The sequence below is a fragment of the Tachypleus tridentatus genome, chromosome 10, assembly GCF_004210375.1.
Source record: "Tachypleus tridentatus isolate NWPU-2018 chromosome 10, ASM421037v1, whole genome shotgun sequence".
Classification (NCBI taxonomy): Eukaryota; Metazoa; Arthropoda; class Merostomata; order Xiphosura; family Limulidae; genus Tachypleus; species Tachypleus tridentatus.
In genome coordinates this window covers 83,427,170-83,662,612 of record NC_134834.1, presented here as the reverse complement: position 1 = coordinate 83,662,612, position 235,443 = coordinate 83,427,170, and the positions used below count along the sequence as shown (strand labels likewise).

The 235,443-nt window shown below is 32.3% G+C and overlaps 2 protein-coding genes and 1 long non-coding RNA gene across 7 annotated transcripts; 2 read left to right on the top strand and 1 right to left on the bottom strand.

The window, feature by feature from the left end:
• Positions 1 to 14,243: 14,243 nt before the first annotated feature.
• On the top strand, positions 14,244 to 103,752 carry LOC143229743 (phospholipid-transporting ATPase ABCA3-like). 3 transcript variants are annotated; one of them, XM_076462496.1, is made up of 24 exons: positions 14,277 to 14,414; positions 23,061 to 23,155; positions 26,808 to 27,212; positions 40,221 to 40,442; positions 43,413 to 43,516; positions 49,186 to 49,341; positions 50,319 to 50,556; positions 51,145 to 51,333; positions 55,083 to 55,264; positions 57,775 to 57,909; positions 61,791 to 61,920; positions 66,413 to 66,567; positions 66,925 to 67,080; positions 69,043 to 69,253; positions 75,140 to 75,389; positions 76,235 to 76,311; positions 84,569 to 85,450; positions 86,273 to 86,398; positions 87,457 to 87,705; positions 91,463 to 91,968; positions 94,154 to 94,341; positions 96,197 to 96,370; positions 97,495 to 97,717; positions 98,908 to 103,752. In XM_076462496.1, the coding sequence occupies exons 3-24, from the start codon at positions 26,867 to 26,869 to the stop codon at positions 99,082 to 99,084; spliced, it is 5,076 nt and encodes a 1,691-aa protein (XP_076318611.1). In that variant the 5' UTR covers positions 14,277 to 14,414; positions 23,061 to 23,155; positions 26,808 to 26,866; the 3' UTR covers positions 99,085 to 103,752. The 3 variants fall into 3 exon arrangements, with proteins under 3 accessions (XP_076318610.1, XP_076318611.1, XP_076318612.1); XM_076462495.1 differs by lacking the exon at positions 23,061 to 23,155 and having other exon boundaries at positions 14,244 to 14,414; XM_076462497.1 differs by lacking the exons at positions 14,277 to 14,414; positions 23,061 to 23,155 and adding an exon at positions 24,385 to 24,501.
• An 8,717-nt stretch (positions 103,753 to 112,469) lies between these two features.
• On the top strand, positions 112,470 to 232,778 carry LOC143229740 (phospholipid-transporting ATPase ABCA3-like). Of its 3 annotated transcripts, XM_076462489.1 has the most exons (24): positions 112,565 to 112,591; positions 127,445 to 127,643; positions 130,382 to 130,755; positions 139,315 to 139,542; positions 146,813 to 146,916; positions 150,033 to 150,188; positions 151,309 to 151,546; positions 154,805 to 154,993; positions 158,996 to 159,177; positions 161,067 to 161,201; positions 168,531 to 168,660; positions 179,602 to 179,756; positions 180,989 to 181,144; positions 184,093 to 184,303; positions 192,503 to 192,752; positions 201,598 to 201,698; positions 202,179 to 203,060; positions 204,305 to 204,430; positions 211,309 to 211,554; positions 219,118 to 219,623; positions 226,571 to 226,758; positions 227,612 to 227,785; positions 228,393 to 228,615; positions 230,319 to 232,778. In XM_076462489.1, the coding sequence occupies exons 3-24, from the start codon at positions 130,419 to 130,421 to the stop codon at positions 230,499 to 230,501; spliced, it is 5,100 nt and encodes a 1,699-aa protein (XP_076318604.1). In that variant the 5' UTR covers positions 112,565 to 112,591; positions 127,445 to 127,643; positions 130,382 to 130,418; the 3' UTR covers positions 230,502 to 232,778. The 3 variants fall into 3 exon arrangements, with proteins under 3 accessions (XP_076318603.1, XP_076318604.1, XP_076318605.1); XM_076462488.1 differs by lacking the exon at positions 127,445 to 127,643 and having other exon boundaries at positions 112,470 to 112,591; positions 230,319 to 232,777; XM_076462490.1 differs by lacking the exons at positions 112,565 to 112,591; positions 127,445 to 127,643; positions 130,382 to 130,755 and adding an exon at positions 131,731 to 131,794.
• Positions 156,880 to 162,798, bottom strand: LOC143229742 (uncharacterized). Its single transcript, XR_013016042.1, has 2 exons — positions 161,892 to 162,798; positions 156,880 to 161,211 (listed from the first exon to the last, which is right to left on the bottom strand). It is a non-coding gene; the product is annotated as an uncharacterized LOC143229742 (long non-coding RNA).
• Positions 232,779 to 235,443: the final 2,665 nt, after the last annotated feature.

The following is a 235,443-nucleotide window of genomic DNA, read 5'->3' as shown; positions in this document are numbered from 1 at the left end:
GTTTAAAGTTTCTCCACTGACTACCGAGATGGCCCGGCATGGCCAGATGGTTAAGGCTTTCAACTCGTAATCTGAGGGTCGCGGGTTCGAATCACCGTCACACCAAACATGCTCGTCCTTTCAGCCGTGGGGGCGTTATGATGTTACGGTCAATCACACTATTCCTTGGTAAAAGAATAGCCCAAAATTTGTCAGTGGGTGGTGATGACTAGCTGCCTTCCCTCTGGTCTTCCACTGCTAACTTAGGGATGGCTAGCCCCTTATAGCCCTCGTGTAGCTTTGCGCGAAAATCAAAACAAACAAATAAACTAGCGAGAGACCATCAGGGTATACAAAAACTTCTCTCTTTATCCTGTTCGTTAAGCAATTGAAATTTTACTTGAATTGAATGTCGAATTAAATAATTATGATTATATTCTTTAAACTGAACTATAATTTAATCCAGGAGCAAAGGCTGCCTAAGTTTAGAAACAGCTATGACACATAAAGAGTACGTGTATGTGCTTTTTTTTTTAATGGGAAAGTCATAGCCCTCTTCTGTGTCCATCGAGGGGAATTGAACCCCTGATTTTATCATCATAAATACAAAACACATAAAGAAAGACAGACTTATGGTTTTATAGGTCTTTTCATTATTGTAGCCTCAGGACCAGAAACAAATTAAATAAAATTAGGAGGTTATATGTCCAACCTTCTCCAGAGTGGCATGGATCAAACAACATTGGATGGATGCCATAATTTAAGGCCCACCGCTAGTACAGCGGTAAGTCTTCGGATTTACAGCGCTAAAATTAGGAGTTCGATTCCCCTCGGTGGGCTCAGCAGATAGCCCGAGGTGGCTTTGCTATAAGAAAACACACACACGCCATAATTTAGGTGTGGGAGAAACCAAAGTTCCCAAATGTACATGCAAATACTCTATATACATGTATCTGAGTAAAATATTAACTACAAATGTGTTATTTTCAGTTTTTAATCCTGTAACTCCATATACATATCCACTCAGTGGTAGGCAAAGCAAAGACAGCCTATTGTGTAGCTTTGTGCTTAACAGTCACAAACCATCTAAATGACAGTTTACTAGTCACGACTCGCAAAACACTTGCGATCGTTTTGTTTGTTTTGATGGGTTGTTTTTTTTTAAATTTCGCGCAAAGCTACATGATGGCTATCTGCGCTAGCCGTCCCTAATTTAGCAGTGTAAGACTAAAGGGGAGGCAGCTACTCACCACCACTCACCTCCAACTCTTGGGCTACTCTTTTACCAACGAATAGTAGGATTGATCGTCACATTATAACGCCCCCACGGTTGAAAGGGCGAGCACGTTAGGTGCGACCGGCATTCGAACCCGCGACCTTCAGATTACGAGTCGAACGCCTTAACCCACCTGGCCATACCTGGCCTTTAGCGTAATGGTGATTCTAACTCGCGACCCTCAGATTGCTAGTCGAACACCCTAACTACCTGACCATGCCGAGTCGATTATGTTGCATTTCATATGTTACAATACAAGTCATGTCAAGCTTGGCTCAACTATACCTGTGTATATGTTATATTTTTGAAAGAATTTCACCACAACATTTACACATGCATTGAAGATGGAATTATCCCCATTATTTGTAAAATCTATGAACTTTAGAAACGTTAAATGCCCGATTCAGTGCGACTCAGATAAAAATAAATAAATTACAGGATATCTTTGCTGACCAGTATAAGGTTATTCACTTTTTTTTTTTAATTTCTCATCAAAATAATTAGAATGTACACCTTCTCGAAAATATTGCCATGGTACAGAAAAGCGACATCGGTTCAACAACTCGAATAAGCGTAAATCTTTACTTCTGACAAATTCAGATAAACAATTCGTGTGTAATAAAAAAAAAAATCACTTTGAAACTGCATTCGCAACTAGGCACTGCCTATATTTAATAATATTATATAATATCTTACAGCCTAGTACTACTATTAATTCAAAATAAAAGTAAATAAAGCCTACACCATAACCAATTTAGGCTTCTTTACCTGAACTAATATAGCTAAAAATTACTAGTACTCGTTAATATAACTAAAGTACACTAAAACATCTACTCAAAACTTAATAATACCAAAACAATGCTTATCCAGAAAAACGATAAAATATACAACTCTAAGTATTTCAAATATATTAATATTTGTCTGAGAGCTCCAAAACATACGTCATTGTTCTCAAACAGTTACTTCTGGCTCCTTTTGTCTTCAGTGTGGATATTATTTAGACGGTCACCTCTTGACAGAAGTTTAAGTGCAAAATTAATACTTGAAGACTTTCAGCTTTCCAGTTACACATCACACCCACTTATCAGTTTTCAAGATATATCAGAAACAATGTTCACTCCTCTTTCTAGCAAAGTCCAATGTATATTAGAAGGGGGCGACAGAAAGATGAGATTATAACACTACACCTACATTTCAGTGTATTCAAAATAATTATATGACTTCAAACACTTTGCAAAAGTTAAACACTTACTACAATACAGCATATGTACATGAAACTTTCGAGAAATATTCGTAATTTAACTTCAACGAAACGACACAGGAAAACGAGAGAGAGAAATAAGAGAAATGTGGAAATCAGTTAAAATACCTAGTTGGCTTAATATTATTTCAAACAAATACAACCAGAACTAAAATAAACACACACACACAAAACAACTGATTTAAAAATAAGCCGTAAACCATAGAGTTAAGAAGATTCAAAGCGTCACTATGAAAAACAAACAAACAATTAGAAGTACATTAAGGGATTCAGCAACACTTTTAAATTATTGTAAAATTATAGCTTGGGTATAACAGCACATAAGGTTTGGCTGAGATCACGTGATATAGCTCTTAGTGGGCAAAGATTTTGTTTTTTTATGATTCAATGAGAACAAGTCAAATTTTGTACCAAAACGTAATTCGGTCTGCAATTTTTCTTTTCATGCACACACTTTACACCAAAATACTTCATAATAATAGTAAAATACGTCGCCTAAACTTTTGATAAATAATTATAATAAAAAAAATATATATATACAAAAAAGGATATTTACGCAACCCATTTTTAATTTGCATTTTGAATTTGCATAACAAGTTGTATCCCATTTCCGTAAATTCCCAATGTCTTGGTCCTGACCTTGTCTGCTGTGAAAGGAGTGCTCAAAACTCACTACTTTGTCAGGTAAGAGTAACCATAGGGGCGGTAGGTGTTGTTTCTGTTTGTTTGTTTGTTTGTTTTGAATTTCGTGCAAAGCTACGAGGGCTATCTGCGTTTGCCGTCCCTCATTTAGCAGTGTAAGACTAGAGGGAAAGCAGCTAGTCATCACCACCCACTGCCAACTCTTGGGCTACTCTTTTACCAACAAATAGTGGTATTGACCGTTACATTATAACGCCCCCACAGGTGAAAGAGCATGTAGCTTTGTGCGAAAAATTTAGAAAAAAAAAAACGATTAATTTAAATGATAAATTGTTCGTTTGCAATTAAGCCCAAAACTACAAAATGGGTTGTGAACTCATTATCACGGGTATTGAAACCCAGTTTCTAGCATTCTAAGTTTGCAGGCTTTACTACTAGGGGAGGGGGTTAAATGATAAATGTTTATATCACTGTACGTATTCAATAGCAGCAATAAAATGTATACCCGGGTCTTAAACATGACGTGTTTTCCGTATTTGAAATTTGTAAAAGTGTCATCGAATGAGTGAAATTTTGTCTCATCAAAATTAAAACTTTAAAATATTGTCTTTAGAAAAAAATGTATTTAACATATGAAAAAAAAAACATTTCTCGATAAAGCCGGTTAATGCCGCGATGAAAATTAGCTTTTAAAAATGTTATATGACAACTTACACCGAAATCCGAAAATAAAAATGTAATACTACATTATCATACTTGTATAAGTATGAGAGTATTATCTGTTGCTTCAACAAAATAGGTATAGAAGCTCATTTTGTCCATGGGGAAAATACATACAAATTTTCAGTTTGCAGTTTTTATGGACGTTTTTTACCACTACCTCGCCCCCTGCTGATAAACACTAACCTTTAAATATTCTACTTGACAATTTATAGCTGAAAACCAAAATAAAAATGTTTTTATTAACCAATCACCTGACCTATCTGTATACACACACTATAAAATATGTATTAGTAATTTCTATATATACGCAGCAGAGTGTATCTACATAGGTACTCACAAACGGTCACATCCCTGTGCCAGCTTTCATCATGGCTCTTGTTTACGCAGCTAAAAATAGTGTTCAGGAGGGATATTTGAGTGGTTTACTTATCAATACACTTATGTATTTTTATAGTACAAAACATTTTAACCTAGACAAGAACTTTAACATGATTGGTTTTAAAAAGGTACTCTAATAACCGACCTATTCTCGTCCTAGTGACTAATCTGTTGCATTAGAAATTGTTTGTATGTTTACCAGTATTTATACTGTTACTGAAATTCGAATTATTTTTTTTTTAATTCTATTTATCAACTGAGCAAACATTTGCATTTAATTTTCTTATCTCGTAATCATATTTTTGTCAGTCCGAAAAATCGAATAATTAGATTATAAAGATATAGGGGGCGATTTTCTACTTACAAAAAACAAGGTTGATATCTGACAGATATTTTTTATTAATTTTTAACATTTTCAATGCTGACTGGAATATGGAAACCATATTAGAGAAATAAGACGAGAAATTGAGAGATTTTGTTTGTATTAAAATTTTCAAAAATCATTCACTTTACGACATTTCTAGCCTCTTCCTCACGTAGACCTGGCATGGCCAAGCGCGTAAGGCGTGCGACTCCTAATTCGCGGGTTCGCGCCCGTGTCGCGCTAAACATGCTCGCCCTCCCAGCCGTGGGGGCGTTATAAGTAACGGTCAATCCCACTTTTCGTTGGTAAAAGAGTAGCCCAAGAGTTGGCGGTGGGTGGTGATGACTAGCTGCCTTCCCTCTGGTCTTACACTGCTAAATTAGGGACGGCTAGCACAGATAGCCGTCGAGTAGCTTTGTGCGAAATTCCAAAAACAAACAAACAAACTTCCTCACGTATCTTACCATAACGTACAATTTATTTGAATTTCCACGCGTTATGCAATAGCGCGTGCACCTACAGGCCTTGACCCTAATCATAAGTGTGCATTTGCAGACAAGATAATGTTATCTTTCAGTGTAGCAGTTAAAGTCACCAAACAATATTATCGATGATAATCTCTGGGCACAGCAAACACTATAACCACCATCAGGTTCGTTTTATTTTTTTTATTCTTACTGAACTTTATTGTAGTATATTTTTTATCATTGTTCGTATTTTCGATAACAAGAATCCGATAAATAATATTTCACAATTTTATTTTTTAATTATACTTCTAGAATATATATATATATCGATATATCTTTTACATCTCTTCTTTTTTTTTCCTTTATCATGTTAAGTGTTATTATTTATCTCGGATGAATCTCCGATTTATTATTGTAACATACGTAACTTATCACGATTTCAAGCAACCAGAAGTAGAATAAGATTAAAAAGTTAATTGAACGTCAATGTGTATCAAATTTCTAATATTTGCCAACACTACTGATGCACACAGTTTTCCTTCTTAACATAAATATATTTCTAAAAGAAAAAAATAATAATTTATAATGACGTTTATTACAGAAAATAATTTATATGGAAACGTTTTACAAACTTATAAACAATATTACGTCTTCTATCTGGTCTGGAACTTAATATTTCATCGCGATCCAGGCCCAAGAGGACTTATTTAATTTTATGTTGAGACACAGAGACGAACCCAACATGGCCAGATGGTTTAGGCACTCGACTCGTAATCCTAGGGTCGCGGGTTCGTATTCCCGTCACACCAAACATGCTCGCCCCTTTCCGTTGGTAAAAGAGTAGCCCATGTGTTGGGTGATGATGACTAGCTGCCTTCCCTCTGGTCTTACATTGTTCAATTAGGGACGGCTAGCACAAATAGCCCTTGTATAGCTTTGCGCGAAATTCATATCAAACACGGATAGGCTTCACTTGTTAGTAATACGAGTTAGCTCTATTCAAGTTTGGTCCAATATAGTTTCCAAGCTTACTTTTCTCATAAGAAGATAGATATCTAATGTCTTTCGATAAATACTAACGTTGAAGCTAATTCAACAAAGGTGAACGATTCATAATGTTCGAAATCTATAAATGTTTCTAGCTAAATATCTGTAGTTTTCTGACTAATGAGCCTTAATCACAGTTATAGCTTCCGAGGCTGATAGTATACTGACTGTAGCTAACCAACAATTTTTTTTTTTTTTTTTCTGTTTCTTGGCACGTCGATTTAGAAACTTTCAGGCCAAGTGCAAATAGCCCAACAGTATTGGCAATCACTAGCATTTTACACACATCGTGCATTGTTGATTCTTACAGTTGTGAATCTTCCACAGATTTAGAGAACGGGCGAGATACACTTCTAACAGTACAAATTACATACATTTCTAATATATATTATACTAAAACAAACATAAATGTTAAGATAATATTAAATCCGTTACAGTCAGCATTCTGATTAAATAATCTTTTATAAATGAAATATCTGTAATAACGCACATACTCATTTCTAACGTATTCTAACTGCTCGTAGCAACTACATGAAAGCGACTACCATAACACTGATGTAGAAAGCTAGTAACATACATACAATGTTGTAATAATATGCTGATATCGTCCGTTTAAGGCAGAACAGAAAAATAGGACCGCTTACTACTGGAAGTTCACGAGCTTTGGTGATTATTTTCATTTCAGTATGTGTTCTTCCCCGCCCCCATTGTAAATTAAACTAAATGACGAAAATAACATTAGTTAAAAAACAATGACCCCAGTTAGGTTAAAACTCGGAAATATTAATGTTCGCTAATCTCAGTGAAATCCATGTTATTACTTGGATTTCACTCAAAGTCCGTTATCATGCAGATTTAATGCTTGAACTATTATATTTACGTGCTCTAAATTCTAATATACAGGCCCGCCGACAGGGGTAGGCAAAGGGGAAACTGGTCAGAAACCAAAACGCATAGAACCAAGTTATGCCTTGTTGCTCACAAAACACATTTCAGCTATATTTTCACATAATCATGAAAATCTTCTTCTTTTTTTTTTTACTTTTCTTTAGGTATAACACTTGATATGGTAATTAAGAATGGTTGAAATAATAATTAGAGTGATAATTAATATATATACTTTATTGTTTTTTTACGCTAATACTGTCACTTCAAAACGGCTGCTGTTATGATTTTGCCTTGTTTGTGAACTTGTCGTATTGCGGATAGACCTTGTATTACTTTTCGCGAGGCCCGACATAGTCAGGTGGTTAAGATACTCCACTCGTAATCCGAGAGTCCCGGGTTCGAATCCCCGTCACACCAAACATGCTCGCCCTTTCAGCCGTGGGGACGTTATAATGTGACAGCCAATCCCACTATTCGTTGGTAAATTTGTAGCCCAAGAGTTGGCAGTGGGTGGTGATGACTAGTTGCCTTCTCTCTAGTCTTACACTGCTAAATTAGAGACGGCTAGCGCAGATAGTCCTCGAGTAGCTTTGCACGAAATTCAAAAACAAAAACAAACTTTTCGCGAAATGCAAAACAAACCACGGTCCTAATTTAATATAGTTTAAAAACTTTTAAAATGTTAAAAAGAGAGAATAGGGGACTCGATGAAGATGTGAGGATGTTTGTCTCCGGACAAGTGCTGTCTCTCGACGTTCCTGCTTATGTAAATCAATGCCAAATTTGCCGTGCACTTTCGAGAAATATCCCAAGGAATTGAGGAAAGGTGTTAGATGTGTGCAAACCTCGAGGCCGAGAGGATTCTTTTGGCACTGTTTAGAAGTTCGTGAGGTCACTGGTTTACGGAAAGGAAAATTAGGGAAATCCCGTGTTTCCCAATGAATGGAAAGAAATTCTTCACTTTTGTGTAAACCTTGGAACAGAGTTGATTTGTTTTATACCAGCCATTTAGGTGGAGTCACGTCACACCAAATATTATGTTGACTAACGTATATAGCCTGTCAAAATTGATTGAACAAGTACTATCATCCCCACCCCATAACATACCCTAATCTCAGATTTCATAACTAACTGAAATAAATAAATTTTACGCAATCAAGCTTGCCCAGCAAATAGGTAGAAAATTGCAGTCGTATTCGTAGGATAATTATCAGTAAAAAACAATGAGATTAACAAGTTATAATATACAAACAAAAGCAAGTGTGTTTTGATAACAGTATATTCCAACAATGGCTTTTATTTTATGTCTTGTCGCTTGTTTAGGGACAAATGAATAACCTAGTATTGTTGTTAGACACTGTACTGATAGTATAAAATGAAATGTATCGGCAATAAAACGAAAAATATTTGTTGATTTCGTTGCTTAGTGTCTCCGTTGATTAAAAAGATTATTTTATTTATTAAAAGCATTGGTGATATAACGGAAAATGCCTTAATTCAGAAACGAAGTTTAAAACTGAATCGATATTTTTACTTTAATGTTAAATTTTATGCATTTAGCTCTAGGATAGTTTTAATTAAAATAACAGATTTCGAGCTAACACTTTTTTGTCAGATCGTACATTTGAAATGTTGAGTGTGAAATTCTTAAGCAAAATTACATTTATTACATAAAATTACAAGTCACGAAAAGCATAAGGAGACAGTAATTAAAATTTAAACAAAAAGTGGACAAATAGGGTTCCCAGATTATAGATTGATATCCTGTTCTGTCATTCTCTTTTGTGAATGTCTATTGGAGCACAAAAAAGTCTTAAGAATAGAAAAGTCTTCAACAGTATGGTTGCTGATGATGAAAAGTTTGCCTGTAAGTGTCTTGGTTCTGCAGTTTAACATTGGTTAGATGTTCATGTTCTCGATTACCAAGTCGGGGGAAGGGGAGTTAATCCAACGTATAAACTATTGCACCTTTTGCAAAAATTGTTCCCAGTATTTGTAATGAAGTCTAACTAGTAATTTATGTGAAAGTATAATTAACTACATTTTAAGCCATAGACCCATTTGTATCTCGAAAGGTTCTCTAGCTCAGTAGGTCCAGGTAAGCTCGAAGTCCAATAGCACTGCAGAAGTAATCATTATAATGAAATAATAAAAATAAGTAAAAATAAAAGTAGATATATTAAGTATTCTAGAAACGTTCATGAGTTTAGACATAAGAAATGATGCATTAAGGTTTATACTAATATGTGCATACTGTGTTATATGTTATACTAATACGTGCATACTGTGTTATATGTTATACTAATATGTGCATACTGTGTTATATGTACACTTATTTGGTGTATGTAGAATTTAGAATGACAAAAACATTCATTGTGAGAAAGTAAAAAAATCATAGAAAAACAAGTAATTCATAACCAAAGTCTGAATTATAAATAATTATAAGCCATTCAGTGAAGTAATTTGAGAACATACACTGATAACACTATCTAAAAAAATTTTACTTTTTCTTGTTCCTAGGCGGAAAGTGTTATTTTCCAGTTGATCATGCCTAAAGTAAATGAAAAAGACCTATTTTTCTCTTCAAACTTTGCTTTTGTGACCTGGGAGCGTAAAACGAAAGCATGATGGGAGACTATATTTAGGGGCTGATACCTGAAAGTGATTTACATTACAGTCGCAAATCTCGAAAAAACACTCACTTCTAAACATTTTTGTATAACTTAAGTATAAATACATGTAAATTTTGATTCATATGTTGTTTTATTCAGACCTTATATGCAAATTTGCCCGTTTTTACATAAAAAATACGTTAATTTCTAAATTTAATTATCCAGGTCACAAAAGCAAAGTTTGAAGGGAATAATGGCCATTTTCTGTACTTTTACAACATAAGCAATTAAGAAACAACACATACTATCCAGGAACAAAATTTGTATTACATAGTGTAATTAATAGTTTTGTATAAATTATGTCAAATTCAAAGATACAGAAATAAAAATGGAGGAAGAGGCCAAAGAGAACCTGATCCTCCCTGGTCTACAAGACCAAAAATCCGACAAGGAGCGAATGCAAACCTTTTGCAAATTATACTGGAAATGATACGTTCAGTGGTAAATGTAAAGGAGTCTTTTGTCGCAAGTTGTGTTCTTTCCTAGTTATGTGTAGTGTTGTTTATATCTGAGCAGGTGACACACCTGTTACGTTTACATGCGTGATATGAATGACTGTTGTATAATTTTGTTTTTGTTCAAGGCTACTGTACACCAGGACTTCTTTTACATTTTTGTCATATTTGTAAGAAGCAATGGATGGGTCCTTGAAAAGAGATTTAGCGACAAGGTCGTCAGTAAATATTGTGTAATTGTTTAGTATGATATCTTTGATCATCTTGGTGTGATGATATGTTAGCATAAATTGAATGCGATCGGTGTATATTTTTCCAGTAGGGATGAATGTTTACACCTGGCTGTATGAGCTAGCTTTGTTGGCTGCATCTAGGATTAGAGAATTAAGGTACCGTGTTTTAGTTTTCATGTCATTGGATTTAGGTTTATAATCATCACCATTACTTTATAGTTTGCACAGCCGTAGGAACTGTAAGTTAGGTATTGACTTTTTGTTACTGTATGAGTGGGAAGTTTCGAAATGTCCAAGGTACGTATGTGAAGGTATTTCTTTGTAATGTATACCAGGGGTCAGATAGTCGTCTTGTGTCTGTATGTCACTGTCAAGAAAGGAGAGTGTTATGTCGGATATTTCCCAAGAGCTTCATATAGAGCTTCATTGGGCTTCATTTCCTCGAACTGTGCCACGCCTCCCGGAAAGCATGTGCGATTTCCTTCGTTATAAAACTCCGTTGTTTTTCTTCTAACTTGTCAGATGGCTCATTCTGAGTGGTTGCTTGAACATTCATTGTTTGTAATTTCATGAGATCTTCATCAGAAAGTTCTTTCTCATGTGCTTCAATTAGCTCTTCTATGTAATTTTGGTCGATTTCCAGATCCAGCTTCTCAGCAAGCCTTGCAGATTTTTCTGTAACTTCTTGGTAGGTCTCATCTTTCTCAACATCATTGAAGCTATGCATGAACTAAGAACATATTTTTTTTTCCACACAGAATTCAAAAAAATTCTGCGTGGCCTCTTGTTGTGCCTTTGCAACGTTAAGAATCCCTTGATAAATATTGTATGATTTCCAAACGTCTCTGAGCGTTTTATCAGTGTTCTCGGTGGCAACCAATGTTTGCTGAAAATTATGCGTAAATAACACATTTTGAAATTCGCACTCACACCCTGATCTACTAGGTAAGGGAAGTTTTGTTTGGTGGAAGAAAGACCACTTTGGCTTTCGGATGAAAATCATCGAGATGAGTTGAATGGCTGAGTGCATTGTCGATAACAAGCAAAGTCTTAAATGGGATACCATGTTCAAAACAATATTTCTCAACTTCTGGGATAAAACAATTAAAGAACCATTCTTCAAATAAAGCAAAAGTAATCCACGCCTTTGGATTGGGACGATAATAAACGGGAAACGTTACCTTACTGATTTCCTTAAACGCGCGTGGGTCCTCAGAGTGATACACAAGCTGTGGTTTTAACCTGTAGTTACCAGCTGCATTGGTCCCAAGTAAAAGTCAGTCTGTGTTTTGCTGTTTTAAATCCTGACATTGTTTTCTTTTCAACTTAAATGTACGTGCGATCAGGCATTTTTTTTTAAACAGACCAGTCTCATCTATATTAAACTTGTATTCTATAACCATCTTCACTGATTTTTGGTTTTTCCGGAAACAACTCACTTTAATATCATGAAAACACGATTCTTAAACGGCGAAACCAACCACGACTTCGCGCCTTTGTTTGTATCGTCAGAAGGATTAATGGTACGCGCCTATTAATCTGGTCTTCCATTCATTAGATAAGCAGTTTCTCCATCTCATTATTGGCACCAGTTTGCTGGTTTGTTATTATTGTAGACTTTAAGGGTGTAGATTCTTTCACATATTTCTTAATCCGTTCAGCATCTCTCACTGTCGTGTCCAAGTCCATTGACAATAGATGATAAGTTTTGTCATCCTTATATTTCTTTATCGTCTTCAGTTTCATCTCTAGATCTATTTTAGTGCGCTCAGCAGGTTCACCCATTTTAGCACCAGTGTGCCTTTTCCCAGTCATGATTAGGGCACAAAAAACACAAAGAAATAACAACGAGCGATGCACAAAACGTGTTCAACATGAGAATGTGTTAATGAATGAGAGGGGGAGACGGTCATCCCTAGGAACAGCTGATTAGGTTGTAGAAATGACCACATGACAATAGCAGTAGCGCATTGGTAAAAAGACATAAATTTTTCGCAACTCGATAATTTATCAATGGGTTTATGATAATTCTTTTCGTAAATGCGAATTTACGCTAGTCGCATATTACGTGTTCGTGTCATCTCTGGATCAATATTGTTTAGGCCCGGCATGGCCAAGCGTGTTAAGGCGTGCGGCTCGTAATCTGAGGGTCGCAGGTTCGCATCCCCGTCGCGCCAAACATGCTCGCCCTTTCAGCCGTGGGGACGTTATGATATGACGGTCAATCCCACTATTCGTTGGTAAAGGAGTAGCCCAAGAGTTGGCGGTGGGTGATGATGACTAGCTGCCTTCCCTCTAGTCTTACACTACTAAATTAGGGATGGCTAGCGTAGATAGCTTTGCGCGAAATTCTCAAACTAACTTACTATATACTCTAAATTCGAACCTGCGACCCTCGGATTACGAGAGTCGAATGCCTTAGCCACCTGGCCATGCCGGGCCTAAGCTGTAATGAGTGTTGATAAAGTAAAATAGATTTGTAATATTCAGATCAGTTAGCAAGCAAATGTGAAATAGAAATAAAAATAAATAATAAATTATGAACGAAATTCACTGCCGTCACTGTGTTAGTTGGGCAAGGCTGCAAGCCAATTTACAGTTAGGACATTAGCGAAATGTCATCTTTTTAGACGAGTCCTCCTTCCGATATGTCGAAGCTGGTAGCAGGATTCGTGCTCATTTGCCCGAAGGACAAATGAGAGAAGATTGTCTTTACCACAGGGAACACACAAGAGGTGATGTCATTTTGGACAGCTGTTCATCATGGTGGGAAACCTATTATTTATATCCTCCAGATGGTAATCCCGATTATTTCCCACTGGTACAGTGGTAAGTCTACAGATTTGATTTGTGGTTTGATTCCACTTGCTGGACTCAGCAGATAGCCTGATGTAGATCTGCTATAAGAAAAAAATCACAAACACACACTCTAATCCCAATCACCAGTTCCTAAATCTAGAGCTGTATCACAGCATTAACCTGTACCATAAATTTCCCAGTTATGAATGAAAATGATTTGAAATCAAAATTTATATAGGTTTCAAAGTTTTTATTTACATGTTTAATATATATATATATATATATATATTTAATTCAGATATTATTATTTTGGGGCTGCCCCGCTAGTACAGCGGTATGTCTCCGGATTACAACGCTAAAATCAGGGGTTCGATTCCTCTCGGTGGGCTGAGCAGATAGGCCGATGTTGCTTTGCAATAAGAAAAAAAAACACATATTTTGGGGCTAATGATTTTTGTGTACACTGATATCAGAAATAATCACTTCAGAAGAAAATTTTTAAAGTTACTTGGATTGCAACAACTACTGGCAAATACGTCATAGCTTGTATGGGCTTTTGATTCTTAATCAGTGATTAACGTATTTCTTGGGGTTGAAATCGCTATTTTTTCCCCAAAATAAGGCAAATATTTACCCTGCATCTTCCAGGCCGAAGGTAACGTTGTTCATTGGCTTAAACCTAAGCCTAGAGAAATCATTTGGATATTGGACAGTAATTCAAGCTCGTCAATATGACCCAGAATGAAATGTATACGTTATTTAGTATTAAATAATTGTTGCCTAGTTAATTTTATTATTGCAACAGAAAATAGCATTTACGTTACCTAGTATGTACATAGAAAAGACATTGAAAAAAAAAGAGTCACAAATTTGGTACCTCCTTTTTTCAACAGAAATATAAACTTTTGACAACGGAAGTCAGTAATCTCTGTTTACGTGAAATATTAATCCGTGTTCTGCCTTCACTGACGCATCACCTTCAGTCATACACTGTTGAAGCGATTACACAATTTACGTCATTCTTAGAAGCTCGTGACGTTTCAGTAGCGTGCTTATTGTCATGCGCACAATGGTTATTCGCTCTTCATCTTTGGCGAATAAAAGTCGTTTTCTGAAAGAGGACTGTTTATTGGGTTTCGTTTCTGATTTTAATTGTTATTGTTGAACCTTTGTGTATCTGGCTAGAACCAGTGATCTTCGTGCTAACTAATTCAAGAGAAATATTTACTAGTAAGTATGTTATGTATTGTAGTTCTCCATCTCGCATTTTGAGAGTAGTGTTTAAAATGTGTTCATTATTATATACTACCGTACAACCATTAAAATATGACGGGGCAAATACTACTACCCCGCCCCATAGTATACACTAACATCACACTTCATAACTAATGGAAATAAATATATAAGTTTTGCGAAATCAAACTTGATCTCCAAAGAGACCATCAAACGTCGTTAAATTCCTCAATGAGCCAATCAAAATTAAGATCCTTCATAAAATGAATTCATGATGTATTCATAGAATAATTATTGGTAAAAATCAGTTAGATCAACAACTTAAATGTAGAGAAAAGTCTGTGCGTTTTGTTAACACTGTGTTCCAACAGTTACTTTTGTCACTTCGCTAAGCAACAAAAGTAACCTAATGTTGTAAGTCCATGTACAGGGTGGCCTGTAAGTCCTTACCCATCCGTATATCTTATGTATCCAGTGTATCTGTGTGCTGTCCCTCATTCTCGCTGCATAATATTATGCACAATACGCTCTTAAGTGTAAATGGGCTTACATCGGCCATATTTCTCTGTAAATAAAAGAAACAAATACATGCATAATTGAATATAACATAATAACATATGGACGGGTAGGAACTTACGGGCCACCCTGTACTAAACGTATAAACATTAAAACTTGAAAAACATTTGTTAATTTCGTAGCTTTGTGTCTATGTTGATTAAATATGTTTGTTATCGTGTTTAAAAATGTTGGTTGTATTATAGAAAGTAGCTTAATTCAGAAGCAATTCAAGTTTAAAATTGAATCATTACTTTAACTTTCATGATAAAGTTTCTGCTCTTGGCTCTCTAGACTAGTTGACCCCACACAACGTATTTATTTTAGGCCTCTTAAACCAACACTCACTGCACTTAGTTTTCACGGTCCATTTTCATTCTCGTCACTAAAATTGTGATGGGCACACAATAATCGAACTGTTCGAACTGGATAAATGCATTTTGTTTTTCATGACTTCTCCTATTTCGAGAAATAATGCGCAATGTTACGTGGCACACACTAGCTATTATATAAGTTAAATGTTATTGCAGTAAGTATTTGGTTTTTCCGGTTGACAGAAACACAACTTCAAGTTAAAACAATACTATCATTGTAGGCTAAAAAACAGAACATAAGTGTGTTGATTGGTTGTCAGTCTTTACGTTAAATTGTACTCGTTCTTCATACACGCAGTAGCATTAATAAATTAAGTCATTTCTTGAAATTGGTTGTTTATAATTTTATGCAATGCTACACGACGGTTACCTGCGCTAGCCGTCCCTAATTTAGCAGTTAAAGACTAGACGGAAGGCATCGAGTAATCACTACCCACCGTCAATTCTTCGAACAGCGGAATTGACCGTACATAACGCCCCCATGACTGAAAGGGCGAACATGTTTGGTGTGACAAAATTGCAGGTCGAGCATTTCGTGAAATAAATGAAAAATAAAACTGCATAAAAACAGTATTTTAAATATTACCTTAGAAAAAAGAACAGTTTGTTTCCGTCTTGTTCTACTTCTGAAACACTTTTTAAAATCGCCCCCCTCCAGTGGCTCAGCGGTATGTCTACGGACTTACAACGCTAAAAACCAGGTTTCGATACCCGTGGTGGGCAGAGCACAGATAGCCCATTAAGTAGCTTTGTGCTTGATTCAAAACAACAATAACAACAACTTTATAAAATCATGACTATCACCACAATTGGTAATCGTTTCTTAGTATTGTAGATAGCAAAAATTGTTGTGTTAATATAACCACAGTAATTGTATCATAATTCACACGAACGTCTCTGTTGTGAAACAATTTGTGTTAATTTACAGCTGCATGTATTGTTCGGCTTCTACCTTCATGTTTAATTATGTTAAATATTCCTTACTTGACGTTCCAAATGAGTAGTTGAATATCTTGCTTGCTTCGTCTTAATTAAATCATGTTTTCAACAGTTTACTGAAATTGACACGCTGTTACAAAGATCTTATGAAAGATCAACCAAATCATGGAAATAGCTTTAAGCCAAATTACTGTAATTTCCTGGTAATCGTTGTTGAAGTTCTTTCGCAATGCTCATATGTTTTGGTGTCGTGAATTCACTTCATTTTATATTGCAGGCTTAAAATTAAAGTACTGGAAAGATAATCACGATGGAGAAACTAAGTGTAATCGTAACAATGGAGACGATTGAGAAAACGCAAAACATTTTATTGACAAAGTTCAAAAGTTTGTTTCAGAATATACTTATTTCTTCTTCAGCGAAGTTTGAAAACGGAATAACAAACGTATTTATTATTTAAAACTATAATATCATTAACCAATATTTGACTCAATTATTAAGTAAAGTCGTAAAAGGAAGGATAAAACTACACGTAGTAGATATGTTGCGGAAAAGTCGAATTTTAAGTGTGTAAACAAGAATAATTTTAGATATAAAGAGGTTTGTAAATCATTAAGAGTAGGGAGGCCTTTAGTAAATTTTCTTTAATGTATTGTTCAAGTCTTGAAGATCATGTGTTAATGACAAAGAAATAATTAAATCAAATATTGTTTAACTGTGATCGGATGAATGAGTGGTTAGTTTTTCGTAATGGAGGTCGGTTCTATTAAATGGTCACAGCTAATTTTCATGTTGCGTTTTGTTTTGTCAATGTACGTGGCCTAATAGTCACCGTTTCTATATTGGTACACGAAAGTAGCTGTTTATGTAGCTGACCTTTGTATGGAAGTAAACATTTAATAAGGATGCTTGATCTATGTATACTAGTCAGAGCTGAATTTTAGGGCAAAATTTTTGTTTCAGAGAAAGGAGATTTGTTTTTAATTTGTAAGGATTGTGAACCCATAAAATACAGGGAGATAGTAACGGGAGATTTAGGGACGGTTTGCACTCTGGCTAGTGCTTGGAATTTGTTAATTATTTATGAAATTGCGTATAATTATTAGAAAATTAGTTGACAGCCATTAAAAAAGTGGAACCTTATGGGACCCTCGCTGGTTCCAACGATAGCCAGTTGTTTTCTATGCTACCATGAACACAATTGGCTAGAAAATTTTCCTTTACAAACGCTATATCTAAGTACGTTTCTAAAATAATCTTAATTTCTATGTCCCAGTATCAAGTTCACCACCGAACTCGATTGAAATTATTGTTTATCTATTCCAGACCTCAAGATCATTAAAGAGAGGAATATTTTTCTAACTAGTGGTTAACGATAGTATAGTTTTAGTTAATAAATATCTTTTGTAACTTTTTTTTTCAGATTTTGCTGAAGATGAAATGAGTGTATTAAGAAACGTTCTAATTTTGTAAATGAAATGCTTTGTTTTCTCAGCCATGTTCATCTTTATTATTAGTGCCGTTGAATCTATAATGGTACTAATAGTATTAGTACTTGTGTTCCGCTGATCTTGCTCAATTAAGATGCTGCCTCTGTCTGTCTGTTTTTGAATTTCACGCAAAGCTACATGAGGGCTATCTGCACTAGTCATCCCTAATTTTGCAGTGTAAGACTAGAGGGAAGGAAGCTAGTCATCACTACCCACTGTCAACTCTTGGGCTACTCTTTTACCAATGAATAGTGGGATTGACCGTAACATTATGACGCTCCCACGGCTGTAAGGGTGAGCATGTTTCATGCGATGGGGATTTGAACACACAACCCTCAGATTACAAGTCGAGTGCCTTAACCAACCACTTGGCCATGCCGGGCCTACTTCTGTCTATTTCTTGGGAATACTGTTTCAACATTCTGTTATTCCATCCGGTTCTTTTTTTACAACTGTATTTAATTATTTCATCAACGTCTAATACAATATATGCTCTTTGTTGTTGTTGATGGACAAATTATTTATTTACTCTGTTACTTTAGATCATCAGTGAGTCTAGCTGAAGCTCTTTCTGGGTCTGATTTTTAATAAAACAACTTATTTACAAGGTTTCATTGTATAATAATCTTTATCTGAAATGTGCACGGCTTGTCTAATTTGTTATTTGGAATAAGTCTATCCATCACTTGGTTAAGTGTTATTTCATCTCTTGATTATGGGAACAAAAATAATCTTTATCTGTTGCCTAATTATTATTAGTATAATTGGTGCTGTTTAATTTTTTTCTCTTACTTCTGTGGCATATGTTTAATACATTAAATGTATATGACTTGCCTCTGTATCATTTAAGCCTGATAATGCAGTCCTGTAACGATTTTATTGTCTTAAAATGTTTACGTATTCCAATAACTACTTTATGCTGAATTTGAAAATGATATCCACTTTTCATCACATATAGATTTTTCGTAAAACATTGTGTGTACTTTTACATAAATGAATTATTTTCATTGAAATCGTGTCATATTTTATTATGCTTAAAATGTTGACAACTACTGGCTGTAGATTTCTCTAGACCAGTTGCGACATGAGTCTTATTGATCATTTTGCAAGCCAAACATAACAATAAAGAAATGTTCATTATGGTAAAGAAATAAAAAAAAATATTTTTGAAATCTGCATTGTTGAATTATAGAAAATCTGTGGGCATAGCACAGATAGCCCATGGTGGAACTTTGTGCTTAATTACAAATAGTCACTAATCAGTTCATTAATTTTGATGCAACACTACTATCTCTGTTAGTTTGCAGAATTATTTATTGTCTTGCTGTTGTATTGCTTACCAAAAAAGCTTTGGTAATTGTCTCTGTTTTCTATCAAAGAAACATATCTTTTAAGATAATCTGAATGTATTGGAATAAATTTACCTTCAGAAATAATTACAGGTAACAGATATAATATATCCTTAGAAATTAATTAAATGATAGTGTTAGCATTGGCATTATTTTTAAATTTATTTTCCTTAAAATGGACAAGTTTTCTTGTTTGGCATCATATGCACTATTTACAAATTTCAAATATATTCTTCCCCCATGTGTTCCAATAAAAGAACTTGTGACTTTACAGAATATTAAGACGTTGGTGAAATGTGCTGCGAATTTATTGCCATGGTTACATGCATTAATTTTTAAGCTTACAGATAAAATTGTTTTAAGACATTTAAATTCTGTATTCAGCTCTCTTTATTTCTTTATACTCTGTATTTCAAAACTTGTTATATTTTTTCAACATTCCATGACAAATGTAAATAATTTCTATGATAAACTGTAATTATTTTACATTGTTACTACTTCTGTTTTTTATAGCAAGGCCGGATTAAGAGTTTTATTGGTCCTTGGCTTTTCAAATTATAGAGGCCCTCCCTCCAGACAGAATCTCTATGTGCAATACATATATAGTCATAGCTTGAAGCTCCCAAATTAGTGTGAGACTCTGGGCTTCAGTCCAGTAAGATTAAACCATAATCCAGGGTTTACTGCAAGACTAATTGTTCTGCATTAAATTTGTTTTTAACCTTTTCATCAGCTGTGTTCATTTGTTATCCTATAAGTCATTTTTGTTTCTTTTGAAGTTGGAGAACATTAAAAAAAAAAAATACAAATGAATAACAAAACATTCTTATTTCCTTTAGAGGTATATTTTTTGTCTCTAACACTCAACCCACTCCCAGTGACTGATTGTTGTTGTATCAAGCCTAATATTAGGTGATTTTACAAAACTTGAAATAAAAAAATAAAAAAGGATGTGTTATGTAATTCGGTAGCTGAATTTTCTTGTCTGTGTTGCACATAATCGTAGTTTATATATCTACAAGTACAGTACAGGAGCATCCTGCAAATGGCCTTGGTATATTTATTTCATCTTATTTTATATAGTTTCTAATATTTTGTAGTAAAACACCAAACTGTCATGCAGTAAATTTTATTCTAATTATCTAAATATTAGAAATGAAAAGCACAGCTTTCTTACTAGCTTTTTTTTTTAATTGTGTACATCACAAAATTTAATTTTAGATTTTCTTGCATTTTAATTCGATAAAAGTCCTGTGTTCCATCAACATAAAGTTAGTATTCAGGATGTCAAATCAATTTCAAATGTTTATAAGTTTCAAAAAATGGTTTGCCTTTGAATTTCATGCAAAGCTACTTGAGGGAAGACAGTTACTGTTTTACGAATGAATACTGTGATTGACCATCGTGTTATGACACCTCTAAGTTTAGGAAGGTTACCATGTCTGTTCCTTTAACTAGTTATCGAATTATTCTTATCGAATGGCCCAAAAGTACCTGCCCAAGAATATTTTTACAGAGAAAAAACAACAGAATGTAAGGGTATTGAAATTCTTGATTTTTAGCATTGTAAATTCAAAGACCTACCACTGTCCTACTAGGGAACCAAAGACAATAGAAGTATTAATGTATGCAGAGTTTCCAGTAGTACCAATGGTTCCAGATTGTTGGTACCAATACTCAAGCATTTTTAATTATGTGACTTGATTAGTTAGTAATTCAATTATTCTTTCCAGTGTGTCCTTGTGGGAAGGTATTTTTTTCACATCAAACCAAATTGTTAATTATTTGTAAACCTTCATGGTGTGACAACTATGGCAATCAATCAGTTGAAATCTATGTTTTCCATTGGTTTTAAATTAATGAAAGTTGGCTTCAGAAAATCTATTAGTAAATTATAAATTACAGCATGTCAGAGGTAGTTTTTGAATTTTCAATGACTGCTCTTGACATTTGAACAATATAAAAATATAGCTTCATAATGTGGATGATGAAATTGTAGAGAATATTTTGTGTTAAACTTTGTAGGTTGTTTTTTTTTAAGCAGTGGACAAAAAATAACATCCAGAAGAGGAAATGGATCAAAAAAAGCCAAGTTGTCACATGAGGGAAATTTGAAGTTGTTTTTAAATACTTTCTTATACAATTAAAACTTTAAAACTTATATTAAAAATTGATTTATTATCTATGGTTTGGCATTGAGTTTGTTTGTATATTGCAATAATTAAATAATTTAATTAAATTTTCAATGTAACTTGCTAAAATATTGTGACATGCGCATTTGACCTGCTTGCATGTTAAGGGTTAAAGAATTTTGTTTGTTTTGTTTTGAAATTTGTGCAAAGCTACACAAGGGCTAACTGCACTAGCCATCCCTAATTTAGCAGTGTAAGACTAGAGAGAAGGCAACTAGTTGTCATCACCCACTGCCAACTCTTTGGCTACTATTTTACCAATGAAAAGTGGGATTGACTATCACATTATAACGCCCCCTACTGCTGAGAGAACAAGCATGTTTAGTGTGACTGGGATTTGAACCCGTGACCTTCAGATTATGAGTTGAGTGCCTTAACCACCTGCTAATGCTGGTCTGGGTTAAAGAAGCAGCAGTAGTTTGTAATTAATTGCAGTAATTGGGAAAATGAAGATTTTGCTGCTAAAAATAAGTTCCATTTGTTAGTAATCCTTTTTTTGTATAAACTACTTTGAAATGTGACTTTTTTAGAATTACCAGTGAATTAAAGCAAAAAATGTAAAGATAACAAAAACAAAGTAATAGTGTGTGTTTTTATATATATACAGACACACACATGTGCATACTTTATTTTCACTTCTAAAGGCATATGTCGTAACCCATACCAATAATACTTGAGTTTACTTGGGCATGAGGCTTATTTCTGCTTGATGATGCAAAAATGTCAGTTTCAGAGAGATGAAACAATGTATATAGTTTATGACTGTATACATTTTTTTATCATTCTTGTAAGCAGATCTAAGAGTTTATCCATTTCTGTGCAATACATAGTTGATTATTTATGCTCCTATGATACTGTGAAACAAAGGTTTAAAAACTCTTTGTGTTTCTGTCAGGATTTGATTAAAACAGAAAAAGATAAAAGATGTGTTGAAACTAGTGAGCAGGTCATGGTTCAGCTGCCATAATATGCTAACTAGTGAGCAGGTCATGGTTCAGCTGCCATATGCTAGGAGAGTGCTGTTGAAATGTGTCGGATGTAAGGATTGCAAATGCTGTTCTCCTGGCTGTGTAATGTAGTCCAGATCTCTGTCTTTTTCTAGAAATTAAAAGTATTTCTTAATATTGTATATCGTCCTCCATCCATTTTGTTCAGAAATTGTTTTCTTTAAAAGCATGTATGGATATAGTATAGAAGTTCAGGGTGCAGAAACTCCAAACCTTTTTTTTTTTTTCCAGAAGTTTATAACCACTATTTATAATAAGTAGGTGTGGATTTAAGGAAGAGGTTCAAGGAGGTTGAATCCCATCCACTTGTGTCTATTTTATTTCAGAAATTAATAACTGTATTATTTAATGTTGTAAAAGTATGCACAGATATAATGGATCCAAACTTCTCAGTTGTTTTTGGAAATTAATAAAAAAAATAACTTCCAGAATACAAGTAGCCATTAAAACATTGGCCAGTAGAGGAATAAATTTTATCAGTTACCCTGTAGTAACCTTTGTGAACTTCTCCAACTATGACATAACAAGATCCATTTCCAGAATACATGTAGTTATTTCAACATTGGCCCATAGAGAAATAATTATAATATGATATAAAGGCACCGTGAGCAGAATAGTGAACAATAAGCCACACATCCTGTCACACATTTGAAATGACAAGCTTTGGTAACATTAAGTAGCCTTCCATCTGAGAGCTAGAACAGTTACCAAGCATTGATAGCTGTCTTATCCAACAGGTTTGGATTGTCATACAAAAAAAAATATCTGGAAAAAGCTCAAGTACAGGATAAGGAGGATAAAGAACTTAGATGAACTTATAAAGATTGGAAAGGTTTGCTCATTTATCTTACCCAGATACTTGTAAAATAATTGATTTGGTTTAACGTGCCATATTTATAGATAAATAGCAGATGAGGATATGAGAATTAGGCTGAAACAAAGTAGGTGTACATCCTTAAAATAAAGTTTGTAGTTGATGATTGAATTTGAAGCCATTAAAAGTACAGATAACTTTCTAGGCTAAACTTATCATAATCATTACAACTTGCAACTCCCTCCAGCTAACAGTAAAATTAACTTTAAAAATATAGCTTACTAAAAATAGGATAAAGACAACTGGATGATAGAACAAAATGTACAATTCAGACAGTGGAACTGGAATCTTTTCAAAAGTTTAATAATATAATAGAATACATAATTTTCTGGAAAATAGAATGATTTTTAAACTTATTTCAAAGGTAGATATCTAGGCCTTGAAGGACTTAATTATTCTGTTGTCTCTAATGTTAGGCTTAATTCATATGTTCTTGAGTCCATTGCCCTGTAAAGCTTATGAAACTATTGCTTGATATCAGAAAAATTATATTTGCATTTGAAATCTGAATAGCTATTGCATTTTTGCACATTTCATACATATGTATATATATATTTGTGTGTATGTGAACATTTTGTGGGGAAAATCTTGCTTGGTAATTCTTATTGTGGTTTTGCTTTGTCAACCAAAGTGCATTTCAATAACAACCAAGTATAGTTGCTTATTCAATATAATAATTTTACCAATTACACAGGGTAATCAAACATAACAGTATATATTTAGTGGCATGCCAGTTTTGAATTTTGTACCACCATGAAGAAAGAGTATTTCTCTTTCAACTTCTGTGTTTTAAGAGGTTGAGTTTAGTAATCACATTTTGAAAAGTGTCATTTTAGTCATTATTGTGTGTCTATAGATAAGCCTTGTCACTGAGAGAGTTATTTATCTACAAACATGACATTAGAAGAGCTAATGTTCTATGCTTCTGAATTGTTTCTTGTTTAGTAAACACTCTAAAATGTGAAACCTCAGCCTCACCTTTTGTGTTATACTGATATTCCTTACAAATTCTTAGCATTGAGAATGCTAATTTGTTTGTTATGGTACACTGAGCTAGTAGAAAGTGTTTTCCATTTGCTATCTCATAAAAACTAATATTATCAATTATTTCAATGTAATTACATTCAAGGCTTTGTTTTTCATTTTATTTTTATGTTATTGTATTGTAAATAATTTATGATAATTAGGCACCACAGATGGCAGTTGATGGCAATTATAAACTAAGACAGGGATTCAAGTTACAGATCTTTGCATGGTTGGTTGTAATTATTACACCTATGGATATAGTGCATCCTGCATGCCCTGTAAGTTGCACTAAAGACTATTCAGTAAATAATTTTGTGTCTCTTTGTAGAAAAATATAATTTGTAGTTGTAAGCCCTAGGGTTATTACATGAACATTCGTGTAAAGTTTGTTGGGTTTTTTTTTTCATCCTAGCAGTATCTCATTTATTTATCTCTTACCAAGATTTTGTGTTTATGTATGTCTAATATTTCCTATTGTACTGAGAATCTAACGGAACAGTTTGTTAGAAATAAAGTTTCCAACTGTTAAGTTATTCGGCCAAATCATTTGACTATTTTATATCTGGCTGAAACATTTGTGGCACGAGAAACCCACTTAAAGCAAAAATATATTCTCAAGATGGCTGGTATGGGTATTAAAACTTTAATTAAATTAAAGTACAGAACAGTGTTTTAACCTTCATAGGTTATCTTCAGGTTAACCTGAAGAATACATTTTGGCTGAAACATATCTATTGCATCTGCTCCATACATGTTAATATCATTTTTGTACATAGAAATAGAATTATGCCAAAAAGACAATGTACATGTATGAAACTATTTTTCATGATTACTTCGTAATTAAGAAAAATTGAGATTGTATATATGTATATTTTAAAAATTTTTACAGGTGTGTATTAACTCTGCTTGTTTGCATTCAGTATTTCCAACCAGGCTTTTTTTTTCATTTGTTTTTTACAGGAAGTACATACCTGTTTAATATATTACTACTATTAATAAAATTATAGAATTATGAAAGCTGATTATTGCTAATGATTATCAGGGCTGTATAATAGTGAATAATATATTTCATACACACAACAGTAGTTAAATTCAGTACTGTATTAGAACATAATATTTCTAGCTGTATTTCAAGGATGGAAAATATGCTGCTATTGGGTTATTTTTGACAATAAAACTGTCACCAGTGGATGGATTACTAAATGAAGAATGTATCTTTATGTAGATAATTTTTCTACATCTACCATTCTTTCAAGAAGTCTTTTAATGAAACAAACTTGCATATGTGGGACCTTACTATTTAAAAAAAAAAAAAACACTTGCCTACTGATGTTACTGTAAAAAAAAACATCTGAAAGCCAGTGAAGTTGTTGGTAAGCAATATTGTCAAGGAATAAAGGTTGTTAAATGGATCGACAGACGTGAGCTTCTGATGTTGAATACAGATCCTAGTCATAATATCCAAATGAAAAAACTGGGGTGCTGGGAATTGTAATAGATAAGAAATGCAAAAACCATCTCGTATAATTGACTACATCAAAACTGAAAAAGGAGTGAATATTTCAAATTAGATGGCTGCTTGTGAGTCACCTTCTACACAAGACTGACAAATGGTATAAGAAGGTATCATTTGAGCTTCTTCTTGGATTATCAATAGTAAATCTATACATACTATATACTAAACACCATGCAATAACATATGTCTGTCAAGAGTTTTTGAGAATCAGTACTTTTTCACCACTGACAAGGAAAGACCAAGAGGACATTTCTGTAGAAAGAGAGAGGAGCACTGTTAGAGAACAAAGGGTAGAACATTAACCCCATTGAAATGGATGGCAAAAGTTATGAGACATGCAAATGTTGCAGAGGTTGCAGTAAAAACATATGAATAAATGGAAATTCAAAAATGGCAGTCTTCAAAGCTAAAAGATTGAAAAAAATACTGTGCAGAATGGAAGGGGAACCTTTCTTATGTGTGTCTTGTTATGAGCAGAAGCATGATGCAGAAAAATGTGAAATTTTGAAAGAAAGCAAGGAATATATTTTGTGATTTTACTCCCTTATACATTAGAACATACTACTAAGTCATGAATTATAACCTATATAATTTCTTCCTTCAAAAAGGTGAAATTAATGTTTATGTTACCAAATTTCACATAAATATAACACAGTTTAATCATGAAAAAGGGTTAAATACTGTACATTGAAATAAAAAGTATTTGAATTTCATGCACAAGCAAAAATTAAACTAAGACTATCACAACTTACAAAACTTAAAATGAAAATGTATAAAAAATGGTTGTGATACACCAGTGGCTCTTTTGCCAAGTGATGCAAGCCAGTTGTGAACCATTGGTAACTCATGGCATTGTGTATAAAAATTATCTTCAAATCTGTATTTTACATGATCAAATCAATGTATTATTTATTCACTTAATTTTTAGAAAATTACTGATAGAATACCCAGAAAAAATATAAAAATTACATTGATGTATTCCAGAGAAAACAAAAGAAAGCTTATTTACCTACCTAGTTGGAAGTGTCTTTATAATTTATGATTTTTTTCTTATTTATGTATTTGCAGTAACTACATTCTGAAAGGTAAAACAGGGAAAAGAGCATAAGAATTACTCATCAGGAAGTATGGGAGTTGTACAACAGTTTTTGCTTCTTATATGGAAAGGCTTACTGCTTCGTCGACGCCATTACATTGTCACAGGATTTGAGGTCATAACTCCTCTTTTGCTGTCAGCACTTCTTGCCTATCTCAGGACTCTTGGCCCAACGGACACAGATATGGGAACGGCAGTGAAACATAATGCTACTATCTTTAACCCAGTAAATCCACTTACTTTGAACTATGCTTTTATTGACTACAGTCAGTCCAACAAAACATTTTTTTACTGTCCTCGAAACCAAAGGAATAATATGTTGCTTGAAAAGGCCTTCAACAAGATTAAAATGTCAAGCATGGGTTTTAGAAGTCCAAGTAAGAATGAGCCTTTTTATTCTTAACATAATATAGTAATTATTTTATTTAAATGTAAATAAATTAAATAAAAAAATCTTTAAAGTAAGTATGATAAAGCATTTTGTAAAGCTGTCATGAACTAAAAGCTAAGGCAGAATTTCATTTTTTGTTAAATATAAAATTTTAATTAATATTAACAAATTGCTGTGAATAAATTAAATGTATCACTTAAGGCCACTGAATTATGGATATATTTCATCTTGCATGTGTGACTAAATGCCCAAAACAAACACTCGGGAAATTTTATGTGATGTAGCGTGATTGTAACCTATGGGGATACAGTAGGTTTTATTGTGATCTTTGCAACATGTTTTTATCTTTTAAGTGTCTAAACATATAATTTTTAAGTAAATTTTTGGTGATCATATGTATATCACTACAATATAAGTCTACCCATATTAATTTATATTGTTCTGCAAAGTATTCTCTTTTCTGTGTGACATTGGGTGTTTAGTACAGTTTATTTTCAGTACTGTTTCAAAGCTCACCCAGGATATGATGACTAATATTTTAATATGTAAATGGTACCAAAGTTATGGTTTAGATCTGGGCTCTGGGTATGCCATTCAGAGACCTTAATGCTCTTATGAGTTTTGTTTTTTATGGCAAAATGTATAATTCTATTACAACATTTTTTTTATTTTATTGACTAACTATGGTTTCTAAAATGTGTTTATTTAATTTTTTTTAATGTATTCATTATATTTTTTCATAGTACAGTTAGGAGGATTTAAGTTAATACAGTTTTTCTTTCAGGTGCAAAACCTGCTAACTTAACATATAATTACACATTTATTACACTATCCAAACATAACTTTTCTTGATAATAATTTCATATCCTGCAGTCATCTTAATGATGCTTAACCTAGAATGTATGATGTAACTGAAGTCCACACATTATTTCTTCCTTTACATGCAGGTGTCTGTTAACACACACATTCTTAAACACACATAATGTCTATTAATAACATGTTAAGTTTTTACAGTTCACATTTCATCAAAGAACTGAACATGGTATTAAGTGGAAAGCTAAATGAAGAAATTAACTGACAGGCATAAGTATATTTAACAAGAGAATGTTGAGAATTACAAGAGAGAGGAAATAAATTATTTATGAAAAAACTTTTCTTTCCTAACTTGGCAATGAAGTATTTATGTGCTTAATTAATGTAAGAGACTCAAAAAAAATTATTTTAAATATCAGTGACGTCGAGAAACCCACTTGTTGTGAAATATATATGCAAAAACGGTTCGTTTGGGTTGAGAAAATATTTTACATAGAAGAGCGAACAACGTTTCGACCTTCTTCGGTCATCGTCAGGTTCACAAAGAAAGAGGTAACTGACCGGAAGCTGACCACATGTTTGAAAGGGGTTGTGTAACTGGGTGTCGGAATGTAGAAAACTAAAAAACAACCTTACAAAAAGAGATATTAATTCCATTAAAAACCTAAAACAAGACAAAAACATAAAAATTCTAAAAGCAGATAAAGGTAACGCTATAGTCATAATGAACACGAATGAATACATCCAAAAAATGAATAACATCCTATCAGACACGAACAAATTTAAACCAATACACACAAATCCAACAAAGACACACGAGACGCAACTGAACAAATTGCTACTACAAATGAAAAAAGCCAACACAATTTCACAAACACTTTATTCCTACCTACATTAAAACCGACTCACGCACACCGCAAATATACGGCATCCCCAAACCTTATAAACCAGATTGTCCATTACGACCAATAATGTCCACATATGAATCGTTTAATTACAATCTTGATAAATACATAGCATGGGCATTCTCCAAATATGTAACATCAGCCAGCTCATTCATCAAAGACTCTTTTAATTTCAAGTCTAATCTAAATCAACTTAATCATAAAGCCTTAATGGCCAGTTTCGATGTTATATCCCTCTTTACAGAAGTTCCAACTACTGAAGCCTGCAAGATAGCCTTAGAACTCTATATCCGAGACCCTAACCCAACTATAGACATTCCCAGTAACCAGTTAGCAACCCTCATAGAATTCACCACGATAAAGACAAACTTCATGTTCAACAACCAAAACTATATACAAACAAATGGCCTAAGCATGGGCAACCCAGTATCACCAGTTCTAGCCAATATTTTTATGACACAAGTTGAAACACAAGCAATTAACACAGCATTACATCCACCACTATACTGGTACAGATATGTAGATGACATGGTTGCAGGATTCAAATCTACAGAACACATACTTAATTTTTTCAATCACATTAACTCTATACATCCCAACATTAACTTCACATGTAAACAGGAAGAAAGCAATCAAATATCATTTCTTAACCTCAAAATTACAAGAACCGACACACAATTCAAAACAGAAATCCACCGAAAAATCACCCATACTGGACTTATACATTCCTTGGGACTCAGCACATGAAACAACACAAAAACTCAACATACTAAGAAACCAAATAAACACAGCCATAAAACTATGCTCACCAGATAAAATTAACGATGAATTAGACAAAATAAAACAATACTTCATCAACATCAATAAGTTTCCTCCACAAACCGTAGAAAACATTATACGCACCCACCTAGACAGAAAGCAAAATCAACCAACTAAAGTAAATATATCTCACGAATCAAAAAATCACGAAACCATATACTGCTGTATACCATATATTCCTGACATCAGCAAACAAATAACCAACATTTGGCAAAAACTAGTAACAAAATATGACATTCCAGTTAATACCAAATTTATTCAAAAACCAGGCACAAGACTGAGGTCTACACTATGTAAAAACTACACTGACAAACACCACACCGACATTATTTACAAAATACAATGTGATAACTGCCACGACTTCTATATTGGAGAAACAAGTAGAAAAATGGAAACCAGATTCAAAGAACATAAAAAGTCACCTTCACACGTTTTGAACACTGCAAGTCAAATAAACACAACATAACCATAGAAAACACTCAAATACTAAATAAAGAAACAAACATAAACAAGCATAAAATTAAAGAAGCCTTACTTATACAACAACTTAAACCCAAAATAAACCAATATAAAGGAACGCCTTTATACCTATATTAATATAATAAAATAAAATAAAATTGTATATTCAAACATCTAATACTGCCCTCTACATTCCGACACCCAGTTGCACAACCCCTTTCAAACATGTGGTCAGCTTCCGGTCAATTACCTCTTTCTTTGTGAACCTGACGATGACGAAGAAGGTCAGCGTTGAAGCTCTTCTATGTAAAATATTTTCTCAACCCAAACGAGCCGTTTTTGCATATATATTTTAAATATGACATCAGTGTCTGAACTGTGGTATATAAATACTTCATTGCCAAGTTAGGAAAGAAAAGTTTTTTCATAAATAATTTATTTCCTCTCTTGTAATTCTCAACATTCTTTTGTTAGATATACTTATGCCTGTCAGTTAATTTCTTCATTTAGCTTTCAACTTAATACCATGTTCAGTTCTTTTATGAAATGTGAACTGTAAAAACTTAACATGTTATTAATAGACGTTATGTGTGTTTAAGAATGTGTGTGTGTGTGTGTGTGTGTTAACAGACACCTGCATGTAAAGGAAGAAATAATGTGTGGACTTCAGTTACATCATACATTCTAGGTTAAGCATCATTAAGATGACTGCAGGATATGAAATTATTATTAAGAAAGGTTATGTTTGGATAGTGTAATAAATGTGTAATTATATGTTAAGTTAGCAGGTTTTGCACCTGAAAGAAAAACTGTATTAACTTAAATCCTCCTAACTGACTGTGAAAGAATATAATGAGTGTTCAAACAATTTAAAATCTTTATATTAGGCCTGTGGCTTAGCTGCATGTTTAAAGGTTTATGAATACATTAAAAAAATTAAATAAACACATCTTAGAAACCATAGTTAGAAAACATATTATTAGTAGACATTATGTATGTTTAAGAATATACAGTCATGTGAAAAAGTTATGACACCCAATGAAAGCCTGTGTATTATTGTAACATTTTTGGATATATAGATTTTTAATCTCAATTTTAACAATACTGAGATATTATAGTAATATAACTAAACAATTAAAACTGAAGAAAAAACCTTTCAAGATCTTCTGTAAATGTAATTCCACAAAAATGCATATTCTAACTGTGGAAAAAGTTAGGACACCCTACCCCTAATAGCTAGTGAGATGCTTCTTGTAGCCATCTACCAGTCTCTGACATTGGTCTGAAGAAAGTTTGCCCCACTCCTCAATGGAGAATTCTTTCAGCTGTGAGATGTTTGAGGGATTTCTTGCATGTACAGCCCATTTCAAGTCACCCCACAACAACTCAATGGGATTAAGATCTGGGCTTTGACTCAGCCTTTCCAGGACTCTCCATTTCTTAGTTTTCAGCCAGTCCTTGGTGGATTTACTGGTTTGTTTTGTGTCATTGTCTTGTTGCAGGGTCCAGTTCTGCTTCAGCTTTAATTTTTGTACAGATGGTCTCACATAATCCTCAAGCACCCTCTGTTACACAGCATAATTCATGGTGGATTCTATGATTGTGAGCTGTCCAGGTCCTGCTGCAGCAAAGCAGCCCCAAACCATGACACTTCCACCTCCATGCTTCACAGTTTGTATGAGGTTCTTTTCCTGGAATGCTGTATTTGGTTTACGCCAAACATGTTCTCTGTTCTGGTGTCCAGATAATTCAATTTTGGACTCATCTGTCCAAAGAACATTATTCTAGAAGTCCTGGTCTTTGTCTACATTCTCTCTGGCAAACTTCAGTCTGGCCTTGATATTTCTCTTAGATTGCAAAGATTTCCTCCTTGCACACCTCCCATGCAAGTTAAACTTGTGCAGTCTCTTATTGATTGTAGAGGCATGCACTTTCACATCAACAGTAGCCAGAGCCTGCTGTAGGTCCCATGATAACATGTAAGGGTATTTGGAGACCTCTTATAGCATCTTGCAGTCTGCTCTCTGGGTGAACTTGCTTGGACGACCAGACTTGGGCATGTTGGCATTTATTTTGAAAGCCCTCCACTTGTTGACTATTTTCCAGACAGTGGAATGACCGATTTCAAAATTTTTTGGGATCTTTTTAAATGCCTTACCAGACTCATAAGCTACTACAGTTTTCTTTCTGAAGGCCTCAGACAGCTCTTTTGCTCTCACTATGGTGCTCACTCTCACTTCAACAGTCAGGAGCACACACCAAACTAAATGCCTGAGGTCTAAATAGGGCAAGCCTCATTCCAAATGCTGAGTAATGATCTTCTAATCATGTGCACCCAGTGTGATACACCTGTGTGTGAGTTGAGCCATTTTAAGTGGGAATAAATGTGGGGGTGTCCTCACTTTTTCCTCAGCTAGAATATGCATTTTTGTAGAATTACATTTACAGAAGATCTTGAAAGGTCTTTTCTTCAGTTTTAATTGTTTAGTTATATTCCTATAATCTCTCAGTGTTGTTAAAATTGAGATTAAATATCTATATGTCCAAAAATGTTACAAAAATACACAGGCTTTCATAGGGTGTCCTAACTTTTTCACATGACTGTATGTGTGGACTTTAATTTTGCACAAACTATTATTTATTTACTTATCTGCCTACTTTTGGGCTTGTTCTTCAAAATATTCACAACCAGTATTTGTTGGCAACGCACTGCAAAGTGTCTGGTGGTGATCTCCATTGTTCCAAAGAAAATTGACATCTAGTATTGTATGGGCTTCAATTAACATAAAAATTAGCTCATTCAAAGTATTTTCACATGAGGAGATTCAGCTGCAAAAGCCTCAAAGGTGTTATTCCGATATGGTACATTGCCACCACTCACACAAATAGCTGTGCTCATTAAATGCTGCTCTCTCTATATGCAAAAAATTTTTCATGCATGCCATAAGCTTTCTGTCTCCCCTCTATTTGAAATGCCTCATTTCGATGTGTGTCTTCTGCAAATTATTATGCAACAAACCCTCACTAATGAGAGTGCCAGACGTACCCATTACAGTTTTACCAGACTATTACTTTTCATTTGACAGTGCTAATGTTTAGATGTGTATAGTTTTGCTTTAGTATGCTTCATCTGTGGAACTTAAGACCACTCTGAAAGTATAACTATTTCTTTATTAATAATTTTTGATTCTGTAGTTGATAGCTTTATTTTCAATTCACTTTCTGGTCTTTTTTTTTTATTTTCACTCTTTCACACATATGTATTAATCTATCAAACAATTTCTTTGATGTATTTTTTGGGGGTGAGGTTAAGGTTGTCACTTTAGATATTGCATCTTCTGCAAGAATTATTTCATTGACAGCAAATGGGGGTGATCTATCATTGGTTTTTGTCTGTGATTATTATCCGAGAGATTGATCATTATATGGGTTACCCACCTTGTCCTGAACTTAAACTTCCTCAAGAACAAGCTGAAGCTGTTTGGTGTCATGAAGATTTTGATAGCCATTTTCCGTAACTTTATCCCACCTGCGTAATCATCTAAGCCTAATACAGTCATTTTAGACATGGTTTCTCAGATATGTGATGTTGTATCCATTTTACTGATTTCCAATTATCCATGTCCTCTGTTGCACTATAACTTCTTATCTTCTTATTTAATTTTCCCACCTTTTATGGATATTAGAGTTCATGCTGAGCATTTTGCTTCCCCAGTGGTTGATGCCAGCATGCCTTCTCCATCATGGGCTGTAGATCACTTTTGCTTTGGCATGCCATCAAGCTGACTGTTCATTTCTAGACTCAGCAGTTGGGGTCTGTTTTGCCACTTTGGGGGACACTGTGATTATCAGGGACATTTAACTCATGCATTACACACATTGTTTCTCTGTTGTTAGGATCTTCTGCTTATGATGTGGCATTGTTCTAGGTTCATTTGCCACTCACTTGTCTCCTTCTGTGGCAGTATGTATTCATCCATGTTCCTGACATTTTAGAATCATATGTAGATTCCCTGCATCAACATACTACCCCTTTTTCTTCTGTAGCTTGTTCATCAAAAATGAAACTTCGACAAGCCCTTTATCCATCCTAGTCTCTCTCAACCTATATTTGTTCCTTCTTCTAGGGATTCCTTATTATATTGTTTTCTTTAACATAGATTGGCATCACACCAGCAGTGTTGGTGACTAAATGGTTGGGTTCTGGTATGGTGGGAGCTTGACTGTGTGAATCTGTTACACATTGGAAATCTTTCCTCATGTCAGTAGTTATTCAGGTTCTGTTAGATGGATTTATCTTAAAATTCCTTTGTCACAAGTACCCCTTTCCTTTTCAAGATCAAATTAACAGCCAGCATCTGTAAGAGACAGTTCAAGACCTTCTGTCTCAACAGGCTATCATATCTGTGGATCATCATCTTTCTTCTGGTGTTTATTCCAGGGTAGTTATTGTCTCTGAGAAAAATGAATACTGGCAACTTGTTATGGATTTGTCCCACCTGAATCAAATTTTTTGTCTCTCTCGTTTTACCACGGGATTATTTCTCATTCTCAGGTGAGCTTTTTCTCCAGGTTTATCAATAATCAAATTAGACATCACAAATGCTTACTTACATATCCTGATTGTTTGGCAGTCTTGCCCATATCTTCAGTTTGTCAGTCAAGGGGAATGTTGTCATATTTGCACACTACCTTTTCGACTTGGTTCAGCCCCATATGTTTTTGTCGGGTCATTCAAGATCTTGTTTGTCATCTTCATAATCTCAAGATGCTTCTTCATCTTTATATGGATGACTAAGCCCTGTGATCTCATTTTGGACAGAAGTCAGCAATCATATTCCTCACCTGTTCTGGAAGGTGGCTTGAATGGACTGGTTAATGAAATTGGAGAAGTCTTTCTTTCAACCTACCCAATATCTGAGCTATGTGGATGTTTTTTCAACACCCATCTCAGTTGGACCCAACTTTCTCCACTTTCTTGCTGATCTCTCAGTTACAGCCCATGAGGTTTTATCTCTTTTCATGAGGTAGTCTTCCATGGTTGCACTTATTCTCTTGGGTTGTGCTCATATGCATGGGCTTTTCATGACCAGTGAAATCTTGCATAGGATCATTTGGAGGCTCTTATTTCCCTTCCTCCTTTTAATGAATGCTTCTTTTCAGGAATGAAGGGAACATAGGTCAATTAATGGGAGGTTTTTGGTGTTGGTTTGCAGCCAAGAAGTCTTATTGTATCAATACTCTGGAGATTTTAGATGTACATTGGGCCTTGAATCATTTTTCTGACCAAACATCACATGCTAATGATTAATTCTGACAATTCTACAGTGATTTCTTATTTTCATCATCAAGTTGGCATCTGTTCTTGGTATCTACATTTCACACATTGGATCTTTTTTCTTAGCTCATGTGCAAGGTATTCATTGCATTATGTGTTATGTTCTAGGTGCTTTCAGTCTTGTTACAAATCATCTTTCCTGTACAGACAAAATCTGTTTGATCGAATGGCCTCCTGATCTTCTTGTTTTCTAGTGGTTTTGCCTTTAGTGGAGTACTTTTCACATTAATGCTTTTGCCGTATTCATCAACTAAAGACTACCTCTTTCTTGGTCTCTAGCCCTTCATCCTTTTTCCCTGGTTGTTGATGCTTTCAATCAAGGTCAAGTCAATAAATACCTATATGTCAAGTCATTCTTATTGCTCCTTACTGGCCAACTCAGCCATGGCTTTTTATACTTATTCATCTACAACTTCCACTATATCCCTCCCTTATTCAATAACCTCAGTTATTGGTGCTTTGACATGCTCTTCCTGTCCTACATCTTCATGCTTGTTTTTTAATCAGGTTTTTGATGAGGAGGTCAGACAGGTCCTGATATATTGCTTCATTTCTAGCCCATTACATCTTCCATTCTCTGGTGGAAGCCTATCAATATAAATAGAACATTTTCTGCCATTGGTCTGTGAATGGGAGTTTTCAGCTGATTGGTTTACTATTCCTCATATTCCTGAGTTTCTTATTTGACTTTTTGGTTGGAGATTCTCTCTCCTTAATTTCAGTTATGGGGAGACTTTGTCCCACACCTTTCATTCTTGCTGATATTATAAGATATTTATCCCTCCTACACTCTCTCTGTTGATATGTTACTTCCAAATTGTGTTCCATGGCAGGCTGCCCTTCTGGACTAGGATGTTATTGTGATCCTCCATTGCCCCACTTTGCCTCCATTCATACCACTTTCCAGGTGTTCTTTGTTTTATTTTCTCTATAAGACTTTCTAGCCATTGAGGTTTGGTTTAAACAGTTTGTTTAAAGAAAAAGATGTATTTCCTCATTTTTACTTACTTTTTCCCTTCATCCCATTTCTTACCTTTATCTTTGATCCATATATTTACATGGTAATTACTTATTATTTGAATCTTGCTGTATAGTGAGTGGTGCATACTTGTATATTATTTAACCTTTAAAATCTACACTGTTCAATTTGCTTGTTAAGTTACAGGGCCATGTAGTGCACATTGTTGAGATGAGGTGTTCCACAAGGTCATTTGAAGGTTATCCTCCCACTGAAATTGTTTCAAAAATATGCCTGTTCCAGAACATATTACCCATGGACTACCTGGGTAAAGCAAAAGGGGATAGTTACCCATCTCTGCCATACCTTGTATTGAATAAATTTGTATGGTCTGCTTTTAAAAATAAGGTTTTGTGCTTACCAGTTGCACTATCTTAAGTTTTGGTGTTCCTTTAGACTGTCCACCACATTACACTCCCCATTTCTTCTAGAGGAGGTCAGGAATTCTACCATTTTCAATTTGCAAGTTGCTGGAATAATGGATCATAAATGATACTCTCTTGAATAGTTTTATGAACTGAAAAATCAAAACAGAAATATCATTCACTGGAGAATATAGTATTAGTGTTTTCCTGGTATAGAGGACATGATATCTTCTACTTTAAACATACAAAAACCAAAGGAATGAGATTTCAAATTACAATTTACCCTTTAATTTGGGGTGTCTCATCCTAATCCCACATGAATGTCATTTCCCAATGGCTGTTTTGGATTTAGATTAGAACCAGTCAACATTAGTCCTCACACACATATTGCAGATGTGTGTCTTCTTCCCTCAGTTACACTCCATCAATGTTGTGGGTCACAGTAGAGGTACTTGGGATTGTTTTGTTTTTTTCCCTTCTGAATTCCATCAGTTTATCATGTTCTGAGGATGTTATTTTGCCTGGGTTTGTTCTGGTCAGTTTCACTGTTGAGGTAGTTGCTTTCTCCATGGTATCCTTTCAATACTGGATATTAGGTTCTCAGATGGATGTATTATTTTCTAATTTTAAGATGTGCCTTGTTCTGGAGTTAGGAGGGTTTGGAATCCCCTCTGGTCTTTTGTACTTGAGGTGATGATGGTATGATTTTCATTTTCTGAATGGCAGATGTTTTGGATGTAGTTGACTTGCTGAGTGTGGTTCATCACATTTTACCCATTTTACATCTGGAAGCATTTTTATTGTTTTATGCCACACTACTTGGGTGTTCTTCTCTGTTTTTCTACCCAAATGTACAACAACATTCTCCCATAGGCAAAAACTATACCTAGTTCAGATGTGGTGCAGCCCCCCATATCAGAGCTTCAGATCTGGCTTTTGTTTCAAGGTGTGTCTTTTGGATGCTTCTTTTCTTCTCTCCACTTATTCTAGTAGTATTCTAGCTATTTATGTGAATGGAGGTGATGTACCATATCGGAGGTTTTTATTTTCCTACATTGAAAATAATTTCTGATAGATACCCACACTTCTTCCCAAGGTCTTCTGGTTTTGCATCTCCTGCAAGTCATTGAAGTGATAGTTCAGTAGTGGCACGTAGAGGGAGTCACATAAAGTGGTGGAGAAAGCTTCTGGTATGCATTATAAAAAAAGTTTGTATATAGAAGGAAGCATGAAATGGGAAAACTAATCTTGAGAGTGGAGAGAAGTGCCTATCAGAATTACATTTTCAATATATAAAAATTTATAAATTCTCTCATGAACGTACAGTTCATATCTTACCAAGAAAATAACTTTTTTCCTTTTATTTTTAAAGTCCTCAAGATAAAACTTAAATTCATCTGATGGGATACTATTCATCAAAATTATACCTGACATAAAATGTTTTGAGACAACATGGGAACCATTGCTCAGCTGTTCTATCTGCTAAATTAAATAAACTTAAAAAAAATAAAGCCAGCTCTTACCATTTAATTCATATACTTAGTGAGTTTTTTCTTAGACTCACTTAACTTTACTGATTCCATAACAATAAAAGGCAATCCATTTCAAAAGCCAACCACTCTTTTAGAAAAATTAAACTGTCTTAGCTGACGATGACTCTTACTATGCCAAAATTTATACTTGTGTTCCCTATTTCTATGATTTGCACTATTAAATATAAAAAAAAATGATAATGCATAAATACCAGCAATTTTCTTCATGATGTAAAACACCTCAGTCAAATTCCCCTCTTAACTCGTTTTTAAAGAGAAAACAATTTCAGAGATTTTTGCCTTTCCTTGTATTTCAAGACCTCTATCAGAAGTACTGTCCCCATAGCTTTTCTTTGAACTCTTTCCAACAATTTTATGTTTTTTCCTAAGGTAAGGAGCCCAAGAATGAACACAGTATTCTAAATGTGGCCTAACCAGTGATCTATATAATGAAATTATACCTGTTAAGGCTAGGATTTAACATGCTGATAGTAGCCAAGTGTTCCAATTTTAATTCCTTATTTGTTAAAGAAGTTGAAAAAGCTTGTTGTTATAATACTTCTATTTTACAATATTTTATTATTATTGTTATTAATTTTCTTACTTATAATACATTTCACTTAGTGCTTTAACTTTCTCAGTTAAGTCTTAATTTCAAAAGTTTATCAAAGTAGAAACATACTTGCAACAGCTAAAACTTAGTCAAAGTATACAAAGTATGAATTAACTATGTAAATTACATTCAAAAAGGAATTGTGTCCCAGTTTTTTAGTTTGTGAGCATTAAGATGTACAGAATTAAAAACTAAAGGCTGATAGATTGTCCAATTACATTCACATCATTTATTGATTTACTATTTATTTATTTATCTACTTTTACTTACAATAAATGTATTAAGTCAGATTTTATATAAAAAGTAATGGAGTATCAATGTGACTGTATCTAGATTATGCTCACTTACATTTTTTTATGAAAACATTTTATCACAAATTACATTATACTGGCATTTGGTGTCAGTTTCAACAGTAATGAAAGGAGATCTCAGTCAGAATAAACATTTAAAGGATTGTTTTACAAGCAGTAGAAACTCAGTTTTTTGCTGAAAGCTAACCTACTCTCAGTAGGAATCCTTTATTTGGTTGGAATTTGAATAATCCTATTTCTTTGTCTTGTTGTGTATAAAAGCTATTACATGTATTGTCTCTGTCACTATGGTGGATTTTGTTGTTTTTTCTGTATGGGAGGCATTAAAATCTAGCTCCATTATCAGTAGCCTGTCAACTTGCCCAAAGAATTAATACATCATTGAAAGTAGTATTAAAAATAACTATTATACTGAAATTATGTGCTTTAAAAATTTAATGTATATATTATAATATTTTGATTACAACTTTAATTTTTCTGACAGATTCTATAAGTATTACCAAATTATATTAACAAAAGTTGTATTCTTAATTTTGTGATCATGCAGTTTCTTTTTTTTATTTATTTTCTCTTAACATTGTAATGAAATGAGTAATGTTGGTTTTTCTTATTCTATGTATCTGTGTTTATTTTCAGAGCAAATACTCGTATTAATTTATTAGCAGTTGTGTACAAGTAAAAGAGTGTATCAAGTTTTAATAGTTTATTTGAAGAAATGATGTATATTAATATTTTTAAAAAATAACAATAATCACAATGGTGTTTTATCTGCTTTCTAAAAAATTAATTTGAAATGTTAACTTTACATTTTTTTTTTGTAGAGTTACAAGGTGTTGATTCTGAAAAGGACATTGAGTTGCAAGCATCAAAAGCATATGCAGAATCAAAATACAATTCATACTTTACTGGTGGAATTGTGTTTGAAAATGTTAATGACAGTTCTCATGATTTAGCATATAAATTACGTTTACCAAATTGGGTTTACAGATTTGAAACATCAAAAACTTACCCACCTTTTTCAATCTCTGGACCAAATACATATGGTAAGAGAGAAAATTGTTTACATATGGTAGAGAGAAAATTGTTTCATTGCATATGTTATTATAGACAACACTATTTTTTTTTAATTGTATAAATAAGTGAGAACAGAAAAAGTAGATAAAACTCAGGTTTAAATCCATAAACAAAATTAGTAGCCACTTGTTTCAAAAAATATAACTTACATTTTAGTATATATGGAAATAACAAGTGTGTCTAAGCATTATTCATCTTTTAAGACAAGATAGAATTGTTATGTAGATTAGCTAGATAAAATATTTGATTTTGTTAACTTTTATTCTTTAAATCACCATAATTGGGATATAAATTAAAACTAAATGATCACTGTACAATAACTTCAAATAAATATACAACAAAAGAACGTGGAAACCTGTGTATATTAAAAAAAATGTTTATATCTTTCTGTAGTACTGTCAGATATACTAGTATAAAATTAAATGCAATATAGGTATATATATCAATACTTAAAAAACGTTGTGGATAACAGGGGCATATACAACATTCTAATTTCTGTAAATAGTAGAATTATTCTATGCAACCTGAATTTGTCAAGAAAATTTAGCATTTGTGATTATTTGAAGTATAATAGATGAATATTCTGTCCTTCATCCTGATACATTTATTTTACTTTAATAGCATTATGGGTTGACAAATATAACATCAAATGTTTTTACTCTGCATTTACATGAAAAGAAGTGTACTGTGCATGTGCACATTTTAATTATCTAGATAAGTGTCTTATCTGTTCATTTATTTATTATTGAATAACTCTAAAGTATTAAGCTTACACACTTGTTATATAATTTCATAAAATTTTAAAGGGACAAAAAGGAGCTTAATCAGCTCATCAAGGATGTCCCTTCCAGCTCCCAACTAATACCACCCCTTACTACTCATGTATTCAACCAATCTTTTCTTGAACTCAGTTAAATTTTCTGCCTCCAGCACCTTTGATGGCAGCTCATTCCAAAAACCAACCATCCTGTTTGAAAAGTAATATTCTCTAAATCACAGACAAATCCTATAGTGCCAAAATTTATTAACCCCTGCCCTGTTGTTTTCACTGCTAAATTTAAAAGGTTTGATAAATCTATATTGTCAATACCTGCAATAATCTTAAAAATTCCCTCTGAACCTTCTCTTGTCCAGAAAAACAAGTTTAGAGATTTTAGTCTCTCCTCATAGGACATTCCCACCATCCCAGGTATTATCCTAATGGCTCTTTGCTGATCCTTCTCTAATGATTCAATGTCATTCCTGAGGAAGGGAGCCTGAAACTGTACACAGTACTCTAAATGAGGCCTTACAAGTGAACTATACAGTAAAACAGTAATATCTTTTGTCTTATATTCAGTATTTCTATAAATGCAACCCAGAATCCTATTAACTCCATTGCTAGCTACAATACACAGTTTAGATGACTTAAGTGGTTCTTCAATCACAACACTAAAATATATCTTTCTTCAACCACAGTATTTAATGTATTCCAGTTTGAATTGTAACAACCTACGTGCATCACTTTACACTTTGGCTAGTTAAACATTATCCACCACATATTGGTACAATACATCAAATGATCTAATCTCCCTTTAAGTCTGTAGCATCTTTGATACAGTTAGCCACCTCAAAGATTTTAATGTCACCTGCAAACTTCAAAATTTTGTTAGTCACTGTAGAATCAATATCATTATTATAAACCACAAGCAGCAGAGGACCCAACACAAAGTCCTGAGGCACACTGCTTGTAACTTCTGATTCTTACTCCATTTATTAATACTTCCTACTTTCTATTCTTCAGCCAAATTTCTATCCAATACAATACCACTTCCCTCACAGACTTAATTTTAGTAATAAGTCTTTTGTGAGGCACTTTATCAAATACTTCCTGTGAAAATTAAGGTAAACAAAATCCACAGTATTTCATTCATGAACTCTTGCAGTAACATCCTCAAAGAATGTCAGAAAATTGTTGAAATAAGATTTTCCCTTAGGGGAACCATGCTGGCTCTTTGACATAATGTCAAACTGCTTTAAGTGACTCTGTGATGAATCTTTAAAACCTCTTAAACTACTGATGAAAGACTAAGTGGCCTATGGACTGGACAATGTTTAAAACCTCTAAATATTGAATTAACATTAGCCAACTTCCAGTCTTCCAATATTCTTTTACTTCTCAATGGCCTATTTAAAATATTAGCTTGTGATTCAGAAATAAAATATCTATATTCCTTTAAAGCTCAAAAATAAAAGTTGTCTCGTGTAGGGAATTATCAGTTTTGAGGTTTCCCAAATTTTCTCTGTCATAACTTTAAATGAAATCATTTATATCAATGTTTTTCCCATATATTAAGTGCTTTGCCAAGTTAAAGAAATGTACATGTTGCATATGCAGAGGAACTAAATCATATTAATAGAAAAAAAAACAAAACAGATTTACATATACAAATAAAGTTATAGATATTTTAATAACTCTCAGAATATTAGTTGTTCTATCCATATTTCTTTTATACCTAGTATTTGTCCAAGACTTTTTTGTTTAACAATAATTTCTACATGAAATAATAACTATTGTTGGTATGAACTCAGTTTTTTTTCTGAGTAATTAATGTGAATTTATTGTTTTAACATGTTTTGTCTTTACTAGTCACACTAGCTAACGTTTTTTTCTTTTGGATTGGATAAAAAAAAACAACATAAAAATGCAAATCTTGTTAGACCTAGAAAATTGTTATAAACCAAAATTTCAACTTAGGAATACATTAAAAGGTTTTGTTGTTTTTTTCCACTTAAGCCAGTAGTGCTTGTAAGTAAAAACTGTATTGCTAATTTAAAAGAAAAAACAAATAAAAAGGAAAACTCTTTCATTCTACCTAAAAGTAAACCTTGTAAGTAGGTACTGAATAAATATTTTTTTTAAATGTATCAAAATGTTAATTTTTTCAAATGTTTCCTAGATGTGTACAAGAGCAGTGGGTTTTTGTGTATTCAGTCTGCCATTGCTCTTAGCTATGTTGAAATGCTGCAGGAGGATGAAAAACGAATGAATAAAAACATTTCGGTAATATTTAGTTAATTGTTCTGTTGTTAATTTTTATTATAGTATGTATGAAAGGTTGTAAATGTTTTCAATTTATGTAAACAAGTATTTGGTATTTGATTAAGAAGACATATATAAAAAAAAGTTTAGAGTCTGCTAACATGAGATAACATTTAAACAGAAAAGCCTGAAGAAAATTCTCTTGGTGTATTTTCTTGTATGTATGTGTGAATTTGCCTAATGAAAAACAAAGATTCAGTCCACCTAACTTATTGCATAAGCACTGATTTCTGGTTATAATACAGATTCTCTTGTTGGCAATCATACATTGACTTTCTTCAGTGAGCATTTTAATGCCAATAGTAAATATTGGTGCATATGTTTCTACCAATATTAGAAGTTTTGTGCTGTTTTTAGAGGACTTAGTATTGTCATGTACCCCTGTTTTATTCTGGAGTTAGGCTTGATGTTTGCATTGTTGACCCTTATTGATAATCACCATACTGTGGCTGTTAATTCCACATTTATCTTAGGCAGGCATCACATTCACGTGGATGCTCAATTGCAGAATCTTTTGCTTTGGTCAATTCAATTCATTGTTTGGAAAAAAACCAAAACAAAAAAACATTTTAAACTGACACTTTTTCTAAGAAGAGTTTGCTGATATGATTTTGTTGTTTTTCAGGTTTGTTGTATTTTAAATCTTGAACTAATTCCATCATGCCTGAGAATGATTCTTTCATGTCAAATGATTCAATTTTTCATACTGTATATTTTCATTTTTTTTATTTTTGACTTGTTGCTGATGGTTTTAGGAATCAACTAAGTAGTAATGGCCTTTTAGTGATGTTATTCTCAACTCATTTTTATTTTACCTATGATCATATTTAGGGGTAGGGATCATTTTGTGTTGATCCACCTTCAGCATTCTATCCTGTATGTAATTAATATGGCTGTCAGGATTTTGAATATAAGTGGGCAGGGATTCTTCTATGGTGTCTGTGTCATGTTAGCAATCAGTTTGAACAGTAAATGGACAGCACAAAGCCCACTTCTTTTAAATAATATATTCAAAACAAGTTAAATGAACAAAAATTCTTTACACTATAGTTGTATCTAAAATTAAATAATTCCCTTTTTTTGTTTGAATTCCACGTAGGCTGACTAATTCAATTATTTTAGAATCCAGTTGACAAGACAAATTAATTTTCTTCGGTTTCGTATTATGCAATCTGTGATGAATCATAATTCAACTTTAAATAATTATCTCCTTTCATAAAAGTCCACACAGATAGATTCAATTAGTTTTAGAACACCCTTTGACAAGGTAAATTATTCTCGTTATCCTTATTGAATGTAAAACTTACTTTTAAATGTCATTCATTAAGGCTAATCACTCGAATTTTATCCAACCAAACTTCAATTTTATTAACTTAATATTTTCTAACTAAATTTCTAACTTATTTATAAATTACAATCATAGCTAAACTGCCAGTCGCTCAAACCAGACCCATCTATTTATCTGTCACTTGACTAGTCACCTATGTATATATCTGGTTCACTGAAACCTCAAACTTTCTATAAACTTCACAGCATTATAATGGAACGACACTTAATATAATATAACAAGAAAAATATCGAAGATTCAAGTAATATGAAATCAACAATATTACTAAAGCCCAGTACAACAATGTAACTGCATAGAACATAGGACCTGTAGAGTTATGTAACAAAGTTTGTCACAACTAATGCTTAAAGCAATCAACCTTTAACATTCCTGTCATTAAATATTAAGTCACAAAACAAACCAGATAATATCTCTTATGCTAAACAGTGTTGTACACATGTGTCTGTGGACTTACAATGCTAATAAAAGCCATATTTCAATACCAGTGATAGGCAGAGTACAAATAGCCCAATTGCATAGCTTTGTACTTAATGAGAAATAAAAAAAATTATTTTCATTCTATTGTTTTTTTTAGCCAGAATCAATTTTTTTCCTTGCAGTTTTTTTTACCCTAACTGAAATACTCATGGATTTAATTTCATCTGCCACATGATGTTGTGTTACTTCAGTACCTTACCCTATCATTCTTTGTTGCTATGTGCTTATACCTCCTTCAGCTTTTAGCTGACCTTGAAAGAACTTCTTTCTTCCAACATTTGTCTCACTTGAACCTTTTTGTTCTTGGTGTTGGCTCTTATTCAAGGGTGGCATGCTAGCAGGAGGTGATTAAGATTTTAACATTTAATATTTCAACTTAATTTTGATTGCAATTTATTTTAAACCACAAATAATGTTTATCCTTATGTCTTGTCTTTCTTGATTACTTTCCAGTAGATGTCAGTTACTTCTGTTCATTCCTCTGAATGTGTACTGATTCATTGATTGACCTATTTGACAAAGTTTTTTTATGTTCTAGATAAATTTCATTATCTAGACTATTGAAGGAGTTGTGTAAAAAAAAATAATAGTTTTTTCTGTGGGAGACTTTCATTTGAACTGATGGGATGTGTAACCTAATCTTCAGTCAGTTATGCAGTATATATTAAATCTCAAATATTCTACTAAAAGTACAAGTTTTAATTGTTTATCACACTTCTCCAAGTGCTTACATCTTTTTTGCTGTGGTATCTGAAGAAGTGGAGAAATTAAAAGACCTGTCTTTGCTCATCATATCCTAGAGATATTTTAAAACAAAAACATAAGGTTGTTATGCAATTCTTATTGTTATAACCTTTGGATGATAATTGTATATATGTGTATATATGGAATGCATTTTATCTACCATTTTTTTCATCATTTTTTGACATTTGTAAGGTAGATTATCTTTTCATTGCCCGTCCATTGAACTTGCGTATCTTCTGTAGAGTGGTGTGGTTGTTCTTGGTTTCTGCGTTAATTTGCCCTAGACCTTTATTTGAATTGATTGCTTATTTTGATTGTTTTATCTATCAAGTCTTTACAAACATTTATTTAACTGCCCAGTGTGCTACTTTGTTTGTGTGGATCATCCATAACTCAGGTTTCCATTTACTGACTATGCATATTTAGTGTCAGTCTTGAGAGAATGTTTTTTGTTGTGTGTTTTTTTATGCTTACCATTTGCTCAATCTTTTTCCTAAATCATTTATTTCTCATTGCTCCAATGACCTGTTTTTACATTTTTTTTTCTTTATATACATTAACTTTCTCATGAGGAAACAATTTCATTCCCTTCCTTAAAAGTATTTCTGAAAACCTCAAAGGTCCATTTTTATACTGAAATTCAACACACGGTTTTGTGGCTGGATGTTGTTAGGTCCTATGTCAAGACACTTGAATTCCGTTCCAGAGTGGCTCAAGTATTATTTCAGTTGTGCTAACACTTTCATGGAGGTCTGTCAGTTCTTTATGACTGCTACTTAAAAATGAAAAGGAAGCTTTCAATATTTTTTGTCGCAGTGGTGTGAGGGCCTTTTCTGAAATTTTTGTTTTCAGTAATTTTTATTTTCTTAACCTCTATTCTGAAAGCTCAGTACTGTGACATATCTTAGGTTTTTCCCTTCTTAAACCCTTGGTATCTTATTCCCTTTATCATCTGATTTATAAAACATATCTTTCACTGTTTGCGTCAGGAAGAAAGGCAGCCTCTCATGCCCCCTTTCTTTTTTCTTAAAAGGCCTTTTATCTTCACTATGTTTATTCTGTCCAGCTTCAGCTTGGGTTGTAGAAGAAAGTAACCAGAGATTTTTTTGCCTGTTGTCTTACCATCCATATCTAATTCTAATTCTTTTTAATATTTCCCATGTCTAGCCACAACATTTGTTATTTTATCCACAGTGAATCATTTGTGGAAAGCTCAGTAAAGGTTGTTTATAACATATGATGATTGATATTATTTGGATTTTGCTCTGGCTACATTAACAAACTGGCTTGTGCAACTGACCCATCTTGTTTTCCCTGATGTTCCAAAACACCTTAAAAATGAAATCTGTATTACATCTAACCAAATTGAGCATTTTGCAATGTCTCTAGTGTTCTAGTCAAAGTAACCTTTTGAAGGATGTTTTGCAAGCCATTATGCATATATATTCTGGAAACTTATATCGTATTAATGTCTCCTTAGCTTTGGGATTTCCATTTTTCTCTGGTTTGATTTTTCATGCCAGATGGAGTTTCTGGAAAAGGCAATTTTTCCTTGTACTACAGTATGAAGTCATATATTAAAAGAAAAATGCAATTTGTCCTTGTAATATAAGACTCTATGCTGTTTATTTTCATTTAGTCTGTACATTTGAGTGTCACATACCCTCTGCTTTCATTTTAGACAAAATTCCACATTCTGTGGAGAAACTGAATGAGAGAGTAACGTTCTCTGGTCGTGGACAAGGATGCCATCTGATGGTTGACAACATCTTTTCTAATACCTTTTCTCACCTCTACATGCAAGTTCTTTTGTGGAATGCTAGATATTGGAGATGTGACTCTCATTCTTCATATGTTTCATAATTTCAGAATGAGAATCACCACATATATAATATGTGTGTGTGTATATGTACACCTTTCCTTTCATTATCTGTCCTTAACCTTCAGTTTTGTTCCCAGTACACCATCCTAAAATTTGAGTCCATTTATCGTTAGATGTTCAGCAGCTGGACTGATTTTATTTGGCTGGCCTTTTCATAGCATTTCAAACTTTAGTTATTGATGATCCCTTTCTCTGAATATCTCCAGTTATTGTATACAGGACATTACTTTGCACTCTGACCTTTCTTGCCAGTTTTATTATTATCTGTGATGAAGTGTGAAAGAGATTGAGAAGGTAGCTTTCTGAATGAAATCTTTTTTTGAGTGTTCTCATTTTGATCCATTTTCCTTGAAACTTGTACATTCTAATCCATTAACATTTAATCTGTTTCTAGTCAAACACTGTATGGCTATATAATTCCCTTTTGCAATCTAGGTTCTTTCCATTATCCCTAAAACCACTAAATTTCTTGAATCACATTTGTTATGACACTCCAGTTGCCTTTTCCATCTTAGCATATGTATTCTCATACTTAGTATTTCATGAGGAAAACTATTTGATTGTAATTTTATATCTCTGAAGTACTTCACAACCCTCTTCTCCACAGTTGGAAAGATTATATCATCATGACTGCAAAGAAAGAAACATGGCCTATGGTAGATTAGCAGCAAGGCTTACGTGTGTTCTCCTGACACACATACATTAAAACATGGGAGAATGGAGAATTCTGGGAAATTTCTTTTATGTTCTGCAATTTATCAAGAACACTCAGATTTTGAAGTAATGGCAACATCACATCAACTCAGAAAATGAAGGCTTTTAGTTATTTGAGGTTGAAGATCTTTTAATTGTAAAAATGCAATATTTAAAATTACATTAAAATGAAAGTGTTTCTTTCAATTCAAAATTTTTACCATAACAGGTTATACTATACAAGTCATTTCAAGTTGCATTCCATGCCTCCATTTGTTTAAAAGAGAACATGAGTTTCAATGATTTTAGATGGCTCTACAAATATGACAAAATACTAGAGATAAAGCTTGAAAAAGACTGCTGTTTCATGTACATGTACAAATACCTTTTACTAAGTTGTGATTTGTCATTTTTAACAAAAGTTTTTATTGAATTGTAAATGAGTTTAGTCTCTTACTTGATACAAGAATTGGTTTGGCTTTACAGTTTGCTTCAGAAATACAACAGTTTCCTTACCCGTCATACTATGAAAGCAGTTTTAATTTTGCACTCTTGATTCCTACAATGATTATTACTGGTTTTATAATTTTGACTCCAGTTATTGTGCGACGGATTGTAGCTGAAAAATCAGTGGGAGCAAAAGTGAGTACATTTTGAAACTTTTAATATAAATTCTTCAAGAATCTTAACTGTAATGTTTATAGAGTGAGGATTTTTGTTTAGGTAGAGTCTATTTTGTAAACTTTTCTTAATTATCATGATATCATCAAGATTGAATTTTCAGATTTAAAAACTTTTTTAATGTTGGCTAATATGATAGATTGAGTCATAAAAAGTAGTTTTCTATTGTTATGTATTATCATGCATGGTTATAAAATTGATTCATTTTGTGTTTGAAAACCAAACACGTTAGTAAAGGAACAAACTTTTAAGCAATATTTCTGAACTGACATATTTTTTTATATGAAAAAGTAATTTTTAGAGCTAATTATTCTACATTAAACTTTTTAAATTAAAGGTAGCTTGTCACTAAATCTTCCATAGGTTTTTCATTTACTGAGTAGTTGAATTTTAAGACTTGTATAAAAGAGAGAACAAAGGTTATGTACTTTAAGAGTACATCAATAATTTGTCTTATGCTGACCATAAAATTTCTGTTATATAAAAATTTATTTATTAATTTTTGACTTCCTTTATTTTGTGTCACAAAAATAATTATTAAATTAAATTATTTCGACAATTTTTAGCTCTGATCTGTGCAAAACACTAATTAACAAGTATTGACAATGCCATAAGTGATTAACTTATGCAGTTTCGACTACTGTCGATTTCTATATTTTACCAAATCTAGAAAGAAACTCATTTTTATGAGTTTGCAATTTTTGATAAATTCAAAATAAAATTTCATAAGCAGTTTACTTTTTATTTATTATACACACTCTGTAAAGATTAAACATAATTTTTCTTTGATAATGTTATATTTTACTTTATACAGTTTTTGAAGTAAAATGTCATATGTTTGTATGTAAATCATAGCACAAGTTTTTATATACATAAAAAAAAGAAAACAATGGTAACCATGTTTTCTAAGGACTGTTTACCTGCTTTCTTTTGAATAGGAAATGATGCGTATGATGGGACTAAATGACTGGTGTTATTGGAGTGCTACATTCTTCAACAACTTTCTTGTTATGCTGTTCATTTCAGCCATCATCACAATATTGTTTAAGATCAGCTTTACAAAAGACATTGCTGTACTTTACCACACTGATGGATTTTTGTTATTTATAATTCTGCTTTTGTACAGTGCAGCTACAATACTGTTTTGTGTCACTATCAGCACATTTTTCAATAAACGTAAGGAATATTCAGTCATGCTTCCAATTAAGTTCAGTTGAAGTCAATATTAATAAAGTAAATAACTAATAACTTTTGTGATGAAATGTGTTCATGCTAACAAAGTGTGTGACAGTTTCTGACAGGTTTTTGAAAAAGAAGTAAATTTAAAGGATTCAAAAAACGTTAGAGAACTCGAGTGATTCTGTTAGATTTTTGAATTTCAGTTGAGTGTGTCTGAGGGTTTTCATTTTGAAAGATAACTCTTTCAAATTTTATTTCTTTATAATATATGTGAAAAGATATTGCTTGAAGGTTGTACTGGCATTATATTTTTTCAGTTTTATATTGGATCTAATATTTTAGGTTTAAACATGTGAAGATTCCTTAGTGAAAATGTTGAGCTGATTAGTCGTTTTTCTTAATTGTATTATATTATCAAAACAGAAAGTGTGCTAAAGACTTTTATAAACTACCAACCTGAAGTGTATGTATAAAAAATATTGTATGAGGTTTAGATTGTTAATATTCAGGGTATGTATTTTTTGCCAAAATAACTGTTTTACTTGGTGGATTGTTTAATTTTTATGTCCTTTTTTTTTTCCTCAGCTGTAGTTTCAGTGATTTTCACAATTATTCTGTGGCAATGCAGCTACTCTGTTCCCCAGAATTTAATGGATCCATTTGGTGGCAACAAGTATAGTGACATAACTCTAGGCCAGAAACTTGCCTCGTGTTTACTACCCAACATGGCACTTCATTGGGCAGTAAAAGTAATGTCTACACTCGAATCATTCAGTTAGTTTCTTTTTGATCATTTTTTTAACAAATTATTTCTCTTAACTCTCTCCATATTGGCTTATCAGGGTGAATACAGTATATGTGAGAAAATAAGTAGAGAAAATGTGTCACACTAGGGAAAATTCTGGATTTTTTTTTTAAATATTGCCTTATGAAATTAAGAACTTAAAACTTAGGTAATAATACATATTTTAATAGTATATAACTTTTTATATACTGATTGATATAACATAAACAAAAAATAGTTTAATAAAATCTTGTATCTTGCCCAGTTAAGGATACCTGGAAGCAAGAGGGTTAACAAGAGCACATTTGCTAAACAAGAATATTCAAATTTGTCAGAGTACAGCTTATTTTATGACAATGCAGATAGTGTAGAGAAAGTACTTAAAAAGATAGTAAATTTTGTAAGTGTAGTGGTTGTGAAAAGTGACTTCTGGCCCCCACCAGCTGTTGTAATGAAACTTCATGAGGAACACGCTGTTTTAAGGTTGACCAACAAGCTGAAGTTTGAAAAGTGCTTGGAATGTTGCCAGAGCAGAATGCTTGGATGTGATTATGGTGGGATTCATGTGCAAGTGTTTAAAACAGATTTCACAAAAAACATGAAGTATTGCCTTAAGTAAACAACTTTAAACAAGTGAGGAAAACTAGTGAAAGTGTGAACAAAATAGTAGGATACTCCAACAGCAGGACTGCCTACTAGAAAATACAAATAGGAAATGAAACAGTAAAAAGAAAAATTTACATATTCCAGGATTTTGAAGATGCCAAAACAACTATGAACAGTGGCTTTATTAGGAATAATTTATGGTTTAACCCTATCAGCTCTGACCCAAGGGAGCCAAATTGTCCCTTAGCATGAGATCCACAGCAAAAATGCATAAAAACATGTCACAGAAACAGATTACATCAAACCTACTACACAGAAACACAAAATCTGAGGATAATATATCTATTAGCTTTACCTTTTAATCTAGTACCAATACTGGACTTTGATGTGCCAGTCTTCCCAGCATGTTTACCCACATTTGATGCAGAGGGATCACAATACTGAAATCCTGACCGGTTTGAAAGAAATATCTCTATATGGTACTCCAAGGTGGTTCTTTTATATCTGAGATGTTTTTCACTGCACACAGCACACATGATATCCAGACATGCCTTCGGGAATTTCGCAGTAATGTGGACCTGCTGTGATAATTTGATATGAAATAGATTGGCTTTCTGTCTTGCCAAACTAGACAAGTCATGTTCTGACAGAGGAAATGAAAATCTCTACACTGTGGTAGTTTTTTCACCTTAAGTCTCCTCAGATGGTGTTTCCAATTTATCATAGCTGTTCCCACTATACAGTTGCATAGGTCATCTAGTAGATGACCTGCCCGGATAACAGTGTTGTAGTACCTATCCATGATGAGGACATTGGTCTTATGGTCAAGCTGACATGATGTCAAAAGGCACATAACAGCATTTCTAACTGCACCTAATTTTGCCTCAGCCATTTCTGCTCTGCCAGTATATATTTCAGCATTGAAAATATATCCTTTATCTCCCTCACATAGCATGAATGATTTTATTCCCCATTTAGCAGGTTTGTACTGCTTGATTGCTAGCCGAATTTTGGTGGGAATCATTACCTCATCAAAACTTAGATGGTTGTTTGGCTTGTAATACAATCTAAATTTATGAGGCAAGCCATTCAGTATTGGATGTACGTTGTATATCTTATTGGTGCCTCCATCTTCTTCATCAAGAACATGTTTGTTTCTGAATTTCACACTAAGCTACCCAAGAGCTATCTGTGTTAACCATCCCTAATTTTGCAGTGTAAGACTAGAAGGGAAGGCAGCTAGTCATTATTACCCCTGCCAACTGTTAGGCTGTTCTTTTACCATTGAATGGTGGGATTGATTGTCACATTATAATGCCCCTACAGCTGAAATGGCAAGCAAGTTTGGTGTGATGGGGATTCAAACCTATGACCCTCAGATTAAGAGTCAAGTGCTTTAACCACCTGGCCATGCCAGGATTCTCAACATGCAGGAATGCAAAGAAAAAATCACGAATTATAACCTGATAGAAGCCAGGTGTGAACATTACAAAGTTCTTTCACTCACTCACCCAGTAGTCTTTTATAGCTTGGTTTGATAACTAAATATTCCATATAAAGTCTTAATACAATCAATGCTTTCATTTTCTCTGTTGACACTGGTGTAAAGTTTTTGACATAGTAAGAATTTGGCTTCTATTAATGAACTTGAGAGGCATATAAATTTATCATGTTCCACAAATTCACCCAAAATGCATCATCAAAGAAGAGTCTCAAAAAATCAATAGCTGTGCTTTCTGCTGTTATGAAATTGGGAATATATTTTAGGCCTGCATTGTTACCATCAGTCTCTAGTGCAGAAAAAATATTACTCCAACCTGCATGTACAACATCTGCATCACCTCTACCATCAGCTGATTGAGGACCATACCCCCTGGCTTGAGTCATATCATAAACACTTTTGATTCTTCTTCTAAACTTTATTCAACTGATTCCAAGTCATCCTCATGATACATTTGATCAAATTCCTGTTCATCTTCATCTGATTCCTCTAATTTTTGCAATACCTCAGCATTTATAAACATTCTAGACCTTTGTCTTTCCTCGCTTGAAGTGCTTGGTTCCAGAGCTATGCTTCATGGTAAAAAAAATAGCAAATATCTTTACAAAGACAACGAAATTGGCACTAACAGGAAGCTTATATTTGCAAAATAATATTGTACTCACAATCTACCTGTATTCTGATTGGTTGATTTATTTTTAGTTTGCCCTCATTTAAATGTAGGTGTTTCCCATTCCTGCTATACAGGGAATTTGGCTGATAGTCATGTCTGAAATTCATGATAACCCAGGAATATGACCTGAGCGGGTTAAGAATGTGACTGTTATATATTGCTGATTGGAATATGTTAGCAAAAGATAATGGAATGAAGTAAATGGCAAAGTGAAATCATCAAGAGAAGATAGAAATTATAATAACAAGGAATAAAGGCAGTACATTAATGATTCATATGAAAAATCAAAGTAGTAGGAAAACACAAAACTGAGAAATCCTGTTTTAATTATTCCAATTTTACATTTTTGACCATATCATTACACAAAAGTTCATTAATTTTCATAGAATCTTTTTATTCACAGACACCTGAAGTAAAGTTAATGTCTCTTTGGTATTGTATGGTTTATACCACAACTGTTTGACAGCATTTTAAATATCTTGTCAATCCATTTGTTTTAGGTTAATAACAGAAACAACTATCAAGCAGTGCTAATTGTTTGTAGGTGGAATTATGTTAGTTGTTGTTAATACTATCTGATAAAGTTCAGGACTACCCAGCTAACTTGTGCACTCTTCTTAATTGAGATTTTAAATGAAATAACAAAAAGAACACCTTTTAGTTTTATTGTCCACTGTTGTCAAAATACTATTGTATTTTATTCATTATCATTTCTAGTCAGTGAAGAAATTTCATAGAAGTAATTTAATGTGTTATTTAATTACAAATTTATATATTTATACCTTATGAGAAGAATAAACCATATAAAGTTAATTTTAATTATGTAATTCTAATTGAGTGCTACCATGTATCAGAAATTTAAATTTTTAATAGAGGAAACACATTTAAGACTAATAAACTGTAAAGATAGACAGATGTGCAAGCATTATATGTAATTATAAAATTTCTTCAAATTCCAGAAGAAGGAGCAACATGGGCTAACCTAGGGAAGGCTGCCGTACCAGGAGATAATCTAACTCTTGGTGCTATTATGGGAATGATGGTAGCATCATTAGTTGTTTATGGTGTTATAATCTGGTATGTTGATGCAGTCTGGCCTTGGCAGTTTGGAATACCAAAACCTGTTTATTTTCCTTTTACGGTAACAATCTTTTTCACATTATTTATTACTTGGATATGAAGAATGAAAGTATTATATACTGAATAAATTGCCCTTTAAAGATAATTCATAAACTGGTATGTTTCAGTTATAAAATAATACTATTGTGTCACTTGATATATTTTTAGCAGTGAGGTAAACTGCTGTGAAAACTTTTTGGAGCTCAGACTTACTAAAAATAAAATCAATTTACCATGTTCACTTAATACTGGTTGGATTTACATACTGCATTGTATTGAGCAACTTTATTAATTTATTGTGTTACTTGTTATATTTTAACATGAAAAACATTTGATACACCAGCATTCAGCATATAGGTTTGAAATGTAAAGTTGTTAACACTTCATGATAAACTAGTTCATCCTAGTAGTAGTTTATAACATCAGTATAATTTTAATTCTTAAAAGTAGATATTGTGTTAGTTTGAGTTGTTAAAAAGTGCCTCATTAGTAAGTGCAAGTTATGCCTGTAGTTTAGTTGGTAGAAAATTTATTTGGTGTGTTTGTGTGAGATGTCTCAGACTTGAATCTGAGCTGAGAAAATACGAGTAAAAATGTTAGTACCACAATATTATGTGATTTTGTAATTTATATATAAATAATACCATAAAACTTTATCCCAGTAATCAAGATAAACTGCTTTTTGGAGCTCAGACTTACTAAAATTAAAATCAGTGTTTAACCCTCAATTTACCAAGTTCTCTTAATACTGGTGGGATTTACATACTGCATTGTATTGAGCAACTTTATGAATTTATTTATCACAACACTCACCCCAAAAACTGTCCAAACAAATTTGGTGAAATTGCTCATTTTCATTGTATAGTATATATGGAACCCCAGTACTAATTAATGGACACTATAGAGTACATATGGAATCTCAGTACTAATTAATGGACACTATAGAGTACATATGGAATCTAAGTATTAATTAATGGACACTATAGAGGACATATGGAACACCAGTACTAATTAATGGACACTATAGAGTACATATGGAACCCCAGTACTAATTAATGGACACTATAGAGTACATATGGAACCCCAGTACTAAGTAATGGACACTATAGAGTACATATGGAACCCCAGTACTAATTAATGGACACTATAGAGTACATATGGAACCCCAGTACTAATTAATGGACACTATAGAGTACATATGGAATCTCAGTATTAATTAATGGACACTATAGAGTACATATGGAATCTCAGTACTAATTAATGGACACTATAGAGTACATATGAAACACCAGTACTAATTAATGGACACTATCTACAATATTGATGGCATTTTGCATATATTAAAATTTTTATGTATGTTCATATTATATTGTGTATCCTTTAACCAACAAAGTCATAGTCCTACAAGCATAAATAGTTAAAAAGCTAATGAGGTCTCCTCTTGTCAAAAGTTCTAATGTTAAGTAGCAAGTTTCTTGTCTGGGGCTTTAGTATGTAACTTTTATAGTCAGTGACTGTGTTTCTGCCAGTTGTTAATGAAACAATTTTAATATCCCTTTCTAAGGTAGTTACAACAGATATATATTGTTCTCAGAAATAAGACAGCTATGATGTATCTGAGGAATAGCTAGTTTGTATCATTATTATTTGATATGTGTATGAGCAATATTCATCATTAATGATACTGATTAATGCACATATTCATGTTTTGATATTTCAACAACATATTATGAGAACATGATGGAAAGTAATTTGATAAACAAAAAATTTAAAAATTTGGTTTTGTGAAATGTTTTTACATTATTTATAATTCTTGACTAATGCATGGTGTAAAAGTGACTTTATCAATCTACATGCTTATGAGATAGCACAAATTTCCAACAGAAATACAGTAGTTCTTTGCTGGGTATTGGAGGTTTCATGTTAAGTATTGTGTAAACAATGAATCTAATAAGATCTAGCTCACAATAGGTGTTTAATGTCCTGACTGTGAAAGTACTTTGTTTAAAAATGGCTGATAAAATGTAAACAGTAAATACCATTCAGAAAGTGAAAATGACTGCTGTATTATACAGGTTGTTTACAAAAGAATATGAAACAATAAAAATAACAAAACTAAACTTGCATATTTTATTCCACTATACTGCTCATGTGAGCCCTTTCACAATATAAATATATAAGGAAAACAAAATAATGTTTTTCTTTCTTGCATACAGATTCAGTTTTTAAATAAACAATAGTGATGTGATGACTTGCAAATTAATTTGAGAACAAAAGATTCTTTTCTAGGAGCTAAAAACAGTTACATCAGTGACTAATTTATGAAGTTGAGTTACCAGCACTATATGTCACCTAACATTTCCCTGTAAACTATTATTATGTACACAGTAATATCTCTTTGCATATACCTTACCATCAACACAACCAAATGTAAGTAAAAAAAAAAAATATTCACTTAGTCTCCAAAGGTATTTGTTTCTTAACTTACTATAGTCCTTACTATCTGCTATTAACTTGATTCATTATATCTAGCCATCCTACTGGGGCCGAAGAAAATCACACTTTAAGTATCGTGAAATAGAACTTGAAGATTCTAGCAAAACCACATATTTTGAGGATGACCCTGCAGAACAAAGTCCTGGTATAATAATATCTAATCTTTCAAAGGTAGGTGTTTACTGTTGATCTGACTCACATTTCTAAAAATTTTATCTTCAGAAACCTCTCGTTTTATTATGTGGTTATGATTGAATAAAGAAACTGTTAAGGAATGTCAAGTCATCAGTTCAGAAAAGAAAGTCATTTCCTCACACCAAAAGAAAGCACAATGAGAAAACACAGAAAAATTCATTGTCACACCAATAGAAAGTGTTAGGCAAGCTATAAATTACCTAATGATGAGGGTGAGAAATGGGTTCTGCAAAAACTAGAATTGTGAGGTGTGGTATATGTAATTGGTTGAGAGAATATAGCACTTGCCTCACCTGTTAAAAAAACAAAAAAAATTTAAATTGTATTTTAGAATTAATTTATATGAAACAGTTGTATCTTTTCTTACTTTGAAAGGATAACAACAATTTTAAAGTTAAATATTTCATTTTTATGCACAATATACTAACAGATAGTTTTAATGAAGATGTAATATTCTATTCATAAATCACTCCTGTTCACTTTGTATTATCTCTTTCAACACAGACTTTGTTGATTTGATCGACCATGAGACCTCTTTGTATTCATTTAAAGTCTTTGTAGAGTTGGTACTAATACTTTTTTAATACAGTCTGTGTATCATCACAAAATTTGACATTCTTTCAGTAAACATTATAGAACTCTCACCAAAAATAACTCATATTTTTAGTGAAGTATTTTTAATAATCTAAAACAAGATTTTTCTGTGAATATATTGAGTACTGAAATTTGAATAGTCTAAGAGTAGAGTAATTTTCATGCTAAGATTAAAAATACTTTTCTTTCTCTCAAGAAAATATCATTTGATTTCAGTGATCTATAAAACCCCTTAAATATATTTCAGTTGTTAGTTTTCAGTAAGCATTTATATTTTATCTGTTATTTTCTCTACCCTACATGTATGGTCAAATTGACCAGCCTCATAAGCAAAATAAATCTTAAGTACTCTCTTCTTTTTTGAATGACTTCAATTTCTAACAATAAACTGCATATGTGTATCCTATGTTTATTCAAACTCATCACATTGTACATCTATTTATAACTAAATTTTATTGTTTTATTGTCCTTTGAACTGTTTAATTACATTTCAAGCCTTTACAAGTATTAAATCAATTGGGAAATGTGCAGCTCGCATTACATTATCAAATTACATTACTTATGAGCTGCTTGCGTGCCTCATGAAACATTTCTATTCTATTATTTATTTTATTTAATCTAACTTCAAATAAACTAAAGAACCCTTGTTTTTACATTTTAGTTATTTTTATAATAATAAATGTAGAATAAGCATGAAAAACAAGAAATAAAGTACTTACCTGGGCGTTTTTGCTCTTGACTACCAATGACACATAACCCTACATTTCTTATACCAATTGTAGTAATGCACTGGGCCCGGCATGGCCAGGTGGTTGAGGTGTTCAACTCATAATCTGAGGGTCGTGGATTCAAATCTCCATTACACCAAACATGCTCACCCTTTCAGCCATGGGGGCATTATAATGTGACAGTCAATCCCATTATTCATTTGTAAAAGAGTAGCCCAAAAGTTGGTAGTGGGTGGTGATGACTAGCTGCTTTCTCTTTAGTCTTACACTACTAAATTAGGGAGGGCTAGCATAGATAGCTCTTGTGTAGATTTGTGCAAAATTCAGAAACAAAGTAATGCACCATGTAACTTTTATTTAATTAAATAATACACCAAAGAACTTAGAATAAAAATATGCACAAAGCAGACAATTTCTTCTAACTATCATAATTTTATTGGCTTTCTGTCAGTTACCTTACTTTTCAGATAATTGTAAAGTAACTAAAATGTGTTCTTGTTGGTCTTGGTATCCATCTGCAGTAGAAGTCTGTGACTCATTGGAAATATATTCGAAGATAAGTGAACAGTATGCTCTCCAATTGTTTTCAAAGTAATATATATATTTAAACTAGTTAAACATATGTACATTAAATTCTTTACACTATAGAAATCATAGGCACATCATAAGCACTAGATATAGTTCTCTTGTTCTTGTCAAAAGTCCACGTAGTCTTATTCAATTGACAAGTAGAACTGCTTTTGCTGTTACTATCACACTAGTATTCCATGTGTAATTCACTTACATTGTCATTTAGTTACTACAGTCCTATACTGTAATCTTCTGATACTCTTACTTCAGATATCATCTGTTTCCTTTGTCAAAGTGCATTGAGTCTGGTTCATTTACTTTAGAACTCACTTTAATGTAATAAAACATACTTTTTGTCTCTTTTTAAATTGTCAGTTTTCCTCTAATATTTTAAACATTAGGCCTATCACTTCTATAGTAGTTAAGTTCAGACAAAACTTTCTTTGGTCATAACTTTAATCTCTCTGCTATTTTCTTTGTCTTTTCTTACTCATCATGTATTATTTATGTATCTATTACTTAATCATCTGTTTGCTATATTTTCAACATCAATGAGTTATAAATACAACTTCCAATAATCATCTATTCTTACTCTCCTTTAATAAAATAAAAATAAAAACATAAAATATTCCTTTTACAAAATAAACTAATTAATAATTTCTACATTAATCAGTCCTTTATATTGTGACAATAAGTATGTGACAAAAACCATTACAAGTTCATCCAGTCTAGTCATTCTTTATTGTGGGAATTAAGCTTGTGCTAATATAGATATTGACAATTATCCATTCAGAAAACAATGTAGTGTAATGATGGTTATAGATAATATAGAATTAAACATAACAGAGAAATATTGACAGTTCCTGAAGGATAGGATGTGACAGGCAGGTGTGGTAAGAGGGTTCTAATTTTCTGCTTGATATCTGTAATCAGGCAAAAGTGAAGGTTATAAAAAATATGTTTTGTCTTAAAAATGATGTGATATTACAGTGAGTAGTTTTTGTTTAATTAATTGATGTGATATTACAGTGAGTAGTTTTTGTTTAATTAATTTCCTACTTCTTGGAGAAAATGGGATCCATAAAGGAAATGTCACACTAGAGGAAATTCAGAATTTTTTAAATATTGCCCTATAAAATTAAGAACTTTAAAACTTAAATATTATTAAAATAGGGATTATTATCTATTAATATTTGCCATAGTAATTGGTATAACATAAACAAAAAATTAGTTTAAAACACTTTGAATACAAATCACTAAAATCTTTTGACATATGCAGTGAAGCATAGCTGGTGTAAGAGGGTTAAAAAGTCAAAGGCTCATTTTATATAAATAACCAAAATTCTTTTTATCTGTCTTCACCTATTGAAAATAAATGCACAATTAAGTTTTGTTTGATTAAAATCTGTTTAAAATATTGTGACTAATAATTTTATTCACCTTAGGTTTGTGTTTCATGCATTTTCTGTGAGAAGACACTACAAATTTCAAGCATGATTTTTATAAAGTAAAATGTGCAGTAAAACTTTGTTTTTAAGTCTGTAGAGTTGAAATTCTAAACCCTCAGATTTTATATCTCCATATTATTTAGCAAAATGTTTAAATCATTATTAAAAAAAACTGATCTTATTATCAAACCCTGTAAAGACACATTACCTGTGTGTTTTTGTTTTTGTCAGTTATGTATGGTTTCTAACTAAAATGTTAAATCTGCACCTGTTTATGAATTTTATTTGCAGTTGAAAAATAGTTAACTTTATTTTACATGTGTGACATAAGAAAAATTTGGTAAGTTAAGGTAAATACAGTACAACATATTTAAAGAAATTGTTATTTGTACTAATAATTTATTTCATGTTTTATTTGTGTCCTGTTTTGTCTGCAACTGAATGTTAGGACTTAAACCTTAGATGCTGTTTAATCTCCAGTACTGTTTTTATTCCAAGCTTCTTATCTTGTGTGCAGGTATTTGGATGGGGTAGTCGACGTAAAAATGCTGTGAACAATGTTTCTCTCAATATTTACAAAGGACAGATAACAGCTTTGCTTGGGCATAATGGTGCAGGAAAAACAACAACAATGAATATGCTAACAGGTAGGAGTTTATAATAATGTATAGAATTGTAACAAGAAAAAATTTAAATAATATATTACAACCAGTGTCTATACCTTTCAATGTGTTTACAGTATGCATGCTTTTGTTTCTTGTACATCCAGTAGCTCAGTCATGAAATTTAAATATTGCATCTTCTAGCAGAAATGTAACCTAAAAATTTAGGAAAAATAAACTTTGTCCAAAAAAGGATTTTTTCTCTCTGGAAAGTAAAGTATAGGAAAATTGTTTGGATTAAGTTTTTTAGTCATATACAACTCATTGCATTAAAATAGTCGACATACAGCGCTCAAAATTTTCTTAAATTTTATTGATATAAACTGTAATGTGTTATATAGTAAAAGTGCTACAATTAATTGAAAAAAATAGTTTTAAGAACTCCAGTTTTTCAGTACTGCATTTAAAAGTTATGTCAATAAAGATATAATTAAACCCTTACATATGGTCCTAATGAAAGTTGTATTTTTGTTGTGAGTTGTACTTTTATTTACAATTGTATTTTATTATGAAAAAATGGTCGTTGCACATACCACACATTTTTCTAATTATCTAAATCTTGAATACACAAATTTTTTTATGGATTTTTGTGATACCCTTCAACAGATGATGCTAGAGTTTTGGTGACATACAAAAATACTGATATACATAATTGTAAAGTAACTAAAATGTGTTCTTGTTGGTCTTGGTATCCATCTGCAGTAGAAGTCTGTGACTCATTGGAAATATATTCGAAGATAAGTGAACAGTATGCTCTCCAATTGTTTTCAAAGTAATATATATATTTAAACTAGTTAAACATATGTACATTAAATTCTTTACACTATAGAAATCATAGGCACATCGTAAGCACTAGATATAGTTCTCTTGTTCTTGTCAAAAGCCCACGTAGTCTTATTCAGTTGACAAGTAGAACTGCTTTTGCTGTTACTATCACACTAGTATTCCATGTGTAATTCACTTACATTGTCATTTAGTTACTACAGTCCTATACAGTAAAGTGGTAAAGTGTGCAAGCATTGTTTCAAGGTCTTAAATATCTGCTTCCCTGCCAGAACTGTAGGTAAAGTTGTGAGTTTGTTTGAAAGTTGTAAAGGGATTTATAAGGTTGTATATTATTATTTAAACCTTTTACTACATTAAGTATTTGCACTATGACTTTTGATACTGCAGATAGGTCTTCACAAAATTTGATGGACTTTTAATACAGATAACAACTATACTGTGTATTAAAAATGTATTTTTTTAATGAATTATTTTCACTAAAGATTTGTTTGTGAAAATAGAGTCTGTCTCATTACTAGTCCTGAGTGCAAAGTGATTTCATGTTATGATTAATAAAAAAACTATTCCTCGTGTCAGAAATCTCGGATATTATTTGCTTAATCTCTGAAACTTCCTAAGTACATTTCAAATGTTTGTTTTTAGTAATACTTTTATTTTATTTTCCTGTACTCTACATATGTGGGATCTCTCGTATGACCTACCTTGTAAATATCTTTTAAAAAAATTAAGAAATAAATATAAAATATGATTTTTTTTGTGCTAGATTGACTATGTTCTAGCTTGATAGTATTTGTGATTTGACCTCCTAATTTGTACAAAACTATACATCTAGTATTTTGACATCACAAAGATCTGATTTTAAACTGTGCTGCATTCAGTATATCATGTGACTCACTAAACTCTATACTTGGATATGTTCTTTTAATATTTACTTTTAAATTGAAAGATTAATTCATATATAATATTAAAGTTTGAATTATAATCTACAAAATTATCGACATAATTTCATAAAACAGTAGATCAGTAAAATTTTGAAAGCAAGTCAGCAAATGTGATGTCATGTCCTTTGACTTCTGGCCCATCATAAGAGGGTTAAAAAAATGAACATGTAAATGAGCTGACCTTAGCTAGCTTTCTGTACTATAGCTTGAACATTAGGATAACATTAAGATTTGATTTAATCATCTCATGCTAATTACCTTTTACTATTCATGTGAAGATGTTTTAGTGGTTTACATTCAAGGTTTTATTAAAGTTCTTAATTTTGTAAAGCAAAACTTTAAAAAATCCTGAATTTCTTCTAGTATGATATGCCCTCTGTGTTTTATCACAGTGGCCCTGTAAATTAGTTATTATAAGATACTCATTGCTTAGAAAAATCATAATTTTATAGCCCTCAATGTTGTTAGGTTACAGAGCTATGAAATAGAAAATTGAACATCCCTTGCTACATCTACTTGTAACATCCTGTTTTTTTTATTTTTTAATATTTCTCTCCTACATTTAATTCTATATTATCTATAATCTCTAAAAGACCAAGGTTTTCATCCATCAAGTAATATATTACATTGTTTTCTAAACAGAGAATTGTAAATTTTGCTGTTAATACAAGCTTCATTCCCATGGGAGAAATAATTACTAGTTTTAATGAATCTGTAACAACTCTTATCACATAGTTCAAAAGCCAGAAAATTGTGATACGTAGAAGAAATTGCTTGAATGAATCTGTAACAGCTCTTTTTTACATAGTTAGAAAGCCAGAAGAATTGTGATACTTAGATGAATGTCTGCTTTTTGCATGTTATTATTCTGTATCCTTTGGTTCATTATTTAATTTAAATATTATACCATTGGTATAAAAAAAAAAAAGTAGGGTTAAGTGTCATCAATAGTAATAAAAATTCTCAGGTAAATACTTTACTTCTTGTAAGTACTTTACTCTACGTTACTTTTTGTTTTTAATGTTTATTCACTTTATTTTAAAAGTAAATGTTAAAATATGAATCTCTTTAGATTAATTAAGGTCACATGAGGTAAAATAGATAACAGTAATATAATAATGTTTCATCAGGCACAGATGAAAGCAGCTTGTAATGTAATTCGATAGCATAACATTAGCTGCACATTTCCCAAGTGAAGTAAAACTTATAAGTTTAAACATGTTTCAGTGAGCATTAAAACAATAAAAGAAAATTATGTAAATTTACTGTTTCAAGGTTAAAGCTATGCAAGATAGATAAAGTGTATACAAAAACAATCACTTTATAATCTGTAAAAGTAAACACGATAAAGAATGTATATTACTAGATTTGTTTAGCAGAAATGTTAGTATTATGCCAGGTATTGCTTAAGTAATAGTGTTTCCAACAATTCTGTTTAAATGTTTATCCTTGGTGCAGTATATGAGCAGAAGAGAATCACTTTGTACATTGGATTTTTAATTTGTAAAAACCTACCACCATCTTAACAGGAATGGTCAAGATTATATGAATGTGTTAGCTGCAACTCTTGTGTTTTTGTCAACAATTTTCCTTTTCAAACTTGGAGAATTCATTCTAAAATTAAACTGGTTTTGTGGTATGGTTGTATATGATTAGTGTGGTTTTTTTTTATTTTAGTAACTTTTAATTATGTGCCACCTAGAAATGCAAAGAAGGATTTTGTTTTTAAGTAAATTACTTAATTTTGTTTTGAATTTTTTGTTTCACATGATAATTCCACATCAAAAAGAGGCAGTGTTAAAATTTAAAAAATAAAACTTACTTAACTTCTGCCACAAATTATTAAAGAAATATCAAATAAGGTGAATATGAATAGTGGTGACAAAATATTTTAAAATAAGTTTAATTTGTGTCCAATTTTTTAAAGCATTGTTTTAAGACAATGCTCTCTTTAACTAATAATAGTAAGTGAAAGGTATTTATATATATATATATGAAAAAGGTAACTTGAATAAAGGTGAACTGTTACAGTAGAATAACATCAAATGTATCATATTGGGCTTTATTTGTTAATTATTTAACAGTAAAACATCAAATGTGTTATATTATTTTTAGCACTTTTAAAATTTACAATGTGAGATAAATTTATATTATTTGTGCTTGCTTATTCTGAATAAGAAGTATTTCTAGATCAAAGTAATAACGTCATGTAGTTGTATACAAGATACCTGGTACTATATGTATTTTATTGTATTTGTGGGATAGTTTTCTACACAATCAAATGTGGAAAAAAAGGTTGAATACAAAGTTCAGAGTTTGCATAAATTTTACTTGAAATCAGAATCAAGGCTTTTTGGTTTTAAAGTGATATAAACATTTTCATAAGTGCTTAAACCTTTTGGGCAATCTTCTTTAAGGGATGATATTTTACCATTGCTCTTACTCATATAAAACATATGAGTATTATATGTGAAGAAGTGATAATTACAGTGACAGTGCTTAATTGATGAAAATTTGATGTAATACACAATTTATATAAGTTATGCCAAGTCCAATAACTAATCAATATCAGTTTTCTTGAAGATAAAGTAAAACAAATCAATATCTGGTTGCAATTTAATTTCAAGAAATTGTTACACATTTGTTTGGCTAACCAGTTCTTTTTCACAAGGTCTTAATTTGGCTTCAAAGTAAAAATGTCTCACCTCAATTATTGTACACTTGCTCAGTTTTTGTTTTCCCTCCTGAAGGTCTCTTCCCACCAACAGAAGGAACTGCTTCAATCAATAATTATGACATTCTCGCTGACACTAAAAAGGCACGACGGAGTTTGGGACTGTGTCCACAACACAATGTCCTTTATAATGATTTAACTGTTGAAGAACATCTGAAGCTGTTTGCAGGAGTAAGTCAAATGTATCCTAAGAAAATTAGTTTGCTTATGGAAAGTGAATGTTGCATGCTTTAGTTAAATGTTTGAAGCTATATTTCTGTGCATTAACCAAACAAGATTTCTCATAGCTTAAATAAACAGTTCTTTTACTTGTCAGTAATGTTTTAGGTTACAAATTAAATTCTTTGTCTTTAAATAATTAAACATAAAGTTTAATTATATTATTTTTTAAAGGAATGTGGAGCTTCAAGGAAACTCATTTCTTTTCTTGTTATTCATATGGATTTTCATAAATTTTTGGTTGGTGTTTTTGTAATTGAAAACTCAATGTTGAGTTCCCTAAATTTACATAATATATCATTTTTATAGTTAAAAGGATGTTTATGGAATGATATCCAAAAGGAGGTAGACAAAACTCTTCAACTTCTGGACCTTCAAAATAAAAAGAGTGAACTAGCCCAGAAGTTATCTGGTGGAATGAAAAGAAAATTGTCCTTGGGAATAGCAATGATTGGAAAATCAGAGGTAATTCAATGGTTATTCTTTATTTAATAGGCATCAAAATGTATACTGATAAGATGATGCAAATTCACTGAAAACTTAACATTTTTCCTGGTTCTTTCATAATTTGAATATTATTAACTTAGTTGTGTTTTAGCTGAAAATTAAAAATACATTGTATGAAATGAGATAGAAAAACAGTGCAGAAAATATTTTCAAATTTAATCTAAATGGAAAAATGTTTTACTGTAGTATAAAGGCATTTCAGTAAATGTTTCTCATTCCAATTTCTGTTATGGGTCTGTTTATGGGCATGAATAATATTTCAGGTTAGAAGTATGGATCTGTAGTAACAGTTCTTGCTAAAACAGAACTATAACAGAAATTTCTTTTTAAAATTTTTTTGACTAAATTCTGGCACATGTTTCATACATGATTCTACTTTCTAATACACATTCACACCCCTGAAGAGTGATTTCTTCCACAAGCCTACAAGTGGTGGTGATTTCATGTGTTGGCAAAGTTAGAAGGAAATGTTTATTATATGTGAATGCTCTGAAATTTTTTTGGGCAATCAGATTCTTCTACAATATATCCCATATCTATTAATTTAAAAAGCGTTTTTGTTTACTGTTAATTCATGGTTTCTTTGAAATTTTAAAACACTAGATATGTGTGAAACCGTATTTGACAGTATACATTTATAAATCATCAAATCAAACTACTGTTTATTCTGAATGTTCTTGCACAGTGCAAAAAAGATCTGAAACTGAATAAGGTGATTATAATAGAACTGCTTTGAAATTTTTAAACATTTAAATAAAGTCTTCAGGATACTTATTGCAGCTATAAAAATAAATAATTGCCCTATCCAGCTTAATTCTTTAAAATTAGTGGTGGTCTTCTATTTAACAAGAAAGTAAAAGTTTGTTATAGTATAATGTATTTTTCAAATACAGATAAATGCATACACATAAACACACAGACTCATGTAAAATACAACTTAAAATATATACATGTATATACTATTGTCTTAAGTAAGTATATAATACTTGAAGCATTCAGAAGGCTTAAATTCCACTTTTTTAGATCATTGTACATTTTAATCTATCCACATACATAGTTATGTGTAGAAATCTGAAAGTTCTTGGTTAGTTTTAAAAAAATCTAAGTTAGAAGTTAGTGAACCATATTCACATGTTTTTGTTGGGTTTTGGGAAGTTTTCCATTTGTTACTACCATTTTGATTTCAAAAAAAAAATTATTTATTTATTTTTCTTCCAAATGTATTGCCTTTAGTCTTAATTAATTATGATAAACTTTAGCCTTAGTGGCTTTGAGTACATCCTCATTGGCATTGACACTGTAATCTTTATGCTATGACATAATTAGGAAATTATATTTTGGTACATTTGAAATTCCAATGTAGTTGAGAAATTTACCACTTACCACAGAGCCAGTTTAAAAAAACAATTTCATAAAATAGTTAAATGCATTGTACTTCAACAGTTTCTACTGGGAAGTTGTAGGTCAAGGTTTGGGCTATAAGATTATTTTAGAGAAACATTGGACTCCTGCTGCTTAAAATTATTATTACCACTTTGGATGGCTGGAGTTAAATGCATGGTGTTTGGGATGAAGACAATCTTAACATATCAGAAAATTTAATATAGCATAAAAGCCAGTTACCATTTCATGTATTATACTTGAAAATGATCTTTATTTTCTTAGCGTATGAATGTTTTTTGTTTAGAATGAAAGAGTAACTTTGGTGAACAATGTTAATAAAAAGGAAGCCCATGCTTCCAACCCATAATTTTTTTCACTAGTTGTATAGGGCTTGTCAGTTTTATATTACATTTCAAAGAATGCAAGACACAACACCACTGAACTCACAATGTAACATCGTTAAGGAATGTTAGCTGAGAAAAATAAAAGTTGTAGTTAACAATTGCAGTATATTTTTGTAATATTTACTGTTTGCAGGTCCTCATATTGGATGAACCCACATCTGGTATGGACCCTAGTGCTAGACGTGTTATCTGGGATGTTTTACAGGACATCAGACAGAGTAGGACCATCCTGCTGACTACTCATTACATGGAAGAGGCTGACACACTTGGTGACAGGATTGCTATCATGGCTGATGGGAAACTTCAATGTTGTGGGTCACCACTGTTCCTAAAGAAAAAATTTGGTACATTGTTTTTTTCATAAGTGATGAGCAAGCTATATAAAATTATTTATAAGTAGTTGTATGTACCCGTTAGGTTTTCATACATTTTCTTGTTTTAGTTAAAATAAACTTTTATAGAATAAGAAAGTAAAATAATTTAAGGTTTGTGACAAAGCAATTTATAGTTTCAAGATGTAGTTTTATTTTGGCTTAGATGAGCCATACAGTATGTGGCTAATGTTTCCTCTCACAACATACATATTTCAACAAAAACTTCTAGGTTTTAGAAATTATACTGTAAGTATTTGAAAAATGTGTAAAAACAGTCGTATAATTATGATCACAGTCCTAATTGATGAAACTGACTCACTGAGTTTTCTTTAACATCCATAATTGCACTCTAACTCTTATCATAACCAGTGCGTACAGTGTGTACCAATCAGGTGTCAACGTGCAACTTCGCAATTTTATTTAAACATATTATTTTATTTCAATATTTGTTTGCTCAAAAATCTTTATATTTGTTAGTTTAGTGTTATTCAACATTTGTTTAGTGTATTTTTTAAAAAGATCAACAGAAAAAATGTTCCAACTATCATTTCTACACACTTTATTTAATGCATTTTTACATTATTTTCCCTGTTTACAATTTTTCTACTCAACCTGGAGAGTAAGTTTTTATACTTGCTTTAAGAAATTATGATTCATTTGAACTATAATGATCTATATCTTGTTTCTTGATTAAGTTACCTTCTCGATTGGCTTTGTGGTTGGGGTGCTCATCTACCAGCTGTAGTTTGTATCTTCGAATTCTTGTCACACAGACTGTCTTCACCTGTGGGAGTTATATGATTGTCAGTTGCACTATTCCTTGGTAAAAGAGTAGCCCAATAGCTAACAGTGGTTGGTATTGCTTTGCTACCTTTGTTTTAGCTTATAACTGCTAAATTATGGATGTCTACTGCAGAAAGCCCTCCGGTAGCTTTATGTGAAATTCAGAAAAATACAAACCTTCTTGATCAGTGATTTTAATACTACAGCTCTTTATTACAAACCTTTTATGAGTTACACCACGTGGTCTGACAAACTGTTAAACAAATCAGTTCTGAAAACATCTAGAACCTTCAGTTGGATAGAATAAATTCTACTTTACCTAAGGAGGTTATAAATAAATCAAGTAATTATTACTGAATATGGTTTATCACCATATTAATTACCTGGAACTTCTGTAGTGAACAAAGGATCTTTGTTTGACACTTAGGAACAAACCACAGATCTGTTCTGTTGATTGTTTAAGCCTTTTCTTGTTACCTCTATTCCTTAAACTTTTTCACACACCATTCCATTTACAACTGGTTATCCATTTTACCAGTTGGTAAAATGTCACATCCAGATTGTACTTTCAGTAGCAACCAAGATGGGCTTTATTATCAGAGCTGAGACATCTGTTTCTACTCTAACATAATATATTGTCAGTCTGAGTATCTTCTTTTCAACACATATCTTAGTCAGTTTGAGTCAATTCTCATCTGCCTCCAGTCTATGGAACAGGTAGTCTGATTCATACACACCTCTCTTTCTCTCACAGCACAGGTGGTTCTTTCTCTTTTTGGAATATGGGTATTACCCAAATCCTTCATTTCTTTGTAACAAAAACACAATCAATCCTTTTGGTGGTCTTTATGAGACCAATATATCATTAACAGTAATTCACTGGATTCCTCAGTTTCCTTTTTCAGGATCATTATCGTGATCTCAAGGGATGGTTAGAGTGAAACAATACTATGATACTTGTTTCTCTGCTGCTGCCTCCTTGTGGACACCTTGCTTTAGGGATGGGTTACAAACCTCAATGGTCAGGAATTTCAGGGTCTGTGTACAGACAATGAGGCTTCCCTATACAATATTTTAGAACTTCTTGCTGTTCAAAAGGTGATGTCTCATGGTCTCAGCCTTTTAAGGGGCAAATCCTCAGTCTTCACTTTGACAATTCCATGGTTGTGTCTTTTGATTCCCCTCAAGGGGATACTTGGTCCAGAGCTATTTGGTTTTGAACCTTGGATCTTCCTTCTTGAGACCACTGCTATTATATCACCCTACTAACTTGCCATGTCCCACATGTGATGACATTAGTGACAGATTAATTATTTTAACTCGGACATATTTTCTCAGCGAAATGAATGCTGCATCTCGAAGTTTTCTGTTGATTGGTTGTTATCCTGAAATGTTGATTATTGGTATGTTGGCCACTTGTGAAACCGCCTAACTACCAGCAATATGGTCTCTAATTCATCACCTTCAGACTTTGGGAAAAGGCAGATTCCTTCAGGATGAGACAGGATAACATCTCTAGGCCTTTCCACTAATTTATGCGTTAATCAAGGTGATAGTTATGATTTGTTCCAGCCCATTGTTGGGTGTTGATATTACTGGATTAGCAGTTAAACCCTGGTTACTGCTTGTGCCCATCCTCTCACTTTCTCTTTGGCCATCTCTGTCGAGGCAGCCACAATCTGATATTATTAATCCAGTTATCCTGATGCTTAAGCTTCAGGCATGAAGATTATGCTGAGGTTGATTCCACTTTGATGAGAATTGCCAAACTTGATTCATTTTTTGACCTGGTTGTTCGACTTGGGTTTTGCATCTTCAACAATTGTCCAGTTTAAGGTATCCTTATCAACAGTCTTTGAATACTTGGGATGAAAATTATTTGAATCCCCAGTACTCTCTGGCTTCCTCACATCATTTTGGGTCTTCCCAAACAAGAGTTTCAGTTACCTATCTGGTATATTAAGATAGTACTAGTGCTATTTTTTCAACATTTGTTTAAAAATTTTGCCTCCTTTACTATGTAACACCTTTCCCTGAATATATAATTTTAATTATTGCTAACCTACATATGTCACCAGCCATAGTTTCTTGCACTGATTTTGCACAGGGCACTGTTATTCAACCTATGTTCACAAACAGGTTCTTTAAGATATAGGTATCCATGGAAGGAGATCAGTCTTTTTTGTCAATTCATCTAACCATTACTTCTTACTTCTGTGATCAATTGGATCTCACTCATTTATTATGTCCAGTGAAGATCAGGAAGTATTATGTTTCAAACACTCCGACCTTCAGAGAACAACTTTTTATTTTTTGGGATCATTCATTATTCTAGCACTTCTCCCAAGTTCCCTTGTCAAGTCGAGTACAGAAATTGATCCATGTTGCTTCTTCTGGACTCTTTTGGAGATGAGGAATCTTCTCAAATTCACTTCTCTTCATGTTCATCACTATCTCTGTCCTTAGGCCCATTTGAATTGCCTGCTGGATGACATTGTATTATTTACATGATCTGGTGGTATTTTTCTGTCAGGGTTTTCAGCTACTCCCCATTGCTATCTTAACCACATCTATTAGATTATAAGAAAGTGTATCTTCATTACTCATATTGCCTCTTCATTATTTTTCAGGGTCCCACCCCATTTTTTTCTTTCTTCAGATCTCACTCTATGGCAAACACTGTCCAAACAGGTATGTTTTTCTCAAATCAGTTCCACACTACCAAACACTAACATGGTATACTCTATCCAGGTTACAAGGGTCTCTGTAAAAATGCAGTATTTCACAAAACCACCTAGAGGCAGGCCTGGTGGTATTACTGTACTAAACTAGACTATCATGAGTAAAACATGCTGATCATCAGATTAAATAAATTGAGGTTGATTTGTTCTTAAAAATTTAGGTAAGTTGGTTTAACTCTTGCAATGTTTCTGGAGCATTGTTTTTTGAGGCTCCCTAGTACACATTACCTTCCTTGTTTCTTACTACTGGAGCTATGGACCCCTTACCATGTCCAGAATCCAGTATCTGGGGTGGTGAACAGTGTGTTGGGTAATTTTCATCCACTCTTCAAGAAGAGGGTGAAATTGGGAGTGTACTCATAATACTGGTTCAGATTTGATGCTTCAGTATCCAGTTGGGTTGAGTGTGGCCCTTCTTTTTCATCAATTGTTAGTTAAGTTTATTGTTCACTGAAGATGGCCCATTATCTCTTTGTAATTCTGAAAACCCAGTGGTCCCATCCTTGGCCCTTGTTTTAACACAGTTTGTTCCACATCCCCTCCATAATTCTAGTGGCAAGTGGAATTTACCTTGCCCACACAGTTAGGAACTGACAATGGGTATTCATAATTCCAGACTGGATGAGTTTTTTTTTTTTTTTGGGGTGGATATGGCATACAGGATCCCATCACTCAAAGTTTGGAGTGTTGCCTTTTGGACTAAGAAGAAGATTTGTCCACTTTGGTATTGTTAACCATCTTGTCATGATTCTGGTGGCTCAGAACACATCACTCTATAGCTACAGGTCAGGGATGCACTCATAAGTGTGTGTGTGTATTACATATGTTGATTTTAAATTTATATTTAAACAGTAAAGTGTTTTTCTGTCACAAATTTGGCTGACATTGATCTATATTTGTTAGTAAAGTGTTTTTCTGTCACAAATTTGGCTGACATTGATCTATATTTGTTAGTAAAGTGTTTTTCTGTCACCAGTTTGGCTTACATTGATCTATATTTGTTAGTAAAGTGTTTTTCTGTCACAAATTTGGCTGACATTGATCTATATTTGTTAGTAAAGTGTTTTTCTGTCACCAGTTTGGCTGACATTGATCTATATTTGTTAGTAAAGTGTTTTTCTGTCACAAATTTGGCTGACATTGATCTATATTTGTTAGTAAAGTGTTTTTCTGTCACCAGTTTGGCTGACATTGATCTATATTTGTTAGTAAAGTGTTTTTCTGTCACCAGTTTGGCTTACATTGATCTATATTTGTTAGTAAAGTGTTTTTCTGTCACCAGTTTGGCTGACATTGATCTATATTTGTTAGTAAAGTGTTTTTCTGTCACAAATTTGGCTGACATTGATCTATATTTGTTAGTAAAGTGTTTTTCTGTCACCAGTTTGGCTGACATTGATCTATATTTGTTAGTAAAGTGTTTTTCTGTCACCAGTTTGGCTTACATTGATCTATATTTGTTAGTAAAGTGTTTTTCTGTCACCAGTTTGGCTTACATTGATCTATATTTGTTAGTAAAGTGTTTTTCTGTCACCAGTTTGGCTGACATTGATCTATATTTGTTAGTAAAGTGTTTTTCTGTCACAAATTTGGCTGACATTGATCTATATTTGTTAGTAAAGTGTTTTTCTGTCACCAGTTTGGCTTACATTGATCTATATTTGTTAGTAAAGTGTTTTTCTGTCACCAGTTTGGCTTACATTGATCTATATTTGTTAGTAAAGTGTTTTTCTGTCACCAGTTTGGCTGACATTGATCTATATTTGTTAGTAAAGTGTTTTTCTGTCACAAATTTGGCTGACATTGATCTATATTTGTTAGTAAAGTGTTTTCTGTCACCAGTTTGGCTTACATTGATCTATATTTGTTAGTAAAGTGTTTTTCTGTCACAAATTTGGCTGACATTGATCTATATTTGTTAGTAAAGTGTTTTTCTGTCACCAGTTTGGCTTACATTGATCTATATTTGTTAGTAAAGTGTTTTTCTGTCACAAATTTGGCTGACATTGATCTATATTTGTTAGTAAAGTGTTTTTCTGTCACCAGTTTGGCTGACATTGATCTATATTTGTTAAGTAAATGAGTCAAGTATGAAAATAATACTTTATTTTCCTTCAAATTTTATAATACTTTTCTAATAAAAGTAAAGTTAACTGATGAGAATTTCCTAAAATATATTAATTTTATCTCATCATTAATTTTGTTTCAAGTGAAGAATTGTTTGAGATTTGTGTTCCAAGATATCATTTTTAAAATGTTGAATCTAAACTAATGTCCCTCTTAAAACAAAAAGTCATTCTTTATACTATTATCATATACTACTGTATTTTAGGTGCTGGTTATTATCTAAGAATAGCAAAGGGAAATTCCTGTGATGTGTACAAAGTGACTGAAGTGGTGCAGAAACATGTAACAGATGCTTATCTTGAAGATGATATGAACACTGAACTTCTCTATTCATTAGCTAGTAATCAGACTTCATCTTTTTCTTCCTTGTTCCATGAACTAGAGCAGTCAAGAGATAAACTTGGTATTACAGCTATTGGTGTGTCTGTGACTACCATGGAAGATGTGTTTATGAAGTAAGTGTTTGTAATGTTACAGTTGTTGAAATAAGTGTTGGTAATGTTCCAGTTGTTAAAATAAGTGTTGGTAGTATAACAGTGGTACAAAATCTATAGACGAAATTGTATGACAATATTAACATCTTCCATGATAAGTTTCATTTGGAAATGAGCTCATAAAATTTCAGGTTTTTTATTTCACTTTTTTATGTTAGTGAAACAGAAGTTCTTCTATGATCCATTTTGTTTTTGTACAGAATATATTTGGTAAATAAATGTTACATACAGGAGTACATATGTGATATCTATTAATTCAATGAAACTACTGTAAAGAATAGTAGGGTTTTTATTCAGTGTTTGAGGCATAATTTAGAATAACATTTTTTCACCAATTGGTGAAAAAAGCAATCTCGAACAATTTCCAAAAATCTTTCTCAGTCATGGTTTGACTCTAGCATTTCAAAATTAGCATTTCTGAAATTAAAATCACTCGTATTTATGACTTGATTAATAGCTGAACTTAGCTTTTAAAAAATTCTTTTAATATAATTTTTATGATGTGAATATTTTGTTCTTGTATTATGGTTTGTTGGCTACTACTGACTGGCTATATTTCTTAAAGAACAAAAATTGGTTTTCATACTTAAATACCTTGAGGTTATGAAACAGCTCTTGTAGATTTGTTGTTAAGTATATAAATGTTTGTCAGAATATAATTGTTGAGTTAATCAGATATTAGAGAAGATTTCATTTATTGAAAAAAAAATAGATATTAATTTTTATGTTATTACAACCTGAAGTATTTTTTATATTTTTTTTCTTATCTACATTCATGAAAAGTTGTTTCTTATGAATATTTCCAGGGTAGGGCAGATTGTAGAAGATGCTCTGAAAGAGAGTCAAGTGAAGAAACCACTTCAGGAAAATGAAAACATTCCAGGTAGATTAATACTTTTAAATGCAATGTATAAACCTAATATTATGTATCTATAGGATATAATTATAATGGTCCTTTTAATCCTTTAATTAAACCACTTATAATTATTAGGATATATACACATATACTAAGTACACACCTTCTTAGAACTCTTACATTCTTTTCCTTGATACTATCATGAAAATGTGTTCAATTTTTGCTGAGTCTTGTTGAAGTATTTTGTTTCATGTACTTTGTGTTTTCAACCTTTCAGTGATAATTCACAGCTTAACATGAATTATTTTTCTACTGAAACATTTACAAATATTACTCACAATTGCCAGTAAATAGGGACATTTTACGTGTTGAGATTGTGGCAGCCGTTGCTGAAGATAAAACAGAGGGACGTTTACTACTGTATACTTCTCTGTTTAATAAATATCTTTCAACTTTTCCCACCTGCATTGTGTATACTTTCTACCCAGGGTTTCCTTGCCAGATTATTTCATACCAAACATTTTATTGTGGTTTAAATTAGATCCCATTGTTTACTCTTCCCTACCAGTAACATGTCGAAATTATATCTAGATGTAGTTTATCCCTTTTATTAACTCATGTTTAAAGTTCATTTGTTATTTTTATGTCCACATAAAAATATGTGATTTAAATGTTGTTCATTACTCCATAACATATGCCACATAGTATATTATGTGTCATCATAGTTCATCACTCATTTGTATGTACACATAGAAGTTACAGATTGACATATTTACTTATTCCTTCTCACATAAACATGTTTTGTTACACTTAGTTGCTCTTTAACATGTAACTCATAGGTATTACTTTGTGTTCTGTTGGGGTACTCCCTAACATGCCCACATTGTAAGTAATGTTTACATCTAGTTCATTGCTTCTTCACATATACTTATTGCAGTTCATGGTGGTCATGATAAGTTATACCTTGTCTTGACTTGATTAATGTTTGATTCTTGCTTATTACTTTTTTACATTGAAGATAATGCCTAGCCTTGGTTAGTTCTTCCTTGCATTTTTAATCTTTAGTTTTATTTCTTACCCCTGAGCATGTCCAAATAGAAGAGAACATTTTAATATAGTTTTTTACCTTTTCAGATGTAACTTAAACGTGATTATTCTTTAATATAGTTGTGTTGATGTTAATCTTTAGACATAGTCAGTCACATATACACATAGAAGATTATGTTATACTAATTACTCTTTATTATGTCCCACTTAGGATATGGTGTCTGGTCATGGTTTCAGTGATGTCGAGAAAACCCACTTGTAGAGAATTTATATGCAAAAACGGCTCGTTTGGGTTGAGAAAATATTTTACATAGAAGGTCGAACAACGTTTTGCATATAAATTGGTCATGGTTTGTTATTTTTCCCTGTTTAAACATATCAGATGATGTTTTGAAATAGTTATTTATCCTTTAATATGTATTCTGAGCTTTCAAAGTCTTGTTTTTTATTACTCTTTCATATTTCTTTACTTCTTATGTCACTTACAAAGTTATGTTTCATAATTGTACATTACTTCTTTAACATGTATTTGTAAAGTTTTGTCACTGTTCATTACTCCTTTAATATACACGCATGGTAGGTAATGATTCAAACTAGTTCCTTCCATCTTTAGTATTATACCTAGTTGCTCATAATTATTTTTGTTTCAATACACCTTAACTCTCTTAACGTCATCTTGGTCAGTTCTTTGACCACATGACTTCTTTGTACTTACTTAAGATCTTTATAGATTTAATACTTCTAAGTTTTAACACAGTGTGTGTGTCTTAACAACATTTGGCAGTCTTCAGTAAACACTGTGTGTTTCATATACAAAAAGTCATATTTTTAGTAAAGTAGTTGTAATAAATTAAAATAGACTTGTCCATGAATAAATTGAAAATTTGTTTTGAATAATCTGTGTGAAAAGTAATTTTCATATTAAGATTAAAAATATTTTTCCTCATCTCAAATTTCTTTTCTGTGATCCCTAACATCTCCTAGATATATTTCAGATCTTTTTTTTCTGTAAAACTTTATATTTTATCTGTTATTTTCTCTGCCTTACCTCTGTATGAGATCAACCAGTTTGACTGACTTCATAACCTCCATGAAAAAAACAAATCAAAATAATATAAATTATCCACTTTTTCTTTCTAGAATGGCTTCATATTGTAACATGAAAAAACAATTGTTTATTCTGAATAGCTTTAAGCCTGTGATAGTATACATCTGTTTATAATTAAATCTTATAGTTTTATTGCCCTTTGATTTGTGTGTAACTTCTATCCATGCCATTATAAGTTGTAAATCATTTGGGGGAATATGCAGTTCATACGTAATCAATGATTAGCTGTGGATACTTGGAACTTTCAGATATACTCACAGAAGTTATTGTTTTGTCCTTTTCCCTTACTTCTTAACATGTACATGTGGAAGATAATGTTCAAACATAGTCCTTATAGGCAAGTTTCATAACCTATCATGTTCTGGGAGTACTACACATAATTGTAGTCTGTCTTTTTAGCATTACTGCATTCTACCTATGGTTGGGTTCCTTATCCACTTGCCTTCTGTTTTTCTGCTTTCAACTAGTTTTTCATCCTTTTATTGGCTTGCCATAGTGCTCATTGCTAACCTTCCTTTTTCTCTGGCCTCCTGTGCCTCAATCCTCAGTGCTGACTTTCTATTCTATGAGTTTGGACTAGTTCCATCTTTTAATTATGTAGGTTTTCTTCTCCATCTGCTGCTTTGTTTTGGGACACCCCTTTTAGATCCATTTAGCAGCTCATAATAGGTGATACCAACCTTCTTTCTGTAGTTCCATCTCCTTGAGTTTCAACCTTGTCTTCCCCATGACAATATTCCATCCATTTTGTTCTACCCTCACACATCATTCTTTTTCTGGTATATGCTACCTTTCTACCTTCTTCTTTCATGGCTGTGTTATCACTGTCATTCTCCATGCTCTTCTAGGGTTCCTATCAAACCTCTAGCAGATATTTCTTCTCTCTATAGACATATTCATCCTATTCCAACTAGCCATTGCACACATATCTTTGTCTTTGTTTCCTCCTGTTTTTACATTACTGCACTTCCATTCTCCTTCACACTGGCCAGTCTTTCCTTCCTTCATATTTAATGGTTGAAGATGGTGGGCATTTCTCTTCTGTCATATATTTTCCTTCTACTTTTCTTTTTAGTGTTTATATTTACCTGGATGGACACTCTTGTGGTTTCCCTCACTGTTCTTTCAAACCTGAGACACATGGAGCCTCTATCCTTCCCACTACGGGTTGGAACTGCCAGCTCATTAGTCTTGTATGTGCCCTTCTGAACATGGACAATTATGTACTCTTTTTTTTTTGACTCTTCCCTCTTCACATTTTTTTGCTTTCAAATATTTTCACCTTTCTCTTTTCTTTGGGCAGACATGTGGACTATCCCACAGTCATTCATCTCATATTATTCTCTCTCCACCATTTGGCAATTGTGTCTCCAGCAGCATACACCCTTCCATTAATGACCATTCTTCAGTGGCCTTTGAACCTGTCATGGGTGGGGTATTCGCATGTTGATCCCATATAGCAGCTAGTCTTACCTTGCAGGATATACTTATCTGCTCTGGACCAGAATATGGAATGTGCTCAAACCATCTGTTGTGGCTCACTGTGAGATGAGTGGTTCCACAACTTTACTGAAGTTATTTTCATAATATTTATAAACGTTTTACTGGTCTAATCTAAACTGTATTCATTCCATGAGCTGTCATGGGAAAAGTCAGCACTAGAATTGTGCCTCTGTATACTTTGCTGGCTTTTGAGAAATGGTGTTTTGCTGTCCCCATTGTCTCAAGTAAAAACCCTTTCCACACTGAAGGACAAATTGGAATTCAGCTGTATTCTCTTGTTTACCTTTTTCCACAAGGAAATGCCTCACCAAATATGCTTGCAAAGTAGTTGATATTTATTGATATCCAATGGTGATATATTGTTCATTAACTAACTATACTTCCATCACTGGCAAAAGACCCATAGAGTCTGATGCTTGTGGGATGGTTTCATAAGAATACTTTTTAGTTGTATCTGTTACACTGCTATTTTCCTGCAAATTGGAGAAAGCTGTTAGTGTCTGAGTGTTGAGGAACTGGACACAGAAACTTTCCATTTGTGCCCTTCTTCCACAGCTAGTATTAACCAGTAGAGAATTATGGTTGAGAAGATGAGCACATGAGGTTCAGTCTAAATATACTCCAACCATGCTACACATATTGCCCATTCAACAGCTTGTGTGCAAGCTCTCAGACAGTCAGATTCCTATTCTGCTTGTCTTTGACACTTTTCAGGCTTCTTGCTTCTTACTCTTCATTCATGGAAAGTGTGTACTCTGGATACAGTGAAATACAGTCTCCCATGGGTGTTACTCTATAGATTCCTTGAATGGGAGTCTCATAATGTTGGTGGCATACAAGTTTATCAGTCAGAAAAGAGCAACTTCAATAGAAAAATAGTTTATCTGTACAGAAGTATCTGTTTGAAATATGTCTTCAGGTAAGGAAATTGTCAACTATAATCTACTCACATAGGTCATAGGTCATGCCATCATGATGCTATTGGACGACTACTTTATGAATATATGTCAATAAGTTTGGTATCAAATTTTTCATTATAATTCAGATTTTAGTATAATATATTAACACATTTCTCAATTTTTAAAAGTAAATATTAAAAAACAACAACAAAGCTTAAATATCAGTTTGTGGGTAATGTATGTTCAAATTAGATATTTGTGATGTCCAAATACAAAATCTGTAGTTTCTTATGAATTAGATAATCAGATTACTGATACTGATAAGCTAAAATGTAAAATACAAACCTCCTATCTTTTCTGTTTTCTGACATCTTAATATATTTACCAAATCAACCAAGGTAGCCCTGCCCACCTCTTCAGTTTTTGAAAATACCTGCTTATGTTCACATACTTCACCCAGTGATGCATTTTTAACTAACTGAGAGCTTAGGAACCTTAGTAATTTTATCACACTCTGAAAAATATATGTATGTCAAACTTTGTTTTTTTCCAAGACGACTTTAGTGAACTTAATTTTATATTTTATAGACATAAATACTGCTTAGTCACTAAGCTTAAATTATTTTGGAATTCTGTGGTATTTATATAGTAGTTTATGATTTGTGATTATTTCAAAGTGTGTATATAAAACCTTAAGTGTTTTGTTTGACATCCTTCAAATGCAAAACATGATAAGACTAAGCAACCTATGGGAAGCAGCAAACGAATACAAAGAGTATGATAAAAAGAGATTTGTTTGCTATACTTTAGTTACTGTCCTGTGTCTTAAGAAAAATAAGTGTAAGAATTTGTTTGTAAACAGTAATAATAATGTATATACGTATACAATGTGTTATAACTGAATTGTGCATGTATTTTACCATATACTGGCCCACTAAAACACAGTGAAGAGGGGTAGGTCATTTTCTGAAGACTAAAGGCCAATTTTATATTATTGGATATAGTAACATGAGTGTATATGCACTGCATTGTTGTAACTTTTGTAATGGTAACCTGAAGGTTAATACAATAAAAATTATATATATATAAATGTATAATGTTATGAGATTTAAGCTATTTAGGCTAAAGATTTGTGTTTTCATATTATAATTTGTAGTTATTCCAGACCAAGAAAAAAAGCGTAATTTATATTTATTTCCTAATTTTTTACAGTTGTTACAAGGTTAATCAAATCAACCGATATGGGTATATAGTTGTAAAAATAAAAGATAAGATATAAAGTTTTTCTTTTAAAATATTTGATAATTATCTGGAAGTTATAAGGGTTTTGCATGTGAAATTTAAATTTTATAGTGCATAAAATTATTTTTAAATCTTAGAGTCAAAATAACTGCATGTTTGAATAGTCAGCATTTGAAACAAAAAGACATGACACAAAAAAACTTAAGAAATCTTAAAACTTTATAATAAAAAAATCATTTTGCATATGACAGTCTTGTAATGTTTGCTGATAATATGTAAAATTTCATGAAGCTGCATATACTAATTTAACTATGTTTACAGGTCACAGGCCATGTCATTAATGTTAACTTGCATTCAGAATTTCATTGAACTACTATTTTATTAATTTATGTTAATAATTGTAGTATCAAATTGTTGATTATAATTCACATTCTAATATTTTTCGTTAGTGAATTTCTTAATTTAAAAGTAAATACTAAAAAAACCTAAATATCAATTTTTTGTGTACCATGGTATGTTGAATGCAACACTGGTTCATATTAGGTGTTTGTATTGTCAAAATATAAAGTTAATAGTTTGGTACAAATTAGGAATTCAAATTATCAGTATTAACAAGTTAGCATATAAAATAAAAATCTGTTATCTCATTTTGTTTGCTGAGATTTGTTTGTGTACTGAACCAAACACAGTGGCCCCACTCACCTCTTTCTATTTTAGAAACGGTCCCTTATATACACTTACTTGTATATTTGATATGTTAATAACCAATCAGAATGTTCTTCCTGTGGCTTTTGCAGCCATTTTAATGTGTTAAGGTGCCTTTTTGTTCTTTCTAATCAAGATTTTTAAGGAGCTAGATTGTGTCTTTTGTCTGCATGATATTTCATATTTATTTAGATCAAAATGCAGCTTAATTACCAAACTTGATAAATTTTAGTGGAATCGGTGGTACTGGTATAATAATTTATTGTTATTTTTGTTACTGTAAAACATACAAACCTAAAAAAAAAATATTTTGTTTCACATTAATACATAGGAAATTTCTTAACCAGCAACCAAGTACAAAAATCATAAAAAGAAGAGATAATTGTTTGCTTTGCTTTTACATTTACTGTTCTGTGTTTTAAGAAAAATAACTTTAAAAACTTATTTGTAAATAGTAATGTAATGATTGAAATGTGATTGTATATTACAAAATACTAGTCTACTAAAACAGAACCAAGACAGGTCACTTTATAAAGATTAAAGGTCAGTTTTATTTTATTGGATACAGTAGCATGAGTGCACATGTACCATGTCATTGTAACTTGTATTTTAGCCAGACATGAATAGATGGTCAGTATAATAAACATGTTTTTATGTGTATATGTATAATGTTATGATATTTAAATTATTTAGACTAAACATTTATGTTTGTGTTATAATCTGTAGTCATTCTTTAATGGGAAAAGCATAATTTGTATTAATTTCCTAATTTTTTACGGTGGTTACAGAGTTGGTTAGGGTAGAGGATATAAACATTTGAAATGTATTTATGATGTTTTTAGATTTGACATTTTTAGGACAAAATAGTTTTTTTTAATCATGACAGGAAAAATCACTTTTCACTCAGACAAGTAACAAAACAGACTATTTTCACAAACAAATCCTTGTACTTCATCAAAAGATCTGAATTTTTGTGTGCAAATAACTTGTAGTCATTACTAAAAGTCTATCAAACTTTATGAAGATACATATAGAGCATTAAAAATTATAGTATAATGTGTGCAGATGTTTATATGAACTTGTATTTCATACCAAGCCCATCATGAATTGATAAAAGTTATAGTATAAAAACCATAACAAGCATAAGATGGTTATGAGATCAGTCCCTGTTATAAAGCCTGTGCTGAGAAAGTTAATATCTTAGAGTATCTGGACTAATTTTTATTATTCACATTGATGAATAATGGCTGTAAACATTTTTATGTAAATCTATGACATGTATACTACACAGTATAAAGATAATTATAATAAAGAACTCTGTGTTTATTCTTGTTCAACTGTAAATACATTTACTGATATGATTAAGAGTAAATATCTCTAAATTGTGGGACAGCAAATTAGTCGTAATATAATAAATGGAGGAGTATAATCATTTAAAGAAATAATCCACAAGTGAAGTTTATGACATTAATGACCTCAATGCATAAGGTATGTGCATACCTTGTTAAAAGTAGCGAGTATCTGGACTGTTGTTCTTATGCAGCAATATGAATGATGGTTGAAAAAATATCTGTACAGTACAATATTTATATAATAATAATAATATTTCACTGACTGTCAAACATAGAGATATTGATAAATGAAAAAGTAGCTAAATCGGGTGATGACAAATTGATCTTAACATAATGAATGAATGGGTGGAATGACTTAAAGGATAGATCTAGATGTAAGTGAAACTTTGTTTGTGACATTAAAGACAAGTTTGTTTGCTCTTTTCCAGCCATACAAGGGTCAGACCTACCAAAGTTGACTGGACTGATGCTGTTTTTCCAACAAATGAAAGGATTATATATCAAACGATTCCACTATACCAAACGTCACTGGGTTTTGGCATTGTTTCAACTTGTTTTGCCTATTTTGATTATTTGTTTGATGATGTGGATAGATAAACTCACCAGTGGAGGATTGTCTAATGACTCTCCACCTCTCAGATTGGATCTTAAGGGAAGTTTTGGTAATACCAAAGGTTTTGATAGGTATACTAGTGACGTGGATCCAAGATGGATCAGTCTATATAAACAAACATTGAAACATGCTGGTGTTGAGGTGAAACAAAATGTCTCAGACCCTAACAAGTATCTTTTGGGAATCGGAGAAAATGATTTCAGCAGTTACCTCAAAAAACATATGGTCGGAGGTGCTTTTGAATCTTCAGACAACATTTTAACATTAACTTCCTGGTACAATGGAGAACCATATCATGTTGCAGCAATGTCTTTAAATTTGATGCATACCACAATGCTACGTTATGTAACAGAAGTTGATACAGCTTCCATAACAGTGGTAAACCATCCTCTATCAGGAAGCACCATTGACACTATAAACAATATTGCAGCTGCTTTTGTTAGCCGGCTTCTTTGCACAATTTTTCTACCAATTGCTTTCACTTTCTTTTCTTCAGCTTTTATTTTGTTTCCAGTTCAGGAAAGAATTTCTAAAGCCAAATTAATTCAGCTAATGGCTGGAGTTCAAGGAATTGCTTACTGGGTGGTGAACTTTGTCTGGGACTTCAGCATTCATTTTGTTTGTTGTGTACTTATTCTAATTCCATTTGTGGCCTATGACCCCAGCAGTGTTTATTCTGGTCAGTCAGAGTGTATAGGTGAGCATAAAACAGCCATAAATTTGTTTGAACTTCACTTTTGATTTCAACACTTAAGTTTAAAGTATGATTTTTTAAAACTATATTGTATGTTGAATTAAGTATATTATTATTGTAAATTTTATCTTTGTATTTATAAACCTGGAACTAATTGCTTGGCTTTATTTGTGATCAGTGATTTGCAGGGTAACTTGCACATTGTATACACATACAAAAATGTTCAGTTGTCACCAGAATATTAGTTTATATATTAACAGAAGATAACCTGTCTTCAAATGTTTGATTCTATATATCACAGTTTCTGCCAGTTTAAAATTAGTTTGAGGATTGTTGGTTGGAACCAAAATAAAAATAGAATATATATATAAATATATTTTAATAATATGCTCATAGCAGAAAGCTCAGTAAAAGATAGTGTTGTAATTCATACTCATTTAGTAAAAAAATGCTCGTATAGAATGTGTATTTGATGTCAGTGATTAGATTACATCTAATGTGGTATACATGAAATAATATTTATACTTAAAGAATGAGAGTGCGTGAACTTCTTCAAAGGTTCATTTTTTTTAGAACTATTTAAAGTCTGTTATGTATTTTCATTAGCGAATAGTAAAGTTTAAAGCAAAAGATAGGTTTTTTTGGTGTTTTTTTAATATTCCTGCACATTATGTGTAAAGAGGTAAACTTTACTTTAAATTTCTGAATAAATTGTAAGAAAAATATTTCTAAAAACTTCTTGAGGCAAAATAAATCAGATATTTTATGCAGTATTGATATGATGATTTAAATAACATACATAATTTTTTCACATCATGTTTTTAGGTGCTGTATTCTTGCTGATGCTTCTCTATGGCTTTGCTTCTATTCCACTGAGCTATATATTTTCATTCATTCCCAAGTCACCATCCACAGGTTTTGTTTTGCTTGCTGTAATCAACATTTTGGGAGGTAAGTAAATTCAACTTTAGGAAAGGTAATTAAAAGATAAGTAACGTTGTAGCTAGCTTACTGCATTTTTTTATTTTGCAGAGTAAGTGAATTTTAATGTTTTCTCATTTTTTTAAATAAGCAAAAACATGCTAAAAACATAATTCCGTGTTCAGTACTTTTCAACTTTAGTGTGAAGTTAATTTGTTTTGAGAGTTGAATATAAAATAACCTGATTTTTTGCAAATTACAGATTTGATAGATTTATATAAATATTCAGTTGTTTACAGTACTTTCACTTTTGTGTGTGTAAATATTATAGAAATGTTAATAGGTCAGATTGCTAATTTAAAACAAACTTTTCAACTTTGTAATGAGAATATATTACTCTTAAAGCCTCAGAAAGAAGCACTTTATTGTCATTTAATTATTAGTGTGTCACATCGTATTGTATTTATAAAAGCTGTTCTTTTTTATTATACAACAATAACTTGTTATGTATTTAACTTTTTAAGCTTGTTCTCTCTTGAGTAATTTTCAAAATACTGTATTTTTGTCTATTTATGAGAGTAAAATCTATGGAATTGTATTATTTCCAACACCATTTACTCCTGATTTCAGTTATTTATTGTGCTATAATATCATGTTCTTAGTTTACATAAATAAAATGTAAGTCATGCATTAATAAGTATTATATCAATTCTGTGTACTTTGATAAGGCTTGACATTACTCTGATGTGCAAATTTGCTTTTCTAGGAAGCACAATAAACTCAAAATTTCTCGTGGACAAATTTTGTGTTTTTAACAGTTATTGATGTCGACAGTATTACAAGACTTCAAAATTCAGAGAAGTCAACAACTTGAAATGTAAATTTGAGATATTAATGTTAAGAATGTATTTTAAATGCATGTTATGTGAAATATCACGTTAACATTTTTAATTTTCTATATTAGTGCTGAAGTTTCAATGTTTTGTCTTCTAATAAAAGTTTCAGGAAAATACAAGTTTTTTTTGTTTTTTTTAAATGCAACATTACTATCGTACTTACTTAACAATTGATGCTTTGTTTGATTCCAGGTATGGTACTTTCTGTGACATGTTTGATGATGGAGACCACTACAGATACACTAAAAAAGACAGTTAATGTACTGTCTTGGATCTTTCGCTTTATTCCTAACTTTGCCTTGACGTGGGGATTTGGAAATATCAACAGAATCAGCCAAGGAAATAGTTTATGTGATAAACTGACAAAGGAGAACATGAAGGATATATGTCCATCTATAATTATTATGAACACAAATCCTACTGTGATAGAGTGTTGTAAATGTAAGTTTCAAACACATAGTTTTAATTTACTTGTAGAAATGTTTCATTCCTATATATTAATTATATATGAAGTGTTTTTAGAAAATATTAACAGTTTCTATTTTACTAATGAGTTTTGCAGAATTTACACAGCAGGTACCAGTACAAAGGTAAAAATCTGAATGAAATATTAGAAAATACATTATGATATATATCCCTTTGATTAAAATAGGTACAACCTTATGGCTATAACCAATATTTCTTTTCATATTAAATTAACATTTAACATTCATTTCAATACAGTTGCATAAAAAAAAACCTAATTGAAGGAAGATTAGAAAAGAAAAAAAATATATTTTTTACATTTTCCAAAAGGCTAGAGTAAGTGACTTGTATTAATTTATTAAAATGTATCTTTCATCACTGGCTCTCATCCAGTGGCACAACAACATGTCTGCAGACTTGTAACTCTAGAATCTGGCTTTCGACATGTGGTGAGCAGAGCACGTGTAGCTTATTGTGTTACTTTGTGTTTAACTTTAAACAATCAGTCAACTTTCATCAATGTTTGAAAGTAACATCTGGTTTTTCTCCTTGTAATTTTTTATTTAAACCTTCTATTCTTGTTTTATACTTTGACTATGTCTCTCAGTGAATTATATTTAATAAACACATATTTCTAACATTTTCGTTGAATGTATGCATCCTTGCATACATAAGTAAACAGATTGCTTCATACACTGAGTATCCTAACAACTAAGCTGAAGGGTTAAGTTATTAATAAATTACTTTTTAATTGCTTCCATTCTAATCTTCATAAGAATGAATTTAAGTAAATGCATCACTCTTCTTCTTTTTTCTTTTTGTAACATTTTAAAATAAAGTTTTCAGTACTAGAACAAAACAACCTTGTAAGGACATTTGTCTTCACCAAGTTTTCTCATACTGTCTTAAAGTCTTACCAATGTGTTTAGGTTTATACTTAGTGCACTTTATATATCTATCCATATATGAATTATATATCAGAAATTTTCATGAATACTTTTGAATTGTATGTACTGCTTGCCATAACAAAGTTATCACATCTGTATCAGCCATTCCAGTGTCTAAATTGTTTATTCTATCTAGCTAATATATAGTTAATGAGAACCCCAGGTTTGCATCATATTTTCATACTAGTGTAGATGTTTGTGTTTGATAAACTGTATATTAGATGAAACGAACATTATTAAATTCAACATAAAAATATATACCATGCATGAAAGTGAAAACAAAACCAAGAAAACAGATAAACATATATAAGGTGATATTAGCACAGAGAACCTATATTTTCATTTTTTACAAGAAGAAAATTGTTTCATTTCATCATTATGTATCTGTACACAAGCAGACACTAAAGTCTTGCATCTTTGTTTATACTAATGCTAATACCTGAGATAATTGGTCTTCAAATGTTCCTACTTCCCTGTAATGTTGTTTGATGTTTTACTTGTTAGTATATTAAATTTCACGTTGCAAATCTTGTACATATTTAGACCATGATTGCAGTTGTCAAAATAACTTTTACATTAATAAATATATTTGTAATTTTACTTCCAATACAAAGAGTTCCACAATGGGACAGTAGTATGTCTTCAGATTTACAACCCTAAAATCAGAATTTTGTTTTTATCAAATGTGACTTTGGTATAGGAAAATACACACACGTGTGCACACACAGGAAACAAATATTAAGAGTTCATGACTTTATATCAACAAAAAGTAGACTATTAAGCTAATAATAAATTACTTTTTTACTTTGCATTAAGTATCAACTTTATACTTACATAGGTTTGTTTATTATAATTATAATCTTGCACAAAATCTTTACATGCTACAGCAAAATCTTTGTGGATGATTTTTTCACTGTAAAACAGAAAAAATTACTGTTACGGCCATTTAATAGTATATTTATTCTAGTAAGTTCACAGAATGTCTAACGAGTTGTAGTTATTATATTTAGAGTACATTTTTTATATTCTTATTCAGTTCATAGAAATACAATAGTTGAGAAACTTCTGAAACTGAATCACAGAATTAGGAACTGAAAACTTGACAGTTTCACTTGGTCTGAGATGATAATATATTTCTTATCAGCTCAGTATGTTGTCATGATCTGTTTCTGCTATGAGTGACCCTAGTAGCACAGTGGACTTACAGTTCTAGACACCAGGTTTTGATATGCAGATGTAGTTTTTTGCTTAACTACAAACAAGCAAATAAATCTAATATTAACCACTATTTAAATGAAGTTATTGTCATTTTCTTTTTTAGTGTTACAGCTTTTAACATCTAAATGGAACTGAACAGTTTAATTTGTAAAGTAAAACCAGTGATATGAATAATTTTCAGCTTTTGAAGATTATTCAATGTTAGACAAATGCTTATTTTATTTTGTTTCTCTGTATTTTTAAAACAGAACTTCACGCTTCCAATTCAACTTTTAAACAAGGCACGACTTATAAATGCATTAACCTACCACATGTAGGTTAATTAAACAGCCTTTGTTTCATGGTAATCCTGTTACAGTTCTAAATACTCAAAGTTAATATTCCTTAAAATGATTATTTGTGGTAGCATTAAGTTGTTTTTTTAATTCTGTTTCTTTCCTGTTGATATTGAAATCATTGTATACATAATGTTTTTGTAGTTGTCTCCCTCCCCACAACTGTTACATTACAGTTCACTCACATTTGTGACCATCAAGTTTTTCTCTTTAATTCTGCTTGAATCAGATTAGTGTTCCATTATATTATTGTCTTTCAAATACACAAAGTTTTGATGTGTATATTATTTAAAATATGTTTTTAAACATACAGATGTGAGACTCGGTCACCTTGTACAGTTATTAATCATATTCCTAACATTGTTTAATATTTTGAATCTTGAATTAGTTCTTTATGGGGAAGAGTGTTATAAACAATTAAGTTTAGATGAAGTTATGAATGTTATTTAGCTGTGAAAATGCCCAGTGGATAAAAATAATACAGAATAACAGTGTGTGCATGATTTTCTCTGTGTGTTTTCTTACTATACGAATGTGTTTAATCATAATGGTAGTAAAATTTAATTATTTATGTATTGTTAAACATATAAAAAAAAAGTATGGTTAACAATAATTATTTCATTCGATCTATTTTTTCACCTTTCACTTATTTAAAAACAGGTTTAGAGGAATTAACATATATAATTATTACTTTTATTTGTCAAGTGAAGAAATACTGATTAATTTTGACATTAGACCTCAGTTTCCTAATAGACTTTCTTTTATTTTTAACTTGTTCATTGTAATTAAATTTTGCCTAGGGTTGAAAATGAACTGGAGTTAATAATACAATTAAGCTACTAATTAAAAATTTAAACTGAGTGTTTAATTTAACAACAAATTACAGTTCATTTATAATTTTTAATATTGTGCCAAAACCAACAGTTGTACACAGGTTTAAATAATGCTCTGTTTTTGTTTGATTACCTAATAATTCTGCACTGGTGAATGTAAATTTAGTTAGGCATCGTGAAGTAATGTCTTCAAAGTGAACCAAGAGAAATAAAATGTTAGTTAACATGACATTGACACAAGAGCAAGATTTTATTATACTATCACTAAAGATTTATTAATGTATCATCTATAAGGAAAAGAAGAAATTAGGTAGCCATATATGATTGGTTGTGCAGATACCTTGCAGTTTGATAGTAATAAAAACTTAGCTTTAAAAAATGTAACCATCTTCTTTTTCAGATTTATTCCAGCACAATGACTCTCTACCAAAATTAAACCCAATAACTTGGGATGAAAATGGCTGTGGTCGAGATATGTTTACACTTTTTCTTAGTGGAGTAATACTCTTTTCACTCCTCCTTGTAGTGGAGACAAATCTTGCACAATTCTGGTACAAATTTAAGACTGCCTTAACAAAACAAAACTTGGTTTTTGCAAGCCCAAACACAACATTTGTAGGTCAAGATGTGGATGTCGCACAGGAACAAGATCGTGTGGAGAACCTCCTCCATCAAGGACAGGTGGCATCAGAGGCACTGGTAGTAACCAAGTTAACCAAATATTTCAGCGCTGTGTGTGCAGTGGATAGAATAACTCTGGGCGTGCATAAAAAGGAATGCTTTGGGTTGCTTGGTATCAACGGAGCAGGAAAGACAACAACTTTCAGAATGTTAACAGGAGATTTGATGTTGGCTGATGGAAATGCTTATATTGGTGGATACAGCTTGAGGCAGGATTTGAAAAAGGTAACTTAGTCCATTATTTAAGTTAACCCAAATATGTCATATTAGGGTTTTATATGACATTTTACTGAGAAACATTAATATATTTACTCTTTTTATCATTTTTCTGCACAAACCACTGACATTGTTGTTTTTTATTATTATTATTATTATTATTTTTACATGTCGTATGTAGTCTGAGATATTGAGCACAGAATTATTTAATCAATAAAGTAATTAGATGTAGATATTTTCTATGTTAATTTATTCAAATTATCCAAGAATAATATAAAACAGATGTAAATCTTAAGAATTCAATATTGTATCTTCGAAGAGCTTTAGCCAAAGTATTGGTCTAGTGAATTATTATCGAAAGAAAAATGTTTCAGATCTTTGACATTTCATGCACCATATATACACAGTGCATCCATCATTAGTAGTTGATGCACAAGGATCACACACGCAGTGTAGCAAAACAACATTCAAAATCACCTCACTTTCATTTCTGCTGTTTATGAACTTTCTTTGGAAAGGGGGGGAAAAACTTGTACAAAGTTTGCTTGGTTATTTTCTTGAGGGAAGAGGGAGTGTCAGTCCTTGTTTTAGGTCTTAAGTCTCATGCAGTTTAGAGAACAAGTGATGAAATACTTGTTAAATATTACTAAATGTGCATGGGTCAGCTCATTTGAGCACCCCTCATTGGAGAATAAATGATGGATATAAATGTACAAGTCTATTGTACACAGAAAATTGGATGTGTTACAGAAGTGTTTGTACTAAAGGTATGTTTGTTAGTTGAAGACATCAGGTTGACACAAGTCAGAGTGCAAGGTGATACTCAAGTGGAGAATAAACATATTTTGTACAGTTGTATATTTTATTTGCATAACCTCTAGAGCGTCTGAAATGCATATCTACAACTTTATCGTTATTCCTTTATATTTTGTCAAGTATTTGCTTTCCTCTTTTATAAACCTTTGCTAGATAATCATTGCAGAATAAAATTAATATTTGATACCCCTGACATTGAATACATAATACAGTATTGGATGGTATTTTGTAAAAGGTTGTGAGGTTTGCTCTCTGACATTAACTTATGTACATAGGGTTAATATTTAGCAGTGAAAATGTATTAACCTTTGTCTCAACAGACAATAAATTGAACATTTATTATAAAAGAGTGGAACAACTTACATAGTAGAAAGAGAGGGAAAAACTTTACATAATTTACTACATATATATTTCTTTTCATTCTGGATTTGAAACAGTAGAGTTATGTTTTATTGTACCTATCATTCATAAACTGTAGTCACTCTTGTAGGCATGGCATGCAAAGAAAGAGTGTACATTTGATGATATAATTTCTTCTCTGATATAGAATACATACTTAGATTTAACTAGTAAAGAGAAGCACAATAGGTAGTAAATGTTAAATTTGAAAATATTCATACATGTTAAGTAAATGTTAGTTTTTAATTAACAATCTATAATCACCCTGATTATTATTTTTATTGATAAATTTATTAAATTCTTTTTTTTTATTTCAAATAAAACTGTTTCAGCTGCCCTGTGTATGTAATTGTGGCCATATATTTCTAAAGAGGATTGCAATGTTAAATATTAACAAACAGTTTTAGAACCTTAAGTTACTTATACACTAGACCCTCTACTATGTAAGATTAATCCATAAATTATGTTCATCTTTATTTGCTTTGTATTTGCCAGATGCATTTTCTTCTGCTTATGTTAAGCTATACCAGATTCAGTGGTTACTTGTGTAATATTAGCTAGATTAACAAGTTAATCTATATGTGAATTTTGAAATGGTGAACATATATGATGAAAACAAACCCACTGGTTCATAAGTTTAAACAGGAATTTAACATTAAAAGAATTATTTATATAGTGCAAGTGGAATACTATAAAACACTAAAAAATGAATGTTTTAATACCTATCAATAAGGGAGAGCTTTGGTTGCATTTCCACATAATGAAAATTAACATAGTTTATATATATATTGCAATTTAATACTGTAAATACACCAATGTATATGACCAGTTCTGTTAGCTAAATTTACAAGGTATGCCAAAGTTGTAATTTAGTATTAAAACTTGCATCATACTTTGAAGCATTAATGAGTTGAAAGCTCATGGTGACTTATATTATATTGTGTTCTTAATGATTAAAGGTTGGTTGTTAATGCTTTAGTTTCAAGAACACATTGGCTACTGTCCGCAGTTTGATGCTTTGATAGACAGGCTAACGGGTCGAGAAATGTTATATCTCTTTGCTCGTCTACGTGGAGTACCAGAAACACTCATCAGTCGCACTGTCACAGAACTCATTGAGATGATTGACCTCCAGCAACATGCAGAGAAAGTCACAGAGAAATATAGGTGTGTTAAAAGCTTAAGTGAAAATGTTGTGTACAATATTATGAAGGAACCATTATGTTACTTTTATTTTTTTTCAACATTATTTGTATTTAACATAACATTTGAGGAAAACAAGGAATCTGTTACTCTATCTAGGCAGTACCATTTGCTAAACTGCTTTATTAGATATATATGTAGATGTGTGTGTGTGAGGATTTTCTTACATTTTATATAAATACAATATTTCATCAACTTCTCTTCTTTCCGAGTGTTAAAAACAAACATTTGACTTTTTTTTTTCTCAACTCTGATGTGAAATATAGTTAATGTTTTATACAGACTAATGTTGTGTATAAAACCTACACTGGTAGACCTTTTAATATTGTTCCTTTTATAATTAAGCATAGAAATATAAAACATTTCATTAATTCATTTGCTTAATTACTACTTGTGATTATGTTTTTAAAAAATTCTAACAAGCATTTGTAGGTAATCAAGTACTCTTCATTAGTAACAGAATATTGGTATCTCTCAGTCTTTGTAAGTTTTTCTTCAAATCTTATAACACATGAAATTTCTTAATAATTGCAGCATTTTTTTCCGTCAATTTAAACAGAAGATATTTTGAATTAATTGTACATTTTTTTAAACTGAAACCTGAAAAGTTAACATTTTCATTACAAAAAAATCTATTTTAAATATATACTCACTGCTTCACAGAACAAATCACTATTGTACTGGAGCTATAGCCAAAATGTTTTTATATGTATACCAACCTTATTGTAAAGGCTCCTACCCTTGTAGGTGATAACGTAAACTGTACTAGTCTATGGTGAAGTTGGTGATAGAGTATACTTATCCACCAAAGAAAAGGTCAACTCATTCTCCTTGTCTAGTATTCCCCTTGAACATTTTATCTTAATCAAAAACTCATTGTCGATGAAGCTTCTGGGCCAAATAATATTTCCCTAAGGGTTTTGAAGGAAGTTAAGGATTGGATACGGTGTAAATTGTACTTGGTGAGAGATACATCATCAAGCAAGGAGTATTCCTTTATCCAGCAAAAATGGTTTTACAGAAATATTGTATTGAGAAATTCCTGGTGTTTCTTGCTGTAGTGATGCAGGGGTCAACAAACCATATAAATTAAATGGTGACTATAGCAGTGTGTCATACCTTATAAAATGGGTGAATACTTACATGAAATATATACAAAGACACGCAGATTCAAGTATGAATCATCCCAGACCCTAACTGAAAATCTTGTATCCACCCCCTGGCAGCCTCAGTGACATTGGCAGAATCAAAATACTTATCACAGACTGTACACCTGTTTGACGAATATCTCACAGCCCTCAGTCATACAAGTACAAGCCAGTCCTGACTCAAATAATTCATATTTTCTCATTGCTTATTTAGGCTTGTAATCAATAGTTTATTTAAAACCTTAGAGTAATATAATATTTTTTATATTTAATAAATTAAAATTATGACATAATAAATTATGCAATTTCAGTTCACAACTAGCATTACTGGAAAATTTCCTTCTCTACAATGTTGACTGTGAATGCACTTTAAGCATGGTACGGTTCGGTGTAATATTGAAACAGCTTTATTAATCTTTAGTAAGTGTCAGTTTTAATGCCATTTCAGGAAATGAAGCTTCCTATTGAAAGTATTATCAGTATGGTCAGGTATTGGCCAATAACAGGTACAAACATCAGTATCAGTTTGTAAGAAAGATTTTATTTTTCAGTGTAAGTATTTAATATAATCATTGTTGGTATCATTGCAATATAGTGTAAGATTATATTTATTTTGATGGAAAGCTTGTAATAACAAAAATGACGATGTTTTTTTTCTTCTTGTAATATAGTGGGGGTAATAGACGGAAATTGTCTTTAGCTCTTGCCTTGATTGGAACACCAAAGGTGGCCTTTTTAGACGAACCAACTTCAGGAGTAGATCCAGTTGCTAGAAGAAAAATATGGACTGCTTTAGAAACAATCAGGGCTTCTAGTGGAATGGCTGTAGTTCTTACAACCCACAGGTCTGATTATTTTGTATCAGTAAATGATGACAAGTATTTAATTCTAAAATAGTACAAACAGTAGCAAGTACGATTTAGTAATTAATACATCTTAAGAGACATATCGCTGAAACACAATTAAAATCTAGTCTAAAATAAATGTTCCTTAAAAAATATAAACATAAGTTTGTTTTTTATTTATGCGCAGAGCTACATGAGGGTTATCTTCACCAGCCACCCTTACTTTAGCAGTATAAGACTAGAGAGAAGGCAGTTAGTCATCGCCACCTACTGCCAACTTTTGGGCTACGTTTTTACCAACAAATAGTGGAATTGACCATCCCATTATAATACTCTCATGGCTGAAGGGGCAAGCATGTTTGGTGTGAAGGAGATTTGAACCCACAGCCCTCAGATTACTAGTCAAGGGCCTTAACCACCTGGCCATGCTATGCCCCAATAAGCATAAGAAAAAAAGAGGAATGGGTGGTTTCTCTTTTATTTTGCTATATATTCATGTCCCAGTGTTTGTTGCAGATTGGGTTGTTTTGTATGTTTTTAAGCACACCTAAAACATTTTTTTCTCTGCTTGGTGTTTCATTTTGTTAAGTTTATACTTTATAAAATGTTATCCTCTTAATATTTTCAGTTTTAGTAGTTTTCTATTTGATTGAGTTAAACTGCTGAATAATTAATTTTTTGTACTTAGCAATCTGTTTTTGTTTCTTTGATATACAACTTTATGTAAACTGATACAGAGACAGAACTATTGAAAGTGAATGTTATGATGATATACAACTTTATGTAAACTGATACAGAGACAGAACTATTGAAAGTGAATGTTATGATGATATACAACTTTATGTAAACTGATACAGAGACAGAACTATTGAAAGTGAATGTTATGATGATATACAACTTTATGTAAACTGATACAGAGACAGAACTATTGAAAGTGAATGTTATGATGATATACAACTTTATGTAAACTGATACAGAGACAGAACTATTGAAAGTGAATGTTATGAAAATTACCACCATGAATTTTGAGTGTCAGGTACTGAAAGTACTAGCGTAGTTCATCAGCAGTGTGTAATTTATTGTTTTTAAACTTCTTGTATTATATGTATCTCATGTCTTTATAGCATGGAAGAATGTGAAGCACTTTGTTCCAGACTAGCTATCATGGTCAACGGTCAGTTTCGATGTCTGGGAGGAATACAGTACTTAAAATCAAAGTTTGGCCAAGGATCAACTCTGATTGTTAAACTGGAGAGAGATAAAGCTCTGGACAATAATGTAGTATCATATGTGCAAGAATTTGTTCAACAGAAATTTCCAGGATCTGTCCTGAAGGATGTCCATCAGGTTAGTTACGAATGTTTACACAGAAACAATATTTGAAATGCTTCAGTGAAATGGTAAAGTCATTAAAACTCAGCAGGTGCAGTTTCAGTTGAACAAAAGTGATTGTTCTGTTGCAAAATCAGTTATAAACTTTTATTTGAATTATGTCATAAACTATCTGTGTTCACTGGACAGTGAAATGTGAAACAAGGTGTTCATAAGCTTAGTAAATAAAGAGTAACTTTTATTATTATATTGTAGTATGCCATACCTGTTCTTTGGTACTTTTGAAAGAAGAAATATTTGTGTATTCTTAAAACCTTCCCTATAATTATCTATGGTTTCATAGAAAAATGATAAATATCTGCATTCCAGGAACACTTTTCTAACGGAGGTGCTATAACTATATATACTCTGTATACAGTAGAAGTTATGTATTAATTTATAATCAATATTGTGTTATAATATGTTAATATTACCAGTAAACTTGCAGCACCACTACACCACCAGTTCCCACTCTATTGAGTAGCACTGAAATAAATATAGTTCTGTCTATACCTATTGTACTAAAATTAAGTCAAAACTTAAAGCAAATGTCACATAATTGGAAGGCTTTAAGATTTTTTCTCCCCATAATACATACTGTATATAAGTGTAGCATGCTGTAAAGTGAATAAAGTGTACAATTCTCTGAAATTCATTTTCACATGCTAATAGTAATATATGTATTTAATTTTAAATTGAAATGCTGTGATGTTTTTCATAAACTTGCCACAAAACTTTATTTAGTGTAAGATCACATGTTTCAGAATTCTGCTATATGTGATCCATCTCATGTTGTGTTGTTTTTCTGCTAAAGTAAATTGGAGGAGGTATTCAAATATTTCTTGTTTTGTGATTGTTAGGATTTTGAATTAATATAACAATTAATATTCTTTTAAAATCATGAATTTTGACTTTTAAGTAGTTATTCAACAGCACTTCAGTAACTGGTTTTCATATTAATATTATATTAGATTTATTAAGGTTGATTAACTTAAGCCATCTAATATTTATGTTTCATAATACGGTGAAATACATTTTTAAGTTATTTGTTTAGCTATGTTTTGTGTGCTGCATTACAAAACAAGCCCAAACAACTACTGTAGTCTAAATTTTAATTTTAGAATAACCTGCTAAAATAATTAATGTTATTTATTTTGTTTCAACAGGGTATGCTTCACTACCATATCACAAATATGTCCATCTCTTTGAGTTACATTTTCAGTGTCATGGAAGATGCCAAACAAACGCTCCATCTGGAGGACTATCTAGTTAGTGACACTACATTAGAACAGATATTCTTAACTTTTGCTAGATCTCAGAGAATTGTTGCAGAAAGGAAGTAATGTTAGAAAACTACACAATTAATAGTCACTCCTACCATGTTCACTTATTTGTGATTTTTGTTAAGCAGCCTGTCATGTCACTTTTTATATGGAAAGTGAAAAACCTACATTAAATATGAAAGCAGTATTTTCATAGTATTTCCATGTCTGTGTTTCAAACACAACACCTCACCAGAAAATAACGTACTTATCAGTAAAATCTGGCCTATCGTAACTGAAGTGCGTAATTTGTTTTTGAATAACTTATTAATGCAATGATTATTCTGTAAGAAAACATGATTGTGTGCATAAAGAACTGTTATATTTTAATAGGTGCATTACCTAAAAAATTCACTTTGTGATAAAAAAAAAATTTATTTAAGTCAAAATTAAAAAGTGGTTTTACGTATTTGTGTAAAATATTTAAACTTAGTACTGTTCTTTATTCTTTAAGAATGTATGTTATTCACATAGTGATTTAAAAAAAAGGAAATAATTTATTCTTTTATAGAATTGATAAAAATGAATATTTTTAAGAAGAGTGAATATTGTTGAAATAAAATTTGACATTTTAAGGTTTCATTGATTGATTGTCAATAAGTAAATGTAAATTGTCAAATTGAAACGTGTTATTAAATAAAAAATAATTTTTCATCTGAAAAGGTATTATAATGAAAATAGTGTTAACTTTTTCCAGAAGATGGCGATATATACATTACGTGGGATGGTTGATAGGTGAACATTGAATATTTAGCTTCTTCTTGCATTAGGCAATAGATTTGATAAATAATATGTTAAGAAAATATTCTTTCTATGCAGATAAGTTCAAAAATTAAAATAATATGTAGTTTTCGTTCATAGGTCAAATACACATAAGGAATTTCATTACAATACTGTAGTTAATTCTAATGTTCACAAATCAGAAGAGGATTAGATCTTTTTCTTAAAATGCAGACTGCATTAGCTCTTCTTTTTCTTCCTGCTTGAAAAACCTGAAGTTTTTTTTTCTGGCAATCTTATTGTGGCCATGACTGACCTAGCTAATAAGTATACAAGTGAGAGGTCATTCACCCTCCACCAAAAAGGTTTAATTGACCAAACTGTATTTAGTTAGTGTTCCTATGGTTGATTTGCATCAATGGATATTTATGATTTGAAGCCGATAAAAGGTGTTTGACAATTTCCACAAAAGGAAATATTAGTTGGATGTCAGTTTATTGTCTGTGTTGTAAAATTGAAATCATGCTAAACGATTAAATAGTGCATTAGCCAATTTCATTATCATAATACAGAAACATATCAAACAAAGCGTAAATATTTAATCAGATTGCAAAATCCAACATTAATACCAGTTTTATTTTCAACTTGGTTCATAACATAAAAATATATTTACAAAAGAGGAATGCTTGTTCTGGTCACTATAGAAGTTGATTGATGCTTATTAAGCAACAATAATTAAATGCTAAAAAAAAGGAGAGGGGTATTCGAATATCTGTTTTGAGCACAAAGCTATTACCAATTATGGGTTTCAAGATCCAGTTTTTTAGCATTATAATCCCAAACAAATCAGTGTTGTGAATTATTTCACATGGAATTTCAACTAATATGTGAATTTATCTGCATCTTATATATGAACTGTTGGAAAGCTATTCAACTGAAACTGGAAAGATGGACCACTGTAATCTGCTAGTTTGTACATCTTTTTGTTTTGCTATATTGGGGTCACAAATTTTGTTCCATTCCATGATTTCATGATATGAGTGTAATAATATGGATCAAATGTATAATTCTAAACCAAGGTAAAAGTTTAAAAAACAAACAAGAAAATCTGGAATAAAAATGCCCTATGTGCAACTTACTGTAATTTTCTATATTAGTGAAATGGATAATGTAGGTTGATGTTTTTTATGTGCCCTAGTTAGTGAGAATCTGAACTTCAAAGCAGTTGTTGTAACCATAAATATAGGAATAATAGTGGGACTAAAGTTCATATCTCAGTGATTTGACAGTATAACTTATTTCTGAAAACTCTACCAGTTATATCTTATACTATGGACAGGTTTTTTACTAGGAACTTAAACATCTTTGTAGTAATTCAACAACTTAGCTAAGAAATTACCACAGTATCTCTCCTCAGACTCGGAACTGATCAGACTAATATTGTATCACCATAAAATAAACTGCCTGTGAACAGTTGCTAATTCAACAGATTAACTAAGAAATTACCATGGTATGTTTCTTCAAATTTGGGATTCCCACAGTCTAACATTGTATCACCATACAGTAAATTACTCTAGATTCAGGTCACACCTACAGTTACAACAATACCTGTAACTTCCATTCCATCATCGGACAACTATGAGCAATCACTAATGTAAACAATCGGAAAAAACTATCTCTGAATTTAAGAAAAACAACTTGAATATAATGAATATTTATTTTCATAATTATGGAAGATTGAAATTGGTAATTATTAATTATCAGTATTTACAAACACTTCAATGTCAATGTTTTTTGTGTGTTTTCTTTCACGTTAAATTGAAGAAAATGTCATCTAGAATGCAATACTTGAGATATGCATGTTTAACAAATTCATATTCACAAAATAAGCAGTGAGGATAGCCATTAGAGAAAAATACTCCAATCTATTTCAGATCCTGCAAGTAAAGACAATAATGTGTAATATCTGATGACTAAAAACTGGTTTTATTGTTCAAACATGCAATAAATGTGAACCACTACTCATTATTGTACTAAAACCTGTTTTCTAAAAGAAAATTAGAAAATAAATATATTCACGCAAAGCCTTATTGCACATATTTTTACACTTTTATGAGTGCAAAAATGCCTCTTAAGAGTCATATTATGAAAATTATTGATGCCAGGAATGATTCAGAAATGTGTGCCATGTATAACAAGTGAAAGGAAACATTCTGTTGTTACTGATGTTGTGTTGTAACATATATTATTTACAAATAACTTTCTGTAAGACTACTGTAACTAAGTCTATAGTAACGAATCGTTTTGTTTTATTGATTAAAGTTTTATCAATAATATTGCATTTTATATCAAACTCAATTTTGTAGTGTTTTGGTATGTGATATTTGTGACAGGTCTGTCTTTAAATTTATATCTTTGTGATTTTAAATTATAATAATTGTCTGTTTACTAATACATGGCTTGTACATGTTTTATAATGTTTCTTAAGTATTATTCCTAAAAGGAATGATTATATATCTATAATAAAAACTAACGATACAATGTAAAGGATAAACGGTCTTTTGTTTTCTCTTTCAGATTATTAATATATACCATATGTGTTTTAATTTATTTAATTTTTAGATAATATAGAGTTTAATCTGTCAGTAGAAAGACCTGAATAGCTTATTGTGTTTAGTTTTAACAATAAGATTTTATTTTCCCAGGTAAGGAATAGCAAGTGTTAGAAGGAATTTAGAACATGACTTGATATTATTTGGTTTGTTTGTTTTTGGTTTTTTTTAATTTTGCACAAAGCTATTAGCTACTCAAGGGCTATCTGTGCTAGTCATCCCTATTTTAGCAGTGTAAAGCCAGGGGGGAGGCAGCTAGTCATCACCACCCACTGCCAACTCTTGGGCTACTCTTTTACTAACAAATACTAGGATTGACCGTCACTGAAAGTGTGAGCATGCTTTGGTGTGACCAGAATTCCAACCCACGACCCTTGGATTAGGAGTTGAACGCCTTAACATACTTGGCCATGCTGGGCCCGAAAGAGCAAGCATGTTTGGTGCGATGGGGATTCAAACTCGCGACCATCGGCTTACGAGTCGAGTTTCTTAACCACCTTGCTATAGATGTAATGCTTATTATTATTTGGTGGAGTTCTTTTCCTCTGCTTGCAGAATTAAACTTTTACTGGTTTGTTCGCATACTTTGAAAGTTTCTGCCAAAACTAAACTAGTCTTAACTCTTCTTCTCAGAACCTACTCAGACTACATATCCATTCATAAAGAAATAACTTTCCTTCAACACACATTCATAAAAAAAAGGGGGGTCCTTCATCTTTACTTAAATTTATCACACAACTTTCTTACTGAAAAACGTACTCTGCTGAATAATATTCAGTCATGTTCCAAATTCCCTCTAACACGTGTTATTCATTTCCATGGAAAACAAAATGTTGTTAAATCCCACCTCAATAAGCTACTCAGATTTTTCTACCCCCATCTTAAACCCTGTATCATCTTCAACTGGTCACTTCATATCAGTAAAATTTCACTCTTACATTTAATTGTATTTCTGTTTTAACATAGCCAACAAACTAGTAACTGACAAAGAATGTTCTGATATACTGTTTTTAGCTTATTTTTTATGATGGATGCATGAATCACAAACTTCTTAAAAAACAAAGCTTGATTGTTAAAATCTGTTTACAAGTGGACTTAATGTGATAATAATAAATGCTGGATTTGATGTAACAGTTTTCTGATATTTCTGTGACTAATGTCTAAAGAGTTATTAGCTTATGCACAACTTTCCATTTAAGTATATCACAAATAACAAATTCAGTTATTTTTAGAAGTGATAGTTTATCACAGATTTGTTTGCATAACTGTTTTTGAATCATATGTTGTGTAGTATTATTGTTATGAATTTGTGATCATTATATTACTGTGTCGTTTTAATAAAACCTTTGAAGTTTTTCTCATTGTTTTAATTGTCTTATTGCATCATAACATCTTATAGTGTGTGGAACATTCTAGGCCTCAGTAGGTCTATAAATACGTGTGTGTGTGTTTTCTTATGGCAAAGCCAAATGAGGCAATTGCAATTAGCTGGGTCCACCGAGGAGAATCGTACCCCTGATTTTAGCATCGTAAATCTGTAGACTTACCACTGTACCATTAGGGGACATAAATACATGAAGCTTGAGTTAGTTAATTATATAAAATAGTTAGATCTGGTTAATATGTTTGTGAGTTTAACCATTAAGAGTATACAGTGATGATCTTTAAAGTGAAATTATCAAGTTGTATTATAATAATAGAGTAGAGAAAATGAAGTTGAGTTCTAAAACAACTAAACCAGCCGATGTGTACTTTGACAAAAAAGAAACAATTAATTAAAGCTCTGGATACAACTTAGACAACTAGCAATATAACATTTGACTAGTTATAATACATTATTTTATAACACATGGGCTTTGTTTTTTTTTTGTTTTTATTGAAATTTATCACCAACAAGTCAAAAACGTCTACTGTAAAAATTCTGTCCTACAAAACCTTACATCAGTGAGCCAGTCAGTATATACAGTGATAAATAGCAGTAGAAGTACACATAAATGACAGCAGCAAAAAGCCTACATGTACAGCTTTAGTGGGGGCGAATTTTTCGTAGAAGTCACAACTACACTATATAATTATTTTAGCTGACTTTTATTTATAAGTTGACAGAGAGGGGTGAGCAAACTGATCTCAATGACTACTCATGAAAGATTATTAAGCAACTTTAAGACTTAGGGAGAAAGGAGAGAAAAAATAGACTGAAAGTAGAAATTGAAAAAAAATGGAAAGGGCATAGATAACAAAAGTAAAAAGAAGAGATACTGAAACTAAACAAACAAAACAACAAATTGAAATCACCAAGCTTAACTGAGAAAAAGATGGAGGACCCAAGGATGACAGTGGGGTCAGGAACAGCCAACCCAAGGTACATAAATTTGATGAACAGAAGGAAAGATTTGCCCAAAGTCTAAACTGGGACAGAGGAGACTGGATAGTCTGGAAAGGCCTACACGTATATGTGGACACAATGACAAAAGATACCATGGACTGTAGTAAGTTAAAAGTGGCCTTGTTGAAATGTTATGGACTTACAAAAGAAGGTTTTTGCTGAAAATTCAAATCTGATACTAAAAAAACTGTACTTCAGTTTGTGGTATGTCTATAATGATACTTCACAAGGTAGAATGATGTGGCCGAGCATGAAGATAGTTTCAAAGAACTGACAGGTCTATTAAAATGTGAACATTTTATGATCACATTCTTCACTAACGTCATTGTTCTTAAATGAGAGAGAACTAAAAGATGTGGAACAGGTAATCAGGCTGAAAGAATAGTATGTGGAAGCCCATGGAGAAAGTATAACTGGCAAGTCCAAGAATAATTAGTTAAATTCGAAACCACAATGGCTGACAAAAACAAAATACCACCAAAGCAGAGAAGAAATATTATGCTTATTATGAAATGGGGCACATTACAGGTGAATGCAAGCCTGTAACCAACAAGCAATAGTAGAAATCTCAACATAAAGCAGCTGGACTTACCTACAAAGGTGGTGCTAGCAAGAAACAGAGTGACTGTCACCATGAATACCAGAAGAAACGGAATTAAGTCAATTTGTCAAATTCGTCATAAGAAGGAAATGCTATCACCATGATTAAACAGTATCTGATTGATGGTCGGCTTAAGTTAGCAAATGGGTAAAATGTGTCTAGAGATTTGAAGTATACAACAAATCACAACATGCCAGTGGTTGAAGACTATGTTGGGGACAAGAAAGTGGAAGCCCTACGAGACACTGATGGGCAAAGTACATTGGTGTGTGCTGATTGATGGGATATAAAGACATTCTTCACTAACATGTTCTTAAATGAGAGAGAACTAAAAGATATGGAACAGGTAATCAAGCTGAAAGAATAGTATGTGGAAGCCCATGGAGAGAGTATAACTGGCAAGTCCAAGAATAATTAGTTAAATTTGAAACCCACAAGACACTGATGGGCAAAGTACATTGGTGTGTGCTGATTGATGGGATATAAAGAACAGAGGACTGGAAAGGTAGGCTGTACTGAATCTTTCAAAAATGTTTTACTGATGAAGTTACACACCTCATGGTACTAACAGAGTACCAGACTCAAGTGATGAAGCTAACTCACGAATTAATTGTGGGAGGATATCTTAGAGCAAAGAAGAAGACAAATGGAATCACCAGCAACTTCTGTTGGCTGAGGATCATCAGATGTGTGACAATATTCTGCAGGTCATCTGACACCTGCCAAAGCACAGTACCTAGAGGGAAGGTATCCATGTTACCACTGGGTTAGATGTCTCATACAATAGCTGTTCAACAGAGTAACTGTGGACTTTAGCTTCTGCATCTGACTAGGACATTTTGTATGTGTTGGCAGTAGTTGACTGTACAATCTGCTACCCAGAAGCCATAGCACTGCCAAATATAGAGACAAAGAGAGCAACAAAAACCCTCCTGAAAGGGTTTTACAAAATAATCCTTCTAAAATAAGTTTTATGTGAGACAGAGTGACCCAGTTTACCTCAAAACTGATTCAAGAGGTGCACAGACTCATCAGCACTTGGCAGCTTACACACAGACTCATCAGCACTTGGCAGCTTACACACAGACTCATCAGCACTTGGCAGCTTACAGCCTTCAATGTAATGAACTTTATGAAAGAGTTAATGGAATCATAAAGACCATGATGAAAAAAACGTATGTGAGAGACCACATGACTGATACAGATATTATTTACTTATCAAGAAGTCCTGCTGTAAGTACGAGATTTTTCACCTTTTGAGTTATTGTAAAGAAGCACAGTACGAGATCCAATGCAGGTACGAAAAGAATGTCTTCCTCTAGTCTATAACTTCAGAATTAGGGATGGTTAGTTCAGATAGCTGTCGATTAGTCTCATGCAAAATTCTACATGTTAATGAACAAAACAGCTTAGCCTAAAAGTCAAAAAGTTAAAAATATATATTTACAAAGCTTAAGCTAAGAATACAGCTTAGTTTAAGCTTTGTAAATATATAATTTTATTTTTATCTCATAACTCCATATAAGTGAACCAATTGAAATTTCTCTGAAACAGCAAGTGGGAGCTAGACAACCTGGACAGTTTATCGCAATTTAAGAGAATACTTGTGGGGAAAAAAAGCAAAGGTAATCTTGCTATAAGATTGTTCTAAGCATCATAATATTATAGAAGTGAGCCATATACTAATTAGAACAATTGTGAGCAGCCTCTAATTCAGAGAACATCTATTTGAATGTAGCAAATTTAATTATAACATCCCATTACCAAGACAAATTAAAAAAACAGTAAAATGTATTTTTAAGCTAACCATTTATAGAAAGGTAAAATAAAAGTAGAAAAATCATATAATATGTAAGACATGCTCTTCAAAATTAAAGAAATATAGACTTATAATAATTCATTATCATTTGATAAATTCAAAATTCACTGTTTTAGGTTTATCCCTTTTATATTTACAGCAAATACACATCTTCAAAATATTGGCTTTTCAACAATAACAAAACAAATAGTTATGTTATTTCTTTGTAAAATTCTTACAAATTCTCACCCTTTTAAAGCAAATAAATCATTTGGATATTTATAAAATGTATGATCTTTTTTATCTCTGCAATTATAAAATATTAATTTGCTACAAAGCAAGTAGCATTTAGTCTTTGGTTGTGTATTTAAGTTATTAAATATAGCATGAGATATGTTACATCTGAAATGGCATGGCTTAGGTGTTAACAGAACGGGCTGTGAACCTTAGGTTTCATTTTTCTTTTCTCATTGGTGTAAGTTTTCATTCCACACTTTAAGGTTATAGTAATATAATTAGAGCAGTGGTTACATCCTGCTATTCAACTATTGTAGCCCAAAGTGGATGTTGTTCAGTGAATTCCTATCATTCAGCCTGTCAGTTCAAAATTAGGTGTGTTGCTAGGTTAGCATAAATAACCATTTTATAGATTTGTGTGAATATCCAAAACAAACAAGATTTTTACATCTGGAGTATTCTTAGCTTCACTGATTTCCATAATAATAAAAGGTAGGATGCTGCAAGATAACATGAGGTTCAATGGAAAATTTATCAACGAGCTAAAGTCTGACTGACTTTTTTTTGGCACAATGAAAGAGACTAAACACAAAATTGTATAAATGAAGTATATTAATTTAACCACAAAAGAAAGTTAACAATTAACTGCAGTGAAGTGTTTAGAAGTTCTTGATGAAACCTCAAGGGCAAGTAACCTTAATTAGGCCTTCCTCAACAGTTAAATCTCTCAAATAAGAATAAATCTAATATGAAAGGTCACAAATCTGTATCAGCTAAAGATCTTCGAAAAAGGAAGAAAAATATCTTTAAAGCAACAAATCTTTATCTTACTAAACTTATCTAACAAAGAATATTAGTTACGTTTAACATGTTCTGTGCTACAATAATCCTTTTTAATAGGAAACACTGGTGACGTTCTTGGTGATTCAACCAGTTTTGTTGATATAACCAAATAGGAGGAAATAATAATCAGTGATGACGAGAAACCCACTTGTTGAGAAAATTTATATGCAAAAACGGCTCGTTTGGGCTGAGAAAACACTTTTTACATAGAAGAGCGAACAACGTTTCGACCTTCTTCGGTCATCGTCAGGTTCACAAAGAAACTTCTTTAGACCGAAGAAGGTCGAAACGTTGTTCGCTCCTCTATGTAAAAAGTGTTTTCTCAGCCCAAACGAGCCGTTTTTGCATACAAATAGGAGGAAATTTAGTGGCTCTCTATTGACATTCCTATAATAAAAATAACTTGAAAAATGCGGGTTCGTTTGTCGTTGTTGTTTGGGGGGGAGGGAGAAAAAGGATTTCTAATAACTCGGGGAAGATAAAACATACTACATTCTCCCCTTTAATTTCATGCCGACTCTAGTTTAAAAAGCAACTAAAACTGGTTAACGTATTAGTATAAAAAAAATAAAAGAAATCGGCGCTACCTGCCCTCACCCCTGTAAAACACTTGTCCAACACTACACAGCGACTAAACGCGGAAAACAACGTTACGAAAGAAGGTACCAGAAGTTACACATAACACTTGTTTAGTTTAAAGTTATTACCTTTATTTTGTATACCTTTTTTTTCCATCCTTAATGCAAACGTCATCGTTAAATAACTTCAGTATCAGGTTTTTTGCTTATCATTGTGGGATGTGGTAAATATCAAAACATTATGGTACTTAACCATAGTGCTGGCTGCTTTGTCATAAAAACTATTGTTTGAGCCAACGTGTCAAACTATGTAGCTATATTTTGATGTATTTAAACTGTTCATTTTGTGTTTAATATTACGACATGTAAAAAACGTACCATTGAACAAGTCTACGTTAGTTTATATTCATCCGACTAACAATCCATTGAAATCGTAACTTGCTCACTAGAACATATCATACGGTTACATGTTATAAATTACACTACTGAATTAATAAATTTTGTTCGGTTGCTAAATGCAAAAATACACAAGAAGCTATCTGTGCTCTTCCCATCATAAGTATCGAAACCCAAATTTTAGTCTCGTAAGCCTAAGATTTGCCGCAGAGCCAGTGGGGGAGAGCACTTTTAAAATAATTGATTGGTATTTTGGAGAAACTGCATGCAGCTAAAAAACAAACGACGAAGATGAATAGATTTTGCTAGGTCTCATAAACTGATTCAATTGACAAACTGTCAACCTGATGACATATCTGTAAAAAGAAAACGCATTTGGCTCATTTGTTTTGGATGATCAATGTTTCTTGATGACAAGATTATCAGTTTTCTTACAGCATTTGGACATATCAACCACCACGAATTGATATCTAGTCGTATATATTCTTTTGCACGAGAACTGTTACATGTAACAAAATGAAAATGGAATGATGATATTACCATACTATATTTAGACGGCACACATATTTATATGAGGCAAAGTGTCAAGATTATATTCCAGAAGCGACATTGCAGGACATTTAAACCACAACTATTTATCAAGTAAATGATGATTATATTTTCTTATGGTTATAATATGTCGCTCTTTGGTCTATATATATATCTTGCTGATTATCTTGAAATTATTTATTTCATATTTCAAAATATGTTAAATACGTGACTATTGAGGACAAAAGACTTGTAAGGAAGCTTTGGTCTGTTCAGGGAAGTGAGTGAAAAATCACAGATGTCATTCTTTCTGCACTAGGGATGTTACCGTTGTGTATAAAGGACTTGTCACAAAACTGCTTTGGGTGATAGAAACAATGAATGGTCGCACAAAGAACTGAATTCATTTTCTGACATTTCCTCTACTGTTGTTGCAAAATGAAAGCTGGAACTGATAAAACAATCCAACATCTTCCAATAGATTATATAATTTGAAATTATTTTTCGCGAAATATAGTGATGAGAAAAAATTATGGAAACGACTTTGGGCTCTCTATGGTTGCCTGGAGAACACATGTAGCCACTGGTATATACCAGATGAAGTAGCCAGGTGGGTTAAGACGTTCGATTCGTAATCTGAGGGTTGCGGGTTCGAGTCCCCGTCGCTCCGAAAATGCTCGCCCTTTCAGACATAGGAACGATATAATGTGACGGTCAATCCTAACAGTTGACGGTGGGTGGTGATAACTAGCTGTCTTCCCTCTAGCCTTACACTGCTAAATTAGGTATGACTAGCGCAGATAGCCCTCGTGTAGCTTTGCGCGAAATTAAAAAAAAACAAACCAGATGAAGTAAACAGTTTCGTACACATACACGTATTAGCGTCTATCTGAAGACAAACTAAAGAACATGTGATTAATATAGAAAGAAACGACATTCTCCATGTAAAGTTTATTCTCACTGAATTCATCGTAATAATATAGGGTGATATTTCTATTTGGGTACGTTACTTACACCTCACAAAATCGCGTTATAACAGTGATGATCAAATCCCACTACGTAGTCTAAGAACCTACTGGTTCCCAACCTTTACATAACAAAGGACTCCTCTTATTATTATATTTTTTCTCCACGAACTCCATGTTTTTGAAACATTCAGTCTACCAAACAAACTGCTTTTATTAATTAATAATTAACTCGTTTACTCATTTTTCACTATCAAATAAAAGACATATAACTGAGTGTGCAATGAAAAAACAGCAGTTATATTGGCAATGACATAGAAAATCTCCACTAGTTTTATCATTGGACCCATGCCGTATGAATGCAAGCAAATCAGCACTGTTAGAAACATCTCTACTTTCTAACTGCAAAGAATAACATCGACTTAAGCACTCTTCACCGCTACCTCCCTCTTAACTCTCTCACTCACTACAGGCAGTTCAAACTGCGCATGTCACGACGTTTTAGTGAATAGCATTCAAAATTTATTAAGCTACTTAATTATCATGGTATATAAATTTATATAACAAATCAAAACAATCTCAACTCCTCTCGTGTGAGAATTGTAATTCTTGTTCTCTGGTCATCGCCCCTTCTTTAATTTATTTACCCTGAGAACTATAAAATTTGATTTAAAACATTCTCTATAATTCTATCATGGGTTAATTGAAGCAGTAATTTCATATCCTTCAGTCTTATGTTTCTTAGGTCGATTCCAACTAAATTTATAACAAATAGAAAGCTTAGATTTCAACTCATAGATTGCCATATTCTTTTTAACTGTTCGTTATATAGATAACTGACATTTTTGATTTATGAGAGAAAACAAAATTCCCACGAATTCGCGTGTGTTTTTCTTACAGCAAAGCCACATCGGGCTATCTGCCGAGGCCACCGAGAAGAATCGAACTCCTGATTTTAGTCTGTAAATCCTTAGACTTACTGCTGTACTAGCGGGGAACACCACAAGAACGCCTCGAGGAGCTTACTTGAATTGTTAACGGCTTTACTCGCATACTTAGAGAGCCATAAAAACTGTGATAGTTAAAGCACATGCTCAGCTTTTTACGTGTTATTATTCTGTTTCCTGTGTGCATTATTTAAGTATCGAAAATAGTTCACGACACCCCCAGTATTACCTTTGCGGACTCTTGGGAGTTTGGGATCCCCGGTGAGGAACCACTGGACTAGTTGCTTTCTTGTCTTATTTGTGCAAAATGAGGGACGACCGCTTCAGATGACGCTTGTGTAGCTTTCTACGAACATCCGAAACAAATGAAGGAGAGCATCCAATCAACAGTAGCTACCGCCAAATGGGTCTTGTCCTTTTCCAGGAACGTAACAGAAAATACAAAGAAATTTAAAAATTCGAGATACTTTCAACTGTAATGTTGTTGTTTTTCAAAACTGGTATTTAAGAGATTTTGTACATGAAGGACTATAATTATGCTCAGAGGAGAGAAATATATATATTATTTTTACTTCGTTAGCAACTCTAATCCTTAATACATGTGTAATAAGAATGTTGAAAATTATTTTCTCTCAGTTAAGATTAATAATAATTTATCCACAACAGCCCTCCGCTAGTACAGCGGTAAGTCTACACATTTACAACGCTAAAATCAGGGGGTACGGTTCCCCTCGGTGGGCTCAACAAATAGCCCGATGTGGCCTTGCTATAAGAAAAACACACACCTTCACATTTGCCAGGTATACAGTTTTGCTAAACTGAGAGGGCGAGCCACACACTCTTACAAAACGTCAGCAGACGTATCGATCAGTTAGTTTGGAGATGTTGGGTGGATCAGAATGTCGTGAGGAATAAAGGTAAGATTTCATAAGAATTCGTGGTTTAATTGCTTAACAAGCTACACCAGTATCAACATTAAAACACCTAAAATATTTCTATAATGATCCTTTTAAGGTTTTTGTTTCTTTTTGTTGCTGTTTCGCTCTATTTGCACCTCTGACTCTGAACATAAGAAGCAATCAACCACTCTCCTGGAGACTCCGTTATTTGGAAAAATCAAATTCAAGCTTTTTCAAGTCGAATAGTTTCATTTTTTTCTATAAGTTGCATCTCAAAATATTAAAATAGCTATTTATTTGTATATTACTTTTGTTTTCCAACAATGATGGTAATAACACAATGAAAGCGCATTTCCCTTTATTATTTTACACTGTTATTGTCAGTGTTACACTTATAAGTATTATTGTTCCCTATCACAATATCTATTCTCTGTAAATTAGGAGCTACAGTACGTAACTCTAATGAGGTGAATGTCCAACGTTCATATTGTAGTTTAGTGCATAACCGCAATTTATAACCAGCTCCTTATCAAGTAAATGTTGAGATTGACCGTCACATTATAACACTTCCATGTTTAAAAGGACCAGCATGTTCAGTGTCACAAATCGAACCCGCAGATTGCAACTTAAGTACCCTAACCAACAGAACATGTTAGTACCATAAAATACAGTGGAGGTAATTATCCGTACATGTAGTAAAATAAGTGTACTTAAAGCTCACAGAGATAGGTCGAAACTTACAAATTTGCACCAACAAAATACGTTACTAAACCACCTAAGATTTCTCTGAAGTTTATATTTTTGATAAGTGTGGTGTATTACATAAGCTTATACTGTTATAAACTGAAGACGAAGGTTGGGACATGAATATTATAAATTAACTTATCACACTTTAGCTCCATCTGTTATTTGATATTTCAACCAATAATAGAATAAATTGGATAATGACTAGCATGAGCTTGTAGTTAGGATGCTCAACTTGCAATCTGTAATCAAATATGCTTGTCCTTTCAACCGTGGCGGTAGCGTTATAATATGATAGAACAGGGGTCACCAAACCTTTTTCACAGGGGGCCAGATTACTTGGAGAATGAGAAGCACGGGCCACATGATCATTATATTCAATACTCATAAGCTAGAACGAAAGTTCTCTGTAAAAGACTTAACACCAAGTTTAGGATGCCACATTAGCCATGTGGGAGTAGCATGGAATACACACATATAATAAAAAACAAATAGAAATACAACCAGCATTTTTATTTACCAAAATATTATCAAAGAAGGTGACATCAGTAAAAATAATTGTCACATCGCACATAGTGAGTACATATCTGAATTACACTAAGCCGCAAAAAAGTTAGTGAGATTTATGAAATTGGCGTTTGGCTTTCAAAATATCTTCAATGTTCGGTTTTCAATTGCTGCATCCAATAATTAGAATTGCTTTCAAATGTTCATCAGTCAATCTTGATCGATGTACCGACTTCACATACTTCATTTTTGAAAATGCTTGTTCACAGATATAAGTTGTTCCGAACACTGATGCTAACTGCTTCAGCTTTGGAAAATCATCTTCAAGTATGCAGCTGTAAAATTCAATAAGTTGCCCCTCTCTGTGTTTTGCTTTCAACAGGTCATTTCCTTGCAAATCGATGGCCTCCAGCTGAAGTTCCACCGGCACGTTATCAATGACACAATCAAAAGGATTCTGAAAAAGGAGAATGTCACTTTCGACTCTGCCGAGATTCAAAAATCTCTCTAAAAGCTGCTTATTTAAATCACCAATAATTTTTTTCTGAAACCCCAGGTTGACATCTTCTGTGATTCCAGCATTAAACTCATTGAAACACTGAAAATGAGAGAGGTTTCCTCCTTCCAAATGTGCTTCAAACAATGACAGCTTTCCCCGAAATCCTTTAATGATTCTATAGAGATCACAGACAAGGTTATTCTTGCCCTGAAGTTATAAATTCAATTCATTCATGTGGGATGTGATGTCAACCAAAAATGACAACTTTGACAACCAGGTTGGATCCAACAGAAGTGGATCGGCTCTGTATTTCTCGATAAGAAATATATCTATTTCTCTTCTCAGCTTATAAAAACGAGGCAAGACTTTACCGCAGCTGAGCCACCTCACCGCCGTTTGTTAAGGCAAGTCACAGAAATCCGAATCAATTTCTTCAAGAAACGCCTTGAACTGGCGATGATTAAGTGCATGACCCCAAATGGAGTTCACTGCAGAAATGACTGGTTTCAGTACGCAAAAAATATCTAAGTCTTTTCCACAGAGTGCTTGCTGATGTATGATGCAGTGTATGAATAGAGCGCTTGGGAGTTGAAGATCTTCCAACTGTTTCATGATCAGCCCCACTAGACCCTTCTTTACTCCAGCTATGTTTTTCCTCCATCAACTGTTACACCTCTAAGCTGATTCCACTGAAGGTTATAGTCTTGCAAAGTTTTATGCACTTCCATGAAAATGTCTTCTCCAGTTGTTCTTCCGTGCATGCTGCAAACTGATGCCAACTTTTCCATGATCTGAAAATCCAAATTAACTCCACGAATGAACACGAGAAGTTGTGACCTACTCGAGAGATAAGTAGACTCATCCAGTGCCAGAGAATACCATAGGAAGTTTCCAGCTTTTTGGCGTATCTGTAATGCGATGTTCTCTTCAAGTTCTTCTGCTCTCCGTACAAATGAAGTTGCTGAAAAGCTGATACTTTCAACGAAATTGGCTTTTTCAGGACACAGCTCATTTGCTGCTTCTATCATACACTCTTTGATGAAGTTGCCGTCAGTAAAATGTTTTCCTCGCTCTGCCATCCTATGCACTATTTTGTAACTTGTACGAGTGACAGATTCATTTTCAGCAAACTTTTTCGTGAAGAGATTATTTTGAGATTGAAAAACACGTTTCATGGATTCAAATTTCTCAGAACGGAACTTTCCTGAAAATTTCAAATATGTTGATAGATGTTTTGTTTCATAGTGACACCGAAGATTATACTCTTTCAAAACGGCAACACTTTCGGTGCATATCACACAAGTAGCTTTCTGGTTTTTTGTTTTCACAAAGAAGTACTTTTCTCCCATTCTTCATTGAAAGCACGACACTCAAAGCCAACTTTTCTTCTTTTAAAAGCAGCCATAACGATGGATGAAAAAAAAATAGGGTCTGAAAATGAAAAACACAGAACGCTGTGAGAAAAGTATTGTACTGGTCCAATAACGCACAAACAAAATATATTGAAACGTACGTTTGTCACGACACTTACCTAAGAACGAGTTACAAAAAGCGCATAACCCGACTACTAAAAGAAATGAGCTTGCTGAAGCGGTAACCCTAGACCGCTGAATTTACAAGACGAGTCGATAGGACGAGGGTATAAGTCTGTAATTGTTTTCGAAATCCTAATGCTTTCATAGATACGTGCCTCGATATGAATAAACGAGCAGCAATTTTCATATTGGTTAAAAATTCGCGTGACAGCCTTGTTTCTTTTTATCGTAAGTTTGCCAGCTTAAAGCGACCATCGGTGTGATTTATTTTGTTATGACAGTCGGATTTTTGATGAAATGTCACTTTTTATTTCCAAACGGCTAGCTGCTGGAGTGCCGGACAAAATGACCTCAAGGGCCGTAGTTTCGTGACGTCTGCTCTCGTCTATCACTGCTAAATTAGAGACGACTACTAGAGATAACCTTCGAGTAGATTTGCGCGAAAATCAAAGCAAAAGCAAAGGAAACAAAGAACTAGATGAATGAAAGTGTTATTATAATTAGCTTTGATTAAATGATTTCACCAATGCGGCTCAGTAACTACAAACAATCCAAAACACACTCCTCACAACTACATACAGAGTTCCAAGAACTATATCATCTCAGTTCATTCACAAATACTCGAACATACCAACCATACCAGATAGACTCCTATATAGTATAATAATGTACTTTAATAAGAATTGGATGAAAAACGAATTACAATGCGAACTAGACAGGTACCTCAAACATGATGAAGCTAGTCCTAAATATCTCTCCCCAGTTAACTTATATTTTAAATATAAAAATAAATAAAATATATATATATTAAATAATAAAAATAATAAAAATATATATATATATATATACACACACACACACATATATATATGTATATGTATTAAACAATAAAAATAAATGCCACCAACAAACTTGACATTCCGCTGATAGAATAAAATAATCACTATATATGGGCCACAATACATGGACATTTCCCTGAAAAGGATCAAAATAATATTCAGTTCTACAATTATAAATACCAATCCGTCAAGAACATAAGTACGGGGAGGAGGAAGAGGTCATAGAAAACTTGACCCTCCAGGGTATGAACTTTTCTTACCCAAACACCGACAGACATTCGAACCGAACTAGATGAACATGTAATGTCCAAGCAAGAAGTTTTGTGCGCCATCTACTAGTAGGCTAGTGAGCGAGCAATGCCATGTATATTTCGCAGCCGTGTGGAAAATTGAAACTTGTAAATAGAAAGAAATCACTATTTAAATGTGTGTTTGTATTGTGATGAATTTCAAACTTTCACGGTTGGTAAATATATTACAGCATTTTTGTCGAATGCGATTTAAACAAAACGCATAGTATTTCTAATAACGTAAAAAACGAAATTCACAACTTGATAGCCCTCGAGTAGCTTTGTGCGAAATTCCAAAACAAACAAACAAATTTACGCTAGATTATTTCTCCAGAACTGTATAATTTACTACATATATCAACACTACCGGGAAACGTGGATTTGTTTATTATTTTTAATAAAGATTTCAACTTAAGCTCAATATTTGAATTGAGAAGTTGAGTGTTCGTATGTTTTTGCTTCTTTCATTATAAAAAGTGTTTAATTATCACGCCGTTTCTTGTTAAAAAACACACAAGCTGATTTAATTACTTTAGAACCCAATTGGCAAGATGGATTATTTTTCTCTACTCTTATCACAATAGTATCAGTGAGTAATTCACTTACGTTATCCAGTGGGTTATCACAGTTGTATCCTTAACTTTAAATAATTGTCTCCTTTTCGTCAAAATTCACATAGGCAGGTTCGGTTATTTTATAACACCCTTATCACTGTTAAACTGTGAAACTTATATCACTTATGTAAGGTTAACCACACACGTGCTAATTAACTTCCCATATTCTAACTTTTGTTTTAACTGGACCTTACATGGTCGCCTGTATTTATACATTTTCTAACTGAAGCCTAGAATTTCTTACAAACTAGGAGCTGATATGATGTAACAATACTCAAGAGAATTCGAGAAAGATGACGTCAACAGTTTGCAACAATTGAACTACACACACACATCCAGTACACATTGTACGACTCTTACCAAATTGCGTATCGAAATTTGTTACCTTTCGCTTTTAAAATAATTACTTTTAACACTGTTGTCATGAAAGCTAAATAATCATTAAATAACAACTATTACACTAAAAAGTCTTGGATATCCTACGTAGCGCATGCGTCCTGAGAGGAGTGTCATTATAGAATTATATATGTGATACAAAACTCTCTCTTTATTTATATCATAAAGCATCTTAGGAGTAGTATTTCTTAGTAAGTCTTATCAAGTTCTTACGCTAGTTTAAAGTTAACAGTCCAGTTAAGGATCTGTCTGTTTATTTTAAGTTAATCACAAAGCTATATAATGGTCTATCTGTACTCTATTCACCACAGATATTGAAACCTGGTTTTTAGCGTTGTAAGTCTAGAGACATACCGCTGTGTCATTGTGGGGCCCTTACTTTGTGTTGATAAAATTTACGTATTGAATAAAACTGTTTTAGTTTTCTCTATATCTTACATAGCATCCATTTTGTTTCTTTCTATTTTGCTTTTAACTCAGTCAAAGTTGAATAATTCAGATTTATTATGTTACACATTTTCTGTTGAGCCCCATCTTAATCTGTCGACCGATTATTTTTAATTATGGAAAATTAGTGCATTTACACTATACCTGTACATAAACATCACAACAGAAGCTGTAGAGGTTAGCCATACAAGACAAACAAAAATTAATAATGAGAGGTGTAGTATTAAAAAAAACAATAACTGTTTCGCTTCATCACCTAAAATAGGAGTTTGTCCCAAAACTAAAAGTACGTATGAAAAAAATGAATTCTTCAGTTTACACCCGAATTCAAATATCTTTAATAAACCAAACTCTCCGAGTGTCACATAACATTCTGGTTACTTGTAATTTCTTGTTTCCACTGGTAGGACCTCTTAGCACACATTCTACCAGTCTGTCTTTATCTTGGCGATAAAGTGGAACAATAAACAGAGAGCAACAATTCACCCAAGATAAATTGTCAGAGAGCTAAAATATAATTTTTATTATTGTCAACCAGGATGCGTGCAAGGCGTTATAAACGTTGCTAATTTTGTTTGCAGATTGTTATTAAAACCGCTTCATATATTTTTCTTTATTTAAAACAGACTGACAAAAATAGATCTGAATATGAAATGTTGACTGGGGTGATGGCGTCGCACGTTTGGCAAATTTCGCAAGGCCCAAGCACCACAAAATTTAGCACTAAATCATTGGTAATAATCTGCAAGGAGAAACGCTATTATTATGTCTAAACATCTGCCGTCTTATTAAATACTGTGTAATTGTAATGCGATGTGGTTTTCAGTGACAACTCTATGAACAAAAAAGGGTAGAGTGTCCAGATGATCACCAGTGTTCACCCGTGCAAATAATATAACTTAACAAACGAAAAGCTACGTATTGGGAAAGTTACATTCAATACATTTATTTTACTAGAAAGAGAAATATAAAATTGTGTTTAACATTTCACTTCCTGCGTCCAGGTCCTGTACATTTTTATTTTGGAGAAACAGAACATAATAGAAGTAACATTTTTCTAAATACAATATTTTACAGGAAAACCACATGTACTTTTATGTTTTGACACTTCTATAAGTCCCTCGTCAGTATAGCCGTAAGTCTACGGAGTTACGACGCCAAAATCAGGGGTTCGATCCCCCTCGGTGGACTCAGAATATAGCCCGATGTGGCTTTGCTGTAAAAAAACACAAACACACACTCTTCCACAAACTACACTGTGTACTTTGAGATATGTACGGATTTTTTTTTCACCATTGTATCGCAAGCACATGAAAAAAAAAAACCAAAGAAAAACTAATGTTATACGGAAACAGGAGAATAGAGACATTTAAACTGGACTTAAATTCTAAAACGAGATAGATGATGTTGCATACATTTCTTGATGAACATCCATATTTTGGTTCATGATATTGTACGGGTTGTTGTTGTGAAATTAACCACAAAGATACATAATGGGCTATCTGTGCTCTGCCCATCACGAGTATCGAAACCCGCTTTTTAGAATCATAAGTCATCAGATATACCGCAATATTACACCATTGTGTAAGCATTCATTAATAAAAGAAGTTTCAGAGCAATTTTTCAGAGTATTTGGAAGGTTCGATATCTAAATTTGAGCTCAAACACTTATGGCAAACGAGGTGTATTTGTTTTGTGTTTTAATTTCGCGCAAAGCTCTACGAGGGCTATCTACGCTAGCGTCCCTAATTTAGCAGCGTAAGACAAGAGGGAAGGCGGCTAGTCATCACTACCCACTGCCAACTCTTGGGCTACTCTTTTAATAACGAATAGTGGGATTAACCATCACATTATAACACCCCGATGGCTGAAAGGGCGAGCATGTTTGATGCGCCTGGGATTCGAACCCGCGACCCTCAGATTACTAATGGAACGTCTTAACCCACCTGGTCATACCAGGCCTTAAATTAGAAGAAAAAAGATTTTTACCCTTCAGATATTAATGTGTGTGTGTGTGTGTTTTCTTATAGGAAAGCCACTATTACCTGGAGAGTAAAGATCGTCTTTTCTCCAACTTCATTGTTAAAATGTGTTTCAATGGTTCATTTTTGTGACTTTCAAACAATGTCAAAGTTTATGAATACAGTAATAATAAAAGTATGTTATTGTTGTAGTGTAGATTCACAAATTATATGGTTTAAGCTTTTGTGAGTTGATTCATTGAAATTATTATATATGTTAACAATCTCGTCACATGTAAATTATTTGATATTGTTGAGATTAAGTTGCTGTGAGTATTGCATTTGAAATAAATACTAATTTCGCGCATCCATATCTCTTAGACATCTTTATTCGAGTGCATTCTGACAGTTGTTCTTCGTTTCGTGCAAGTCTTATGCTTGTAGTTGTGATATTTTTGTAAACCTGATGGAGGAGTGTCGTCATCTTGCACTAATAATCTATCTTAGAAAAAGGTTAGCTACCAAAACGATTGTTTTATACAGTTAGGACTTATTCTTGTTTGGCCTTGTTTCTATGGCATTACCATTATGAATAAAGTCAAACTCATTTCAAGTGTTTGTTTGAGATCAAAGTTACATTACATTGAGTTATCTGCTATGTCCAATACAAGAAACCGAACCCCTGTTTTTAGAGTTGTAAATTCATAGTCTTGCTGCTGTTCCAACAGAGGACCATTCCAAGTGATGGTACTAAGAATTTTGTAAAAGTTCACTCCTTGAATATGTTAACTGATTTAAAATGATTTTTGACGTACCATCAAGCACATAATCCGATGCCACTGTAGAGTTCTGAACCTCATCTTACTCTTGTGCGGGTTGGCTTGCTTGAAACTCTCTATCTCTCTCTTTCTGCTCTAACACAAAGCTTACACAATTAACGATCTGTGCTGTGGCCATCACGGGTATCGAAACCTCTTCTTTTTTTAGCGTTATAAACCTAGAGAGAGCTAATCAGATCAGCCGGGTACATGGGTCCCCCTCATAAGAAATGTATGAGTCTTACATGACTGTCAGTGCTAGTGGGATGGTGTGGACCACAACTCGTAATGAAATGACAAGGTTACCCAAAAAAGTGCCCATTCCACCTCTGTCATGCACGTGAAACATCTATGCGCCATTAAGTATTGACGGCACTTGCTAGTTTTGCTATAATTATAATTTCTTTGGCAGGTTGTTTTAAATAAAGTGCATAGACATGTTTTACTACACAGTCAGTCTGATTATATAATGTACGTCTTAAAGATTATTATCTATAGACTTACAGTATTTCTTATAAAATACATAATAAATTTATGTTAGTACCAAGTTTGGCCTGATTTTTTTAAAAAGTAAAATATTATGTTTGTCTGTCAATTCCTACTGATACAATGTTTGCTTACAAGAATGTTTCCTGGTTAATCGTATCAGTATTTGTTACAAATTTGCAGCCCAACGGAAATTTAGCAGCAAGTCTGAGGTGCTCAAGTTATTACGCTAAAATTAAATTTTGATATGTGCGATGGGTACAGCATAGATAGCATACTGAGTAGTTTTATGTTTAATAATAAACAAACAAACTTAGCAGCAGATGGTCAAAGTATGTAAAAATGTGAGACCTACAATCTATTTAAAGCCTTCATAAATCCTGTGTCAAAGTCATCATCACTTGATTGCAACAGTTAGTCGAATGATACAGCCCTCTATACTCCCAAAGATCGAGTTTGTACTAATGTAGGTATTGGGGGCGTAAGAACGCTTACGGTTTACAAGCTATTTGTTAAAAGTAGTATTTTATAGCCGCGTAGAAAGATTATTTGCTATTCCTAATTAGCACATATGACAAACATTAATTTAGTGATAATAATTATGTAATGAAAATATTGTTTTCGTCTTTAGTTTAAATTTCTTGGCATTCCTATATGCTGAAAGTATTGTCTTTCTAATAATATTATACTTAACTATGAACAGCGAAGATATACTTCAGCGTTTTGAACCATGATAAATAGCCACTCTTGTATGTTTTGTTCAAACAGGGAAAACGTACTACTATAACTTACAATACGCAGGCGCAAAACATCAACGTGATCCGCGCTGCGGCATTTTCGTACGACGCATCTTCTAGGCACCTAATAGATTATTCCAGCCAATAAACCAAACAATTATCGATCGATCAGCCTGACCAGCTGCGTAGGCAAAATTCTCGAAAGAATAATAAGCAATAGACTCTCCACATTTTTGAAGATCAATACAAAATTACCAGAAGAACAAAACGGATTTAGAAAATATAGACAAACTACAGATCACTTAATTAGGTTAACTGAAACAATAATAAACAGCTTTAATAATAAAGAATGCACTGTTGCCTGCTTCCTCGATATCGAGAAAGCATTCGACACTGTATGGCACAATGGTCTTCGGTTCCGTATGTAGGAAATGGGACTACCGCGTGGAATTATTCGCTGGTTATCAAACTTTTTGGAAAACAGAAAATGTAGAGTAAACGTAGAGGGAAATTTCTCGTAGTTCTTCACTTCAGAAGCTGGAGTCCCTCAAGGAGGGGTGGTTAGCCCTATTCTCTTCATCATGTATGTAAGTAATATGCCACTAAAAGATCCAAACCATGGATCGTCTCAGTTCGCTGATGATGTAGCAATTTGGAAAAGTGCCCCTACACCAGAAATAGCAGCCGCCAACTTACAACCACAACTAAATAGATTATGTGAATATTGTCAAAAATATAGAATCAAAATAAATACAGCGAAGACGCAACTAGTAATATTTTCAAAATCTACGAAATATCAAAAAGTTCAACCACAAATCTATATGAATGGGGAACGCCTCCAGACTGCTACATGTGCAAAATTTTTAGGATTAACATATGATTCGAAACTTACATGGATAAAACATGTAAATAACATAAAAAGTAATATTTGGCGAATAATAAACTATGCTAGGAGTCTAACTGGTAAAAACTACGGAACAACACCAGAAAACATCATTAAAATATACAAGTCATACATTAGACCTGTAATAGACTATGCCGCTCCTGCATGGATCAACGTAAGTGTAAAACAAATACAAACAAAACTCCAAACATTACAGAATATACCAATTACATCAGCTAACAGAGTACCTAAAAACCACTTCATCGAAGTTCATGCATAATTACTCAAATACACAAACAATACCAGATAGACTTCTACAGAGTACAATAAAATATTTTGATAAAAATTGGCGAAAAAATGATTTGCTACGCAAACTAGACAGATATTGCATATATGATGAAGAGAGACCTAAACATCTTTCCCCGTTAAATCTATACATTAGATCATTAAGACAAAATCATTTAAAATAATAATAGTAGTATTAGAATATAGATAAAATAAAAGAGGCCACCTACGTTCTAGACTTATTAAATAATAATAATTTTAAAAAATTCAAGAACAATATAAATGGACATTGTCATGAAAAGGACCAGACTAAATTTATGATATCACTCCAGCCATTCTGTATTTAAATCGAAATATATATTAATCTGGCCACTCCAACAAAGTTATGGAAGGAGGAAGAGATCGAGTGTACCTGACCCTCCTGGTTCTAGACTAGACTAGACTAATAGATTATTTGTTTTTGTAATAAAGACGCATTTTTAACACGAGTCTCTGGGACGCGCACAAAAAATATGAACACACATTTTCACAAATTGTTGGTTTACTAATTTTATATTTATATCAAAAGACTAACAATAACAAAGGATACAACTGTTTGTAACTGCTTTTTGAGAGTTTTTTTTTAGAGCAAAATCACAGTTGTTATCTGCTTGTCTACTGCAGGTGAATCAAGCTCCGATTTTTATTGCTGTAAGTCCGTAAACTTAGATTACACAATGAGACTTAATAAGCTGGTACCATGAACAAGAAATGATATGTTCTACCAGACTGAGATGCCGAAATTTTGTTTGGAAGTGTTAAATGTGTGCACATTTGTAATTAAAACTCAACAAACGGACTGCTTTCAGCTTGTGGCTAATTTTGTAATAATCATTAGTTGTATTTTGCATTCTATAGCTATTTCTCAATAGCATTACATTGACAATAGCATCAAATGTTTTATTTAAATCTGGAAATGTACCCTATTCTAACGTGTGTGTGTGTGTATGTTTTTGTTTTAAAGGAAAAATAGCATATGGAAGAATAAAGCAAAATAAATTTTATTTTTAGCTCTTTTGGAACTAGTGAATGGAGCTTTCACTTTATCGTTAGCAAGTGAATACCCGCGCAAAACTACATCGATTCATTATAGAAATTTGATCGTATGTAGTCCTCACACGAAATTGTTGTTAAATAAGTTTTACTAGTTACTAACATGTGTTTTTCGTGCTAAACCTGCATAGCCTGTTCTGAATGGTTATCATTTCATTGTATAAATGTCAAATGCAAAATCTTAATTTTCCATAAAGTACTGTTTTAGGTCTTGTAACTTGTATATGTGTGTATATATTATTACAGTATTTTTTCTGAATTTATCTGTTATTTGTTTGTTTTTTTAATTTCGCGCAAAGCTACTCGAGGGCTATCTGCGCTAGCTTCTCTAATTTAGCAGTGTAAGGCTAGAGAGAAGGCAGCTAGTCATCACCACCCACTACCAACTGTTGGACTATTCTTTTACCAACGAATAATGGGATTGACCGTCACATTATAACGCCCCACGGCTAAAAGGGGCGAGCATGTGTGGTGCGACGGGGATTCGAACCCGCGACCCTCAGATTACGAGTCGAACGCCTTAACCCACCTAGCCATACCGGGCCTTTATCTGTTGTTATGGATATGTACAAGTTTCACATAACACGTGGTCAAAAAGTTTATTTCGATCATTTTAGCTTTCTTTGTTCCTCTATTATTTCCTAAAATAAGTAAATAATAATACTGTACTGAAACTTAACTTGTAATGATAATTAACTGTTAAGGAACATCTTTATGTGTTCTTAAAGGTGAATTTTACAAAAAAAGAAAACTTTGCAGTCAAAAGAACTACTCATACTGATTAATTTTGTCGGTTCACATTTTTTATAAAAAATATGTGTTAATAAATGAAACATAGAACTTGGTGCAGAAAGAGCCCTTTCCGAGCGGCAATCCGAACGTTTTAGGTTTTACGTTTGCTGCTAGGAAAAGTACTGGGACGTAATAGTAACCAAACAAACCGCCAACGCCAGCGCGTTGAATGTAAATAGACATGGCCAGTGCATACGAGAAACAGAGGCGGAGTCTGTTTTGACTTTGTGTTCTGAACAGTGTCGAGTAGCGCCATATCTATTCAAACCTACTCTGAACGAACCTAGAACAGTTACTTTTGACACAGATCTGACAAGTCCTAGTGATGAGGACAGTTCCATGAGAGAGAGTAGCGGAACTGTGAGTGATAATGATAGCGCCCAGGCCGGTTACGAATCGATCATACCTCCAGTGGAAGAATGGTAAGCCTAAGTCATGACAACAAATATGGTCTGTATTATTTCACGTGCAATTTTAAGCATTTCGAAACCTGTTTGGTGTTTATAACTTATTGATACCACAGACTGGGTTTTATTTGTTTATACTTGTCGACTATGGTAACTAATACTCGACACTTCAACAATCATTGTACTGGGTATTTATGACTCGTAACAAAGTGAATTTCAATTATACGTCATAATTATGTCTATAAAATCAAACTAAATGTAGCAGTCTGAATGGTTAATTTAATATTTACCATAAATGCATAATTTATATGACATATTCCGTATGTTTGTGCAAGGTGTAGGTGTGGTTTATGCGAGTAGATGCCAACCAGGAGAGAGTGCGTTTGTTGTCGCTCATACGACAAGGTGTCAAACCGATTAAAAGTATGTAATTCGAAAAAAGCACCGATAGATTTACATCAAACACCAGCAGTGAAAGGAACAAAATGGTCGGCGCGCAACGAAGCGTGTTTGGCAACTATTACGTCATAGTTGTAAAACGTCACGGAAACAGCCGAACGACCGAGAGGAACTTGAGTTCGAGGACCGGCAGATTTTGTTTCATTTTTTACCCAAAAACTAAAGTGTTTAAAAATATTGCAGCCACACAGGAAGTATACCTAATCAAAGTACAGTTTCTAAGGCAATTATTAAATTTGTTGAAAATTCACCTTTAAGACAGTATAGAAAATTCACCATGAAGTAAATACGTTGTCCTTCTTCTCTGACAGGTTACTACAGTTGTATCCTTAACTTTAAATATTTGTCTCCTTTCCGTCAAAGTCCAAACAGTCGGATGTAATTACTTTGATAACTCACTTTAAACTATTGCCTGTTGCAGCTAAACTAACAATCATGCAGACTAACTTCACTTTCATTAACTTAAGATTTTCTTACTTCTTTTACTTAACTTGTACGTGTTCCTGTATTTATATATTTTCCAACAGAGACTTTGAACTTTCTCCAAACTAAGAGACGCTATGAAGTAGGAATACTTATTCGGCGAGAAAAATTTCAAGGTTTCGAAAAAAGAGGACCCGGCATGGCCAGGTGGTTAAGGTACTGGACTTGTAATCCGAGGGTCGCGGGTTCGAATCCCCGTCCCCCCAAACATACTTGCCCCATCATTCGTGGGGACATTATAATGTAACGGTCAATCCCACTATTCGTTGGTAAAAGAGTAACCAAAGAGTTTGCGGTGGGTGGTGATGAGTAGCTGCCTTCCCTGTAGTCTTACACTGCTAAATTAGGGATGGTTAGCCCAAATAGCCCTCGTGTAGCTTTGGGTGAAATTCAAACCAAACCAAGGATGTCTTTTGAACACCAGATTAAAGGATTCAGATTTGATGGAATGTGGTGGCAACAGTTGTCTAGAAAGCTCCTGTATGCTGTGGTTGTTTTTGAAAATGCCACTTTGAAACGTTTGTAGAAGGTGTGGTTTGTTTTGAATTTCGCTCAAAGCTACACGAGAGCTATCTGCCATAATCATTTCTAATTTAGCAACGTGAGACTGGGGACAAGGCAGCTCGTCTTCACCACCCATCACCAATACTTGGGATACTCTTTTACCGTGGGATTAACCGTATTACTATAACGCCTCCACGGCTGAAAGGGTGTGCATGTTTGCTGTGACGGGAATTCGAATCCGTTACCTTCAGATTGAGAGTCGAGCGCCCTAACCACCTGACCAGGCATGCATGTAGGTATGGTTAAGTAGGAAACATGGTGGTCAAAAGCTTATACACTTTTACTCTTATACTGCTAAATCCCAACCACCTCGAAGTGTAACTAACATTCAGTTACCTAACAAGTTTGTTGAATCAAACTTTGTATACAGTCATATCATAAATGCCTTCTTTCACTTTATACAGTATTTCAGACAATGCTTGCTGTAATTACTGTACTACAAAGAAGCCGATAAATCCTATCCACCTCTGTTTTCAAAGCCAATAAAAATGTAATGATAAGAATGGTAGTTTATTGCTGTATATTCGAAACGTTTTTACTTTAGCTGCTACTAATAAAATAAACATTGGAAATTGGTATGAAAAAATTGAAAATAGAAATTCTCAGAATGTTATGGTTCATAATGAATAGTCCCTATAGCACTGTTCATTTTGTTTTATCGAGTTTCAAAGCCAGTCACTAACAGTATAATAACTACAACAAATAAGTATAAAAAGGTGAGAAGTGTGAACTCTGACCTTACGTTTATTGAACTGTGATTAAATTTAAAACTAACAGAACTACACATTTTATTTTACCTTTTACAATATTAATGATCTTTGTTCTAGGGGTGAGCAGTGGCGGCGCCAGGATATTTTTGTTGGGGGGGGTGAGGTAAACTGTGGAGGGGCTTCTCAAAATGCCATCAATATGAAGTATAGATGGTAAATTATAATAATGTAAATACCAAGATACATTTCAGAAAGGTGTGCTATTTTGAACTGCGTTTTCAATGCAGCTTTTATTGGAAACTCTGATTAATAATTCATTATTACAAATTAGAAATAATCTGTTTATGAAAATATGCGTATATGTAAAAGAGGAAGCTCACCTAAATTCCACCCAAGGTAATACATAATAATAAAGAAAATCAAGATTAGCTTAGATTGAACATTTAATATACCATTAAGAGTAAAGCTACAAATCAAAAGAAATATAACATAAAGACATAGTTTACATTGCAGAAAAGAATTATCTTATGTGAAATTAATACACTCTGAGGAAAAGTAAGGTAACTATCGGACTAACTATCTTTCATCATGTTGTATTTATAGTCAATATTACTTCAAAACAATGCACCTGTTCTGGTGATTGGCAGCAAATTTTGGTACACAATACACAATGCAAAATGATCTTACAGAGGACACAACACTGGCTAAATGCTTCATAGTTTTGACCTATACACGATACACTTATACATGCATGCTATGCTTTACTTTTCAATAAAAGATAAATGAAATTAATGTGAAACCTTTGGTTTATCAAGTAAAATTCCTGATGATCTGTTGTAACTTAAAATCAACATGGTTGTCTAATCTTCGTCAAAGCTCAAGATAGAATGGCATTACACAGGGAGCGGCAATACAGCGCATGAGTTTTAGTGCATTCAGTACGTTGCTATTGGACGCATGACACATACTTCCGTCTTAGTTAAGACGTTGAGCTCTACAGATCTATGTCTCTTTGATGTTAATTGTTGAGCAACAACAACGATTGTGTTTTCCATATTTTATGAATATATGTATGTAACAATATTGGGGGCTGAGGGGAGCTTGGCTCATTTGAAGGGTTGAAGTCTCCAAGCCCCACTTGGCGCCGCCACTTGGGGCGAGAAAAAAAATCACGAAGTTTGAGATTTGTAAGGTCAGATTCATTCAATACAGTAATGGAGTAGTGTTTTTGTTAAAAAACAAAACAAAAACCTTCAGGAAACACCGTTTCCACACAACTATACCAATGGTTATAATCAAGTGGTTAACACAGAATTAGTAAAGGTTTCATGGCCACTGTGTCAGCTAAAAAGTTTCTTTATATTTGGCCACCTGCTTGTACGGTAGGCTCAGCAGATAGCTGGATGTGTGTATAAGAAAACACACACATCCTTTATATTTGTGTTCTTTCACAGTCACATATTACTTTATGCTTAGCCTTACATACAATAAATTATACTGTACTTGTGGGAAAAGATAGACACATGTTTTCCCAGGTCAGTGTCCAAATTTTAACCACGGCTCATTATTTTAATTTACCTGGCCTAATTCTGTTCAGAACATGTTTCCTTTACAGTTTTGTGCCTACTATCTGGTTTATTTGGTCGATGTACAAGCTTCTACACAGATACAAACTGTCTCTAGCTACAACAAGTTCCTTTTCTATCTTTCTCTCTATGTAAATATGGACAACTTCCAAACTGAATTATTTACATACATAGCTGGAGAAGTAAGAAAATATCTCTGTCATCCAGCTAATTACCATTGAGGCTGGTGAATTTTATTGTAGCTTTTTGTATCTTGAAACTTACACTTTTTGGCACTGCTTTTCTGATAAAGTAATAATTTATTTTAATAAATCATTTATTTATTTATTCAAGTAAGCAACTTAGTTGAAGTTTCCAACTCTTATATCATCACTACTGATAAAGTTTCAGTTAGAAAAGTGTCTCTAACATCCAAGTGGACTACAACATTCTATAGTAAAAAAAACACTTAATGTATATTTACATCTCACTAAAAAAATAATTTGAAACCCACACTTTTAATACATAGAGCAATATTTGTTATACTACTGATAGCCTGCCTAAGAAAATTAAGCAACTTCACTGATAATGTATTCCCATAAAACCAAAAGAATTTTACATAACCTGTAAGTTTAATCAGATTATTTAAGGTTATTATGTTAATGTTACACAACATTTTCTCTTTCTGGCCACAGTTGTATCATCATAACGTGGAACTACTCATCTGGAAATATGGGAGTTGTACAACAGTTTTTGATTCTTGTATGGAAGAGCTTATTGCTTCGTCGACGCCACTATGTCGTCACAGGATTTGAAGTCGTAATTCCTCTTGTGCTATCAGCACTTTTGGCTTACCTCAGGACCCTTGGTGCACCAGAATCAGAAATGGAAATTTCAAAAAGAAATAATGCTACTATTTTTCTTTCCAAAGATCCGCTGACTCTTTCACCCGAAAGTAACATCATTAATGAAACATTTTTTTTCTGCCCTCAAAATCAAAGGAACAGAAGATTGTTGGAAAAAGCCTTTAAGAAGATTGAAAAGTCAAACATGTATTTTGAGATTCCAAGTAAGAATTGAATATTTTGTTATCCTTATAATAATAGCTAAGTTACACATACTTCAGCTGACCAACTTGTGTTTATTCGAAACTTTCTTGATCTTTGGGCAACTTGGACCAACATGCAGATAACAATTTGCACCTTAACACTCATATCACATCCTTTACAACTAACACAATACAATTAAAATGAACTGTTTACCTGCTTCCCTCAGGGTTTACCTTTCAAGCTATTATGTGTGTATGTTTTTAGAGGCGGGTTATTTTATTGTTAATTTTTTTCATTTTTGATGTTTTATTTTTGGCTATTTTATGTTCCAGTGATCATAACTCATGATTATTTTGGATTTTTTTCATGTTCATTAACATTTATTGCAGCCTTTAGCTATTTGAATAAAGAAATTCATTTTATTTAGCATTAATTGTTTGGTTATGAAATAAAGGAAAAATTAACTATGTCCTCTTTGTTTGTTACTAATACATTTGTTCTTATTTTACCACTGCCACTGTCAATACATTTGTTAACTTGAGCTGACCATCAGTCATGCACTGCTTAGTTGTAATCAGTGCTTCTATCTTACACCATCATCTTCACACAAAATTCATAAACAATTATCATAGGTTCTAGTTCTGATTAAAACAAATGAAAAGTTGTACAGTGTTTGGATTTGATGTACATACATGAAGAGTAAAAACCCTATGGTGCATGATCATGTTCCTAGACATGCAGTAAAACCATTGTGATTTTGTTGTAAAATTATTTTTGGCAAATTTTCATCGTTATAATGAGTGAACATTGGTCATACTCAAACTATGTCTCTTTAGACCAGTGTATTAGATGTGTATATTCACTCATTTCACATTTCTAGTGGTCTGCTATTACTCATCCTCTTTCAAATCTCAAAGTGGTTCACTTATGCAACGACCTCTTTTATGTATTTCAACAATATTAATTCAGTTCACTTAGTTCTTTCTTGCTGGCAAGTCATGCTCAGATTTTATAAACTTATATTTGGCAGGGAAGTGTATGTTTCAGTGACCAGTAGAAGTAAGTACTGTAGAAATTATATTTTAATTCTTTTTTTAATTATTATTATAAAATATGGTAGATAGAACCACTTTGGTTGCAATATAGACTGCACTTTACAAATTTGTAGCTTTAATTCCAACAGTTCTGAGACTTTTCTCCACAAACAAATTAAACATTATATTTTTTGTTCCTCGTAGAAAATTATTGGCTCCTCGACCCTTTTGAAGTAGTTTATGTGAGCACAAAGCTCTTTTAAATTAAATTTAGTGTTTTATACTTAGAAAGTTATTCTCTTTTGTAGATTTAGTTGTAGTTTGTTTTTTTATGTTCTTTTAGTTTCATGAGATAGCACCTCACTTTCCTAGATTTTATTTGTTAATATCACACTCTTGTAATATTGCCATTTGTCATGTATTAAGAATGTAATATTTATATTTGTCTTTTTAGAAAAAGCTTTTGTATTACAGCTCAAGATTTTTGCTAACTTGTTTAAACTAATAAATGTTTTTAAGTATTATTTAAATAAACTACCAGATCCTTCTCACTCGAACTTCCCTAATATAAGCATTATAATTTTGTAAGCAAAGATGTGAAATTTTACTGCATACCTTGTTTTTATAATGGTTTAAGATTTAAATTATTATTTGTTCCCTTTTCAGAGGCATATTTTATTATCATTTTAATTTTTGTAGTGGTATTGTGTACTATTAATGTTGATTGCCAAATTAATTCTCAATACATAACTATGAACAATTAACCCTATGTCGTTCTAATCATTGATACCACTGTACCTTCAAAATTTACCTGATGAAGTAATATTTTACTCTGTAACAAACATATACTCAGAAAATGGTAGTGTATAACAACTGCACATACAAATTACAATGTTTTTTTTTTTAATTCATATAAAATAATGATGCGTTTAGATAGTACACACATGTATATGTGAATGTGTCTCAAATACCATGGCATCTGAACAGAAAGATTAGCCTGTTCTATAGCTTGTGACCTCTTGTTTACAATTTAACTCATCTTAAGTGAGAAAAGACAACAACAACCTTCTGTTACCTGAAACGTGCAAGTAGATTTTGTAGTAAAGTAAATTTTCTTCTGTGAAATCTAATATTATTTCTACATATCAAGAGGTGAGACTTGTGGTAAATTTAGAACTAATTATCAGGAATTTTTTTAGTTGTTTTAAGTTTAAATTGGAAAGAAAACATTGATTTATTGAGTATTTAGTGAAATTACTAGATTTTCAGATTTAATTGGGGATTTGGCTCATATAATTATATTAAATAATTTGATGGTAAACGTGTTACCAAAATTTTTGACACTCATATATTTAATTATGAATACACAGTTAAAATGGCTTAATGAAATACTTAATATAAAGTACAAGTTAAAACATATATTATAATGAAGCTGTTTTTTTTTAACAGAACATCTTTGAACACAGTTTTTTGGATTGTTTTGTGTTTGATGAAATCATGTATAATTTTTAAAGTTATCTTGTTATGTTTAAGAACTAGAGTTATCCACGTGATTTGTCATTTTCATTCAAACATAAGGAAAGTCATAATCTCAAGATACCATGTGATTGAGTATTGAACAATACTGCTGTCTACGTTCTTACCCAAAGTAAAGCATTACACCCATATCTTTCAGGGGCATAAAGGTGTAATCTTGATAAAATGGCAAAGTAATAAATTTAGGTAGAATGAAACAAATATAACACATTTCTTAGCCACGTGTTACACGTAAACTGGACATATTCAGATATAATTGACAAATCCAGAATTATACTCTATTAGTATAAAAAATACAGAAAAGTATGACTGTATTTATAAACTACACTGTTCCTCCTTTCTTTACTTTATATTTGTCCTCAAGCTGACAGTTAGTATGACTGTGTTTATAAACTACACTGTTCCTCCTTTCTTTACTTTATATTTGTCCTCACGCTGGCAGTTAGTATGACTGTGTTTATGAACTACACTATTCCTTCTGTCTTTACTTTATATTTGTCGTCAAGCTGACAGTTAGTATGACTGTGTTTATAAACTACACTGTTCCTCCTTTCCTCAAGCTGACAGTTAGTATGACTGTGTTTATAAACTACACTGTTCCTCCTTTCTTTACTTTATATTTGTCCTCAAGATGACAGTTAGTATGACTGTGTTTATAAACTACACTGTTCCTCCTTTCTTTACTTTATATTTGTCCTCAAGCTGTCAGTTGATTTTAAATTTGAAACTAATAAACTCTTTGCATACATCCTGGTCAAGGAGTACTGTGACTTTCTCTTGCCCTTGTACAATGAAAAAATATACATAATAAAAACTTTATAGTAGGTTCAGGTGCACGTGCATACATGATAAATACCCTTTAACAATGAGGTACTACATAAACATAAATTCTTCAACATAAAAACTAATTTAGTCACTCAGTCATCATACAAAGTTATGGTATAACAGAACAAAATTATCATTTTAACACATATGCATAAATAACCAAATCATAATCACCAAAACGTCTGTTAACACTTAATAATAATTAACACAGAGTGCAAACACACATCACAGAAATATCTTTCAGTGCTATGTATAAAATAAAATAAGAGAAGTAGCATAAACACAATTAGTTAGCACTAAAGAAAGTAAAATATTCTACAATTAACAATACAAGATAAACAATAACTGTTGTGTCAATGTAAGATACTTTTTGTAATCTGTCAGGCTCCAGCCTGGAGTTCTAAAAACTGTCATCACTTTTCCTCCATATATTTACTTTTCTTGGCTTACTACAGTGTCAGATGTAATCAGCATATTGAAAGATCATGCCAGTGTAATACCCTCCTTTGCAGGCTTACAATGAGCTGCACTTAAGCTGAAGGATCCATGAAGTTTTTGGTACTTCAGAATATTCTTCAATTTCATTGAATTGTATTTATCCATCCATGGCTGCAACTTGAAGACCTTCACATGAAAGAGAATGAAATTCTGGCTGCATGAAAAACAAGAAAAACAGATATGATGAATGTGATATTAATTAGCAAAAGTCTGGATTAAATATTATGATCGGAAGTACAGCTAGGTGTAGGCTGTAAAAAATATTATAATTGCCCAGTTACAAACATACTATTCTCTAAAACTGTGTTTAGATATAAAGAATAATTAACAGATTAACTTCATCAAGCAACACTTCCATGCGATTTGCATGTGATCACCATCTATTCAACCATAATATTCATTGGGTCTCTACTTGACGTTTATTTTATAGCTGTGCTGTCTCCATCTCTATTCCTTTGACAATGGCCAATACATCTTATCCTTCAACCCACCCTAATTTCTGGTTCTTAGGGAAAGTGTGTTTGCTTCCAATATGACAGAAATGGAGTTGAAAGTGCAGACTGGTTTGTACAAATGTGAGCTGACTTGGGCTAACTGATATTAAACTATACTTCTGACCAAATAGTTTATTAATAACTGGGTACCATTTTAAAAATTTTACCACACAGAAGTTATTTTCTGCCTCATCTCCCTAGCACACTTACATTCTGCGTTTTCACATATATTTACCTGCATAATGTACTGAAATAATGTTAAAAAGATATTTAAAAAACTTATTCTTGCTAAATATTTCAGCTTCTTGATTGAAAATGTACCCAGTTTAAATTTGATATGATATCCAGGCCATTGTCTGGGAATTTCATTTAGTACTGACAAATTCATACACTTATAAATATTTCAGTTTGATCAACTTGAAATATTTTTCACTACTCCTACTAAAAAGCAACAGGAAACAGTAATGATTCTCTGAAACAATGTACAAATTTCTCTGCCAAATATTTCTGTCAAATTTGAAACATTGTCTTACATGTATTAATGAAAGCAAGAGATACAATGCATCCACAAATAATACTTTACAGTTCATCAATCATTGTCGACCTCATATCACAAAGTCTCAACATCTGTATCAAATTCCTCTTTCCCATCCATATATTGCTTATAATTATATTTGTAATATAATTGAACCATCTGTGTTCTTCAACATTTGTAAATGACCTCACATAAGGTTAATACATGTGAATGAGACCATACACATATATTTAATTTTGCAGATATATTGCAATACATATATCTTTATTATACATTACTACACACACTAATAGCTTAAACACATTGCCTTCATCTCCCACACACATTACTTTGATAATTTTTCTGGGTAACATCACACAGACTATGTTCTGATAGTAATGACACTGTAATACTTCCATCTTGCCAACAAAATTAACTCGTTTTTCTTAATAAGCATCATGAAATAGATAATAACTGAAACAATTGAGCTATACTAGCATTTTTCAGCAAAAAAATCTTGATATTCATGCTGTTAGTACAGTATATATCAATATGCATGCATAGGAAATATAACTTCCTCACTGCACATTGAAAAGTTATATGCTTTTCAACTGTACCAGTAAAGATTTAGCAAGGACCATGTAGTATTTTTTTCAGTGTGCTGACCACTCATGCAAGTGATTCTCACTAAACAACTTTGAGTTTTACCACAAAAATATCACTCAGCAGCTCGTAAAGCAACGGTTACATGCAAAACAATTTCATCTAAGTTTTCAAATTCTGAGCTATCATCTTCAGTTCTGCAAATTACTGACTTAATAGGTATTAAGTGCAATCCATTCTAAACTGTTACATGATAAGTTACCATCTGATATCAAACAGAATGCAATTCTTTTCAATAGCTTAGAAAGTAAACGTTACAAAGCTCTTTCAATCCAACTGATCCTGTGATTTACAAATAGCCGTAACTTTGATCATAGAAGAGTAATGATATAATAGAATGCATACATTGTATCTTATAATACCACCCAACATCTGAGAAAGTAAGGGTTGCTATGCCATTTCAGCTAAGATTTTAGCTCAAAATATCTTCTGGTTTGGAGTTAGATAAAACAATAATCTGACCCTTTTTTGACATTATGATCTCCTCTTCCTCTGGTTCATGGTAAAACCAGTTTGCTAGAGATTTTTGGAATGTATGTCTGCAGCTGGTTGACTTATTATATGTACCTCAGTAGTAACTCAAAAATGAATGTAAAAACTCATCAGAGTACAGGATCAGGCCCTGTACAGCCAGAACTGGGCAACCACTGGGCTTCATGCATATATCAAAGCAATACAGACAACATTCACTCTGGTGCATTCGTTTCTTCATTATCTTGTAATAGTACATTTTATGTACTAACTGTTGATATGAAAACTTGTGTGCATCAACTAGTGCAGAATTAATGATTCCAGATATTCTTGTGGACATTGTGGGATGACTATTCTAAGGGAAGGATCATACATCATGTCTACCTGCATGAGCATGATTTATCATTAAATTCTATAAGTGTTTTTCTTAGTCTATTTGGTTAAGGTTAATGAACCCAGTGAACATGCACCTGACAGTCTGTCTAACCCACTCTACTAAACAATCAGAGAACACACAACTCAAAGAAGTTGGTTTTAAATGTTGCTTCCTGGTCTGTATGGATCTCTTACAATACTTCAAACCAGGTTTCCACTGAGTGTGCTAATGCATCAACCATTTAATGATCCTTGGCCCATGAGTTGAACAATAACGTCCAAGGTTATTGTGTTTAAGGAAAAACCAACAATGTTTTGCTGAAGTTTACCATGTTGTATATTGCTAACATCAGCGATAACATTTTGACTCAAATGAAGCCAGTAGAACTTCCATAAAATATTCATACATTTGAAAGTAACACAGTTGTACTTTCCAGCCTTTGTATTATTCAAAGTCTAGAGACTCTTCTGCCTAAAAACATTGGGACTGTTAGTTATAACTCAGGCTGAGAACCACTAAATAGTGTCTGATAACAGTGATATGGCACATCTTTTTGCACTCTTATGGTAATTGCTCTTGCAAGTGCAAATAAGTTACATACATCCATGCTATATTCCTTGATCCAGGTTGGTCATGCCTTACCTTGCTTCATCATATGGAACATTGTGCTAGATCTGGTTCTTCCAGGTGGAGCTCCAAATGTATGAATTATGACATACATATCTATGGTATCACATCATAAAGTTGTATCTAATGCTTGTCAAAAGTACACACAGAGTAGTTCAATTACTTTAGAACTCAATACAAATTATAATAATAATAATATGACATCAGTTTACAATAATTGACCTATACACACCATTGATGTGCAAGCATATCAATTACAATTACAGATTCTTTGTAATAGGTGTCTGTGACTTATTGGTGATAAATGTCAACAATAAATAGACAGCACACAATTCACTTGTTTCACAACTGGCTATCAAAGTTGTATCTAATGCTTGTAAAAAACTAACAGAAAGTTCTCATCATGACAGATGGATGTAGATGTGCTGTTACTGTTTGTTCTAACTGTGAATAAAACAGCGATGTTAGATTTCTGTTAAATGATAAACAGTTGTTTAAAATTTTAATTGGCAGATGCAAAAGAGCAGACAAATACTATTTCTTCATGAAGAACATACATGCATGTTCAGGCCACTTTAGTAGTGATTATTTTGAGAACTCAACAGCTAAACTACTTCGTTACAAAAGCAAACTGAGATTAAAGCCAGACGCCATTTGTCAGGATTTTTTTGTATAAGGGGCCAGATTCTTTGTAATAGGTGTCTGTGACTTATTGGTGATAAATGTCAACAAACCTATGGTCTCTGTTTGGGACCATCAAATTATTCTTTCATCTTCAAAAATATTTCCTAATGCACCAAACTTTCTTGAGTCTACTGACCAGCATGACGATTGGTGAAAACGAGATGATATTATATTATGTACTCATGTTTATGTAATGCAAATATTGTATTTATTAATAACATATTGTTTCACCATTCAAATATTTTAACAATTGCTGCCATAAACCCTGCACATCTGTACATTATCACATCTCATACCTGCATAGCGGCCAGCCTGTGATGTTACTTTTCATCAGCCAATCACAATTTAAATATCATTTGAGTTAGTCTTGTAATTTAGTATTCTTGCCTTAAGACGCATTTAACCATGAAAGAACTACTCTTACCATCAAATCTTTCAGTGCAAGCTGACTATTGTACCTCACTCCATCCCCTGTCAGTGGAGAGGCCTTAGTTTATCAGAACTGTAGCATTATTATTCAACATCTGTTGTTAGCTCTTGCATCTGCTGAGCTGTCACTCAAAACTAATAGCCTTATATGCCACTAAAGGACATTGCTGTTTGCATTCTTACCTAACATAGGATTACAGGCATTTCTTTCAAGGACTGAACAAGTAAGGTTTCAATAGAAGTAATTAAGGCAGTTATAACGAAATTAATAACTTTTTTGACTACGTGGTTTGAGAAAACTGCACATACTCAGGAGGAACTGATTAATTTTAACAGTACTCTGTTATTATAATAAAGTAGAAAATGTGTGGTATGTTTATAAACAGCAACTGCATTCATTATGAAACTTTTTTTTCTATTCTATATAGATTTACAAGGAGTTGATTCTGAAGAAGACATTGAATTACATGCATCAAAAGCATATGCAGATTCAAATGTTGATCCACACTTCACTGGTGGAATTATATTTGAAGATGTTGGTATCAGGTCTTACAGTTTAGCTTATAAAGTACGTTTACCAAACTGGAAATACTCATATTCAATACAAACGTCAAACCTTTATCCATCATTTCCTAGTTCTGGGCCAAGAATATATGGTAAGAAAAAAAAAGAGTTTTAATGTATACAGTATAATATACTGAACATCATTATATTTAGTTGTATATTGCAGCATGAGCTCTTAAAGTTTCATAAACATTTAGGTTTAAATTTGTAACTAATATAGAATGTAAATAGCCTCTTGGTTTTTAAAGGATTATAGATATTGCAAAAGAAAATGTTTCGTGCAATAATATATTTATTTTTTGTGTTCTTACCCCACCAAAATTAACTAAATTATATCCAACAAGCTGTTATTTTAGCCTCAGAAAATACAAGGTGTTTGTTCCTTTGAGAGTTCTGCCTGTAGCTTACTTTTTTCTTGGTCATTTAAAGTCAAATTTGAAATAAACATGCTCCTAACCATATTTTCTTTTTTCCAAAAAATTGCTCAGGATTAACATCAACGTTTTAGATAATGTATTTGATTTTTATGTATGTTTCAGTAATCGCACAGTTAGCTATTATCAAAGTTTGAGAAAATAGCTCAGTGTTTACCCCTAATTCTGATGAAGAACCACCTTTCTTCTATATTATCCTTATGGTGACCATAGGATAGTCACTGAAATATTGTACCATTTATAACTGTCTTAAAGAGTACATGTACAGATATTTTAATTTCTAGTTAAAATATTGTACCAACTATAACTGTCTTACAGAATACATGTACAGATATTTTAATTTCTAGTTAAAATCAATATTTTTTCATGCATGAAAATACATTTCATATTGATACTCAACTCTCACTAGACGATTTTCTGTTGCACAACTTCTTTCAACGAAGTAGCCAACTGTATGCATCTCTGAGACTTCATATAAATATCAATTATACATTGAACAAATAAATGAAATTTATGTTTAAATAGGTATCGTGTTTAAGATTTAATGGTGTTTATGAGTCATTAAATCTTATTTATAAAAACCCAAAACTGCTGAAATAATGAACATCTGTAAATGGTTAAGGAGAATTAAAGACCTATCTAGCTGTTGACAATCACCAGATGTGGTCCAGTTCATATTCCAGGTTGACATGTTAGTCCTTCTAACAGTGGGGTGAATCAATGTGGTCTCATACCAGTGAGATTACATCAACAGAGATTGGGTTGATGAATAAGAATCTATTTCAGGATCATACATGTATACATTATCTGTATAAGGCTCTTCACTGAAAGACTAAAAAGTTGGTTACCATGAATAGTAGGATTTGTTGGGCTGAGTGGTTGTTTACCCATATATTTTTGCTAGCAAAGTATGGGCTGGAAGATAAGTAATTTTTATACAATACTGCCAAAGCAGTCTTGTGGAGAAATCTCATCTTAACAGTGGGTACTTAGTATAAAAAGATGGACTTAACACTCTCTGTTATCCCCTCAAATACAAATTTTGTGATAGAGAAGTATTCTGTGGAAGGTCATACCAGCCATTCAATGGACTTCTATTTTTTCTTCTTATAACAACTCATTTTCTTAGCCTCAGGGAAGTCTTGAGTATAGCAACTAGAAATAGACAAAAACTCAAAGGCTGACAGGACTGCACTAACATATTCAATCAATGTAGAAGTGGCTAAATACCAATAAGCAGAAAAATCCAATCACAGGGAAAAAACAATTTTTGTTGTCTCTAAAGGTAGTTGTGCAAGTAAAGTAACATTATACTACTCTCACAGAACAAAGCTAACAACTGTAGTCTGAACAACCTTAAATAGAGTAGACATTGAAGAGATAATAATTGGAGAAAACATCAAATTGCCCTCCTGAATATCCCAAATCTTGGAAAAGGAGGATAATCTGTAATTAAATTGATCCATCCCTATGAAGTAAAATGAGAAAAGCATATAAGTTGAAATTCCACATCAAAATCATTCATAAGCTGAAATAAGAAAAATACATCTTAACAGAAAGATGATACATAGAATAGGTTGTCAAAGGTTGAAATGGAGAACTTATGTGAGCTCTGAGAATGAAATAAAGATTTCAGTCTGGAAGGAGAACCATACAAATGGGTTAGAAAATCTGTGTAAGGACCAAAGAAAAATGAGATTGACACACCAAAAGGTAGGAGGTCATTGATGAAGATGCTCTTTAACCATAAATCACTCTCAAAGGTCAAGTAAATAAAACAAGAAGTGAGATATAAAAGAGTTATTTGACCTGAAAGAAGTAACTGGTGAATAAACCAACATTAATAAACCATCCACTTATATTGATAAACTACAGGAATAGATGAACAACAAGAGTGAGCAAAAAAAAAGTACTCTTTGAGAAGAACCTGCCTATCTTGATGAAAACTGGAAAAACCTAATGCAAAAGTGAAGGTATGAAATGTAAAGGTGAAAATGAACATCTGAGGCTGCCATAAAATAGATCTCTAAAATTGAAGAGAATGGCTAGAGTAACAAAAAGAGAGAAAGAGCCTCTCATGCAGGAAAAAAAGAAGACACAAAAGTTATGGAAACAAGAAACTTCATGTGTCAAAGATATAAAGGAGAAAGCTGAGATCATTCCTCAAATTACCTCATAAAGACTCTCAAATAAATAAAATGCTGAATATGGTCAGTATGGACTTTCAGAGCATGAGCAACTAATCTAAAGAAGGGAAGTTATAGTAGAGATGTCTCCCAGAACTGGAATAGAAAAACCCAATTGTGCACATAGCATTAGAAATATAGACCTAATGAGTGCATCATCCATTCAAAAGCACTCAGGTCCTGGTTGAAAACTTTTGAGTCCTGAAATACAGAGAAATCCACTGAGTTCCCATGGGACTGGAAACATGGAATTCCTCCTGAAATAACTCACCACCAAGTCCCTTAACAATTTGTCTGTCAAAAGGAAAGGGCCATGGGATAGGGAGCAGAACAAGAAAAAACCACAAAGATTCACAAGGACAAGAAAACTACTTGTTCTGCCTGGGACTAAGTAAGTGGGAAACCATAGTGAGTATAGGTTACTGCTAGTGAAATGCCACAGCTCTAGTTTCCAAAGTATTAGAAACTCTCCAAAAACTTCTTCTCAAAGAAAGGTGCAGAAGTGAATAGTTTCATTTCATTAAGCATTTCATGCAGCACTCCCAGTTGGACCTTGCTTCTCAGTGATGTTTGACTTGATACAGAAAGTAATGCAGTATGATTCTTTCATCATTCACAAGTTTATTCACTTTTTGTTGAATTGAGAGTTACTATAGTGGGATCTCCTCTTTTTACTTGTCCTAAAAACCATTACGTTTTCATAGATACATTCTTTCAGATGAGGCACCGTGTTAGGGAACATGCACCTTCTGATTCTGTAGCCCCTTGGGAAACAGCAACTCATGCTATTTAGCATGTTTGTCTAAAGTACATTTCTGCTCCTTTATTAACCACCATTCAGTGTTTATTCACACAGATTATTCCAAAATTATACCTTACATGTACAGTAAAGGTATTGCTCATTCTTGTAGACTTTGCTATAGTTTCACTACGTTATTTACATATACAGTAAAGGTACTGTTCATTCTTGTAGACTTTGCTATAGTTTCACTACGTTCTTGGCTTTATTCTCACCTTATTCACCTTTAAACCTATAGCTTTCCTGGTAGGATAACAATCTTCGTAGAATACTTTTTTAGCTTGTTGAGTTATCACTATTGAATGGATCCTTCACACTTGTGTTTTACAGTGATTGTGTAAAACGTTGGTTGTCCAATGACCAGTGCCTTTTCTAAACTGGTCAACCATCTACTTCCACTATTGATCTCCAGTTTCAAATGTAAATTTTCTGACAATAAAATCTTGAGTTGATCTTGGTAGAGCCACTTCCTATATGCCAATACTCAACTCTACCTTCTTCCTCAATTACTTGTCAAGATAATTTACTCAGTTTATGTTTCTCCTTATTGTTTCACTGTGTTCACCTCAAAAGTAGTTTTCACTGTTATATCAACCGCTCCTATTGCGACCATGATATTCTAAACACATTACAAATAAGTGTTGTGTAATATTTCATCAAATTTGTCATTTAGCAATTTCCTTGGCATCTTATTTCAAATACCCTTATAGAATATTCTGTTGGCCAGCATGGAAATGAATTTGAATATATTCCTAAACTTTTATTTAAATAATATTTTCACTGGTTGATATTCTTAAAGCCAGATAAAACCCATGGTAGGTGAATTATTCTCTCTTACCTACTTAGTTAACATTTGAGTCTGTACCTCTGTTATGCATATTAGTTCACATTTATGCTCTAAGGCTTAACACTCCTCTTAGCAATTACAGGGGTATCTGAGGTTATGGAATAATTTCATTAAAATATTGGCTCTACCCCCAAGTGGAACAGTGGTATGTCTGTAGACTTACAATGCAAGAAACCAGGTTTTGATACCTATAGTAGGCAGAGCACACATTGTGTAGCCTTGTGGTTAATTACAAACAAATAAAGACAATTAAAATATTGTTTCATTATAATCTGAATAGATACATCTAGTTGGGGCTACTGCATGTAACATTTACCCATACAATTGTTTTAGATAAAATTCAACTCCCTTTACTGGAATTCAGTGAAAGAGTGATACTTTTTGGAAATGCATAGAATATGCCATCTGATGGCTGATTATTTCAAAGTGGGTACATATTTCCACTCCCCATGCATGCTTTGCATAGCATTTGAGACAATACAGATGGGATGATCATTCTTCATTTGATGTCTTATGGCTCCAGTAATGCTAGGGGACAACTTATAACCTTTATAACCTACTTAATGTTCCCATTGCACTTTTCTAGAGTTGTAAATCTTGTGTAGTCTGTCTTTGTTTTTATGGTGCCTATTTACTAGACTTGTTCCGTGACTTGACCAACCTTTTTTCAATATAAATGTAGGGGGCTTATCTTCAGGAGCATGTCCAATAATTAGCTATTACTTATATATTCCTGTAAGAAATTTCAAACACAGATGCTATATAATGCATTGCAGTTTGACCTTGACCATCTGTTATGCCACTATCTGTGACAACACTTGAAAAGGTGATGGGTCCACAAGTATATATACATACTACTCAACTCCCTTTATATATATATTCAGTTTAATTTAATTAAAGGTTGCCGAGGGCAATGAGGCTGAGAAGAATGCTTTTCTGAGATTCCTTATTTACTCCAGTTTCTTATAAGGTTAATACCCTCCACTCATCTCTTCTATGAATTCAATATATTGACAATTATTGTTGGCTTTTGATTATATGTAAGCTGTACTAGATCACATCTTTCAGTTGTTGGGTTCTAGATTGTTATCTTTCTGTCTAAAAGCCCATGTTTGGTAATCTAGTGATCCTTTAACTCTTGAGTTTCATCCTTCATCTCATTGTGGGTATTCTTAATTTTAATATATTTCAGAGGTAAGTTTGCCTATTTTGAATTTTACATTATTCAAGTTAAAATGAATTTCACTAGATACTTATATCTGAAGAGCATTTCCATCCATTTACCTATAACCATCATGACTGCAATTATGAAATATGATAAGCTATTACAGTACTTCTCAGCTCATATATATGTATACTTCTGAAGTGAATGTAATAAGCCAAGTGCGAACTTGGGAAATAAGAGAACTCCGGGTAGTTTAATGCATGATTTTTTCAGTGACAAAAGTGTTCAGGACTTTATTCATGTTGTTATCAACAACGTGGGAGTAGGTCCACAATGAAAGGCTTTCATTACATTACAGGTAAGTACTTGTTTCAAATTCATTTTAATGTTAAGTTTTATATGCAGTATTCTGGCTAAAATTTGTACTCATCTGTAATAATATCTATTGTGGAAAAAAGCTACATCAATCAAATTGGATTTAATCATTTTCCCTCAATGACTAATCAACTTTATAACATAATAATTTACCATTTGATCTCAGCATTATAGGGACAGTACATAATGTTAAGTTTTATATGCAGTATTCTGGCTAAAATTTGTACTGATCTGTAATGATATTTTTGTGAAAAAAAGCCACATCAACCTAATTGGTTTTAAGTAGTTTCCCTCAATGACTAATTAACTTTCTAACACAATAATTTGCCATTTGATCCCTGCATTATAGGGGCTATATGTAAAATCCATTATGCAACTTTGTATTTAGTAACAAACAAATATTTTCAGGGTATTAATATTCTGATCTGAAAAATATTTTGTTTTTGAAAATACTAGATCTTGTAGAAGCTTGTTGAGTGTGAAAAATCTGTGATTTGGTTTGTGTTACTTTAGATTTAAAAGAAATACGTCACAAGCTTAAAAGTTATTACACCTGTAATTAGAAAAGGCATCATATAAGTTCTAGGAAATTTCAACATTCAAGTTGTTTTGAGTGTTTAAGTAATTATCTCTGCTTATAACATTTTCATTTCTCAATTTCATTTTTTATGTCAGCATAATTAAATTATAAATTAAAACTAAAACAGTAGCAAATAATGATCTGTTGAAAAGTGTGGTAATTAAAAAATAAAATGTTTTATTTTTCTGTAGTATCATTAGACCTTATAAAAAACTTCTGTAATTATTAATGTAAAATAAGTAATAACAGTAGTAAATATTGATCTTTTAAATGTTATATATATATAAGATTCAAATAAATAACATGGTGAAATATGATGGACTTTTGTTATTACAGAAATATAGTCAGTGATGATGTGATTGTGGTTAAACGAGACGTAGTGGATATTACTTTCCTTGTTAACATCCTAGTTACATTTTTTTTAAATTTGTAGTGTTATTTACTTTTTCTTTTTTAATTTTAGGTTAACAAAAAAGATGATAATTTTACACTGTATTTCACTGTAATGTTTTTATTGTGCATTTTTAATATCATTTACATAGATGTCTTATGGAAATCCGATTTAGCTATTTTCTGTTAATGAGTATTTTTTTAAAACATGAATAATTCTAAAGTATTAGTTTTGCACACTTCTTAAAATAGTAATTGAAGATAAGACATACAATTTGTAAACATAAAAGAATTGTTAGGTCATATTTAATAATGATACACTGCATGTACAAATAAAGGTACAATAATTTTAATAGCTTTAAACAAAAAAAGGGACATAGGACTTAGCTCTAAGTTGGGTGGTATGATAAGAAAAAATTTGATAGTATAATTCTCCTTCAAAAACCAGAAAGTACAGAGTCCATAATTTTAAGAGTCATTGCTAATAGAAATTTAAAAATTGTCAAGTACTATTATATACAATTAAACATTGAACTCGTATCTTCATAAATGCAAAGAATGTTAATTCACTAAATATGTTTTGCAGAGAGTTACCAACAAAGTGGGTTTTGGTGTCTCCAAACTGCTGTTGCTCTGAGTCACATTGATATGATACAAGAGGATAATATTAACATGAAAAAAGACATTTCGGTAAGATTTTAGTTAATTAAAAGGCTTTATGAACTATTTCTATTTCTCAAATTAATCTAAATTATGCATTGCAGGTTATCTTTAAAAAATATTGTACTTTCAAGTGAAAGCTGAATTTTCGCAAGTATACTCATGACTAGACATAGAAGTAAGGTCATGTGATTTAAAAGAGGGGCTTCTATTATAAGGAAAGTTTAATTTAAAAAGGGATATTTTAAGATATTGCATAATTCCCCTAAGAGTGATGATAGATTTGCATAATAATGGAAGATTATTTAAGATATTTACATGACATAATTCTGTATTTCCTGACTAAACAAATTCGCAAGAAGCAAATAGACTAAACACAAATATGCATTCAGAATGGAAATTATATTCAAACAAGTACAGTGAATATATACTTTATTTTTCAAAATGGATAATTAGGTTTTCAAATGTCTGTAAGTTATTTATTGAAATCTTGTTCCAAATTGATTATGCTGAGATCGTATTCTAGATTGTATAAATCTTGAATTTTAACTAGTTAAGTGCATCAGATTTACTCAGCAAGGAGGTCATAACATGAGTAGACTACCTGATTGTCATTAGAAAATACAACTAACTTCATACACTACAGGTGACCTTGTGCTTACTTTTATCACAGAAGGACAGTAATTGGGGTTATAAGTAGAGAAAATCCAAAATATTTAAAGATGGAACCTTTACAGAGATAACAGAGGCAGGTGGAGATACTTCTGTTTGTAACCGAAAGAAATTACTAACCTTAAGCACTTTTGGTCACACATAAAATAGTACACCAGCAGCCACAACGCACATGAAACTTATCCTATATTTAAGCCAAAAAATAAATTAGTAAAGAAAATGTAAAACACATGACAACTCTGAGATGGACACTGACTATTTTACTTGGTCAATGAACATGTAGTACAAAATGATAAAATGTTTTGTGAAAAACTAAACAAAAACAATTTACTAAGTTTCATGTATATTTGATTATAGTTTAAGATGTGTAATTCATCACATTTTGTTTTCAAGCTTGTTGCAAATAAACTCTACAAGTATCAGCCTTGCAACTATAACAACAATAATAGGGGCATTGAAAAGTCTACATGTTTCTTTTATATTTTAGTTAAGTTAAAAAATATCATTATTCTAGTATAAAAAATGTTATTACTACCCCTTAAAATTAGCTTACTTACATAAATCTGGCATTTCTTTAAAAATCTTAAGTACAGGCGGATATAGAAGTAATCGAAGTTTTCCTTTGGCTCCACATCTAAGTTTCCTCCAACCTTCTGGAGTGTCTTTGCAGCTTGTCCCAAAGAAATGAATTTCATCACCAAATCTTGACAAGCTAATTAAACCCAAATGTTCTGTGCCTTATAATCATTAGTCAGGCGTGTGGTGAAAAGAAACCAATATTTCTGACTGTTCCTGGTTACTTCTCATTCCTCTTTGGGGAGTGAAAGCATAATGTAACCTAAATAACTACTAAGTTCTATTGGGTATTGATATGGGAATTACCAGCCAATAATAGATTACCATTAGATTATTGGAATGTGAAGATACTCAGTGTTTTGTACACTACACAATCGGTGTCTTTAGAGATTCATCCCCCTATATTTTATGTTTTATGTATGAAGTGAATGGGTGAAAAAAATACTGGTTAACTACACAGTTGTCTGGATTAAAACAAACACATAACGTGATCATGTATCAGTTGTGTTATAGTTGGGTGACCAAACATATAATGGAGCAGGAAATTTAACTTATAAAGATATGGAAATCTTGAACACTATAATAAGACAATGTAAATAAAAAAACAATGTACAGTAAACAATCATTCTGTAGGATAACTTTATTAAACATGATAAATCACAAATTCCAGTAAATGCCCTTATACCAGCAAATGAAAAATGTAAAAACATATGTGTAAAATGATTATTTTGCCCATATCAAATATAGGCTTAATCTGTTTTCTTTATAAAGTTTAAAAAGTAACCATTTAGTAGGTTTAGACATTTTGGCAAAGAAAAAAATGAATTAAACCCAAAATTTAAGTTATACGAAAGTAATGTAGTGATATGGTGTCACATAGATTTTAATCCTGTACAAAAACCATTTTTTATGTTTCCAAATGCAATCAAATATAACTAGTCATTTAATAGCTCCACAATGAAATTATGATTTTGTTTATTAATAATTAAATAAATAAATAATAATTAAAATAGATTATATATGGTGCATATGTATTTAAAAAATGTTAATGTTTGAGTTAGTTTAGGCTTTTATTGTATACTTTTTCTTTTTTTTCATCATTTCTTATTTTCACTTGTATGAAATTGTATCAATTAATTGTATTAATTACTACATTCAGTAATTAATAAACTTCTGTTGTGCTTCTCTTCATTAAATAGCTGCTGTATGAATGTGTAAATATACTCGCATGGTAACACTTCATGAACAAAATAACTGTTTTACTTCAAAGATTATTTTTAAAATATCCGTGAACACTACTTTGAAAGAATTACGTTTGACTGATCCATTAAAATTAGGTGTAGTTTTGAAGGCAAGTACCATAAAATGATTTTGGAGGCATAGGATAATTCATGTTTGCTTTTCAGTCACAGGTTCTTCATCTGTGAGGTGTTTAAGATTTTTGTTAAAGAGTTTTTAAACATAGTGATATGATTTGATATTTGATTCTGTTTTATTAGGGAAGCTCGCACATAACTAACTGTAATTTTAAAGGTAACGTTAAAGTAGTAAAAAGAAACCAAAAGAACTTTGAAATTTCAACTAGTAGAACTTATTTTGAAATTATAAATGATTTCTCTCATTAGAAAAGATTTTAATTATAATAAGTTTTGCTACATTAGTCATCTTAAGGCAAATATATTGCACTTAATCATTTTGTAACTAATTTTTAACTTATGATCATTTCTTGACTGCTAATAAAACTTCAGTAGTTTTGAATGACTTTAAAAAATATCAGCAATGAAAAAGATTGTAGTTCCTTAGAAGCTTCACCTTCGATTAAGAATAGTTTTTTTTATTATCTGTACTTCATTGAATTTTGTACAAGTTTATTTAATTCATACATTTTTACGTTACAGTTTGCAACAGAAATGCATCGATTTCCATATCCAACGTATTTTGAGCCACATTTTACTTTTGCAAACCTGATTCCTTCAATGATAGTTACTGGCTTTCTCATTTTGTGTCCAGTTATTGTGCGAAGAATTGTGGATGAAAAATCCAGGGGAGCAAAGGTACAGAGACATCCAAGCTTTCAAAATGGAGTCAGCAACATGTTTACCATTAAATATTAGAAATGTGTAAAAAATTCTGTGTTAGTAGGGTTGCCATTTTTTGGCATAAAGAATGATGAATATACGTATGTTATATCCAGTGTAATTATAGGTAATTTAAAGTTCATTTACCAAAACACTTTTAATTATTCAGAATTTCTGGTTAAAAAAAAACAACTTACCAGATTAGATAATAAATATAACTGTATGTTAATGAAGTTGATCCTAATAAACTAATCAGAATTACCGAATATCATAAGTCAGTCACAAGGAAAACCTATAATGATTAAAGTGCATTTAAATACCATTTGGGTACTCTTTTTGCATTAATGACATTTTGAGCCAAATAAAAATTTGTGTATCATGAGACAGAGACCATGATTTTTTGTTCTTATTTTTCATATACTTTTGGTTAATTGGTAAAATGAACATTTGCTGCAAATTTATCTTATGAGGATGATAAACTATATGAAGATTTCTATTTGCAAAATATTGCCTGATTTCTTTTGTTTATGTACAGTGACAAAAATTAACTATTAACTTATACTAATAGGAATATTATTTTTTGTATTTTTTATTCTGAGGAAATTCTAGCAACTAAATGATTCAAGAGAACTGTTGTTGCTGTAAATGATAGATTTACATATTTCATAACTACTGTAAATTTATTTTCAACAGTTTATTCAATTAGAGAATTGTTAAATGGTATAGAAATATTTTGGCTGGTTGATGAACTACATTCCACTAATATACTTCTTTAATGAAGTTATTGTGTAAATATTTGATAAAAAATAGTACAAAACAGTTTTTTTTGTTATATGTGTCGACCGTATTTATTTTATCTACATATCTTATAATTTATTTGTTACAGTGTTTGTTGTAGTACAACATTATATGCTTATCCAAGCAATGATTTTCAAATTTTGCTCCAATATGGGTAACTTTTGATTTGAGCTCCCTCTTTGTCTATATATAAATGATAAAATTGTTTTATGTAGAAATATTTAAAAATGCAAATTGTTGTGAAACTGTGTTCTATCCAGTAACTTCCAAAGTCTAATGAAGTTTTTCTTTTGAATAGGAAATGATGCATATGATGGGACTAAATGACTGGTGTTATTGGAGTGCTACATTCTTCAACAACTTTCTTGTTATGCTGTTCATTTCAATCATTATCACAATATTGTTTAAGATCAACTTTACAAAAGACATTGCTGTACTTTACCACACTGATGGATTTTTGTTATTTATAATTCTGCTTTTGTACAGCGCAGCTACAACACTGTTTTGTATCACTATTAGCACATTTTTCAATAAACGTAAGGGCCTTTCATCATTATACTAGAGAGGGTTGAGTACTTTATTTTAAAACAATTTTGATGTTTCCTCACATCATTACAGCTCATGTTGCCAAATTCTATTTTGACAATAGCTATGCAACATAATTTCCACTTCCAAAGGCTCTATTGTAAAGTAGTCATATCCAAAGCACAACATTCCTCCTTCATGGGTTTCCATAGTCAATCTAATGTACAAGGACAATGGTTTTTCAGTGCTCATGTGTCTGGTCACACAGTAATATATAAGTGTTGCTTCTGAGGACTTGACCAGCATGTCTTCCTGTAGAATAGCATCAATACCCTCTTTCATTGTCCAGCTACTTTTGGTATGTGATAATTAATCAGGAGGTATGACTGGAAGCTTTATTTTAGTAAACCCATACCAACCCTTTTGAACTTGTTTCCAGGTGGAAATCATTCTTGATTGTATTGCATACTGTTAACTGGGACATAAAAATACAATTTGCCACTGCCAGTTGTGTTTATGAATTCAAATTTGATACAAGATGTTACATTTTGTTTACCATGGTTGAGACTTATTGCAAGTCTTTTTATAAAAAGTCCTGGTACCTTAAGTTGATCTATTTCCGTTTTTGTTTTTTTTTCAATTCCATTAAGTACTACATATCACTATCTTCTAAACCCACAAATTCGAACATATACAGGGTGTTCGGAAAGTCACTGTGCACTTATATATTTATTAACAGACATGTTTCAATGTAGATCACAGGATGTAACTATGAATGACAATTATAAACAATGTTGAAAGTGACCCCCGATTACATCAATACAGGCTTGGATCCTTCTTATTTTATTTCTAAACACCACAATCAGTTGCTGGCTTGAAATAGACTGAATATACATATGATTACAAAACTGCACAGTGACTTTCTGAACACCCTATATTTATGGTCTGAAGCTATGAATGAGTATTTTTCATCGTAAAGAGTTGTTACCTACCTTTCCCAAAAATGGTCAGTTCTCTGCGACATCTCACTACTTATTTAATATAAAATAATATCAAAATGTAGTTCTGATACATTTCTTTTCCATCTCTACAGTATTTCAGCTGTTGGTGTTATACAGTTTGCTAAGTTGCTCATTCAAAATTGTTTCAATATAATATACTCAACCTCCTGTATTTTAAAACAAAGTTGAGTGTAGCATTTCAACTTAAGTGAATAGCTGGAGGGTAAACAACTCTTAACATTATAGGATATTTAATACTAATATTGGAATGCATACAGTAGTTTTATGCTTGTAAAATATGTGACACTTTTTGGCAAACAAGTTTGTAGAAGTAATTTACAAGGCTGAAAACATAAAAAATTGCTCATTAATTTCAGTGTTATTTTTCAATTTAATAAATACATGGGAGAATTGTGTTTAGTTGATAAAACACATATTTTGAATGTTTTCACTTTTATATATACAATTTAAATAGGTCTCATTTAAGCTATGTATTTTTTATATTTCACTTAATTTTTTTGTTTTAATTATCTTATTTTTCATAATTACTTCTTAAATACTCAAGCTTTTTTCTGTTTAGTTGCTTTTACTAGCCTTAAGTTCTAAATGCCCATGATGCAATGTAAAGAATACATCAAATTACACAGAATTTTCCACTTTCCACTTATGTGTGTTGATCATTTACATAAGCTCTGCATTCCAACCACTGTCAAATTTTCTTTTTGACAGTCATTCTGTTACCTTCACTTGTTATCAATTTAAATGTCAATATTAATAATTACAACTGGTGTTTCTACAAATAGTAATTTTACAACTTTTTGGGAGGCCTTATTCATGTAGTTTTCTCTAAAATGCAGCTAGATCCTGTGGTTCTATTGTTTGTCCTTTTAATGACCAGTTTAGGCACTTATTTCTATTTTCATCAGTTGGTGTCTCTGGTGAGTTTCATGATCATGTGAACACTTAGTGGAGAAATATTCTCCATTTCTCATTATGATGATTAAAAAAAAAAGATCTTTTGCTTAGATACATTAAACTACTTAGTGTAAAAAGTGGGATTTGTTGGCTAGTCTTAAGTATAAAGAATGTGGTATTTACAGTCAATTCAATTTTTCAAAACCAAGAAGGAGGTAAGTATACTATATGGTGGAAACGTTTGATAAGAAATATTGCAAATAACATTGAATTCCATTAAGGCTAACTGAGTCTACACTAAGAAATAAATAGACATGATACAAAGTGTGATATGTGATCAAACAATATTTAACACAACAAATCTGTAATATATGCACTGTCACTTTATGGACAACAGACAGTACTTTTTACTGGCGTTATGAATTAATCAGACAGATTATACTCTCATGAGACCTACTTCCAACCGACTGATATGCTCAAGGTGATGTTCCAGTGTAGGCTAAATCCCAATAATGCAGGTACAACCTGTCATTCTCACTAAAACACAAAGGAATTTGTAAAATCTAGATATCACCTGGCCTACCATTGGAGGAACAAAGGTAGCTAGGTAAAATCAACTTAATGATCTTCTTGTGGAATCTTAGATGAAAAACGTCTGGAACATTATATGTAAAGTAAGAAGGCAGAAATACTTAGTAATGTGATATTTAAATATGCCACATATTGCTGTATTCTTGGAGCATTAGATATCTATTCTGAAATTATTCTTTATTCAAAATATATGCAGTTTTCATGTAACGTGATTGAGATTGCTGTGAAATCAAAACTAGTACATTATATCATCATAACTCCAAACAGAGAAATCATGTTCATGATGAGAGAACAGAATTTATGTGTTCTTCTGTCTATAAACAGTAAGTCAAGTAGAAAGTGGTATAACGAGGAATTCTGTGAAATTTCATGTATGCTTGCTTGTTGTTACATCAAGGACATTCAGAAGCTAGAATCACATGATTATTGACAGAAAGAAAGAAGCACAACTGAAAAGTTTTTTTTATAATTGAAAGATAGATACCAATTTGAAATTCATTTCAATTCTGAAAATTTAAACATTATTGAGATGGAAATTTTTTGAAGCTTGTTATTCTCCCTATTTGATTCTGTTCTATGTGTTAAACCACAAGTGTAGAATGATTTGAAAATTGATCTTTAAGCACATATTATACATTTCTGTGATACTTTTAATGTTTAATCATAAAATATACAAAAGAAAATATAACGTTACTATCAAATAGAACATTTTACTTTATTGTAATTGTTTAATATTTGTGCCTTTTTTTCTCTTTCTTTCAGCTGTGGTTTCTGTGATCTTCACAGTTATTCTATGGCAGTGCAGCTATTCAGTTCCTCAGAACTTAATGGATTCCTATGGTAGCAGCAATTATAATGACATATCTCTGAGTCTGAAACTTGCATCATGCTTGCTACCTAACATGGCACTTTATTGGGCAGTGCGAGTAATGTCTACATTTGAATCATATAGTTAGTTTCATTTTTTAATTATGATTTTAATGCTAAATATCATAACTTGATAAGTTCAGGTTATTTAATTCTGAAAAAAAAATTAACAGCTACAACAAATGCATGATTTTACTTTAATTCCTATAAAAAATTAATATGAACAACTATTTATTTTCTTGTGTAGGAAAACTAATTTATTACAAACAGTTTTACTCCTCTTCAGTGGAATTTCATGAAACTGTAAAGAAACACTGGTATAAGTAAGGACAGTTTTGTGTAAAAATGAGCAGGTTATCATATGAACAAACTTAAGTTCATGCTGTTAGAAAAACACGTAGGTTCAAGAAGTCTTGATAAAAATGAAATCAAAACCGTGTAACACGAGTATTCTAGAAGGGTGGACATTTCTTCTCCAGGGAGAAACTTAAGAACACTGTAAAGTGAATCTTGCTCAATAGTCTAATCTTCTAATAGTTACATTTGGACAACGAGAATCATTTAACTCACTGTTATTTAGTTATTACAAAGGAGTAACTTCTATGTTTCATTACCTATGTGTTTAAAATATTAATTACTTGAGGATACTAAATGTCCATATCACATATTATGTCAACAATATAACCCAAAATTTTTAGCTTTAAATTTGTCATGTAGCTTAACATTTAAATACACAAATACAAAATTTAGTTTATAAATACTAGAAAATATTAAATTATGACTGTATTTTTTGCCAAAATGTAAAGAGAAATGCAAAATGTCAAATTTCAGAATAGATAAATAATGAATGCAAACTTTCTGTATGAAATATTTCTGTTGTTCACATAAAGTATCCCAGGAAATCTTAATACATGAAAGGCAAAAAGCTGGTTTTAAATCTTCCAGCTATTTAAATTTTCTAATATTGTTATATTTATCAGAGTTCACTAATTTCTGATGATAGTTTTTGTCAAAGGGTTAATGAACATGCATGATAAAAACTGGTGCTGACCATACCTTTAATTACTCTTTGTATATCTAATCACATTATCCACCATTATTAAAGCATTCTCATTGTGTAATCTAAGTCATTACATTCCCACTGTATAAAGAATTTCAATAGTAGTATTTGGATGTAATTTTCAATGTAGATGCCTGTATATAATAAGGGGATCTCCAAAAGAAGATTCTACAATTTATTTTCTCTGGGATTCAAGAATCCACTCTTGTGTGAGTGGGTAAGAATGAAAACTTGTGAAGGAGAGGATCATGGTGGTTGAGTGTTGGCTGTTACTATAACATAACACTTTGGCCTAAAATGTTTCTTCAGGTTTGACTTCTATGAACTTCTGGCAAAAACCTTTTTTTTAGTAAATTCATAGCATTTCATCAAGTCTCTTTTTAATTTGTAATAGTCCATGGCATCTTCTGACATATAATGCCTACATACATTTGTAGGCCTTTTCCTGTGACAAAGAAGCTGAGACAAGCTGTTAAATTTCAAGAATGAACAAGCAGCACACAAGTAGTCCAGTTGTTTTAAAATAATATATTAAAATAAGTCAAATTTATATACAAATGTTTGTTACATTGTGTATTTTTGCCAAAGCCCACACAAGCTGGTTCAGTTACTTTAGAACACAAATTCACAAGGTGAGTTATTTTTCCTGCTCTGTTATTACAATACAATCTGTGATAGTTGGAGTTTAAAATAGCCACTGTAGTGGTTTGTTTCCACAACTGTGTCCAGAACTTTAAATTATTGTCTCTTTTCTGTCAAAGCTCACAGAGACTGGACTTTGGAACATGATCAACAGAACAAATTATTCTTCAAGTTATTATTATAATACAGTTTGTGATAATTTCAGTGTAACAATCACCATGATATACTTTTTATAGCTAAACTCACAATCACACAGCTGAGATCTGGCTTTTAAACTATATTTTCAATGTGTATTTATTTATATCCCAATAGAAGTCTAGAATGTACATTCCACACACTATAAGAATGTAATACTATTATGATTGAATAATACTCAATTAAAATAATGAAAAATACCCAGAAGGTTCTGTAATGTAACACAATAATACAACAATCACCAATTCACGACAACTGAAATGCACAGCATATGATGTGCAACAAGTTATATATACAGACGTGTAATAAACTATCATTTCTAAAAATAGATTAATGTACTCTCACATTATATAAACTATCTAAATTACAAAACATTAAATTTAAATTGAAACAGTCATGTATATCATACACTGATAGCTATAAAATCAAAAGTGATGTCAGAAGAAATTCTGGATAAAGTTAACTCTCACAACCTCTATCATCACCAGTTCCATGGTTGTTTTGGATAAGATTTGAAAGGTAAATGGAAAGTATATTTTCCATCATCTTTAAATCTTACAACCTAATGGTCAGGAGATCATTTATTTACTAAATATTTCTAACATCCTTGAAGAGTGCTTTTCTTGTCATTCCATCAGATCCACCTTCCATAAGGATAAGGGACAAAAGAATCCCATTTTACATTCTTAAAATCAATGCATTTGTTTTTTTTTGTTTTGAATTTTGCACAAGGCTATACAAGGGCTATCTGTGCTAGCCGTCCCTAATTTAGCAGTGTAAGACAAGAGGAAAAACAGCTAGTCATCACCACCCACCACCAATTCTTGGGCTACTCTTTTACCAACAAATAGTGGTATTGACCATCACATTATAATGTCCCATGGCTAAAAGAAAGGGTGAGCATGTTTGGTGTGATGGAGATTCGAACCCATGACCCTCGGATTACAAGTCGAGTGCCTTAACCACTTGGCCATGCCTGACCCTTGATGCATTTGTAATCAACAATTTATTCTCCAACTTAATATTTCTCTCCATTGGTCTCGTAATATACCAGTCAAACCAGATGGCATGTGTTATGAGATGCTGTGTCAGCTCTCTCTTGCTTCTTAATCTTCTCAATAGTATTAGCTATAGTCTTATTACCTATACTTTTGCTTGCAAGGGACTGGTTTGCAAAAGGGCAAGTTTTGGGATATTTGAATTGCAATTGCTTATATTTTACTTTGACAAGTTTTCTTTCTTCATGGTGTGAAATTAAAATTGGAGTGTGTCATAGGCAGTGATGATGCTCTCCAAATCGATCATCTGTTTTCCTTATTAAGAGCTATAGACATTTTACTTCTGTCTCTTAATGGTAAAATTTACAGACTTCCAGTGTTAAAATCCAGAGTTTTGTTTCTCATTGTGAACATGGCAGATAGTCCAATGTTTTTTGGTTGTTTTAGAGCAAAGTCACATTGTTGATAAAATATTGGAAAACCTCTGATTTTGAGATACAGTTGACAAAATAGGAAGACTGTGGGAAACAAATCAATTTACTTTTTACTTAAAAAAATCACATTAAGTTAATAACATTCACATAAATCAATGTATTATTGGATGCTGAAAATGTTCTTCATAAGTAAATGTCCCCAGGTGGGTCAATGGTAAATTTAAAAACTTGGAACACTAAAATCCAAGGTGTTATTTCTGGTGTTGAACAGAGTGCAGATAGAAATTGTGAATTAAAACAACTAAACATAAAGATGGAATTTTTTAGGCTATTAGTAGAAGTTTAAATTGTACTGGGGTAAAATATCCTAAAATAATATCAAATGAATATTAACTACTATTTAGAGTACTTTGTGAACTGTAATCAGACATTTTCATTATGTTTGTATGTTCTAAATAGTGTGTTGATGATCAATTACTTCAATCAGTGCAATACTAGAATATCACAATTTGTACACCACTTCAAGTGAATAACATACATTATAAAAAGGAAACTTTATTTGAATTGAATTCAAACCACATAAGTCATATCTTTGGCAGCTAAAAAATCAATCTCTTTCATGTTAGAACACTGACAATTTTAATTACTTGATTGCATGGGCCTTTTTACATTTCATGTGCATAATTATAATTTTTGAGCACTGATATGCAAATACATATTTGCATTACTGTAATTATTAAATTTATTTATATTACAGAAGAAGGAGCAACATGGGCTAACATAGGAAAGGCTGCCTTACCAGGAGATAATCTAACTCTTGGTGGCATTATGGGCATCATGATAGCATCACTGGTTGTTTATGGTGTTATAATCTGGTATGTTGATGCAGTCTGGCCTTGGCAGTTTGGAATACCAAAACCTGTTTATTTTCCTCTTATGGTAAAAATCATTTTTATTTATTTATAATTTGAAAACATAAAACGAATAAACGCTACCGCTACATAAATTGACCTTTAGACACAATTTACAGATTAGTATATTTTCATCATAAAATAATACTTCTGCAGTTCATTTGTGTTTTCCATCAATATAAACATTTGGGACATTATTCTCATTCAAATTAGCAACTTTGTATCAACAATGTATTAAATGATTATAAAATTTAACACTGTATATGATCATGAAATTTTTTTATGTTCTATTTTATTTCATACAAGTAACATCACAAAACTATCTTCCAACAAGCATTGCGACAAGCAATTATAAAACATTTGTATGACACTAACCTGTATAACAAGCAAATTGTTCAAATACGTAGTAAGATGCTTGTTGAGAAGAGTTTTTGTTGCTAGTGGTTGGATTATAAGAAAATGTACATCCCACAGGCATGGTGTTGACATTGATTAAAACAGATAAGTGTTGTGATACTTGCATTTTATAAGGGGAATATGATTTAGGAAAAATATAAAAATCTTAATTATAAAAAATTTGGGAAAATATACTGAACATAAATATTTTCAGTACGTCGACTGCTATGTAACTAAGATGAGATATGAAGAATATTGCTGTATCTGGGAAAACTAACAAATGAAATTTTTATTTCAGTCAGGAATGTTGTAATTTTCTGAATATTGATGGAGGTTTATAGTTTGTTCAGTACTGGACAAACAATGATTACTTAATACCTAGTTTATGCAATTGAATGTTCAAATGAAATATCTTAATTCTCTGAAAGATAACAGCAGATATTGATTGTTAAGTCTGAGTAAAAGTTAATAATTTTAGATATGTTAGAGAACATTTTATTTTTTATCCTTACCACAGAACAGACAGGCATGCAAATGCCACAGATAAATAATGACATTTTATTACAGTATATCTCTCAGATAAATGTATATGTCATGTTGAAAAATTAACACATTTTATAGTCAGGTTTTTAATTAGCAGTAGCAATGATTAAGTTTTTGGAAAAATTTAATAAAACCAAATTGAAGATATTCAGGATACTTTCTCAAAGATATAGGAAACAAATTAAAAGTAGGGACAAGGTTCATTATGACTGAAGTCCATGGCTTGCTTTATGATTCTGGGTTCTTTTACAGATTGAGAGACATTTTCATAATTTTGATGCATTTTTAGTGAGACAGGTTAAACAGTTGGAGGGGCTATGTCCTCATGCTTACTACACAACTGTTTCTGATTGTTTGCCAATCAAGGAGTTGCAAAAACCAGATTTTTCACCTTGGAGATGCATTACTATCTATCACTTCAAAACTTCAACTAAGTTGTAGCACAAAAAATATGTTTGTGCTAATTGAAATCTGATGAGTATAATTTCTATTGAAAATTAAATGTTGTAAGGTTTCATTTCTAGGGCCCATAAAGCTTGTACTTTGATGACTAATTATGAAGTTGAATTACCAGTTTCCATGGAATCATGAAAACATTCATTTTACTACTCATAAGAAAAAAACAGAATAGGTTCCAGTTTTCTTAAATGTTTCTGAATATTTATAATTGTAAGTTGTGTTCACATTATACAATGTTTTACATAAACAAGCAAATTTTGTTATCTGTGAATATGTATCATTCCAGGGTAGTCTGTATAACATACATAATACAGAAAACTATCTGCATCATTTTCATCTTATTATTCAAATGTAAATTTTAAAAGAAAATTAAGTATTTAACATTTAGTCATATTAATATTTGATGGGCTAACATTATTGAGCATATTTAAAAATGTAGTCATACCCAAAAGTGTCTATTGTTTTACCTGTTTTCTAACCAGTTTTATTTTCTCCAAATACATATTTTATTTTATTTAGCCATCATACTGGTGCAAAAGAAAATCAAGTCTTACTTGTAATGTTGAAGAACTTGATGACAGTAGCAAAAGAAATTTTTTTGAGGAAGATCCTGCAGAACAAGAGCCTGGTATAGTAATATCTAATCTTTCCAAGGTAGGGGATACTGTTGGTTTCAATTGCATTCGTAAAAGAAATTAATAAATGGAACTCTACAATTTTATAAAACAGAGTTCAAATTCCTTAAACGTCATTTACATCCATTTGATAATGAACCTTTAAGATTTTTCAAAGTTTTGTTAAACGAAACCTTGAACAACTTTAAAAATAGATGTGAATTCTTTATGACATATCTGTTTGTAATATATGTAAATTTTATACTTACAACTAAAACAACAGATTATAAAAAACACTCCTTTTAATATTATCTTAACTACAACACGTAAATAATAGATACACAGTCAACTTAAACGTCTCTAGAGTGATCACTCTTAATCAGATTCTTTGTACTTGCACGACGGTTGGCTTTGGTTAGACGAACTTGATACACTGCTGACCAAAATCTTAAGGCTAATGAACATAAAGAAAAATATACATTTTGCGTTGTTAGATTCAACCACTTACTTGAGTAGAGTTTCAAAAGATGAAAATAGGAAAAGGGAAAATAAAAATAAAAAAGTAAGACATTTACTGTTAATTATCACATAACATTCAGTATATCCTGTCGTTTACAGTTCATTTCCAGGCCATGTTGACGACGCCTGGCTTAGTTTATCACAACAATGAGATATGCACACCAACACATAGTTAATCAACCAAACGGTTTATTGATGTTCACGAACTTACGTCCCTTAAATTCATCTTCAGTTGATGTCATCGTTCTAACTGATATAATTCGAAACTTTTTTTGGCAAATGAACATTTTACCTCGATAACGCCACGTTTGCTTTTATGTTTCTCATCCTTGGGTCGAGCACTTAGTGACTGACAGCTTTATGGTTTTGGTTTCGGTTAACCAACATAAAATGGTGCATTTGCTTACCACAAAATCATATCTAATACATAACAATATCATCAAGATATTTTTAGTAGTTGTGTGTTTATATTATTATATTTTTGAATCATCGATATTTTTAATTGTCAAAGACCGTTCAGGCTGGTTCAATCACTTTAGAACACAATTAACAAAATGAGTTATTCTTCTCTACTTAGAAATCACTACTATAACTGTTGTCAAAGTCGACACAAGTGGGCTCAATTGCTTTAAAACACCTTTGGAAAAGACATATTATTATTCTTTATCTCTGTTAAATTCATCTTAAATATCACCTGCTATGACTGAGCTAATAATCACCAGTCTAACTTCACTAAATTAACTTCTGGTTAACATAGTTGCGTCTAGAGCTTTAAACAATTATCTTTTCTTTTTTCTGATAAGAGTATTTATCTCTGTTAAATTCACCTTAAATATCACCTGCTATAACTGAGCTAATAATCACCAGTCTAACTTCACTAAATTAACTTCTGGTTAACATAGTTGCGTCTAGAGCTTTAAACAATTTTCTTTTCTTTTTTCTGATAAGAGTATTTAGGCTGGTTCAGTTACTTTTGAACTCAATTTACAAGACACAATATTTTTCCTGTTGTACTTGCAATAAAGCTGTGAAATTCACAATATAAATTATTTGTTAAGGCTAAACACTCAGACACTGGCTAACTTTACTTTTTCTGACTTAAATTCCTAACATCACTGATTATAAATTCCTAAACTTGCACACGTTTAAGTGCCTATATATATAAATTATTTAAATGAGGCCTAAAACATTCCATGAACTAGGAAATATTATGATGTAACAAAGTAATGAAAAAAATATCGAAGGTTCAATTAATGTGACATCACTTTACAACATTTGAATTAGACACAACATATTCCTTGTACTGAGATACATAATGAAATTTCTTATCACTATTATATTTAAAACAATCAACATTCATATCATGGAAACTAAACATTCGTTAATTACCACGTCACAAAATGAACTACATAATAACACCTATTCTAAATAGTCTTATACAACCAACAATACTACTTCAGAATTACTTACGAGGGCTGTTCAAAAAATACGCGGACTGTTTGAATTGCGCGGCTCCAGTTGGTTCCAGGGTAATCCGCTTTGTGTCGCTAGGTTCGCACAGATCAGCTGATTACGACGCCATTTCCCGATTGCAGATATTTTCATTTGTGTATTAGCTACGCGGTTTTAAGTGAAGTGCGATTTTTTCGTTTGGCGGATTTCAGAATGAATGACCTGAAGGAGCAACGACTTGCTGTGAAATTTTGTGTTAAACTTGGAAAATCTGCGACTGAAACTTTTGCTATGCTTAACACGGCTTACGGTGATGTTGCTATGAATCGTACGGCATGTTTCAAGTGGCATGAACGTTTTAAGGATGGTCGACAGTCCATTGAAGATGATGAGCGTCCTGGACGTCCTTCCACCTCAACTGACGACCCACACGTCGATAAAATCAACATCCTGGTGCGGGCAAATCGATGTCTGATTGTTAGGGAGCTTGATGAAGAGTGTGGAATATCAGTTGGATCTTGTTACGAGATTTTGACCGAAAAATTGAAGATGCACCGCGTTGCTGCGAAATTCAGCCCTCAGAACTCGTGAGTTTTTGGCCAAACACTTGATCACTGTTCTTCCCCACCCCCCCCCCTACTCACCTGACCTTGCTCCTTGCGATTTTTTCTTGTTCCTCAAACTCAAAAGACCCTTGAAAGGAAGAAGATTTGAGACGATTCCCGAGATTAAGGCAAATGCGACGAAGGAGCTGGAGGACATTACAAAAGAAGCGTACCAGGACTGTTTTCAACAAGTGGAAACACCGTTGGGATAAGTGTGTGCGTTGGGGAGGAGAGTACTTTGAAGGGGTCCCAGACCTGTAACTTCTAAATAAAGTACATTTTGTTTTATGACGTCAGTCCGCGTATTTTTTGAACAGACCTCGTATTCTTGGTTGTAGTTGCTATATATAATACTTGAGAAACCAACTAAAAGCTTCAAAATGCAACAGAAGCTTATTATTATTCAGTTACTTTCATATATCATCTTTGTTTGTCAGTAAAGTGTTTTCCTGTTTAAAAGTTGAACAAATCTCATTGTGTTTTCTTGGTCGAGATATACTTTTCACACATTTCATACATTCTTAAAAGTTTTCTGTTATTGTGATCTTAATACTTCTGTTTCATCTTGCAATGTCACATCAACGAGAAGAAGAAAAACTAATTTTGTTATGAAAATATAATTAGATCATACTCTGTTAAAAAGTAATGATGTTTATCTTTATATCCATACATTTTTTCAATGACAATTAAAAAAAAAGTGTTCAAATTATAAGTAATATCACAATATATTTATACATTAACTACTACCTTTCATTAATCATGGATTAAGTAGACTTATTATATATTATCATGATGATTTTTATAATTTTTCCATCTCTTTTAAATCTTTAATGCTTTTCTATCAAATGCAATAAATGGCTAGTAATATGTCAAAATCATCAAACATTTTTGTACATTTCAATGTTGTTCAAACTAAGAAATATATATTTTTTAGAATAAAATAGTTAAAAATGAGTAAACGTTACTGAATTACCAAATGAAAGGAAAATTAATTTTGTATATTGTTCAACAACATGGTGTTTTAAAGAATGCACATTTAAAAAAAACATTAAACATTTTGTTGCAACTGGAGTTTAAAACATAACATGAAGAAGATACGTCCAAGAAAAATGTCTGGATGTAAGGATGGTATAATTTGAAACTTTTCAATATCAAATGAATTAAAACATCACTAGAAGTGAAGCATATAATGAAACTACTTAAAGGAAGTGGTCTAAATTTAAAAGTTGCAGCCAATATTTAATCGTTTTTATTATATCTTGAGAAAACACTCCAACATGAAAATGAAACAAATTACGAGTAAGTGAGGAAGTGATCTAAGAACAACAATTAACAGCATCAGTGACAGTTTCTGTTTCTGGTCCATTCAGTGCCCACGAGCTATCTGACAACAACTGCCAATAAAAAATAAATTCACAGGAAGTAAGATTGGGTGAATCTTATCAATAAGAAACTTAGCTGTACACCTTGCTATGAAATTGGAACTTTTGGAAAGGAAGGCAGGAATGAAAGTTTCTAAAGAATGGGCCAATAATGGAATAACTTATTTTGGTGAAAGTCAACAGCAACAGCTTCTGTCTTTGTGTAAAACTTTTCAATCACAGAGAAACTGTGGGACATAAAGCTGTGGTAAAATTATTGGCTGAAGCTGAGAAAGACTATTGAAAATGTGTATTTGAAAGCATTATCTTCACAAAACATATGAAGTAGCAAAAAATAGCAGCAACAATCATTTCATAATTTTGAATCTGAAATAGATTTACAAGAACTAAATGTAATTGATATGGGCCATATTATTCACTCAAAGAATACATGTATTAATGTTTTGAATCACATTCGTAATGAAATTAAAAAAAATACTGCTTGATATAGTTACTAAATTGAAAAGTAGAATTTCATTAATAATTGCTGAGTCAAATTGTTTTGTCAAAGTTTTCCCCTAATAGTGTACGTTCGAATCTATATCCTGAATAATGGAATGAATTTACTGATAAATTTGTTTTGGACTTGATCAAACTTGAAAATATTATTGCAAAATGATTTTTTTACTATTTATTCAATTGTCTTCAGTCTTATGGAATAAATGACAGCTACCTGAAAAGTTTTTTATTTTGTGTGGCATGTTGTGGTGCAGCGATGATGTTGGGGAGAAAAAGTGGAGTTAAAAAACTGATGAAAGACAAATTTCCATCTGTAATTGTGTGGCCCTGTGCTAATCACAGATTAAAACTGTTAGTTGGTAATACTGTAAACACAGACTTAGGGATCAACAGATTCAAAGCATTTATTGATAAACTTTATGTCTTTTGTTGCATGCTGCATAAAAATAGCATAGTATAAAAGTGTGTGTGCAAACTTGCTGGAGATTCAACGTTTAAAAATTGGCCAAATGAAAGAAGAGGCATCTAGTTTCCACTAACTTTCAGATGTTTGGGAAACCGTGAAGTGTTAGTGCAGCATTTCAAAGAAGTGAAGCATGCTTCAACAAGAGACAAAAAAAGAGCAATGTGCATATGCATATGAGGCTTTACAACAAAAAATTACAAACACAGAAATTCTATTTGATCTAAGATTGATGCATGAAGCTTTCCAATTATTATTCAAATTGAGCATGATATAGACTTGTACAAGGTGGATGAAAAATAAAAGCTCTTCTACAAATTTTTAAAAAAAGATGAATGATTCCAGGCCCATATTCACAGTAAAGATTCAAAAAAGGACCCTCTGATTAAATTGGAAGCTTTTTACAGAATGCTAAAAAAACTGATCAAAATTTGGGTGTTTATAATGAAGATGGTGATATAGCACAAAGTGGATTTGTTTTTGATAACAAATATTGGCCTAAAAACATTGATGCTCATTTAACATTTGGTGAGATGAAAAAGAAAAGCTAATTCATCTACAGCAACTTTTGGGAGATTGCATCTAATAATTTCTAAAGAATTAAGGAAAGCTTTTCCCCAACACAAAAAGGAAGCATCTGTGAGTAGATGAGACTCAGTAGGAGGCAGGAGATTGGGGGCTCCTACTATGATCAAATCCATGTAAAGCCACCAAACAAGTTCAGCTCTGATCCCAGCTGGAAGGATCATGGAAGAAGTTTCACCAGTCAATAAACATCCATTGAAAGAAACACATGTGTATCCAACCCAAAGGAATGACCATGGAAGCTCATGAACCTGAAAAGAAGAAGAAGGTAGGGCCTTCATGACTGCCTGTTGAAGCATAGAAAGCTGGGTCTGACTATAATTGGAATTGAAGAAAACCCCCAAATGATTAAGATACTGTGATGGGGATAATAAACTTTTTAAATTTTATGAGAAACCCCACTGAGTAGTTTTTCAAAGAACTAAGTGGGTGTGAATGACTGTGTACAGAAAGAGGCAAGCAATAGCCAGTCATCTATGCAGTGGGGAGTCCAAAGACTAAATGAGTGAAGATGATGCAAAAGAGTATACTACTTGACAAAACATATACAGAACCCAAGAAAGACTGAATGATAGTGCCTAGAACTAGAAGACAGAATCCTCATGGACAAAACGAAGAAAATGATGTGACACTAGGACAATTAAGATATGAAGATAGACACTCTCACATCAAATTTCATTATCCAAAGTCTCAGGACAACATCCTACTAGAGTGAAAGGTAGGACTGTATGGTGAAATGAGGTGTTTCCAGATAAATATTGAGCTGGGACAGATCTATGATGGCTTTTCAGTCTCCAGTATTATTGAAGACAACAAACAGGTGAGAGTAAAATCACATTTGAGTGGGCACCACCCATTTGATAGTCCTTTTATGTAGAAGGTTTTGAACAGACTTGACAAGACAATTGTACAAGGTTTGATCCAAACAATTCCTTGAGGAAGGAAGGAGATTTAGGAAGTGGACAAAGGGCAGAAATCTTGAGATAGAACCCATAGAACTCATGAAGTGTAACCAAAAAGACACATAAACTAAACATACTTAGAGAAAGTACTCTTTACTAATAAACTAACAAAACTTAGAAATATCTAGAGTTTACAAAGTACATAAAAATAATTGACCTGCAAAACTAAGAAATTTGACCTAGAACATAAAACAGTAAGTAATGCCTAGAATACAAAACCACTAAAGGAACTTAAACGATAAAACACACGTACATATAGAACTTATTAATCCATTAAAAAAAATAATAGGACAAAGGACACAAAAGAGCATGAGAATAAAGAGGGACTCAATCAACATTAATAAATTTAGACTCAAATCTGATTCCCAATTATACTAGAATGCCAATCAAGAAGATGAGAATTACTCTACAATAGTAGAGAGAGATAGAGGGTGCAGTATTATTAGTGGAGCATGGTCACATAATCAGCACATTTTAAAATAGCACAACACCGATGGAGCAGAAAATAATGGTGCTCTCTTAGCCAAACATTTAAGCAATGCTTGGAAGACAGTCCAGGATTAAGATAGATTTGGGTGAAAGAAAGGATAGATAGTTTAGGGAAGTGCAAGTTGATAGTCTAAAATGTTTGGTACCTTTCATTTCTCATTTACAATACAATACCAAGCATACAAATATTGAGTAACAATCATGTAAACGAAAACAACGCTATTTTTGCAACATTTTGTGAACAACTCAAATGGCTCTTCATAGAACTCATTCTTATTTTACTTGGAAAAGTGTTTCATCTGCCAGGATATTTTAACCATGTTGAATGAACCATCATAAATCTTAAGCCTTATTAACTCCTGAATTGGATACTATACACATATATACATACCCTAAACTTTTCTTTTTGTGTAGGTATTTGGATGGGGTAGTCGACGTAAAAATGCTGTGAGCAATGTTTGTCTCAACATTTACAAAGGACAGATAACAGCTTTGCTTGGACACAATGGTGCAGGAAAAACAACAACGATGAATATGCTAACTGGTAGGAGTGTATGATAGCATATTGAATCATAAAGTGAATGTTTTAAAACAGAAATATTGTTTCAAGTTATACTTTTAATTTTGTAATTTATGTTTTGGATGGAGGGAGTTTTGGACCTTATTAATAGTATAATGATCCAGAGATCTGCAAAAAATACCCAGAACAAGGTTCAGATTACAAATATGCGATAGTGTGTAGAGTTATATCAGGGTAATATTGAATTGAAATATATGGATCTGTGTACAAGTAAATTGATTTTACATTAGTCCAGATATTGTTAAGAGAGGTTCGAACATCATTTACAATGTAGGTCTACAAGAAATTACAGTAATGAACAAATGTTCGATCTTGCAGAAATTTTAAAGTAGAAAATAAATCGTTTGTGGTCGTTATCTAGAGTTGATGTTGAATTATTTTTAGTTGATAATTTTAAAGAACTTGCTCACAAAAAGTACAATATTACAACAACTGATCTAAGAAGTGGGATAATATAGAAATATGATTAAACTCCAATTTTCATTCAACCTTTTCCTCCTAACAACACAACAGTAAGTTTGAAGGATTATAACACTAAACACTGTAGTTTTAATATCCATAGTGGTACAGCACAGATAGCCTATTATGTAGCTTTGTTCATAACTGTAAGCTATGAAACATAGTCTGACATTCTAAGTATCCATGGTTGGCATAGCACATATAGCCCATTATTCAGCTTTGTCTTGTAACCTACTGTAAACTACGCAACATATAATTTTTTGTCCCTTTTTATTTTTGTTTTTAAAATGTACCTTTTCACTCTGTTTGTTCTTCTTTCCATTGTTCTGTTATGTATAGCAGATTTTCTCTCTCACTTTGTGGCCCGGCATGGCCAAGCGTGTTAAGGCGTGTAAGTCATAATCTGAGGGTTGCAGGTTCGCATCCCCGTCGCGCCAAACATGCTCGCCCTTTCAGCCGTGGGGGCGTTAAAATGTGACGGTCAATTCCACTATTCGTTGTTAAAAGAGTAGCCCAAGAGTTGGCGGTGAGTGGTGATAACTAGCTGCCTTCCCTCTAGTCTTACACTACTAAATTGTGCAAAATTCAAAAACAAAGAAACAAACAAGCAAACTCTCACTTTGTGCTTTTATGGTCATCTTGAAAGTTGTACAAAACTCCTGTACAAAATGCAAAATTGAAAATTTAGCAGTTTGTGTGTGTGTTTTAGTATTTTTTACCACTACTTTGCCCTCTGCTGATGGATCTTAACCAGATTTATCATGAAAGTTTGTTGAGTCCATGTAAAAATTCATGCATATTTGCAGTTTCACATTTTATGTTTCTTTCTAGTCTTTAGGAGAAATAAATCTGATTAAAGATGAAAGAGGGCATACAGAAGAGTTACAAGAAGTTTGAAGAAATGCAAAAATATATCAAAGAAGTTATCACTTTTAAGAGGATTATAATTTTTTACAGTAGGTGGCTGTGTCTTGTTAGAGATAAATATAAACAATAAATAGACAGCATGTAATTCATTTGTTTTAAATTAATATATTCAGAACAAGTCAAGAGCATGTACAAAAATTCTTTACAATATAGGATATCACAGTTGTATCTAAACCTAAATAATTCTCCTTTCTTGTCAAAATTCCACACAAGCGAGCTCAGTTACTTCAGAATCCAATTCACAAGGCAAATTATTTTTCTTTACTCTGTTTTGTACCATACAATTTGTGATACACTTATGTTACCCAATGGGTTTTGACAACTGTAGAAGAACTTCCTAACATGTTCTTTAACTTATGGAATGCCACATGCTGTGGTTGTTTTCACTTTACCTTCTTGGATAAACGCTTCTTGATCAAGTAAGTCAATGATGCAGCAACTTTCCTGTATATTTTGTGATAAACTTCCTGTAGCATCCCACTAAACTCAGGGACAATCTGACTTACTGCTTGATCGTTGGAACAGATATACCTTTTGTGCAGGATTCCTTCTCCATTTCCATGGCCATCTGTATGTTGGTTGCCCACCTTGTGTCTAACAAATTCCAAAACATATTAGCCAAAGTAGCACTTAGTTGATCTGATGATCAGACCTGCTGCCTTCACTTGTCTAAAAAGCTGTTTCTTCAGGTGGTCTTCCCATCTGACTGTCTGTGTCAGAATGTCATTGAAATAATGCTCAATGTTAGTGGTTTTATCATGCAACAACCTCCTCCTTATGCAGCTGAATGTTCTTGCTGAGTTTACTAACTCAAATAGCATCCTCTTAAATTAGTAGCATCTCACTCACGTCACAAATGCTGTCTTCTTTGTAAATCCTGTCTTCATCTGGATCTGCCAATAGCCTATACTGCGGTCAATCTTTTGAAAGAACCTTGTACCCTTTAGCTTCCAGAAGTCTTTTCAGAAGCAGTTTAAGCCATCTTTCTTCTTCATAATTACCACTGGTGAACAATAGGCTGAATATGAAGGCTCAATAATTCCAGCTTTTTACATTACCTGCATTTCCTGGTTTATCAGGTCACAGTTTCAGTCTTGCCTGATCTATCTGTGAAGATATCTGCTTACTAGCATAGTAGGTCTCATACTTCTTTCTTCCATTTGTCGTCAATTCTTCAATGATGTTGATATTTGTTATGCCTTCTCTTCATCCATTGATCTTTAGTGTAGTAGGTCTTCGTCTTCTATGGCAAAGTCACTGTCTTCTATTTTTGTGTTTATGATGGCCACACCTGCAACCTCTATATTTGCATTAATAACTGCAATCACTAGGCCTTCTTTGTTTCTTGAACTACTTCCTCAACAGGTTATTATGGTGGATCTTATTCTTTTCATCCTTTTGCACTTTATAGTCCATTTTATTGAAAACTTCTTGTACTTCACAAAATGTTCTTTCTATTTCAAGATGAGTTTCTTGTTATCTGTGGGCAGCAGAACTAAGATCTGTCTGATTTTAAAATGTCAGTCCTAGGCCTTCTTGTCATAGAAGCTTAAGTTTGGCTTCCCATACTGTACTGCATTTATAGATTGGGTTCAATACTTCTTTTTCCTATTGTCTGGTGCTTGACTTTCTCTCAGGCACTGTTCCAAAGTTCCTGTAGTGAAGGTTCTTTCTTCTGTGTTTCCTTCAGCTCCTGTGACCTACATTTGAGATATCACATTTCTAGACTTGAGAGAGCTTAATAGTTTGCTCTTCTACCTTTGAGCTCTTGTGATGACTGCAGATACCTCATCACAGTATAGAATGCCCACCTTTGTTCTTGATATGAGAAACTTTCTCACTCTTCTATTAGTTAGCACTCAAAGATGTACCTTGCCTGTCATCTGGCCATTAAATAGTTGATCGGTTCTCACTGCTGCACTACTGCACCCAATGCCTCATAGAACATTCACTTTATTGTGTGTGACATCGCCTTCAGATGCTGGCATGTTGTGATTTGTTGCTACCTACCAAGCTTTGCCACATGCTCAATCACTACTGGCACTGTTGATCCATTTGCTAATTTGAGCTGTCTATCAAGCATGCATTGATTAATCATGGAAGTAGCACTTCTTTTTTATGGTGAATCTGATGAGTTATCTTGATTCTGTTTCTTCTAGCAATGTACCCTCTTTTATAACAAATATAGAATTTGTCTGTTAAGCTCTTATCACATTTAATTGAAATATGTTTCTGGTCATCCACCCCTGGTTTCAACTTTAACTGGTTATTCTTAGATTTGCCAGTTATACACCTTCCAGGAGCTTCCTTATGCTGTTTTGTCAGCTTGTTCATCTTATCCATGTCATTTGATGCTCTCTCCTTTAGGAATAGTGACACATCATTTGAGCATGTAATCATGTACTGTTCGTGTATTAGTAGATCTGCCAGTCACTCAGAACTATTTTCACATTTGGCCATGTCATTCAATCGTGTAAGTACTGCCATAGAGGTGCCACAAACTAAGTGTAACTTTGTCAATGTCAAGTCTGCCTTCTCTAAATTTTTGGCAAAATACTGTACATACTGTACAGTCACCTTCGTTCTAGTTCTGACTTTGCATAAATCTTTCATATCTCCCCAGGAAAACATCCATGTCATTTTACTGTTTCATGAGCTTTGGAATCTCATTTTGTGCTTTTATTTTCTATATGTCAAGTTTCTGATTTCTTTGTTCTTTTCTTCTTTAATTTATGCTCTTATTTTCTCTCTACTTTCTATGCTTCTTTTAGTCTTACTTCCCCTTGTCTGTCTCTTCTACTCTTTCTCTAGTTCTCGTTGTTTTTTAAACAAACTCTTATAGTTCACTGTCTGTAAGACTGAGACGCTTGGATCTTTGAATCTAGTTATCATAGTCAATTGACATGTTTAAATAGCATGGTTGTGAACTTCAATAATTCTACCACCACTACAGCTGTGCATATATAGGCCAACTTATTTTGCAATATATAACAGAATATCCAAATTTATAACATTTCCTACATTGTTTTTATTTGCCAAAATTAATTGAAAGCTGATTTTATTTCCTTACTATCATACTTGTTTCATATCTTATTTACATAAAAACACTCTGATTGCATGACCATCTATTCCTTTCTCAGAATTTATTGTTTCTTTGACGCTTCTAAAGACGTAACCAGTTTACCTATTCATGCAATAATTTAATATCTTATTTTTAAAAAGAAGATTATTCTGATTGATTGAAGTATACTATACTGTCAGTTGATTGCATTATTACTTAACAATTGAAATTTCAAATTCACAATACTAAGCTCATTATAGTTTCTGAAATTTAAGATGATTGATTATTGTTGCTCTTAACTGACCAATACTTTAAATAACATTCCACTGATATAAAACATACGTTTCAGTGGTGAAGTATAAAAATATGACTGTGGAATTGATCACTACTGCATTAAAATCCACTTCACCACATCTATTCATTCATTATCTGGTGATATATTCCCTACAAAAGGTTTGCAATAAGGACGCCTTGTCCTAAGCAAACCACACCTCTGTGTTGCTTTCCATAATGCATTGTATGTATAAAAATGTGTATACAGTTTCTCAGTACGTGTTTCAGTAGTCTAGTTGCACAGAAATGCATAGGTGCTGCATCTGGTTATTGGATCAGTATTTGTGTGAAGTAGAATAATTGCCAATTCCATTCTCCACCTGTTTAAGAAATGTAAACATGTCACCTTTGTCATTTTCCCTGACCAAAATCCTTCTTTATTATGTTCTTTACCATTACCAATAGCCTGGCATTCATAGATTCCTACTTGCAAGACTCTGTACTTAGCACAGCTGAGGTGTGACTTTTACTAATAAAGTTGTTGTGAGGTATGACTTGTTGCAGGTTCCTTTCTAGATCAAGGTGGTTCCCCAAACTGATACATGTTCATATGTTTGGTGATGTCATTAAGTGTACATGATACTTCTGTTTAGAAAATTCTAAATCTCTAATCTGAATACACTTTTATGGTCTTACAGTGTAAATATTTTATATCAAAAAATTCTGTTATAAAGCACTTCAAAAAGTGGTTAAATATTTTATGGTATTACACTACTGGTGATATGGCAAATAATAACAAAATGTAGTTTTGACATATGTTGTTTTACTGTAACTTGTAATTGGGATATGACTTGATGATTTGCCCATTCAAAATTCTTTTAATAAACCATTTGTATTTGTCCAATGCTACTGTTACTACATTGTAAACAGTATTTCTTTCTACCAATTCAGAAATGGTTAATCTATAAAGTACTTCCACACCAGCACAAAGTGAAAGTAGAGGTGGTTAGAATCTACCACATTTTTTTTCTCCCAGAAACCATCTAAACATTCAGTATCGTGTCTTCCACCTCAGCCCCATAGTTGATGAGCCAGAGCAGCAATCAAATGTTGTAATTTCACTCAAGCCCATGAAAGTGTTCTATATATCATTATCTTTAGCAGAAACTGTAGTTATTATGAAGCATAAAAAGTAATGTCATAAGAAAGATTAACCAAAATATCTTCTGATTTTTAAACTTTAAATTACCACCTTGTTTCTGTGATATCCACATGTTGTATCATATTGAGTAATAACATTTTTTTCTTTTTCTAATACTAATCATTAGAACTGATAAAAGTAATTGGGTGGAATTTACAGTAGAAAGAATTAGTGAAATTTATTTCATTATTAATGGTATTTTTGTCCATTTTTTGCGATTCATATGTGAATTGTTAATCATGCATCCAAAACAGGTTAGGAAAAGCAATATTGTATTAAAAACTTGCATTAAAAGAGATCACAAAAGTAAATAAATTAACTGCAGTTTTGTGATATTCAAAATGGTATGCTGAAATGCAGTACTATAATGTTTGTTCTATATATTTGGGAAGGCCATCTGCTTATTAAACCAAGAAATTGTACAGGAATTAAAAGCAACTAATTCTGAGTTATGGAAATAAAAATAGTAACAGAATTAATGTTAAAATTTTATTTGGCCAGTGGCCAAAATTTAAAAAACCTTTCATATTTTTATAGCTTTGCACAGCAATCATCAGTGAGTAGTCTTATAAGAAAGAATTAACCATTCACCTCTGTTTAATTGGTGATAATGCACAGTTGTGGAAAGAAATGTTGACTTCTCATGTAGAATACTCATTCCAACATAATAGGTTACAATGAGTTAATCATTTCCTTATAAAACTACCCATGAAGGTTTTTGCTCCTGATATGGTAGTGTAAAGCTACTGAAACATGCATTCTTTTCATTTCGGCCTTTGGCCAAATAAAATGTTATTGTGCATTTTAAAGTTAATTCTGTTTTTATTTCTAAAATTTATTGCACAATTTACTGTAAATCAATCTTATGGGAATAAGTTTCGTTTTGAGAAATAATACCTGTGTACCTGCTGCTTAGCTTAAATAAAAATTAACTTGACAGTGTTTATAAACCACAGGTCTATTATTGTGGTAAAGTATCATATCTTTTATTAATTTTCACTTTGTTCCTAGTTTCTTTGAAAGTATCATACCTTATATGAACTATAATTGTTTTATAGTCCATCAGCATAAGTTTTCTGCAGTAGCTTTTTCATAAATTCTGAAAAATGTCATAAAATTCTTAATTACAGAAGGTGTTTACAAAGCCAGTATCTGAACTGTCAATAGAGTGATTCGTGTAAAGTATTGTATTATCACAAGAAGGAACGTGGATATGGCATTAAATTGGATTTAGAAAATGGCACTAGGTTCCTTGCACAGAAATAGATACAGATTAGGCTGATAAGCAGTACAGTGCTTATCTAAGAGTTTGTTCACTAGCCAGGTATTCAAGTGTAGATCCAATTTTCAAAGGTTTATCACGTGATATTCTTGCAGCATCTATTTTGTTCTTGTTTACAGAAACAATTTCACAATATTTATGTAGTGAACATACAAAATTCTACCTTTTAGTTTATGTGACGTTTGTTATTGCAAAGAAATATTTAAAAAACTAAACTCTGTTAGTACCTTTTGGTGCTACCACTGTGCTTTAAGGTAACTTGTAACAGTTATTTAGATTCAGTAAAATATGTACTCAATACCTATGGCATAAGATATGATATGAGAATTGTTATGGCATAATTATTATGGAAAATTAAATATACTTTAACTGAATATTTCAAATTTTCAAAAAAACAGCAGCAACAGCCAGTCCTATTCCCTCTCCACCTCCAAGTTCACTGTATTATAGAGCTTTACTATCTCTGCTGCCAACTTTGTAGTCAAGCATAATATTTGGAAAGCAATGTCTTGAAATTCTGCCATTAAGATTTTTTCCCCTAAATCTACAAATGTACAAAACAAGTTGAATGTAAACTGTGCATAGGACTCCTACTGTAGTACAAAGGTATAACCAATCTCTGGGATCACTTATCAGACATAAGTTAAAGTTATTATTATTATTTGTAGTAGTGTATTAAATAGCAAACCCATTTAATGTATGTAGTTTCAATGTAAAAAGAGTACGATTGCAATTTATGAATTTGCTACATTATTTATTTATTGAATACATGTAAATAAATAGCATGCACTTTTAATTTTATTTAAAGTGTAAAAACATGATTCTTGTTCGCCATAACATGTCTTAAAACTACATTTTAAGTTTTATTTCATGTCTTAGGCATAAAATAGAATTTCTAATGTGAACAAGCTACTGCAGTGTTGTCATCAATAAATTATACAAATTGGTACTAACTTATGTTTAATCAAAAATCTAACATGTAGGTATGTCTACAATTTCACTTTTGTGTCCAAGCTCATGGCCACCATCCTTGTAAAATCTTGGTCAGCGTTAAGTTCTCAGCCACCACTTCCATTGTACCTGATCTCATCGTTGTTTACTAAAACTGTTAATTATGAATTTTCTGAAGATACCATACCTCAACAAAAGCTTATCAATTAAAGGATGCCATTAGGACAAAATATTTAGTCAATTCCTTAGAAGGCACAATCTACTACAATATTCAATATAGGTGTTTAGATGGATGCTGTATCATAATTGAACATAATTGAGACAGTAATTTGCTATAATGGCTATTACACCATTTCCACACAATAGTGGAATGCACTTACTTTGGTTTCTTATAGACTTATAACACTGCTTTAAAATATAAGGAGAATAATTCATAATTATTTTTGGTACTTATGTATTTTTTTTAGGGATTATTTGGCATTTGTGTTTAAACTTCACATAAGAAGTAAGCATAAAACCTGGGGTTACTCAAGTTTTGGGGGGGGATTTTTGAATTTAGTGACTTAAATCCTCGCAATCTTGCCAGGGACTCCAAATTTTTTTTTACTGAATTTACATTCTGTATTATCATATTCAAAAGTGTCTACATTCCCTTCTTAAAAGTTTAAAACATAGTGCAAGAGATTCATAAAACTAAATATTTGTATGAACATATTTGTTATTATAAATGTTATTTTAATTTATACATTGTTGGATACACAATACTGTTTAGTGTAAGAGTTAATAATTAAATATTATGTTTATAACTTATTTAGGTTTCATTTAATTGTTTTGGAATTGAGCGTTAAACTGCACGAAGGGTTATATGTAATCTGTCCACCATGGGTATCAAAACCCTGTTTCTAGTGGAGTGAGTGTGCAGACATCCTGCTGTGCTACTGGTGGGCTTTAGTTTTCATAACAAGAATGTTAAAAGTTAATTATTTTTATAGAAACAGTTATAAGAAATTATGTTATGTAACTGGGTACAAGATGTACAAGTTATTTTCTCATTGCTTTAATTCTTTATTATTACACCATAGCATCTCATAATTTATAAAAAGCTCTATGCTTCAATTGAGGAATATATATATTTAGATAGACAATCTAGGAGTCAAAATTAAGTAAAGTAAGTCAGAAAACATGAAGTTAGCCAGCATGTGAGACCTTATCTTAAATGGGTAAATTCTATAGTGTGATTCAGATTTATTGTAACATCAGAGATAGGATAAATAATTTGTCTTGTCAGTTGAATTCTAAAGTAATTGAATTGGTCTGTGTGAACATTTGTTATAGAAAAATGAAGAGGCAATCATTATAGCTCTAGACACAAGAAAAAATTAGTAAAGAAGTTTAGTTCAGTCAGAAAGTTAGTGAATATGAAGAGAGACTTCGTGATTGTTAGTTTAGCCATAACAATCAATATTTCAAATGAGTTTCACAGTTTAACAGAGATAAGGAAAATAATCTGTCTTGTCAAAGAATATTCTAAAGTAACTAAATCTTTCTGTGTATGAAAAATAGACAATTATTCAAAGTTCTGAGTACTACTGTGGTAGCTCAAAGGGTAATGTAAGTGAATTTATTGCAGATTGTATAGTAAGAAACAAAGTAGTGAAAATAATTTGTCTTGTCAATTCTAAAGTGATTGAATTAGTTATATGGACTTTTCACATGAAAAGAGAATTATTTAAAGTGTTAGATAAAAATGTGACATGCTATTGCATAAAGAAGTTTTTGTGCATAAATTTGACTTGGTTTGAATATATATATATTATTTTAGAATAAGTGAACTCTGTGCTGTACATTTATTGTTAAAATTTATCACCAACAAGTCACAGACACCTATTGTAAAAGAACTCCAACACACATATGTAAAACCCTGACAGGCATACTCTTCTGTGTCTTAGTGCATCAACATAATACTGCAGTAAAGGTGGTTCTGCATTGAAAGTGTAAGCAATTAAATTGGAAAACAAGCAGCTTTCTATTAGCTTTTTTATAGAGATTTAAATGTGCTCACGTAATTCATTGAGTATCACTACTGTAAGAAGAATCAGAGGATATAAGTGACTTCTCTCACTATTCCATAAAGGTTTAATACAATCATGAAAACTCCAGAATCCTCCTCTATAAATCTCAAGATTTGGAAAGCTGATTTGCTTATGGAATTCTGAAATTGTAATAACTGGAATTGTAACTCTGATAACAAATGCTGTTTTTTTTATGTCAATAGAATGTAGTACTGTGCAATAGCTGTATATTTTAAAATATTAATTACATACTTCATTTTACCTTTCTATTTGCCCCCAGTGCCACAGCAGTAAGTTTTGGACTTATAATGCTAGATACCTATGATATCAATTATGTAAGATATCTAGGTCATTAAATTTGTGTATGTTAATTTTAACAAACCTATTTTAGCATTGTAAAATCCTTCTCATAATAAATGATATAACACAAAGTAAATGTCATTTTATTATTGTTCTTATATGCAGCTGGCAAACCTGGAGAAGCATATATTGAAAATAAGTGATTGATATAATTAATATATATGTGTGGTGATTTTGTAAAATTAAAATTTAGTACACAGTTCAATTAAATGATTTAGAATCAGTTTTCTATGCATTGTTTGCCTTCAAATACAAAATGTTTAATCTTAAATCTTCAAAATTTGTTTAAATATTTGTTTAAAGAAAATACTTTTCCCAGGTCTCTTCCCACCAACAAAAGGAACTGCTTATGTCAATAGTTATGACATTCTTACTGACACTAAAAAGGCACGACTGAGCTTGGGGCTGTGTCCACAGCACAATGTTCTTTATGATGACTTAACTATTGAGGAACACTTGAAATTCTTTCTAGTAGTAAGTTAAGTTTATTCAAGATTCATGATTTTACACACCTTGGTAAAATTTTCTAAATTTTATTACATGATTGCAAGTGCAATAACAGTCTATGTCTTCAGATTGTATTTTTATTTTGCAATTACCCTCTTGTCAGAAGCTATCAATAATCTACAAATTATCAGTTAATTAAATGTTAATAAAGTACAAAGTTCAGACCAGGTTGAATATAATAATAACTTTACTTGATTTCAATTTCTCAAAATGAACCAATAATGGTAAATAAACAGGTAAACTATTAAATTTATATGTAGTGTACACTTTCTTACTTGTAATAATAAGTGTTTATTGTTATCTGTATTCTTTTATCTCATTACAACAACTTTTAAATTCCTATGTAGTGTACATCTTCTTACTTGTAACTGTAAGTGTTTACTGTTATGTGTATTCTTATATCTTATTTCATCAACACCTACAGGTTCCAATATTTAATATTATTTTTAAAATGCAGTGGTGTTTCTAGAATTTTTCATCTGGGGGACAGTAGGAAGTGAAGAATTAGTTGGAGGGTAAAGAGAGGGTGCATCAGAAATGGAGTCAAGCATTATTAAATGCAAAATAAATAGTTTTATTTGCTATTAAGAAGGGTCTACTTTTTAATTATCAAAAAAATTCAAAATATTCTCATGCTCTCTTTGTGCAGCTTTACAGTTTTCTGAAGTTGTTTCAAAATACTGGTAAACCCACACTATGTCTTGTCTAATTAGAGGTAATTATTTTAGTTCAAGTTTAAATATATACAATTACATGGTCTATCCAAAAACATTAACATTTTCATGCCATTAGGAGTTACAATGTAGGGAGAATCTAGAATTCTTATAAGACTTAACTGGATTATCCTAGATGGAAAGGGTAGTCTGTTGAGAGGATAGATCCCTCCAGTGCTATTTCCTTACCTTCTAGATGCATTTATTTATAATCAGTTAAAACCAGTTATCTGTGTATAAGGCTTTACCTGTAGTAGTTTATCTTTCATATACTTATCAACGACACTTTGACTTTACGTTATAAAAAAAAACATTCAATAAGCACTAAAACACTGAAATTTTTGTAAAGTTATAATAAGCAGTATAAAATTTTTAGAAAACTAATGCTTCCCTTGTTCTTCTGTAAATTCTAGTAATTTTGCAGGTGAGATTTCTAACACTACTCAATTACCTGTTATTATATTTCCTATACATAATTATTCATAGTTAAAAGGATACTTAATGAAGGATGTTAGAGAGGAAGTAGACAGTGTTCTTCAACTTCTGGACCTTCAGAATAAAAAGAGTGAACTAGCCCAGAAGTTATCTGGTGGAATGAAAAGAAAATTGTCCTTGGGAATAGCAATGATTGGAAAATCAGAGGTAATTGTTACTCAATTTAAAAAACATAGGTAAGATATTTAACATATTTTAGAAAATTAACATGTAATAGTAAAATGTTTTAACATTTTACTGTTTCTTCAATTTACATTTTGATGGAAATTTTGTAGGCATTAGTAAGAAGAAATTATTTAAACCTTCTTAGGAATTTGTAAAGATTGTGTGTGGATGAATGAAGTTTACCAGATGTTACTTCTCTGCTATAACAAAGCTATGTAAAGTAACTGAAATGATAGATATGTTATGAATCCAATAAAATATTAAACATTATTTTTCCAATCTATTATGAGATAGAGATTGGTGTTTTAACAGTAACAACTCTTCATCATTAAACACCAAAACACCTGAAAAACATATTACTTATGAACAATTTTTTTTTTACTCTTACTTATAAAACATAAAATTTTTGTACAATTTTTGTGTATTTTTAAATCTATTTAGTTTTTAAGCTATTAAAATGTTACATAATTTAACCCTGAATTTTCACAAATAAGTAGTAAATCATATTATTAAAATTAATGTTGTTTTCCCTTTTCTTTCACATTTCAAGCCTCATGGCACAGCAGAATGTCTGTGGTCTTAAAACACTTGAAACTTGGTTGGGATTCAATACTGGTGGTTGACATAGCACAGATAGCCCATAGTGTAGCTTTGTGCTTAACTTCAATCAATCATGTGGTTGAACTGTAGCTCAAAATCCAAATTGTACTGAAAGAAATTTTGATATAAGTTAAAAGTCATCAGTTCTGTTCCTATGGAAAGGAAAACTTTGACATGATTAAAAAACATTATAAAGAAGTTATTCTAGAGCAAACAGTATGTGACCACATTTTTAGAATCAATCTCTGATTACAATCCAAGTAGTAGTGAAATATTTCGTGGAAAATCGTTTTTTTATTTCATAATGGAATGCTTTTAAATCAAGACACACAGTAGTGTGCTTTGTGGCTGAAAAAACACACAAAAAACACAACCTGCAGGACAAACTATGTGTCATTAAAAGGAATCACACTTTAGTGATTTTCCACCTTTTGTATCTTGGACTGTGGTAATCCAAGCTATCAAATACTTTCACTGGATTTTTACTAATGGTCTTTTACTTCACATAACAAATTTTAAGGCAATACACTAAGAAATATTTGACTTATAACATCTACGAAATTGAATGAGTTTCTTCCTTTTTTTCTTTGCATCAAAAGTACAGAAATTTCATTTGATAGAAAAATATACTTAACTTTTATGGATTTTTTTTCAAAGTTGAAACACTGATAGCTCTTTACAACCTAGAATTAAAGTCTCATTTCATATAAATATAAGCCACATATGTAAAGTTATTCAAGAAAAATTACTCAACTTTTTGCACACACCTACGTAAAAAGTTATGTGAGCTATCAATCTAACAGTTTTTATTATAGCTTCACCTAAGAGTGAAAGTGGAAAGTTTTAACTTTTTTGTTATTCAGATTAAAGATGGCCAATTTAGAGCAGTAAAACTACATAGGATGAAAGCATGTGCACATACATAAGTATTGGTTATGCCAAGCAAACTAGATTGTCAGTTTCTAGCTCATGTTTTCAAAAGAATCATATCAGTGTATCATTATTATTATTATTTGCTACCAACTTTAAAGCACAAATATACTAAATTTTATGAAATCTTCCTAATGAAAGAGCTTTTAGTATCAGGTGATATTAGCTCAAGCAAGTAGCAAAAATACTGATGCTTGATATAGGGTGATGACAAGAAACTGTTAATTTAAATTTCATTACATTAGTATAAAGGAATCTATTAGCATTGTTTTAGAAAGGAAAAATTTACCACTATATATTTTAAAGAATCTGATTGGAACTGTAAAATAAATATCTATTTTGAATAATAGGGGTGCAGTCCTGAAACTAATGTTGGTTATTATTGAGTGACTTTTACTTACTTGGTGTGATTTGTTAGCATATATTAACAAAGAATCATTATATTTAATCAAAAATGTCTTAGATGTGAAAAAAGTGTGGCCAAACTGGTAGTTACATTTATAGCGTTAATAAAATTTACAGTAAATTTCTATTCATTAGTTAGCCAGGCCACATATTTTGTTTTTACCACCATCATTCCCAAAGTCAAACAAAAATGTGGCCTGGCTAACTATAAAAGGAATATTTACTGTAAAGCTCTTATCAATGTGTAGCTACCAGCTTGACAAACAGTTTTTATTTCATTTCTTTAAGTAATACACTGAATACTGTTTTGGCTGTATCTATTTTTCGCAGCTAAGGTGTTTTAAACTCATTTAAAACGTGAATTATAAACCAAGCACTAAAGAAGAACTGCTGTTAGCTGACGATATCTTTGCCCTCCAAGCAACTCTAAATTTATTCTGTGATATTAAATACCTTCAAGATTACAATAGTGTTGCTATGAACTAATGCTCAGTCAAACAGAAAACTTTTACCTTCCAGTTTCACTAATTTTATGATATTTTGTTGGACACCACATATCTTTCCACAATATATCCTGGTCACATACTTTAATCTAAATCAGATTATTTTTTACTATTCAATCTTAGTCATTCTTAGATTTTTGTAAACTGTAACAAAATTGAACAAAGGAAACTATTTAACATTATTCATTTATAGTTCTGGTTATGCATGTATGTAAAAAAAGTAAAGATTTCAGATAGATCAATACAGCTTTAGACTTTCTATGCAAATATATGAAGTGGACGATGTTGAAACAGTTTGGTATATTTATTTGGACTGGATGTTCATACTTAAATGAATAATGTTTCAAGACAATTCAGAATACTTTAGGTTGATGTGTAGTGAGTATAAAATAAACATTTTTATAGTTATTAAGTAAAATAATTAATTATAAAAGTAACTGTTATTCAGACCAAATCTTTCCATTTTTTTAAAAAAAACATTACTATTTGTAGGTCCTCATATTAGATGAACCCACATCTGGTATGGACCCCAGTGCCAGACGTGTTATCTGGGATGTTTTACAGAACATCAGACAGAGTAGGACCATCCTATTGACTACTCATTACATGGAAGAGGCTGACACACTTGGTGACAGGATTGCTATCATGGCTAAGGGAAAAGTTCAATGTTGTGGCTCACCGATGTTCCTAAAGAAAAGATTTGGTATGTAGAATTATAATTGCATGTACAAGTTTTAGTACATTTCAATGTCTTAGTTAAATTGGTATTGTAAGTAATAAAATAATTAAAATAAACTAAAATTTGTGCCATATATAGAAATTTATAAATTTTAAATTTCAAAGATTTAAATGGTACATGTTGTACCCTACTTATTTTACTTATGTGTTCTCCTAATGGTGCTATAACTTCCAAGAAATTCCTCAATATTAAAATAATTGTTTATTTTAACAACAAAACTGATCTACTCAAACTTTCATTTTAAAAAATATTCTTTTATCACTAAGTTGTGTTTATATCAAACGATAAGCCAGTGAACTTGAATAGATACCTTTTAACTAACATGTTTCTTAGCTCTTATATTTTGTTCAAATAATTTTGCTTCTGGCCATGAAGGCAAAATGTTTTACTTTTATCTATATGAATCAGTGAATTATCATATAATTATAATTTGCCTGTCGTTACCATTTTTGACCGAGACTATGACCTTTTATAAAATACTACAAAGAAATGAAATAATATTCATTCCTGCCCTCACATAACAAACCAAATATCAGTTAAAGTGGCCATTAAAACAATGAAATGTTGATAAAATAAACATTAAAAAGATTGCATCATATTTTTATTTATAGATCATACACATGTACATATATATATATAAAAGACATATTTATTTATTTAAGTATATTATAATAAGTTACTTCATTTTAACATTTATGCTTTGCTTTTTGTCAGAACAATGACAGGAGACATATGTCCAAAAAGTTTTACTGCAATACCTAGAGTATTCAGAAGATGGACTAAAGACTTAAATCTCAAACCTCACTGAAAAAGTACTTTTATAAAGTGACACTTCTTTACCTTCTGGTACTATTGCAAACCCTAATCCAGTGCTTTAATTAGTTGTCTATTTTCCCATTAAAGTCCACACAGTCTGGTTCAGTTACTTAAGAAAACTGTTTGACAAGATGAATTATTCTTCCTGTTCTGTTATCACAATAAACTCTCTGATAGTTTTGCTTTAAAATAACCACTATAATAGTTGGTTACAACAGTTGTATTCAGAGCTTTAAATAAGTTTTTTTTTAAATCATAGATCACAATCTGTAATAATTTCATATTATAGTTCACCACTACACACTCTTTGTGGCTGAATGCATAGTCATACAGTCTATATATATATATTTAATTATCTACCATAAACTACATTTTGGATGTGTATTTATAGCGTAAAATGGTCCATACACTAGGAGCCATTATGATACAATAATGCTCCATCAAAGTAATGAGAAAAACTTAGATTCTGGTAACTTGATGCAATAATACAACCAACTGCTAATTCACAGCAACTAAACTAAAGAATATATGATTTATAAACAGTTTCATAAACAAACGTGATAATTTATTGCTTCTAAAAATAACTAAATGTAACACTTTTTCTATAATTAAGCTATCTCAATCATAACACTCACATTAAGTTTATAAAAGAAACAGTTGTGTATTTCTAACAATATTATACAACACTCGTGAATGACTTTATGAAATTTCTATGCACATATGCGACCCCACACATATTTATTTATCTATATATTTTACTGTATACATCTATCTAAACATTATATATCAACATAAACACTAGTAGTTGTAGACAAACTGCCTATAGTAGTTGCCATTACCATGGTAACCTCCACAAGTTCTAACTTTATAATACTGACACTCTAATATATTATATTTAAGAGTCTTCAAACTCAGCATTTTCTCAGCATCATTGAATAAGTAATTACTTCCAGGAATCAGCTAAACTAAGAATTAGTTATTTCAGCCAGGTATGCAGTCACTACAATGTATATCAATATACGTTTAAGCCAGTCTAGTTAAGTACAAAAGTCCACTATCTAAGATGGCTGTCAATGACAGTAGTCAAACTATTATGATACTTTTTTGCATATGTGAGTCAATCCATAGAAAAGTAAATACAGGATAATTTAGTGAAATAGAATTTATTACACACAGTTTCACAATAACTCAGTTTACATTCTTTGCTGATAAAGAACACAGTTCTCTTACTGCACAGGAAGAGTCATATGCACTTAAGTGGCAATTACAAAAGGAAGTGCATACATTTCATTGCCACTCAGTAGCTTGGAAAGCAAGAAATTCTACTCTCTTTCAGTTATTAATATTAAAATCGGTGACTCTCTTAACTGTAATTTACTCAAATAGGATAAGGAGGTCAGTAACAGAGTCTCAGTTAAGAATTGGAGTTGTTAATACTGCTCACTGATATATAAAGTTGATCAAGTCAAGCACTGAATCATACAGATTAAGAATCAGGTAATGCCATTCGTGTCCCTGAATCTATTTATTCCACGATGGCCCATCTGAATGTTTAAAAGAAAAGTTCAAACCCACCTTAATTTTTCATTTAAATGTCAGGGGAGAAATTTGATTCCTACAGGGGAGGGCCTTTGTGGCATAAACCTTCCTCTCATAGACTCTTAGTTAACACCATAGGTAAAGTGCACTTTAAATTTGCAGCAACTCCTAAACTTGGATGCACATTAGGTCACATAATTGTGAGTTAATGGAGGTAGCTCATCTATCAGTTCTGCACAATTCCAGACTTTTCTCTGGTATTATACTTCCCGTCATGGAGAGGCTTATCACGATTTTGCAGAGCACCACCTCCACCAGCCATTGATAGATGTTATCCACCAATGGTACCTGCAGTCTCTCTTGGCCAGTCACAAGTAGCATCAACTAAGGCCAGGGCTGGACCATGTACTTTGTTTAAAAATGCCTAGAAATCCTATAGAGACAGTTCCTTCCAACCTCATATTTATCAGGCCGTGCATGGCCATCACTATAATTATTTTTCAGTGTTTCTTTTGCAGTGGAGTTAAGCCTCAAGAGTGAACCTGATCAGACATTCTGAATATACCACATTCTCGTAGGTCTCTTTCCCAGTTCTGAGGCCACAGTAAGAAAAAAAGACATAGATCTTTGCAGCATCAATGAAAGTTTGGTGCACAGGAGAAGACTTATCCTCAATCCCAAAAAAATTTGTCTGACAGCCATAACTCCTCAGTAGCTAACTCATCTTCTGAATCATAATTCTCTTCACTCATAGAAAATGACATTTTCTCAAATACAAAGCTTCAACTCAATAAAATAAGTTTTGAGGACCTTAGGAAATACAGTCACCAGAAGAAAACTGACAACCTCACATAAAATTTTCTCTTTCCCACCATTCTGTGGTATAATCCGGTACACCAATTTCACATTGAGTAATCAGGTAGGAATCACAGAATAACAAGTGAATCACTGTTATCATATGGAGAAAAATCTGAATTATTTTAACTTTAGCAGAGTTTAATGAAAAGTGAAAAACTGGGTACAAGTTAAATACAGTAAAGAATCTGCACTTCTCACAAAAAAAACAAGGTTTAAAAACAAGTACATCTTTTAGATGCCTTCCCTGTAGATCTAGTGAAACATCAAACTTATCAGTATGTCATATCAGTATTTTACATCTACATTGCAGACACAATGTAACAATGACTTTCTCTTAGGTCACAGGCACTGCTATATGACTTGATGATCACAAGATGTGATATTGTGTTCTTGAGGTATCACCTGTCTTCCAAGTGGAAATTACTCTCTGTTGCTATACAGTATGCTCTACTTTACAGAAATATTTCTCCTAAGAAAGTGTGTGTAATACCTAGTTGAATAGACCTGTTCAGTAAATGTCTAATGTGAGAGGAAGTTAATAACTAACTTGTCCAAACTTCTGTGTTAAGACTTCAATACACAAAATGCATAGAAAATTTTAAAAATCCATACATTAAATAAGGAGTTAGATGTTTGGTATGTGCCACACAGTTACAGAAAACACTAGGGCCCTGTGCTGGAAGGAGAGAGAGAGAATAAAAAAAAATGTTCCACTGGAACTGTTTCAGTTTCTCAGTCATATATAAAAAATATTATAGCTTTTCTAGTCTGAATTAAAAAGGTTATCTATTAAGAATCAAGAGGTATATTATTAATTTCTCAGTTTTCTCTGTAAATGGAGTCAAAAAGCTATAAGATTAATCTCCTTCACAACTATTATATAACATAAATTAATGCGTGTAAAAATAATAAATATGATATCTCTTAGGTTTTGTGAATGAGCTGGCAGAGTTTTACAGTAGGTGTTTGTGACTTTTTATGATAAATGTGAGTAATAAATGGGTAATCCATGATCCACTTTATTTACAATAATACATTCAAAGCAAATCAAATGTATGTACAAAAATTTATTATATTTTAGTTATTGTGGTTGGGGTTTTGGATATAAGAGTGGACTGGGATTCTTTTCAGTAGGTTTTTCAGTGACTTGTTGGTGATAAATTTAAATAATAAATAAATAGCACAGAATCCACTTATTTTAAAATAATATGTTCAAAATAAGTCCAATTTAAGTACAAAGAAATCTTTACACTATAGAATATCTTACTTTTATGTAAAACTCTAAAAATTGTTTTTCTTGTCAAAAGTCTACACTGGCCAATTCACTTACTTTATAATCCAACTGACAATATGAATTATTTTTATCCATGCTTATCACAACAGTACCAATGATTAATTCATTTACTTTACCCTGTGGGTTACCATAGTTGTATCTTGATCATCAAATAAGTATCTACTTTTCACCAACGTCCACACTGGTGAGTTCAGTTACTTTATAACACCCTTTGACAAGACAAATTATTCTCATTTGCTCTGTTAAATTCACTTTAAAGTATCAACCATTAAAGCTAATCCCTCATATGTCGGCTAACTTCACGTTTTCTACACTTTTCTGAGTGAATGTTTCTCAATTTCAATTTATTTTGTACTTCTATAGTTTTTAATTTGTGCTTGCATAGTCGCCTATATTTATACATTGATCACTGTGACCTCGAAATTTCTGTAAAGTACAGAGTGGTGCAAATTTGAAAATAATCAGTTAAAGTAATGAAAAAAATTAGTGAAGGTCTTCATAATGTAATGTCAACAGTATTTGTAAAACCTCAACAGCAATGTAGCTGTTAACAACTTATGACTCATAAAAAGTTATGTAACGACACTTATCTTAATTCTCACCTTTCAAATGATTATATAAAAACTCAACAATCATTAAATGTAAACTAACAAAATAAATTATAACTCCTACAATAAACAGTCTTGCATTTTCAACAATAATCTCCTCATCAAGAAAAATCTTTGTTTGTCTTTCTTCTCATGTGGCCTCCATTAGGGTTTACCTTGAAAGGATCCTTTGTCTTCATCTTGATCTTGTGTTGCCTGATGTCTGTTTTTCCTAATGTATCTGTATGTTGACACAGTAGATGTTGTACCTCTTTCTTCACTTTTGTTGACGTCCTTATATGTCTCATCTTCACCCAATGGTCTAAGGCCTAGTAGGTCTTTATCTTATATAACAAAGTCACTGTCTTTACATTCTGCTTCTGTGACAGTTACACTTGCCATGTTCATGTGTACCTCAATAGCTACACCCATAAGGTCTTCTTCCCTCACAAAGTACCTCTTCAACTGATTGGCATGGTAGACCTTGGTCATTTCATCCACTTCCTGTTCTCCAAAATGTCTTTTCCACTATAGAGAGAGTTTGTTGTTGTCTGTGGGAAGCAGAACTAAGACCATCTGTCCAACCTAGAAACTTCAATCCTTGGTTTTCTTGTTATAGAAGTGTTTCTGACTGCCTAAGTTTGGCTTCCCCGGTAGTACTGCATTTATAGATTGGGTATGGTACTTATAGAAGTACTCCTGACTGTTTTTAATGAATTTGGCTTCCCCAGTAGAACTGCTTTGATAAGTCTGGTACAATATTTCTTTCCAGTCTTCTGTTTTGTAAGTCTGTTTCTTTTTTGCCTTGTGCTTGGGCACATCCAAAGTTTCTGTAGTGAAGGGTTATTTTTTCTGCACTTCCTTCAGCTACCATTGACCTAGATATGGGATGTCACTTTGAGACTTTAAGAGGCTTGATATCTTGCTTGCTCTGTCTTTCATGATCTCTCATTGTAACTGTAGATGCTTCATCCAATTTTTTTCCATCGGGATTTCCAAATTCCTACTACCTACTATGTTTCCAATCACCAAGTCTTATATTGGTTCCTTGATACACATGACTTCAAAGTCTTTTACATAATATGGTGTACCCACTTCTTATTTTTGCTATTGGTAATTTACTCATTGTTCCATCAGTTGGCACACACAGGAACATCCTACCTCTTATCTAATCATTATATAAGAGACTTGTTCTCACTGCTGCATTACTGCACCCAGTGTCTCATAGAACCTTCACTTTCTTGTCCCTTGTATGTTGTAATTTGGTATCACCTCTTGATGTTTGTTTGTTACATGCACTGTCAATCCATTTGCAAATTTGAGTTAACCATTAGTCATGCACTTGTTTACCATGGACATGGCACTTCCTTCTTGTGCTGAATCTAAAGTGTTTTCTTAATAATGTTCCTTCTTGCAATGGAATGTATAGTGACAGTCACTCTTTCCTTGTTTTTTACCAGCAGTGTCTTTGTTAGTAGTTCCAGCTGCTTTATGTTAAGATTTCTGATGTTTTTTAGTGATGGACTTGCACTCCCTTGCAATGTAACCTTTTTATAACAAATATAGCATTTCTCCTCCCATTTGTCTATTAACATCCTCTAACCATTGATGGACTCTTCCTTTGGATTTTGACTTTAACTGGATATTCTTGGACTTGTCACTTATACACCCTCCATGGGCTTCCACATATTTTACTGACAATTTGATCATCTTGTCCCCATCTTTTAGTGCACTTTTTTTAGAAACAGTGATATGTCAGTTGAAAACTTGATCATGAACTATTCACTTATTGATAGGTCTACCACTCCCTGAAACCTGTCTTCACACTTGGACATATCTGTCTATCTAGTGAAGTATCACAGTAGATGTATCACAAACTGACATACCATTTCTCCAGTGTCAGGTTTGACTTCTCTGAACTTCTGACAAAAACCTTCTTTCATAAATTCATATTGCTTCAGCAAGGCCACTTTTAATTCGTCATTGCCTATGCTATCTTCTAATGTCATGCCTGCTTATACTTGTTGACCTTTTCCTGTAAGAAGTGTGTTAAGACAGAATGACCAGTCATCTTTGTCCAAGTTTTAACTTTGGGCAAATCTTTCATATCTCTCCAGAAAAGCGTTCATGTCCTTTTGTTTTTGCATCAGATTTGAGCAGCTTGGGTTGGCTGGCCATAATCCCATTATCATTCTTACATTCTTTTCTTTTTGTTGGATGAGATTTGTAATCTCATTTTATAATCTTATTCTATTTCCAGTTTCTTCTCTCTCACCTTTTCTTCTTTCACAATTTGTGCTCTTATTCTTTCTCTCACTATTTCCAATCTTTCCTTTCTCTAATTTTCTTCTCTCTCTATTTTTCTTTCAGTCTTTCTCTCTTTCTCTGTTTCTCTTATCTTTTCTAGTTGTTGTTGTTTAACAAACTTTCAGAGTTCATTGTCTTTTAGTCCAAGACAATTTCCTCTTTCTATCTATTTATCAAAATCTGTTTACATGTTTATATTGCTCAGACCAAGTTACAATGCAAAACTTGTCTCAATTATCAGTTCTAAAATAATTAACTTTTAACACTTGTTATAAAAATAAATAATCATTAAATATTAAATCACTAAATAAACTAAATAATTCTTAAATTAAACAGTCTTTTATATCCAAGAATATCGTAGTTAAAGTGTGAACATGTGTATACCCAGTCATTCTACTCATGTTGCAGCATTACCATTGTGATTTGTAAGAAAGCTAAAGTAATGGCATTAAGATGACAGTCAGTCATTTCTATGTAACTTAGCTGAGAATATAAAATTGTTATATACGTCTTATGTCAATCATTCTTAAAATGTAGATTAACTGAAGTGCAATAGTAATGTGATAAAGTTTTAAATATAACAGGAAATTAAAATAAGTTAACAGATTTTGCATGGAAATTGTATAAGTTTTGGTTTTCAAGTATTTGATGAAAATTTTGCATTTCAATAGATTGTGTTTTTTATACAACTACTTTGAATTGGAATTTTAAAATTATTTTGTTAAAGAGGTTATTGTTAATTTCCTAGAAACATTTTTTTAGGTGCTGGTTATTATCTAAGAATTGCAAAAGGAGATTTGTGTGAATTGGACCAAGTGACTCAAGTAGTGCAGAAACATGTAACAGATGCTTATCTTGAGGACGATATGAACACTGAACTTCTCTATTCACTAGCTAGTAATCAGACTTCATCTTTTCCTTCCTTGTTTCGAGAACTGGAGCAGTCAAGAGATAAACTTGGTATTACAGCTATTGGTGTGTCTGTGACTACCATGGAAGATGTGTTTATGAAGTAAGTGTTGGCAATGCTCCAGTTGTTGAAGTAAGTGTTAGTAATATTTCATTTATTGAAATAAGTGTTAGTTATGTCTCAGTTGTTGAAATAAGTGGTAATAATATCCCAGTGGTACAAAATCATTATAGTTGAAACTATGTGACAATATTAACCTCTTCAAGGATAGGCTTCCTTTGGAAATAAGCTTGAAAATATCAGTTTTTCATTTCACTTTTTTGATAGCCTGTACTTACATATTAATGAAACAAAAGTTATTTGATAATCAGTAATTATACTTCTATACAAAATATACTTGATAAATAAATATTACATACAAGGATATGAATATAATATCTATTATTTTAATGAAACTACAGTAAATAATATGAATGCTTTTCCCCAGTGTTTGACATATAATTCTGAATAAACACGATAGAGATCAACACAAGTAACATTTACAATGCTCTTTAGCAACATAGATTGTAATTCGTGATAACATGTGAACACATTTGGGTAAATATTTTAAAAACTGTGAGAAACTGTTTACCTAGATTTACTTGGGCAAATAGTTTTTGAAACATGGAGTGCACCCAATTATCTTGGGTGAATTACAGAAGAGATTAATAAAAAAAATAAATACAAAGCAAACAGATATTTATCATGAATAAAAATATCCTTTCTGCAGATTTTTCCTATTATGTCTTGTCATCTGTGGGCTAAAATGTCAGATACAAAAGCATTGTGATGTAAAGTATCAGTTAAAGATAGTGTTTGTAATATCCATGTCAGGATTTGTATATGAGGTCTGGGATTCTTCACAGTAAGTAGCTGTGATATGTTGGTGATAAATTTGAACAATAAACAGAGAGCACACAATCCACTTGTTTTAAAATATTCAAAACAAGTAAAATGTACAGTACTGTGCAAAAGTTTTAGAACAAGAGAATATTTTGCCATAATTTTCATTTTATGGGGCTAGTTCTTCAATTCATTACAGAATATAAATTGCAACATTATGGTAACAAATGAATGAGATGGGGGGTTGAGAATATTTATCAATCTTAAGAATTCCCACATACTTATACCAAAAGGATAAGGATTCTGCTTAAATAAGCGTACTTATCAAAATTAAGAGTTTGAGTATTTGTCATGGTACCCCATGCAGTGTTTTAACTATATAGAAAAAAGCTAACATATTGTACTGGTAAATGCTAAAAGAAATAAATTTAATAAAACTCCACAAATAAACCTTGATAAAAATAGTGTTTTACACTACATATTAAGTTTTGTTCTTAAGCCATAAAAGTATAGAGAATTGTCAGTAGAGAAGAGAGTTTCCATAAAAGCTTTATGTCATGCTGGCTAAGTTCTCTGACAAATTGCTGCAAATTTCTCCAAATATTGTCAAGTATTCCCTAGATCATGAGATGAGTACAAGCAAATTTGAAAATAGGAAAGGAAGAAGCAGGACACTTAAACTCAATGACACTGATGTTAAGTATCTTTGTTAATGCAGCCTTTGGGACAGAAGGAAGACTACAATTGGTCTCAAAGATGAGATAAATGACCATGTTCCAAATGATAAAAAAGTGTCCAGATCTATGCTCTCAAGAAGGCTCGATGAGAATGGAATATTTGGTCATGTAGCAGTTAAAAAATCTTTACTTTATTCTCTAAATATTGTCAATAAACTGAAATTTACTAAAAAGTACAAAACTAGACTGTTATTTGGAAAAAGGTGTTATGGATGGATGAGTCTAAGTTTAAAATATTTGGTTCAAAATGTTGGTTGTACATCCATCAGAAGAAAGGTGAAAGCTACATACCTTGATGCATAGTGCCTACCACGAAGCATGGGGGAGGCACTGTGATGATTTGGGAGTGTTTTCCTGCTAAGACAACAGGAAATGTTTGCAAAATAAATGGAATATTGTACCATCACAAATACCATCAGATACTGTTCCATTATGCTATACCCAGTAGTTTCCATTTTATTGGTAAAGGATTCTAATATCAAAAAGATAAGGACCCCAAACACTTTACCAACCTATGCAGAAATTATTTAGCTAAGGAAGAAGCTACTGGAGTCATTCAAATGATGCAATGGCCCCTACAGAGCACTGATCTCAACATGATTGAATAGATCTGTGATTTGATAGATCAAACACTTGACAAATCAAAAGTGTATTAGAGACATTTGGAGTACAATCCTAAAGGACACTATGATTAAAAATGCCTGAAAGACTGTCTGCAGTTATTAAAGCAAAAAGGGAGACATACAAAATATTAACTTTGTGTCTCCCTTGTTAGTACAATTTTATCAAGTTTCTGTTGTACTAAATATGAATATTAAAAAAATGTTGATGTTTCACCAATGATTTACATTCCATTGTTTTTTTGAAGTAGCTTGAAATCTAATTTTTGACTTGGTCCAAACATTTTTGTACAATACTGCAAATACAAAAACTTGTTACACTATTGGTTATCACAATTCTATCTCAAGATTTAAATATTTCTATTTTCTTCTCAAAAAGTCCACACAGGCTTTAGAACCCAAATGACAATATGAATTATTTTTCTTCATTTTGTTTCTTATTGTACAACCTATGATAAATTCACTTGCATTACTTCATTGGTTACTACAGTTATACCTAGAATATTAAATAATTGTCTACTTTGCATGTTCAATTACTTTAGAACACCCTTTGGCAAGACAAATGATTCTTTTTTATCTCTGTTGTTACAATACCACTGTGAAGCTCACTTTATAAAATGACCATCATAGATGAACTCACAATCATGCAGTCTAGCCTCACTGTTATTGACTTAACTCTCTGTGTACATATATATATATCATGGATAAGAAAAATTTAGAAATCTCTACCCATTTAAAAATATTACACATAACTAGAAAGAGAAGCTTCTTGTAGGATGGCATCATTAGTATTACTAAAGCCTAGTACAAGAAAACTGTGTGTGCCATGCATGACTTTTACAAAGCTACATAACAAAACTCATGATAACTATTGCTTTTAAAGGAATCAATCTTCAACACTCTTGTCATGAAACTCAACAATCATTAAATACTAAGTCACAAAATAATATAAATGTGCCTCTTTCACTAAACAGTCTTGTATAAACCCTTCTTGAAGAAAAATATTTTCAGTATTTGTTTCAATGTATTGAAAGACTGTTCTTAGTTTCTACACAAATTCTAATTATACAGTCTGCACCAACATATGCAGTCCCTTTGATGGCTTCCATGTAGAACCTCTAGTTGTGGAGGTACAAAGCTTACCTCATGATCTTTGCATCGTCTTTTTACACCTCTTGATGTATGCAAGTAATTGATGGTCCACTAGGATGATGAACTCCTTCCTAGACAGTTAGTTCTAGAACTTCTAAATGGCAAGTATGATGGCCAGATACTATCTCTGAATCAATCTTCTCACTAATCAGTATAATTTTACTTGCACAGTATGTCTTCATGTTCTTGTAGGACTACTGCTCCGATTCCACCTTCTGAAGCATCAGCTTGAATGATGAACATTCACAATGATCATTTTGAGTATTTGCAAACTACCCAACATCTTCTTTAACTTACGAATTTTCATTAACTGAAATTGTTCCCACTTCATCTTTCTGCAACAACCTTAGCATAGTTTGGAATTAACTCCTCGTAGTATCTTGCTAACTCCAAGAACGATCTGATTTGCTGCTTAGTCTTGGACCTGATGCATCTCGTAGGCATGTTAGCTTCTCTTTTTCTTTGGTTATCTTTCAGTCACCCACCTTGTATCCAACAAACTCCAACAGAGAATAGCCAATGTAGCACTTGGATGATTTGATGGTCAGATCTTCTGCCATCACTTGTCTGGAAAGCTAAAATTTTCAAGTGGATTTCTTCTGTGCCTGTGTGGGTCAAAATGTCATCCACTTAATGCTTGATATTGGTGGTCTTGAGTAACTGGATTTCTTGTATGCCTGTGTTGGGTCAAAATGTCATTGACTTAATGTTTGGTATTAGTGATTTTGAGCAACATTCTCCTCATGATGCAGTTAAATGTTGCTGCTGAATTGACTAACCCAATAGCATCCTCTTAAATTGGTGACATCTGTTTGATGTCATAAATGCTGTCTTCTCTGTAAATTCTGTCCTCATCTGAATCTGCCAATAGCCTTTACTGAGGTCAATCTTTTTTAAGAACTTGTCCCCATTTAACTTCCAGAAGTCTATGCAGAAGCAGTTTGAGCCATCCCTTCTCTTCACAATTACCACTTCTAAACAATAGAATTTGAAAGCTCAATGATTCCAGCTTCTAATAGTGCCTCAACTTCCCACTTCAGCAGGTTTCTCATCTAACAGGGTTTCACCTTGACTAGATTTATTGTCATGGTTATGGTCTTGTATTGGACAAGGACTGTCTTGTCTGGTTTATCTGTGAAGGCATTTACATACTATCACAGTAGTAGATCTCTAGTTCTTTCTTCTGCTCGCTAATCACTTCTTCACTGATGTCAATGTCTTTGTATGTCCCATCTCCACCCAGTGGTTTTGGGTCTAACAATCTATGATCTTCTACAACAAAGTCCTTGTCTTCAGATTCTGCATCTATGGCAGCCACATCTACAACTTCCTATTTGCTTCAAAAGCTGCACCTGCTATCTCTTCTTCCTTCTTGAAGTACCTTTCCAACAAGTTGGCATGGTAGATTGTACTCTTCCCATCCACTTTCACTTTTTCGTCCATTATACTGAGATATTCCTGTACTTCAAAATGTCCTTTCCACTGAAGATTAAGTATGTTGTTGTCTGTAGGAAGCAGAGCTATAACTTTAAACAATGGCCCATGGCCCTCTTCACAAAAAACATGCTTCTGCTCTCCTTTGATATGTTTATCTTTCCCCAGTAGAACTGCTTTGATAAAACTGGTACAATACGCCTTTCTAGCCCTTTATTTTGTTGGCCTCTTTCTCCTTTATGTTGTGCTCAACATTCTTTTGGGCACATTCCCAAAGTTTCTGCAGTAAAAGCTCTTTCTTATCTGTTTTCTTCAGCTCCTGTGAACCTACATTTTGAATGTCACTTTATGAGCCTTAAAAGAGTTTGATATCTTGATTGCTTTTCTTCTCTTGTGGTGACTGCAGATGATTCATCAGTCTTCATTCTATCCAGTTTCTCCAAACATTTACTATCTGATATGTTTCCAATTACCAAGTCTTATAGTGGTAGTATCATACACATGGACTCAAGGTCTCCTATATAGTATGAAGTATCTACCTTTTTCTTGCTATGGGAAACTTTCTCACTGTCCCATCAGTCAGCACACAGAGACATAATTTGCCAATTATTTGATGATCAGATATAAGACAAGTTTTCACTGCTGCACTCCTGTACGTAGTGTCTCAAAGGTCTTTCACTTTCTTATCCCCAACATAGCCTTCATCTAATAGCATGTTGTGATTTTTGGCACCTCTTAATGTTTATTACATGCTCCAATCACTACTGGCACTGTTGATTCATTTGTTAACTTGAGCTGATTATAAATCATGCACTGACTAATTAATGGAAATGGCACTTTCTTCTTATGGCAAATTTAATGGGTTGGCTCTATTTTATTTCCTCTGGCAGCAGTATTTATGGTGATAGTAACTTTTTTCTTGTTTTTTGCCAGCATCATTTTTGTAGGTAATTCATGGCTCCTTTGTGGTGAGATTTCTACTGTTGCTTGTTGGTGATGGACTTGCACTCCTTTGTAGCAAATATTGCATATCTTCTCCCTTTTCTCTGTTGAGTTCTTTTATATTTGGTGGACTCCTATGTCTAGTCAGCCACAACTGGCTTTGACTTTAACTGGATATTCTTAGACTTGCCAGTTATACTCCCTCCATGGTCTTCCATATACTGTTTTGCCAGCTTGTTCATCTCATCCACATCTTCTGGTGCTCTCTCCTCTAACAACAACAGCATGTCAGTTGAGCACATGATTATGAACTATTCATGTATTAGTGAATCTGTCAGTTCTTCAAAACTGTTTCCACACTTGGCTGAGTCAGTCCATCTTGTGAGATACCTCCATAGACATTCAACAAAAAGAAATACAGTTTCTCCAGTGTCAGACGTTTCTGAAATTTTAGTGAAAACCTTCTTTATTAAGATTTTCAGCAAGGCCACTTTTAATTTGTCATAGTCTATGGCCTCTTCTGATATCATGCCCACATATAAGCCTTTTTCCATAAGAAGTGGACTGAAACAGACTGCTGTTCATCAAATTTTAGAAAATTGGGTCAGCTGGCCCTGACCCCATTGTCGTTGTTGGGTCCTTTTTCTTTCTGTGATGAGTTTAGTCTATTTGCAGTATCTTCTGCCTCTCGTTTTATTTTTCTTCTTTCTCAGTTTGCATTCCCATTCTCTCTATTTCTATTCTTTCTTTCTTCTCATTTTATTTTTACATTTTTCTCTTTGTCTTCTTTGCTTATGTTTAACAAAACTCTTAGAGTTCTCTGTCTTCTTATCCAAGAGACTCACCTCTTTCTATTCATATATCAAAATCTTTTGACCTTATCACACAGCGTGATTGTAATCTACACTGCTTTTGTCATCACTACAGTTACGTCTGTATAGTCCTATATAAAATATAGTTTATATTCCCTTTTAAGTTATACTTATAACTTAAATTATGATAGTCCACATGCATTATCTTGCATTTATTGTAATAAAATCCATCTGCCATTTATTTACTTAATTCACTGAACAATCTAAATTCTTTTGTAAAGTAGCAGCATCCTCTTCATAGTTAGAAACACCCAAATAAACTACGGATACCAGTGTTGTTCAAGGTTTATGGGATATAGGAAAAGGAAAATAACAACACTGGAAATTTGCAGATAATATTACAGATTTGGGTGTTTCTAACTATGAAGAGGATGCTGCTACTTTACAACAGGATTTAGATTGTTTACTGACCATTCCTTGATCCGTCATTGATGTAAACTGAAAGAGCAAGGGTCTTAAAACTGAGCCCCAAGGTACACTACCTATGACATTAATCTAGTATGACTGCTTTCTTTCATCCAGCCACTCAGTTCTATCCAATTACCTAACCTATCCCTTTCACCTAAAGATATGATTTTTTTTTACAAACCTATGTTGCAACCTGTCAAATGTTTTCTGGAAATCCAAATATGCCAAATCTACATCCTTACCTTTATCTATGTAAACATGCAGTAAAGTTTTAAAACAATGTAAAAAAATCTGTTACACAAGAATTTTCTCTCAGCAAAACCATATTTACTTTCAATAAAATTCTGAACTGTGTGTGTGTTTTTCCGATAGCAAAACCAGATTGAGCTATCTGCTGTGTCCACCAAGGGGAATCAAACTCCTGATTTTAGCATATACTTACTGCTGTCCCAGCAGGGGGGCCTGAAATTTGTTAAATGGCCTTGCAAAGCATCTTTAATTAGATTATCTAAGTCTTTTCAAAACCACAACTGATGTAAAACTGATAGGCCTATAATTACTGTGACAATTTTTATTACCTTGAACAAAAGGAATGATTTTGAGTAAATTCTGGTTCTTTAGCACCTGCCCATTATTCAAAGACTTACAAAACACTGTAGCAACTGACTCACATATTGAATCATTAATTTCCTTCAAAACTCTTAAGTAAATATTATCTGACCCAGAAGCTTTATTGTGTCTTAAACTTCCCAGTTTTTCTTAACAAGCACAGAAGTAACAAAAAATCATAATTTTTCGACCTTCTCTCCATCTACTGACTGTTGAATCTGACAATACTGCTTAAATCTTCATTAATAAAAACTGAAGAAAAAAATAGAATTTAATAATCCAGCCATCTCATAATCATCATATACCAGTCTTTTTTTATCATCCTATCCTAATTTCATCATTTTGTTTAAAGAAATTCTTATTTCTAATTTTTACATTCTCAACTCACTTATTTTTATGCATCCTTTTTCTGATCCCATTTCATGTTTGACCAACTATTTTTATTTTCCGTAATCTTCTAAGTCTTATGATACTACTAAATTTAAATTTTTTTAAATATGTGATGTTTATCTTTTATCTTTAATACCATCTGTGATCCAACCTTGTTTTTTAGTAACAGCTTCTCTTTTTTTTCTATAAGAAACACGTTTATCTTGAATATTAAAAATCTATCCTTAAAATTTTCCACATCTAATCAGTGTCTCCAAATAATTCACTTGCCCAATTATTGTTGAATCCATTCAGAATTTGCATGTTTGGTATTTGTAGACAAAATATGATTATTTTTTTATCATCATATGCCCAAAGGACTTTTAATTTTATTTTTTTAGATCTACTCCAAGAAGAATACCACTATCATACTTTATAGCTTTAAGAACTGGAAGTAGACATTTATTTTATAAGAATCATTAACACAGCTTAGTAATTTATAGTTTCTAATAAATATTAAAAGATATATACTTTTATGAAATTAGGTTGAAATGCATTTATAACTGTGGATGATATATATTATTTAATGTTCTCTACTGGAACAGTTTCTACCCTAATAAAACTTAAATCTAACCTTATATCTTACACTATCAACTGAAGACATATTCATCAAGCATACATGTTTCTTTTGATATAATATTTTACTGAGGTGAATATGCCTTTATTGTATATGTATTATGTCTTTTATTTATTTTCACTGCAACAGTCTGACTATAATACTGAAAAAGCTGACAATCATGTACGTGTTCATGAAATTGGTTTTATATTTGAAAAATATGAAATTATTATATCATACGATGAAAATTTTCACATTAATATCTTTTATTTTCTTTATAAAACATACTTGTATGAAAATTTTCAGGATAGGGCAGATTGCAGAAGATGCAGTAAAAGAAATTAATACCACTAGGGAAGCTGCTGATGAAAGGGAAGAATCACATCAACATAGTGAGACCATAGCAGGTAGTGTGTTTAATACATGTAAACCTAAAAGCATTATTTTAATCTGTGTTAATGAATGTAATCTTCTTTCTCAGTGGAATTAAATAGAATTAAATTATTTTAAATTGATTATTTAAATTAAATTAAATTATTCTGTTAAATGAAACAACTTAAGCTTGAGGTTTGTATCTCCCTTATTAAAATTTTTTTGCAGTAGTGAGTATCTGGACTATTGTTCTTATGCAGCAACATGAATAATGTTGAAAAAAATAATATCCATACAGTATAATATTAATATGAGTATAATAAAAGGCTTAAGTTTAATATTATTTCACTAAATGTAGAATATAGTGTTGTTGATAAAAAATATAAAAAATGTAGCCAATTCATGTGATGACAAATTGATCGTAATGGAAGGGTGGAATAGCTTAAATGATAGATCTAGATGTAAGTGAAAGTTTGTTTGTGACATGAAAGACAATTTTTTTTGTTCTTTTACAGTCATACAAGGGTCAGAGCTACCAAAGTTGACTGGACTGATGCTGTTTTTCCAACAAATGAAAGGATTATTAATCAAACGATTCCACTATACCAAACGTCACTGGGTTTTGGCATTGTTTCAACTTGTTTTGCCTATTTTGATTATTTGTTTGATGATTTGGATAGATAAACTCTCCAGTGGAGGATTGTCTAATGACTACCCACCTCTCAGATTGGATCTTAAGGGAAGTTTTGGTAATACAAAAGGTTTTTATGGGTATACTGGTAATGTGGATCCAAGATGGATCGCTCTGTATAAACAAACATTGGAGCATGCTGGTGTTGAGGTGAAACAAAATGTTTCAGATCCTAACAAGTATCTCCTGGAAATCGGAGAAAATGATTTCAGCAGTTTTGTCAAAAAACATATGGTCGGAGGTGCTTTTGAATCTTCAGACAACATTTTAACATTAACTTCCTGGTACAATGGAGAACCATATCATGTTGCAGCAATGTCTTTAAATTTGATGCATACCACAATGCTACGTTATGTAACAGAAGTTGATACAGCTTCCATAACAGTGGTAAACCATCCTTTAACGGGAAGCACCACTAACACCTTAAATAACGTGGCAGTTGTTTTTATTAGCCGACTTCTTCACTCCATTTTTCTACCAATTGCTTTCACTTTATTTTCTTCAGCTTTTATTTTGTTTCCTGTTGAGGAAAGAATTTCTAAAGCCAAATTAATTCAGCTAATGACTGGAGTTCAAGGAATTGCTTACTGGGCAATGAACTTTGTCTGGGATTTCAGTACTCATTTCGTTTGTTGTGTACTTATTCTAATTCCATTTTTGGCTTATGACCCCAACAATGTTTATTCTGGTCATTCTGAATCTTCAGGTGAGTATGAAAACTGCAGTAAACATGTTTTTCTTTAATTTTAGCAAAGTGTAAAAATCAGTTGTTTCAAGTGAAATTTATTACCCACCTTGCAAGTTAATCTGCTGAGATTAAAACTGAAAATTATTTCTTTAATTCTGGAACTAATTTATTGATAACATATCACCATGCTAACTTTTACTTACAGAAACTAACTTGTTTAAGACACAGTCTTTTGATCTTATTTCTAGCTTTTAACAGTTCTATGAACTTGCAGAATCAGATACTGAAATTTAAAATAAATTTGATTTTAATTTTTCAGAATAGTACTTGTGTTTATGACCTAAAGTTGAAAAGTTTTAAGAACATATTTAACATATATATTTATAATGAGAATAAGAGTTTCTGTAGTAAGTGCATGTTTTGAAAATAACAAATTAGACTAGCATCTGGTATAAATGAAGTCATTTTATGAACTAATTGCTGATCGTACATGTGAAAACCATAACCATTTTCAATTAAGTTCATGTTTCTTTAAAATAAGAGATACTTTAGACTGTTTAAATTATTTTTTCCTTTGATGGAAAGCATAAATAATATATATATGAAAAATATTTCTAAAGAAGAAAACTACATGCAAAAATAAAGAAAAGTTTGTTCTTTTTTTAATTAGATATTTCAAGAATGTAAACATGTATTTTTTAAATACTATGTGTGTCTCTTGCTGTGTGATTTTAACTTTTTAGATCATTTTGGTTAATTTTTTTATTTTTGCAGGTGTAGTTTGTTTATGTGATCATCAGAAAAAATGAATTAATTTTGTGAGGTCAATAAAGTCTCAGTAATTCATATCCATGAATCATTAGTCCAGTAGAGTTATTGCCATTTGCAAATGAGATATTTCATTTTGAATATGACACCATAATTTTACATAGCACATTTAATTATTTATGGGTTGTTTTATCTACTGCATGAAAGTTAGACCCAGATTTTTAATCCCTTAATAATAAGCTTAACTTGAAAAATAAAATAATTGATATCCAGGAGGCATTATTAAACTACTGACAAAATAGTATAAACATTTGGTATAATACACTCACAAAGATGATATGTTTATTTCTCATGCAATCAACACTAAACCATGCATAATTGGTAATCAATAAATATAACATTAAAACCTTTATATGTTTATGTACATTTTAAGTTGGTACCATTTTAACAAGTTAAGTCAAGCACAGATAAATTTTTTCACATCATGTTTTTAGGTGCTGTATTCTTGCTGATGCTTCTCTATGGCTTTGCTTCTATTCCACTGAGCTATATATTTTCATTCATACCCAAGTCACCATCTGCAGGTTTTGTTTTGCTTGCTATAATCAACATTATTGGAGGTGAGTAGGTGATATTTTGGGTAAAAATATTAGAGTACACTATATGTTAGCATACTGTATTTTTAATTCCTCAGAAAGAGTAAAGCTTATGAGTATTACAATGGCTTATTTAAATGTCTATTCAACTTTGCTTTGTTTTCTTTTGAAAAGCATGGACAAGTTAAAAACTGTAGATTTGACACTTTTACATCATTTTATAATTTTAGTATTATTATTTGTGATACTGTTATATTGTATTATATCATTGGGCAGGATCTTTTGGATCATATGGTAAACAAATACCAAGTCCAATCCATGTAATGATGATGAATTAATCTGTTTATTCAACAACATTTGCTGCATTTACAGGTTTCATTTTATGAACAAACTTAAATATAAAGCTTCTTCTCAGTAACTGATCAATGACTGAATAGATCTGTTAACTCTCAATACTAATATTGAACTGAATCATTTCACCAACTGATTACTCATTATGCAATTGCTTTACTTAGTCTCATGTTTACAACTGTCTTGATTTCTACATACTGCACAAAATCTAACATTTTCTAACAGATACTTACTCTCCAAACATTGTTAAAATATTGAACATTACACCAGTTTTTTTTATACCCCTTTATTTCTTGTATCATTGCAGCAACATGTGCTGATCATGTGGTTACCCTCCACCAGTAGCCACCTATACTGGCACAGCTAGCTCCTCATACCATTTTAGCACAATCCTTGCTTTCAAGAATTAAAAAGTACAACCAGAAACAGTGACAAATAAATGGGGAAAACGGACAGAAAGTGAGGGGGGGTGGAAGGTAGGAACTTATCACAAATACATCTTCAGTGTTAGAAAGTGTTAACATCCACAGTGGTATACTACCTCCTTTCAACCAAAGCTAGAATCCTGCATTGAAAAGGTATGAAGGGCTGGTAAAGGTACAAAGAAAAACTGCCCTGAAAAACAGGTGTGCTAGAAGTAAAATAGAAGGTACACAAGGGTATGACACTACTTCTGGAACAGGTATGATCTTTGTCCATTAAAGAAGAAAGATGCATAGGGCAGAATAATCAAATAGACTATATGACTCAGGCTGGAGGACCAAATGCTGTCCACCCTGTCAGAAATCATACAAGGGAAGCACCTTAATATTATGTATTATGCCAAGTGTAGTTCAAAGAGAAAAACAAGTGATTTGCATAAGTTTGGAAGATCACCAAATATTGTACAATAAGAAAGCAGCCAGTGGAAATGCCATTCATAGTATTTTTCATTCCATATTTTGTACCTTATACCTTTAGAGACCAACAGGTGTAGTGTCAGCCAAAAACCATCCAGAACAAACACCTTAGACTTATATCAAAGCGGCCAAGTGTGATTAACTTGGACAAAACATCTGGGGAAAGCATCTTGGATTATGTCAAGTGTAATCTATTCAAGCAGAAAACATCGAGTGGAAGTGCCTTGCATAGTACTTTTTGTTTCATATTTGTACATGATATATTAAAAGATCAGCAAATGCAGTCTACCCAAATTAGAAACATATGGGAGATGCATCTTGAAATATGATATAGTATGACAAGTGTTGTCTATCCAAACAGAAAACATCCAATGGAAGAACCTAGTCGTTAGCATATTCATACTGCAAATCTTAGGATTCATGCTTTTGCATCCTTTTGTTACCAAAACATGGTCTGTACTTCAAGTACTCAAGTGTACAAGGGTGTAGATCCTGGGGGGATGGGGGAGATACATCCCCCTTTCATTTTAGGTGGGGGTATGGTGCATACAATCATCCCCCCTACAGTTTGGTCTGTTGAATTGTTTTATTGCATCACAGGCCCACAAATTGTGTGTTTGTTCTTGTGATTCTCGTGTTCTTACCAATCGAATTACATAATTAGGCCTAGATGTAGGCTTTTTTCAGCAGCCGAAATGTACATCTTTAATATAGGCGTGCTTCTAAGCTTTTCGATCTAAGCGATAGTTTGTAACTATCAGTCAGTAGGCCTAAGTATACATGCAAGGCTTGCAAGCACTATCACAGAATCTACCTACGTCTTATACGTAGTGTAAAATTAAGTAAAATTTTCATCACAACAGATTGAACAGAGCATGAAATTCGAAAATATTACTCCCAAGTATAAACTCCTGTGATCTAGATCTGACAGGCCATTTGTGGCTTTGTAGCTGCATCAATCTTATGTGTATATTGTGCAGTTTTCTTACGCCATTTGTTCTTGTGTATGTCTAGCTGATTTTATTGTCGAACGCCTTACTCTCCTTAGCTGCTGACCACAGTGTACGTTTAGTGTACAGTTAATGACAGGTTCGGGCCTCTGAGATCCAGACGTGCCCTACATCACCCCCTCCACTCCCTTTAGTCTGAGCCTCAATTTTACAACAGGGCTCATTATACCTGTGTTTGTGGCCCTCATTAATCCATGAAATTTCAGATTATCACCGCCCTCTAATAAAGTGCTGGTACTTTATGGTAAAAGAACAATATATTCTCTTATCGTAGAAAGTAAAAATATTGTATTTTCTTGAATAATTAGAACATCGTTATTAAAGGAGCGATTTCAACGGCCTGAAGCCTCTACTCCCGAATTGTATTGCTAGTTTTGTTTATGTAATTCATTCAAATTTTATTTAATAGACGTGCTTATAGACATTATATCACAATGTGTTTGCCTTTTGATGAGCTTTAACAGGAATATAATATATTTGTGATTGTTTAAGTATTTTTCAAGAAACTTCCAATTACTTGTGTTGTAACTAGCACACATTATTGTCCCAGCGATGCCCAGGTGGTCAGTCGGCTCGGTAGTCACTGTGAGGCTCGCGCGTTCGACTTAAATACATTATACGGTTCAGTCCTACTTCCATTCATTCGTTGTACGTTAGAGTTTTTCAATAAAGACTGTATTTTAGCCTGTTGAGTCATCTGGGAAACAGATTCCAATTATGACAAGCAAGCGTCTGAAACTTTTCGATATCAGACAGTTCTGCAAGCCAGTTACTAGTACTAAAATAACAATGCAGATAATCCAATAATACCACATTCATCAGAGGACGAGTCTGAAAATGCTTGTGCAACTATTGCACATCATGAACCACCAGATAGTTGTGAAACATGTTTGTGCAGAAATGCAAAAGCTGACACTCCAGAGATACAGTGTGGAAAGCCATATCATCCAGACGCACAACTAATACCACAACAGAAAGCAAAATCTCAAAATATCAACTTCCAGGGCAAGTGGTTTGATGAGTTTCCATGGCTGCACTTCGACAATCAGACTCAAAAAGTCATATGCTTTCATTGTGCCAAGGCAGAAAATATAGGCCTCTTTACAGGGAACTTGGAGAGGCCAGTGGAGTATACCTTCATATTCACCAGTTTTTGCAACTGGAAAAAGGCAAAATGGAAATTCAACAAACACCAATCCTCCTCTCAGCACAGATTCGCTATATATCCAGAAGGTTCACTTGATGTAACTCCAGTAACTGTCCAGCTACATGATGGAAAAAAGAAGCAGCAGGAAGAATGCAAAAGAAGTCTAGCTAAAATATTCAGAAGTTTACGTTTCTTACTGTGTCAAGGTTTAGCATTACGTGGACATACTGATATGGAGGGGAACTTCTTGCAGTTAATGAAGCTCCTGGAAGAGGAAGATCCTGAGTTGATGGCCGATCTGTCAAAGAAAACCACATTCACATCACCCCAGGCTCAGAATGAAATAATGGAGATGTTCAGCCATCAAATACTGAGCAACATAGCACATGAAGTGCAGCAAAGTAAAATCTTTGAATTAATGGTTGATGGCACTCAAGATGTTACAGGTGCCAAACAGGAAGCAATATGTGTATGATACGTAGATGAGAACTTTGATGTCCATGAGACATTTCATGGTTTGTACAGTGTTTCCAATACAACAGGTGAAACAATATCCTCGACTATACTTGATGTACTGACTAGACTCAATTTACCACTGTCAGGTTTAAGAGCACAAACTTATGATGGAGCCGCTAACATGAGTGGTGCGTACAGTGGATGCCAGGCAAAAATAAAAGAGAAGCAACCGTCAGCTTTGTTTTTTCACTACAGAGCACACAAGGCTAATTTAATAATGCAACATGCAGTTGAAGCTTGTGAATGTGTTCGAGATTCTATCCATTGGGTACATGAACTTGGTGTCTTGCTTCAGAGGTCAGGCAAATACAAGACAATCTTTGAAAATATTGTATCATCAGACAGCCACAATGGTCCAGTTAAATACATCCACCCACTGTGTCCAACATGCTGGTTGTACTGCCTATCTGCAATTACATGTGCTAATGATCACTACAGTGACATTGTTGATTCTTTGTCTGAATTAGCAAATGAAAAATCAGATGTAGCAGTGAAAGCACGAGGTCTGCTGGACAGATTTGACAAAGGAAAGACAGTTTTAGGATTGTTGATGGCTCAGCATTCATTAGCTGCATTAGAGGAACTAAACCATACATTCCAAGCAAAATCAGCAACAGTATCTGGCATAATTGAAGCATCTGCAATGACAGTTGAGCAATTGTGGGTATTACGAACAGAGGAAAATTACAACAAGATATTTGATGCAGCTGAGAAAAAGGTAACTTTTCTAGATCTGGTGCCTATTGAACTACCATGCATTCGCAGACCACCTAGAAGGATCACAGGTTATGGCTCAGCACACCATTCTGCATCAACTAGAGATTACTACAGAAGCCAATATTTTGAATTTGTGGACACAGTTATAGAACATCTGACCACTAGATTCAATGCAGACAACAATGACTTGAGGCAATATCTGGCACTTGAGAACATGATCACATCTGGCAAGATTGACAACTCAGTTATAAACTTCTATCCAGAAATCTGTGCACAATGGCTCGAGTTTCAGTTGCCCATGATCAAAGGAACAACAAAAGCAGTATCTCTGAAAGGTGCGAAGGATGCTTACTGTAAAATGCATGAAACAAGCCAGCAGATGTTGAGTGAAGTGTTTCTTCTCATGAAAATTTTGCTTGTATGTCCAGTATCCAGCTGTGATTGTGAACGCAGCTTTTCTGCATTAAGACGGTTGAAGATGTGGTTAAGGTCAACTATGTCTCAGTGCCGCCTCAACCATGTGGCAGTTTGTCACACTCAAAAACATGAGGTCGACAAGATAAATATAGAAGAGCTTATGAAAGAATTCATAAGTAGATCATCACAAAAGAGATCTACGTTTGGGAACATGTAGACTAGAGGACTAAATGAATCTTACTTCAATGAAAAGTATGAATAATTATGTGTTACACTGTATTGATGTGTAATTTTCAAGAGTTTGCAAAGATATTTTAATTATCTTTATTAAACAACATGAACAGTTTTTCAGTAGATATAAACTTATCAAAGGTAATTACTAATTTTTTTAATATTTGAAAACGTAATTCATGCTATGAAAGTTATTAGTAACTTTGTCAAGTATATTGGCCATCTTTTATACTGTGCAGTGTGCAGGAATAAATTCATGTAGCAGTTAGTTTGTGACACATTTGTCTTTATTCTATTAACATTTTGAAAACTGTTCACAACACCTCACTTATACAAACCTACATGGAAACCTTGAAGTATCTTTGGAACAAGAATACTCTGTGACTGCATGTTTACAGCTTTCAGGTTCCTGTAATCAGATATTATCAATTTGCAAATTGAACAGTCCACATAAGTGGTTGCAAAAATCATCCCCTCCCATCGGGTGTAAAAAATCTACGCCCCTGCAAGTGTACAATAAGAGTTATAGTCAAATCCTACTGTTTAGTTTGGCAAGAGTAACCAAAGAGTTGGTGGTTGGTACTGTAAACTAGTTACCTACTCTTTATTCTGTAAGCTAAAATTGAGGGATTGCTATATGCAGTTAGTCATTCAATATCTTCTCACAAATATTCTAAACAAACAAACAATGATTTAAAAGTGTGATGCAATTTACATACATCAGTTATACTAATAAAAATATGCTATACATTTTACAATATTTTAAGTAATAAGTTAATCTTGTTCAAGTAGTTTTAATTACTTCACCTTTAAGGTTACCGGTTGAAAGTGGTCGAAACAATTTTCATACAGCCTTAGATTAATATACAACGTTGCAGAACTGCATACAAAGCCATTTAGTTATAATGTTTTCTTAGTTTAAGAATAGAGTATTAATTATACATTTTTTAAACTAAACTTGTATCACTGTAGAATGTAATTTTGTGTAATATATTCACATTCCATTTATGCTTTTTACCATTGTAGTTTTTGAAGTTGCACTCTGTTATGGTTGATGCTAAAGTAACTTTTGTTTGTTTGTGAGAAAAAACTATTGAATTTTACTATTTATAAAAACATTTAACACTGAGGTTTAGTTCAGTGGGATAATTCTACATTAACAAGTAAAATTTAATACTGGTTTAATGGTCTATTTGTTTCAATAGGGTTCTAACATTAGCTAACATGCAGCTTTGCTTGTCATATTAGTCAACCTAAAAAATCAGTCATTATTTAGATTTTTAACACACCCAGACCACTACACTGCTTTGAACTGAAGTAGATTGAAGTGTTTTGTACATTTAAATTCTAGATACCACAGACATAAGAGGGTTGAAGTTTTCCATAAGTAATTCTGCATTAGTTGTTTAAAGAATCAACATTTTGAATGTTGAATTTTGAAAGGCAGAAGTTTTAATTTATAATACTGTTGGTAGAAGAATGTGACACATTATTTTGATAGATATAATTAGGATCCAAGCGTAAAGAAGTTGTTATTTTTATATTTGTGCTCTAAATTTAGTGATTTTTTTGAAAAATGATTATTCACATAAGAGGTTTTTCATTATTTTCCAGGAATGATATTATCTCTGGTATGTTTGATAATGGAAACTGTCAGACATGATCTAGAAGATACAGTTAATATACTGTGTTGGATATTTCGCTTTATTCCAAATTTTGCTCTCACTTGGGGATTTGGAAACATCAACAGAATCAGCCAAGTAAACAACTTATGTGATAAAATAACAAAGGAAAACATGAAAGATATATGCCCTATTCTTATCACTGTTGGCAACAATCCCATAATGAAGTGCTGTGAATGTAAGTTTCAGACTTGTTTAAGTTATTCATGTGGCCTCTTTAAATAATTTAGAGAAGTCTCATTATAGTATACATGTTTGTATGAAAAGTTTTTCAAAATACAAGTATTTTGTATTTTATTAGAAATTTCATAAAATAAGTTTGCATTTGATACAACAACAAAAAAGGCATAAAATGACTTGAAAATAAAACTATTTTTGACTTACTCTTGCCACATTTATGAAAATTAGTAAAAGTCATGTCTAAAACTGATGTCAGTGTGTATTAAATTTAAATTTTATCAGTATTATAAGCTGTTTAACACAATACATAAAAATAACTGTAAATGGAAAAGATTTAGTAAATTTTAAATTACTATAATTCTTTTTCATGTTCCCTGTCATACAGTTCTATGCTTTTTGTTAGATACTCATACAGTTCTTATAGCTACTTTGTATTTTTCTAACTCTTATCATTATTGAAAAGCAATAGTAAATTAACCTTTACTGTTTCTCAAATAAAATATTTAAGAAAAATTTATATTTATAAACTGATTTAAAATACAGAAGTATTCTTCACATTACACTAATAGTAAAGTCTACTTTCTACCTGCTTTGCTCATGAATTTATGACTTGAGATTTTTAGTATTACAAAGGCTCTTTTAAACAAAAGCTTAAGGCCAAATAAATTCTAGAGTCCACTTTTAAGGTTAAATTTTAATTTAAAGAATGCATGCAGATTTAACATTCTATGTCTACAACATAATTGCATATTTCAGTGAATTTGGTTAAAAGTGCAATCTTATTGTTGATATCAGTTTTCTTTCCTCTTTGCACCAAAATCAGTTCCTCATGGTTTTTAGACTATCTTTCAGTTTCTTTTATTTGCCACATTATGAATAATTTATACTTATGAATACTATATGGTATCAATAAGATACCACATGGGTTTTCTTTTTTTCATCTTGTGTTCATTTACATTTATTTATTTTATGTGTGACAAATAATGCTAAACTTACTTTGTGGAGTTATCAGTGGTAGTTCCCATATTGCTCAATGTTTTTGGTATTTATGTGCAACAATTTAAATAGTTTTACATGTATATTAAGATAAAATTAACAGTTTTTGAAAATTTTACTTTGGATGAAATTGGTATGGCATTCATCAGTGAAAGTATTTAATTAACAGCAGCAGTTTGCAGTAAATTTGTCAGATCTAAGCTAAATGTTCTCTGAAAATTTATTTAAGTATATATGTACTTTGCTTTTTGACATAGGGTTATTAGCTGCTGTAAAGACACAAGAATGAAAAAGAAGTGGCACATTTACATCATTTTTAAGAACAATAACACAATACAAGAAAGTAAATGAATAACGAAAAATAACTTGTCATAAAATTATATGTTCAACCTTATGATATTATCTTTAAACCTTCAAACAATGCAGGGCATATTTTGAATTGTGAAATTCAACAACAAATATCTTTTCTTCTTAAATAGGGCCCTGTATTTGCTAAAGATATAAATTAATCACATTTAATTCTTGTTGCAAAAATCCCTAACACAGTAGAAATGGCTATGTCTAAAAATATTAAAAATATTAAAAATAGAATCTCTCCTTCAACCCAGGGTCTAATGAACTTACTGCCTAATACAGTCAAATTTAACAGTTGTAAACTAGTATAGTTTTGAAGCAAAAAGAAAAAGTAAATACAAAGAAAGGTAGCAATATATCAAAAAGGTATTTTAACAACTTTGTTTATATGCTGGTTTGTTTAATGCATGGCAAAGATTTAAATGATCTTTCATTGATAAGCAGAGAACAATGTTTCAACCTTCCTAGGTCATTTTCAGGTTAATGTTTGACACCGTGACCACAGGTTATTTTACTGTGGAATTCACTGTTTCTATTGAAATGTGTACTGTGTTTTAACTCTTGTACTTTAAGTTTAAAAAAAGGCTTCTCAGTGATGGAAATGGTATTTGCCGTAACTGGGAGGGCTAACAAAAAAGAAGGAATGTCAGTCATTGAAAGGAGATATGATTGTTGTACAAGAGAGTTGTCAGATCAAGGGGAAATCCTCTTCTGGGTACTGGAATTTTGCCATTGCTGGGAAAGTCCATGATTTCAGTATTGTTACAATCAGTGATTCTGGAACAAGAATCATTGATGTCTGGTGTACTAAAAATGGCTGTTCCTACTCTTCCATTTGAGGATTGACGTCAATATAAGAAAAACACGAACATCTGAGGGTCATTACAGTGATGTGACATCTGACATGTTTGAGTCCAGTGTATAAGAATCCCACATTAACACAAGCCAGAGTAACCCAATCCTAGCTCTGGTCAGGGCCATCCATGAACATCAACGAAAGACTGGAAGTGCTATTGAAGAAGAATGATATTCATCAATAGGAGTGATCTCTCCAGTAGATCAGACAGCAGATACCAAATAATTAAGTAATTAAACTATCAGGTAATAGTGAAGCTCTGAGCTTGGAAGCATATTTCGAAACAACCATGAAATACAGAAGAGCCTTGGTTCACACTTGTTATTCTTTAACTCTAAAACAGGTGCTTACCACTTGTCATGGTCCATGAGAATACCCACAATGTCCAGGAAATCTTGGATAGGTAATAGTCAAGAATTGTGAAGGAAGACATTTGGTCATGATAATTATTCTCTTTGACCTGGTGGATAACAAAGAGCTCCTTTGAAAGAAGGGTGCCACAATAAACATGACCACTTATATACATAATTTACACCACTTGCATGGTAAACTTTACCTTACAGTAGCCTCAACAAATCACAATAATATTATTTTTGATAAATTTGTAGAAAGGCAACCCACTGGAATGATGCAACATCATCTGGATGCAAGATATCTTTTCTCATTCTAAATGGTGCAGTTTGAAGTACTAACTTTAAATCAGTTTAAAGAGAAGAAGCCAATAATAATACCTGCAGTGTCTTCATCTCTGACAAAACAGGCTAACCAATCATCTAGATATCCCAATAACAGTGCTGAAATCCAGGGAATGATCAAGGCAATCAAAAACTTCTTACAACCTATGCCACTTAGGGCATCATTTTGGATGAAAGGAACAATGTGTCTGTTCTACCTAAGAAGAGGTGTGTCACTTCCAAGTGAACTGGCCACATCTTGCCAAACAGCAAGAAGGGCAATGTGATTGGTTTCAGCTGTGAGGAACAACATCCACTAAAACATGTAATGTTTAGTCCAGTTTCTCAGGGCTGAGCAGATCCTTGTGTTTATCTACTGAGTGCAAGGGCAAGAGATAGAACCCCTACCTGATACAGGTGCAGCTAGATTACTGGAAAATCTTGTGATGTGTTAGGTTCTCTAAGTGAAACTTCTACTCAATTCAGTAAACAATAGATTTGTTCTGCTGAATGAACATCAACTAGATGTGAATGGAGAGAACATACTTGCCTATCTCTTTGGGTTTTTGCTTACAGAATCAGGTAATCATCACTGTCCATTGTTCTGATATCAGGATCCTCAGGATGGGCATATTATAGAGTTTTATCAGGCAATTTTACTTGTGCAAACAAGTGAACTGGTGTTCTGCTGTAAGGTTATTTAGTAGCACTCAAATCAACTCAAGAACAGTGGACTGCACAAGTGTATGTGAGAGACTTAGTGATTAAAACCTCCCATCTAAATAAGTTATATTCCATTGTTTACTATAGATGAAGTCGAGTTCCCTGGTACTGTATAATGGTTATAGAGCCAATTAAGTAGATTGTTTCCTATCAAGAAAGCATAAGGCATATCCTCAGGCATATATCTGTTTGAGGGGGGAGTAATGAATCTGTGGTAGTATTCTGCAATTATAGATGATCAGTATATACATGAAGTGAAAATAACTGATGCTAGTCATAATTTTAAGGTTACATCCATGGCATCATGTACAAAAGTTGATACATGATTACCAAGATATCTGAGATTACAAACAGTCCATACTCACTGTAGTGACATCAACTCAGTGACTTATTAGCAGACTGTGCTGAAGTATTTGTGAAATTAGATAGACAATTGACTGAAATAGTCATGCAAAGCACATAGATACAGATGATTTAGTAATGTCCAATTAAACATTAACCTAACAGCTTTTCCTGAAGTACTGTGGTTGAAGCCAACACCAAAGTGTAGTGGATGGTAAAGGATGGGATCATGCAGTCTTCAGAAAGTGTTTAATTGTTTCCAGTTGTGACTGTCAGGAAGGTAGAATATACACCCCAGTTCTGTATTGATTTTTGATTACTGAACATGGTACCTCATTTTGATATCTTTTTTAAACTGTGAACAGATGACTGTCTGGATACATTAGAAGAGACCTGGTGGTTCAGTATGCTATACCTGGCACCTAGATAGTGAAACATTAAGCTTTATCATGAGATTACATTTAAGATTGCTTTATGCATGAAAATTAACTTGTACAAGATTTTCATCAAGCTATTTAAGATTATAATGGAGATCATCCTAAGAGAAGTAGCTTATACACATATATAACATTTTATTGTTTGTTTCCATGTTCAGGTCTGGGACTGAGAATCTGAAAACGTTATCCCAGAAAATAAAAAAGGGTGAACTTGAAATTACAATATGGTAAGAAGGAATGTCTTAATCATGTTGATGGTAAAAAAGGAATCATAATAGATTCTACTAAAACAGCACTGGTACAAGGTTGACCTTACATTTTGACTGAATAAGAAGTCTACAGAGTCCTTGGTTTTGCATCATATTACTTACAGTTTGCAAACCTCTTCAAGATCACCTCACTACTAATGGCTCTCAGTAAAATGTAGACACATTATATGAAGTGAGGAATGCAAGAAAGTATTCCAGTTCCTGAAATAACTGAAGTGAGAATGTTGGCATGTCTATGAAAAGATTGTGAGTTTTTGCAAGATATCTGTTCTAGTGATAATTCAACTAGAACAATGTTATCTCAGATGCAGAATAGAGTAGAATGTGTAACTGTAAATATTAGTTACATGCTCATGGCTCCACAACAAAGGTGCTATATTAGAAAAAAAAGAACTTGCAATTGTAGTTATCTTAAACACTTTCAGTGTGACTTTTATGTTAAAACGTTTGCTGTTTGAGTGGATCATGTATTGTTGAATAATTGACAAACTTTTAAAATCCCAAAGGGATAATATCACACTCAATAATAGTGTTGCAGGAGTATGATTAAATCATACATTATTACGTGGGCCCCAAACCTGAAAATACAGACAAGGTAGTTCTCCATATAGTAAAACCCTGTTAATTTATGGAATGCCCTTATCTTAGAGATTGTGTGAGAGTTCAACCAGTTTCTTCAATAGTGAGAACAAACAATACCATAGGAGATCACACCAGTATATAAATGCCATGATTAATACTTCAGGAGCTCCAGGAAGGGCAAGTGAAGGACCAAGGTTGGTCAGGGGCAACAGTATAACGTATCACTAGCTGAGAATGAGCAGTGCTGTACTGATGCATTTGTATGAGCAATTATGAGTGCAGGAAGATGTTCTGTACATTGTTATCAAACACAAAATAGTGGTCCTCAGTTTGTCCTCAGAACTTTAAGGTATGGGATTTTCTAGACTGTATAACACAAAGACTCAAGAGAACAATGGCTTTACCTGCACTGTGCTAATATTCAGTGATGATTCTTCAGATTGAGTCAGTGTTTAGTGCTAGTGTGTAACATCAAGAGAAAAAGCCTGTCTAAATAGAGTAAATACTAAAAAAAAGTAGTTTTAGTTCTTCTCTTGAGAAAACAGCCATTAATACCAATAATCCACTCCTTGAGACAAAATGTGGTCACCAATGTATACATTCTTGGACACTGTCAACTCCAAAAAATTAACAAATTGATATATCTGCTCATCAGTGTCTGATACATAATCTAACTATGAAATATATAGTCCAGTTTGAAGCACTTGAAAAGATCAACATAGACCAGGAAGTTAACTTTAAGTTAACAACCATCTTCTGAATTGTGTAAGTGATGGGTGTGATAACAATATCAACCCCAGCCTGGTGGTTTAGTGGAAAGGATGATTCTTACTGTTAGGCATATGCAGTTAAGGCGTGTACTAGTTTTCATGCAAGTATTTGTATATCAAGAGCTCAAACAGGCTGTCATATGATAGAATAGATGGTATGATGAGACAATAAACGAAAAATATCTAAACTGAAGAATGGAGATGGATTTAGTAAGTTCTATCAGCATGGAAGCCTCTGCTTCTGGCTAGAATATATTTCATATTGTTCTCCAATGTACTGGTCCATTGATGTACAAATTACTGCATTTGAGAGGCATGAAATTGCATAGTACACATCAAACAGCTGCAACTATATGTGGATGAAAACTTCTGATCAACTGACTTTGCAAATAATCAGAAGAGAAACCTTCAAGTCATACAAAAATGAGAACACTGTTTCATTCCACTCCTACATTGAAGATTAGGAGGAAAGAATTGAGAGTTCTTACCTGGCTACTCAGGATGGGTTAGATGGTAAAGCACTGAAACTAGAGGTGAGACACAGTTCTGACAGTTCATGGAACTTATAACAAAAATCTTCCATTGTCAATGATTATAGGAACACTAACTGGAAGAGATGGTGATCCTTACTATCCAAGCTTTCAAGTGTTTTTATCATATACTCTTTGTTCTACATTGTGTAGTTTCCAGTTTATTACCTTAGAGCTAAGGCAACTGGATATAGTAGAAGTAATGCTTAGTATACCAAAAGCTTGCACAACTGTAGATGATAGCTAAGAATTCAACAAATTACTTGAAAGGGCATTGTTATCCATGCCTTCTCAGCAATGGAGTGGTACTTTAGGGTGTGATGTATGTACTACATTGTATGATTACCATTCAAACACTGAGTTAGGATGGAATGTTGCTTGATAGATCAACTGAACTGAAAAGACTTTGTAACTCTTAATTTCAGAGCTATCAAACAGAGTTTCGTTTTAACATACATCTACAGAATTTTTGATAATTGCTGCTCATTTAACACAATTTACGATGGCTGGTGCCAGTAGTTATGATACCTAAAGCATCAGCATCTTGCACTAAGATTACAGACTACCCTAGTGAAATTAATCTTATATTTTCTTTAAAATAATTTTATAAACATAATTAGTTGAGCATATATTTTTTATAAGTCAAAAATAAATTATTATTTCTATATGATAACCTCAATTTTTATAGATATATTATCTAAATTTGAAATCCTACTAAAATGTACAGAGTAACAAATTATTGAAATATTTATAATAATCTGGTGAGCTTATAAGTTGGCATGAAGTTAAATATACATCTGTAAAATGGTGACTGTGTCAGGAAAACACACCTGTGTAACACAAGTGCAGGGATTTGTAAGTATATACTATCACTGAAAATTCATTGATTTATCAGCAGTAAAGAAAGGTAAGTTAGATAACTATTATATGATAGTATAACATTTTCAAGCCAATTAATTTGCAGATATATTGTAGTCTTGCAGTAATAAAAAACCAGGGAATGAAGAATATTTTTCTTTTCTTTTCAGTGTTGTACCAGAATGATGACGCTGTACCAAAAACAAGCCCAGTAACTTGGGATAGATATGGCTGTGGTCGGGATATGTTAATTCTTTTTCTTAGTGGAATAATCTTCTTCTCACTGCTCCTCTTAGTGGAGACAAACCTTGCACGATTCTGGTACCAATTTAAGCTTGTAGTAAAAAATATTCAAGACACATTTGTTTCTAATGCATACATGTATGTTGATCAAGATGTTGATGTCGCAGAGGAACAAGATCGTGTAGAAAATGTTCTTAAGCAAGGGCAGGTAGCATCAGAAGCACTGGTGGTGACAAAGCTAACCAAATACTTTAGCACTCTGTGTGCAGTGGATAGATTAACTCTGGGAGTGCACAAGCAGGAATGTTTTGGGTTACTTGGTGTCAATGGAGCAGGAAAGACAACAACTTTCAGGATGTTAACAGGAGATTTGATGCTGACTGATGGAAATGCTTATATTGGTGAATACAGCTTGAGGCAGGACATGAAAAAAGTAATGAGATGATTTAAAGTAGCCAAAATTTCTAACTTTCATATTTTGATTTGAATATAAACACTTAATTTTTTGTAATCTTTTTCCTCATTTGTTATATTTAAAATATTTTGGAGTCTAGCCAAGCAATTACAGTCCATGTTACATCCAGTCATGCTGCTGTTAATGGCTCTACATTTTCATAAAAGCCTGCAACATAGTTTTAAGTGTAAAAAAATTCCATCGTATCAAAAGAGCATCACTTCTCCCTGATGGTGGTTTTTCAGTACCTATTTTAACCGTCCAGTTCCACAAAAATCCAGAAGGATTGTATCTGGTGTTTTGACAACTTTGACTTTGTATGAAATAGTATGAATATTCATTTCATTTTCCAGCTGCTCAAGTTGTACATCGCTTTAATGAATGTCTCATGGAGCAGTTGCCTAAGGTAGATAGACAGCTTGTGTCACTGATTTTTGTGTTTGTGATTTTACACATTTTGATAACCACAATGTAGGTATGATTATTATAGATTACTTTCTGGAATGTTCAGGCTCCCCACAATGATTCATATTCATTCATTTTTCAGTGCCATTACTTTCAGTGGATATCCCCATCTTGGAAATTCCAAATCCCCAGTCTGAATACACTTATGATCTGAGTGTATGAGTATTTTGTACTAAAAATTGTTGCATACCTTCTCAAAAACAATACGTTTTCAGTTAGATTACGGTACCTATGAAACACCAAAAAATGTCAAAATATAGTTCTAATACATTACATTCATCACAGCTTTAAAATGTGGTTGTCATATGACTTACTGAATAAATATTCAAAATAATTTTTAATTTTTCAACCCTATATATTTACAGACTACTAACTGAATACATTTCTTCATATACCACCATGGTCTGTGAAATGAACCACACAATTTTGTGTTGCATGTTATTGGTTGGAGTTGTAAAACTTTCCTTGAAGAAAAAGTAAAGAAGTCTAACACTGTGAGACAGTGAGTAATCAGAAATTTTTTAGCAATGAAATCTTAGTTAGTTATACCACATAGAAACTAAACCCTTTCTAAATATTAAAAGAAAAAATACATAAAAATAACACAACAAAAAGATAATTATGAAACAAATCGTTATAAAAATAAAACGTATGAGCATTGACACATGCTCTTTTTAAGCAAAATCACCATGAAAGACAGTAAAGAATGCAATACAATACAAAAATAAGATTAAATGTTTAATAATAAATGATTTGTTTTGAATTAAGCACAAAGCAACTCAATGGGCTAAATGTGCTCTGCCCACCATCGGTATCGAAACCAGATTTTTAGCATTGTAAGTCTGCAGACATACTGCTGAGCCACTGGGGGTGATAATAAATGATAATCTAGACATCCTACACTATATTTTAAATTAAATAACTAAGGAAGGCAAAATTAAAGTAGAAATTCCAGATATATCTATAATGTATAATGTACACACTCACACAAATAAACTAAGGAACAAACACACATTTACCCAATGGAAAGCACAAGGTACAATTCCACTCACCTCAATCCCAGCTGCAGACCCTTTAAAGTGGTGGTAGACCAGTGACTGGCTAATGTAGTGGCACAGATGATATCCCAAGCCAAGGCTTCCCTAGTCTGTTAAAGATTCAGATTTCAAAGTCATAACATCCAGGTCAGATCCTTTGTTCCCATTCATATGTTGCTTAATAGTTGTATGCATGATGTAATTGTTCCATTGGTGTTATACAACATTCATGAATGGCTTCATGTAATGTTCCTACACTAGAATATTCCATATTCCTATATACATGTATTTTTTATGCACATGCTTAACTATATACATAAACTTTTATTACACATTGTCTTGTACACTACAACTTTACAACAGATTGTATCTGGCTTTGACTCAATTTATTTTGTAACCATTCTGAAGCTACTGCTTAGTAGCTGTGGTTTAGTACAGTGTTGCCATCTGTGAGTTATCAAACTCCACGTTTTTTGTTTCAGGGATTACAAAATAAAAGAATCAACTAAACTCAGGCTTTTTAGCAACAATTCTCCTAAGTGAGGATTAATATTTCACCACATGTATAGATTTATTTGCCTTTCAGGTGTACTGGAAAAGACCAAGTAAGTAGTGTACAGTATTCTGCAGAAACTTTTCTACATTCAGCTAGACTGGATGAGTGATTCTCATAAAACATCAAAGACTTTTCACTCACGTGGAAACAGTCACTTGGTACCTTGGAAAGCAAAGGTTGCATAGCCTTTTCAGCTGAGTTTTCAAACTCCTAGCTATTGTCTTTAATCATGGAAACTGTTGATGTTTTAGATATTACATCTACTGGCACCAACTATCTTAAACTATGTTAACTGAGCAGCTATCGTCAGGTACCCTTTGGATATCTGTTACAGTGAAACTCAATATCTTGGCAAAGAAGAGCCTTTTGGTTCCTTATAATCTTGCAGTCATCAAAGTGCCTTAACTTCAGTTAATATCTCAGAAAGTAAGAATCACAACACAATTTAAATTGAGTTTTCTAACTCTTAGCTTCCATCTATAGTTGTGCAAACTATTATTGTACTAGAAATTACATTCACTTGCTCCAGTTGTTTTAACATTATGGTAATCAAGTGGAATCTTTTCATTGTAGTGCATATATTGTATGGTGAACATCACTTGACAGTTCCTTGTAGACAATAATTATACAATTAGTAACTGGTTTAGTTCTTGATCATTAGATTTAATCCAGCCATATGAATTAGGAGATTACAACAGTAATTCCTTGTACTGTCACAGCTGTGCCTTGCTTCTTGCACGAGCAGTTACTCAGCTGACTCATCTTGAAAAGCCACGTAACTACTTTCAAATCTCTTTCTTTCATCTTCAGGATGAGATGGGATATAATAATGGCTTAATTTTCATTTGATTCTACTACCTTTGTTTCTGACTCTTGATCCAGCTAGTTTACTAGGGCTTCATTGCCCAAGTATGCATCCAGCTGTTTGATGTATACTACGTTTTAATGTGCCCCTCAACTGATGCAAGTCACATGCTAATGGGTCACCTTATCAGAGCATAAATGAGGTCTATACCCAGCTGGAACCATGAGGTTCTCCTGTTGATGACACATATCACAGCCACACTCTTCCTCTACTTTGTTACATTCTTTCATTCACTGTCTTATTGTAGCACCTATACTTTCATATGATGGCATTTCCTAACTGTTAACATGTGCTTGTTCACTAACATGGATCTTAACCACTCTGCATATTCTTGTAGACATTGTGGAATGTCCACTCTAGGTGGAGGGGCATACATAGTAGGTACAGAAAGCTTGTTGGCTGAAGATGAGCATACTCAGTAAACAGCCTATTACTTTCTCTTTAGTTGCATGATATGTGATCATATGTGGGGCAAGTGTTTATCCCAGCCAGTTTAGTTAGTTACCACTAGACCATCAGACTGAAGGTAGCTGTTAAAGTTAGCTCTCTGATATATGCAGATCAGAATGGGCTATCCAGTGCATCATGCACAAACTAAGTGGACATATCAACCACAGAATAAGCCTTGGTCCACTTTGTGAAATAGCCAATAAACACCAGTATATATAAATGACCTCATTCTATGTCTTGAAAATGGACCACTGTTATTGAGGGATATTATTTATGGAGGAGAACCATTAATATTCAATGCTGGAGTTTTCCCTGTTTTGGCTGGTTTTTTCTCCAGGAGTCAAATACTTTAGTGTTCACATTAGTGTTGAATGTCTCAACGTGAATATAGCCAGAACAACTACCAATTGTTGTCAGCACAAGTATGTGTGACATCTTTGTGCTTTAAGGCTTTGTGTCATGAAAAATCAGGAGTATTTTGTAACTTGAAGATCTTGGAGCCACTAGCTATAATACAGGCTACAGATTACTGCTTAGTGGTTAATGAAAAGGGTACAGTACATCTTCCTGTACTCTTGATTACTCATAAAAGCATCTTATGGATATGTTCATCTGTGGTACATTTGTCAGTCTGAGCTATTCAAGTCTTATCTTATGCTATGGCAAGGATCACCCACATTTGACCTTGGTTATTCAGTTACTCTTCCAGGACCTCCTGGAATTCATCCACTAATCAGATATCCTATTGTATGTCTTGTTATTGCCATAACTGAAATGTTTTCAACTTCCACACAATGTCCATGTTTAGGACATTCAACAAACAAACAGCCTCTCTATTTGGTAAGACAACTCATCCATATTTCCATGTTGCAGGCTCAACAATGTTTATGATTTGATCTTACTGTCCTTTAATGCTATTATCTGGAGTACAGTCAGTGCTTCATGGGGTTTAAGATTAAAAAAACTTTAACAATGCATGGTCTATTCAAGCATTGAACTTTGTACCATACATGTAGTTCCATAAATGTTTTATAGAGATCAAAAATGCAATAATTTCTTTTCATATGTCAAGTATAACTCAATCCCAATAGAAGCCAATAATGATGAGGCAATAATTAAGAAGTTCACCACGAACCACCAGTAAATACATGTGAAACCAAGGAAACTGTGTACTTTTTATTTGGTAACAGGTTAATGGCAGTCTTGAGCTGTTGCTATTTGAGAAACATCCAGGGAAATTCCTTATCTACTCACAATATGGTTGATAAATTCTACTTTTATGCATACAAACACATTTTTTCTTGTTTTCGTTTCAAACCAGCCTTTTGTATCTTCTGGAATACCATTTTCAAGTTGTTAGCCATGAATGTGAATGTGTGAACAAACAGTAAGGTACACAAGCACTTCTACAATTGGAGCCCATTCAATGTAAACTCCATTAGCATCTCTAAGTAGCAGGTGCAGTATCTGGCCAAACAGCATTACACTAAACTTACACAAGACTATTTTTTGTTATTGTTGAAAGCAGTCTTAGGTCTGCCCTTGACACTTGACACATTATATGGATGCCAGGTCAGATGCACTGAACCAATGAGCTCCTTCCAATGCATCCAAACGTTCATCTGTTGAGGTAATGGAAAGATGTCAATTCAAGCTACCACATTCATCCACTTAAAATCAGTACAGAACCTGGGTGTACTGTCTTCCTGATGGTCACTACAGAAGATGACCATTCATCCACTTAAAATCACTACATAACCTGGGTGTACTGTTTTCCTGACAGTCACTACAGAAGATGACCAAGTACCTTCTGAAAACTACATGATTCTATTTTTTAACATGCATTGCACTTCAGCACTGGCTACATCTGCACTTGATCCCAGGCTCTTCTCATCAGTACACCTCCTGGCTCAGAAAGGTAGAATTCCAGTTCAGATCCTCAGAGGTTTTTAGACCTGAGGTTTAGAACCACAATTCTAATTGTTTGTGAAACATTATCACAATGTCCATGGACTTGATCCATTTAACTGAACCTACGTTGGAGAAGTAATGTTGATAATAATTTCAAAATTATTACTTGCATGTTGTTAACTATACTTGACTGTTTTAATTTAAGTACAGAGAGAGTATTAAATTTAGTTATTTTTACAAGCAGTAGTTTATCACAGGTTTGCTTATATAACTGTGTGAATCATATGTTGTGTAGTCCAATTATTATGAACCAATGATTGAATATGATCAAAGTTAGTTATAATGTTTAGCTTAACTATAATTTAGAGTTTTAATAAAACTTAGCAATAACGTTTAGTCTACATCATATAATTTTACTCATTTTTACATTGAGTATTGTTACATCATAATGACTTGTAGAAAGTTGGACAATACAGGCAATGAGGCTTGTGAAAGTAAAATATATAAGTTAGACTGTATGGGAGTTTAGTCATAACAGGCGATTCCTAAAGTGAGTTTCACAGCTTGTATTGTAATAAAAGAGACAGAGGAGACGTGAACTTGCCTGTGTGAAATTTGATGAAAAAAAAAAAGATATAATTATTTCAAGCTCTGGATACAACTCTTATAACCTATAGTATGATGAATTTTTGTATATATGTTTAACTCGTTTTGAATATATTATTTTAAAATAAGCATATTGTATGTTGTCCAATTATCACTGAAATTTATTGCCAACAAGTTATAGATGCCTACTGTAAAGAATCAGGCTCCCATAAAAACTTGACATATCAACACAAGAAATATGTCCATTTATTACTAAAAGGTACAAGCTTGTTGTATTACAAAAACTAGATCTGTTAAAAACTTATATCTACTTAATATATATATCTATGAATTGTTGATACCAGTAAGACTTACTCTGAGAAGTTGGAATGCAAGGTTAGGTTCATGTGAAAGATAAAAATACGTTTTTGTCCATCACACAGTTTTCACATTTTATTTGCAAAATGCACATGTACAGTTTTTTTATGTTTTGTTTTATATATCCTTGTTATGGGGCCCACAGAAATATTTTCAGGAGGGGATGTTTTTAGGGTGTCAGATATCACAGTGCAAGTAAACAGATTAAAACAATATGCGTTTGTATAGTTAAATGCAAACACATATTTACAGTTTTAATCAAAGTTAGTTATAATGTTTAGCTTAACTATAATTTACAGTTTTAATAAAACTTAGCAATAACGTTTGGTTTAACTATAATATTAAGTTTACATCATGTGATTTTTTATGAAATGTATGGGGGTGGGGAGAAAATGTCTTCTCTTGGCCCTTCCTGTGGATGTTCTCTATAAATTAATTGTATCTGCTATTTATTCTCCTATACCATGAAATGTCACCAGATCAGCAAAATAGGATGAAATAAATAGTTCATAATTATGACATTAAATATATAATACCATGTTGAATAGCACTGTGTAAAAGAGCATGAAATGCACACTGGAACTTCTATCTGTGCAAATAGATTTAATGAGGTTCAAGAGTATAAAACAATTTTCTCTTTTTAAGAACTCAAGTTTGCTCATTAATAATTTTTATGCAGTTTCAAGAACACATTGGCTACTGTCCACAGTTTGATGCACTGATTGACAAGTTAACAGGTCGAGAAATGCTGTATCTCTTTGCACGCCTACGTGGCATACCAGAGACACAAATTGGTCACACTGTTGAAGAAATCATTGAGATGATTGATCTCCAACATCATGCAGAAAAACTAACAGTTAAATACAGGTAGGTTCATGGAAATGACTCCATTTGTTCTTAAATACCTTACTACATTTTTTAATTAGAACCTCCATTTATAAATTCATATATTTATGATTAATGCATTCACAATAAAAACAAACAAAGATCAATAACTTTCATTGTGAAACACTTTTCTTTGTGTTTAGTAATTTTAAATTTTGTATTCATTTTTTATTTAATTTACAGTTTAAACTAGTGTGGAACAAATTTCATTGTCTTAGTATATTATGCCAAAGCATAAATAGTATAAGCTTTTTATAAATATCTGGTTCTTTAACCCACTAGCTGTGGCTGTTAAAGGTATTTTTAACAGCACTGTAAATGGCAAAAAGTATACTTGTTCCTGCTTGATGTTTTTCAATACCCTAAACACACTTATTGATAAAATACATTTCATAAAATGTATTTCTGAACGTTTTGAAGGTTAATTGTTTCTGTTAGCTTATGTATCTGTCCTTTAGAAATAGCTTCTATGCAAGATACTACAGTTTGGGGTTGAAAGTGATTAAGAAGGAATTACATGCTGTTCAGAGGTTTTTCTGAGTTTATTGGAAATAATTTATAGTTATTCAAATGTGTTAAAAGCTGTAAGGATGCTGTAATTAATATATTTATTTGTTTTTTTGCAACAAGCCATACAATCAGCTACTCAGCTGATTTAATTTAGGTACAACTCCTTTAAAAAAAACAAAAAAACAAGCATTATAAGATAGAAAGTGCTGTTAAAAGTGGCTATCAAGTGATACAATGTGAATAATATTTTAAATATCATAAAAATTGTCTTTGTTCTAATGTAAAACTATGGGTCGTAAAAAACAACAACATTTTTTCAATGTAGTGGTGGTAATAGACGAAAGCTGTCTTTAGCACTTGCCTTGATTGGAAACCCAGCAGTAGTCTTTTTAGATGAGCCAACTTCAGGAATAGATCCTACTGCTAGAAGAAAAATATGGACTGCTTTAGAAACAATCAGGACTTCTAGTGGAATGGCAGTAGTTCTCACAACCCACAGGTCTGATTTTGTGTCATTAGATTATAAATATCAAGTATATGTAATCTAATACTATCAGGGTGATATATGAAGTCTTACAAAGAATAACAGTTGAACAAAAAAGAAACACAAGATTCTCTTGTTTATTTCATTTCCTATATTACTTTATAGAATCTATTTTGGACTACTTTAATTGTGTGACTTCATACAACACAAAATAATGCAATTTTTTAGATAGTTAAGTTTTAGATATTTATTTCTGTAGACTACATTGTATGTATTTAACATTATTGTTTTTAACTATGAGAATTAATAGTACATATAAGAGGCTTAGCCCCCAAATAAATTATCCTCCACAGGGAATTATTCTCACCTACTAAAAACATTACACAAGATTTGTGCAAAATGAGAAACAAATTTAAAAAAGATAAATGTGAATTTATTCAATTAAGAGCAGGAACTGGTTCTCACCAGGTGTACAATCCCCCCACATGTGACATAATAGACTACTCAAACAAAAGACTTGCATGCTTGCTATGAATGGTAGTATGTAAATTAATAGAAATAAAGTATTTAGTAAAGACATCATAAAATCACTTGTAATTTTGTCAAACATATTTCTTAATAGCATGGAAGAATGTGAAGCACTTTGTAATAGACTAGCTATAATGGTCAACGGTCAGTTTAGATGTCTGGGAGGAATACAGTACTTAAAGTCAAAGTTTGGCCAAGGATCAACTCTGATTGTTAAACTGGAGAGAGAGAAAGCTCTGGACAATAATGTAGTATCAAACTTACAAGAATTTGTTCAAAAGGAATTTCCAGGCTCTGTTCTTAAGGATATTCATCAGGTTAGTTACAAATGTTTAAAGTATCCTTAGATATCTGAATAGAAAATGTTTACAACTTATAAAAACCTTCAGAATAACAAAATTAATTATTTGGTTGAATCATCAATCATGAATTTAGACAATCTGTCAGTTTTCTGTTCATTATATGATAACATGACGTAATATGTTGATAAATTTAGAAAAAAATATTACATTATTGTATCTTATAATTTTTTTTTGTCTTTGAAAAACTTTTAGGTACGATATTTAAAAGGATAGACATTTTTCTATGTAATTAAGTTTATTGCATGATTTTTTGAAAAAATAAGCTTTATCAAAAATAAAAACTACTACACAATTGTATGCAACTTTGAGCCTTTCACAGTAAAGCAAAAATTACAATAAAAAATGCTTAAGACGTTACTTTAATATAACAAATTTATTTGAAGTTTATTATCCATTCTTCATAGTCTAATTACATAACAAGAAGTTGACTGTTCAATTCTTCTTTCAAGTTCATTATACTGTTTTAACCCTGATACAACTATTTAGTGCTAAACTGAAATATGGAGATGTCTTTCATAAATTATATTTACATATGGTGGCTAACAATTTTGCTCAAATACTTGAGCACTATATAATAATTTAGTGTATGTATGCCTAAAGAATAAATTATGCAATTTAAGTTTTCATAGTTTTCTCTGTTACACCATAAAATAAATAACTAATCTACAATTTCCTTTCATATCAAACTGCTTTTAGCTACTTTAACTGTAAAATACCACTGTTAAACATTAAGCTCATGTGTGGGAGGTAAACAATGCATACATAACCTTTGTTTTGTTCTTACTGTGATCTTAAGTAAAATTCTGAGAAAGAGGTATGAAATAAAATCAACATTAAATACCAATTAATAGATACAGTTTGAAGTAAATGCACAAATAATTATTTGACTTAAAAGAGTTCTTACAGTCTCAGAGGATGATCAGCTCTGAAATATCTTAGGCAATTTCATGTTGAAAAGTAATTATTGAGATGCAAGTTATAATACAACGCCATGTCTTTCTCTGTGTATCTAAAAATAAATTTAGGTGGCACTAGGTTAACGTGATGGTGAAGTAGTTAGCTTATTCTAGGTCATTTACTGCTAATAAATTCACTGAACTTTCTAAGTGTCAATCTCTCCACCTCTTCTTAAAGAGTTGAACACTGTAATTCAAAGGTTTTAATCTCAGTTTAAGTTACTGATCAAAGAAAGCTGTCATTCAACATCATCTGTTGTGAAGCATGGCCTGGTGGTTAGCACTGCCAGACTTTGAATCAGAGAGGTTCAAATTGTCAATTCCTGTTAGTAAAGTAGAGTAATGCAAGAGTTTTTGGTAAGTGCTGTTAACTAGATGCCTCCTTGTCTTTCATTCCAAAAGATAACCTTGCTGTACATTTTAACAAATACTTGAGGCACAATCAATATCACTTGATCGACGGCTTGTTTTTTTAAACTGGTGTTGCTTAAACCTTTTATTTTATTATGCATGTTTCATATTCTATTGTAATAATCACTAAAAATCTTTTCCAAAAACTAAAGTGTTTTTTATAGCAATTTGGATTGTTCATTTGACCTAACGTGTAACAATGTATTGCAGTCAAGGAATAATGGCAATTAAACTGCTTAGTAATTTATTTTATAGTTTAAATTAATGTTTATATTTATTTTGTTTCCCTAGGGTATGCTTCACTACCATGTCACAGATACATCCATCCCTTTGAGTCATATTTTCAGTGTCATGGAAGATGCTAGAGAAAAGCTCCACCTAGAGGATTATCTAGTTAGTGACACTACACTAGAACAAATATTCCTAACCTTTGCCAGATCTCAAAGAATTACTGCAGAAAGCAAGTTTGAGTAGAAAACTACACAACAGGCTGTAGTGTACATTTGAAATATAATTGATTTTTGTTTTTTCTGTACTTTGTTAAATATGTTAAAGAATAGATATAAAATATTAAGAGGTTTAGTTTGAAATAGGGTATAGCTTCATAGTGGTAAACTAAAAAAATGATAAATATCTAATGTATAAAAACAGACTTTAGTATAGACTTTACTTATGTAAAGTAAAAATATAAAACTCAAAGTAATAGTCTAGTCACATACACTAAACAAGCCACACACTTATGATCATGCCAAGGATAATTTAACTAAGTAGTTTCCTTAACAAGTATTTGAAAGATTTTTCATGTCTTAGTGTTTTATATAGTTCTAATCAAAATATGTGTAAGATAGTAAAGTGGCAGCAGCACTCATTGCTTTTTACATATATGTGACATATATATATATACATGAACTTACACATTCTTCCAAATCTTCTGCGTTAATGCAATGTTAGTTGATCAGTAGATGCTTTTGTGGCCATTTGCTGATTAAACTAAGGTTTAAAAGTACTGGTATATTCGTTCTTTACAAATTCAAGTTTGATGTTTCACCTAATTATTAAAACTAGGCAATGTAGGAAATTATTTTACTTCAGTTGGAACTTAAATTCACAAAATTTGACCATTGTTCTAATGATTCCTAAAATTATTTTTTTAAAACAAAGTACAAACACATTATCTATAGTCCATATATAATTAACAGAAATATTTACAATCATTAGATGTGCTTATTTTTACAGGTCATGAGTTAACATGTACAATTACTATTTTTTATAGAAAAACTGAACACTGAAACAATTTTTTTCTGGATTAATCTAACAGCAATTGCTTATTATTACTTTTTCTTCATAGTACAACTTTATTAGAGATTTGTAGCAGAATGAAGTTATCAAATACGTAATAAAGTATATTTTTGACTTTACATTGTTATTTCACAAGTATAAGAAAAGAATTGTTACAGTAGATCTTGTGAAGTGTATTCTTTGTCTAGAGAAACCCAAAAGTGACTTTATACTGTCTTTTTTTTAATGATGAACATAAGTGAAAAAATATTAGGAATAATAAAATTATTTAACTTTGCATTTCAATTACAAAAACAAAATGATTAATTACAATCATGATTACAAACAAGACACTTCAACTTGATTTAACTTTTCTTTATTTAAATACAAAATTAAATAAATTTTTATTTCCAATATTTTTCATTTATTTTCATAACTTAATCCATCAAACTACTTTGCCAGCTGAATATCATATACTATCTATGTTGTATATGTTTAAAATGTTATATGTTGTTGGACATACTTAAAGTATTTTGATCAATGGTTTTGAACTAAAAATAATGGAATTTGTACAGGATATTTAGCCAAAGATTTAATAGAATAGTTTATTAAATTTAATGTGTCTCTTGTTATTTGTTGTAGCTCTAATAAATAAATAAAAAGATTTTTGGACAACAAAAGCACCAGCACTGCTTGTTTATGCATAATTTATATATATTTCCATATTCTAACATTAATACAAATTATTTGATATTGGAAAATACTTTTGTGATAATTTGCTAATTTCAGTGTTTCAAAGCATAGGTAACTAACTCTCCATAAACTCCAAAGTTTAACTTTATTATTGAACTTGTCAAAGTAGAACATTTTTAGATTAATTAAAACTTAAATTCATAAAATATAATAATTCTTCTGATACTTCCTAATTTTTAACCAAAACAGTATTTTTCCAAAGTGAGACAGCTCTATTTGTAATCCAGGTATATTAAATACAAATAAAGGAAATCAATATATGGGTTTTTTATTACAAGCTCTGAGTGCACATGCATATTTACTGTTTGATTTTTTTGTAAAAATTGAACACTTTGTTTTGAAATTAAGTTGGTAATTAATTGACATTTTTTTTATTCAGTAATATAATGGTTATTAGATATTTTAGCATAATGAATACATTTGATATTCATAAATGATTCTGTGATAATTAATTAATTTCACTATTTCAAAGCATTGATACATGCTTTCTTGATCAGTTAGTCTTCTGAACAACAGAAGAAAGAGCACCTTTTAGTTTATTATATTTTCATGAAACATCTAAGGCGATGCTTATTTTAGATTTATAATTTATGACAGTGTTTTCTTTTTACTTTGATTTTGTTGTATTCATTATAAAAATAGTATTTTATAAAAACATTCCTTCTTGCTCTTTTTACAGATTATAGAAAAATTGACTTTGTGAAAAATTTTCTTCTTTCAAAAAAAGCTAAATAAATGTCATGTATGTGCTTAAGTTTATTTTCATTTTAATATAATCAACAAAAATCATGTTAGATAAACAGTGTACACTATATATATATATATAATTGACTTTTAGAGAAAAAAAATCACCTTTAAAAACTATGGTGATAATTTATCAACTCTGACATTTTAACGAAATACACTTTTTCAAGTCTGTTGGTTAATGGAAAATAAACGAATGTTTTTCAATGAAAAAATACACAAAACACATGGTTGCTGAACACACACAAGAATATTTGTTTAGCATCTTGATTAAAGATCAAAATAAACTTGTAGCTTAGCAGTTCAACACAGCCAATCATTCTCTTGAACACTGAAGTACTTGCTTTGCATCATGCTTCCTCTAACTCATTAAAAGAATGACAGTCAAAAAAGAAATAATCTTTAAATTGAGTTGTTTAAGTCCTTTGGGTATTAACAAACAGTTCAGTTTTTATATTTAAATTTTTTTAATATCCTTCTTTTAATACATTCAAATGTATATTTCTTTCTTTGCTACATAAAGTTTTATATTTCTAATAATTTTAATAGTTTTTTAATCATCAGTTTTTTTGTATTTTTTTACTATACTGTTCAATTCTCATAGTTCTATCTTGTGTTTTATTCTATTTTATTTATTGTTTCACTCCAACACATTCCTGTATCTTTCATCAAATGATAAGCTTGTTCTCTGGTTTGAAAAAGGGCATTTGTTCAGAATGTTGACAAATTAGTAAATTACCAGTTTTCAAAAGGTGTTTTTTTGTCACTAAAAGTAATTTATTTTATCACATTTATCTACACTGTTACATAGTGGGGTTTCTTTTTTTTTTTTAAATGGTTAGGTGACACTGACAGAAAAATATACAATTATGTGCACCATAGAATGTCTTAGTTATAATAAACGTTTTATAAAATTATTATTATTTTCAAAATCAAAACAGTTAATGATCAATCTGATGAGCATGTCATTACATAAGGATCACCTGATAGTTTCAAAATATATTTACAGTAAGATAAATGATTCAATTTCATACAATACAATGGACACCTAACAAATTCAAGAAAATTCTCATTAGTATATAAAATTCCATCTGCTGCAACAAGACATGGCAATCTACTTACAACAGAATGGGCATCTAACAGCTTCAAGAAAGTTCTGATTAATATGTAAGATTCCATCTGCTGCAACAAGACACAGCTCAATTTCCTTACAACAGAATGGACATCTAACACTTTCAAGAAAGTTCTTATTTGTATATCAGATTCCATCTGCTGCAACAAGAGATGACTCAATCTCCTTACAACAGAATGGACATCTAACATATTTAGAAAGTTCTCATTAGGATATAAGATTCCATCTGCTGCAACCAAAGTTCCAAAGGCTTGTAGTTACCAGACTGCTCTTTTCACAAGTATCTCTAAAGATATTTCTATACACTAATGCACCATAAAATACTTTATCTGCAGTGAAATGTTAAGTTCTTCATGTTTGAAAATATGCTCGTTGTGTGCACCCAAAAAACTTCCAATTCTAAGCTAATATAAAAAATCTATAATTATATACCACAGCAAAGTGATATACTTGTATACCTGATGAGTTGGTTTGTCTTGTGTGTTTGGTTTGCACAAGATTACACTTCGTTTTTCTAGTTCTAGTTCCAAATTTCTCATCAAACTCCCATTTTTTTCTTTTTGCCCTTTGAATAGATATTTAAAATTTGAAGAATTCATTGCTGGAAACTACCATTGATGAAATAGTGAAAGTGTTATAGAGAAACCTGAAACAGTCATTTCCAGCAACACAGCAAATTCAAATAGCTTCACTGACTGGAATGTGTTGAGAAACCTATTTACTATAGTAGTGAATTAAGATATGAAACAAGCTATTTCAAGAATGATAAGTGGGAAGATTTAAATCAAAAGGAGGACAAACACTTGTTGCACTTTATTCACCCAATGTCTTTAGAATTCATTTCACTTTTTTGTTTCTGGTAAAAGTTTTCTTGATGTAATTTTTCAAATATAAGTTCACAACTTGTTTTTTCATGAAAACAAACATCAGAAATCACTCTAAACATTTTGAATATCATAAGGTTTGGAGAGTACAGGTTTTAGTGTACTATTAACACAACAGGTGCAAAATGCAGAAAGCTGCTTCTATTGAATTAGTTTGAACCTCTATACTTTCCTGACACATTGGAATCTACATTATAACCTTAACCCTTTCACTACTCAATTAATTTTCAGATTGATTTCTGAAAGGTGTCAACTATCTAACAAAAATAAAAGTATGAATTTTACCCTTTGTATTACTTTTCAGTATTGAAAGAAGTTAGATTTTTTATCTTTGACAGAAATATTTTTTGAAAATCATATTCAATAATGAAAAATTATGATTTAAAGTCCCTTACTGGAACATCTGTAATTCTTTGAATTTACAATGCTAAAATCAGTGGTTCAATTCCCCTCAATGGACACAGCAGATAGCTCAATGTGGCTTTGCTATAAGATAAACACATGATTTAAACAAAATATTAAATTTTCATAGTTGATTAGTGTAGGCCTCATTATTTAATTTATTTTGTGACTTAACATTTAATGGTTCATTTGTTTGTTTTGAAAGCACAGTTATGACAAGTTT

Bases quoted from the DNA above. Each gene is read 5' to 3' on its own strand.
- LOC143229743 (XM_076462495.1), top strand. From the start codon at position 26,867: ATGGGAGTTGTACAACAGTTTTTGCTTCTTATATGGAAAGGCTTACTG. The intron at 51,334-55,082 runs GTTAGTTTCTTT...TTCAAATTCCAG, and splicing joins GTCTACACTCGAATCATTCA to AAGAAGGAGCAACATGGGCT. The intron at 75,390-76,234 runs GTAAGTGTTTGT...GAATATTTCCAG, and splicing joins ATGGAAGATGTGTTTATGAA to GGTAGGGCAGATTGTAGAAG.
- LOC143229740 (XM_076462489.1), top strand. From the start codon at position 130,419: ATGGGAGTTGTACAACAGTTTTTGATTCTTGTATGGAAGAGCTTATTG. The intron at 168,661-179,601 runs GTAGGAGTGTAT...TACTTTTCCCAG, and splicing joins AACGATGAATATGCTAACTG to GTCTCTTCCCACCAACAAAA. The intron at 179,757-180,988 runs GTAAGTTAAGTT...AATTATTCATAG, and splicing joins ACTTGAAATTCTTTCTAGTA to TTAAAAGGATACTTAATGAA.